The following is a 288,358-nucleotide window of genomic DNA, read 5'->3' on the forward strand; positions in this document are numbered from 1 at the left end:
TGTCTGCCGCAACTGCATTTGTGGAAAAGAATCGTCCAAGAGCTATCATGTATTGCAGTTAGTAGGAAACATGAAAACGGTTTTCGTCCAATAACTTCAGAATCACTTAAGGATGTACGAGCGTTTTTTTTCAGGATATCCACCATTTTGAAAAATGTTTCTTCGAATATTGCTTTCTAACAAAAGTTTTGCCAAAAATTAATGCTAAATAATTAAAATATGGCCTATAATGTACCATTTAACCAAATATATCATGCTTTTTGCGAAAAAAAAATTTTCACCCTTATTTTTGGCTGGCATTTGCCTAAAATTGACGTAAGATTTACAATGGGGTAGGGGTAGGTAATTTCAAATATCTATTAAAGTAGATCAGGTTTGGTTTTGATATTTTTTCTGACGGGTACATATAATGTTAAGCTAAAAATAAAATAAAAGTTTTCAAGATAGCACTTTATATTATCTAGAAAATTTAAATTAAAACTAAAAGAACAAAAATATCAAAATTCACCACTTTTTAACAGTTTTTTCTTAATAAATCTCTTAGATGCACGGTGACCCCAACTTTTTTTCTTTCCATTTTGAAGCATTTTTGTGTGTCACTAATGCTGCAAAATATTTTGAAAATCTTAACGTCAGAATTTTTTTTGTAGATCTAAATACGTTTTTTCCATTGAAAATAAAGTGGGTGGGGTAATTATGTCAACATGTAAAACTTAAAGAGATTTGTTAGTGACAGTTATGCTTATATAATACTAACATCACCATATATTCATATTAACCTGTAAGACCTGAAATCCCTATAAAATTAAGTAGGATATTATATGTTTTATAAAGTACCAACATTTTTTCAATTTTACAAAATTTCAGAAATGCGTAAACAGTGGGTGAAGAAAATACCCTATAAAATTAAAACGAGTTCGGTGACCTATGTTTTTTCTGCTCTTGTTTGTCTTAGAAACTAATGTTCTTCAAGCTCACAGAGTATGAACAATTTCTTAACGTTAGAAAAAATTCGCTCGTACATCCTTAATGCATCGCCACAGTGGCGGTGATTTTACTCAAAATCTTACATGCAAATTTTCATAGAAATAAAAGATGACTCAGTGGAAATAATAATGTCAATAATTTTGTCATAACTGTGTCCACAATATCTATGTGAACATATACAAGTAAAAGGATGTGCATTTCACTACCTGTATTATGCCTTTATTCCACATTTTTTCTCTGGCCAAAATGACAAAATTTTAGTGCAGTCAAACCCAATATATATTCAATACATGTAAAAAATAATTACAGCCAGTTGTAAAGCATGACCGCGACGAACAAAGTCAAAGGGAATTATTTTGAAATTTTACCTGGTTACTGAACCATACACAAAAATCTAAACACCATCAGTTTATCCAATTTGTTTAATCTGTTCACACATATAAAAATGTGATATTTAATATAGGTCCACTGTTCAATGAAAAACTATGTTATCTCCCTGTAAAATTCAATGTCATCCCACTAAGCTTCAACATTCTGGGCCTAGTGGTTCTCAAAGTTATGAATTGGAAACGGTTTTCCATGTTCAGGCCCCTGTGACCTTGTTCTTTAATTGAATGACCCCAAAATCAGTAAGTGCATGTCCAGTCATACTTTAAAGTTTGAAGGTTCTAGGTCAAGTGGTTCTCAAGTTATTGACCCGAAATGAATTTCCATTTTCTGTCCACTGCGACCTTGACCTTTAATAGAGTGACCCCAAAATTAATAGAAGTCATTTACTCTGCAAGTTCAATCATCCTATGAATTTTCAACAGTCTGGGTTAAGTGATTCTCAAGTTATTGATCGGAAATGGTTTTCCATGTTCAGGTCCCTATAGCCTTAACAGAGTGACCCAAAAATCAATAGGGGTCATCTACTCTGCATGACCAACCATCCTATGAAGTTTCAACATTCTGGGTCAAGTGGTTTTCAAGTTGTTGACCGGAAACTGTTTTTAATAAAGTGACCCCAAAATCAATAGGGGTCATCTACTATGCATGTCCAGTCACCTTAGGAAGTTTCAACATTCTAGGTAAAGTTGTTCTCAAGTTATTGATCGGAAATGGTTTTCAATGTTCAGGCCCCTGTGACCATGACCTTTTACAAAGTGACCCCACAGTCGATAGGGGTCATCTACTATGCATGTCCAATCATGCGTTTCAACATTCTGGGTCAAGTGGTTCTCGAGTTATAGAACTCCATGTTCTAACCCCTGTGACCTTGATATTTGATGGAGTGATCCTAAAATCAATAGGGGTCGTCTACTCCAGCTGCCCAGCCACCCTATGAAGTTTGAAGATTCTAGGTCAAATGCTTCTCCAGTTATTGATCGGATATAAAGTGTGACGGACGGAAAGATGGACGGACAGGGCATAAAAACGTGTGTCTAATGCAATAACCAGGAACAATATCGACAAGAAATCCGTAAGAGTTTTAGTATACATACTGTACTTCAAAAAGAACTAAATTTTGTCTTTTGTAATGTGTTATAATGGAATTTGACTGCGGGTAAAATTTCAATATTTTGGGGTAAACTTTCGGTCTAAAAAAGACTCAAAACATTTTACAAGCGTCGTATGTGCTATAAATCATCATGCTTCTATGTTGATGATAACTTGACCAACTACTCGGCCTGAAAATATGAACTGATATTAAGTTGTGACTATGGCGATGCCTAAACATAAAAACTTCAAACTTGGTACCATAGCTGGACGTAAGAAGTAGATGACCTTTATAGGTTTAAGGATCAGTAGATCAAATGTCAAGGTCACAGGGGTCTGAACTTTGAAAACGGTTTCTGTCAAATAATTTGAGAACCACATAACCCAGACCCTTCAAATTTGATCTCACAATGGGGCGTCTATAGTAGATGACCCCAATTGTTTACAGTGGGGTGGGGGGGGGGGGGGGGGCAGGAACTTGAAAACTGTTATGGTGTCTTTAATTCAAAACTGAAAGGAAGTTGAAAAAATCAAAATGGCTGAAATTATTCAAAATGGCCGCCATTCATAAAATATATGAAGAAAAGTACGGATCAAACACACTCAATACATTTTTAGCCAGTTAATCTATTTTTTAAATCATTTTTATGCAAATATTGATTTAAGACACTTTTATGAATAGATTTCAGCCATTTATTTTTTCTTTTTACTATAGAATTACAGAAAATGAGTTACTTCCCTCCGTTGCAGTCTCGCTAATTATACCACAGACACCTTGATCTGTTAAAATTCTTTGCAGGGTGTTAAAAATCAAAGATCAATAAGAATAATAGTCTGGAGCCAAATGACAAAACAACTCGTAATAAAGATAGATAGTATTCAAACATATTCTGATGCATACTGCAGAGAATACAACGTAATATTCTGATTAAAGCAATTCATGTATGTTGTCATTTAGTTTGTTTTCTCCACATAAATTGAAATAAACACCTTTCCTTATATATTGCAAGATGAATATGGACTACTTTCCTACCGTGTAGTAATATTTCCATAGAACTTATCATGTATACTTATAATTAGTTTACAGGCGCGTAGCTGGGACATTTGACATAGTACGCAGAGGTAATGTGGGGGTCGGGGTATCCTCCCCTTGATAATTTTTTTAATGTGAGAACGGCAAATAGTGCAAATTTTAGCGTATATTTGAAGCATAAATATTGCAAGAATAATGTATTCTTTCTCATTTCTTTTATATAAAATATATTGTTTTACTAGATATTCGTGTAATATTGCACTTGTAAACTGTGGTTCATGTAGGCCTACATGTGTGCAAATATTTATTCAAAACATGTGGTTCGTTGTAAAACACTTTCAAAATATTATTATGACTGGATATATCATTCAAGGGATATGTCTATAAGTATATATATATACGATAGCTGTTAAAAGGAATTTTGTCATAACTCAAGCTTTGCCATCGTGATTCCGCGCTTCACGTATCGCCTGTCCATGATGGAGAAGCGTGACACGCGAAATGACGGCAACGAAGCGAGATATCATGATGGCAAAGTGCGAAATTAAGCAATGTTCATGATTTCACGCTCTGCTTTCTCTATGAATATGAGAAGCGCGAGGCCACGACGGCGAGATGGGAGATCGCAAAATTTGAGCAATTTCGTGCTTCGCCATTCGCGTATCACCTGCGCATGTTAGTGAAGCGTGAAGAGCGAAATAACGGTGGCGAAGCGTGAGATCACGATGGCGAAGTGCGAAATTAAGAAAATTTCGAGATTTTGCGCTTGTGATCTCGTGCTTTGCCGTCATGATTTCGTGTTTCGCCGTCGTGATGTTTCGCTTATTACCTGTGCATGATGGAGAAGCACAAAACGCATTATGATCTCGTTTGTGATCTCGTACCTCGCCATTGTGATTTCACGCTAGCAAAATTAATGTATACAGTTAACTTCAAATATAACGAACACAGTTATAATGAATTTTTGGTAAATTTTTGGTTATAAGGAACAATTTTAAATGTCCCTTCAATGTAAAACAAAGTGGTTATAGCAAACATGATTATAGAAACTATTGGGTGTAAGGAACATATTTCCACGTCCCAGTGTTGAAATATGCATTGAAATATCATATATTAGGCTATAGCCTAATAGTCCTTTTAAGAAGTTTTATACAAGGGTTGAACATTAGCATTGGGCAGACATTGTACTAACATACTGATTTATAAAACAAATACTAAAAACATAGCGTGATGGTTGATATATCTCAACGACATCTAAAACCAAGTACATTGTATTACACTGAAATCTTGATCTGATAAATTTTAAGAATCTTGTTTATGATCTTCTGAAATATAATACATATAATTAAGTTACCTATTATGCCATTGAAAATTATGTAATTACCAATAATAAAGAAAGAAGATATTTATCTCACTGTAAACTGGATGTCACGAACTATCTGAATTAGTCTCTAACCTCGGATGACTTGTACCGGTGTCATACCCGGGCAATAATTGGGTATAATTATTTGATTTCTATTTGATTTGATTTTCTTCAATAATGTGACCATGGAATAATTGGTAATTGTATACACTTAAGTACATTTATAAGATATATCAGATATTCTATGGCGTCTGAAAATAACTTGATAACCATTATGCGTGAAAATTACGTCTGCAGTAGATCCTATTCAAAATTTCTTTTAGGCTTGAAAGCCACCTATTTCTTTTCAATTTTTGATATTGTGTTATAGTTCTGTTATAGAAGTTTGCCTTTTTAAACCTTTAGCATAGACGGCGTACGATTGTAATATTTCACATGTTCAGGATTATTACAATATAAGTAATTAAATAGTAGGATAGAGCGCTCTAGATAACGAAATAAATTGCAAAACTGTATCTAAATTGTTAAACAGAATATGAAGTAAGCAGTGATTGCGTATGTAGCAACTTCCGTTGCATGATCTTGACTTCTTATTGCAACGAAAGAGATTAGCCAATTTAATTGTGTATGTTTGCTACGTGCCTGGTTTATAATTTCAAAGTGATCCCAAACCTTATCAAGGAATGAGTCATTTAACTTCTGCAAAATATTTAACAAAACGTGGATAGGATAATTTGAATATAATTCAAACATTCAAAGAATGCAGCCACCCATACAATATTCCAAACATTACTGGATCTACTTTTGATTAAAATAGTGTGCAATGTACAAAGAATAGATATAAGAAACCTTAAAGTGTCCAACTTCAAAAAAAAAAAAATACCACCAAAAACTTCAGATCATAAGAAGTTCATATTGGTGACTATACTTAAACAACCATTAATAGAGTTCTGGTCTGTGAAATTCAGTGGTTGCTCTGGATGACGCACATCAAGGTTGAATTAAGACTTTGGTACTACTAATGAAACCGTGTCTTTTGATCGTGTGTCCCTGTTCTACTCATAAACTTCTATCATGTTGTAATAATAAGACTTAGGAAGATTGTATAGAAACTAGGTTTGAGTACGTATTTTGTACGGTAGTATTTCGCTGCAAGCCAAATGTGGCTCCTTCTACACTAATCTGACTATGATCGGATGTTCTAGTTAGAGTGAGAGCTGCTGTGTTCTGTACATGTTGTAGTTTGTGCAATATGGTGTTATGAATACCATTAAATAATGCATTGCAAAAGTTTATTAATGCGAGGATAGGAAAGCAAATCGTAAAGGTGTTGATTGCGTCAAGTCAGGTACCGTCTGATCAGACCTATTAGGTGCAATTGTAGATATAGAGTAGAACATGTCAAAGTCTAACGCTGTCCGAGATTCATTTATTTCTCACATATATGGTAGCAGAGTCACTGGGTTTCCTCAACATGTTAACACTGCCCTAGAATTATGTTGTGATATCAATATTAATATTTCTGTTTTATCAGCACTGAGTTTGGACATGTTACAATATGGGGCAATACCTAACTGTAGCTGTATAGGCTTAAAATAAAAAAAACAAGTGAGAGGCGTTGTAGTAACAAAACGTCATTACAAAGCATTTCCTTTTACACCAACGGTAAATATATGCTACTTTTGGGATTTAGTTTGTGACCCGTAGGCACACTGTATGTTAACAACATACTAGTGTCGATAACTCCCCATCAATGCATACAATTTGACCGTGATTGCTAAGATAAATGACACCGACCTTCAAAATGGTGCTCAGTTCAGTGCAAGACAGTCAGATTGTGAATGATCATGGTTCTGGTAGCTTGTAACATGTATGTAGTTTGGTAAAGTGGCTGAATAATGTCGTTCTGGTACTTTGTTTGGTCAACCTGGTCTTTCATTAGTGAATATTCAGTTGAATGATTTTTTTTCTATATCTAGACAGCAGTCCGTCCATCAATCAATTTGTTATTTTCTAGATGGTGCTCTTACTGGATATCAGCTACTGTCTCCAAAATCTAATCTAAGATAAGTGGGAGGCAGGATACAAGCATGTTGTTTTTGTGGCTGTTGGTTCTAGCCTAAGTTTCTTTAACATAGTAGCTTTGGTATATAACGTAATGTACATATAAAGTTGGCTACTATTCGTAAGAGTTCCTCCAGGAATTTCTTAAATTGTCAACAGTTTGTTTTAACATGGCTTTCTATAACATTGTGAGTCTTAACCAATCTGATATTAAAGATTTGTCCCAGACACACAGTGTGTAAGTGTATAGCGGTCCGTATGTTTTCAGATTTATTAATACAAAAGTCGCTGAAATTCTATTCTGCAGATACCTCAAAGGGAATAGCAAGATCACTACCGTTTGTTTGTTTTGGGTTGAAAGCCGGTTTAAGAAGTATTTCAGTTATATAATGGCGGGTAGTTAACGTAACCAGTGTTCCTGGATTCCGTACCAATACAAACCTGTTCTTACAAGTAACTGTTCCCAACATTAGTCAGAGGTGGAGGACACAATCCTTTTTTATTTCTAAAATATCAAATAGTCACGGGGTCCGCGATCCGTAGATCTGCGTTCTCCTTATTGTTTATTTATTTTGTTGGGTTTAACGTCAAGCCGATACAATTATAGGTCATATGGCGACTTTCCATCTTTGATGGTGGAGGAAGACCCCAGGTGCCCCTCCTTGCATTATTTCATCACGAGCGGGCACCTGGGTAGAACCACCGACCTTCCGTAAGCCAGTTGGATGACTTCCTCACATGAAGAATTTAACGCCCCGAGTGGGGCTCGAACCCATATCGATGAGGGGCAAGTGATTCGAAGTCAACGACCTTAACCACTCGGCCAAGGAGGCCCTGCTCTCCCTATTGAGCTAAGACTACTGTCTCCCTACAGTATGTTGACGTCTTGGAAAACACCTATGCAGAGTAGTAATCAAATCGATCCTGATATTACTCATAACTTTATATTTGTTTATTCATTGTGACTATGAGTGTACGTCGCTTACGTTCAAGTTTGCTTTTTAGAAGTTTGGCCTTGTGAAAGTCGTTTCTAACTAGGTGCAACTTGGTCGAAATACGAGTATTTTAAGCAGACAAATGAATGTTATTTATCAGTGAACATTAGCCATTTAAATACGTATACACTTTAGTCATATGACACGTTGATAATTTGATAACAAAGACTATGATAATTAACTGCATACATAATGGAAACACACTTGTAATTATAATAGTTTGCGGTCAACCCCTATGTGGGATTGCCTAATGGAAACAGTGGATTTGGCTTGACACTGGCGATGAAGATGAGTATGGTTTGATGTTTAATGTCTTTACATTTCACACATGCTCTTAAAAAATGCAAATATTACATTTTCTTCAGAAGCAGTATAGCTATTGCCAATTGGTAATTATGGCAACGGCTGATAAACTTATAAACTTGGATAATAAACATATACTCTTAATAAATTTGCAGCGCAAGGTACATAGATAAATATTAATTTTGTAGGAATCAAATATGTATATATCTCGTAAAATAAAGTGTCCAACTAGCTTTACAAACTACATAAAACAGTATGTTAGGTCTGTTGCTGAAATAGGCTGTGTAAAATCGTCTTATGTCTTTATAATCTTTCCCATATGATATATATGATATGATATGTTTTTATTTATTTCTATTTAAAATTCATATTCATGATCAATATGTTCTGAATTTACAGTATAATGATGGTTCGGTTTATGAAGTAAATCACTACATTATATTAATATTTTGGCGGTCATTTTACTTTTGACGGCCATTTTGATAAAACAGTAACATCCAATATATGTCAACAAATACAGTATGAAGCCCTAAATATCATACTGTATAAATATTTTGCTTTTTTTGCTGGTTGTTTTAGAAATATTTGGCATTGAAGCAGATTATTGGAAGAAATATTGGATTTTGGCGGCCATTTTTAAAATGGCCGAAAAGTCTACCATCTTGGATATTACAGCAACTTCCTTTCGTTTTCGTAAAAGATAATACCCAGTAACATTTTTACAAAGTTTGATTATTTATTTATTTATTTGGGTTTTACGGCGCACCAACACAGTACAGGTTATATGGCGCCAAACAGGACTACAAATTTTGGTTTCACATCTCATTTACATCGAAATAAAAACATGAGGTATGGAATCAAAATTTGCATGCCTGCTGGAATTACAGAGTTACAGCAAAACCAAGTGTTAAGACCCTATAAGTCCACACAGATGGCACGATTTTACGAAATAAGTCACCATATGGCTGCACTATAAACTTATGATAATAAAGTAGATGACCAATATTGTTTAGGGGATCAGTAAGTCAAAGGTCAAAGTCACAGGGGTCGGAATACTGGAAACGGTTTCCCTCCAATAACTTGAGAATCATTTGTTCCAAAACCTTTAAACGTGGTAGCTTGATTTGGCTTATGAAGTAAATGACACATATTGTGGTTGAGGTCAATAGGTCAAGATCACAGAGGCAGAAACCTTAAAAACGGTTTCTGCTCAACAACTGGAGAACCACTTGACCCAACCCCTTCAAACTTGATAGCGTGATTGGGCTTACGTAGAACATGTCCACTTTATTTTTGTGGCGTTAGTCAAAGGCTACAGTCTCAGGTGCCTGAACTTTCAAAAAGATTCCCGCTCAATAACTTGAGAACCACTCGACCTTAAAGCATAACTGAGCTTATTATAAGACCTCGATTACTTTTTAGGTCAATATTTCAAAGGTCTGGGTCAAAGTGACATGAACATTAAAAAGTTTCCGCTCAATAACTGGAGAACCACTCGACCTTAAAGCATGATTGAGCTTATTATAGGACCTCGCTTTTGGGGTCAATATGTCAAAGATTGGGGTCAAAGTGACATGAACATTAAAAAGTTTCCCCTCGATAACTTGAGAACCACTCGACTCAGAACTTTCAAACTTGTTACCATGATTGATTAAGTAGACGCCTTTTGTTTTTGGGGTCAATAGGTCAAGGTCACAGGGACCTGAAAATTGAAAACTATTTCTACATGCTAACTTGAAAATAACTTGACCAAGAACCTTCAAACTTGATAGCATGATTTGGCTGAATAAAGTCGAAGACCCCTATTGTTTTTGGGGGGTCAGGAAGTCAAAGTTCAAGTTCACAGGGGCCTGACAAAAATCTTAAGAGAAGTCCATACAAGGATGCTACAACATAAAAATAAAAGCACATTCAATCTGATCAAAAGTTATGTTGGGCATGGAATCCCCTGCTGAAGTAAACAGTAGTTTTGATGTTATGTTCCGGCGAGTGCTACGAGTCCATTAACATGAACCGAGATGAATAGCGCCACAACAAACTAGCAAATATAAACTACAGTTAAAGAAATCTAGAATCCATGTCTGATAAATAGTAGACATATATTTTTTTCAATGTTTTGTACACTAACATAAGTTTGACAACAACAACATTAAAGAAACTTCAGCAAATTTTACTTGTCATTTCGTTTTCGAACAAGTTCTATTTCACTGGTGAATTTATTTTCGTCTTAATTTCTTTTAATCATAATGACTTCTTTTACGGCTATTGTATTGCAAAATGTTTATATAAAAATAAATGGGGTTATCCCTATTGAATGTCCGGAAAAAAACTGTGAATGAAAGTATATTTAGTGCTGTAAATCTAATTCTAACACGGAAAAACCGTTAAAACAAGGAAATCTGACGTCACATCGACGCATTCTTTGGCGTCACAAGGCGCCGAGATCCAGTGCTACTATATTTGATCTACTATTTTATATAGAAGACGTTCCAGAATCGGAATGATAAGATGGAAGGGTGTTACACTTAATTCAAACACTGTATAGATTATTAGACAAAAGAAAAACATTCGTCTACGTATTACAAAATTATTCCGCAGGACGTGTAACTTCCTGTATTTTAACTCTGTTAAAACAATTTTGCGAGTTGTCGTCATGTCGACCTACTATATATGGTGCATAGAGGCGTCATGAAATCCATTTACTTGTTTACACTAACTACATATTAGAATCGAAATAATAGTCAGCAGTACCATGTTTTAACACATCTCAATATAGATCGGTTATACGCCGCTCGGGCTACACCCACGTGAAATTATTCCAAAAGCGTATATCCTCGTCCTACATAATTATTCGATATGTTAAAACATGGTAATCTGCATGATTATTTCTTTAATGACAACTACCCCACATGAACCCGAGGTGGAGAGCGAATTATCACGGTGCTAGGGGGCGTGGGCAGTGTTGCATTTTCCATTACTGCTCATGAACAGACTCAGTCAAACCAAGTCTGCAATTTTCACTGTTTGTCTTGTTCTCGTTGCTTCCGAGGGATCTACTTTCAAGATTTTATTGTCTTGAACTTGGATTCAGTGCTCTTATAATTCAAGGTCCTATCGGATAATGGAGTTCATTCAATATCTGTGTACAAGATATCCGCTTAGGCCGTTGCTATAGGTAGCCTTACTCATTTGGCTAATCGTGAACTTAGTCAGAGCAGCCCGAGTTCAGCCAGAGTAGCCAGAGTTTCTAGGATTTTAACATGTTCTGGCTACTTTGGTCAGCCAGAGTAGGCATAGTAGCCAGAGTAACCAGGATTTCATTTGCTGTGATTACTCTGGCTGGCCAGATTACCGGTAGCCAGAGTTTCTAGGATTTTAACATGTTCTCGCTACTCTGGCTACTCTGGCTACTCTGGCTGAACTCTGGCTACTCTGGCTGAACTCTGGCTAGAGTAACCAGAGCAAATGAAATCCTGGCCCCGTGTTCACAAAACATTTTTCGATCTCAGCTGAGTTTGAGTTTGAAATCTTAATACCAATTTTACGAAATCTTCAAGGTTAAATTCCAACTGAAACTGACCATAAATACTGAATAGCCACTTGAAAATAGTTATTAACTTGAAATTCAGTTTTAAACATGCTATTTAGATAGAAATGACATATTACGTTTCATAATCAAACTCAGCTAAGACTGAAAATATTTTGTGAACACGGGGCCTGGTTACTCTGGCTGACCAGAGTATCCAGAACATGTTAAAATCCTAGAAACTCTGGCTACTCTGGCCAGCCAGACTAACCAGAGCAAATGAAATCCTGGTTACCCTGGCTACTCTGGCTGACCAGAGTAGCCAGAACATGTTAAAATCCTAGAAACTCTGGCTACTCTGCCTGAACTCTGGTCAGCCAGAGTAACCAGTGTTCTGGCTACTCTGACTACTCTGGCCAGCCAGAGTAACCAGAGTTCTGGCTACTCTGGCTGAACTTTGGCTAAGTTCACGCACATAATCATGATGACTTATTTTATGATCTGTTATTTCATAGTTGTCATTCCTCTTACGGAGACAGCGACAGTAAAAAGTTATCACGCTATCCTGAAACGTCTTATTTGGACTAGTTGCTAGGGGTGCGAGTTGTGTTGCACTTTCCACTACCTCTCACGAACAGAGTAAGTTAAGTCCGCTTGCAATCTTTGCTTCCAAAGGATATTCTTACAGATGTTATTGTCATCATTCATCACGCAGAGGTGTGTTTCCATGATGTTTTATGTTCTACTTGTCAAGATTACCGCACTCATATCCAGGACAAGATTTGTTGACGGAATATCGTCGAAGTGCTACGACTGCAGAAATCATAAAATTAAAAAGAGATGGTATTTCTTCTACACTTCTACGTCTGTGTCCCAGGTTATTCCCACTCTGACTGTCCGGAGCACAACTTGAAAACTAAGCAAGGGATCCACTTCGAACTTTTTAATGTTGATAGATGGCAACGAGGAATAGTGTGCAATAACAGTAACTCTGATGTCAGTATTTTTTTTTAATTATTCTCCCTTTTCATTGTTCCTTGTACTTTGCTAACTATGCAAGAGACTTACTTTAAACTTGGCATATAGGGCAAGGTAGGGTTTAGTGAGCTAAAAGAATAAACTAGCAACAATATTTAAGGTTTTTTTCCACTTTTTCAATTTTCCTTGTTCGCACGTTTTCTAGGTATTCATTAAATTTAATGAAAGTGCAGCACCAAAGCTAATAACTCATTTTTGTCGTACCGACACAATTATAGGTCATATGGCGACTTTCCAGCTTTGCGTTTGTTATTTCATCACGAGCGGGCACAAGGGTAGAACCACCGAACTTCCGTAAGCCAGCTGGATAGCTTCCTCACATGAAGAATTCAATAACCAGAGTGAAGCTTGAACCCACATCGATGAGGGGCAAGTGATTTGAAGTCAGCGACTTTAACCACTCGGCCCACAACTCTAGCTCAAATACGTTTTAAAATATATTATTAAAACTTAATTTTGAATTTTACTTTTCCACATGAAATAACGCCTAAAGACAGCGTATTCGACTATTTCAAGCTATTCCACCGAAAACTAGCTTACATATAGAAGCTTTAGCAAACTTTTCTAGTTTAAAAAAGGGGCATAGTTTTGCAAACATATAAGCAAGAGGATCAAACTTCGCATGTGAGCTCAACTCAATGATGCAAAAGATGTATGAAGAAGCTGAAAACATTTGGTCCAGCAGTTCCTGACCAACAAGCTTACATTCAAAACTTCACAAAATCTCTACGGTAACAAGAGGGTCATGATGCCCCTATATCGCTCACCTGTTAAACTTGGCCTTGGAATCGTCAAGATAAAAAATTCTGACCAAGTTTGATAAAGATAGGTCAAAATGTGGCCTTTAGTGTTAACAAGCTTTTCCTTTGAATAGTTTCCGACCCCACATGACCCAGTTTCGAACTTGGCATGAGAATCAACAAGATAATCGATCTTACCAAGTTTCATGAAGAAAGTCATTAATATGACCCAGAGTATTAACAAGTTTAACTTTGATTTGACCCAGCTTTTGGCCTAATATGACCCAGTTTCGAAGATGGCCTAGGAACCATCAAGATAAATAATCTGACCAAGTTTCATGAAGATAGGGTCAATAATGTGGCATCTAGGGTGTTAACAAGCTTTTCCTTTGATTTTATCTGGAGACCTAGTTTTTGACCCCACACGACCCATTTTCGAACCTGGCCTAGGAATCATCAAGATAAACATTTTGAGCAAGTTTCATGAAGATAGTGTCATAAATGTGGCCTCAAGTGTTAACAAGCTTTTCCTTTGATTTGACCGGGTGACCTAGCTTTTGACCTAATATGACCCAGTTTCAAAGATGGCCTAGGAACCATCAAGATAAATAATCTGACCAAGTTTCATGAAGATAGGGTCATGAATGTGGCATCTAGGGTGTTAAAAAGCTTTTCCTTTGATTTTATCTGGAGAACTAGTTTTTGACCCCACACGACCCATTTTCGAACCTGGCCTAGAGATCATCAAGATAAACATTCTGTGCAAGTTTGTATCAAATCAAAGCATAAATGAAACCTCTATATGGCTGAATGGGCCAAAATAGAAATTTTTTGCCCCATTCAGGGGCAGTAACTTTAGAACCCATGATGGAATCTAACCGGTTTTCGAAAGGAATCGAGATCTTATTGTGACTTAAGTTGTGTGTAAGTGTGGTTAAAATCGAATGTAAAATGTCACTTAAAAATTTTTGGCTCAGGGGTCAATCAGGGGCCATAACACCGGAACCTATTACTGGATCTGACGCTTCTTCATAGAATCAAAGATATATTCTTGCTAAATATATTTTGCAAGTTTGTATTAAATCAAACCATAAATGAAGTCTATATTTCTGCAAAAGCCAAAATAGCAGATTTTGGCCCTTTCAAGGCCTAGATTCACTACTATATAAGTGTCCCCCCATCCACCCCCCAAACCTAATATACAACTCCCATCTTATCTGCTGCTTATCAATGACTATGTAACCGTAACTGATTAGAGGGCAATTAGCACAGCAGGGACCCCAACTAGACCATGAAGATGTTGTCAGAATAATTTGTATATTAAATATATTGATAACGTAACACATAAGCACAGATAGTGCTTGACTCCCTTTTCATGTTGCCATTGCTATAATTTTTGTTGAATTGTTGTTATTAATAGAATTTGGGTCATTTATGGTTGATATGGGTTCATTATATGGATAGCTGGGTCCCAGCTTCGCACATTATGTCATATACAAAAGTTAAAGGGAACCAGATATTTGATAGAGCAAGTACTCGTTGTAAAACGTTATGTTTAAATTTGGATCAATCAGAAACAAGTTCTAAAAATAGCACGTCTGCTGGGGTATAAATAGGTAGATGGATGACAGAGAGCTCATTCGGTATCCAGCGGTAGAAGAAGATACATTGAGGATTTAACTAATAATTTACCCCAGTACCTTGATAAGGAGACTATTGCAGTTACCCTGTCAGGGCGGATAAATTATTAAAAAGAAGACTTTGGAAGAAGAGTTGCAGAATTTCAACCAGGTTTCGAGCTATAGGGCCAGCGCATAGAAGTTTTACCTTAAGGGTAGTTGAATGCTATATACGATAGCGTATATAGGCTGAGCATCGGGAAGCTGAGACAGAGACCCAGAGTTTGGTTATCTACTGAGATAGTAAGAGTTCCAGCTTATAGACGGTTCAGCATTACTGGCGAAGTACAGCCAAGGCATCGGGGATATACCTATATGGTAGTTGAATGCTACATATGATAGCACATAGGCGCTGAGCATCCAGGAGTCAGGGCAATCTTATAAGAGTTTGAGAGGACAGAGGCCGAGCATCTATGCGATAGGACTCGTATGTTGTTGATTCAAAGACATTGTCTGATGGGAACTTCAACAAAAAGACCAGTCAAGTATAGAGTCTCCAGCCTATAGGAGTTTGAGCTAATCATTTTTAATTGAAGATTGATAGTTTGAAACATTTATTGATTTGCCTGATCCCTGAAATTGTCTAGCTCATAATTAAAATCATTTACGATTCATTGGTACACAAATCATTTAGGCAAGGTAGCCAGAGGAAAATTCTATATCTGAGATATTTGGTCTCACCAGCTTTACGTTTTAACAAAGGACATTCTACATCGTTTGTCAGCTAGTCTAAGACATAGTCACCTTAGCGATTGGACCCAAACCATTGTCCTCAAATCAATAATTGTGGGTCATTTACCAGTCATAAGTAAACTCCGTATCAAATGTGATCTTAGACCAAAGCATTCTCTAGTTATTTGGCAAAACAAGTTCTACTCTTCTGGGTCAATGTGACCTTGACCTTTGACCTCAAAATCAATAAAGGTCATCTGCTGGTCATGATCAACCTCCCTATTAAGTTTCTTGATCCTAGGCCAAAGTGTTCTTAAGTTATTGTCCGGAAACGGCTTAATTGTTCCGGGTCACTGTGACCTTGACCTTTGACCTACTGACCTCAAAATCGATATTGGTCATCTGCTGGTCATGATAAACCTCCCTATCGACTTTCATGATGCTATGCCCAAGTGTTCTCAAGTTGTCTTCCAGAAACGGTTTAACTGTTTCAGGTCACTGTGACTGACCTTTGACCTAATGACCTCAAAATCAATAGGGGTCGTCTGCTAGTCATCATCAACCTGGTTACCACCCTATAAAGTTTCGTGATCCTAGGCCAAAGCATTCTCAAGTTATCATCCGGAAACGGTTTAACTGTTCCAGGTCACCGACCTCTGACCTATGGCCTCAAAATCGATAAGGGTCAACTGCTGGTCATGGTCAACCTCCCTATGAAGTTTTATGATCCTAGGCCCGAGTTCTCAAGTTATCGTCCAGAAATGATTTAACTCTTCCGAGCCACTGTGACCTTGACATTTAACCTACTGACCTCAAAATCAATAGGGGTCATCTGCTAGTCTTGACCAACCTTCCTATCAACTTTCATGATTCTAGGCCCAAGGGTTCTCAAGTTATCGTCAGGAAATTGTTTGTTTCAGGTCACTGTGATCTTGACCTTAGACCTACAGACCTCAAAATCAATAGGGGTCATCTGCTGGTCATGATCAACCTCCCTCTCAAGTTTGGTGATCCTATGCCCAAGTGTTCTCAAGTTATCCTCCAGAAACTGTTTAACTGTTTCAAGTCACTGTGACTGACCTTTGACCTACTGACCTCAAAATCAATAGGGGTCATCTGCTAGTCATCATCAACCACTCTATCAAGTTTCGTGATCCTAGGCCCAAGCATTCTCAAGTTATCGTCCGAAAACGGTTAAACTGTTCCAGGTCACTGGGACCTTGACCTTTGACCTCAAATACAATAGGGGTCATCTGCTGGTTATGACCAACCTCCATAGCAACTTTCATCACCCTTGGCCCAAGCATTCTAGAGTTATCATCCGGAAACTGTTTTACTATTCCGAGTCACTGTGACCTTGACCTTAGACCTACTGATCTCAAAATTAATAGGGGTCATCTGCTGGTTATGACCAATCTCCATATCAACTTTCATGATCCTAGGCCTAAGCATTCTCGAGTTATCATCCGGAAACTGAATAGTCTACAGATCGACCGACCTACCATCTGCAAAACAATATACCCCACCTTCTTCGTAGTGGGGTCATACAAATTACAGGTCATATGGAGACTTTCCAACTTTTGGTGGAGGAGAAAAGCCCAAGGTGCCACTACTGGCATTATTTCAGGCATAGGACGGCACATGGGTAGAACCACAGACCTTCAAGCCGGATGCAGATCTACCTCACAGGGAAGAATTCACTACTACAAGCGATAGCCTAGGAGGACCCGTGATGACATCAAGGTGAAGTGTTGTATGAACTGTATCAGTTTTTTCCCCCAGCACATCTGCTGTAGCCGCTGACTCCACTCTTCAATAAAATCTATACGAATCCTTGCAAACATCTGGATCTGCCTGGAGTAAAAACTTGGTTAAATGACGAGAGAATGTAGTCCAGCTCACTCAGAGCAGTTTGCAATCACCATCTCTGAAGAATAGCTGTTGGTAAAGCATGGTACACTGCCAGCATCAGGAATTTAAGTTGAAATGTTAATACTTCCTGTCTGGCATACCCTGAGAGTCATACCCTTAACCCACATGCCAAGGCTAGACGTTCTTCATTTCCACTGCCACCTGGTCCATTTGCCTTGGTTGTTAAGCTCAACTGCCTTCTTCCTCCTTTTGGCAGATATCCTTGGGACAACTTCTCATTCTGATATACAGTTAAAGTAATAAGAACTGTACAAGAATCATTTTCATAGGACTCAAATGTCCCTACTTTGTCATGTCTTGTCCTACCAGACATAACTGTTAATGACCAGATAATTTATGATTTTCTGAAAAACAAATTATGTACAGAACAAGAGGGTCATTGCCCCTAAAGCGCTCACCTGTGTACAAGGTTTCAAGTGTGTTTGTATAACATAATGGTACAAGTATAGTTAGAGTTAGCTTTCTTCTACGTTACGCCTATATTATATACATGTCACATGTATTTTTTTTAACTAGGGCAATAATTTGAACAATAACAGTAAACAGTACAACTGCCAAATATCAAGGCTCTAGCTATTATTGATTCAGAGAAGACTTTCAATGTTTCTTATTGTAAGCCTATAGTAAGTACATATCACACACAGGGGTGTGGCCATTTTTGACCAGAGGGCAATAATTTGGTCATTTATGGTAGAGAGTCATACCCTTAAACCACATGCCAAGTATCAAAGCTCTAGATAAAAAGATTTTTAAAGTGTGATTGCTGAAAAACTATTTCTAACCAAAAAGACCCATTGTTCAATGAACCGGAACAATTGGAACAACTTTGAAAGAGAGCTACCCAGAGATCATGTAAAGTTTCACCAAAATCCATTCAGTGGTTTTAGAAGAGGTTGTTTAAAGAATGTTGATGAAATGTCACCACTGGCGGCCATGTTTTTTTGACAAATCAGAAAAATTTAAACAGTACTGGTAGGTCACACAAGGACAATTTGTGTGAAATCATTTTAAAATCGAGCCAACAGTTTTTTTTATAAAAGAAGATTTTCCGAGTTTCTACTATATACATATAGGGAAAAACGACCACGTCCCCCAACGTCCATTGGCTGCCAGGCTTTTTGACCAACTGGTATAATTTGAACAATCTTGGTAGAGGGCGACAGAAGGACCATTTGTATAAATTATTTCAAAATCAGACCATTGGTTTAGGAGATATTGTTTTAAGATTTTTCTATTTTTAGCTCTGGTAGCCCCTATGTGCAACCAAGCAGAACCGTTTGAATAACTTTGATAGAGGACCACCCAGACCAAATTTAATCAAAATCCATTCAGTGGTTTTGGAGGGGATGTTGTTTAAACACAACTTTTGACAACGGACGACTTGAAGAATAGACAAGTGTGATCTCAATACCTAACCATGAGCACTTTGTGCTCAGGTGGGGTGTAATCCTGTTAGGAACAGGTCACTTTGTTACAATGTTCTGCAAAATTATATGAAAAGTTTATTAGGTTCAAACCTGGCCTTTGAACTAGAGGTGACACCTGGTAAATGTCTGTGTGATTATCTCAATATTTATTGATACACAACTACAACTTTTTTAACTGGATAAGTGACAAGTGCGATCTTGACCACTGAGCCTAGGTCTTGCTACAATCTAAAAAGATATACTTAGTCTTGTTAAACATATCTCTGTATGTACATTATCTAGATATAAACAATATTTGAAAATTATTCAAAACTTTGGTCATCAAAAATATAGAAAATCTCTAAATTCAATAAGAAACAAGAGGGCCATGATGGCCCTATATCGCTCACCTGTTATCATTGCACTTGAGGACAAGAAGGTCCTCAGAAAAAATATCAAAGTCCAAAGGACAGGAACAAAAAAGGGAAGAAATTTAACCAGAAAGAAAAAAAATTCTTTCAAGGTACAGGTATGTCAAAATACACCTAAAAATTGGCGGTACCATCCATGTTGTACCACAGAAAAGTGGTCTCGGTTTTTCCCTACAGTCAATAATAAAAAAGTTACTCAAAATAAGCTATTTATAGTAACATAAAAGGGAAGTAATTAAAAAAAATAAATATTGTAAGTGAACAAAGGAAGGATCTGCCAAATAAATCTGTTGACATAAATGAAATTTCAGATTAGTATCTTCATTAGTTATGGAGATATACCCATTTTAATTTGAAATAGAGGAGGTAATTTGACATAAAATCAGTCCATAGTTATCTACACTGATTGTCTCAGTCCAACTAATAACAATAATGAAATTTCATATAAGTCCTATAAGTACTGATATAAATCAATTTTGATTACAATCAAGGGAGGTAATCAGATATAAAATAACTCTGGAACCTACGATTTGATCTGATTTGTCATGGAATCCAAGATTTATTGTTGTTGAAGATATTTTGGAAGTTTGTATCAAATAAAACCATAAATGAAGTCTCTATATGGCTGCAAAAGCCAAAATAGCCAATTTTGGATCTTTAAGGGGCCGTAACTCTGGAACCCATGACGGAATCTGGCCAGTTGAAGAAAAGAAGCAAGATCTCGTGGTGATACAAGATGTGTGCAAGTTTGGTTAAAATCAAATCATAAATGAAGCTGCAATTGTGCAGACAAGGTCAAAATAGCTAATGTTGGCCCTTTCAGGGGCCATAACTCTGGAACCCATTATGGGATCTGGCCGGATCAAAAAATGAACCGAGATCTTATGGTGACACAAGTTTTGTGCAAGTTTGATTAAATTCAAATCATAAATGAAGCTGCTATTGTGCAGACAAGGTCAAAATAGCTAATTTTGGCCCTTTCAGGGGCCATCACTCTGGAACCCATAATGAAATCTCGCCAGTTCAAGAAAGGAACCAAGATCTAATGGTGATACAGGTTGTATGCAAGTTTGGTTAAAATCAAATCATAAATGAAGCTGCTATTGTGCAAACAAGGTCAAAATAGCTAATTCTGGCCCTTTCAGAGGCCATAACTCTGGAACCCATAAAGGAATCTGGCCAGTTCAAGAAAGGAACCAAAATCTCGTGGTGATACAAGTTGTGTGCCAGTTTGGTAAAAATCAAATCATAAATGAAGCTGCTATTGTGCAGACAAGGTCAAAATAGCTAATTTTGGCCCTTTCAGGGGCCATAACTCTGGAACCCATAACGGGATCTGGCCGTTATCTTATGGTGATACAAGTTGTGTGCAACTTTGGTTAAAATAAAATCATAAATAAAACCACTATCGTGCAGACAAGGAATTGTTGACGCACGGACAGACAGACGGACTGACGACGGACGAAGGGTGATCACAAAAGCTCACCATGTCACTATGTGACAGGTGAGCTAAAAACAGAAATAAACAGAACTAGACAACAGTCTGCATTCACATGAGAGGTCAGTCATTATCCAGCAGTGCATGATACAATAACTTCTATTTCTAGAAAACAAAGTTCCATTTATGCAAAGCAGTGAACAACGAAATCTGGTGAAGAATTTGCATTTTATTCATTGATTTCTGGATGAACATGTATGCATTATTGTTGAGCATTAACATTATAAATATTAATTTGAATGATTTACCCCTGTCACATAGTAACAATAACCAATATCAAATCACTGGGTGAACAAGATATGAATACCATAAATATTAAAATCATTCAGTTAGAAGTTTATGGGACCAATTTCCGCTACTAAAAATGTTGATTGAAATATGTCCTTTTGACCTGTTAATAAAACTAGCTTATTTCATATAAAGTTTCCCTTGTAACCAGGTTTCCTGGATCAACCTCTTATTTAGTATACATCACATAATATAGTCATATATAAACATGCTACCAAATCACAAACAAAACAAAAATTTCTAAAATAAGCAGTAAGTCATTAATTGATTATTCAGTTTCAAGCCTTTGTAATAGCTATATAACAAAGCTATACCATGTTTAATTCTTTATTCCATCCTAATGTTTTATGAAGTTACATTACTGCGCGAACTCATTAATTCATAAACATATGTAGTGAAACAAATGCTATTCCAAACATGCGGACTTACTGAGAAATGCAATGTTTTCATCTTCAAATATTAACCAAAATCAATATCATCACCTCACACTTTTGTAATTCATCACATTTCAAGTACAAATATCCTAGAATATCCGCCAGCAACTGTTCACGGGTAGAGATGCCTGGCAAGATCTCATATCATTCAAAGTCAGATATAATCTCTTATCACAAGGTTTGACATCAGCAGTAAGTGACATCAATGTTGACCAATTATCCCTACTATCACAGGAAGAACCCGCTTCCATCTGATACTTGAATGATTCAAGAATCATCACAAATATAGACACAGACTGTACAATGTTAGTCTACAGTTCGGCATCATTATTTCACTAGTCCTGCTTTCTTTGCTTCTGTTTCATACACAAGTAATCGCCACATCTTCACTACAAATACCTCTGCCTCCTCATCCAAAACCTGAAACATAAAACTTCATACTTTATCTAAAGCATGTCATAACAACATAACATTATATATCAAATGACATACCATTTATTTATATATTGGGTAACATCATTTTTTGCCTCCTCCCCTTTTTTACTGGAAAGCACTTTTAAGGAATACTTAGTTAATTCAGGGCTGGACAAATCCTCTCATAAATAAAAGCAGAACTTAACTCGAACAAGTTGAATTTGATGTAGTACACATCTGAGGACAAGTGCCATTTTTTACCAAAAATATAAATAAATCCAATTTAAACAAAGCTGAGCGTAAGTCCAACAGCTAAAAGATCTAAAATGAAAGACATGTATTGTTCACAACTCTAAAACCCGTCCTGCTCCATTATGGTACCACATCATGATTAACTAGTGATGCTTTTGAGAAAAGCGCACGTCTCGCACAACCGCTCCTATGAAAAATGTCTAGTTTCTCTAGACAGATTAGATGAATGGACCCAATTAGACGGCTTGGACGAATGGACTTAATCAGCAATTCAAGGGCCATAATTCAAAAGTGCCTAGGCGGATTTAGATAGTTATCGAACTTGGCCGAGGTCTTATGGTCAAACACATTTTGTTCAAGTCTGGTGAAGATCGGATGAGAAATGTTCGACTTAAAGAGTGCGGACAAGCTTTGTGACAGACAGACAGACACACTGGAGTAAATCAATGTCTCCCACACCACTGTGTGGTGGGAGACATAATTAAACAAGATAGATGCTCATTAATCCAAAACAAAGACTTTGTTAATTGAAAGCACTGTACAGTTATGAAAGCAGGTGTCCTGAAAATAATTATTGATATAGTCAGCCCTTTACTTCAAGTTCCACAATGAACAGAGAGACTTTTTCCAAAAATGTCATTCAAAATCTAATTTGCAGTTAATTCACATAATTATATTAAAGTGCCATGCAAAAAACATCAATAAATACAAGAGTAGAACAGTTCTTTTCAGTGTTACAATAGTTATGCTATTCATGAGAAGTAATTCCATGAATACATCTAGTCTACTATTACACTTACCATAGCTACATCATTGAGTATATTTTGTGGTGGACTTTGAGCCATCACCTTCTGACATATAAAGTCTGTCAACGTCGGTTCTTCTTCCCCAATGTATTCTATGATTTTTTTGTTAACCCAAGGCTTGATCCTCTTGTCCATTAGACTCTGTAATTATATATTCAATTGTACTTACAAATACCACCCTTTCCATCTGGTCTTATTCTCAGGTACCATAGTGTATTATTGTTAAATTTTATACACATACAGATTGTAATGTACACAATATTTTATAATGGCCATTTCTAACAAAAAAAATCTAATCTACGATGTATGTTATATTCGCAACAAGAGATCACAGAGTGATCTTGGCGCACACCAATGTGCCATTTTTGAGTGTTCCAAATTTCAAGACTTACTGACTAGCTCAAGGTCAAATTTCATTTCCGTACACAACACAAATCTATGCAAGTGGTCCAAATTTGAAGGCTGTAGCTTGAGAAATGTAAAAGTAGGTCACTAGGTCAAAATCCAGGTCAAATTTTACTTCGGAATACAAAACTATGCATGTGGTCCAAATTTGAAGCCTGTACCTTCAAAAATGTGAAAGTAGGTCACTAGGTCAATGTAAAGGTCAAAGTTTGTTTCAGTACACAAAACTATGCATGTGGTCCAAATTTGAAGGCTGTAGCTTGAGAAATGTAAAAGTAGGTCACTAGGTCAAAATCAAGGTCAAATTTTATTTCGGAATACAAAACTATGCATGTGGTCTAAATTTGAAGCCTGTACCTTAAAAATGTGAAAGTAGGTCACTAGGTCAATGTAAAGGTCAAAGGTCATTTCAGTACACAAAACTATGCAAGTGGTCCAAATTTGAAGGCTGTAGCTTGAGAAATGTAAAAGTAGGTCACTAGGTCAAAATCAAGGTCAAATTTTATTTCAGAATACAAAACTATGCATGTGGTCCAAATTTGAAGCCTGTACCTTCAAAAATGTGAAAGTAGGTCACTAGGTCAATGTCAAGGTCAAAGTTTTTTTCGGTACACAAAACTATGCATGTAGTCCAAATTTGAAGGCTGTAGCTTGAGAAATGTGGAAGTAGGCCACTAGGTCAAAATCAATGTCAAATTTCATTTTGAAACACGAAACTATGCATATGGTCCAAATTTGATGCCTGTACCTTCAAAAATGTGAAAGTAGGTCACTAGGTCAAAATAAAGGTCAAAGTTTTTTCCAGTGCACAAAATTATGCATCTGGTCCAAATTTGAAGGCTGTAGCTATAGAAATGTGAAAGTAGGTCATTAGGTCAAAATCAAGGTCAACTCATGTCAAGGTTCATCTTGCCACTCAAAAATATACATGTGGTCCAAGTTTGAATGTTGTAGTTACTGACAAGAACATTTTAAAAGCTTTTCCCTATATAAGTCTATATGAACCATGTGACCCCCGGGGCGGGCCATATTTAACCCTAGGAGGATAATTTGAACAAACTTGGTAGAGAACCACTAGATGATGCTACATTACAAGTATCAAAGCCCTAGGCTTTGTGATTTGGACAAGAAGATTTTCAAAGTTTTTCCCTATATAAGTCTATGTAAATCATATGACCCCCAGGGTGGGGCCATATTTGACCCTAGGGGTATAATTTGAACAATCTTAGTTGAAGACCACTAGATGATGTCGCATACAAAATATCAAAGCCCTAGGCACTGTGGTTTTGGACAAGAGGTTATTCAAAGTTTTTCCCAATATAAGTCTATATAAACCATGTGACCCCCAGGGCGGGGCCATATTTGACCCCAGAGAAATAATTTGAATCATCTTGGTAGAGGACCACTAGATGATGCTTCATACCAAATATCAAAGCCCTAGGCTCTGTGGTTTTGGACAAGAGGGTTTTCAAAGTTTTTCCCTATATAAATCTATATAAATTATAGAAATAAACAAAGGGCCATAACTCACTCATAAATTGTTGAACCAGTCTGATTTTCAGGGGGACACAACTAGGGTACCAATACATCATTCTGACAAAGTTTGGTCAAAATCCCACCCAGAAGTTTCTGAGGAGATGCGATAACGAGAAATTGTTAACGGACGGACGGACAGAATGACGGACGGACGGACCACGGACGCAGAGTGATTTTAATAGCCCACCATCTGATGATGGTGGGCTAATAAAATGCAAACATATTTCCAAAACATAAACTTATAAAGTGACCTATATAATGGTAATTTTTAGCATAATTTCAATGACGATGCTTCTGACTAATATTTTTTCACCTGGAAGGAAAATAGTTAACTAAACTGATCAGATAATAGTATATATTAGTAAATATTTACTAAGTTACAAGTTTGGCAAAACCGTAGATTGGCATAAATGTAATACTGGAATGTAAAATGTGTTAAGGGGGAATGGTACTTTGTCAAAATTTAAGATTTGCTAATAGTCGTATATACCAAAATAAACTTGAAGATATTTCAAATTTGTATAATCATCTTTTAGTGCGATAAACATGCGTATGACGTTACCATGACGTCGCAAACATGACCCGTTTTAGCGCTTTTTACATCCATTAATGGTAGCACTAAAATGGTATAAAACTCGATACTACAAACGTATTTTTGGCGTCAATGCATTAGATTATATATCAAACGACAGAATAAAGCAATTTCTTAGTGATCATTAACATGAAAAGGTATTTTCTATCCAAATTTTCGAAGGAGGTGCGAAAACAGACATTTGGTTGTTTAAGAAAATTCAGGAAAAAAATCGCTTCTGATCCATTTTGCAAAAAAATGGCCCGTGGAATTTTTGCCAAATTTTTGTATGTAAAAATTCATTATGTTGTTAATGGCTGTGCCAAAATAGAAAAAAGTTCACCGAAGCGTTTTTTAGTACAACCGTTTGATTAGAGCATTGTGACGCAATAAACAACATCGCTTAAGACATGACGTAAGCACGTGAATATTTACATTATTAGCCTTATTTTTACACCAGTGGCTGCAAAGATGGTGCTTTCCATACATATGTGGAACTATGCTTTCTAACGCCTGTATTAATTCAGCTTCTCCTTTTTCTTTGTTTTGATTGACAGCGTATGTGAAATTTTTAATGAATGATGATTTCACATTTTCGGTTAATGATGGACAGGCTCGACTAATCTTTTCAAGTTTATTTCCTACGATCCGTTTTGTATGTGCTGGATCTGAAAATTTTACAATGTCAGAATTAACTTTCTCCCTTGTTTATTTCGTTGCTGCAGAGTCATCGTCCTCTATAATATGTCTGTACATCAGTCCAGAATTGCTTGTCTCTTTATGCAATTGAGCACGAATATCGGGCTCCATAGCTTTTACAGAATTGCTCCAATTTTTTGGCATCTGTGAAGTTGACCATATTTAATTGTTTTCGTGTAAACTTTGATAAGTTTTCACACAGTTATTGTTACTTTCAAACATTACATATGTTGCAACAATATTTGCTATTCATTTATAAACTTGAACCCATATAATAAAACAGTTATTGACTGTTAAGCCATCGGATATGATGTGATATTCAACGGAAGAGGACAATATTGACCTCTTCCAGTGAATACCACAGCATATCCAATGGCTCAAAAGTCAATAATAATATAATTTTCAAAACGAAATTAACATAAATAATTGACAGAAAACTCAATAAAAATATTGCTCTTTTTCACTCTAAATTTTAGAAAATTATTATACTTCTATAGCAGTCATAGATAATTATCACTCACACGGGTGTGTTAAATTTGCATATATATTAGTTTTGTATGTGTATTTATTTTATGTAATAAGTTGCTTTGAAACAAACATAATATTTTGATGGCAAGTTTATATCTATAGGTAGATTTATTGATAATATTTCTTTAGTACTAATATTTACGAGATTATCTCATTTTTGTTTTCATGCAAAAATATAGCCAAGGGAGACAAACAGATACTGATTAATTAAGTACGGCTGTTATATACATTCTTATTACAGAAACACAACCTAAAGTATAGATTTGTACCAGCATCGTGTTGACTTGTCAGGAAATTATCAGTAGCGCGGTACGGTGACCTCGGAAAAGGGCGCATAACATGCGAGATTGTCGGCTTATATGGAAATTCCAAATGAATTCATATTATTGTTTGTTTTGATTGATAGAATCCTGTTTTACGGCCCTTTCAGTATTTCAGTTATGTCAGGCAGGTAGACAAGCTTACTGCCGCTCATTGGCTGTTTTTTGATTAAAAATAAAAGCATTCTTAATTTATTAAGACTTATTATACAGCCATTCTATTCAAACTTATTCTTTCTAAAATACATGTAAAATAAAAGCTCAGTACATAATCCAGGATCGGGAACGGATTTAGCATCTTTTTGAGTGATCGTTCTCTAGTGTATACTGCTAGTTTCTATTTGGACCAACATTGCAAACTTTAATATATTTTTCATTGAATTTTAGGAAAGACAATATTGTGAACCAAGCCGCGAAACAAACGGCATCTGGACGAACATTCATCATTCTATATTATTATGTCGTCATGTAAATGGAAGGGGCACCTGTCCGTGATGGCATGTTTAAAATTCATAATTTAGCCGTTTCTATTCAGGCTTTTTTCCCACTCCTGTGCAACAAATAACAGAAATATTTAAATGAAATAAGCCGCACCTTGTGAAAACCAATATACGGTGGCTTTGCAGTCTGGTCAGGATCCATGCTGTTCGCTAACGGCTCCTTAAATTTCAATAGGCTTTAAAAGCGAACAACATATATCCTGACAAGTCTGCGCATGCTGGTCTTGATCAAAGCTAGTTGCAAAGCCACTATGTTGGTTTTTTCATGGCGCGGCTCAAATAACATATGTTAAAACAGGTAGAACGGTAACCATTTATGTAAATGTTTTGACGTGTAATCTTTGCAAACAGTACACGGCGGAATCTTAAAATTCATACGTAAAATTCGAATTTTAAAATTCCATTGTACTGCTTGCAAAAGATAAATAGGGTATATATATAAACTGTCAACTTTTAGGACTGCCTACGTGGTCTGATTCACTGAGATATCTCACTGATGGAGGATTGTAAGTTCGGGCCCCGCTACCGAACATGGCTCTTTATGTGAGAACACTTGGTAGTTTGTGTCGGAGGTTAGGGATTTAGTACTGGTCGTTCCCAGGAACAATGTTTAAGGAAACTACCCGCCATACTGTTGAAACGAGCGTAAAAACTTGATTCAGAAAATTAATCAACTTTTTTGACAGCCTTATTACTGTAGTACTTACTTAAATTCTATAAATCTGCCTTTAATTGTATCATTAATACAATTTAAACGAAATTCACATTCAAATAGAACTTTTCGGAAATGTTTGTATTTTAATTATTCCATGCTTACCTAATGCAGCTGCAACCTTTATTAAATAGGGGTTCCGTAAAATGCCATAGCATTTTTGATATTTAAAATATAGTACACTATAAAGACCATACTTAGTTTCGGAAAATAGGTTTTTTCCAGTAAAGTCTTTGTTTTGAATTTAACGCCATTTTTTTCAACAGTTTTTTCAGTCATATAACGGCGGGTTGTTAACCTAACCAGTTTTCCTGGATTCTGTACCAGTACAAACCTGTTCTCCGCAAGTAACTGCCAACTTCCCCACATGAATCAGAGGTGGAGGACTAATGATATCAGACACAGTGTCGTTCATCAAATAGTCACGGAGAAACATACGCCCCGTCGAGGATCGAACTAGCGACCCGAGATCCGTAGACCAACGTTTTTACCTATTGAGCTAAGCGGGCGGGCTTCAGTAAAGTCTTTTTCCGCATATTTTGCAACCATTGTCAAACATTACCAAAATATGCATAATCGACGATTCTTCTATTTTGCTTTTCTCCGTTTTATTATCACTCCCGACACTCCCTTTCTTCAAAAACTTAACATTTTCAGCCTTCTGAACTGTCCGTATTTATCGCGACTTATTTTAGAGAGCAGCTGAGTTTGAAAAAGGTGCATGAAGTGGCTATTGAAATGAACATCAAGAACTTCTAGTAATTTAAAAGATATGCACTTTTCAATGAAAATATTTTGGAATACTGCATGTTATGAAATGTGTAATATTTTTACGATTAGATTGAAATATTTAATTCATGTCTCATAACTGCTTGTTTATAGGTTTCCAGGTAGAATTATGACAAGCCATTTAAAATAAACACATGTAACGTTACATAACGATTACATGTCTTTTAACGACGCTGCAGTTGTCAAGTTCAAACGGTTTTACTACGAAAACGCTTCGGTGAACTTTTTTCTATTTTGGCATAGATATTAACAACATAATGAATTTTCACATACAAAAATTTGGCAAAAATTCCACGGGCAAATTTTTGGCAAAATGGATCAGAAGCGATTTTTTCTGAATTTTTTAAATAAACAAACTTGAAATACTTATTCCTCATCATCATTCACATCATCTGACACAAGGGCCATAACTCTGGCACCAATGTTTCATGAATTATCCCCCCTTTTCACTTAGATTTTCAGGTTAAAGTTTTGATGCACTTTCACTCTACCTCTGTTATTACTGAATGGATTTGATTCAGACTTAAAATAGTTGTTCAACATCATCACCCATATCGTATGACACAAGGTGCATAACTCTGGCACCATTATTTCATGAATTATTCCCCCATTTTACTTATAATTTCAGGTTAAAGTTTTGGTGCACTTTCACTCTGTCTCTGTTATTACTGAATGGATTTGATTCAAACTTAAAATAGTTGTTCAACATCATCATCCACATCATTTGACACAAGGGCCATAACTCTGGCACCAATATTTTATGAATTATCCCCCCTTTTCACTTAAAATTTCAGGTTAAAGTTTTGGTGCACTTTCACTCTATCTCTGTTATTACTGAATGGATCTGATTCAAACTTAAACAATTGTTCAACATCATCACCCACATCATATGACACAAGGTGCATAACTCTGGGACCAATTTTTCATGAATTATTTCCCCTTTTTACTTAGAATTTTAGGTTAAAGTTTTGATGCACTTTCACTCTGTCTCTGTTATTACTGAATGGATTTGATTCAAACTTAAAATAGTTGTTCAACATCATCACCCACACCATATGACGCAAGGTGCATAACTCTGGCACCAATTTTTCATTAATTATTCCCCCTTTTTACTTAGAATTTTAGGTTAAAGTTTTAATGCACTTTCACTCTGTCTTTGGTATTACTGAATGGATTTGATTCAAACTTAAAATAGTTGTTCAACATCATCACCCACACTATATGACACAAGCTGCATAACTTTGGCACCAATATTTAATGAATTATGCCCCTTTTTGCTTAGGATATACTTATATAGTGTTTTGATACATTTTATCTTTACCTCTCTTATTACTTTAAGTTGATATTTTTGACATAGACTCAGGTTATTGTGCAATATCTTCATCCACAATTGGAGTCATTAAACACTCCAGTGACAGCTCTAGTTTCATCAGATGTGCCCAGTTTCACTATCCAGCATCGAAATAGTCGAGCGCGCTGTCTCCTGTGACAGCTCTTGTTTAAGTCCCCTTTCAATTGGGAACATCAATAGTTATCCCCCTTAACATAGTGAGAATTATTTATTTTGAGCTTATATCGGCCATAGTTTGGAGTGTTATTTGACTAGGCTCGTTAAACCTTTTTAGAAATATTAATAATCATGATAAGTTGGTCACCTGCGGTATGAGCATTGAATTTCGTGCAGTAGGCCTTGGTTTATGACCCTAGATTTGATGAAAATTAGCATTCAAGAAAACTGATTGCTGTTTAGGGGACACACGTGTCAATTTGGCACAAAGCTAGTTACTGATAAATTTATCTTTGTTTTTTCTTGACATGCATGTTACTCAGAAAAGTGAGGGTGATTTAGATCTTGAATGTGAGTGGCATGTGCACAGTGCCTGTGATATGACTGGTATGTAGACGGTAAACATGTGCAAAACATATTTTCAGTAGAACCATGTTTAGAATGCTTGACAAAATAGTTTCTCTACCATATAACTTTCTACTGGATCTACCGTGTCTAGTTTAAATAGAAATACTGGTAGTGCCTGTCATGAAATATAATCTTCCCCATTCTCCATAAAAATAAGATGCTTTAAAGGTGGATAATCAGATTTTGGCCATGTAACGGATTTGTTCGAAACTTCAGCATCTGATCATTTACACTCATTTATGTTCACTTAACACTTAATACAAATTAGATTTTCACAGGAGGTATTTTTAAAATTTCATTTTCCTATCCTGGTTGCCCAACCAAGATAGAGTTATTTTATCATAAGTATAAATTTGATAAACATACTTTGCCTAAGGAAATGTATAAATATTAGACATATTGTAATATATTTGTAAAATATTTGCATTAAAAATTATGTATTTAGATGGAATTAATTAGAAACGCAAGTTTGAAAAATTATTATTACCTCCCTTTGCCTATCTTGGTTGCGCAACCAAGATAGATTGGAAATAAATGAATTCAGAAGCTACACACAGCTTTAAAACTTGCATTTTGGTTTAGATTGTTCAATAGTTGATATGTCTATCAAATGCAAATGTAAAACTAGACATTGTATCGAAATAAAAAGAAATACCCAGCTTTTTATATACTTTCATATTAAAGGGGAGTAATTACAAAATTTTATAAAAATAATAAAATATACATTTCAAATAGGAATCTAACTCTATGTAATCGGTCTTTTTGTTCCTTAAATAATTCTCTACCAGAATATACAAAAAGTAAAAAATGTTGATTAAATGTGATTGACCATCTTTAAATTCAGATGTTTTTTTTTTATGGGATGTATTTTCATTTCAGATGGCGTATGGTTATACATGGGGGAATAGACGGTTTCTCTAGAATGCCAGTGTTTTTAAAAGTCAGCAACAACAACAAAGCGCAGACAGTCCTTGATGCTTTCCTTGAGGCTGTACAAACTTACGGTTTACCACATAGAGTACGATCAGATAAAGGTGGTGAAAATGTCTTGGTTGCTGAGCACATGCTTAGAAAGAGGGGTATTGAGAGCAAACCGTTCATTGCCGGACGTAGTGTACACAACCAAAGGTGAATATTTTGCATGGAAATCCTATGAAATGAACAAGTACACTAGTTTCCTCTTTATTTTCTGGCCTAGCTGCCAAAAGAAAATCCACAGTTATAGAACGAAAATGTTTCATATCATAATTAATAGTTTTAAGGTAGTTCTGCACGTTTGGTAAACAGGAAGTGATTGCGTGATGGCGTTTATCAGGAAAACATAGAATAAAGCCTGGATTCTGTATATAGAAATGTAAATCATTTTATGAATGGCAACCTGTGAGAAAATTTATTATACATGTAAATGCACTGTTGCTATCTTTCTCAAGTTAAAATATGATAATAAAACATCTGACATGTTAAATAATTCAAAAGTTTGTCTTTAAATTAGTGTGAAATCTTCAGTTCACTTTAATCATTGTCAGAAAACTCAAAAATAAGCACACGGACCTATACATTTTATTTCAGCACATTATAGGCAAGTGTTTATTTACAACTGCGAGAAGTTAAATCAAAATCTGCATTGTCGAAAAATTTATATCTGCGAAAATATTATGAAAATTATCGTTTTTCCATAGACTCTTGTTATGAAAAATTGCGCGAGGTCTTTTTCAAATCAGTCTAGCAAAAAAATCAAGCACATGACCCTATCATTCTTATTTGCTGAATTTCTCAAAAATCTCAAGTATGATTCTGAAGTTTTGAAAAATCGGAGTCTTATCAAATTCTACATTGTAGAATTATATCAGAACTTGCAGTTAAGTCCTTAAGAGGTTTAAAATTCAAAAATCAAATAGAATGATTTGAAATTAAAAAATCTGTTAAGACCTTTTCTCCATGCACATTTTAAAAAGTAACGTGTAGTTTGTCAACAGTTGTGATTTTATCAAAAGTTAATTTTAAATTTTTAAATCTAAAAAGGTTGTTAAATATATACATTAGGAAACACTTTACATTAAATGCAAAGTCAGACAGTCCAAAGAAGGGTTTTAGGCAGCATAAACAGTGATCATGTGCAAGATCAAGGAAGTACATGTAGGTCAACAAAGGCCCGAGGGTCATGATCTGAACAATCTTGATGGAGGTCTGTTACACAGTGCTACGTGCTAAATATCTAAACTGGTCAGGAGTTCCAGAGACAAGTTTTAAAATTTGTTGCTATATAACTCATGTGATCTCCCCATGCAGGGTCATCTTTAATACAGGAGTCAAGATTGGAATAACCTCGTTACAGATCCACTGGACCATGTTAACATGCCAGATATCTAAGGTCTGGTCCTTGTGGCATCAGAAAAGAAGATTTTTAAATTTTGTTGCTATATATCTGTATGTTAAGTCTTTTGACACACAGGCAGATGCAAATGTTCCTCCTAGTTTAACAGAAAACTACATGATTTTCTGTCAGTCCAAATCAATTTTTGTCAGTTAGGAGTAACAGTTTTCACAGAGACTGAGATCCTCTGTGGTATAAACAGCAAATTATGTAGAAAAAGATAAGTATTACAGCAAATATTGACTGAATTACATCAAAACTATGTATTTATTCATTTTAGAATTGAAAGATTATGGAGAGAATTATGGAATGGTGTCAATGTCACATTCTACAACCTGTTTCACTTTATGGAAGACCAGGGTGTTTTGCTTATAGATATGGAATTACACCTACAGATTTTGCATTTTGTTTACCTCCCCCTGATTCAAAGTCATCTAGACAGATTTTTAGCAGCGATGCAGAGGCGTCCTCTTAGAACTGAAAGTAACAGGAGTCCTATGCAACTTTGGTTGAGTTATCAACTCCAAGATCTTGAACCAGACATTGATGTAAGTTAACAGAATATCCGAGTTAAAATAAGAGTGATATGATTACAGTTCTGGACTGATTGGGGCTTACGAAGTTCAGTAAATCTATATGGCTCTTCCTGAGGCAGAGTTGTTTGGCAGCCATATGCACCTTTGGTATAGGGGAAATAAGTGTGGGAAGTCAGAAAATTCTATAATCATCTCACTCCTGAAATATGTCTTCATACATAGATTCTACTTAGCATCAAGTCCCATAACTCTGACCTGCATTTTGGACATATTATGCCCCCTTTTGGACTTAGAAAATCCTGGTTAAAGTTTTGCATGCAAGTACATACAGCTATTACTAAAAGGCAAATAGATTTGAAACTGATTTTTTTCTTTTTCTAGATCAATTACCAACCTCACCAGGTCATGTCCCATAACTCTGACATGTATTTTGGGCAAATTATGCCCCTTTTGGACTTAGAAAATCCTGGGTAAGTTTTACATGCAAGTTACTATCTCCGAAACTAATGCATATATTGTATTGAAACTTCACATGTGTCTTCGGGGTTATAAAACTAGTTGATAGCATCAAGTTCCATAACTCTGACCTGCATTTTGGCCAAATTATGCCCCCTTTGGTCTTAGAAAATCCTGGTTAAAGATTTGCGTGCAAGTACATACAGCTGTTACTAAAAGGCATATTTATTTGAAACTTATTTTTTATTTTTCTAGATCAATTACCAACTTCACTGGGTCAAGTCCTATAACTCTGACATGTATTTTGGGCAAATTATGCCCCTTTTAGACTTCGAAAATTCTGGTTAAAGTTTTGCGTGTAAGTTACTATCTGCAGAACAAATGCAGATATTAAATTGAAACTTCACATGTGACTTAAGAGTTATAAAACTAGTTGATAGTATCAAGTCCCATTACTCTGACATGCATTTTGGTCAAATAATGTCCCCTTTTGAACATAAAACTTCTGGTTAAAGTTTTGCATGCAAGTTACTATCTCCAAAACTAATGCAGATACTGAGGGTAACATTTTCCTGCTTCTGGGACAATAATTCGAATAGTCGAGCATTGGCTGTCTTATGGACATGTCTCATGTTATGACCATATAACCTGAAAATTGGACATTAACTTGTGGAAAGAGTTTTTATAAAGACTTTGTTTTACGCGAGAAAGGAGTGTAAAATTATTCGCATTTATTTTTTACCGATTCATGAAGGCTGCCAAAATTTTCATCAAGCTAAATGAATCCATTATACGGTAGTACTGCATGTATGTAGTACTATATTGCACTTAGGATTTTCAGAGTAATACATAACTACATGTATACATGTACATTATAAATACTAGGGAGTACTCCTAGTACTAATCAGTCCTATCTTGCCCAGTTAGCTCAATTAGTAGAGCTTCAGTCTTTGGAAACATGAGGCCTAAGTTTGCTCCTGGTTCCGGCATGTCAGGAAAGATGCATTTCCCAGTGATTAGTTTGGCATTTTTTTCTGTGTCTATTTACCGCCAATCTCTGTTCAAACGAGGAAAATTGTTAGTTCCTTGAATGAAGTTTTGTACAAAGTACTGATGAAATGCTGAGGATAAGTAATGAAAATGACTTAGCTTGCCCAGTAATAGTACAAGTTTGTAGACAATGTCTGAAATACTGTTACTGTTGATGTTACTCGATTTTGTGTAATTCCATGTTTATAGATAACGTTTGTTGCATGTTTCTCATACATATAGGCTGACAGCTATGGAGTAGATGCAGAGGAGTTGGGATTGGCAGAAGTAAATTCAGTGCCTGTTCCAGAGACGCAAATCATTCCACAACGACTTCTCCCTGGTTTACATGCGATCCGTAACCAAGATTCAGTGTGTTTTAGAATGGACATTTTTAATGATTGTGTGAAGTATGTTGAACAAAACATGTAAACATTTAATTTATAACGAGGAAATTGCTGGAAACAATGGATACTCCCTTAAGCGATTGAACTGTAGTGAATGTGATGATACACTCAAAGTCTTAGTACTGTTACTTAAAAATCAGGAAAACTCAATGAAAAGTCTAGCAGGAAAAACGCATTATATACATGTCTGCTCTTGAAATTAAATTTTTTGTATTCATTAAATTTCCAAGAATTTTGGTAAACAGATGATAATACAGAGCCCTTGTGTGCTATGATATTGACGGTCGTAAGATTTTTGTGCATAAATAGTCATAAAGGGCAGTAATTATTGAGCTGGAACATGCTGAGCCCATCTCTTCTTGGTAGTGAAACTTTCCATGAGATTTGGGTTGAATTCAAAGCCTTGGTATCTGAGAAATAGCATGGACAAAAATTTGGCATGAAATATCGTAAAGGGTCATAACTATGAGAAATCATTGAACTGGAAAAAGCTGATAATATGCCCATCTGAAGCTTCCCATGAAGTTAAGTTCAATTCTAACTAGTGGTTTCTGAACAAGAGCTGTCACTTCTGAGTGCTCGACTCTGAATTAGAGCTTTGCCAGTAAAAAAAAAAAATCCGAGTTAAAAAGGGACATAACTCTGTCAAAATTCACACCAGAGTTATGGGAGTTGTGTCTCCTGGTGTAGACTTTGATAGTAAATAACTATTTTGAGTTTCAAGTCAAAAGCTTTAATAGTAACAGAGATATTTGACTTTAACCAAAAATTCTAAGTTAAAAAGGGCATAATTCTGTCAAAATTCAAAACAGAGTTATGGGGATTGTTTCTTCTGGTGTAGACTTTGATAGTAAATAAGTGTTTTAAGTTTCAAGTCAATAGCTTTGATAGTAACAGAGATATTTGACTTTATCAGGAACTTTAACCAAAAATTCTAAGTTAAAAAGGGGCATAATTCTGTCAAAATTCATATCAGAGTTATGGCGATTGTTTCTCCTGGTGTAGACTTTGATAGTAAATAATATTTTAAGTTTGAAGTCAATTGCTTTGATAGTAACAGAGATATTTGACTTTATCAAAAACTTTAACCAACGGCAACAGCGACGCCGGGGCGAGTGCAATAGCTCTACTTTTTAGCTCACCTGAGCCAAAGGCTCATGGTGAGCTTTTGTGACCGCTCAATGTCCGGCATCCGGCGTGCGTCTTCTTGTCCAAAACCGCATGGCGTAGAGCCATACTAATTGGCATGTGACGTCATCTAATGGTCCTCTATGAAGATTGTTCAAATTTTTTAAGATACAGCCTTGAAATTTAGATGACCTGTACAGTTTTGCACACTGATCTTAAAACTGACTTTCAGTGACCATGAATGTGACCTACTGACCTACTTTCTAATATTTAGCATCAGCTTGCCATTTGAAACATGTAGCTCATGTTACTCAGGTGAGCGATTCAGGGTCATCATGACCCTCTTGTTCTTCGAAAAGTCGAGCTAAAAATAGTCCAAACAAGAATTTGCTATGAGACCTCTGTTAAAGTCAAAGCCGTATACAAATTTTGTAGAGAATTTAATAAAGGGCCGTAACATAAATTAAAGAGTATCTCTGGGGGTATATTGGAATCGCGTGCAGTTGTGTATTTGTCTGTAAAGAAAGGTTAATCCACACTATTTCTCACCATTTTTGAGATTGAGTGTCATGCGTTAGAACTACGTCCCTAGGTCTAAGGTAAAGATAACAGAGGCCAAAGGTCTGATACAAGAATGACATTGTCTGGAGCATGTCGTCTCCATGCAGAGGGATTTTGATGCAACTTGGTACATTTGTTCAACACCATGAGGCAAATTTAATTTGAGATTAACTTCCCTTTGTTATTTCTATAAAGAAGTTGTATTGTACCATTTATATTACTGGTCGTGGTGAAAAATTGAGACCATTTTTCCGTATTGCAACATGCATGTTACAATTTTAGGTATATTTTGACTTATTTCTACTTTGTAGAGTTTTGTGTGACTTTAAATATGGAGTTTTTTTCTTGTATTGGTCCAAAAAAATTCCATATGCCAAAACAGGTGCTTGTGTAAAACAGTTTGACGCTGCAAAAAAAGTATAAATGTTACTTTATTAGACATAAGGCAGACTCGACATTCTGCCCTTGTGCATGGAGTATTTCTATTTGTGACAAACTTTATTAAATTTTATCTAAATCGAGTCAAAATGTGACCTAAAGTGTATCAAAGTTTTATCTAAGATTTGACCTAGCTATTGATCATACATGACCCAAATTCCAACCAGACAAATATCCTGATCAAGCATCCTCAAGATTGGGTCAAAAATATGACCTTATAAGTTTCCTTCAAACACATGAATTTTTTTTATCCTAACAACCCATATACACACTCAACCTAGATTTTATCTAGGCATGCAAAGACACTAATTTCATCAAGATTTGGTTATTACTGTGACCTCTCATTTACACAATTGTTGAAGATGGACTCGGATTTCAATGAAATCTCTCCCCATTTGAGAAGAGATAACCAGAAAATGTATAACTTTTTTAGTTTGATCTTGACCCAGTTAAAACTGACGGGATCAGCTGCTGTGAGCAATTATCTGTTTACTATTTTTGTAACTTACATCTTGAATAAGACACTTTTATCACAGAATTTACACGAAACTTGGCGATATAATCACCTTGTGTCTTACATGGTTTTATGTCACTGGTCAGCAAACTCCTGTGCAAAGTCCGGTTGATATTTGGGCCTTTTTCACTGAACTTTGTTTTTGGGTAAGCAGTTTTTATTTGATGTATTTTGGGAGGGTATGGGGTGTACATTAAAAATCCAACAACTGGTGGGGAAAAACATTTATTCAAGATGGCTGCCATGTTAATGAGAAGTGCTAGTTACTCTAAATATAATGACCTTTTATGCAGTTATAAACAGCAAAAAAACATTTATTCAAGATGGCTGCCATGTTAATGAGAAGTGCTAGTTACTCTAAATATAGACCTTTTACGCAGTTATAAACAGCAAAAAATTAAATGATTTTCAACATTATATTTTTTATCTTTCATCATATTGATTTTTATTCTTTATGCTATATAGATATACAAATGTACTACCAAATACAGATTAACTGATACTGGTTCTGATAATAAACTGATAGAAAATGAGGTTACCTGTATCTTTTTTATTTCTGCAAATTTTATCTATCTTTGGGGCATCAAAATAAAGCCTAGCTCTTACTGAATAATTGACATAATTAAATTCATATTTAGTAAGCAAACTCACAAAAATGAGGCCTTAAAAGGGATATGTACCTGAGCTGTCACCGTTCTGACTACTATTCCGATGCTATTCAAACTCGACCTAGATTTCATCAAACAATCATTCTGATTAAATTTCATGAAAATCTCTTGAAACATACTGCCTCTATTGCATACACAAGGGGTTTCTCCGATTTGACCTAGTGACCTAGTCTTTTACCCCAGATGACCCATATTCAAACTGCTTAGACTTCACCAAGGCAATCATCCCGACCAAATTTCATGAAAATCAATTGGAAAATACAGCCTCTGTCACATACACAAGGTTTTTCATTGATTTGACCTTGTGACCTAGTTTTTGACCCCGTATTACCCATTTTTGAACTTGACCTAGATCTCATCAAGGTAATTATTCTTACAAAATTTCATGAAAATCAGTTGAAAAATACAGCCTCTATCGCATACACAAGGTTTTTCTCCGATTTGACCTAGTGACCTAGTCTTTTACCCCCAGATGACCCATATTCAAACTGCCTAGACTTCATCAAGGCAAACATCCCGACCAAATTTCATGAAAATCAATTGAAAAATACAGCCTCTGTCACATACACAAGGTTTTTCTGATTTAATCTAGTGACCTAGTTTTTAACCCCAAATGACCAATTTTCAAACTTGGCCTAGATTTCATCAAGGTAATCATTCTGACAAAATTTCATGAAGATCAGCTGAAACAAGGAGCTGCGTTCAATAAACGCTTGATGCCCCCGGTGAAATCCTTGTCGGTACAAAGCAATCTAAGTCCGAAACCAGGTCGAGTTCAGGTGATGTCTGAAGATGAGGAATGTTTACAGGTTACATCTGCATTAGTATCAAGTCATTCTTGTTAGGGGTATTGATGCTAGATGAAATGGTACCACTTGGTTAACCTCGTATGGATGGACGAACGGACAGGACAATCACTATATGCCTCCAGCATCAGTAGATGCTGGGGGCATAAAAGTACAGCCTCTATCGCATACACAAGCTAAATGTTGACAGACGACAGACACACGTCGTACATAGAGCGATCACAAAAACTCACCTGAGGTGAGCTAAAAACAAGGAAGTAGGTCAAGGTTACAGTCCGGTGACCCTTATCACTTTGGGTCATCAGGTAAATATAATAGAACTGTGTAGGAAATATGACCTGATAATTTCTGAAGTATTTTTTCATATATAACTCATATATCACATGCTGATTAACATTCCTGTTAAGTTTTGTTACTCTGCGTCAAATACTTTTGAAGCTAGGCGCGACACAACACTAAAGTTACCAATTTTTACAAAGTCAGGGGCCATAACTCCTACATGACTGAATGAATCTGGACGCGAAACCATAGGTGCACAACTACACATGCTGACCAACATTCCTGTAAAGTTTTGTGACTCTACGTCAAATACTTTTGGAGCTAGGCACGACACAACATTCTCGGAAGGACGGACTGACGGACGGACAAGGGCAAATCTATATGCCCTCTCCCCAAAAAAGTGGGGGCATAAAAATTGATTGTACCACAGAGAAGTGGTCTTGATTTTTCCATACAGCCAGTAATAAAAAAGTAACAATATTATCTATTTACAGTAAAACAAAGGGCTGTAATTCTAAAAACAACAGGGCCAAGATAGCCCTAGTTCGCTCACAAGAGAAACACACCATAACAGTACCAATAGTAAACAATATTGAAACACACCAAACAGTAAACATTAACATGTTTGACCTAGTTATTTCATGGGAAAAATATTCTGGTCCATTTTCATTAGGATTGGACCAAAAATGTGGTCTCTTCAGTTTAAACGTTTTCTTTCTATGATTTGATGTTCACGACATAAAATATCCATCGAATTAAGCTGAGCCAAAGCCATAAGAACACACAATAATATTCATCATAGTTTCCTCGAATAAACTGTAATTCTGTAGATCTCTTGTTCGAGAAAATGTTATCGATGGTGCGCACGTGTTCACCTTTGGTAAATGACAGGAGATATGGTCGAATTCGATTAAACCGCAGTCTATGTTCAAAGGGATTCTCGTACACCCCAGAAGCGCCTGCAAGGCGTGACCAATACTGAGAGTGACCTCTTGCTCGGTTGCATCTTCTACATGTAAATCTACCCATGGTGTAGTTACTTTGCCCTCTGAAAGATGTTGATAAAAAGTCAATGAAGTACTGTTATACAAAACAAGTGAATGAAGTATTTCCATACAATACAAAGTCCCCTACTGGAAGGCACCTAATTTTCTCTACTGCAGTATAACATGAATGATATCTGTCAATGATGTATAAACAATAGTGTACTATATATACAATATGTTATAACAACACCGATTATAAAAAAGTTATCATATAAGTTATTCATAGTAACAACAAAGTGAAATTAATCCTTAAAAAATATATATATATTACTCGTGTTGTTTATACAAATGAAGAAACACAATGTAAAAACAACAACAACACAACAAGAAAAACATTTTAAGCGAATTTCAGGGTTTGAACTCGCGTTAAACCGCCAGTTTCCATTTTGGTCATTATTTTCGGAAATTGTTTTATATAAACTTAAAATACAAGAGGACCATCATGGTCCTGAATCGCTCACCTGTCCCCACATGACCCAGTTTTAAACCGAGTATGACGTCGTTTTTTTCTGTTATTTGACATTGTGACCTAGTTTTTGAGCTCATGTGACCCAGTGTTGAATCTGACCTAGATATCATCAAGACAAAAATTCTAACCAATTTTCATGAAGATCCATTGAAAAATATGGCCTCTAGAGAGGTCACAAGAAGCTATTTATAGTAACATAAAAGGGAAGTAATTAAAAAAAATATTGTAAGTGAACAAAAGAAGGATCTGCCAAGTTGTGTGCAAGTCTGGTTAAAATCAAATCATAAATGAAGCTGCTATTGTGCAGACAAGGTCAAAATAGCTAATTTTGGCCCTTTCAGGGGCCGTAACTCTTGAACCCATTACGGGATCTAGTTGGTTCAAAAAAGGAACCTAAATCTTATGGCGACACAAATTTTGTGCAAGTTTGGTTAAATTCAAATCATAAATGAAGCTGCTATTGTGCAGACAAGGTCAAAATAGTTATTTCTGGCCCTTTCAGGGGCCATAACTCTGGAACCCATGATGGAATCTGGCCAGTTCAAGAAAGGAACCAAGATCTTATGGTGATACAAGTTGTGTGCAAGTTTGGTTAAATTCAAATCATAAATGAAGCTGCTATTGTGCAAACAAGGTCAAAATAACCAATTCTGACCCTTTCAGGGGCCATAACTCTGGAACCTATGAAGGAATCTGGCCAGTTCAAGAAAGGAACCAAGATTTTATGGTGATACAAGTTGTGTGCAAGTTTGGTAAAAATCAAATCATAAATAAAGCTGCTATTGTGCAGACAAGGTCAAAAAAGCTAACTTTGGCCCTTCAGGGACCATAACTCTGGAACCCATAACGGGATCTGACCAGTTCGAGAAAGGAACCAAGATGTTATGGTGATACAAGTCGTATGCAAGTTTGGTTAAAATAAAATCATAAATGAAACCACTATTGTGCAGACAAGAAATTGTTGATGCACAAAAATAGCAAATTCTGGCACTTTAAGGGGCAATAACTCTAGAACCCATGATGGGATCTGGCCAATTTTCGAAAGGAACTGAGATATCACGCCAATACAAGTTTTGTACAAGTTTGATCAAAATTGCCTGCAAAATGTGATCTCTATCTTGTTCACCAGAAATTGTGAACGGACGGACGAAGGGCGATCACAAAAGCTCACCCTGTCACTATGTGACAGGTGAGCTAAAAACTGCTTTAAAGGTCAAGGTCATTGTGACTTTCAATTTTGATCTAATAGGCCTATACCAATAGGTGTCTTCTACTAAAATGGACCAATCATCCTAAGAAAATTGAAGTCCCAGGGTCAAATAATATTCAAATTACCATGCGAAAACAAAATTGAACTGTTTTCATAGTCAGTCATGGTGACCTTGATCTCTGACCTATTCTGCCTAAAACATTAAGTGGCATCTATCCTATTGGGCTAATTATCCTGTTAAGGATGTTATTGAAACATCATAACAAAATAACTGCCTATTCAATATGGATATCTGTTTTGAAATAAGCATACAACTACTTACTTTCAATTTTCTTGAGAAATTTATTCCAATTGTAAATGATCACTTCTTCTATGGATTTTTCTTCAGCAACAGACGAGAAGCTAGGCTTAAAGAACAACACAACATCATCTGCCTTAGGGTCTAAATCTTCACAAAAGTAGTTCATAGCTTCCTCAGTATGTTGTTGTAGGAGTTTCAGAACATCGTGTAGTTTGAGACCTACAAATTCATAACAAGAGCTGTCATTAAGACATCATACTCAACCAATGAAAGCAATCACTCGTAATAATGACTTTACAGACATACCAGCATGCCTATAACCTTTTTTCATTTCTGAAAATGTGTGAAACTTCCATGAGAATCTTTAAATAAGGTAAAGATGGCCATAACTTTCACCATTGTCAATGTAAAATAAATAAGTCAAATGAACCATTTCTGCAACAGCTTCTTTTTCAACATTTACAGTTCATCTAATGATGTTTTGCCTATCAAAACTAAGAAGAGAATACTTTTACCTTCCACGAACTGATTAATAGGTGCCATAAATCGATAGAGTAGAAAGTGTCCTTTCAGAGCAGAAACAGCTTGACTCTTGTTGGTAAAAGTCAGGACCTGGCTGTACCCAGTTTCCTGCAGAAATGACATAGTCTCGTTAAACACATCACCAATACTTTCTAGAGTTGCATCTTCAATCTGAAATTAAACAGGAGTCATGAATAACCTTAATTGCTCACCTACGTAATTGGGCCTACATCTTTTATAGTGTAAACAGGCATTTCCGAGAATCATAATTTGCACAATCTAGGTAGCGGTTCACTGGACAGAATCTAAGGGGATAATTTGAACAAATTTGTTAAAGGACCATTAGATGATGCCACATACTAAATATCAAAGCCCTAGCTCCTGTGGTTTTTGACAAGGAATTTTTTTTATGTTTTTCATGTATGGAATTCATTTCTTTGACTATATTTCAATGAGATTCATTGACATACTTCTTAAGTTTCATCAAAATTGGACTGGTGGTTTAAGCTGAGAGGTGTTAACAGATGACTGACACCGGATGGAAGACGCCTGACAATCACAGACCAAAAAAGCTAACCCTTGAGCACCTCATGCTCAGGTGAGCTGAAAACACCATATAAATATAATTCTAAGCAAATGGGGGTGTAATTCATAAAATATTGATGCAAGAGTTATGCATCTTGTGTCATATGATGAGGGTGATGATAAGGAACAACTACTTCAACTTTGAATCAAATGCATTTTGTAATAACCGAAAATGCATCAAAACTAACCTTTAAATCTAAGTAAAAGGAGACATAATTCATGAAAAATTTATGCCCAAGTTATGCATCTTGTGTCATATGATGTGGGTGATGATGTTGAGCAACTATTTTAATAGGAATGAAATCCATTTATTATTAACAGAATTAGAGTGAAAGTGCATCAAAACTTTAACCTGAAGACCCTGTATCACTCACCTGAAGAAAGAATGTCAGTAGGTCACATTCATGGTCAATGAAGTCATTTTTAAGATAGGTGTGCCAAACTGTACATGTCGACCAAATTTTAAAAAAACAAAGAAGTAGGTCAGTAGGTCACATTCCATATGACCAAGATTCGAACTTGACCTAAAGATTATCAAGGTTACCATTTTGACCAAGTTTCATGAAGAAACAGGTTATCAATACGGCCTCTAGTGTTACAAGCTTTTCCTTTGATTTGACCTCCTGGTGCCCTAGTTTTTGACCCAATCTGACCCAGATATGAACTTGACATAAAGATCATCAAGATAAATATTCTAACCATGTTTTATTATGGTATGGTCATACATGTGGCCTCTAGAGTGTTAACTAGCTTTTCCTTTGATTTGAGCTGGTGACCCAGTAGGACAGCTCTCCTTATACTTCATATAGTCCAGCTAAAATGGAGGTCAAGCTGGAAACAAGAGATGACCTGAAACTAACCAACTTACACATATGAATAGAATGCTTTTCTTGCATAACACATCAGTTATCCTGTTTTTGCATGAGAGACATTTCATCCATGCAAAGAAAAGTATGCATCTTGCAATTTGCACTATGTACATATGAGTATTCAGAAAGTGACTTTCAATTAACATTGACATTGCTAGGCCAAAAAATGTTTTGCATTATTTACACACATCCCACTACTTGTATTCTTTTTTACTATGTACTTATGACAGTGTTGAAGTTATTGCAGGATCCATTTTTGATGCAAGTACACATAATGGGCAAATCTCTAGTCCCATCCCACGAGACCTGTAGGGGACTAACAAGGGCCATACATTTTTTTTTATTTTAGGTCCCTTGCGGGCAACCCCCTTTTTTTTTTATACACGATACTTAAAGATACTGTTCATATATATATACATAAACTTGACAATAATATGGTTAACATAGTCTTATTTTCAATTTAGGTTTAAATATCATGTATTTAATAATATGAAATGTAAAGAAAATTAATGATATTTTTGTTGCTATCCCACTTAATAGAAGAGTTTAGAAATAAAATAACATGAAAAGGACTATGTCAAAAGGATAAAAAAGGTGGGGGTGGTGGTGGTGGTGGGGGGGGGGGGTGAAGTAATGATTGTATCATCTTTTACACTGTTGTAGATGTTTAAAAGATTGAACAATTGAGAGACAAAAAAGTAATGAGATGTCAAAGGAATCTGCCATTTCCGTTTGAAGAGGTCTAGTTTTTCCTTTCTAAAAGCTGTTTCTTTTTCCAATAAGATTCTGTTTTCTAAGATCTTATAAAAACTTTCTATTTTTGGGATTGTTTTACAATTTTTCATTTGCAGAAAATAAAACTTGCAAAGAATAATTATAAAATTTATAGCGGCATTTGTTAAACCTTGTTCTTGTATACCAAAACAATTTTTCCGAAGATTGAAATTTATATCGATGCTTTTTGTTTTTAAGTAATCGCTAAGTTAACTCCACATATTTTGTGCAACTGAGAATTCCCCCCAAAAAATGTGTTCTAATGTTTCATCATGCATATTGCAAAAATCACATAGTCTTGATGATGTTAGCTGACATTTATATAGGTATGTATTGGTTGGAATTAATCTCATTAGGAATTTGTATTGGAAGTTTCTCAATGTAGTATCGATTGTTGACACAAAAGGGGTTGAAAATATTTTCTTCAATTTTTGTTTACTTTCTTTTTCAGTAAGTCTTTCCCATTTTCTTAGTGGGGGAATTATTTCTTCTTTCGTATTTTTTATTTGTATATTATATAAGATTTTATTTGGATATTTCATTTTCTTGGCTTTCCATTAAAGTTTCATCTCTATTTTGTGTTATTATTTCTTCTCTTAACTTTAATGTCTTAAAAGCAGATATGGCATGAATAATTTTATGTAGTTCAAGAAACTATGTGTAGAAAAATTGTACATTTGCAGTGCCTTTTCAAAAGAAACAAAAACTGTTTGACCTAAAGTCATATAATTGTTCGACATATCTGTTCACTTTATCATATCATTCTTTAAAAAAATACTGTTTCATTACTACTTCTTATATTTGAATTGTTCCATATAATATGACTGTTTATCATGGGAATGCTGTTTTCATAGTTCATACTAGTATTCTGGATATTGAACCAAGATAAAAGAATGTCTTTTAGGAACAGATTTATTTAAATTCTATACTGAGTGATCTATTTGAGCAATTGGATACCCTTGAAAACTTGAAGACGACAGCTCTCATTCTTTGAGTAAGTCAAGATAAAATACCTGCTTTATCACAGCTCTTACATCTTCTCGCTGAATTTCATCTTTCTCCAGAGTTCTGAAATCTGGCTCTCTCCCTTCTAAGATATATGCAGCAATATATCTGTTTAGGCACCTTGGGCCTGGATGGCCGTTGAGAACCGCCACTGCAACAGCCTTCCCAATAAGACAATACTGTTTTTTTTTCCAACAGATTTGGCTTCAAACTAAATGTGTTCCCTTCAAATACATCTGTCTCCTTAAACAGTAGTGTGAAATATTCTCTAAGCAGTCCTCCTGCGTCAACCCCTTCTTCACCAATGAAATGAACTCTGATAGTTTTCTGCCAGTCCTGAGCATCAGCCTCTTCAAGTTGTTCAACAGCTGTTGAAATAAACAGTCGTCTCACAACATTAATATTCCATGGACTTTCTGTTCTGTCATCTATTTCCCGTCTTTTTTTATCAAATTCCTCCAACAGTGTTCTATACAGGAATGTAAAAGTAAACATTACTGTTAGTAATTGTGATGATTCAATTTTACCTAGACACACAAACTAATCTTTAGACAGCAGTTACTCTTGATGGAAAGAAATAGTTTGTGCCAAACTGAAGCATTCTATTTTTGTATATATCATACTTACTCATTCCACTTTCAGTCTTTCTTAAACAAGAGTGTTTTAAAAACAGGAAAGGGGCATATAATTAACATATAATTCTGGGCAGGTTTGCAACAGTCTTTATCTAAATCGAATTGCATACAATACAACGACCCTTCTTTTTTCACACAAAGCTAAAGCGACCAAATTTATTAACTTAATTTTACATTAACAGCTCATCAAATAAAGACTACTAGAATGACTACTGCTGTAAATTATTTTGCAGTCAGACCACAGACGTAGTGACATTTTTTTCAAAACAGCTAAGAAAGAACTGTAATCGTGTCCCTAACACATGTATGCCCTCCCAGTCTATATCTTTGTCTGAAGAAAAACACTATTTCAGAAAGCTGAACATTTTTGTTTATAACTACAATGCAATACAGTAAAAGTTTTAGTTAATTTTGTGAGAGACACATCAAGGGTGTTCATCTGTCAATGTTTGAGGTAAATCCTTCCAACAGTGTGTGATGAGTTGGACTCTCAAGATTTGTTCAGTACAGTACAGTATAGATCTATTAGGCGTAAAGTAATATAGGGTTGTAACTCCGGTAACAAGAGGACCAAGACGGCCCTGTATCACTTATGGCCCATTAAAATTTCCACAAACTGCCCATTACAAGATCCAAGGAAGTATTTCAAATCCCATAGTTTATAGCAATGTGACGGTCTGGACAGGAGGGGGTAGAGTGTTAATTAACTGTTATATAAAATGTACAACAATGACAATGAATTAATCATTTGACTGTACCTGTTAGTGTTGCTGAGCACTAAACTCTGACCAGCCTCTGCATAACAAGGATCCCCACAACTGGCAGCATGTACAGTGAGTATTTGAAGAGGAAATGTCTTCTGACATACAGGACAGACTTCCTCCTTGCTTGCTGACTCATGCCTGTTTGTAATATGCAAGTGCTTAGATGATACACAAATGTAGGATCAGTATGAAAATGCACAGTAAATGCACTACCAATGTGATAATTCATTCTCTTCATTAGAACATTTCTATCAATCTTAGCGAGTTCTGAAGCTTTGGAGAAAGAATAAAATAAAATATAAATAACTACATAAATCTTCTACATATATGTAGTTCGTAATACGTCATTTAAAGAACGAGAGTCATCTTACACCCCGGGGTGTAAGATGGATTTTTCCAGCACCGGTAAAAATACCGGAAATCCCCGTCTGGTATGCAAGAAACAGCATATATGTCGTGAAGTACCCTGGCAAAAGCCGTATCACTAATAATGAAACTACAATTAAGGATCACAACTTAATGATGTCATTAAAATTACTCCGAAGCAAGCTTATATCTCCTTGATATATCTCTTCTAAGAAAGGAAATCTGCACAACATTTGTTCAAGTCCAGTAAGCTGATGCTGAGACAGCTTCAGCTATGACTAAAAGTAATTAATACCTCCACTTACATTCTGTTCTTGAAGATAAAAGTTAAAATAACAAAAACACAATCAACGAAAATGTATAATATGGACTGAAATTCTAAGTTAAAGTGGGAGATAATTCATTAAACATTGGTACCAGAGTTATGGACCTTGTGTCATATGATGTGGGAGATGATGTGGAACAACTACTTTCAGTTTGAATCACATCCATTTCGTAATAATTAAGATAGAGTGAAAGTGCATCGAAACTTTAACCCGGATTCTAAGTAAAAAGGCGGATAATTTATGAAATATTGGTGTTAGAGTTATGGCCCTTGTGCCATATGATGTGGGTGATGCTGAGGAATAACTATTTTAAGTTTGAAGCAAATCCATCTATTAATTACAGACATAAGGAGAAACTAGAAATGTGTCCATGGGACACAGATGCCCCCACTACATGACAAAGGACAGGGGCCATAACTCCTACAATACTGAATGAATCCGGACGCAAAACCCCAGGTGCACAACTGCACATGCTGACCAACATTCCTGTAAACTTTGGTGACTCTAGGTCAAATACTTTTGGAGCTATGTGCGACACAACATTAAAATGACCAATTTTTTACTAAGTCAGGGGCTATAACTTCTACTTGACTGAATGAATCTGGACGTGAAACTCCAGGTGCAAAACTACACATGCTGACCAACATTCCTGTAAAGTTTTGTGACTCTACATCAAATACTTTCAGAGCTAGGCCCGACACAACACTAAAATGACTAATTTTAACAAAGTCAGGGGCCATAACTCCTACATGACTGAATGAATCCAGACGCGAAACCATAGGTGCACAACTACACATGCTGACCAGCATTCCTGTAAAGTTTTGTGACTCTAGGTCAAATACTTTTGGAGCTAGGCGCGACACAACATTATGAGCTTTTGTGATCACCCTTCTTCAGTCCGTCCGTCCGTCAACAATTTCTTGTCTGCACGATAGTGGTTTCATTTATGATTTTATTTTAACCAAACTTGCACACAACTTGTATCACCATAAGATCTCGGTTCCTTTCTTGAACTGGCCAGATCCCAATATGGGTTCCAGAGTTATGGCCCCTGAAAGGGCCAAAATTAGCTATTTTGACCTTGTCTGCAAAATAGCAGCTTTATTTTTGATTAGATTTTTACCAAACTGGCACACAACTTGTATCACCTTAAAATCTTGGTTCCTTTCTTGAACTGGCCAGATTCCAATATGGGTTCCAGACTTATGGCCCCTGAAAGGGCCAGAATTAGCTATTTTGACCTTGTCTGCACAATAGCAGCTTCTTTATGATTTGAATTTAATCAAACTTGCACAAAACTTGTGTCGTCATAAGATCTCAGTTCCTTTATTGAACCGGCCAGATCCCATAATGGGTTTCAGAGTTATGGCCCCTGAAAGGGCCAAAATTAGGTATTTTGACCTTGTCTGCACAATAGCAGCTTCATTTATGATTTGATTTTAACCAAACTTGCACACAACTTGTATCACCACAAGATCTTGGTTCCTTTCTTGAACTGGCCAGATTCCCTCATGGGTTCCAGAGTTATGGCCCCCTAAAGGTCCAAAATTGGTTATTTTGGCTTTTGCAGCCATATAGAGACTTCATTTATGGTTTGATTTGATACAAACTTCCAAAATATCTTCAACAACAATAAATCTTGGATTCCATGACAAATCAGATCCAATTGTAGGTTCCAGAGTTATTTTATATCTGATTACCTCCCCTGATTGTAATCAAAATGAATTTATATCAGTAAGTACTTATAGGACTTATTTGAAATTTCATTATTGTCATTAGATGGACTGACCCAATCAGGGTAGATAACTATGGACTAATTTTATGTCAAAATACCTCCCTTTATTTCAAATTAAAATGGGTATATCTCCATAACTAATGAAGATACAGATCTGAAATTTCATTAATATCAACAGATTTATTTGGCAGATCCTTCTTTTGTTCACTTACAATAATTTTCTTTTTAATTACTTCCCTTTTACATTACTATAAATAGCTTATTTTTAGTAACTTTTTTATTACTGGCTGTAGGGAAAAACCAAGACCACTTTTCTGTGGTACAACATGGATGGTACCTCCAATTTTTAGGTGTATTTTGACATATCTGTACCTTTTAAAAAAAAAAATTTCTTTTTGGTTAAATTTCTTCCCTTTGTTGTTCCTGTCCTTTGGACTTAGATATTTTTTCTGAGGACCTTGTCCTCAAGTGCAATGATAACAGGTGAGCGATTTAGGGCCATCATGGCCCTCTTGTATAGTATATATTTCTACCTGGCCGCTTTGACTGTTAACAATAACTTTATTACATACATGTATAATATAGGAAGTCAAACGTTTTATATTCTATGATATACAACGTTTGCAGCGCACAATTGTGAGAGAACATTATGACATAAATTAACCACCTGATTTCCTGTTCATTACAACTTAGATGAAATTCAGAATAATTTTTTATCATTCATGTTTTACTGAGCATGTTAGAATGAAGATAAACAATGCTTTATTTTGGTTTATTGTCTGATTTACCATGGTCGTTGTTACGATTCTTGGAAATTTGATCACTCTGGCTTATGACTTTGTGGTTCATTGTTTTCTTGTACATCTTAACTCTGAATTGTTTTCTTTTAATCATCTCCAAATCGGTTATACGCCATGTAGAATAATTAACTCGGGCTCCACCAACGTGAAATTATTCCACATGCATATAACCTGTTCATCGCGTTTAAAAATATTCGCACATGTTGAGCTTTTGTGATCGCCCTGTGTCTGTCGTCCGTCCATCGTCAACAATTTGACTGTTAACACTCTAGAGGTCACAATTTTGACCCAATCTAAATGAAACTTGGTCAAAATGTTACCCTCAATAAAATCTTGGACGAGTTCGATACTGGGTCATCTGGGGTCAAAAACTAGGTCACCAGGTCAAATCAAAGGAAAAGCTTGTTAACACTCTAGAGGTCACAATTTCGGCCCAATCTTAATAAATCTTAGTTATAATATTACTCTCAATAAAATCTTGGACGAGTTCGATATTGGGTCATCTGGGTTCAAAAACTAGGTCACCAGGTCAAATCATAGGAAAACCTTGTTAACACTCTAGAGGTCACAATTTTGGCCCAATCTTAATGAAACTTGGTCAGAATATTACTCTCAATAAAATCTTGGATGAGTTCGATATATTGGGTCATCTGGGGTAAAAAACTAGGTCACCAGGTCAAATTAAAGGAAAAGCTTGTTAACACTCTAGAGGTCACAATTTTGGCCCAATCTTAATGAAACTTGGTCAGAATATTACCCTCAATAAAATCTTGGACGAGTTAGATATTGGGTCATCTGGGGTCAAAAACTAGATCACCAGGTCAAATCAAAGGAAAAGCTTGTTAACACTCTAAGGTCACAATTTTGGCCCAATCTTAATGAAACTTGGTCAGAATGTTACTCTCAATAAAATCTTGGACGAGTATGATATAGGGTCATCTGGGGTCAAAAACTAGGTCACCAGGTCAGATCAAAGGAAAAGCTTGTTAACATTCTAGAGGTCATAATTTCGGCCCAATCTTAATGAAACTTGATCAGAATATTACTCTAAATAAAATCTTGGATGAGTTCAATATTGGGTAATGTGGGGTCAAAAACTAGGGCACCTGGTCAAATCAAAGGAAAAGCTTTTTAACACTGTAGAGGCCACATTTATGACTGTATCTTCATGAATTTTGTTCAGAATGTTAATCTTGTTGGTCTCAAGGTCCAGGTTGAATCTGGGTCATGTAGGATCAAAAACTAGGTCACCAGGTCAAATCAAAGGAAAAGCTAGTTAACACTGTAGAGGCCACATTTATGACCATATCTTAATGAAACTTGGTCAGAATGTTGAACTTGATGATCTATAGGTCAAGTTCAAATCTGGATCAGGTGGGGTCGAAAACTAGGTTACAAGATCAAATCAAAGGAAAAGCTTGTTAACACTCTAGAGGCCACATTTATGACTGTATCTTATGAAACTTGGTCAGAATGTTAATTTTGATGATCTTGAGGTCAAGTTCGAATCTGGGTCATGTGGGGTCAAAAACTAGGGGACCGGGTCAAATCAAAGGGAAAGCTATTTAACACTTTAGATATCACATTTATGACCATATCTTTATGAAACTTTGTCAGAATGTTAATCTTGATGATCTTTAGGTGAGCGATACAGGGCCTTCATGGCCCTCTTGTTTTGTAACGTTACTCCATGTTTTATAGGGAAACAAACCTGGTTGTACAAGAAGATATGATTGGTCTGTGAGATACGTTGATATCCTTAGATATGAGAAATATGAATATATTATGAAAAGAAAAGTTTATATTGTTAGACAGGCTTACCAATAGTCGAACTGCATAAGTACTATGTATGACACAAATGTTATTTTCGAAAACATGAGTCTATACAAGCAAACCTTAAAAGTTAAAACATTGAAGTTGTCGTTTTCTTTGTTGTGAAATAAAGTTTGAAGTGAAATATGTTTGCTTTAATGATTTATATGTTTATTAGATGCCTAGTCCCTACAGGTGTTTAGGGTTTGTAAAAGTGGATCCTGCCGTGACTTTGTGTAGATGATATTAGGGGACTTTATTGTTGGCCGGTTGTCTTAAGGTCGTGGATTATTATATATGATATGTTTATTGTGGCCCTGCCCCGCCCCAAAAAACTTTGGTTGAGGGCTTAGGGGGACAAGAGTTGCCCATGTCCGTCTGTCTGAATTTGTGTTGTGCATATCGCAAAAAATTGTGCACTGCCAAACGTGGCCACATTGAGGATTCTCTGATTGGCAGGTCCATTTTTTTACTAAAATTGCTTCATGGAGCCAGTAGATGGATTTCCAACCCCGATCATTTTGATGTTTAAGACATCCCAATATATGGAGCTTCATCTGATGAGTAATAACAAACGGAATCAATTTATATCTGTCCACACGGGTCTGACTGTATGACAAACAAATAAAATCCTGAAGGTAGATGGATTGTGAAATCTACGTTGCTTGTTTGATAAGTAACAATACAATCGAACATTGTTCAATTGTTGGTGTTTCAATTGTTAAGATAATATCGAATATAGACTGACGTGCATCCTGGCTTACCCTGAAAAAGAATAAAATTGAATATTCATTATAAATATATGATAATTGGACCCCATTGTATATAAGTGATTTTTTATACTTTAATGGGTCATCCAAGATCATATCTCTTTTCTGTCATAATATTATAAAGTATATTTTACTTGATCTTTCATGTATTAATTAGCATATCTATTTTAGATTTTTATAAAATTCTAATTAAAGCATTTTAAATATATTGATTATTGTATACATGTATTTTTAATCCCCCGCCACAAGTGGTGGGGGTTATAGGAATGGTCTCCGTCCGTCCTTCCATCCGTCTGTCCGTAACACTTTCGTGTCCGCTCCATATCTCCTAAACCCCATGACGGATTTTCATGAAACTTTGGTCAAATGATCACCTCGTCAAGACGATGTGCAGAACCCGTGAGTCAGCCTTGTCAGCCCAAGGTCAAGGTCACCACTCAAGGTCAAAGGTTTGAGCCTTCCATTTTGTGTCGGTGCTCTATCTCCTAAACATTTTGAAGGAATTTTATAAAACTTTGGGCAAATGATCACCTCATCAAGATGATGTGCAGAAGTCATGAGTCAGCCATGCCAGCTCAAGGTCAAGGTCACAGCTTGGGGTGAAAGGTTTGAGTCTTCCATTTCGTGTCCGCTCTATATCTCCTGAACCCCTTGAAGGAATTTTATAAAACTTTGGTCAAATGATCACCTCATCATGACGATGTGCGAAACCCATGAGTCAACCATGCCGGCTCAAGGTCAAGGTCACAACTTAGGGTGAAAGGTTTGAGCCTTCCATTTTGTGTCCACTCTATATCTCCTGAAACCCTTGAAGGATTTTCATCAAACTTTGGTCAAATAATCACCTCATCAAGGTGATGTGCAGAACTTATGAGTCAGCCATGCCGGCTCAAGGTCAAGGTCACAACTGAAGGTCAAATGTTTGAGCATTCCATTTTGTGTCTGTTCTGTATCTCCTAATTCCCTTGAAGGATTCTTATGAAACTTAGGTCGAATGATCACCTCATCAAGGTGATGTGCAGAACTCATGATTCAGCTATGCCGGCTCAAGGTCAAGGTCACAACTCGAGGTCAAAGGTTTTAGCCTTCCATTTCATGTCTGCTCTATATCTCCTAAACCCCTTGAAGGATTTTCATCAAACTTTGGTCAAATGTTCACCTCATCAAGTACTCATGAGTCAGCCATGTCAACTCAAGGTCAAAGGTTTGAGCTCTGTATCTCCTAAACCCCTTGAAGGGTTTTCATAAATCTTGGGTCAAATGATTCACCTAATCAAGACCTTGTGCAGAATTCATGAGTCAGCCATGTCAGTTCAAGGTCAAGGTCACAACTAAATGTCAAAGGTTTTCCCTTTCACTATTCATAGCAGTGGCGGGGGATTTAGCTGTATTTCAGACTGCCTTGTTACTGTATATATTAAATATAATGTTTTATGACCTTGTGCCTGAATATGTCTGTTAACACTTAGCTTGTGTATGCAATAGAGGCTGCATTTTACACCGAATCTTCATGAAATTTGATCAGAATGTTTGTCTTGAATAAATTTAGGTCAGATTTAAATATTGGTCATCTTTGGTCAGCAACTAGGTCACTAAGTCAAATCAAAGAAAAAAACTTATGTATACAATAAGGACTTCATTTTTATGCCCTCGAAGGGAGGCATATAGTTTTTGAACCATCTGTCGGTCTGTCCGCAATTTTCGTGACCGGTCCATATCTTTGTCATCCATGGATGGATTTTCAAATAACTTGGCATGAATTTGTACCACAGTAAGACGACGTGTCGCGCGCAAGACCCAGGTCCGTAGCTCAAAGGTCAAGGTCACACTTAGACGTTAAAGGTCATTTTTCATGATAGTGCATTGATGGGCGTGTCCGGTCCATATCTTTGTCATCCATGGATGGATTTTCAAGTAACTACGCATAAATGTGTGGCACAGTAAGACGACGTGTCGCGCGCAAGACCCAGGTCTGTAGCTCAAAGGTCAAGGTCACACTTAGACGTTAAAGGTCATATTTCATGATAGTGCATTGATGGGCGTGTCCGGTCCATATCTTTGTCATTCATGCATGGATTTTAAAATTATTGGGCATGAATGTGTACCACAGTAAGACGACGTGTCGCGTGCAAGACCCAGGATTTGTAGGTCAAAGGTCAAGGTCACACTTAGACGTTAAAGGTCATATTTCATGATAGTGCATTGATGTGCCGTCCGGTCCATATCTTTGTCATTCATGCATGGATTTTAAAATTATTGGGCGTGAATGTGTACCACAGTAGGACGACGTGTCGCGCGCAAGACCCAGGTCCGTAGCTCAAAAGTCAAGGTCACACTTAGACGTTAAAGGTCATATTTCATGATAGTGCAATGATGGGCATGTCCGGTCCATATCTTTGTCATTCATGCATGGATTTTAAAATAACTACGCATGAATTTGTGGTACAGTAAGACGACGTGTCGCGCGCAAGACCCAGATCCGTAGGTTAAAGGTCCTAAACTCTAACATCGGCCATAACTATTCATTCAAAGTGCCATCGGGGCATGTGTCATCCTATGGAGACAGCTCTTGTTCACTGGATGTTATGAAATTTGATCAGAATGTTTTTCTTGATGAAATCTAGGTCATGTTCGAATATAGTCATCTGGGGTCAAAAACAAGGCCATCCTGTTAAATCAAAGAAAAGCTGTGTTTGTGCAATAGGGGCTGTCATTGGACACTCATGAAATCAAATCAAAGAAAAACTTCTTGTGTGCAATAAGGGGCTGTTTATTTCACTGGATACTAGTATTCGTGAAATTTAATCTGGATAATTGCATAGATGAAGTTTGATTATGGGTCAACTGGGTTCAAAAATTAGTTCATTAGATCAAATCAAATAAAAGCCTTGTGTATGCAATTTGGTGTCATGTTATAGTAGATATCCATGAAATTTGATCAGTTTGATTGTCTTGATGAAATCTAGGTCAAATGGATTCAAAAATCACCTTAAAGGAAAGTCACAACTTCGAACACAGTTGGATGATTGGTCATATGAAGTAAATGAGTCCTAATACTTTTCAGGTGCATATGTTAAGGTCACTTGGATATAAACATTGAAAACAGTTTCCGTAGCATTTGTTGAGAAGCCTACACCCTTCAAACTTGGTTGGGTGATTGGCCAGTTGGAGTAGATAACACCTATTGCTTGTGTGAGCATCTTTTTCCGATGGCGAGTGATCAGACCTGAGCACAGTCCAGAATAAATAGATAACTTATTGCTGGCAAAGGATTGACCAACAATATTGGAGAAGCGGTTTAATAATAATACTGACTTGCAAGGTGGTAAGTTTTGTTAAAAAAAATTGTCCAGAGTTTTCCAGTAGGTCTGACACAAGTTTCATTCAAATCAGAACTCCCTGCAAGCTCAGTACTCGTAATATAAAGAGTTGCGAGCATAAGCCCCACCATACACAGAGTATGTATATATGTGTACATATCTCACCTAAAGGACCAATTTTGAAATGTAAACAAAAAATTCAGGTCGCGAAAATACGTGACAAAACCATGTGATCCAATAAAAAGTTTTAAAGGGAGAATTTAGAGGGAACATTACAACACTCTGTGTAAGATGACTCTTTTTACTTAATTACCTGAGATGACAATACGAGGTGGAGTGTGATAGTAAAGGTGCAATTTTCCTTACGATTTGAAAGGTGTTCAAAACCCCCACGCAATTTCGACCTTGAACGCCTCTTATGACTGATACCTGTATTTACATTTATGCAGGTAAGAGTAAAATATATTTGCTAAACGTATACTAAATGGTGTGTAGTAAATTCGTTCCTATTAGTTTTGTTACCCTAATAATCTGAATAGTGTTTCATTTAAGAATGAATTTTGTTGCACGTCTTGCATCGTTTATAATACTGTAAAACCTGTTTGGTATACAAGAATGTCATAAAATGCAATATGGCATGTAGACTTAACATTTAAAAAGTGTACCAAGTTTTGATAATGCCATTTTGAATAAAATCAAGCTGTTGAATATTTTACAGGCTAGCTTTTATATTTCGTAACTAATATTGATTGAACGTTTTCATTTTCTAATGAACATAACTATAAGTTACTTTAGCCAGAATCATGAATTTCTTTTAGTGACCAGTACATGTAATTTGTATAATTAAGTGGATGGGTGCAGTGAATATATTTGCAATTTCGAAATTGAGTGATTTCAAAATATATATGTTTTATAGACAAAGAATCCAGTTTGTCCGGAAATTATAATATTTCTATTCAATTTTCCTAAACTGACATGCGTGCCTGTTTGAATATTTAAATTACAACGGCACTTGCTTACTCATTTGGAAATGACGCCTATGGTGAAAATAGGAACGAAAGTTTTACACACCCTTTAATAACTGGCATAAGAAAATGAAAATAAGACACTGAATTTGTATAATGGTACTAACGCACGAAACGGTTGAAAATAATGGTAAGATAAAGAACTTACGTAGGATTAGATCACCTGTAGCTTGATAGCGAACATATTTTACGGGTGTTATCAAAATTCTTGCAGGTAAGTATACGAGTAACATTATCCAACAACATTTGATTGCAGTGAAGTATTTCAATGTCAAAAGGTCGCTATTTATTAAAACAATTCCCTACTGAGTAACGATCAATGTTTCTCAGCATAGAAATAATGCTTTGTTACCTGAGAATACAACTATGAACCATATGACATAATTTAGTACGCAGTTTACATCTTAACAATATTTGTGTATCTACAAATTTACAAACATTCATTAAATAGATTATTTATTCAGTGTTATCTCTTCTAATTCTTAGTATATCTGAGCAGGATTTAGCAGTATATTTAACAATGCTTTCATTTGATAACAGGAAGCATAACTTTGCAGTATCATTATATGTTTAAAAAGTGGACAAACACCAACATCTTTGTCAAACCAATTCTGGCGAATATCATTTTACACCGAACAGCGAAGCAATTGATACGTGTCTTTTGTCTTCTATTCCTGATTTACAAATAGGACAGATTCTTGTATTTATATCTAATCTTTCATACCTTCCGGTCTCTAAACGAACTGGAACAACCCCATTTGAACTTTGCTTATGCTGACCTGTGACAATAAGGCATTGCCATAGCTGCATACTGTTCGTACTCATAGTCAAATTTAAACTTGATATATACGTAGCTTGTTTTTACTTTTACCGTCTTTGACTTTTCAACTATGCACCGACTGTATCCACAACTGTCCATGGTAGAACTCGTCACTTTTGGAACAAGTATATTCTTATTTGATGGTACACTAAAATCACAAAATTCTACACATCCAAATTTTAAATAAAAGTTTTTTACTCTATAATGCCAATTTCTACAGTTTCTATTGCCCATATTATATTCATTCTTTTGCCGCTCTGAAACTGAGCCTTGACTGGGTTATAACTGATATTCTTGCCTAGACTAGCTCCTAGACTATAATATTTTACATTTTTATGATTAAATGTAGTAAACTGAGCCAGTCTATATCCTATGTCCAATATCATTCCTCTGTGAAAATCTCTAAAATAGACTGGCCTTTGTCTCTATGAAATTGAATTCGTCAAAAAGAAAGGGAAAAATGTAGAAATATATTCCTTAATGACACCGACGGCGACAGCTTCAACGACGGCGAAATCGGAAACTTTCTTCAAAATGATGGCGAAACTGAGTACAACTGTTCATTTCAATTTAGGCATGTAGGTCCATTATCGTAATATTATCATATATATTATTATACCGGATTTATAACTAAGAAGTCTCCATACATATTTTGACAGGCCTCGGTCTGTACGTGATAGAAATAGTATCCATGAAACTTGTATTGAAGACGTTTCTGTTTGGTGAGCTCTGACAGGTGTCCATGCTTTTAAAAAAATCAGTAATACAACGCATTTTCGTAGTTCAACTCAAAAATGTGTTTCGTCCTTACTACCACAACTCGGCCAAATTTCTGTACTCCGTAACAAACCTCAGCCGAACTTTGATAACGAGTACCATTTTGAAGTGCGTTAGTACCACATTGTGGCGTAACACAGCAACCATACCGATCGTCACGGTTATTTTACTATCAATAAATCAGGAGCTTATTTAATTATCTGGATAACAAGCAATTTTGCCACTTACCAGATAATAACTGGATATGTGAAATTTTTAGAGAAAACTGTCTACATTAATAAGTGAATATGTGGTTGGCAGAAATATACCACCATAATTTTTATTTCCAACAATCTATTTTTATTTTAACCAATCAGACGACTCGTTTCAACAAGCGTTTGGCTAAAGGGACTGAAATCAAATTTTGGCTGAAATAATTTTTCTTTAGAATAATATTTTCCTCATATTATGAACATAAAAGCATGATAATTTGTTTCTAAGCTATTAAAAAAAATCATGGCCGAGTCGAGAATCGAACCTGGGCCGCAGCGGCAATTCATGCGTTCTTGACCAATACAGCACTGAGGAACACGTTCTTATCGGTGGTTAAAAAGCAATTAAGGTACTTCCGCCATCTTGAATTTAGAGTGACCTTCATTTGCGGTGTGAAAATATAGTGAACAAAAGCTTTCAAATGCAGCTGTTCCATAGCACAAAAACAGCTCAGTTTGCAAGACCTGAACTCAAAGTAGCTGTATAAGAAGTGATACTGAAATTTGGAAATAAACAAAGCAGATATTTCACCTGTAGTTTTCAAAATTTTTAGTTAGATTTATAAATCCTTTCCAAATACTTTATTAAAATTTCATGAATGGCAAAAGTTAGTTCAAAGTTTCAATTAATGCATAGGAGAATTGTCTTACTGAATAGAACTAAACTTATTACAAAATCTGTTTTCAAATCTGACCACTTCATGTATTAAAACGAAAATACATTTGTACATCTTGCTATTTTCAGCATACATAAAAGTAGTGCAATGTGCGGACAATGATTTTTCCATGTATGGTGTATCAAACTGCCTAAAATTGTAAGACAAGTCTCAGACTTAACTTGAACAAGATCTGGCAACGATCCAAAATTCGTTTCAAAGATTGTGCAAGTATAAGAAAGGTTTAATTCATTATACTGGAATTTATGTACTTACGCGCTGCTTATCTCACGTAAAATTTGGTGGAAATGAAATTTTCGGCACTTTCTGCGGTAACTACCGAAAAAAACTTAACGTAACTTCTCACACATACGTGATTGTATATTTATAAATTAAAAAACAATCGAAATATTTGCTTTATCACGATATATGCAAATATTTTAGACAATCTTGAAACATTGGGCCACAATATTTCCGCATACTGGTCCGGGACAAGTTAGATGTGTATTCCTTATTAGATGTTTCATGCGTCGTAAACTAACCAATTTTGATCTATCGATTTTTTATACAATATGAGAATTTATGCAGGACAGTGAGTATAAATCGCAGAAAAAAAATGTACAGCCAAATATGTTCGGAGGTAATACAATTTGTATACAATTGTAGATAACTACGAAACATACAAAATGCAATCGGTTGAACTTTTCGCGCGAAAACCTGATGATTAAAATCAGAAATACCACAAAAGTATCTTTTTTGTATCTTGGTTCTTCGTTAAAGAATGATATTTTTTTCACACTTTCATAGATTTAAACTGATAAAAAATATGTATTGCAATTCCAGCATAGAAATGGACAGAGGGGGGAGGGGGCCTCCGTGTCCGGGTGGTTAAGCTCGCTGACTTCAAATCACTTGCCCCTCATCGATGTGGGTTCGAGCCTCACTCGGGGCGTTGAATTCTTCATGTGAGGAAGCCATCCAGCTAGCTTACGGAAGGTCGGTGATTTTACCAAAGTGCCCGCTCGTGATGAAATAATGCACGGAGGAGCACCTGGGACCTTCCTCCACCACTAAAGCTGGAAAGTCGCCATATGACCTATCATGTGTCGGTGCGACGTTAAATCCAAAAAAAAAAAAAAAAAAAAAAAATGGACAGTATACACCTGAAAATAATAGACTTGCTATTTGTCGAGTGCACACTTGTTTTCTATCGTCGTTAATATAAAGTAGACTTCGAAATATTCGTACACATGCATAATCTCATAAACACTTCTGTAATGTATGTAATGTATGTTGCTCAACTGAGACACCATACTTTAAAGTAAATTCAGTTTATTCACCAAGAGGTTCAAAATGCACGGGAGTCTCGTGATAGTACATGCCTTTTTAATTTCCCATGGTTGAAGTGTAAACAAATAGTTAAAATTGCTTCGTTTTATTTCTCACGGAAAAGATCGGACGGTTTTTGCTATTGGAATAATTATAGAACATATATGCATTTAAAGTTGAAAGTTTTCTACTGGACGTAAAACTAAAACAAGTAAGCACTTTTACTTTTTCAGCATTGTCCCACAGGAACTTTGACATTGTTTACAAAGAGAAATCAGTTTTGTGTCATCTTGAAATGCGTTGTTCGGCTGAAACGTATAGTTCCCGGAAAAGTTCTAAAATGGTTTATTTTTGGGATTTTAGTTTTGTTTATCAATTCAACACAATGTGCAATATTTCCAGTTTTTGAAAATGATTGATATTGAACATTATTAAATGATTGATATGGAACTTTATTTTAGAAAAAGTTCCGATCTTTCATTAATATTTTGCCAGCGGATGCTTACAAAGTTTAAGTGCAACGGCTTTCTTGTCCAAGAGAGGCGTGTAAAGCAAAAAACTATCATTACACATTGCGTTTATTCTTTAAATGTAAAGGATCGGTAACAGATTAACGAGATCGGACAGTGCAAAACTATACTAAATGGATATATCTAACATACATATTTCAGTAAGGAAATCTGAGGTAAAAGAACAATCATATATTTAATTCCCTGAACTGTTGAAATAATCATGGCGGCGAAATATTTTAGAAAAACTGTGCACGTGTTTTGCGCATTAGAATGTTTAACGACATTTTCTTGAAAAAGTAACGCTCGTGTGCACTATTTTGGCATTTCTTTGTTTTTAAAATAAATATATAAAATAATAGCATACGATACCAAAATTTTGCACCAAAAATGTTGACTCATTTTCTTCCAAAGCACTGTGGAGATAGGGCTCAGCGTAGCTTTCATGCTCGCAAGATTACCTACAGATGTATCTTTTCAACTTTTATCATATATTTTTTGTGTCCTTGCATTTCGAAAGCTGTGTCGAGGATTCTGATTTTTCACATGAATTGCTCATTTCATTTTGCGGAAGTACCTTAAGCCAGTTTAACTCCGGTACCCCTTGAAAAAATGCTTCTCAATTTCAATTTTGAATGGAAAAAAAATAAGAAAAACAATTAATACTCGTGTGTTTCCATAAGCATACTTATTAGAATTATAAACCCATACGTGAAAATCACATATCGAAAACTGGAATCCGAGGTTAAATACATTTATTTAAAATTTCTACTTTCACTTTCAAAATGATTGGTGAACGCGAGTCTCAAAAAGCCAGTTTCCTCAGACCCAATGTGCGTAGCATTAATAAGAGACGATTTTAATCAGATTGGGATATAAACACATAAATATTATTACGGTAACTTTTATTGTAATAAACATCGATTCATATCTAATTTCACCAAGTAAGATTACCAATCTGTATCAGTGCAATATGATTATCTTAGTATCTAAAATATTATAAGTGTTTTAAGAATATTATTATGTCTCCCCCAGGAGACATATTGTTTTTGCCCTGTCCGTCCGTCCGTGCGTCCTTCCGTCCGTCCGTCCGTACGTCACACTTCATTTCCGAGCAATAACTGGAGAACCATTTGATCTAGAACCTTCAAACTTCATAGGGTTGTAGGGCTGCTGGAGTAGACGACCCCTATTGTTTTTGGGGTCACTCCATCAAAGGTCAAGGTCACAGGGGCCTGAACATTGAAAACCATTTCCGATCAATAACTAGAGAACCACTTGACTCAGAATGTTGAAACTTCATAGGATGATTGGTCATGAAGAGTAGATGATCCCTATTGATTTTGGGGTCACTCCGTCAAAGGTCAAGGTCACAGGGGCCTGAACATTGAAAACCATTTCCGATCAATAACTAGAGAACCACTTGACCCAGAATTGATTGGTCATGAAGAGTAGATGACCCTTATTGATTTTGGGGTCACTCCGTCAAAGGTCAAGGTCACAGGGGCCTGAACATTGAAAATAATTTTCGATCAATAACTAGAGAACCACCTGACCCAGAATGTTGAAACTTGATAGGATGATTGGTCATGAAGAGTAGATGACCCTTATTGATTATGGGATCACTCCGTCAAAGGTCAAGGTCACAGGGGCCTGAACATTGAAAACCATTTCTGATCAATAACTAGAGAACCACTTGACCCAGAATGTTGAAACTTCATAGGATGATTGTACATGCAAATTAGATGACCCCTATCGATTTTGGGGTCACTCCATTAAAGGTCAAGGTCACAGGGGCCTGAACATTGAAAACCATTTCCGGTCAGTAACTTGAGAACCACTTGACCCAGAATGATGAAACTTCGTAGGATGATTGGTCATGCAGAGTAGATGAACCCTAACGATTTTAGGGTCACTCTGTTAAAGGTCAAGACCACAGGGGCCTGAACATGGAAAACCATTTTCAATCAATAACTTGAGAACCTCTCGACCCAGAATGTTGAAACTTCATAGGATGATTGTTCATGCAGAGTAAATGACCCTTATTGTTTTTGGGGTCACTCCGTTAAAGGTCAAGGTCACAGGGCCTGAACATTGATAACCAGTTCCGATCAATAACTTGAGAACCACTTGACCCAGAGTATTGAAACTTCATAGGATGATTGAACATGCAGAGTAGATGACCCCTTTTAATTTTGGGGTCAGTCTATTAAAGGTCAAGGTCACAGTGGCCTGTTCATGTAAAATCATTTTTTGGAAATAACTTGAGAACCACTTGACATGCAATGTTGAAACTTAATAGGATGATTGGACATGCAGAGTAGATGACTCCTATTTATTTTGAGGTCACTTGATCAAAGGTCAAGGTCACAGGAGCCTGAACAGTGACATGAGAACCACTAGGCCACGAGTGTTGAAATTTAGTGGGATGACTGGACATGCCAAGTAGATGATCCCTATTGCAGCCAACCATCAGTGTCTCTTTCACTTTCGCTCCTGACCCCTATTGACTTCTTGCCTATAGGACTTTGCATTGGGGGAGACATGCGCTTTTTTACAAAAACATTTTCTAGTTTAGTTTTGTTTTTCCTAATTCAAAATTTACTTTACATTTTACACGTCTCACTGGCATTTATTTCAATATGTAATTATTGTAATTTGCAACAACAGCTCCATTACAATCATTGTCAACATAATATTAGACATTCTTAACTAAATAAAAAATATCAACAACGGTAGTTACTTTCAACATACATGAAACTGAAACTGAACTATTTATGCAATTTTTCAGAAGCGATTTAGTTACATGTGGTTTTAAATTAATAAAATATATGTTGATGTTTTTATGGATTTACCGATATTTTTTCACGAGCATTTTAGTTACATACGGAGTTTCTTTACCAGTTTCCCCCGATCTTCAGCCGATCACCACAGGGAGCCGTGATATGTCTCGCCCAGGATCCGAGCTCCTGAATATGAATATATAGCTTCCCGGCGAGCATAATATAAAGTAAATACATTTCATTGTACTTGTCTTTAAAAGTAGATATGGCATTATTTCTTTTAATTATTTTATTACGATTTCTTTACATAAACCTGAAAAGAAGAGCTTAAACGCTGTCATGTTACAATAAATGATAATCGAGAGAGTTTTAGCCAAATTTATAGGGAATCGATCCTACCGATTTTCGTCGCTTTGAAGTCGGGATCGATCCCTCTACAGTAGCATGCGATATACCGAATGTGATATATACTATCGAATTAAAAAATCTGTGCTTCCGGCACGTGCACAGAGCGTCTGACTTCGGACTTTGGAAGAATACGCTTTTTCCTTGTGACATAACTTGCGTCTTGCACATCAGTACAAATATGGGCCGTGTTGTTTTTTATTCCAAAATCTACCTTTAAATTGATAGGGAATCGATCCTGCGCGAAACGACGAAAATCGGGATCGATCCCTCTACGGTAACATTCGATATACGGATGACATATTTATTATCGAAAATGTGTCCTTCAATTTCTCATTAAACAATCGAGCATTTTCATCATTTTTTTTTTTCAATGGTTGAAAGTGCGGATAGAAATCTGTAACTCTCGGGTAACTGTTTTGCGGTAATGCGGCCCGCTTGAAGATGCGAATGAAAATATATGGCTCTCGGGTAACTGTTTAGGCGGTATCAAGGCTCCGAGAGTCATAAATTTCAATCCACACCAACTAATGGTAGATTCTTCTTCCTGCATACCGTATTCTTCAATTAAATATAACAAATGATTTCCTTTTAAGTACTATTTCATCATAGTAGCGTATGAATTTACGCATTCATTCATAAATTACAGTATGTGAGTCATCTTAAACCCCGAGGGTAAGTTCACATCGGAGCTCTAGGGAAGGGTAGGCTGTTGTGTAAATGATACTTACCCCACCAGTAAAGTAACTGACCAATCAAAAATTGGGCCGTGGAAGTATGTAAGACTTTTTTCCCTGCACACTGAGCGCTGTGATAAAAGCAAGGAACCAGTAAACCCTACCTCGCCATGGAGTTTGCGGAGTTCAGGTCTTCAGCAGGGAAGATACGATGGTGTACTTACTTATACCGTTCAAGTGGGTTATCGAGTACAGTGTCAGTCTCTACTCTACCCTAGAGCTTCGATGTGAACTTACCCCGAAGTGTATGACGAGTTTTTCCAGCACCGGCAAACCTGTCTGGTATGCAAGAAGGTTTTTTCCAACACCGACAAAAACACGGGAAAATCCTGTCCAGCATGCAAGAAAAGGCAAATTGCGTTGCGCATATCATGTGTGACTTCTCTAATTTTAAAAATAAAAGTTCACGTACTGAGGTGTTACAATGTAACTATAATGTGAGCCTAAAAATCTACTTTTTACTCTTAACTCGGCTTTCCCTCTACTATGGAAACACGTGTGCAACTAAAAATGTGAACGTTACTTTTCTATATTTCAAAAAGAGCCATGAAAGGGAAATGAATCACAAAAAAAAATAAAACAAACAAACAATACATTGTACGATAAAGATGAATGTAGAAACTGTATTCCGTCGTTCATTTTAAAAAAACAACAACAACATAAGTTTGAAAATATCCTATTATCCTAATAGTATACAATATCTAAACACACCATAGTTTAATTAAAAGTTCTTTTGTTTTCATATCGACATCGTTTCAAATATTATAGGTAAAACTATATTTTTATTTGTTTGTCTGTACTTGAGTGCGCGTTGTATGCGTTGTTTGATTTCATTTTTTCAACACCGGCAATGATTATAATATCTTTATAAACTAATTACAACACACACATTTATATATATTTAGTATTATTTACATACTTCATTGGATGTCTAGTGTATTTTTATCACATCGGTACCGTACGGGGAATGTCTCGAACAGTCGCACACTTATTTATACAGTTCAAATTATTTGAATATTGATTCAGTCTCCTTCGAGATATGAAGTATAATCATATTATATTAAAAATGAAATAAAATGTTGTTTGGTTTTTAAAGTCAGATCGACATAATTGTATGTCATGTGGCGACTCTCTAGAACCGTTGACCTTCCGTTTGCCAGCCGGATGCTTCCTCACATATAATAATTCAACACCCTAACGAACCAGCGACGGTGAAGGTCAAGTGATTCCAAGTCAGTGACCTTTATCACTCTGCCAATGAGACCCCTAAACACAATTCAATGGGGTCTAACTGTAAACATTCTCTAGATTCAGATTAATGTAAACATTACTCAAGCTGAAGGCACCTTAACAATAAAATCTTGCAAAGTATTACTTTATTTCAGGATCACAATTATTTTTTATATCTGTAAAATATTCATCACGATTTTATGAAAGATATAGGTTACAAGTTTGTTAAACTGTCGAGACATTTCAAAGGCAGTGCACGACACTTGGAAGTTCCTTACACAGAGCGTGAAAAGGACTTTTTCAGTAAAATATTTTATGCCTCCAGTTTGATTCAATAGAACTTTGTTCGACTTTTTATTAGGAAATATTTTAGTTTTTAAATGGTTTGCTAGGCTGAACAAGTACTATCAACATAATATTTAGTAATTTGTTCAATGTATTTCGATTTACTGAATAAAAAACATTTCAATTGAATATTTCTTCTCGCAAAACGTGCGTTGTAGTCATTTTATCACGTTTCTTCGGTCAGTCGTACAACACCCAAACCAACGATAGGTATTTATTATTTCGGCGGGAACTTTTGATACGTTAACGTCTTTAAAGTGACGTCAACTCGAAAATGACGTCATAATATGCCAGTAAGATTGTTATGTTTTCATTTCCATAGAGACAATAGTATGTATATCTGCTTGGAAAATAATAACACTGACATCAAATAAACGGGGTAAATGTTCAGTTTAGATCGGCCCAAATCGGCCCTTGGCACTCAACGTAGTAAACAACATCGGCCCAAAATCGGCCCTTGGCACAGAAGTGGTTAAGTGGCTTTTAAGATGCCAGTAAAATGATAATTTTACTTGGTAGTAGTTTGGATATGATGGCTGTTAACCCTTCTTGCGCTGGTGGTGGCCACATTGGATAACCTTGACCGTTATAAGCATCTACAAAATCTTGCAGAGAATCAGAAGCCTGTGCCAGTCTTTATTAAGGCACTGCTGAGGTCTATGTTTATTTTATGTTGGTTTGGTCTGCAACATTTTCAGGAATACTCGAAGACTACAGGGAGTCGGTGTCTTACGAGTTGAATCTTTAATAGTCACCAGTTACAGATACCAAAGCATTTGCCTTGATCTGCGGTACCCTCAGGAACAACGGCAGACTCAGGATTTGGTGCAAAATGACTTCTTTCTTCCATAAAAATCTAATAAATGGCCTGGTTTGCGACACTCAAAAGCACGCAAAGAAATTCAAGATGTTAAAAGTTTTCTTCCATCAACATATATTAAAGGTGCAAAAGCATTTGCCGTGGTCTACAACACTTGCAGACTTTCAGAACGTGGTGCCAAACGAGTTTTGTCTTCCATAAACATTCATTAAAGTTGTCAAAGCTTTTGCCCTGGTCTAAAACACTTTCAGGTATACTCGCAGATTTTCAGGCTGTTGTGCTAAATTTATTCTTTCCTCTATAATCAGGTACGAATCCATTTGCACTGATATGCGACACTTTCGTGAACATTCGCAATCTTTCAGGAGGCGCAACTTTGTCCTAACCAGTTTTTCCTCTCATAGACATCATTAACAAATTTCAATCCTTTCTGTCAAAAACCGGTGCCAGTGGAAATAAAGTCGTTCATGACATCATGTTTCCATCTTATGTCATTCAAACTGGTCTGTGGCATTTGCGGGAGGGCTTGCTGAGTTTTAGGATCCGGTGCCAACGAAAGTAAAGTCGTATATAACGCTTTGGACTTATAGGTGGCTAAATTCGCCCATTTGCCTCTTCAATATTCTTCCAAGAAATGGAAAATCGTCCATTCTTGAAAAGTTTAATCTCACGTGCAACTCCATTAACTATGACATTTGACAATTGTGTGAAACAAGAGAAAATATTCATTTCAATGATAATGACGCTTTTGTTTCCGAATATGGTCGATTAAGGAAAATACAAACAAGGCAACCCAGCTGTCATGTGATTTAATCGTCACACTAGATTTATGTAAATGGCTATCGACTCGAATCTTATATCATATTCAAAGAAATGGAATGTATTGTTTTCCAGATCTCCTGGATCTGGTGGTTTACCGTCGGAATGGTAAAAAAAAATTGATTTGTAATTAAATTCGGATTCTTGAATGTTATTTATGAATTTAAGCAACTCGCTGCATAAATTGTCTTAGAACTAGAGACCAGTCATACTTTTAACTGTTGATAAAAAATACCACAAAATATTTCTCTACAACTACTATACACTCAGATCAAAGGGATATGTAGAAGGAAATGAATTGGACAAATCGCTTTATTCAATACTTGGTCGATTATGCCGATATACAAAACTAGAAATTATTAAAGAATGGCTAACTGTATCTTTAGACCAGACTAAAGCATTCGACAGAATGGTGTGAATGATTTTGTGTAGAGACATGTTCTAATTCAAAAGTAAATTCGGATCTGTATAAAATTTAGAGACTATGTAAATGTGTTGCTTAAATATCTCAAACAATTAATGAAAGTTCCATCGAAGACAGTAAGAAAATAATTAAGGTCAACCCAATAAATTTCTGTTGAGAACTTTGCAGGGTATGACCGGTAGAAATGTCATTTAGGCCAAAACTCTGTGGATAAAACTTCCCACCGCTTCGAAATTTGCATAAGAAGTAAATATCAACAATTACCTAAAATGTCTACAAAATTATAAGTATTTCTAAGTATTTGACTTTTCAACCCTAAAATTATATCAGATGAAATAAACACAATAATGAGTTAAAAGGTGCAAAATAAAGACAAATGAATAGATATAAATCTTAAAACAAAACTACACATTTTGAAATATAGTACAAACATTACGATAGCCGTGCAATATTCCCTTGAAATCAACATATGTACAGAGAAACAAATGTTTGTTTCTGTATTTTCTTAGACTGACATGGATGGTCATTTTGTCCTACTTTCGTGTTTATCGCTTTTCCGTAATCGGTCGGAAATTCTTCGGGATCACATGATTTTAAAATCAATTCAAACGAATATCCGTTTAAAGACGCGCGACAAAATAACTGTATTTCCACGATGGTAGTTATAAACGATTCGCATGAAAAATATGAGATGTACAAATTTTTAGTTGCAAAATGACAGTGACATATATTAGGCCAAGACTGTTGATGACAATGTGTTTAATGTCTAAAATTTTATTGAATTAATGTAGATGTAGCCGTATATACATAAATCAGTATATTTAGGTAAGTTTCAATCACATTTTGTTTCTACAGTGTAAGATAGTTATTCATTTGTATTCTTAAAACTATGCTGAAAAGAGATTAACTGAAAAAGTTTGCAGACGAAGTTGTGAAAATACTTTTATTCGGGAAGGGCCTAAATTGTCCTCCCGAAAACTTGTTGTATAGCTGTATATTACCTGTATCATAAGAATCATTGATTTTTCATGAAATTTTTGTAAGTTACAAAAATGTTGAACTCCCTATGCAAAGTTTGTAAAAATTACGTTATCGTTTGGGCATATAATATATGTAGTCACGTTACGGAGGATTCTTCCGAAAAAGTCCGAAGATGCGCGACGGGTTCGTAAGCAGTCGGAAAACATACTTTCGGTTTGAAATTGGCAATTTTTTTAGTTTATTTGTTGGTTATTCTTGAAAATATTCATGACTACTTGGTCAGATCCGATGCAGTGGGTCATATTTTCAGTAAATAGGATGTCTCAGCTACAAACTCTTGTTTTCATATAATACTCGTTCGGGTGTTATTAGTGACCTTTAAAAATATTTTTCAAGGGAAATTGTTGCACTAGCAAGTTGTCGTTTAGGGAGTAAGACTACGTCGACGCATAAAAAAAATGTATTAACTTATTTCAAACCTTGTGCGGTTACTTTCATATTGATTAGGCATCTATACATAAACCTTCGTTTTGATATTGATTTTCTTTTTTTATTATCAGTACTGTGTTATAAAATTGGACTGCTTTCAGTAGGTTACAATGTATTTGTATGGAATCCTACTATTTGCTAAATATTGGACTACACGAGTAAATTGAATATGTACGCCTATATTAAACGTTTTTCTCCTGCTGTCCAATATCAAATAAACTATCCAATATTAAACAATTTTTGGACTCCACGTAGACAATACAGTACTGCGTCCCATTGAAGGCATTCCAATATTAAAATTACAGTTCTGCAAGTACAAAGGAATGTCGTCATTACAGTGTTTTAATTGCTAATATGACTGCATGTAAAACTTTAAAGAGGCACTGTGGCAACGTTAAATGTCGCAACGCCGCTAAATGTCGCAACCACCGTTAAATGTCGCAAGGTTGACTTTAAATGTCGCAACCACCGCTAAATGTCGCAAAATCGTCTGCCGCTAAATGTCGCACCTTTAACGTTAAATGTCGCAAAAATTTGCCCACCGTTATATGTCTAAACACCAACGCTAAATGTCGCACTTCCATTTGACACTATGACTATCAATTCCGTGTGTATATTTACTTTTTTGAGGGAAGAAAAATTAACAGGTTTATGTAATACAAATAATTATCTTAATGATAAGTGTTGTTACGTATAGCAACAAGCGGGCCTTGTTGGCCCTAGATCGCTCACCTGAGTTCCACACCTTGCTTGAACAGTCACGCAAGAAAAATATTTATTATTTTGTAATAGGGCCAGTGTTTTAGGACAGAAATATTCTGAGGTTTCTTCTAACTAAATACGATTTGGTAATGATGTTGTATGTTTGTGGGGGTTGGGCATGGGTGGGGAACGGGGTGAATAACGACACAGAAATCTAAGACACAAACACGCAGCACCAAGACAATTAATAGAAAATATAAATATTTACATTTCTGAAGGGGGTGGAGAGAGAGAGTGGGGGGGGGGGGGGGGGGGGGGGGGGGGGGGTGTGGGTAGGCGGAAAAGTAGGATAATTAGGGGAATAAGACTAAACCAAACAATTTTAAGAGACTAAAAGGAAAATAATATAAAAATAATTTCCGCTTTACCTAAAAAAATGTACAGAGGGCCACACAGGATCTTTTTCCGCCATTGAAGCTTGATAGTCACCTTATGATTTTAAATGTAAACCTTCAAACAGAGAAATAGAACCCATGGCTGATTAATAGAAAATCTTCGTTTTCTACAGCTGGTACAAAACACAGTCTTCGTGTCGCGTAGTTAAAGATCCTGTTGTGTAACAGGCCCGGATCGCGGCCCGAGCCGATCCAACACTCCAACCCCACCCTTGTTTGCTTAGTAGTGACTTATACTCATCTAAGTTGCACCAGACTATTTTGGAAATAATATTTTCTTAAAATGTAGACCCAAAACGCCACAGAGGCGAACATTTTATACTTATATTTCAAAATTCCCCAGGGGGAAGAACCCTTGACCATTTAAAATGAGGGAGTACCCCTCCAGTACCTTAAAATTAAGACAAAAAAATGCACCAGAGGCAACCATTTTATACCTGTTTTTCAAACTTTCCCTCGAAAATGGCAGGGATAACCCCTCCCATACACCGAAATTTTGAACAAAAAATGCAAAAAAATTCCAGCATTCCATACCTGTATTTAAAAATTGTGAAGGGGAAAAGACCCTAACCACCTAAAATAAGGGGAGTGCCCCTCTAGTACGTACCTCAAAAAAGTAGACAAAAATGCACCACAGGCCAGCATTTCATACCTGTACATAAAAAACGTTCCCACAAATACGGATATAACCCGCCCGCTTAGCTCAGTAGGTAGAGCGTCAGTCTACGGATCGTTGGGTTGCGAGTTCGATCCTCGGGCGGGACGTATGTTCTCCGTGACTATTTGATAAACGACATTGTGTCTGCAATCATAAGTCCTCCACCTCTGATAATTCATGTGGGGAAGTTGGCAGTTACTTGCGGAGAACAAGTTTGTACTGGTACAGAATCCAGGAACACTGGTTAGGTTAACTGCCCGCCGTTACATGACTGAAATACTGTTGAAAAACGGCGTTAAACCCAACACAAACAAACAAAAAAAACAAATACGGATAGAGGAACCCCGTATCTACCGTACGTCGCCGGTGACGCTTTTGTTTTTTAAACAGGTGCCCCCCTTCCCCCCTCCTCCTCCATCAACAATTTCTGGCCCCCGAGCTGTAACGAAATTCAGGCCGACTCAAGACATGCGATACAATGCGCGACAATACGGAGCGCGAGCTTAATATCTTATGAGCTAAACAGGACTCCATAGAATTACCTAGTTCAGACCTGAAATAAATTTAATACTGTGGCTAGTACTACGTTAGTGCTCAAACCTTTAGATATAGAATATATAACGTATGTATGGTGCGGGACCACTGAAAAGCAAACGTGCAGATTAGAGTGAAAGGTCATTTCAGCCCGTCCCAAATCAACACATTGCATACTGATTCATGCAAGCATACATTACCCAATCTTATCTCTAAGTTGTAAAAACTGTTTAACACTTATTTTGCTGTGCGACATATAGCGTTGGAGTTGCGACATATAACGGTGGGCAAATTTTTGCGACATTTAACGTTAAAGGTGCGACATTCAGCGGCAGACGATTTTGCGACATTTAGCGGTGGTTGCGACATTTAACGTCAACCTTGCGACATATAACGGTGGTTGCGACATTTAGCGGCGTTACGACATTTAACGTTGCCACAGGCACCACAAAATAACTGAATTCTTTTGTGTTTCCATGATGGTAATGAGAAATGGCAAGAATCAAATTGTTACAAATTGACAGTGACATATATTAGGCCAAGACAATGTGTGTAATGTCTTTACATTTTATTGAATTACTGTAGCAATATGTACAGATCAGTGTATTAAGTTATATTTCAATCACATTTTGTTTCCACAGTGTAAGATAGTTATTCACCTATATTTTTGAAACTATGTTGGAAAGAGATTGAATGAATAAGTTTGCAGATGAAGTTGTCAAAAACACATTTATTCAGGAAAGGCCTAAATTCCCCACCCGAAAACTTGTAGTATGGCTGTATATTACCTGTATTTTAAGAATGATTTTCATGAGGTTTTCGTGGGTAAAAAGGTAGGTCAGTAGGTCGTGGTGGGTCTTTAACATATTTTTCCAGGTTGAAGACAGAGGCGTAGGAAAGGGGGTTGGGCGGGGGGGGGATGATTTGACCGATTATGGTATTTATCTTAGCAATATTTTGACAGCGAGTCAATTTTAGTTGTGACCTGTCACCAAACATACAGTTTTATACTTGTTTTAGACGGCCTATTAGCATGCTCCGTGCTAAGTATGCAGCTTGGCACAGTAGTGCTTAGCCCATCTTAAACTTTTATAAATGTGATCAAAGCCTTAGCTTACTTAAGTTAACCCTTCTATCATAATACGTAACTCGCTGGAGTTTAATCTTTATTAGATTTCAATAGTGTTTATACGTTAGTAAACATTAGTTTTGTGACAGGTTTAAAGGGCAACTGAGCATGTGCGTGAAATTAGCCAGAACAGCCAGAGTAGCCAGAGTTCAGCCAGAGTAGCCAGAGTTCAGTCAGAGTTTAGCCAGAGTAGCCAGAGAAGTCAGAACTCTGGTTACTCTGGCTAGCCAGAGTAACCAGAGTTCCGAGCCAGAGTAGCCAGAGTTCAGCCAGAGAAGTCATAACTCTAGTTACTCTGGCTGGCCAGAGTAGCCAGAGTTCAGCCAGAGAAGTCATAACCCTGGTTACTCTGGCTGACCAGAGTAGCCACGGTTCAGCCAGAGAAGTCATAGCTCTGGTTACTCTGGCTGGCCAGAGTAGTCAGAGTTCAGCCAGAGTAGCCAGAGTTCAGCAGGAGTAGTCAGAACTCTGGTTAGTTACTCTGGTTGGCCAGAGTAGCCAGAGTTCAGCAAGAGTAGCCAGAGTTCATCCAGTATCCAGAACTCTGATTACTCCGGCTGGCCAGAGTAGCCAGAATTCAACCAGGGTAGGCAGAGTTTCTAGATTTTTAACATGTTCTGGCTACTCTGGTCAGCCAACGTAGCCACAGTAGCCCGAGTCATCATGATATCATTTGCTCTGGTTACTCTTGCTGTTTCTAACAGTGTAGCCAGAATTCAGCCAGAGTAGCAAGAGTTTCTAGGATTTTAACATGTTCTGGCTACTCTGGTAAGCCAGGGTAGCCAGAGTAGCCAGAGTAACCAGGTACCATCTTCGCAAAATATTTTCAGTCTTAGCTAAGTTTAATTATGAAACTTAATATGTCATTTCTATCTTAATAGCATACATTTTTTTGTATTTATTTTCAGGTACATGTGTTTTTTACTTTCAATTTGGTGCCATTTTTTTTCAACAGAAGGAATATGAGACAATACACTGGGGATAAAATATGCCATGAATAAGATCCAGAATGGGTCAATGCAAAACAAAAGACCATGACAGCCAGGTCGCACTGCACTAAATCACAGTCCAGGGTGGTATGGCATACAGCCGTATAGGTTCTGAAGATCCAGAATGGATCGGTGTCGCTTCGTCGTATCTACCCTTTGTGGGAGGCAAGTTTCTTTGTAAAATTACAACTTATATAAAAAGAAAACATACCTAAGCATTATTTACAATGTATATAAACAAACAGCCTTTGCATATACCCGTTTATTTATTTATTTATTTTTTTTTTTTGAAAGTGTCATTTTCTGATTCGTGTTACTCTTAACTTGGTTCGAAAATCATGCCGTCTTACTGTCTCTTTGTTGTTGTTGTTGTTGTTATTTTATTTGATATTTTTAGGCTTGTTTTAAAGATTTTCAATCTACCAGAAATATATAGACCTGTCCGCTTTAATCTTTATGAATTTCAGTCTTCATATACCACACACACAACACGCAACAGGTCTAACTTTTTATTTACATTATAATTATATACAACAGTTAGTGCAACCTAATCATGTATAATATGATTTTTTAAAAGGGTCATACATTTTAAAAATGGCTCTAGTTTACATGTTTGTCTGTATTTTCTCTGGCTGTTCCGGCCAGCCAGAGTAACCAGGTCCTAATTTCACTAAAAAACTTAAGTAATTACTTAGTTAAGTATGTTATTTAAAAACCGCGCTATTGCTTAAGTTATTGTTATTTAATGTTATTTTTTCTATAGCAATGTATCTACAGATATATTATACTATGATTAGTAGTATTTGCCTGCAAAACTTATTTCGGTCATGCAAATATGATATTTCTATTTAAGCACGATATAATGAAGATAAGTATTTGCTTAAGTATATTTCTTATTTCTATACTTCGTTTTTTGTAAAATTGAGAATTATTGTGTTTTGATCTATGAAATAGACATATACGGTTCTGTAATGGATGAAAAAGTCAACATTGAAGACGCAAAAAGGACAAAAATAAGCAGTTGAAATAAAGGTCTTAGCTAAGCAATTACTTAAGTTTTTTCGTGAAACTGGGGCCAGAACCCGTGCGCATTTCAGTTATTCCTGGTTACTCTGGCCAGCCAGAGTAGCCAGACTATGTAAAAATTATGAAACACGCTGTCCTGGTCAGCCACAGTAATCAGAGTTCTGATTATTCTGGCTACTCTGGCAACAGGTTTTAATGTATTTTCTTTGGCTATTTCTGATTAGCAGGGTAGCTAGTACCAATGGCCATCTCGGGAATTCTGGCTGTTCTGGCTAGCCAGAGTAGCCAGAGCAAATGAAACCATGGTCACTCTGACTACTCTGGCTGACCAGAGTAGCTAGAACATATTAAAATCCTAAAACGTCTGACTACTCTGGCTGCTGTCTGAAAAATAAGACAATTTTTTGAAGTCCGTTTTATGAATCACTTGATACATATAAAACACTAAAAAATCAAACCTGAGAGAACCAAAAGAGGGTCATTTCGCAATAAGTATTACAGTATTTTCTCTGGCTATTCGGGCTAGCCTGGGTAGCTTGAACCAATGGACATCTCGGAAAGTCTGGCTGTTCTGGCTAGCCAAAGTAGCCAGAGCAACTGACATCCTGGTTACTCGGCTACTCTGGCTGAACTCTGGCTACTCTGGCTACTCTAAATAGCCACTTGAAAATAGTTATCAACTTGAAATTCAGTTTTAAACATGCTATTTAGATAGTAATGACATATGAGTCGCGCCATGAGAAAACCAACATAGTGGGTTTAAGACCAGATCTGGATCCAGACCAGCCTGCGCGTCAGAATCCATGCTGTTCGCTAACAGATTCTCCAAGTCCAATACGCTTTAAAAGCGAATAACATTGATCCTGACCAGACTGCGTGGATGCACAGACTGTTCTGGATCCATGCTGGTCGCAAAGCCACTATGTTTGTTTTCTCATGGCACGGCTCAATTATTAAGTTTCTTAATCAAATTCAGCTAAGACTGAAAAACTTTTGTGAACATGGGACCTGGTTACTCTGGCTACTCTGGCTGACCAGAGTTGCAAAAACATGTTAAAATCCTACAAACTCTGGCTACTCTGGCCAGCCAAAGTAACCAGAGCAAATGAAATCCTGGTGACTCGGGCCGCTCCGGATACTCTGGCTGACCAGAGTAGTCAGAACATGTTAAAATCCTAGAAACTCTTGCTATTATGGCTGAACTTTGGCCGAATTCTGTCTACTCTGGTTGAACTCTGGCTACTCTGGCCAGCCAGCCAGAGTAACAAGAGTTCTGGCTACTCTGGCTACTCTAAATAGCCACTTGAAAATATTAATTAACTTGAAATTCAGTTTAAGCATGCTATTTAGATAGAAATAACATATTAAGTCTCATAATCAAATTCAGCTAAGACAGAAAATGTTTTGTGAACCAGGTTACTCTGGCTACTCTTTAAATCCTATAAACTCCGGCTACTCTGGTCAGCCAGACTAACCAAAGCAAATAAAATCCAGGCGACTCGGGCTATTCTTGATACTATGGCTGACCAGAGTAGCCAGAACATTTTAACATCCTAGAAACTCTGGCTTTTTTTGCTGAACTCTGGCTTCTCTGGCCAGCCAGAGTAACAAGAGTTATGACTTCTCTGGCTGAACTCTGGCTATTCTGGCCAGCCAGAGTAACCAGAGTTATGATTTCTCTGGCTGAACTCTGGCTGCTCTGGCTAGCCAGAGTAACCAGAGTTCTGACTTCTCTGGCTACTCTGGCTAAACTCTGGCTGAACTCTGGCTACTATGGCTAAACTCTGGCTGAACTCTGGCTACTCTGGCTGCTCTGGCTTATTTCACGCACATCGGCTGAGCAGATTCTATGTGCACTGATTTGCTGTACACGTGTTTGAATTGTTTCTCGGCCGGTCCAAAGTCCAAGAAAAAGGTGAGGGTTTTTATACTATACTGTATTCATTTGATCTGCGTCTGTTATAGATCGGTTGATCTTCAAAATGTGCGCCCCCAGTTTGAAATGCTTCCTACGGGCCTGGAAGAGGTCCATGATTAATCTTAACTTCTTCCATTATTTATATCTAACTTCGTTACTACCCTAGGATTGATTACTAGGAAATTTGTGTGAAGATCAATCTAATGCAAATAGCTGTAACTGAGATACACATTGATATCTATTTGCAAGGAAAACATTTACCAAATTTTCATAGTATATTTATTACATGCTAAATCACTCTTATCGTTTAAATTTTGGGTTGAAAAATAAGTTTAAGAAAATGTAAAGTTCTTAAAGCTACTTTCCATAGAATCGCAAGCAATCTTATCATTTGTCTATATTTTCTTTATGGTTTCAGACTATGCAAATAGCAATTATTTTATCTAAATTCCATTTTGTTTATTTTCCTCGGGGTACCGAAACCTATTTTTAGAAGCGCACACTTACCTGGCAAACAGTAACAAAATGGCTGCCCTAGCGCACAGTAAGGCTTTTGGGTAAAGAAATTCGGTACCTTACGGCGAATATTCTAAATACGGCCTTATATCAATCTGACTAAAGTACATCTCCTATTACGCTACGCATAGGATCTGACAACGAGCTATTCATGGCCTCGTTCTGACAACCCTTCCGCTAGCCAATCAAAAGCTACCTTACAATATCCTGCAAGCTTTAAAAGCCGTGGGTTTTGATATCAACAATTTTTATGTTGAAAGATGTCAGATAGCCGGTTAGCTCAGTCGGTAGGGCACTTGCTTTGTAAATGAGAGGTCCCGGGTTCGAGCCCTGGATTACCTGCAAATTTTTCTTACTCTTTGACATTCGAACAAGTTGTCTGGTTGGTTCAAACAAAAATAGATTTGCGAAAATAAAAATAGCAATATTGGAAATCCAAAATATACAGAAGACGAATGTGAATGGGTCGTTCTCAGATCTTCGTTTAGAAGATCAAGTACTTTAGTCAGATTGGGCCTTATATGCAATGTAAAGGCTCGTTGGGGGTATATTCAACAAACTGTCGGGGAATGTGACACAATTTATTATACATGAATTTAAACGTGATGTTAATTTCTTTTAAAAGCATGTAGGGCAACGCGCATACATTGAGAATGAATAGGGTGTATTAATAAATTTTGTATGTAGCTGTCAAGGGAGAAACGTCGTTAGTGAACATAATGAAGAGCAAATAATTACTATGCCAGGGAACATGACACCACTTACTGTACACCATTTTAAAGGTATTTATATTGTCTTTCAAATGCTTGAACATGCAATGTTCTATCTTGGGGAAAGTACTTTTAATGGCATTCTCATAGAAGACATAAGGTAGAAGATTGAATGAACTACCTAAATCATACCAGAGATACAAACCTGGGCCATAATAAATTTGAAAGACAGTAAATATCTTTAAATATCTATAAAATGATGTATGATGAATTGTATTATATATTCCCTGAAAAGGAACCTGTGCCGTACATTTTTAAGCTCCGTCGACCAATAAACGTTAGTGTTTGCAAACGGTGTTACTGCTGTTTCTGTTACTGTTGGCCAAAAAATGGTTATCAAGAGTCGTCGACGACACTTAGTAGTTTACCATTGAAATCTTTGAAAGTACGCCGAATTTAACAATTATCAATGTTTCACCATTGAAACCAGAATTATTAGACCACGTACAAGTAGAATTAGATCTATATTTTTCTAAAACGAAATTTAATTAGAGTGTGGAAAGCAGCTTTAAAAAGGTTTTATTTACTGATTTAACTTCTTAGCTGTTATTTTCTCTTTCCTCTTAATACACGAATATCTATATTTACTTTCTGAAAAAGCATTTTAACGAAAAATGTGAGGACTATAACAAGCAAATTTTGGATATTGTAACATATACATGTCACAGTCGCTACTTTACATTTTGTGTGTTGTTTCAGTTTTTTACCAATATTTGCCCCGGACCTCTTTAGTGATTATTACAAAGGTTATTTATATACCGTACTACACTGAACGAGGCTTATCAAAATCTTTATAATTTGCATGTGGTTTTAAACTTTGAAATGATAAATAAAACAAAATAAACAACTTCAGTGTACACAAAGAGCAAATTAGACTCATGTTATTAAAGAAATATTTATTCCTATGAAATTGTACCGCTATAGTGCGGTCAATTTGATTTTGTAATATTAAAATATATGATCTAGTTTTTTTGAGATACTTTTAATTAGGACTTTGATATACTGAATGAACATGATCAGCATGTTAATGCTATATCTTATACAATTTTTGTTGACTTGGATCTTTCATGATACCGGTATGTCTTCTGACTTTGTTTTTGGTTTCTTTTACAAATTGAATGACTGACATTTACTGAACATTTGTTGTACTGCTACTTTGAAAGTTAAAATGAGCACTGATTTTTTTCTACATGTAAATAATTTGTGCATTGTTTGTTACATATACTGCTGTAGTACTTCATCAATAAATATATGCTAATCATTCCTTTTCAAGCATCTGAAATAAATCCATACCTTTAGACATAAACATTAATGTACCATCAACGTCCGTTGGAAATATTAGTTAAAGTAAACATAAAACAATCAGTTTTAAAAAACTTATTTCTATTAAGTACTTCGCATATTTCTATAACATTTGAAAATATTGCATTACCAGTGTAATGTTAGGGAATTTTGAAAAGAATTGTTGTTCATCAGTTGTTATCAACTTTAACATATTGGATCAGATTATGACTATTTGATATCAAAAGAATAAAATAATTGTAATGTATGGATGGATGAGGCGTTTTTAAAGTCCTCGACTATAATCATATAACAACGATAAAATAGTAAGACAACAATAGTTTCAAAGTATCTGCGAATATTTTTACTTTTTGTAATTGCAACATGTGCAAATATTGTGTTTTGCTCAAACCCGACCTAAAGGATGTGGATGGTAGCTTTCATTTCTATTTTTGTCCATGTACAGACTCTAAAACCGAGCCTGTAAAACCTAAAACCGAGCCTGTAGCATTTTTATTTATACCATCATAATATTTACGCTTTTATACACACTGTTGCAGTGTTGTAATAATATACGAAACCTAATATATATGAGTCTCAAACCAGTAATTTTGATCGATACATTGCGCTCTAGGGCGTGTTGACTGTATAGAACATTTTGATATACCGGTAGTCCTCGTGACCTTTATCTGATTTCATGGCAGCCAATCAATATTGCATTTAGAATGTTTATCGCTGTGCATTTTTGCATATTGATTATAGGCCTATATAAACTAGTTTATATGTTTAAGAGCAGATTTACTAAAAGGATCATTTATTATGGCTACTGCATCGAGTATAGTTCCAACGGAAGGGAAAGCCAGCTGTTTACGGCTCCTGGCTCTTACCTTCGACGGTGGGACGATGGTTCTGAGGCACGTGTTTGATCAAAACATTGCTCCAAGTGATTTACAAAATACGCTAAACGATCCAAACATACGACAGAAATTAAACGATCTCATTAAAAGGGGAATAATTACAACGAAACAACGAGATGTCCTCTTTCCACAGACAGGTCAGGCCAGTTCAGAGGAGTTTGATGTGACATTGTTAACGTGCTTGCTAAGGTACATATCCGGCCTTGATGAGCAGTCACAGTGGTGGGGGAATCGCATACCTCCCTCGTTTGAAACGTCAACAGAAGCCGATATCAACAGACTTAAACGATTAAGAAATGAGGTAAGGTACATTTATAATGATTTATTGTATTGATCTGCTAAAGCATGTTTAGGAAAAAATCTTTGTTGTAAAATTCTATGTTTATTAAATGTAATACTGATGACTAATATTCCGCTTGTGTATAAAATGTATTGTCTGTCAAGGCTGCACGTGCATGTATAGTACCTGAATCTCGGACTAAGTGAGTTTGAACTACGCGTGTTTCATGGATCCAATATGAATATTGACATTTTCTCAATAAAAAGGGTTACTGACAATTTTAAAGGGGTCTTGAAGCAAATTGCCAAAACATCAAAATAACGTTGTAAGTTTTGTCAGTATTATGAAATTATATGCTACCAAAAGGACAGAGGTCCTTTGAAAAATCACAAATGCCCCTTAAAAAAACTCAAAGGGGTGGTGTCATAACAATGGCAATATCTAGCATTACGGATCCATTTTACAAAGTTTATGTTTTATTATAAAGGATTTAACATTAATGATAATCAAAAATATTCCTGAATGTAACATTAGTTAATTTACTAATGTAGACTACATTGAACTTAACGCAATACATGTCTTTGGCAGTTGTTGATTTGTAATCCCCAGTGGTACAATTTGTTTATTTATTTATTTATTTTGTTGGGTTAGACGTCGTACCGATATAATTATATTATATGGGGACTTCCCAGCTTTGGTGGTGGAGGAAGACGTTAGTTACCTCTCCGTGCATTATTTCATTACGAGCGGGAATCCAGGTAGAACCACCGACCTCCCTGCCCAGACTTTAATACAGAAAGGCCATCAATATTCCTCACCTCACAGAATATTACATATGTTGATTAATGCATTTTTTCAGTTATGCCATTTGACCTCGCTCTGTCTTAAGAAAGAAGATTTCGAGAACAAATGGACGGAAACGGAACAGGTAACCATATAAAATATTTTGTCTCATGAAAAAAAAAATTAATTACAATATCTAGCTACCTGGTGCTCTATTGGTTTATATCGATCGGGACGTTATTGTGCGCAATTCAAATGTATTGATTTCCACATAAAACTTAATCACTGATAACTTACAGATAGAATTAAATTAATAGTATTTGCACCCAAATATACCCTTTTAGCGTTTTATATTCTTTACTTCAAAACATTAATTTGGTGCCAAATAAAATCGGTAATGTTATCTACCATATTTTATCAAGTTGAGCCTTTTTGCACGTAAAATACTGACAGACTGGAGTTTAAATTTAAACTAAACATTCAAATCTTTGAAAGATTGTTTTCGTTGTGGTATAGATATAGATATTATGCTACTGAGAGCCTTTTCCTGGCTTGATCCTTTATTGTAGGTTATTTAACATTGAAATTAGTAAATGAAAACTAACCATTTTAAGTTATTAAAAAGTTGTGTGGACATGTCACTTTATCTGGAATTTGAAGAGTAATAAAGGCTTCCGTGACCGATTTGTTAAGAGCACTGACTTCGAGTTACCTGCCTCTTCCCCCATCCCATCACTATTTCAAGATAAAATCCTCACTTTGATCGCATTGCTTTCATGTGAGGACGGTTTAATCTAGGTGCTCGCCTATGTCTTTGATCTTCTTCCACCAACAAATGCTGAAACATTGACAATTATCTACGACTGTGTTGGTATGCCAACACAAACGTAAAAAGTAAAACTTATCCTTTTTTAGAAACAACCAACTAAGGCGTCATATAAACAAGTTAAAACGGCAACTAATTAATCAATATTTTGTCATATTGTGCCCACGCAATGCGGTACTGTTTTAGTTGATCGGTTTTCTAATATTTAAACCGTCTATTTTGATTAGTTATTGTGCTTTCGGAAAAGTTAGACAGTGAAATCTACCGCATCTATAACATCATGAGAAAGAGTTCAATATGAGGTGTTGTTTACAATAACAAGCGTTTAACGTGTTGTTACCTTTGCGACCATGTACATAGTCCATTCAATATATGTGTAATAGCCGGTGCTAGGGGGCGTGAAAGGTGTTGCACATATCATTACCTCTCATGGACAGACTCAGTCAAACCGAGTCTGCTGCTATTCTTCTTGCTTGCATTCTTTGCTTCCGAAGGATCTTTTTACAGCTTTTATTGATTTGGATTGTTTTGTATAAGAGTTACTTTAGGCAAACGTCTCTGTTAAATAGCAATTAACCTATTGAAAGGTAGGTTTCAATGAAAATTAACAAGCTAGTTTAAACTACTTTCAGGTATTGCTCCGTTTGGGTACTGGAATACCGCATCTGTCTGAAAACATTCAAAGGCTAAAGGAAGACAATATAGATCCAGAAAGAGAAAAGCTTTATGAGGATAAAATGAAGGAAGTTAAAGAAATGAATTCAATGCTTCATGAGGACATGACTGAAATGCAGACTTCAATTAAAGATATTAATGAGGAACTAACCGAGGTGAAAGAGACAGTAAATAAACGCTCCGATGAAATAACTGATATAATGAGACGACAGGACGTTCGAAATTCACTTAGCACATTTGAATCAACATTGAAACAAGCGGTACAAGACTTGCAGCAACAAAAGAATCAGCATTTAGATATACGTCATATTCTGAATACCATAGGTAGGTTCTCTACGTAAGTGAGAGAATACAAAAGTCTTCATATATAAATAGATACAAAAGTTTAATTGAAACCCCTAAAGGGCCTTCATTGTGAGACATGTTATAGTTTTATCGCAAAGTGCCAACACTTACTGTGGCAGTGTACCTTGGAATAGATAGAAAGAATAGAGTCTTATAATTATTTCAGATATAGAAAAAAGTAACATCTTATCATCTGCTTTTATCTTAGACAGACATGTATAGTTGTTTTATATAAAATGCATGCTGTTTTATTTTAGGAACAGACGTAGGTGAGAATACAAAAATGTCGTCTGAATTGGAAAGCCTAGTTTGTAAGTACACGTAAAAATAACAGTATATACATATGACCTGATGCCATTGCTTCATATTATCAATTTTAACAATTTTTCTAAAATATCTGTAAATAATTGATGTCCATTCTGTTCTTACAGATTGAATGATTATAACAGTGAAGTATGTCCGTTCTGAATCACTCTAGCTGACATCACTATTACATTACAAAAAATAACTCCTTAAAATTCATATTGTTTGATTTGTTTAATCTTATACAAGTGGTCACGATAATTTTGTATGATTTCAGCAATGTCTAAACTCCATTTAGAAGATTTTAGCCAAGATAATGAATATATTGTTACAACAATCCACGAAACTGCAAGACAAATGTTGGACGCATCTGGTTGTCTCGTTCTAAGCGGGTTTCCAGGCGAAGGTAAAACCTACATGGCCTCAAAATTGATATCTGAAACAGTTCAGCCAGATCGATGTCTGAAATTACGGGACTGGTCGGACTGGAAACACGTAGATTTAAGTAAGAATTTGTTTGATACGATATTCATTGATGACATGTTTGGTGCTGGCATCTTAGACGATAAATTACTGAAGGGATGGTCGCTGGTAATACCCGACATAGAAAAAGCACTGCAGAAGAAAAAGGTTAAGGTTATCATCACAAGTCGGCATTACATCCTGGAGGAAGCAAAAGAAACACTATCCCACTTCAGCTTATTCAAAAAAGAAAATATGGTAGTACTATCATCCTGTTATCTAACGGAAGCAGAAAAAACAAAAATGCTTGAGGCTCATCTCAGAAATACAAGCAAACACTTCGACATTAGACTGATAAAAAAGTGCATTATTTCCTATAATGTTACATTTGAGCAATTGCAGATTAGATATCGAGAAAACGTTGAAAATATGAGTTCGCTTCAGGAGTTAGATAAGAAAATACCATTCTTCGAACTCGAGAGAATTCCAGTTATGATAGGGTTTCCGGAGACTGCTAGTCTATTTTCTAGGAATGACCAGTTGTTTCAACAAAACTCAGATTTCTTTAGGAAGCCAGTCACTTTTTTTAAGTCATGCATGGAAGATCTATTCCGAAAACGCAAACATTTCCTTGCTTTAATTCTGATATGGGCTAGACCTGAACATGCATTAAAGAAAACAGATTTGGAACCTCCAGATATATCTGATGAAATTGAAAGAACAGCAGAGTACTTTGACTTTAAACTAAAAGGAAAAACAAAAGCGATTTTACGAAAGTCATTGAAATACCATGAAGGCGGATTTCTTCGATTCAATCCAAAAACTGGTGTTTATACATTTTGTCACAACATTGTGAGAGATATGGTAGGAGTTGTCGCTAGCCAAGAATATCCACATGCAGCACTCGAATTTGCAAGTGAAGAATTTGTTATGCAATATGTTACAACAGATCAAATGCAAAATGACGGTTTACACGTCTTTATTGAGGAGTTCAGATTCACACAACTGAGACAAACTATGTGCAAATTATTAGCAAAAGAGGCAGTTGCTTTGTTCGACTTCAGCAGCTTTTCCTTTGTAAAGGATCCAGACGATGGAGACGAGTCAAGACTTTTCAGAAACAAAAAGATGAATGCTTCTGTCGTAAAACATGATTGTTTCAAAAATGACACATTCGTGGAAACGTTTGTTTCAAGTCAGGAAGGTAAAGATATCTTGTCGAGAACTGTGGTTACTTTTGATGGACAATTTGGCCAATATGGGATTCATTTTGGAGATAAACAGATCCACATAACTCTTCCGTCATATGCGTTATGTTACAAAAACTCCACGATACTCAAAAAGTTCCTGACACATTTATTCGAATCAGCAGTACCTGACAAAAAAGAATTTCTGAACATCACGATGTTGATTGCCGTACATCAAGGAATGAGCGATGTTGTTCAATTGTTACTGAAATATGGAATCGCAGTAAATGAAGACGCAATATATATAGCTGCTGTCAATCAACATATTGACTTGTTGTCGTTTCTATTAGAAAATCGTGCTGAAAATTACGAAAAACATTCAAATATCATTAATAGAAACAGTCCATTAATGGCTGTTGCGAAAAGGGGGTTCATTCCGTCAGTAAAGTGCTTAGTTGATCATGGCGTTGAAGTCAATTACAGAAACATTAAAGATGTTTCAGCACTTGAAAAAGCTATAATCTACAACCAAACAGAAGTCTGTGAGCTCTTGATAAATAATGGAGCTAATATAAATATAAGGTCTACGAAATTCAAACGAACACCTCTGCATATAGCTGCAGATATCGGTGTCAGAGCAATCACCGAATTATTACTTCAACACGGAGCACAATGCCATGTAAAGGACTACCGTGGACATTATCCAATTCACTGTGCGGCTATACGTAGTAAAAACGAAACTGTAGATATTTTGCTGAAAACAGAAGACAAGTATCAGTCATCTCTTTGGCTTAAATCGTTCGGCACAAGATCTACAATCAAAGGCATGGACCTGTTTCATATTGCAGTATGGAAGAACAATACAGGTTTGATAGACATACTTCTGAACCACCATAGGAATCCTAACGTAACGGACTTTTATGGCAGAACACCATTATATCGGGCTGCATTCGATGGTAAAATAGAAATTGTTGATAAACTTATTGATGTATCGAATGTTCTCAAAGCAGAGAAAAATGGCTATACACCGTTGCATGCTGCAATACATCGTGGACATACAGACATAGCAAAACTTTTGTGCTCATTCGCAGACATCAACGTCCAAGACAAATATGGAAAAACACCTTTACATACTGCCTGTGAACAAGTTGATTTAACCATGTTTAGAACTCTCCTGGAGGACTTTAATGCGGATGTTCGTATGCTTACGAACAAGGGACTCACAGTTTTTGACATTTTGAAGAAGATTGATACGTCTATTGGTTTATCAATATGGCCAATGTTTTTCAGAAAAAATGCAAATTCTGATCATAAAGAAGACGACGAATGCGTGGAGCAGCTAGGAATAGATGCTTTCAAAAACATTATTTTGCAAAAAGACCCAGAGTTTGTGTCATATTGTTTTCAAACTACTGAACAGGACAACAATATACCCTGCGAAACCAGTTCAACTTCAAACAGTTCACCTTCTACGGAGATGCCATTATCGTCTTAATTTCTTGATTCGTTATTGTCTGGCCTACTTTTATCGGAAGCAAGACTATGCGATCGAAATTCCGGCAATGTCTCAAAAACTATTTATATATGGCATTGAAACCTTGTATGATGGTTCAAAAGCTCATTAAACTGTAGACTCACAAAGTCAGTTGATATCAAGTTATGTGTAATAAAGTTTATTCTTTCTTCATACTGACACTAATATTTTCCAAGAAAAACATTTTCTCTCTAGGCTCAATTCAACAGTCTCAACAGTTAGAGTCAGAGGTTAGAGATGTATTTTTTTCAGAAAGTGCTATCACAGAGGATTGATTTAATGGCAAAGTGCTTTACATTTAATGACTCTAACGATTGATGCTAGTCTAATTAACCTACACCCACGGCGAGTCCTGGGCTTTCTGGTGACATTGCACTTGAAAAAATAGCATTTTTTGTATTTTTGACGCCTTTGAAAATTCATAAAAACGACAATTTCTCTAAAAAAGCACGTTATATATATTGATTTTAAACCTTGTAAACTCATTTTACACTCCTGGTGTGAGTTCTGTGCCCCCTAGTGATATTGAACTTCTAGAAATTAGCATTTCTTTTAAAGGTTTTATAACGCCTTTGAAAATTCACAAAAACATACCATCTCAAAAACCATTACATATATTGCTTGAGACCTTAGTAGGATGGCTCAAAAACTCATGGTCAGTCTTGGGCCCCATAGTGACCTTGACCTTGATAAAATTAACATTATTTCAGACTTTTTCGTCGCCATTAAAAATTCGCAAAAATCACAATTTCTCAAACACGTTACATATTTTGCTTTGAAACCTTGTAGAATGGCTCAAGAATAATTTTACATCCCTATAGTGAGTTTCCCTAGTGACATAGACCTTGGAGGAATCAGCCTTTGGAAATTAACAAAAATAACAATGTTTCAAAACATTGTTACAGATACAGCTTTGACACTTTGGAAGATGTTTTTAAAACTCATTTTGTAACTGTTTCATGAGTCAAAGCTCATGTCGGCGAAACACATTCAGGCGGTGGCTTTGTTATAACTGTATTTAGTCATAGTGTAATAACAGGGGCTTCCGTAACCAAGGTCGGTGTAACACCCCGTTTGGATGTTTTGTGCAGTTTGCAAGATCCATTACTCTATGATGAATAACTTTTCCTTTTCTGAAGCATAACTTGAAACGTACTGAAAACATTTCAATGAACAATGAATTATATGTAGATAGCAGTCTCCAATGAGAGCGAGTGCCGTGCATTTGAGCCTTACCTCTATTTTGAAAAGTTTTCAAAGTTTCGCGCCCTTCATAGTTCGTTTTATCTTATTCCAATATATCAATGAAACAAATTAAAGACAAATACCATTGAGAGGGCGTGTAGTACACTAGAACTATAACTCTGTGTTAAATAGTTTTCACATAAACTCCTTTTTTGAACTTACTGTAAGTGTATATGAAATCGCGGAGACAAATTTTCGCGGAACGGTCCAATTTGGGCATCGTAGAAATATTCACGCAATTTTTGAATTCGTGGACACACAGGCCTAAAATCACAAATTCGCGCACGGCAAAATATCCACTCAAGTGAGGCTACTACAAGGGATTTAACTCGCATAAAACACAGACGAATCGGGAAAATGTCACGGATCAGTCATGGGTACATAACGGTACATAATGAGTATTAACTTGTAATATTGAATATGAGCAAAACTACGTCATTAATCTGTTTGTGATTTGTTGTCATTTGCCTAAATTTACTCTTAGTATACTTTTCCCAAAGCTTTTCAATCATTTTCAATCATTGTTAAAATGTTCTGAAAGTGGTTGCTTGTTGATAGCTCCGATAAAACGCCGGACCACCTGCTTAGTCCGCAAAAAGCAAAAAAAAAAAACAACAAAAAAACAAAAACAACAACAACAAAGAGGATAGCGAGATTATAATATTTGGGAATAGTGGTGATTACATGTACTGTATCGTTTTTAATACACGTACTGTGACATGTGTATGTATATTATGCTTGTTTTGAATGCCGTATTTGACACTCTTTATTGTGCGTGTTTGCAAGTGTTTTGTTTGCAAATGTTTGTTTAAACAGAACAAGAAACAACAATTTCTTTTTCAATAAATTAATAAATTAAAATAACTTTCAAGTTGTTTATAGTTATTAAATACATAAAAGTACATGAAGGTACAAATGTATAATGACAGGTTCATGCATACTTTACAGACTAAATTGAGATGGTTCATATTTGCGCGAAAATATGACTTTTCAGTAGAAATTTGTGTAGAATTAATTGCGGTAATCATGAATTCGCGGACTGCCGAACACCGCGAATATCGCGAAAATTTGAAGCCCGCGAATATTTCTACACTTACAGTAGTTTTTCCTTGTTAAGAGCTTAACTTTAAAAGTAATGAAGACATTTCAATGGAACTTGAATTACAGGTACATGTATATACTAGTGAGAGGGAATAAAATGCATAAGTACCATGACTATATGCTTAAGTGTTTTCTATTTATTTCCCAATTGCTATTGCGTTTTCCCATGTCTAGAGAACAGCTCCCAAACACAGGTGCCCGTTCAGTCTTGGTGCCCATATGGGTGCCACCCCCTCAAAAAAAATAAAAATAAATAAATAAATTAAAAACACTGTTTAAAGCCTAAAACGAAAAAATATTTTTTTGAAAAAAAATTTTTTCCCTATATATACTCTGATATGGAAAAGGTGCATGTGTTGCCGTAACGCTATGGAGGTTTACTAGGACACGCTGTGGAACAACCAAAATGTCCAGTTCAGTACCAATGCAAGCTACCCTGCTGCAATTTACACATCATGCATTTATAAAATAGTAAACAATCCTATTCTACCTAGTAAACAGCCTTAAATAAGTTACATTTAAATTCAAACAAGCCAAATTGTCTAGACACCTGCAAAATAACAGTGACGATCGGCCATTTTGTTTCAAAACGAAAGTAGAAAACCTTTTCCGTTGTTTGCGTCTTAGAATTTAAAAGTAGGTTATTTAAGGCTGTTAACAAGGTAGAATAGGATTGTTTACTATGTTATAAATGCATGATGTGTAAATTGCAGCAGGGTAGCTTGCATTGGTACTGAACTGGACATTTTGGTTGTTCCACAGCGTGTCCTAGTAAACCTCCATAGCGTTACGGCAACACATGCACCTTTTCCATATAAGATTATATATAGGGGAAAAAAAATTCAGAAATTTTTTTTTTTTCGTTTTAGGCTTAAAACAGTGTTTTAATTTTTTTTTGAGGGGGCGGCACCCATATGGGCACCAAGACTGGACGGGCACCTGTGCTCCCAAATACAGATAAATACCAATGAGAGGGAGTACAGCGAAAAGTTACCGTAATCTGATATTTCTTAATAATTGCATATGTGACTAAATATAGTAACGAATTTGCATTGAATTTAAATTTATATGAGCAGCGTGATGCCGATATTTGAGTTTATGTGAGCTGGTGTGTGAAAAATCCATAACAAGTACACTTCCGGTTAATCAAAACATCAAGATTTTATACTTCCACTGGCAGAACACTGGCACCAGACCAGAGAGAAAACGCCTCTGAACATATTATACCATACCCCTAGTTATTCTATAAAAAGTTAAAAACCATGGTCATGAACGGGAAAATACACTTACCAATTTCAACTGCGCATTTCTCAATTAAAACGTGCAGTTCGATTAATGTGTACTATGGATATTGAACAAGTGAAAATCTATCTTCCAGTGTATACCGGTCACACTTCTTCAGCATTTCTTATCTTAGAGAAACAATGCGTAGTTTATAGTTTCATCAACGTTACAGAAAAACTTTGATGAACTTCCTTGATGAAGTTCCGGTCGAGATTACAAAACGTTTCTGATTGGTTGATGTGAAAAGTAGGTTAGTCGTCATTTAACTACACGTGTTTCCTCATATGTGTATATGCAGCATAAACGTGCAATGGGAATAAAATCAACAAAACAGATGTATACCAATGTATAACTTCAAATTCAAAATCATTTTTAAGATGAATTTCATTCATCATTTTGAGTTTTATTGTATAACTGTGAATATTTTGCATTCTGTTTTTGTTTGTTTACATTCCGCCTAACATGTGCACATCGCTGTGACCTCTAGACCGGATGTTCATTAAGGAAGTTCACGCAAGTTTTTTCTGTAACATTGACTAAAGTATAGAATGTGTAGAGTGTCTCTGCAGTATGAAATAGTGAGACAGTGTGACTGGTGCAAGATGGAAGATAAATTACCACTTGTTCAATATGCTTGGTACCCATTCATCGAACTGCGCGTTTCATGTGAGAAATGTGCGCTTGAAATGGTTTAGAGCATTTTCCCGTTCTTGACCATGGTTCTTATATGATACCTAGGGGTAGGGTATAACATGTACAGAGGCATTTGCTTTCTGGTCTGGTGCCAATGTGGCAGAATGTCAAGTGTATACAAACTAACAACTATTTTACAAAAGAATACAGAGTATGAATATATAATGTCGCTAGCTTCTTCTTCTATCGTAGTTGAATAAGGCTGGCACAAGAAACTACGGCACTAAGATGCATGAATTTAAAACAAATGTTTGAAAGGAAATGACGTCAGGGTCATTAGAAAACGTTGACGTTCTTGCGCATTATATAAACAATCCAAAGACGATGTGCAACACGAAATTATTTAATGTCGTTTTTTTACTTTAACAGTATAGTGGAACATATGCAATAAAAAGGTTAAAGAACAGGGCGCGTGTACCTTAAGGCGATATTGGCATACTAGACCGGTATTTACCCTCGGGCTAAAGCCCTCGGGCCAATACCTCACCTTGTATGCCAATATCGCCATAAGGCACACTAGCCCGGTATTATAACATCTAATATCTCTCTTTTGATACTTAGTTTTCTTGTTTGTTCCTCGGATCATTACTCTAGAAAAACTAAAGACATTTTACTAAAGCTTGTAATCTGCATAGCAAAGAACTAAAGGGAATGAGGTGCAAAATGATGTTAATTCTGTTTCAAATAACCGCACTATCCTTATTTTCCCATAATAATTACTTTGCAAATAATGAAGAGAATTAAAGACATTTGGCACGAGAGGAAGCGTTTATTGCAAAAAAAGTCCATTTAGTCCTCTAGTAAGTAATTAATTCTCATCTGATTCATTTTTGTTAAGCTTGTTTTCATTATGCTCCGCATAGTTGTCGAAACGTTTGATCTCTGTACGTACATGAGTGTATGTAATCTTGCAACCAGCCGTCGGATTTAGTCCGGAAAATACCTTTGACATGTTGATTTGTCAGTATTGGTTCTGCCTCGGGGAGAGAGAGAGATTGGCAAACCCAATGTCTTAAAGATCAAAGTTACACTAAGAGATCGAAGGTCATTTTTGAACTTTTTCGGGGCTTAAAATTGATATACATAGAGCATTTTTTATTTTGCAATATCGTTTTGCCTTAATGATTCACTATGGAATTCAAACCCCAGTCACTATTTCAAAAGTCAAGGACTTGGAGGTCATTTCAGATCTTGTATGGCTGCCATTTTGACATGCATGAAGCTTGAATGGTACCGAGTGTGATGCGCAAAGCCAATGCTTTGTTTCAAAGACCAAAGCACAGTATTGCAAAAATTGTCATTTGGGAGCTTACTTCAATATGCTTTGAGCAGTCTTTTTCATTTGCTTTATGGAGATGGAGTGTCGTGCGCAAACCTCAAGTCCCTAAATTAAAGGAAAGGTCAAGGTCACAGTAAGATTTAAGTTCTTTTTAAGGCTTGTCCTTTTGGTAACTTTGTCATGTAGGCATAAACATTTTTATTTGTCAGAAATGTCCGCTGAATTTGGTAGTGTCATGGGCAAACCCCAGGCCCTCAAAGGGCAACGTCACACTTAAGGTCAGAGTAATTGCAAGAGATTGTTTATGTCATAATTTGGTCATACTCGGAGCAATCTTTTATTTCATCAGGCGAAAATTAAAGGGGATGCTAGCCAAAAGAATAATAGCAGGATCTGTTTGATTGAATCGTATATTGCCTAAGTTTATATAACAGTTCTCGAGTTTCAGGTGTAGTTTTCATAGTTTGTTATGCCCCCTTGGATTGAAAGAAGGAGTGGTATATTGTTTTGCAGATGTTGATTTAGAGGTCATTAGGTCAATTTATTTATTTTGTTGGTAATTATAGGTCATATAGCTACTTTCCAGCGTTATGGTGGAGGGAAACCCCAGGTGCCCCTCCGTGCATTATTTCATCACGAGCAGGCACCTAGGCAGCCAGCTGGATGGCTTCCTCACATGAACAATTCAACGCCCTGAGTGAGGCTCGAACCCATCGATGAGGGGCAAGTGATTTGAAGGCAGCGACCTTAACTAATCGGCCACATAGTTCCCTCATAAGGTCAACGTTTAAGGTCACATTGCCTAGGAACAGTTAAATGGTTTCTGGAAGATAACTTAGGCCAAGGGTCTTTAAAGATGATAGAGAGGTTTGTCATGATTAGCAGATGAAGCCTATAGATTTTGAGGTCAGTAGGTCAAAGTTCAAGGTTACAGTGACACGGAACATTTAAACCGTTTCCAGACAATTACTTGACAACGTTTGGGCCTAGGATCATTATACTTGATTGGAAGGTTGGTAATGACCAGTAGATGTCCCCTGTAGATTATAAGGTCAGTAGGCCAAAGGTGAAGGTCACATTGACCCTGAACATTTAAACACGTTCAGGACGATACCTTGAAAACGCTTGGGCTTAGGATCATGAAACTTTTAAAATAGAGAGGTTGATCATGACCAGCAGCTGACTGTGTTGATTATTAGGTCAGTAGGTTAAAGGTCAAGGTCTGGTTGAACCAGAACTGCAGAACTTTGTATACAGTGAGCATACAATTTCTGGTTATTGTGCAGTTACTGAATGCATCAAGGGGACATTTCGTGTCCGACAAGCTCTTGATATGTAGAAGTTAATACTGGTTAATTTTGGCTTTTCTTAGGTCTGAAAGTGTTGCTGATGAAAATGTTTTAGTGCAATCACACTTATTTTGATAGATGTGCTTCTAGCAAATAGATTTTGTGTTCATTGTTTGTTATGCATAATACTAAAAATCGTCTTCAGTATCAGTAATTTGGGCATAATTAATGAGTCATGTGATATTATCACTTGGCATGTGAAATGAATTCCTGTAAATTCCACAACATAGAAAACATAATGCTGATTTTCATTTAGACTTTAATACCGATTATCTCCATTTTCGTCAATAAGACATCGAAATTGAAATTTCTCTTGTCTGTTTATAAATAATCTTACAACTAGTGATGGGCAAATCGGTTAGACTTACCAACCGATTAATCGGCATAATCGGACAAGCCAACCGATTCGATGTTTGACGTCGCAGGAGTGAAATAAAGCCATAACATAAAAATGATTACACACTAGTGTAATAAAGCTTTGACGTCGAAGTCATTTATAGTATAGGAGACGTTGGCCAAACTGACTTGTTTATATACTAAAAGAATTTTTTTTTGATGTTTCGACAGGAAAAGTGACTTTCCACATTGAATTTGTTATTTTATTCAACTCATTTAATAAATTCAACATGAAAAGACGTTCATGAAATATTCTCTATATTAGTTTTTAGTTAACGACTTGACGAATGAGTTCAATTCCACAAAATCAAAAATTGAAAATAACTTTGCTAATATGCTTGTGTATGTTTTACGGCATGCTATGCATACTGCCATACTAATGTCAAGAATTTCGGTTAATGGTTTTCCCGGCATAAATTTGTAAAAGCCATATATCTGTCAAAATCTGGATGGTCACAGATGACCTCAATTGTTTTTCGAGACTTTGGAGAAAGCCATTTTTAGCTCGACTATACGAAGTATGAGGAGAGCTATCCTACTCGACCCAGTGTCGGCGTCCTTCCGCGTCCCCACCTTGGTTAAAGTTTTTTTAACACTTTCTCTTTTTTCATCATATCTCTGTAATTACTTGATGGATTTGATTCAAACTTGTAATTATAGTTATTCCTCATCATCACCCAAGTCATCTGACATAAGAACCATAACTCTTGCACCAATATTTCTTTATTAATCTCCCGTTTCACTTAGATTTTCAGGTTAAAGTTTTGATGTACTTTCACTCTATCTCTTTTATAACTGAATGGATAACTCTGGCATAACTCTGGCACAAAGTTTTTATGATTTATTCCCCCTTTTTGCTTAAAATTTCGGGTTAAAGTTTTGATGCACTTTCACTCCATCTCTGTTATTACTGAATGAATTTGATTTAAACTTAAGATAATTGTTCAAAATCATCACCCACATCAAATGACACAAGATGCATAACTCTGGCACAAATTTTAATGAATTATTCTCCCTTTCTACTTAGATTTTCAGGTTAAAGTTTTGATGTGCTTTCACTATATTTCTGTTATTACTGAATGAATTTGATTCATACTTTAAAAAATTGTTCATCATCACCCGAGTCATCTGACATAAGGGCCATAACTCTTGCACCAATATTTCTTTATTAATCCCCCTTTTCACTTAGATTTTCAGGTTAAAGTTTTGATGCACTTTCACTCTGTCTCTTTAATAACTGAATGGATTTGATTCAAACTTAAAATAGTTGTTCAACATTATCACCCACATCATATGACACAAGGTTCATAACTCTGGTACAAATTTTTCATAAATTATTCCTCCTTTTTACTTAGAATTTCAGGTTAAAGTTTGGATGCACTTTACTCTATCTCTGTTATTACTTGAAGGATTTGATTCATTCTTTTGATTCATTCTTGAGGTAGCCCGCCCGCTTAGCTCAGTAGGTAAGAGCGTTGGTCTACGGATCGCGGGGTCGCGAGTTCGATCCTCGGGCGGGGCGTATGTTCTCCGTGACTATTTGATAAACGACATTGTGTCTGAAATCATTAGTCCTCCACCTCTGATAATTCATGTGGGGAAGTTGGCAGTTACTTGCGGAGAACAGGTTTGTACTGGTACAGAATCCAGGAACACTGGTTAGGTTAACTGCCCGCCGTTATATGACTGAAATACTGTTGAAAAACGGCGTTAAACCCAAAACAAACAAACAAAATCATTCTTGAGGTAGTTGTTCAACATCATCACTCACATCATATGACACAAGGTGCATAACTCTGGCACCAATGTTTCATGAGTTATGCCCCATTTTACTTTGAATTTAAGGTTAATTTTGATGCATTTTCACTATATCTCAGTTATTACAAAAATCATTTGATTCAAACTTGAAGTAGTTGTTCCACATCATCACCCTCATCATATGACACAAGGTGCATAACTCCTGCATCAATTTTTTATGAATTATGCCCCCTTTTGCTTAGAATTATAGTTATGAAGTGTTTTGATACACTTAGTTTGCGTGCTGGGGGGTTCGTTTTGAGGAGGCTGCGCTTTTGGTGCGTGGCATTCCCTGTTTGATATTTTTCTTTGTTTTTATATTTACCTCTCTTATAACTTGATTTTTTCTATACAGACTCAAGTTATTGTGCGATATCTTCATCCACCATTGGAGTTAAATTTTCCAGTGACAGCTCCAGTTTTCTCAGATATGCCCAGTTCCACTATCCAGCATCGAAATAGTTGAGCGCGCTGTCTCCTGTGACAGCTCTTGTTACGTAGAGTAGGTTCCCTTGGCGTAATTGCCCCAAGAACCGTAAACATCAGAAAGAAAAAAGTAAGAAACAACTAAATTATCTGTTTAGGGTGCCAAGTTATTAATCGGTCATGGAAAAGTGAAATCGGCGATCGCACTTATAAATGCAATGCCGGCGATAATTCGATTGTCGCCGATTATCGGCCCATCACTACTTACAACATTATTCCTGTAAGATAGCTAACCACCATTCAGAAATGGCTTTCTTCATCTTGTTCTGAAATTTAAGCTTTAAAGATCACACATACTCATCAATGATATTCTGCGTCGGCAATGAAAAGCACAGTGTTTGACAATTTCTAAAAGTTCAAGATTTGTTTGTCCATATCATTATTGACTTTTATTAAATGATTTGAACCAAATCATACAACACTTAATGCTTCTTCTTGTTTACTATTATCTGTGTTTGCGGTATATCATGTTGCCCTTTCTTGTACTAGAAGTAATAAGTGGGTAAGTAAGAAGGCGATTCAAAAGCCTGACAGTTTTTCAGCTTGTCTGTCAGCTGTTCAAATGCATTTTGGTGTTCATTTTCCATTACAATATCTAAACTTTAGTAAGAGTTCTGCGAAAAGTTTTCTTTTCAGGTCCTTATACATAATACAATGTATAAATCATGAATTGTGAATAACACACTCATATCATCAAAGTAAGAGACCATGTATCTAATTTAACTAAGAATACCAGTGAAATGTGAGAAATGGTGTTTCTACAATGATTTAATGAATTTCAATATTTCTTGAAAAATTTGCGCCTCTTTAATTATGTGAAAAGTAATGTGCACATCTGTTGTATTAAGGATTTTACTAAGGATATTTCATAACCGATCAGTGGTTGATTTAATGATTTATGTATATCTTATCGAGACACCGCTAAAATGGTATGTATATTCGGACGCTTTTCTTACCACAGACAAATGTCAATTCAGACAAAAAGCCATTTATGACACAGTCTTTTTCTCTAAAAATAGTTTCAGTTGGTAGACAAAAGAAAATCGGTAACGAAAGCTTAAAAGGCTTCTTGATCAATAAATTGGCTCATTAGTACAGAAAGTGTTGGTAGCTTTTTTTTTAAACGGAGTTGGTTGATATATTGTATATCACAGTGATGTAGGTAGTGTTTAATGTAACTAAAATATTCATTGAAAATTAATTAAAAAACATTAATAAATGAAAGCATAAACGATCGTCTGAAAATGCAAAGTGGCGTTTGTTAAATTGTAACAGCAGGAACAAAGTGACCCAAACTATATGTAAATTATCCAACCCATGTTGACAATAAGCAATAGTGAACTGTTTCCAAATATTACTTATACTATACATATATTCCATTAATTCGTGGCAAAGTATGGAATTTAATAAACGGCTTTTACGCCATAATTGGCGTTTTTTTTGGAGGGGCGGGGTGGAGGGGATGGTTGAAACATTACAATTACGCTGATTTGCCAATTTCTCAACTAACAGTTTATCAATTTTAACATTGAATTATAACTTCATTATAGAAATTTGACTCTGTAAACCGTTAACATAGACTGCGTATGAATGTAATAGTTCACATGGTCAGGAGTATTACAAAATAAGCAATCAAATTGTAATTATTGGTGAATTTCAATGCACGTTAAATCAACTAATTATATACATAAGTTTGCTATTACTTCAGTTTACTGTATTTTAGACAAAATAAGAAGTAAGCAATGAAGCAATAGAGACTTCTTATTACAACCAAATAAACTAGCCAGTCTAATTTTTTGTGCTTGTCAGATTTTCAATACGCAGCAGCGTATCTGCGTAAAAGCAGCTATGCGCCTTTATTCATTTTACAACTGTTAGAATCCTAGTTAAATTACCGGGAAGAATTATATGAAACAAGAATAATATGAAACAAGAAAGCCATGATGACCCTTTATCGCTGACCAGACCTAGTTCTTACCCCGGGTAACCTGCTGTCCAGTCTGACAGACATTTCATTAAACCAAATATTCACAACATGCTTCATTTAAATCTGGTTGAATATTAATCAAGGTTTCCAACTATCTGAACTAGTGGCTTAGTTATTGACCAGTTTTGAACTTCGCCTAGATTTTATAAAGGCCGTGACACTGACAAAATTTCTTCAGACTAATGAAATACTCGTTTATAACCTTCGTGAATCGGCGCAAAAATGGTAACAGACCAGGTCATATCCCAGAAAAAAATCATGTGGGATAGCGACCTTTTAAAAAGGCTATTGGAATAACATTTTAGTAACTTTATTTCGAACAGATATACTAAACTTTGCATTTGCTGTCAAGATGCTAATGAAACAATACAACATTACGGCACAATTGTTCAACGTTTGACCATTGACACCTTTTGTTTTTAAATGTCTGTTATATAAAATGTATTCCTTTGAGTTTTATATGATGGGAGATAGGAATGTAAGTGTGGTTTGTTAATGTTGACATCTATCCGTTATGGATCCTTATTACATTTACGCTTTGTCACGGAACGTGCATATGCAAAAATCAGTATTAACTAGAATTGTGTCAACTGGACACGGATGTCCCAAAATACTGTGCCATGCTCTTAAAAGCAAAGATCTAGTACAAACCATCATTACATGAATGATGTTTTACTAAACGTTTGAAATATATCGTATTTAGCAATTTTGCATCCATTCCTGTAAAAAGTGTATGAGGAGTTGTCCACAACAAAGTTCGTCACTATGGCATATTTTGTGAAATTAAGAAAGGGCCATAATTTTCGAACAAAATAGCCGAAGGAAAAAGTCCACTATTTATGGCTATCTTCAAACGAATGTTCTTCATTTTTGAAACTGTCAAGCATATCCTTTCAATAATGTTTGAGGAAATAGACACACACTATTTTTCTCTACATTCTATATAGCAAAACTATCAAAGGGCCAAAACTGAGGTAAAAATAGCAATAGCAATTATTCCTTCCTTTATGGCTTTATGGTTATCTGAACATCAAGTTTGATCATTTATGAAAGTCTGAACAGGGTGGGGGAATTAAACACACACGATTTTCATCTATATTATATATGGCGAAACTACCAAATAGCTGCAGTAAAAATAGTCACAGAAAAAAATCTTTCTATATGGTCATCTACACATCAAGTTTGTTTATCTCTGGAAGTTTGAAGTAAATCAGGCTAATAGTATGGGAGGAGTTGGCTACACAACATTTTCTATATAGCAAAAACAATCAAAGGGCAATATATAACTGCGATAAACGTAGTCGCAGAAACAATCCTTCTTTTATGGTCATTTGCACATAAATCTTGTTCATCTGTGAAAGTTTTAAGCAAATCAAGCTGATAGTGTGGGAAGGGTTAAGCACTACAAATTTCGGGACGTACGGATGTACGGACAGAAGCAACGCTATATGACACCTTCCCCACAAAAATGTGGGGCATAACAACGTGCAGTGAGTGCGAAAATCTCTCAACACAAATGTACTCTCCTGTGAAAACACATCAGAAAACAATGTTTAATACTAGAATGTTTAATGAGCGCTATTGGAATAAAACATATCTTCTGCTTCCTGTATTTCATTTGGACAAAAGAACATACAACAATACACGGAGCAGAATTTATTTGACATCATAGTTTAAACCTCCAAAATGCATTTTAACTGTATCTTAAAACAGATAAACAGCTGCCGAAATAATTAGTTGTTAGACAGTCCTTATTTTCAATGTTGTTTATGAGAGTCATAAGGGAGGTAATAAGAACAATGACTCACATAAAACTTTCTATAATGGTTAGTTTAAACAGTATTTATTTCAATCAATCAAGTACACATAACATAAACATCATTGTAACAAATACAGTTAGGGTTTAATAGGAAAAAAGTTACAAGGTAACTTATATGAATCCATTTCCTAATACATACAAATAAATTTTTGTTATGACAGGTTGCAACAAGATTAGTACTGTTAAATGATTAACGTCGTAGGAAAATGAACTTAGAAGAAACTTGAAGTACTAACTGGTAAAAACTAAGTAATTTTTCAACCTAATGTAGACGGATGAAAAAAATACGAAAACAGAAGAAAGTAATGTAAACTATATATATTCAGCTACTAGGGGACCCCCACTCATCAACCGTTGTGACTCGGATCAAAACGACCTGTCGCTGCTATGAATTGCTGAGCTTTGATTATGACATGCTTATTTTGTTCAAAAGACAGATGCTCGTTGCCGAACAGAAGCTTGTCAATCGTAGCGGGACAAGGGAGGTTAGTCAAAAGATTTTGACTTTGCTGGGTGTAGTTGGGACAGGATAAATAGAAATGACTAACAGTTTCGACTAAGCCACAACTACACAATGGAGAGTCAATTAGTGAACGCCGATGGAGATCAAAGTTTAATGAACTACAACCCAGTCTTAGGCGAGTATGAAGCATCTGGAGCTTGCGCTGACCAATTTTAAACAGAGCGTTGGGTTTCAGATTGCTTCTATCATTTAAAGCATTTTTATGCCCCCACCACTTTGGGGGGGGGGGGGGGGGGGCATATAGGTTTGCTCTTGTCCGTCCGTCCTTCCGTCCGTCCGAAAATGTTGTGTCGCGCGTAGCTCTGAAAGTATTTGACGTAGAGTCACAAAACTTTACAGGAATGTTGGTCAGCATGTGTAGTTGTGCACCTGGGGTTTCGCGTCCGGATTCATTCAGTCATGTAGAAGTTGTGTCCCCTGACTTTGTAAAAATTGGTCATTTTAATGTTGTGTCGCGCGTAGCTCTGAAAGTATATGACGTAGAGTCACAAAACTTTACAGGAATGTTGGTCAGCATGTATAGTTGTGCACCTGGGGTTTCGCGTCCGGATTCATTCAGTCATGTAGAAGTTATGGCCCCTGACTTTATAAAAATTGGTCATTTTAATGTTGTGTCGCGCCTAGCTCCAAAAGTATATGACCTAGAGTCACAAAACTTTACAGGCATGTTGGTCAGCATGTGTAGTTGTGCACCTGGGGTTTCGCGTCCGGATTCATCCAGTCATGTAGGAGTTATGGCCCCTGACTTAGTAAAAAATGGTCATCTTAATGTTGTGTCGCGCATAGCTCCAAAAGTATTTGACCTACAGTCACCAAAGTTTACAGGAATGTTGGTCAGCATGTGCAGTTGTGCACCTGGGGTTTTGCGTCCGGATTCATCCAGTATTGTAGGAGTTCTGGCCCCTGACCTGGGAAAAATTGTCATTTTAATGTCATGTAGTGGGGGGCATCTGTGTCCCATGGACACATTTCTAGTTGAAAGAATGGATGGTCGTTTGGTCTGTAATAGAAGCTGGTAAACTGTTCCATTTCCGTATAGCAGAGGGTAAGAAAGATGTTCTATAGAACTCTGTTCTACATTGTATCAACGGTAACCTTTGAGAGTGTCTAAGTTCAAACCTATAATCAACTCTGGGAGGAATCAAATTGCATAAGTAACTCGGCACTAGTTCATTTTTCATTTTAAATAAAAGGGAAAGTTTATGTTTTCTACGTCTCTTAACTAAGGGTTCAATACTGGATTCATTGTAAAGTTTATCTAAGTTACAATATTTAGTTGCTCCCGTTATTATTCTTAATGCTTCAATTTGAACGGACTCTAATTCTGATTTTAAGTAGTCGGAACAATTGTCCCAGACGACATCGCCGTATTCAAGTAGACGACGAATAAACGAGACATATAGTCGTTCAAGATTCTGTCTAGTTAAAAGGTATTTAAAGGAACGTAGAAGTGCAAGCCGTTGCCAGGCTTTATTGACTGTGTTTGTGATATGTGCATTCCACTTAATGTCTTCCGACAATGTTAGACCTAGATGTTTGTGTGTACTTACAGGATTTAACAGGACATTATCAAAATATAGGTCAGGATGTACAGGTTTTGTCGTTTTTCTAGAGGTGAGAGTCTCAGTTTTGGAAGGATTAAAAGTGACCAGCCAAGTCCTAGACCATTTCCGAACTGTCTCGAGATCTTGGTTTAAGGTTGCTGCCGACGTAGCAGGATCATCGACAATAATGTACATACTAGTGTCGTCAGCGAACAACCTCACATTTGATCGTAAATTGAGAATAATGTCGTTTATGTAGACAAGAAATAGAGCAGGTGCGAGGATTGAGCCTTGAGGGACACCAGCATTGATGGATAACCAATCAGACGAGGTATTGGCAAATACCACTCTTTGCTTTCGAAGAGTGAGATACTATCTGAACCACTGAAGTAGGTTACCACAGACACCAATTGTGAACAATTTAAAAAGAAGACCTTTATGCCATACTCGGTCAAAGGCTTTGAAGATGTCGCAAAATACTACTTTTACTTCTTTACCGTCATCCATAGCCTTGCAAATGTCATTGTAGATATACACAAGCTGATTAATTGTGGAATCTCGTATAAATCCCGACTGATAACTACTGAGTATGTTATTTTGTGTAAGAAAATTGAAAAAATGTTTGTGTATACATCGTTCCATAAGCTTCCCAACACAGCTAAGAAGAGATATTGGTCGGTAGTTTTGAGGGTCTGATGGATTTGACTTTTTGTAAATTGGAGAAACATTTGCTGTCTTCCAGACTGAGGGAAAGTACGACTTGGTAATTAGTTTATTAAAAAATATAGCAAGCGGTGCAGCTAGGACGGAGAAGCCTTCTTTTAGAAGTCTCGGACTGACCATGTCCGGACCACAGGATTTAGATGGATTAATAGTCGATATTGCATCTGTAACATCTTGTTGTGAGATATGAATAGATGAAAGAATATGGGATGGTTGTTCTGGGCTAGTAGGTAGTGAGTGGTTGCTGTCGTTAATGTTTGATTGTTCGCAGAAATACGAATTAAGAATACTGACCTTGTCTGTGTCTTCAGACGCTATCCTACCATTGTAAGACAATACAGGTAAAACAGTTGACTTGGATTTATTGGTAATTTTCTTTGAAAGTTTGAACCATGTTTTAGTATCAAAATTTTCTTGATTAAATTTCTCAATGATTTTATTTTTAAAGTCGCTTTTGGCTTTTCTTAGTTCTCGAATGGTTTCATTTCGTTTTTGCTTGAACTTATTCCAGGCTAATTCGCTTTTAACCAACTTTGCCTTTCTGAATAGTCTGTTTCTCTGTCTGATTAGTTTTCGAATTCCGGAATGAAACCATGGTATATCTGCAGGACGAATAGTGACAATTTTAGAAGGGATTGTTTTAGAGGTAACAGCAAGTATAGTATTGCTCAAGTCTTCGGCTACGGAATCTAAGTCATCGATATTTAAAAGGGTATCCCAGTCGACTTGGTCAAGTTCTTCTCGATAATTATCAAAGTCGGCCTGGTCGTATTTCCATATTTTTCTTTTAAAAGCGGTAATTTTTGGTTTCTGAAATTTAAAAACTACAACGGTTGGACAATGGAATCTTGTGAGATCAGGTATAAAGGGATCTGCGGTGAAACTTGATATGACATGCTGCGGATTGTTTACAAATACAAGATCGATAAGAGATTGGGAGTTTTCAGTAAAATGTGTTGGCTCAGAAATTAGTTGCACAGAACTGTATGAACTCATAAGTCTTGATATTTTGTTTGACTGGTCGTTTAGTACATTAATATTAAAGTCACCTGTGATAGCGACATTATTAGAATGAAAATGAGCTCTATCTATGCTCTCTTCTAGGAGAGTCCAATATTCGTTGTTAGAATCGGGAGGTCGATAGAAGCCCCCCAACCAAGAGATTTTTGTTACGTAATGTAAGTTCTATCCATAAAGCTTCTAGACCAGGAATTTCCAAGTCCAGCCGTCGAGTAGCACAGAGACCAGATCTTACTTAAATCGCGACGCCTCCTCCAAGTCTACCGACGCATCATTTCTAAAAGGTGGATCAAAATTCTGAATGAGGATATCTTCGTTTGAAGTTGTATGAGAAAGCCATGTCTCAGTAAACACCAATATTTCATAAGGCTGAGATTCTGTCTGGAGAAGGTCTGTTTTAGGAATGATACTTTGAACATTAAGGTGCATGATACTAAGACCAGAATTTATTACATTTTAAAAGGAGGTAGACATCTCTGGGGAGGAAGTTGTATCTAAGCCAGAAAGACCTGGATTCGGATGGATGTCGCTAGCAATCAGTAAGAGAACGTAAAGAAAATACAGCAAAATACTTCACAGAGTAAATGTGACAAAATGAACAAAGAACATGCAGTTACCGATAGAGTGAGCTAATTGTGTTTCCTGTAAGAATTAGTTCGAACTGAATAAGCCCTTGTGTTATCAAACGATAGTGTACTCGTAATAAAGAAGCACTGGAAGCCTGATGGATCTGCTAGGCTGACATAAAGTAGAAAAAATAATGAAACGATAGTAGCGACAGTTGATATATTTCCAAAAATGCAAAGCACGACTTCGTTTTACTGAGGATCTAATCTTGGCAATAGAGGTCGTGCATATACAGATTTGAGTGCGTCCGTGTCAGATAGCTGTAAGGAAGGGGAACCCCGAGTAGCAAATCTATACTGGTAGACATCAAAATGATAAACATCGACATTAAGTTTAAATTCTGTGAGATGGAACTTTATGGATATGTAGCGCTCTGAGGGATGTGCATGATTGTTCAAAAAAAAAGTTCCATATTAATACTGCGTTAGGTTTTAGGATAATAATTGGCAAATAATTATCGTTAATTATCGTTCATTATGATCAATGTAACATCATATGGATGGTAGTAAATAGAACATTACATTCAATGAAAGTGAAAGTGGCAGAAAGAATGCGGACTGACGGACAGTTACCATCAAACCAATTACATGCCAAAGACTTAACATCATACATATTGATAGACAGATAGACAATCAGTAGCAGTCAATGCTTCGCCAAAAAAAGAGAAAAAATGAAAACAAAATCTATATATAAAATGTACATATACCAGCCTAAGAGAGGTATTTACGTGATAAACAAATATAACAGGTGGACAGTTGGACGGACGCACAGACAACATCAGATATCTTAATGTAACAACGTCCTATCGCTGTCAAACAACATGCGCACTATATATACATTGAAGTTACTTGTCATCAAAGTAGTGCGTAACATTTATATATTTACATATACATACATAAATATACATACACACATGTACATACACCCACATGCACACACACACACACACACACACACACACACACATATATATATATATATATGTGTAACGAATTTACATCAATTGGGGACTAATAAAATTTCTAAAGGTAAGCAATTAGCGGTACTTACTATAGGGTACGATGTCGTCACCATAGCGATGTACAATATCGGCACGCTAATATACAAATTGACACGTCTGACAGCGACGGAAGCCATTTTCGCGCGTATTTACTAGGAAAGCGAATTTTGGTAAATTAGGTAAACGAACATATGATTTTATTTTTTTTCCGAATATTCGAATAGTGAAACAGTATTTTTTTTCGAATATTCGAATATTCGTTGCCATCCCTAATATATATAATATTCGAATAGTGAAACAGTATTCGAATATTCGTGTCATGAACGAATATTCGAATATTCAAATATTCGTTGCCATCCCTAATATATATATATATATATATATATATATATATACACCTACATATATATACACATAGACATATACATACATATACACACATATACGCACATATACATACACATACATATACATAAATGTACACATATACGAACGTAAAGTGTCGAGCGGACGGATGCCAACAGATATGTTAATGCTTCAAATTCATATTCGTACAACATCTGCATCAAGCTGTCGTATACATCAAGGTTATATATCAACAAAGTAATGTTAAATAATTTCATCTATTGTAAATCTACCGTTTCATCTCATAGATAAAAGAATAGATTTCATAGAAGGTATGCAGACAACCGGACGGACGGACTGCCACATCGAATATAAACAATTTATTTTGCGTCATAATAAAAAAATAATAATGGTTTAATATTCAAACCAATTACAAAAGTAGAAATATCACGACACGTTAATATTATATGTTCAAAAGTGTGACACATATCACGAGACGTTAATATTATATGTTCAAAAGTGTGACACATATATAAGTATCTCATTGTCGAGAAATACTACAAAAACTTCTCGTAATGGTAGAGTTTATGTAACTAAAGGAGGATAAGTGTACATGTATCCTCTGATGCAAACGGTCCAAGTGATAAGTCAGGATCTAACCTAACGCCCCGATAAAAAAGTTGTTATATTACTCGCAGTAAAGATACTGACTGTTTTTAGAAAACCCATATATAGTTGATGTATACATATAACATAAAATAATGGCAACTTCCATTGTTTTAATACATTGCTGGTCAATTATATTATATTTTCAATGTGTCTTAGCAATATACATTACAATAGTAGCATAAGTCACATAAGTAAACATAAATTGTCTTGTTACTTGTTCAGTATACGCTCATTGTTGGCGTACATTAGCGTAACTGACGTTATCGTCGTTTTTAGCCGTTTAGACGTTAAAGGGATTACTTGGGGTGGTTGGACTTCAGTTTTCATAAATCATGTCGTTTCGATATTTAAGGAAATATTTGATATAGATGTACTATATAATATTTATTCAATCGAATTATTTACCAGACAGTGAATTATATTGCGGTGTTCAGATACAACTGTAATACATATACATTATTTAGTTTTCAAACGTAACGTCGACGTTACATTAATTTCACGGCTGTGACATCTCGGCTAGATTTTGCAATTTTCATGTGTTAAATTCAATTCATATTCAACGTAAAACTTATGCATATCAATTTGCAGATAATTGTATGTACTTTCAGACTGCAGTCGCTGTTTTGTAAACAAATACATATTTCTTTAAAAATTTCGGCACGTAACAACTTCGTAATTTTATTTTTTGCATTTTTTGACAAGTGTGACATCGTGGCTAGATTAAAATATACATATATTAAACGTCATTATCAAAGTCAATATACGACAAAAACTTACTAATTCAAAAGTAGAATTTATGTACTTTTTGTCAAAATAAATATGATAGAAAGCATACAATAGTTAAAGAAAATACAGAAATTTTAACAAATCCTGTGGAGGGAAGACATTAAATCTTACGTTTTAAGTTGGGTCTGTCTTTTGCTTCCTGTTTGTTACAGGAAGTATTGAACAGCAAATGACTGCAATGATGTCAAATATAGTTAACGTCACGTCACCGAGTCTTCTTATTTGACGGAATTTTTTTTATGAATTTACCAAGCCGTTAAATAATGCGCATTGGTGAATTCTGTTACATCTTACATGACGTTTTTGTGTTGTTTTCTATGATTCTATGTTGAATTAATTTTTTACTAATTGTTAAACGTAAATGCGATCATATTTACTAACAGGGAGATTGTTTTGCCTTTCTTTTGATATAAGAAGATAAACAACCGTATTTCTAAAATGAATTTCATGAAACATTGAAGTGAATGGAACTGAAAAATTTCCGATGTTCGCCAACAACGTACGCAACGTATTTAAAATATTTAAATAAAAATATAATACTCACAGTGAAACAACGTTGTATTGAATTAAATTTTGAACTTGGCATTATTCTTACAACAGTGAATTTTGTGGAATATAAACAGCATGATTTAAGACCTCATTAAAGAGGTTAGACCAAGAACTGACCTAGAAACAATACATAAGAAACACCATGTACATTCTCATGTATACTTAATATGTTCTACCCTTACCTATTATCTTCTATTTACATATATCAGAAATAAACAATAAAATTCAAAAAGTTATAGCAATGTTGTTTTGAAGGGTTTATAGAGGGAGATAATGTTTCCAGTTTGGCAATGCACCAGCCGAGCACGTGTGATAACAAGGTATTAAATAATATGTATATATAATTTCTACCAAAGGCGGTTGTACAAAATACTGAATAAATTTGATATTTGAAAGTTTTGAACTCTTGCAATAAAGTTAAACTGTAACCATGTCTACATATATCAAAACAGTATCTGTAGCAGTCATGTAGTTGAAAAGGCATCACGATAATCCACCCTATAATGATATTTATGTCAATGGTATGGAGTAAAGAGCATATTCCGCGAGCTAAGGATATGTCAAAAGTATACAATGAAATTCAAAAACGTTACAACATGTTGTTTTGAGGGTTTTTTTAAAGGGGAAAATGTTTCCAGTTTGGCAATGCATCAGTCGAGCACGTGTGATTACCAGGTATTAAATAGATCCAGAATGTATATAAAATTACTACAAAAAAGCAGTAGTACAAAATAGCGTAAAGGCATCACGATAATCCACCCTAGACTGATATTTATGTCGATGGTATAGAGGAAAATGCATATTCCGCGAGCCAAGGACTGTATTTCATATCTGATTTATTTGAATTGGAATCGTTATGTCAGAAAGTCACTTTATGAAGACAAAAAGTCTTGTAATTATATTTTGTCAAAATGATTCATGCAAAATCAGTCGTATTCTTTTAAGTTCACTGTGTCTTAAACTTACAAAACTCGACAAAAAGGTGTCTACCTCAATTTTTTTGAGGACCATTGAAATACTTACTTGATCTCGAGTCTTCTGAATTTTGTACAAACTTACATCATTGTTTGATATTTTATCAAGACGTGCAAGAGATTTTTGCACTTTGTTTAAAAAGAGAACAAGACTGTAAAATACCGGTTATTTACATCTTTAGTCACAAGCTATTCTGAGAAAGATGATTAAGAGATTCCAAGGATTTGAAATGCATATTTGAACGTTGTATGCAACACAGCGCCCTGATTATTTACATATGAATATTAGGCCACACCAAATTGATAAGTTGTTCATCGGATTTTTTTCTGAAAAATTTGAGGCGGCGAGCGAAAAAATAATTTAAATATTTTTTTGGTTTTTGAGAAAATCAGGAGCGAGCGAAGAGCGAAGAAATATATTTGTCTTCATTTGGCTCTCGACTGACTAATAAAAAACCTTAAAATAGAATGTATAGCCCTTTTAAATTAAAAAGTAAGTCCCCAGGGATTGAGAAAATCTAACCCGCAGACGCACAACAAAGCGAACTCGTTAAAAAAGGTAATAACATTGTACACTGTAATCAAATATCGAAACGAATATTTACTGCTATGAAAATGTAGCATTCTTAGCTGACTTTACAAAGTTTTACATACATCAAATATCTATGTGAGTGTTGCTAGATCTATTAAAGCTTCTGATTTGAAACTTAGAACATTTATTTACTGTCAAAGTCTACACCAGGAGAAACAATACTCTTAAGTCTGAATCTAGACAGAGTTATGCCCCTTTTTAACATAGAATATTTTTAATTAAGTTTTATATAATGACCAATAGCTCTGTACTTTAATAGCTTCTGACTATTATGCCCCTTTTACTGGCAAAGCTCTGATTTAGAAAAGTCGAGCATGATGTCTTATGTACAGCTCTTTTTTCTAACTTTAAACTTTCATAACATAATAAATTTGTTGAAACAAGGTCTCAATTAAAGTCTGAAATGGAGATTAACGTGCATTAACATTAGTCTACTAAATGATTGTAAAATTTGAAAATCAAAACTGTCCTGAAAACAACTCGTAATGTAAATTCCTTACCCCACCAACTTTCGTATGCAAATGCTGATCATTTGGACAGGAAAAAAACAGAAAACAGATAAGTGACATGCATCAATAAGTATTTACCCTTACCAAAATAATGTAGATTGATGTTATCAAACAAATAAGTATGTTTTTTTTTAATCAAGTTTTCAATGAAATAAATCGATTTTTGTAGTACGTAATTTGGTAAACATTTGAAAAAATGGCGTAACTGCATAAAGGGGAAATAACTTTAATGCAACTAAATATAAGTATTATGATTTATCATAGACGATGTGTGCGTAGTATGTATTTATTTTGATTAAAATCCATTTGAGAACAATCTGGGACTGGAAGTATAAGCATTTATACACTTTTACGTCCGTAAAAAGTAGCGCACCAAAAATTTTGGATTGATTTTTTTCAATGGGGCGAGCGCAAGCCAAAAACAAAAAAAATATTTTTTTTGTGTTTCTGAAAATATACGAGCGGCAAATCCGATAAACAACTTTTTAATTTGGTGAGGCCTTAACGTAATTCATGAACTACTTGAAAGGCAGATATATCTACAGATATATGTAATGATTGTGCTCTCGATTTTGTGCTCTTATACAAAAATACAAAGCGCGTGTTGATATTGATTAATCAACAGCAATTGTTTGTAAAAAACATATCTTCTTAATACATTAAGTGATTTTGGAAGTAAAACGTTCATTTGCAAGACTAGCCGATAATTCCGAGTACGTCTGTACCTAGAATATAAGCTGATCAATCACTTGCTATGCGTACAATCAATATAAAAATGTTATTTCTATTATTTCTAAAGTATTATCTTTATACAATACTTAGAAATGTGGTACATCATTTTCCTTTTTTCATATATTCCATTCTAGAAACATTCAGAACTATGTACAATCTTACCAATAAATTCAATGTTTCCTTTTCTATTGCAAGTATTTTCCCATGTCCATTGCATAATTATATTCTTCGTTTTTTCTTTCAATACGAATTTTGGTTTTATTCTGAGAACTTGTCTCGTTCCTGGCCATTCAATTTTAAGAAAACCTATGATCGGTATTCTAATATCTCTTCCTCCTTCCATGACTATGCAGAATATATCAAAGAAATTTCTCGAAATTATAACGATAACAACTGGCGTTGTATTTACAACTTCATATAGTTCTGCAAAAAAAAATGTTCTGAATCGGTGTTGTTCGGGTTTCTTCCAGCACACAATGCTCATAGTAATAATCAGTAAGACGTCAGTAGACGCTTGCTGTTTACGGTTGACAAAAGCGTTTCGCTTACTGCTTTGAACGTTGAATATAAATGTAAATGAGCGTCTGATAATAAGAATTTAGTGCTAAATACATTTTCTACGAAGAAAAAAAAGATAAAATACAATATTTTCAATGCGAAACGATTTTCGTCACGCTTCCATAACTGAAATTTATTATATATACTTATATTTGAGTTGATTATGTCATACTTCCACATTGGTGCAGTGGTTAGCGAGTTCGCGTTGTAAACCAGAGGTCGGGAGTTCGATTCTCACCAAATGCATTTTTTTTTAATTTTTTTTTTTTTTTATTTCATTTTTTTTTTGTATTTATTCATTTATTATGAGTTTTGAAAGCATTGTAAAAAATAAAGTCATTCATGTGAAATTTAACAAGTGTTTTGTTAGTGGTGTCAGGTTCCAATGTACTGTCTGTAGATAAAACTTTAAAAAAGGTTCCTACTACCATTCATACTCTATACCAGTAGTGCTAAAAGATTAACCATAAAATGTCATAGACTGTTAACTTAGCAGTTCAGTAAATAAAACAGGAGTTTTCGAGAATTTCGGCAAACAGTGATTTTCTCTGGGTAAAATTCTCATCACTGACTTTTAAAGATGGCTAGTCTTTTGGATTTTAAACAAGTTTTTACATGTAGATGATTTTCATTTTCCCATACCAGACGTCTATTATAGCAGTATATTTGAGTTAAAGTTGGACACATTCTTCCTTCTAAAAAGAACCGTAACTTTCTTTAGTTCGTATATAGCATATTTGGAGAGTTTTCGCATGTCAAGATTTAATTTTAATGCATTCTAAGACATTCATTCAGAAATCATTAATTATCATCAATTCTTAAAATTTTAATAGATCTTAATGGACATAAACTTCCTAAAACGGATCCAGATAATTCCAGCAGCACTCCTTTAATTTTCAAGGGGCACTGGTGATTTTTCAAGGGAGCTCTGCCTTCTAGGTAGCACCTAAGTTCATATTAAACTTATCACGTGAAACAGACTCTAAATAATTGCAAGTGGAACCCATCATGCTGCTAGTGGAAAAAAAATGCTAGTGGGGGAAAAAAAAGTTAAATTCGATCCCTGAGTAACACCACTTCTTAAAATTATTAAGGGGAACTGGTGATTTTTCAAGGGAGTTCTGCCTTTTAGGTAGCACATAATTTCATAAAACCCCACTTACCTAAATAACTGAAATACTGCATTTGTACATGGCTTAGGAAAATAACTAAATAATTGTGACATATGGCGGGTAAATTGAAAAGGGAAGTAACTCTTTGAAGTAGGGAATAAACTCCGTACGTTTTTTTTCCGTTTTAGGTCAGGCACTGCTATTGAATTTTACACAGGTCCTGTCACATACCTAAAATTGAGAGATAACATTGGAAATGTTTTTTTCAATAAGATAACATGTCAGACACCAAAAACTAGTAACTTCTGTATTCTGTAATGTTAAACAATCTTTTTTTACGGCAGTTCAACTCGTGACGTAATTGATATAATCACTTTCATTTCATTTCAGCCTAATATAAATTAAAGTTAATGTTGTGGTACCTAACATGTATAACTGTCCCTGCATTGGATGCATATAGTCTCATTTGAACAATCTCTCCTTACATACATATTAAACGAAACTGACGCAGCAGTTAGGGTGCAGATTTTTTAATCCACAGAAACAAAACAATATGTGTGAAAGGTATTTTTAAAAGTATTTAATAGAAGTAAATAAACACTGATTAATGTCAAGAGAGAGATTAGACACTATTAACGCGATCATTACAGAATTTTAGACCTAACAGCTATATAAGTGTACCGTTAAAGAGTCGGCGAAATATGTAGCAAAAATGTAAATAACGGAAAGCATAATCTTGCTAACACAATTAGGATTGCTTTGAGAAATGATTCACTCTCAGATGGATGGTTGTTATTAGCATCTCTATCAATTATTTTTTTAGTTTATTTTCATAAAATATTTACGACGAAAAGCCTAATATATATTTTCAAACACTGTTTTGAACAAATTAAGGAAGCATGTCAAATTAATCTGGCAAGTAAACGTGGCCTAGCCCAGTATACCTTATTGAAGGAGTTAAAATCCGAAATATAAGCATTCAAAAATGAAAGTGAGGTAATTCACTCTCAGAACGTACCAAATTTCTAAATTCTGATCATTCTTTGGGTCAATTTGGTCGTTTCTTTTTCAAGCTGACTGTAATACAGCGCTGAAAATAAGTTTTCAGATACTTACGATATACAGGGAAGCAAATCAGGTATAATTATATGAACTTATCTAGAAGTTATTCTTCTTCTTATTATTATTATTATTATACCAGATTTATATAGCGCCCTTTTATTATTCTAAAATGGCACTTGTTTTTGCTGCTATATCCAACAAAACACGCAATAAATATCTACCAGTATCTGAGCGAACACCGTTTGGAATACTAAAATGTGTTTGTTGTAAAGAAGTTCTTGCCTTGGAGAAGTAAATTTACAAGGAATTCTATATAATCGGAAGGAAAATTTTGATCTTTCTAGAGAAGTGTTTGCTCCTGGGAGAATATGTTAAGATACATTATACTTTACAGATAAAAAGAACCTCTACATTGTAACATCACTTCAAACAAAACCACACAATTTACTGAGGGAATGATTCGTAGAGCCGTGTTTTTCCTGTTGAGAATTTTTTTATATCACTTTTTTCAGTTAATTAAACTATTGTTAGGTCAGGTATATTATTATTTTTCAATAGGCTATCGCTATAAAAACGACCTTGTCACATATAAAAAATGAAAAGGATCAACAAAATGCAAGTCTTTCAATACGATAATATGCCAGACACCAGGACACTGGCTCAGGCAAGTCGTAAATAAAACTGGAGTAGATTTTCTTATGTATTAATACGCAGGTAATTTGTCGAAATTTAATACAGGAAAACATATGATGAATAGAGGATATTACCCAAGCGTCTTTTCTTGTTGAATTTATTAAACTTCCACTGCGAAAAGTGTTAATATACGGGAGTGTATGGGATTCCGTATATTACCCATATACGGGAAAAATAGATGCGTTAATAGATATAATTCTCGGTATCTGTGAACTGCAAGAGTCCATTTTATAACTTTTAATGCGTGCAAATATTATTTCGTATTATTTCAGGTTGACACAAGTTTTTTTTAATAAACTCCAAGTGGAACCACAAACCCGGGGACGACGATTTATTTTCACGATAGAGAATACGCTTATGCGAGTTTCTACTAGTTTGGTCTACATAATTCAACAGATGCTGGCAGACAGCACGGAGGAGCCATGTTCTTAGTGACATTTTTACCTCAACAGATGAAAGCTTACACTTATGAAGATTAGGAAACTGAAACTGAATATTTCCATGGGTTGCAACATGCGTCTTTCAAAGCGCTCAATCTGAATACATCATCGGAAATTAGAAGGGGTGTGCTGCTCTTCTTAGCAGGCGACAAATCGAAAAGCCTATATAGGCCTGATAAAGCGGTAATCAACATATAGGTTATAACACACTAAATAGTTGTTGTTCTTTATTCTATATAAAATTGACCTATTTCCAATGACCGCAGCACACATCAGGACCCATTTTAAATTTCTGTAACTTACATTTTCTTGAAGAATATTGTCAGTGCTAACTAAAAATCAAAAGAAAAGTTGGGGTCATGTTTGATGCAAGAAAAATAATTTCAGTCAAACACACAAACTGCAAAATCAGCTAAAAAAATGAGACCCCAAATTATACTGGTGGTGTATGATCTAAGTTTCCATGAAAATTTTTGTCATGTTGTTATTTTATTATGAAAATGCTACCTACATGTCAAGCATAGATCTGTCATGTGATTTTAGCAAAAAAAAATGCAAAGAAAATAAGGAAAATAGCTCTACAGAGCAAAACAACTGAGGACTATTTGTGTCCGCCATTATGCGACTACCAATTTTTTCGCGCCATTTTTCTATTTAGTGTCTGTATGCCTATATAGGAATAACGAAAACATGTTCAAACAGTAATAAATTAAAAGAAGTTATACTAATCTGATTTGTTGCGTTAACGGCACAGAATTATATGTGCGAATTGTTAGTTTTTCAATTAGAAACGAACATCAAGAAATGCATGCTGTTATTGATTACTTAACATTTTCTGCTCATTTCATTTGGACAAGAAATGAAAATAATTTATAATCGTATGAAAAACTGTTTAAAAAAATAATACATGTAAGTGGAATACAATGTTAATTTAGTCTGACTTGTCTTCATTTATGACAATTTTGTTTTCTCCTCATACCCTGTCATTGTCTTACTTTTTTCTAACATCCCGAATTCTGCTATAGGTATGTTTAACCTTCATTCTATGACATCTTTCAGTGTGTGTCCCATATACAAAATCAGTTCAAATAAAAGAAAAATACGGGATCCGTATACTACACATAGGGCATTTACGGAAAAAGTCTAGTAAACGTATATTCTAAAAATGCTGGTCTGTATATTCCCAGTACACGAAAAACAAGTTCAGTCTGTATGTGACAAAAATACGGGATCTGTATACTAGGTATATCATTCATATACGGGGAAAAAACCATCGCCCCTATATAAAAAAATGCAGGTCCGTATATCCCCGTATATCACATGCAAATACAGTCCGTATATGACACAAGTACGGGATCCGTATATTACGTATAACATGCATATACAGTTCCGTATATTCCCTGTATATGACAAAAGTACTTGATCAGTATACGAAGTATATCAAGCGTATACAGAAAAAATCCGAAGCCCGTATATTAGAAAATACAGGTCCATATATCCCCCCGTATATTCGATGCAAACGCAGTCCGTATATGACAAAATACGGGATCCGTATACAACGTATATCCCGAATATACCAGCTCGTATACTTGCTCCGTATATTATAAAATACGGTAAGTTTACGACAGAAATGTCTCAGACTCTTAGAATACATGAAAATAAAATTTATGTAAAAGCAGGACACGAATAAACACCATTTCTATGGAAAATTTTTGAAAACTCGTATATTTCATATATACGGAAAATATACATATATGTATATTCGGCGTATACGGGACCCCGTTAGCCTGGGAAGCCGTTGATAATTTATGACACCCCCACAGATGATAAGCCCACAACAGAACGTACAATACCAAAATGCCTCTACGTTAAATTTTCAACAAATTGTTCTGAACAGGCTCGAGTCTATGGATACACGCTTGAAGAAATTAAACAATATTGAATCGCAAATTTCATCACTGTCTCAAAAAATGTCAAATATTGATACGAGAGTTACATTTTTAGAGACCAAAGTGAACGATTGTCACTCAAAAATGAATGAAATGGAGGCCAGTAGGGCATATGACTCGCAGTTATGCGCTGAAATTAAATTGAAGCAATCAACCATTGATAAAACCTTGCACAAAGAACAGACCCGACAAAATCAAATTTCACAGGATTGTGAAAATCTTAAAAGAGAAAACTCCCGTTTGACCGAGGAAATGATAGATCTACAAGCCCGATCCATGAGGGATAATCTTTTGTTCTATGGCTTCCCTGAGTTGAGTACGGCTGACGAGCGAAAGGAAGAAAATTGTACTTCCAAGTTACACGAATTTTTCACGGAATCTCTTGGTACTACTTCGGCTCAGGAGAATGTGAAAATTGACAGAGCCCACCGTCTAGGCAAATACACGTCCGGGAAAAATAGACCTATAGTGGCTAAATTTAATTACAGTCCGGATAAATACCTAATCAAACAGAAAGTGCTTGATAAGAAAAATTCTAACTCAGACTGCACAATTAATGTAGGTGAACAATATCCTAGAGCAATACAGGAACGACGTAAACTATTGACCCCTGACCTTATTAAGGCAAGATCTGCTGGAAAGCGTGCAAGCCTACGCGGCGATAAACTTATCATTGAAAATCGTGCATACACGGTTAGCTCGCTACCGATCAAAGAACACGAAGGATTGTCGTCTGCATCAAGTGAACCCCAGGCGTCATAGGATGATGAAAAGGAACAGTTGAGTTTTCTTTTATGGAATATACAGGGTATTGGTTCAAAATTGAATGATAATGACTTCTACAATTTTGTGAAGGATTACGATATTTTACTATTTACTGAAGTGTGGAATTCTAAAATTTCCAATATAAATATACATGGATATGACCATTTTAATTGTCCTCGCCCGAAAGTTAACCGTAAAGCGAAAAGACATAGCGGTGGCGTAGTTATATATTATAAACAGAAATACGCAAATATGATTGAACTTGTTAATCTGGATTACAGAGGTATTGTTTGGTTCAAACTGAAAAGGGATTATTTCGGTTTTGAAAATGATGCCTATTACTGTACTTGTTACATTCCGCCCGAGGACTCGAAAGTTTATAGAAATATCAATTCAAATTTATTTGAGTTTGACTTTTTTGAGCATTTAAACGATAACATTCGATTTTATAGTGATTTAGGGGACGTGTATTTAACTGGCGATTTAAATGCCAGGACGGGTCAAAGACCCGACTTTATTGCTTCGATAAACCTTGACCGCTATGTAGATGTACCGCTAGAGGAACCGTTAGGCGACATTCCTCAACGTCTCAACGATGACAAACATGTAAACAATTTTGGTACAAAATTATTATCATTGTGCAAAGAAAATAGGATTAGCATAGCTAATGGCCGTCTAGAGGAAGGACGTTGTACTTTCAATTCTGTGTATAAAAGTAAATCTATAGCCAGTACGGTTGATTACCTGATTACAAAAAATGATAATTTTTCATCTGTATATAACATGTGTGTACTGGAACCGACGGAATTTTCCGACCATTCGCCAGTTATTTTTTCCATGTTTCTTAATGCAAATATTCCTAAAGTGGATTATCCAAAGGTTGATAAGATAACATGGGATTCTTCTAATACTGTGTTATTTAATCAATTGTTAGAATCAAAAAAACACATTTTTGATAATATTACCGGATCACTAACTTCCGGGGAATATGACATCAATGAATGTATTAATTCATTAACCAATATAATACATGAGATCTCTTTTAAGTGTTTTGGTAAAACTCACTCGACTAAACCTGTGCGCCGAGTCAAGAAGGCCCATTGGTTTAACAATGACTGCCGCCTTGCTAAAGATGATTTTTTGAAATCTAAACGTGATTATGCCATGAACATGACCGAACGTACTAAAGTAGTGTTCTTAAATAGTCGAAACAAATTCTCTAAAATTAAACGCAAAGCCAAAAGTGCATATTACGCAAGAGAAAAAATCAGACTCTCGTCCTTGAGTAAATCCTCACCCAAACAGTTTTGGAGATATATAAAAAAATTCAAATCTAAAGGTAAATCACATAATAGTGATTTAAATACTGATGCATTTGTGCAGCATTTTGCAAAAATGGCTGAAAACACAAGCGCTCAACTAAATGCAAGTGACCTTAACTATCCTCGTACAGATACACTACATATTGATCAGTGTTGAAAAACGTAGATTCGGGTGAGGGGGTTTATACTCCATTGATAAAATACACTTCAAATCCAGTTTTCAATGTTAGTTTATTATGAGATTTTGTCTTAAGATGGAAATAAAGTCGTCAAAATTATAATTCTCTCATTCCTCTGGTCTAAAGTCACTTAATATTATAACTGTAAAGTATTTCATTTCTTGTTTCTATGATCTGTCATTTTCAAAGTCCGAGCCAAAAGTAAAGAAATCCCCTCCCTAGTTCTGACCTAGGTTTATATACAAAAGCAGGTACCCTCCCATATTTGGAGTGTATCATAGTGATGAAAGACAAAGATTACCCCTAATATTTATGAGGATAACCGTTGACTGATGGTACCATCCCAAATATGGAACCACCTCTAACTCTAACAAACCAGACATGTTTACGATGGTACATGATGACAACATACCCAGATAAAATGATACAAAATGATACACACTCCAGTCCCAAGCAATTTATGAGGGTAACTGGTGAATGACATCTCTAGTAGCAGAGGCCAAAGTTTCTCATCAGTAGAATCAATTAATAAATCAGCTTTAATAAGACTAGCTGCTAAATTTACAACACTCCCCCACCCTTAGCTTCTTAATTGTCCCCAATTAAGTTTTAACATTAAAATATAAGTGACTACTGAGCCAGACTCTTACTCTCAAATACTATGTGAAGATACATAAGAATATGAATACCTAAACTATTATATCATTGAAATTGCTCCTCAATATAAATGATTAAGTGTCATGTATAGTAGCAAACATGCTTTAATAAAACTCATGATTATAGTTCGGAAGAACTATGTGACTAAATACTTCTCAAAGTAGTATACATGTAAAATGACTATTATACTAATGTATGTATGAAACATTAAAAGTGTAAAAAAAAATCGCCAACTGTCCTAGTAAAACACATGTAAAATAAAATCCAGTGTTGAATTCAGTTCATCTAATAAGGTGAATATATATTTGTAAGTACATTCACACAATGTTTATTTCACTCACACTAAGTCCTGGTGCCTTTATTTATTTTAACATTAACACAGTATGATGATAGAAATAGGCACAATTTTGATTAATTTCATTGATATGGTAGTCGTCTTTACCATTTACTAATGTAAGTCCTGGTGCCTTTAATTTATTTAAATTAATTAGAAAAAAAAGGGAATAGGCACAATGTTTGATTTTATATGGCTATGGTAGTCGTCTCTACCAAAGTTTTAAGTCATGTGTGCCAAGAGCATCTAATTATACAACAAATGATTTTAATAAATGGCACAAATTTTCATATCTGAAAATGAAACCCACAAATAAATCCATCTGAATACACCAAGGCTGAATGGGATTATTATTACCAATGCAGCCACTAATTAAATCCATACAAAGAATAATTAATCCATTTGAATACACTTGTGCTGAATGGGATTATTATTACCAATGCAGCCGCTAATTAAATCCATACAGAGAATAATAAATCCATTTGAATACACTTATAATCCAGGATGAATATTAGTTACCACATAAAATCCAGAAGGAATATGAACTTAATCCAAAACAATTAACACTGTTAATACTTATAACTATTGTGTACCATGTTGGTATGGTCTGTATTGGGTCCTGTTCCTTGAACTTCTCCTCACTTGTTGACTGGTACTGTCCAGGCAGGATTTGGAAGTTTGCTGGTACCCTTTCATTTTTGCTTTATGATTATTTTCCTCAGACTTAACCATGTTTGATTGCCAATGGGTCGTTTTATTTCCATGAAACGGTTTCAATCTGTCATGATGCACTATAATGTACCGATTTCTGAATTCTGTCTCATTAAGTGGCCCCATTATGTCAGTTTGTATACGATCCATAGGACGGCCAACTGTGTACTCCGTTAATGGTACTCTCGGTATGTTTTTCGGCCTTTTTCGGAATGCACACTTCTCACAACTTTTGATATGCAACTGGACGTATTCCTTCATTTTATACCAGTGATATTTGAGATGTAATTTTGAATATGTCTTTGAAATTCCTAAATGTGCTCCAGTAATTGAATCATGACAAGATACCAAAAGTTCCTTATATAGTACTCTAGACATTATCAACAAAAGCCGATGGTTCTTCGCACTGACAATGTACTTTTTAAATAACACTCCATCAATCAGAGTTAACAGGTCATAATTTAGCCAATAATTCCGCACACTTGGTGAATTCCCAGCCACCTTATCTCTCAGGGGTCGTCTGTTTTCTTCAAGCCACTGTATCACAATTCCTAAATCTGGGTCTGCTCTCTGTAATTTGGCCATTTTGACAGGTGAACAATTAACTGTGTTAAACTGTTTGAGACAACCTAAGTTAGATGTTTGCGCTGCATCCTCGGATAATGCAACATGTTCATCCAGTATAGCATTTACGTCCTTGTTCAACACCTCCTCGTTATTGTCACCATAGTTGAAGCTATTTCCACTTTGTACACCATTTAAATCCAGACTATTATGGAATCGAAGTCGTTGAACGCGATTTCGGAAGTACTTCCCAGTCTGTTTTAATCCATGGAAAAGTGTATTGAAACAACCTATCAACTTCATGATTTGCAGCTGCATGAGCACAAAAATACTGCTCCAAAATCCACTATTTTGAGCCTTCACTCGTAATATGACTGGCCTATTCTGATTCTCCATATTCAAGTTTTTATCGAATAATGGAACAACGTCATTGAATTGTGTAAAATCTGACCAGGAATCGTGCTTCTTCAAACAAGTCTGACACCCCTTACATGTTCATGACTGTCATCATCTTCAATTGTGACAGAATCTTTTTCTTGTTGCTTTTTAGGTCCCATATGATTGTCACTTAATTGTCACCACAAATATATTAAATAGAAATATATGTCCAAATTTCTGATAAGCACGTGTGTAAGTCCGTTTCCGTCGCTGCCACCAGTGTTGAAAAACGTAGATTCGGGTGAGGGGGTTTATACTCCATTGATAAAATACACTTCAAATCCAGTTTTCAATGTTAGTTTATTATGAGATTTTGTCTTAAAATGGAAATAAAGTCGTCAAAATTATAATTCTCTCATTCCTCTGGTCTAAAGTCACTTAATATTATAACTGTAAAGTATTTCATTTCTTGTTTCTATGATCTGTCATTTTCAAAGTCCGAGCCAAAAGTAAAGAAATCCCCTCCCTAGTTCTGACCTAGGTTTATATACAAAAGCAGGTACCCTCCCATATTTGGAGTGTATCATAGTGATGAAAGACAAAGATTACCCCTAATATTTATGAGGATAACCGTTGACTGATGGTACCATCCCAAATATGGAACCACCTCTAACTCTAACAAACCAGACATGTTTACGATGGTACATGATGACAACATACCCAGATAAAATGATACAAAATGATACACACTCCAGTCCCAAGCAATTTATGAGGGTAAATGACTGGTGAATGACATCTCTAGTAGCAGAGGCCAAAGTTTCTCATCAGTAGAATCAATTAATAAATCAGCTTTAATAAGACTAGCTGCTAAATTTACAACACTCAGTTAGATTCTCCATTTACTATTGATGAAATATGTAAAACTATTTTAAAGCTTAAGAGAAATAAGAGCCCGGATCTTAACAATATTGTTGCAGATTTTTTCATTGACGCAAAAACTTTTATTGCACCATATTTATGTACAATTTATAACAATATATATGATACAGGGATTTACCCTGAAGACTGGTGTAAAGGATTCATTGTCCCCATATATAAAAGGGGGACATGAATGACCCCTCAAATTACAGAGGTATTACTATTATAAATGTATTAGCCAAAATATTTTCACTGCTGTTACGAAATAGAATTAACAAATGGTATGAAAATGATAATGTTTATAATGACGTCCAATTCGGTTTTCGTGATGGTCGATCTACATCTGATGCCGTATTCATCCTTCACTCTATTATTCAAAAAGTCTTATCTGCTAATTCTAAACTTTGGTGCTTGTTTATTGACTATGAGAAAGCTTTTGATACCGTTATTCATGACGCATTATGGGCAAAATTGGTAGAATCTGGCATTAGTTGTAAAATGATTGCCATGATTAAAACCATCTACAGTAATGTTAAAGCATGTGTCAGATTTTGTCCGAATATGGATATGTCCGAGTTTTTTGATGTAACCATCGGTGTTAAACAAGGCGAGCCATTATCTCCCTTGTTATTTTCTCTGTTCATAAATGATATAACAAGAACTGTTGATTTTAATAATATGACTGATAATGACTTGAATATGTTATCTATGTACTTAATATTATTCGCAGATGACATTGTACTTTTTACTACTGATCCTGTTAGCTTACAATCCCAAGTTGACAGTTTATATCATTATTCTGTAAAATGGGGTTTGAAGATAAATGTTTCTAAAACGAAATTATGTGTTTTTGAAAAAAGAAAACAACTTTTTCACAGAGCAATTTTTATTAACGGTACTAAAATAGAGCAGGTAGACAACTTTACTTATCTCGGTATTAAATTTACTTATACAGGGAATATGAATGTTGCTGTTAAAGCTCTATCTGATCAAGCTTTAAGGGCTTATCACAATCTATTATCTTTATTTGATAGGGTTAAACTTGATATTAAAACAAAACTGCATTTATTTGATTCCACTGTAGTTCCAATTCTATTATATGGAGCAGAAATATGGGGTGTATACAACATTAAAGAAATTGATAAGCTACACATGAGATTTTGTAAATACATTTTAGGAGTAAGAAAACAGACACCAAACTATGCGGTATATGGAGAACTTGGTAGGTTTCCTTTGTCAGTTTTATGTAAAGAAAGAGCACTTAAATTTTGGTTAAAAATCTGTAAGAATACAGGCTCTCCTATACACTCCCTATATGTTGATAATTATGATAGCCCCAATCCCAAGTCTTGGAGTAGATGTATAAAATCAATTATTGATAATATAGGATTTTCTTATGTCTTAACAGACATCAACCCCAGGGTGAACTACATATCTTTATTTAAAAGACAATTAAGGGACCAGTTTATTCAAAACTGGTATGCTTCTATTTCTGATATGCCAAAACTTGACTATTATAGAAAATTTAAATCGACATTTTGTTATGAAAAATACCTAGACCTTATAACAAATGATAAATTACGTAAAGAACTTACTTGTTTTAGACTTTGTTCTCATTCTCTTGAAATTGAATTTGGGAGATATAATGGTACTCATAGAGAAAATCGTTTATGTAAACTTTGTAATCAAAGATCTGTAGAATCAGAATATCATTTTCTTTTGTGTTGTAACAGATACACTGATATACGCAATAGATATCTAGGGCCAATTTCCTGGCCGTCATTAAACAAATTTTCAACAATTATGTCAACAAATAATAAGAATATGTTGTTTAGAACTGCAAAATATTTGAGAGATGCAATGAAGTTCCGTATCGATACCCTTGTTTCTACAACTGTTTCTTAATTTTGTTATTTGTATAAATATTGTGTGTTCACTATAATGTCTGTATATACGACATATACATGTATTTGCCATTTTTCACATTGTATTATATTGTTAATGGCCAAAGGCAAGAATATTGCCGATTTGCTATGAATAAAACTTGAAACTTGAAAACTTGATAATATTTGTGCTTTGTCAAAAAAAATCATACCTAATACTTATGCATTAAAGATGCTTAATTTGCGCTAATTAGTGTTAATTGGCATTCATCGAGTTTCTGATATTATCAACGCCTGGGGAAATCTGAAGGAGTTTCCATGTCACTACTGAGTATCGATTTTCTATAATTAGCCTAATTAACATGTGATCATATTTGCGCTTGTTTGAAACGAAAACGAGGCAATGATGCCGATAATTCGGCAATTTTCGTAGATTACTAGGTCTGCATTAATATAACATCTTGACAGCTATGACGCAAATTTAAGTTTAAACTTACATGTTTTCAGGTTGTTACAACTTGCTGGAAAAGCTATGGGAGGTACAAACTGGAATTTGTTTATGGCCCGGAAATGTTCGGAAACCTTCGGAAGTACACGATTCCGATCTGTCTTTTCCGTGAGAACTCCGTTTCTATTTTTAGCCATGGATTATTGCTTTCAGAAGTTATCGTTCTTTATTAAACACCCGCATATTTCGGGTGTAATATAGGTGGCGCTGCGATCGGAAAACAGGTTTCCCCAGGCTGTCAATTTGCAGGTAAATAAAAGGTTAGAAATTGTCAGGCTGGATTCCCAGGCTAGGGACCCCGTATATGCATGACAAATATACGAACTTCCCGTATACTAGATGTTCCGAATACGGGATCGTATACTAGGCCGTATATTTGTAATATGTATCCCGTATACTCCCGTATTTTCGAAATATGCGTACGGGACCGTATACTCCCGTATATTGACCCTTTTTTTCGCAGTGGAAATAGTTGAATTTCTATGATATTTGTTAATAAGCAAAGTTGATTTCTTAAATACGAAGAGAGGAAATTTGTTTGTTTCATTGTAAGGTCGCCTGATCTTTCACTAAATGAATATCGGATGCCTTCCTTTCCTTCATCTTCTGCATGAAGAAAGTAATTCTTTTAATAGTCTCATAATTTTGAAAATTCAAGATCTCCGTCTACAGTAATATAAAGAAAAGTACTTCCTACTTCTTAAATAACCATACAGTCGGTCTTGATTTACAAATAAAAACTGCAAAATATTTAGTGTGAGTGAACAACTTCCCGGTTGAGGTGGTTAATTAAATGCGTTATTCTATATCTTTCGGTTGAACTGAAACGGTTGTACTTAAGTTCACAAGATAATTAATGTTTTTCAGTGTATTATTGGAGCATAAGAGAAACATATCTTGCATTATCGCTGTGCGTAATTATTTATTTATTTTGTTGGGTTTAACGTCACACCGACACCATTATAGGTCATATGGCGACTTTCCAGCTTTGATGGGAGAGGAAGACCCCAGGTGTCCCTCCGTGCATTATTTCATCACGAGCGGGCACCTGGGTAGAACCACCGACCTTCCGTAAGCCAGCTGGATGGCTTCCTCACATGAAGAATTCAACGCACCGAGTGAGGCTCGAACCCCCATCGATGAGGGGCAAGTGATTTGAAGTCAGCTACCTTAACCACTCGGCCGTAGAGGCCCCCTTATCACTATACACAAATGTCAATTATTATTCATACCAAAACTGGTAGCAAACTTTAAAATGGGTAATATCTACTCAAAACATGAAATAAAAGATTTCATTTGTTATGACTGTAAGGTCATAAACACTTTCACAATTACGGCGTTCAATTTCTACCTTAGTTTTAATTGTGGCAGAGACGTTCGCAAACGCATTGTTCTGACTTTCTTTTTGTACTTCTAAAGGCAATTTTAGAAAACGTATTTTTTTTAGATTTTTCGTTAAAATAAGTTCCTAAGTATTTATTTCATTTTGTTGGGTTTAACGTCGCACCGACACAATTATAGGTCAAATGGCGACTTTCCAGCTTTGATTGTGGAGGAAGACCCGACCTGGATAAAACTAACGATCTTCCGTAAGCCAGCTGGATGCCTTCCTCACATGATTAAATTAACGCTCCGAGTGAGGCTCGAACCCACATCGATGAGGGGCAAGCTTCCTTAACCACTCGCCCATGGAGCCCCCCCCCCCACCCCCACCCCAAGTTCCTTTATAGGAATGATTTTGTTTAGCTTTTGTTTGGTTTAATATCGCACCGACACAGCTATAGGTATAGGGCGACTTCCAGCTTTGATGTTGCCAGCAGTTGGGAGATGACCCAAGAAGCCCTTCCATGCATTTTTTTTTTTCATGAGCGGACACCTGTGTACGACCACCAACCTTTCGTGAGCCAGCTTGATAACTTCCTTACATGAAGAATTCAACGCCCCAAGTGAGAATCGAATCCGCGTCGATGAGGGGCAATGGATTTGAAGTCAGCGACATTAACCCTTCGGGCACGCATGTTTTTTATCTAGAAATGACTACCAGTTGCGATCTGCATATTCGATATTGCAAACGTTTTTGTTTCACACTCTATTTCCGGGATTTTAATCAGTTTCTATTTGGGCATGACAATAAAATACAATCTGCATATTTGTAATCGTGAATGTGTACGTCTCACACTCTTGAGTTTGCCGGTATATCATGGATATGATACATTTCAGGACGCACCACCGACAAATTACGGCCAATCTATTCATCCTTCAAGAATCCCACCGGTATTTGGTGGCTTCCGGTGGGATTCCCAGTAGAAAAAAATGGATTTTTTCCGGCGTGATCCCACTTGAATTCTTACCAGGATTCCCTTTTTGTGGGATGTTATGGAACTACCAACAGGAATACATGGGAATCCCGGTGTGATATACTGGGATTTCGGTGGAATATACCGTGATTCCGAAAACTTCTTCCTGTGAGATCCCTGTCTGATTAAACTGAAAGCGCGCGATTTATCTCATTAGGATCCCAGTTAAGGTGTCATCCCGGTATTGAAGTACTTCCGGGTCGTTGTATCCTAGGAAGTAGTTCTTTGAAATTTTGAGGTTCCCAATCTAAAGCCATCCCTACTTTGACATGTTAAATTCTAAATGTATTTACTGATACTGTGTACATTTTGTGTCATTTCTGATGTCTTTAACAGTTGTTTTGTCTGTGTTTTTTCAGGGCTACATTTCTGTGCGGATGGATTAAAAAACTAGTCCAGACTGGTAGCCATGACAGATGTGTATTGGAAATATGAACATGGACTTAAATCTTTGATGTGTAGCAAAAAGTTCATTGTTGATGATAGACTGCCTATACGCAGATACGCAGCTGCGTAATGAAACTCTGGCAAGCATGCGCAATTAAATTGGTAATCTGAAGCATTGTATCTATTTGGTTACAGTCAGACGCGTAGCTGCTTTTACGCAGATCTATACGCAGCTGCGTGGTGAAAATCTGGCAAGCATACACAATTAAACTGGCTAATTTATTTGGTTGCAAAAAGAAGTCTATATCATGCAACGGAGATTGCTTCATACGTAATCCATGATCAACAATTAGGTAAAATTTGCCGTCTTACCGGTAAAATTATCCCCCTTGAAAACACCTGGCTGGGCGATTATCGATTTTAATCTGGTTGATATTTTCCAATAGAAACAAAGAAGGAAAAAAAGTTTGAACAAGTATTGTTTTCATTAGAATGAACACACAATATTTATTATCCTATTGAAGTGTTCGTCATTCTTTTCTTTTTACAAAGATATAAAAATATTTATTCAAAATGAAGAATTAAAGCTTCCCTTGGCGATTAAAAAACATCACTATCGGTCTCAGTTTACTGTTTACAGTTACTGAATAAAATAAGCAAAAACCTGTGATACATATCTTATTCTTTCCCCTGTATAGTCACTTTATTCATAACTTGAGAATATTTATATTATCCTATTGAAGTATTCTACAGACAATAATTTTTTTGATATATGTTTTTGTTTAGAAATTATTTTAATGTCTTCTTGCTTCCCTAGACGTTTAAAGTTGGTGATTTTTGTAAAAAAAAATTCCTTTGCTCGTGTCCGTGGTATTTCCTAACGCGCGCGGAAACGTACGAACTCGTCCGAAGTTAAGCTGCCGATGATACAGAAAGAGCTGAATGTTACAACAGAGAATTGTTATTAATTGGTAATTCTTACTGCATGCATCAATATAAAAGAAAAAAGAAAGAACGGTAGAGAGAGAGAAGAAAGGAAAGTCATAACAATTTCATGAGTTAAATTTACACAATTAGAAAAGAAGCTAGAGTATGTAAATTATCTATAATAGCATTGCTCTCTTCATATTTTGTTTGAAGTACAGTAAACTGAAGTAATAGCAAACTGGTTTATATAATTAGTTGATTTAACGTGCATTGAAATTCACCAATAAATGTCTTTTTAGTTTTATAACGATTTAGGTACAGTCATTATCCTACTATTTGATTGCTTATTCTGTAATAACCCTGACCATGTGAAATATTACATTCATACGCCGTCTATGCTAACGGTTTAAAGAGTCAAATTTCTATAATAAAATTATAATACAATGTCAAAAATTGATAAACTGTTGGTTGAGAAATCGGCAAAGAAACATTTTCAAGACTAAAAGCTTTTGAATAGGACAATTTGTATAACACTGCAGACGTAATTTGTCACGCATAATAATTATTACGTTATTTTCAGATATCATAGATATATCTTATAATTGTACTTAAATGTATGAAATTATCAATTATTCCATGGTCCCAATGTTGTAGAAAATAAAATATAATAGAAATAATTACACCTAGTTAAATCCTACGCGTATTGCCAAGGTTTGACACCGGTACAAGTCATACGATATTACAGTATCTGACAACCAATTCACAGTGAGATTAATATGTTCTTTCTTTATAATTGGTGATTACAGTTTTTTTCAATGGCCTTATAGGTAACTAAATTATATATATTATATTTCAGAAGACCTTAAACAACATTCTAAACAATTATCCAATCAAGTGTTCAGTGTAATACTTGGTTTTAGATGTCGCTGAGATATATCAACAATCACGCTATGTTTATAACATTTTTTTATGATTCAATATTGTTGGTATAATGTCTTCCAAATGCTAATGTTAAAGCCTGAAATTTTCATTTTTTCGCACATCGCCATTGTGATCTCACGCTTCTCCATCATGAGCAGGCGCGCGTATCATGATGGCAAGGCGCGAAATCATGACGACAAAGCGCGAGATCACGATGATGAAGCGTGAAATCGAGAATTTTCACATGCGCGAGATCACGATGGCGAAACCGCGAAATAATTTAAAGGTATAAGAAACATTTTGCAGAATATTGTTTTAGATAAAGAAAAATTTGTCAGTCATTCGATTCTAAAATACCGACATGTATGGTGTTCTGTGACATATCAAAGGCGTTTGATCGAGTATGGCACGAGGGTCTGATTTTCAAACTTAAACAAAATGGTATTAATGATAATCTATTGCTATGGGTTAAAAACTATCTTAAAGAACGTAATCAAAAAGTGTTTGCTGGATCATCTTTTTCTGATACGAAATATGTTACAGCTGGTGTTCCCCAGGGCTCAGTGCTTGGACATCTCTTCTTCTTTTTAATCTATGTTAACGATATCACCGAAAATTTATTGAGTGTTACACGTTTATTTGCTGATGATAGCTCGTTAGCTGTTTCATCATCAGACATACACTTTATGCAAAATACTTTTAATTCTGATCTTCAGAAAATTAGTGACTGGTCCCAGCAATGGCTCGTTGAATTCAATCCAAACAAAACTGAAGTAGTATTTTTTACCTTAGGATCAGAACGCAAACCTTCGTTGATATTTAACAATGTTCAACTCGATTTGTCGAAAGTCATAAACATTTAGGACTGACATTTAAATAGATGGAAAATAGCATGATCATATTACTAACATCATCTCATCAGCATCGAAAGTTCTTGGATCTATGCGAGCTTTAAAGTTTAAAATAAATCGTAATTCACTAAACCAGATATATATTTCGTACTTGAGACCCATATTAGAGTATGCTTCTGTTGTATGGGATGGGTGTACTGAATATGAGAAGCAGTCTCTAGAAAAATTGCAGTATGAGGCTGCGAGAGTTGTCACGGGACTAACCCGATCTGTCACCATTGAAAAATTTATAACAGAAATAGGCTGGGTTTCATTAAAAGACAGACGTATTATTCAAAAACTAACTACTGTATACAAAGCAAGACAAGGAAAGCTTCCAGATTATCTTGCTGATTTATTTCCTGGAACTGTATCCGAATCAAACTCATACCGACTTCGTAATAGCAATGACTACGTGACATTAGCCCGCCGCACCCAGATATATAATTCATCTTTTATTCAATCTGCTACTTCTCTATGGAATAATCTTGAAATAGATATTAAAAACTCAGACTCATTGAATATTTTCAAAACCAGATTGAAAGCGAAATACAAATCAGATATAGTTCCTAAATATTTTTGTATTGGTGACCGAAAATTTTCTGTATATCACGCACGCTTACGCAACGGCTGTAGTAACCTGAATGCTGATCTTTTTAACAATCATTTACGCAACAATTCTTCATGTGAATGTGGTCATCAAAACGAAGACGCCAATCATTTTTTCTTTAACTGTAGAAATTATCATACTCAGAGAACCGTCTTGTTTCACGAGACACGTAAATTTCATCCGCTAAACCTACAAACAATTCTGTTTGGGAATGATCGATATACGGAAGATGAAATCACGTTCATCTTTCTACAAGTTCAAAAATATGTAAAATAGACAGGCAGATTCTAATGACACTTTCTTATATATGAAAATATCTTAACTAATAGACGACACTTTAAAATGCTGGACAAGCCCCAACTCTCTCTCTCTCTCTCTCTCTCTCTCTCCCTCTCTCTCTCTCTCTCCATCAATTAATTAACAAATTATTTCAATATTATTAACACAACTTCGCATATTTATTTTGTTTTCTCCGCCGAGTTATATTAAGTTATTTCTATTGGGAAGGGCCGTTTACTGATGTTGTGAGAACTTGTGGCCCGACCCATTTGCTTATTTTCTTGGCTGTACATGTACATTTTTAATGTTTGTTGTTATAAATGTAAATATTAATAAGCAATAAAATATGATTAAACTAGATAAAGAAAAAAGATAAGGAAAATACCTATAACGAAGTTGACGTAATGAAGACGTCGCTATACCGGAATGCTTTCCCTACGCAAGGTATCAGCTTTTGGTACATTTGTATCAGTATCATGAAACGTAGCATGTCTTTATTGACTAGTCTGGTATTCAGTTTGGAGTTACGACAAATTCCTTGTAGCAACTATCATATATATACTTACAGACATATCTCTTGATGCGCAGGTTGGTCTGGATCCATGCTGGTCGCAAACACACTATGTTGATTTACTCATGGCGCGGCTCAATATAGCATAAAATGTCTGTTATCTGATACATTTGACTTACATTTTTGAAAACTAATTTCATGCACATAATTGTGTAAAACGAAGGAGGAAGTGTTGAATAACCATTCAAATTTTATGATGGTGTCGTTCTTTCTTTACATTTGAAGAAAAAGGTTAATCTTGGATTTATAACTTTTCGGTTGGGTAATTTCAAAAACTAGATGCAGAATTTTGTTTCTGACGAATAACAGGTCATGGATTTAGATCTATGTAAGTACATATGCTTATTTGATAATCACTTTAGCCTTTTAGTGTATAACCTATTTTATAAGCCAATGATACGGCTGCATTTTTCAAATTTTCGAATCTCTATTTCATGTAGACAACTGAGGTTGAACACTTAATAAAGAGCGCTCTCCTCAGAATTTAGTCTTCTCTTCAGATACATTGTGCATGCCCATGATGTATTATCCTGAACATGAATATGCAAAATAGACAAACAGTCATGTGTTCGCAAATTTATTAATAACATATCTAAAATGTGTAAATAAAAGACTATATATATACTAAAATGTAGGGAATTAGTCTCTTCATGTAAAATAAAATAAAAACGTTTGTGTTTTAAACCTTATATCATGTTGATATTTAACCATGAGTAACTGAGTAACTCAGCATGTCAAATTTGATGAAGTTTAAAAAAAATGCAGACGACAATATCAACAGACGACAATTTTCATAGCAGGAGAAAAACATCATCTGTTTACAAAATTATTAATAACACACCTAAATTGTGTATAAAAAAAGAATATACTAAAATACAGGGGAGACGTAAATAATAAAATGAAAGTAAAATCTACGGTACATCCTACGTTGTTAACGTAACAAAAATCTGAAAAAGTCATTTCTTAAGGTCCGTAACCATAAAACAGTGAACAAAATATTGGGAAAATGTTATTACAGGCCAGTTTAATAAATGATCAAATGTCTATAGCAGTTATGCGTCCATCCTTCCAGATGATAATCTTTTTCAGACATTTTCGAACGTACATGGTACGCATTCCTGGTTTTCGTCCTCAATTTCAGTGTGTTTCATGGATGCTGGAACATTGCATGTACTTTCTATGAAATGTTCTGTGGAGGGTTGATTTCTTTCTACCCTGACTTTGGTAGGAGGGAGGATTTTTTTTCGACCATGGTTTTGGCGGGAGGGTCAAGAATATTACTTATGTCATTAAGCATATCGAAATTTTCTCGCTTGTAAGTTTAAAATGCTGCACTCCGATGCTTGCTGCGGCTTGTAACTTCCTTATCACTGAGGCGCTCATTGTACAAAGAAGTACATAATGTGACACGTGCTGAATGGTTGGTTATCTTGCGTCCAACAGTGGGTATGTTAGCTTCAGAGAAAAAGTTCTTCATTCTCTGTTCAAAAGTTTTGAGGTAAAGTACCAGTACTGTAACGGATACTATTGTTTTTATCAAGCCCTTTGAATGATTTACGATATAGAGGTCCTTTTCATGGCACATGTTCCAGATATTTTTCGTACATCTTAACAATAATTCTGTCGTTTGCCTCCCGTTCATAGGGAATTATTGGCTCGAGGTTTAGTTTCTAATGTAACAGACCACCCTGTGAGTTTTATCTCACACGTGGTGTAAATTTCACATATTTGCGTTGATTAAAATGAACAGAACCAATCTCAATTTGTTCAGCTTGGCAGTCAACATGCTCCTGATATCCCCTAAATCCCCAAATGCTTTGTCACTGTAGAAGAGAACAGCGTTGCTGAATCCTTCTACAGAAACCATGTTTAACACATTGCTGGACTACAGTTGCTCTTCGTCGTCTACAGTAACAGGTCAGCTCTGCAGGGGTTCACACCTACACCAGCCTGTGTGAGTTCCTTCATACGCGAATCTAAAGTTTTACGGAACTGTGCGGAGTCAGTATTGTCCGATTTAAGAAAATTTAATCCAATCGTTTTACACTCAGTACGAAGGTAGTGCTGCAAACAAGTTACATTCTGAATAAGTGTGTTAGGTGGTTAGGGCCCTCCATCCTTTCTTCGAGTTCCAAAGATAAAGCTCTATAACTAATATTCAAGCACTTTCATGTCCTTCATTTCACCAACATTTTCGGGGATAGGATAACCGTGTTCTAAGCTTTTTCATTTCCCCGCTGTCGAATTTAATTGTACGCACAGGCGTATCGGCGTATGCCCAGGTACGCCCCTACTAACCATGAGTAACCGAGTAACTCAGCATCTGGTAAAACTTGAACATATTATAAAAAATAAATAAAAAGCTGATAAGAAATTGAGTACACGTCAATATTCATAACATGTCGAGAGTTAACGTCTGACCTTTTGGACAGATGTCTCTTAGGCCTACATTGACATTTTGGATTGGCAGACAGACGGACAAACAAACAACGATTGCACACAGTCAGCACAAAAAAACAAGCAGTCGGTAGATCAGTGATGTAAACAAGTGAAATGTTTCTATCCTGTTTTGCACATTGTCATTTTTTCTCTTTTAACGCCAATTTGTCAATTACATAATTTGTAAAGAAACTAAGTCTTTCTAAATTAGGATCTATTTATTATGGACTTCTTTCGACTACACCACGAAAGTACATTTTCGACCGAATTACTGATCTTATTCCTAATGTCTTGAATAGTTTCCGATGTACGGGTATATATAGTCAAGAACCAAGATTAACAAACGGATAAACTATCTATATTGATAGGATAAGTTCATTGTAAATGATTTTGTATCATTATCTCTAATCATGGACAGATAACTCGAATGAAAATAATATGAGTGCAAATATGAATATAATAGGGTTATTATAACAGTAGATTAATCTGGGACTCGAGTGGATTTTGCCAGTCGTGCCTGTTTGCATGATTAAGTTTCATGATTGTTAGCATTAATATGCCACATTGGTCAAATGTTTATTTATGCCCAATAATTGTTTGCATAATAACATACAATTATCATAACAGGTTCCTGGTTTATCAAAGGCTGGATGTGATTATACTACTTTTTATAAAAGACCGTCAACTGTTGAAATAAATGTGATATTTTGTCGATAATAAATGCTCTTTGCTAGATAAATGTTCAGTTTAAATGTACTTTCTGATACAGTTACACTCTTTTTCATAATATTCTGTATTTCAGATGTTTAGAAGAAAGCAATAAGGATGAAGAAATCAAAATTTGTTGCTTACTATTATTGCTTGATACAGTTGGTTGTAACATATGAACTTCCGGCTGATTGTAATTTCTTAAATACCGTTCTCACCTGTCAGCGATCAATACCAAGTGAAATTCCAGCTAGAACACAAACTGTTTACATCAAGGATTACGATAACGGCAATATAGGACAAGGAAGATTTTCACATTCCAGCTGGAGATCAGTTAAACGGTTTGATATTAATGCCAACATTGAAATATCTCTCTACATCAAAGATTTTGTATTTCTGGGGTTAGAAAACATGACAACACTTGGAATCCATGCCAGGAAGGGAAATATTGTAGATGACAAAGCTTTTGTTGGAGTTGATCTTGTAGAAAAATTGGACCTTTCTAATATGATAGCTCTAGAATCGGAAACGCTTATAAAACCGTTATTATATGATGATGTGTTGCCAAATCTTCGTGTACTAATCTTAGAGAATGTGAATACGGAAGAAAACAATTTTAATTTCAACCTTTCACGAAGTTTCGTGCACATAATACAGTCGAAAAATATAACAGAAATTAGTTTAAGAGGTACTAACCTTCTTATAGAAAATAATGCAAATGCCATTTCAACTGAGGTGCATATTCTAGATGTTTCGAACGTAAGTTTTTCATTTACAAAAGGGTTTAAATGGGACATTATGTTTCCACATTTGAAAACATTGAATATTTCTAGTCCCATTACCAGATATTTTTCAAACATGCGTTATGCCAACACAGTTAATAGTGTAAGCTGTGACTATGAAAGCCTACCGTTAATAACACTGGAGAAACTTTACGCAAACTTCTATTACCGTGATAAAGAGGTTTATGTCAACAATGTTACTATTGACATGTCTGCACCGTGCTTTCAAGTGATGAAGTTTGAAGTTATACACCTTCGAGGAAACAAGTTACCTTTCCTGAATGCAACAGTTCATCTTCCTGCAAACTTCTCCTTATATGAACTTGATTTATCCTTGAATAGCATGACATTTTTATCTGCAACTGTTTTGAAAGACATGGTCAACCTCAACAATTTGTATCTTGGTGGAAATTTATTGTACAGCATGACAAGTCATCCTGATTTTAAAATCCTTTTCAAGCCCTTGCATAGGCTTAAAAGATTATCTCTTGCCTACAATCAGATAACATATATTCCTGTACAGACATTTCTTCATAATTTAAATCTAGAATGGCTTGATTTGCAAGGAAACTATTTGATGTCTACATCATTTTTGCATTTACAAATGTCAAATTTGAACTTTCTCAATATATCTTACAATAGAATCGCATACCTCACTGGTGATGATTTAATGAAACTAAAGATAATAGCAACCGGAAACGGAAGTAAACTGCCAGAAGTTATGATGAATGACAATCCCTTTGAATGCTCATGTGAAACTGTTGACTTTATAGAAATGATTCGTACAACAATTTTGAATAACACCCGGCAATATATATGCAATTTCGAAAAAGAAACGACACCAATCAATGACAAGAGCGTAGCAAAAGCGAAATTTCTATGTATCAGAGCAATTGTTTATACCATTTCTTCAGTTATATCTGTGTTGGTAGTTCTGTCATTATTCATAATGTTCTTTTTAACTTTGCGTTACTTTCGTAAAAAGCGACAAGTAACCAAATTACAAACTTTCCTTCGAAAGTTCAACAAAAATCAGCTACGCGAAAATTTCCTCTGCTTAATGTCGTATAGTGACAGCGATGCGAATGTTTCAAATCAATTATTTATACGTTTAGAGGCCTTATTAAAGGATATTGCCAAGTACGAAGGTGAAGCTATATGTGTTGATTTTAAACATTTTCGAGCAGGTAAATCTATTGTTGAAGAAATTATGAGATGTATGTCTGAATCACTTGTTGCAGTATTTGTAGTGTCTGAGGCCTTTTGTCGAAGTGACTGGTGTTGTTTAGAAGTCAAAGAAGCATACGAACAACAAAAACCAATTATTCTTATCTTCGTTGAAGAGGTATCAGAAGAAAGTATGACGATTTATATCAGAAACATATTTCACCGTTATAGTCGGGGTAAGCTTGTTGCGACAGAAAACGGTGAAATAGACTTCAAGCCTGGTGGCCTTAAAGGACTTTGCAATTCAATTATCTTGTTAGGCAGTGAAGTCGAGCAGCCAACGGATGAGACTCAAGTATAAAGTAAAAAAAGGAATAAAAGCTGTGGAACAGAAACAAACAGACATTATTGAAAACTTTGATATTCTGAAGATGCACGAACGAAGGGACAGTAAAGAACCATAATTATAGAATTTATAAATCGCGACATTTAAAGCTTGCTCCTTAAGACGTTTTTCAAAATATCAGTATTTTTCTCTACAAGTTGTATTTATATATAGAGAGATAAACATGTGTTTGGGGTTTATTGTATATGCATTTGTAAGGTATGCTAGGTCCACACACGTACAAAAGATCACTTACCCAAGTGAGGTAGTCTTTATGAACTTGGTCAGACATGCAAATCATCCAAATTTACGACCCTACTGTGAAGTGACTTTATCTCTTGCTGGAACGTTAATGTCACGTCGGTATAGAGAACAATACAAAAGATACCTTATTTTGTGTGATGACATCATTGTCTATGTGTTGAATGTTTGCCCAAAGAAGTCAGACATAAGACAGACCATGTGGGATTTTGTCATAAGTGATATGGGATAACATTCCTTTATAGATTGGATAAACAAACCTAGAAATATTCAGGTTGATATTCTTCTCAATGTTACTTTCATAAAATCTCGGTCTTTTTCTTCTAAGACTGCTATATCGTATTTTCAACAACGGAACACTGAGTGGTTACTACAATGCTGTTCCATGCAAGCTGACTATGTATATATGGTGGATATTTAAGCGGGACATGTTGATATATGTATATAATCGTCATCAACTTGGTTCTTTATTTCAATTTATATATCATTATTTGTTCTAAGCATATAAATGTTGCAGTCTTGAAAAGGTGAATTCACCTATGAGAATATCAAAGATAGAAAGAACTTTCATCATGTTTACTTCTCTGTAAATAACCGATTTTGTGTTTTGTTTTATGTACTTATTACACCGAGTTAACGTTTACGATGATGTTAACTTCATGATGTCTATGATACATTGAACTGTTTGTTTATACTATATCAATATGTAATTTATTTGCTCAATAAGCGTTAGAATGATAAAACTTTATCTATTATTATAACGTACTGACAAGGAAAACACACTTATTTGAATAAATCTGTCTTAACACTGATCAACGAGTTCAGCAATTATATCGTACATCGAAGACACAATAGAACATAAATACGCAATCACCCCATGTGATTTTCCGATTTTCTTCTTGTATTTGATTTTCGACAAGGCTTTACAATATTGAAATAACAGTCGTAATGTAACTGTGTAAGTAAGACAATTATTTATTTAACTACGAAGTTAAATCCTGTGGCCAAGACACTGGCAACAGTTTGATGAAATAGTTCACCTTTGAAAACTTCGTGCTCATGTGGGCTGATAAAAATAAAATCCTGGTACACGTTTGTACAAATATTGTTTGGTAGTTGGAAGGTCTGAGAAATTAACTTTCTTTCCTTTTATCATCTTCTGCATGGAGAAAGTTATTCTTTTAATAATCTCATAATTCTGTGGTAAACCTGCATGGGTTTTGGCACAGAAATATTTTGCTTTTTGTAAATATCTGAATAAATAGTTTACATTACCATGTTCTTTTATCATATATTAAAGAATACATTAAGACGGAGCTTTGCTGAAAATTTGAACCTTATTGAGTAAATATTGTTCAAGTTATTCCCAAAAATATACATAAAAAACTCCCGACTTCGAGAAAGTTTATCAGCAGAAACCATTAAATGCTCCTAAATACATATTTTATATTTTGCCATGGTATTTCCACTTTCAATATATTGTAAATATATGTCTTAATATTTATGTAAAGTTTGAGGACATGACATTATGTAGCTTTAAAGCAATCTTGAAAAATCTACTTTGTTTACATTTTGCTAGTCCATTTCTTATGTGACTAGAGCTGGCCAATGAAAATTATTTATTAAAAATATTTAGAGATATTGTTCAGGTCTGAAACTTAACTGTCATGTCAGGGATATTAATTTTTAGTTATGTGAAATTTTGTAGATTTTTTAGCAGCCCTGTTCTGTTGTAATCCTTTAAAAATGGCCCTTAGATGTGAAGACTGATTTTGGCAGCCATATTGGATATCTTAGGAGAATTTGTGTGTCAATTCTTTGACACTTGATTTAAGTACTTTTAAATCATTATTTGTAATTTGAAATATACTGATAAGGTGCAGTTTTTCTTCTAGTTTGTGTTTATGTAATTGGTTTTTGATGACATTTATTCTGTTTCTTGCATTTGGTGAGAAAAGTTTTACATATTTGGGAAAATGTCATTGACCAATCAGATTGCAGCATTTTTGGTGCTTCTCTATAAATATGGGCTTATCAGTTATTTCTTGGCTCTTCTAGTTTACACTTTTGGATTAAACACTTCACTTTGTTAGGAAAATATTGGAAATTTGGAGCCAATTTTTGGAACTTTGGACTTATTTTTATTGGGGAATAATTTAGAAATTTAGAGTTTAATTCATTTGCTTAAGAAAATTACTGGAATTATTACATGCATTTTATTTGGACTTTTCTGATAATTTTGACATATTCTTAAAGGAACTAAATTGCATAATTGGTGTATATAGTAATTGTAGAAGCTTATTTGTAGACATAATTTAGATATTTGTAGTTGTAAATGTGTGGTTATGAGAGTACTTTTGATTTAATAGATTTATAAAACTGGACTTACTCTTGTGTCTTCATTTAATTCTACATAATGTGTTGACTTTTTCCAAATTATAATCTAAGTGGTGTTATAACAATTGAACTTATTATTACAGCACTTGGCATTATAATAACTTTGAAATAGCCCAGAAAGTGGCTTCAAAAGGAATCTGGCTTTTCCTTAAATTAATTAAGCCAGTGGTGTCGGTCATCCTGAAGAATTAACCAAACAACCCGAGCAATCAGAACATTGCCAACAACCACATTTTAGGTCCTCGTTGAACAATTTAACCCCGGGACTGGGGTTTACTACAAAATTGGCGTCAGAAGCGGGGATTTCATACAGGAATATTATTTGGAAATAATTTATACTGCAGGAATCATTTTTAAGAATCGGACCTCAGCAGTTCAACAGGACCACTGGATTATACTCTTATCTTTGAAACATAGGTGATAGTAGGGAAGACCTGTATTATACAATAGGCTTTCTTCTATCGCTTATTGCATCACAACTCCTCCTTTCTTGTGGTGATAGTGTGAAAGGCCTGTGAATGTCACTAGGCTTTCCTCTATTGCTATACAAAGCTTCAGTTGGGTGATTGGGCCTGTGAATATTAAATCAGGTCATTCACTTTTTCTGACTTTCCAAATCCTATCATAGTGTTAAGTGCAGGGGAGCACGGCATCGGTGCGCCTGCCACAATTTTTCAAACTTAGTGTTAAGTGCAGGGGAGCACGGCATCGGTGCGCCTGCAACATTTTTTTAAACCTTAGAGTTAAGAGCAGGGGAGCACGGCATCGGTGCGCCTGCTACATTTTTTAAACCTTAGAGTTAAGGGCAGGGGAGCACGGCATCGGTGCGCCTGCTACAATTTTTCCTAACTTTAGTTGTAAATGCAGTTGAGCCTTTAGTCTTTGCTCCTGCAACATTTTTTCCTAACCTTAGTGTTAAGAGCAGGGGAGCACGGCATCGGTGCGCCTGCTACATTTTTTAATCTTAGGGTTAAGGGCAGGGGAGCACGGCATCGGTGCGCCTGCCACATACTTTAAACCTTAGAGTTAAGAGCAGGGGAGCACGGCATCGGTGCGCCTGCTACATTTTCAAACTTTGTTAGATGCAGGGGAGCACGGCATCGGTGCGCCTGCAACGTTTTTTAAACCTTAGAGTTAAGGGCAGGGGAGCACGGAATCGGTGCGCCTATATTTCTTTCATAACTTTTGTTGTAGATGCAGTTGAGCTCTTAGTCTTTGCTCCTGCAACATTTTTTCCTAACTTTAGTGTTAAGAGCAGGGGAGCACGTTATCAGTGCACCTGCGATCATTACTAACCTAGTGTTAAGTGCAGGGGAGCACGGCATCGGTGCGCCTGCTACATTTTCTTTAAACCTTAGAGTTAAGTGCAGGGGAGTACAGCATCGGTGCGCCTGCTACATTTTTCCATGTATTTTACTAAGTTAAATGTTATAATTAATCCCATAGATGCTCTTTCTTCAGCTTTCTAAAGTGGATTATCATAATTGTGGGATACTTACATCGAAAGAGGATTTAAAACCCAAATTTTGTGACAAAGGCTAAAAATCTGTATCTAATGTACAGAAAAGCTATATATCATTTAATGGAGTAGACAAAGTGATTCATGAAAGTATGTAATAAAGTGATTTAAAGTTGATTCTAGAATGGATTTTAACAGTTATTCTGGGATGTTATGATGAAACTGATACCAGTGTAGGAAATTGTGACTTAAGATAGGAATCACACTCCAGAATATTTCCACAATTCTGAGACAAGTAATAAAAAGTTAAGGCTTTGGAGTAGAATCTGTAGACATGGTGATTCTAAAATGGATTTAATAAGTGATGTTAGGATGGATTCTAGAATGAATACTGACTTTAATTCTAGAATGCATGTAGGAATTAATTCCAAAATGAGAAATTGTGACCAAGATTGGAATCACACTCCAAGCTACCTGGACCAGTATGAAGGAGACTTTTATGAACCCAGATACAGACTACCTACCTACAATGGGAAGCAAGGTTATTTTGGAGCTTTCTTATGGCAGCTACAACGGTTTTCTAAATACTATGCATGGACAGATGAACAATATAGATTACAGTTAATCTTGGCCTTAAAAGGTGATGCTGTGAAATTTGCCTCTACCTTATCCCTAGATACACGTGAAAACACACAGACACTCATTAAGGCTCTAACAACTCGTTTTGGGCAGAGTGCGGTGGCAGAAATCCATAGGATTAATTTGTACAGTATTCAAAAACACCCTTCTGAGACACTTCAACAATACAGTGCAAGGGTAAATCAGCTTATGGCAAGGGCATATCCAGGGATGATTGGATTTCAAATATACAAACAACTTGCTGTGGAACACTTTCTAAGAGGACTTCCAGACCAAAGACTGGCTTACGATGTCCTTACAAAGAAACCTAGAGACATTTATCAAGCTGTAGAGATGATTACATGGTTTGAGACCTGTAAGAAAAATACAACTCGTTTCATGGGGAAAAGTACTCATGTTGGGCGCCAGGGAGAGGACTTTATGACAGAGTACAATCAATGCGAAAGTGTGTTATCAACATTTTGCACAGACTTAACAACTTCCCTTTCCAGAATCGAGGAAAGTGAAAAGAACAAAACTTCAAGCTCGAGCATACCAACAATGAAGTATAGGTCACCATCTAATAAGGCTCGTGACAAGCGGAGGAGACAACTTTTGACCAACTCATCAAAAAGACTTTGTGACAATAAATGTTAATTTACCATGTTTCCATCTATATTTGACTATTTCATTATAGCCATATATGATGAATTTTGCTGAAGACAGTGACTTCTTTTGTAAATATCTGTAAATATAAACTTGATGCTATAGGACCAGAATTGCAGAACTGTGCTGTCTATTCAAATGTGTGCTATTTAGACAGCTAAGACAATGTAACATTTTATATGATGTTTCCTTGTAGAAAAAATATCAATAGATTTGATGGCTGGAATCCGTAAACTTCCAAGAAGAGTAATAGATGACTTTGAGAATTATTGATCGTGAAGTGGTGGACATCAGAAGTTTAATTTTGTGTTGAAAATGGAACTGAACTTTTCAGATCAATCAGACTAATTAACTTGTAAGACTCTTTATAAAGTTCATCTATGGTTTTATTGGACTTTGAACTTTATTGAGTAATTTGTGCTATTTCTATTTGTGATGGATTGGGTGTGTCAATTTTTAAAGACTGTCTAGCCGACTGTTATTAACTTTCTTGTTAATGAGTTTGTAGGTTTTGCTGGGATTTGTTGAGAAGACCGCCTGCCTGCTGATTCTGGATTTAGCATGGTACCGTTCAAAGGAATTGAGCTAGGATTTACCATTGCACCGTTCACTGGTGGACTGGATTACTTCTGATTTGTATGAAAGGCTATTTTGAGTATTTCTATCTTACATTCATAGTGTATCCAACAGTATATACTGTGTAAAATATAAATACTTTTGATGCAATATGGTTAGAGTTGTTTTTCTTAAAGATATTACTGTTTGGTATTTTTGATATCACTTAAATTAATGCATTCAAAAGTTATGCATTTCTGTGTATGTCAAGTTTGTGACTGTTCATTCAATATTTAAATTGCCAGGTCGAACACTTACCTGTCTCTATATTGTTTGAAGTTTGTCAGTAGATTGGTAATACTTTGCAAGTCTGCAGGTGCTCATAATGTTACATATGGTGAAAGTACATTTATACCTGATTATGTTCATTTGTTCATTATTTTGGTTTGAGATTTAATTATTATTATTGTGAAAAGAAAAATAAATACAAATTATTCAGTACAAGTGCATTTTAAGGAGTCATGGCAATGGTGCCATTTGTTTTGTGAAATATTGGTGTAAGGAGTAAGAATTATTTCAGCTGATATAGAGTTGAACCAGCTGATAGCATATTGCTAATATTTGCGTGATGTTGATATATATATTGCTAGTTTCATGCAATTTATTATATTAAATTTTTGCCAAAACCTCAATATTTTATATAATATGTTGTATGTGACATTCCGAGGCCGGAATGGAATGCATTTTGGTCAAATGCATTCTTTCCAAAGGGAGGAGCTGTGTGGTAAACCTGCATGGGTTTTGGCACAGAAATATTTTGCTTTTTGTAAATATCTGAATAAATAGTTTACATTACCATGTTCTTTTATCATATATTAAAGAATACATTAAGACGGAGCTTTGCTGAAAATTTGAACCTTATTGAGTAAATATTGTTCAAGTTATTCCCAAAAATATACCTAAAAAACTCCCGACTTCGAGAAAGTTTATCAGCAGAAACCATTAAATGCTCCTAAATACATATTTTATATTTTGCCATGGTATTTCCACTTTCAATATATTGTAAATATATGTCTTAATATTTATGTAAAGTTTGAGGACATGACATTATGTAGCTTTAAAGCAATCTTGAAAAATCTACTTTGTTTACATTTTGCTAGTCCATTTCTTATGTGACTAGAGCTGGCCAATGAAAATTATTTATTAAAAATATTTAGAGATATTGTTCAGGTCTGAAACTTAACTGTCATGTCAGGGATATTAATTTTTAGTTATGTGAAATTTTGTAGATTTTTTAGCAGCCCTGTTCTGTTGTAATCCTTTAAAAATGGCCCTTAGATGTGAAGACTGATTTTGGCAGCCATATTGGATATCTTAGGGAGAATTTGTGTGTCAATTCTTTGACACTTGATTTAAGTACTTTTAAATCATTATTTGTAATTTGAAATATACTGATAAGGTGCAGTTTTTCTTCTAGTTTGTGTTTATGTAATTGGTTTTTGATGACATTTATTCTGTTTCTTGCATTTGGTGAGAAAAGTTTTACATATTTGGGAAAATGTCATTGACCAATCAGATTGCAGCATTTTTGGTGCTTCTCTATAAATATGGGCTTATCAGTTATTTCTTGGCTCTTCTAGTTTACACTTTTGGATTAAACACTTCACTTTGTTAGGAAAATATTGGAAATTTGGAGCCAATTTTTGGAACTTTGGACTTATTTTTATTGGGGAATAATTTAGAAATTTAGAGTTTAATTCATTTGCTTAAGAAAATTACTGGAATTATTACATGCATTTTATTTGGACTTTTCTGATAATTTTGACATATTCTTAAAGGAACTAAATTGCATAATTGGTGTATATAGTAATTGTAGAAGCTTATTTGTAGACATAATTTAGATATTTGTAGTTGTAAATGTGTGGTTATGAGAGTACTTTTGATTTAATAGATTTATAAAACTGGACTTACTCTTGTGTCTTCATTTAATTCTACATAATGTGTTGACTTTTTCCAAATTATAATCTAAGTGGTGTTATAACAATTGAACTTATTATTACAGCACTTGGCATTATAATAACTTTGAAATAGCCCAGAAAGTGGCTTCAAAAGGAATCTGGCTTTTCCTTAAATTAATTAAGCCAGTGGTGTCGGTCATCCTGAAGAATTAACCAAACAACCCGAGCAATCAGAACATTGCCAACAACCACATTTTAGGTCCTCGTTGAACATTTTAACCCCGGGACTGGGGTTTACTACAATTCGATGAACGTCTTCTGCACTGTCCTATATAAAGATGTCAATGTCAAAATGTTTTATAGATGGCTCAACACGTGTTATTTACGTAGAACTACATTACAGGAAAGCAAGCTGTCATTCTTTTCCTGCTTCTTGTTGAAAACAGCTTAACGGTTTCAATGGAACTATGTTTGTCGTCCTCGCCTTTTGTAATCTTGAGCAATGAAATGAAACCAATCGCTAAGGTGACTGTATCTTAGACTAGCTGAGAAAATATGTTGAACGTCTTTTGTAAAAACATAGAGCTGATGAAACCAATATTTTCATATGTAAATTTTTCCTCTGGTTATCTTACCGTAATGATTTGTGTACCAACTATTTGTAAATGATTTGAATGGTTAGCTCAGTGTTTTCAGGGATCAAGTGAATTCCACAATGTTTTTAAATAACCAAAAACATCAAATGACATTTGGCTCAAACATCTATAGGCTGAAGGTATTATACTAGACTGGCCTTTTCGTTGAAGTTTTCGTCAGCTTACGTCTTTGAATCAACAACATACGAATACTATTGCATATATATAGTCTATGTCTTCTTAATTTAGGCCTCAACGTAATATGTTTGCAGTGTTCCCTTGATGTCTAGCCCCTACATGTATGCTATCATATATGATAGGATTCTTACCACCATGTTCAGTCCAGTTCCAGTATTACCTTTATTCATCATCAACCCTTACAATAAGATTCTGTTATTCTGTTGTGTAACTTGCCCCTCACCGACGTGGATTTAAAACTTCACAATTGGTGTAGAATTCTTTATATAAGGAGCAAATCCAACTGGTTTACGAACGGTCATTGTTTCTACCTAGGTGTCAGCCCATGCCTGAACCGATGTCCGGAGGGGCACATTGGCTCTCCTCATCATTAAAAGTTACAGATGACACCATATGACATTCTCTGACATATGGCATTTCCATGTCATTCTTTTTGGAAGATCGGCATACAACAGCTATTAATTTAGCCAACGTTGTAACAAAATGGTTAGCTTTGTTTAAATTTTATTAATTTAGTGTTTTTATCATTGTTTTGTAAAATAACAAAGCCTGCAAGGCATATTCCATATTTCACTGCGTATTATGCTGAACTCAACAAACATTTTAAATCGTCCCGATGTAGGGCCCATATGGATTTCTATATTGGCCCGATCCCAGCACGCAAAAATATATTGGACCAATGTGGGACCTATATGGTATCTCATATGGGCCCATATAGAGTATTCAAATGGGTTATGACTATTTACAAAATATCATGATATGTTTGCAAGCATTTTTTTTAATATTTCAAAGAAAATAAATAACGAATCTACAAGATTAGAAATACTCTACTCATCTGACAGAAAGATTTCTATGAAACATGAAAACAGGTATTAAAATGCTATGGAAGTTTTAGACGTCGGACTTATTTGATAAATTTGCCCAGATATAGTCCATATGGGCCTGATATAGGCTTGTCCATAAGTTTGGTGAAAACCCTTTACTGCATTTAAAAGAAAAATACCCCCCCCCCCCACACACACAAAAGCAAAACATTTAAACATTTAGCCCTTTTAATAATTAAATCTCTTACCTGTTTAAAATCTTTGAAAAACTCTTGCAAAAATAATAAGTTTATCAACACCGCAAGTTCTATATTGTCATGCGGTTGTTATCAAGTTCCAGATTACGCTGAATTAAAACAATCTTGCGAGATCTATTATTTTTAAAGTTTTTTTTTTTGCTAAATTCAGTGTATGCAGTAATAAATTAAGATGGCAATTTTTTTAACTTAAACAGTGGAAAAAAAAAGAATAGACACATACTCAGCCTGAATAGTCACGAAAAAACACGACAGTTTATCCTAGTGACAACACTTAAAAGCGTGGGAATTATTTATTTAATATTTATTTTACAAAAACATCTTGTTGCAATAGCGTATCAAATGTCGTGCCAATAAATCATCACATTTTAACAACAGCTAAATGTATGTTTGAATTACACAGAAGTCCTTATTTTGATGCAATCTTCTTTTTGAATAATCACTTAATGATGTGTATCTGCATCTTTTGCTGAGGAAAGAAAATCACAATAAGACGTCGAAGTTCACGTATACATTTTATTTTCAAAACTCTTAATTTCATTTCTGTAGATCTTTATATGATTCTTGAACTGTATCTTTAATACACTTCAGTGTACAAATAGTAATAGTCACAAACGCAGCTTACTAGTTTTGCTGACATCTTGACATCTTGCACAAAAAACAAGAGCTATGTCCATGTAGCACAACTGATGTCCGTTTGACATTAACTCAACAAAACAACCATAAACTTGGCTCCATGTAATTTATCTAAACAGCACTTTCCACTTGCAAATATATCGGTTCGATATTGTCATTTTGCTGGAGATATTAAAAACTGCATTTCTGGAAAGAAAAGTACTTCTGAAATTATCTAACCCTTCTTAGAACAAACTTTATCTATGGCCAGCAATCCATGTCGAGTTTAGTAAGCTTATTCTCAGCTTACCACTCAGCTTGTCAATAGGTCACAAAGTTCCTAGTAGATAGTGAGAACGTGAAATAAAAGCAAATAGCATGTTAAGTGTACGAATATGGTAGGATTAAGAGAAATTAATAATGTTAAATACAACTTGCTGACACTATTCCGACGGCATCACAAATCACAGGACAAATAATAGCTTCATTTGGTCAAAGCTATGCCAGTCCTTAATGTAGAAATTTTGCCAAAGTTTTGCATGTAAGCAAGTTTCCCAGAAACTACGTTCAAACTTCACGCAATACATTGGCATCGCAAGTTGATCTCACAGGTTAAGTTATATTCCAGCACTCATTTTGTCAAACTATGCCCATTTTTAACTTACAAATGTTGGTAAAAGTGTTACATGCAAGCAGAATTCGCAAAAACTAAATTAACGAATGCTTTTTGATCCATGGCAATTCGCATTTAAGGTTACTCACATTGCCGCAGTTCAGAATTCGGTCCGCTGAATAATCACGTCACTTTTAATATTACTGCGCAGAATTTCTCATTTATTAAGTTCATGTAGAAATGTAATTATTTGTAATGGAAGGCTGTTTCAAGTGCCATTTTCCATAATAAACAGTGATTGGATTATTTCCCTTCCACTCCATTACATAGTTTATGCGTTTGTGACGGCTGTCATAATCATTTGCAGGAACATTTACACTAACGAAAATACTATTTAAAATATCACAGATATAATGTACTCCATGTTAAAATCAAACATCACAGGAAGGATAAATACATGGTCAAGGTAAACCTTTTTTTGATAATTTGATATTGAATAGTGATCTATATTGCATTTAAAACAGCTAGTGTTAACATCATCTTTTTTTAAATAAACATATTATACACAGCATGGCATTTATTAATAAAACAAAGTAATTTTTACATACACTGTATACCAAAAAAGAATGATAATAATTTTCTCTCCAATCGATCAAATGATTCCTCCTTATGAGGGTTGTTTCGAAAGTTGTGATATTATAACTGATAGGAGCCATGATAAAAAAAGTCTTTAAAATGATGTCATATGCAGGAGTATATCTCAATGCTGAATAAAAACGTCACGCAGCCATGACTATCATGTTCCATTTAGAAGACTTTTAAAATGTATAATAAAAGACATAATTTGAGGATTATCAGTACATATTGTACATGTGAAATGTTAGATTAACATGTCAGACAGAATATCAAGTATCAAGTCACCGTGATCACTAAATAAAATGATGATCGAATGCCCGACATTTAAATTATTTCGCAAACTCTAAGTTTCGTATCGTTCAAAATTAAATCTTAAACAACATTTCCATTGGCTTGAATAATCAAATGAATAATTTCTGTTGTAAGTTTGTGGTCAGGCAGTATTTTCACGGCTGTAAATTGTCTCTCTGTACTTGGACTCAGTGCTGTTATATTTTCTGGTCGTTTGGGATCATGGACGACATTCAAATATACTGAGGTAATAGAATACCACTTAAGCCGGTGCTAGGGATCAGAGGGGTGTTGCACATGTTATTATCTCTCATGAACAGACTCCAACAGTCCAACCGACCCATCTAATATTTTGCATGGTTATATTCTACGCTTATTAATACTGGCAAAACTGGAACCAACAGCAGTCTTAGGCAAGTCCGTAAAACCCGAGCCAGCAACTTCTAAAAACAAGTTCTGTTTTCGTAAGAAGATTTGTTATTTGAATAATGTTTAGCTGTAATTTCCTACTGATGGTGAGTTGACCAATGACATAAACAGAGGTAGTCAGCGTAAAGAATCAATAGACTCTCTCTTCTAAATAGTCTATGCATTTTGTTCTGTAAGGCTATAGCACAAGGTAATATTCACTCAAATATTCCAAGATACACCAAGGTCACACCATAAGGTGGCTGACATGCAAATACGTTTTACGTACATAAGTCTGAAATGGATTGTCAGAAACCGAATTTTTTTTGGATTTAACGTCGCACCGACACATGATTGGTCATATGGCGACTTTCAAGCTTTTAATGGTGGAGGAAGACCCCAGGTGCATTATTGCATCACGAGCGGGCACCTGGGTAGAACCACCGACCAGCCAGCTGGATGGCTTCCTCACATGAAGAATTCAACGCCCCGACTGAGGCTCGAACCCGATGAGGGGCAAGTGATTTGAAGTCAGCGACATTAACCACTCGGCCACGGAGACCACCCCCACCCCCCTCACCCCAAATTAATAACTTTGAACTTCTTACTAGATTAAAAGAAAGCGAGACACATTAGATAATATTTCTGTTGTACCTTTCATAATGTTGCCGGAGCTATTGAATTATTTATTTTTTGCATGAAGAGAGCAAAACATGAATAACCGTAATTCTTCAGTGTCTATATTGTGTCAAAATACAAACATTTACTAGTCATTACAATGAAATATATTGAATACATTGAACTTTGAGTACGCAAAAAAGACATACTACCTTTGTTATTGTAACGTAAATACCTTAAACCACAAGGACAGACTTTTATAATTTCCAACAGGGTTCTGTTATAATTTACCAAACCTACAATATTGGATTGATGAGCTGGTAAGTGATGTGACCAAACATCACAAATGAAGTTGGTCAGCTTAATTTACAAATACATTAAAGATGATACACAATGACTTATGTGGTTCCTGGTCACTTACATTTTAAGTCATAGCTGTTAAAACGATTGTTGTAGATACTGATTCTTTGTTGACAACATTTTGTCACTTTGCAATTGGGAGGTAAAACTTAACTGTTACTGTTTATTTTCTTCTATTTATATCTATTTGACGTTAATCTAGGATCTAGGAATTCTTACCTTTTTGTATCAGAGGAGGAGGTGAAAAAGTTTGTTCAACAGTCAGCTAATAAGTCATGTCAATTAGACCATCTTCCTTCATGACTCTTGAAATCGTGTATAAACGAACCTCTCCCAATATTGACGAAAATTGTTCACATCTCTCTACAAAGTACATGATTTATAACATCACGATAAAGATAGAATAAGACCAGTGTTAAAAAGGCCAAGTCTAAACCAAAACACATTTAAGAATTACAGACCTGTTTCCAATCTGCCATACCTCTCAAAACTCCTCGAATAAATGATAAACAGAAGAATTGAGGAAGATTTGACAAACAATCAATTACATGAAATAAACCAGTCAGCATACAGAAAATTTCATTCAACTGAAGAAATCGTATTGTTAAAAGTTTAGAACGACATTCTCGAATCCCTAGACAAAGGTGACGTCACTGTACTTGTGATGTTGGACCTGTCGGTTGCATTCGACACCATTGACCATAACACCCTTTCTCATAGACTCGAATTTAACTCTGGATTCGCCGATAAGCCTCTTCAAAAGGTGGCATCATATCTAACAGACCAAACAGTATGCATCGATGGCAAACTCCTTATGAAATTCAGTGTTCCTCAAGGATCTGTTCTAGGCCCAAACCTCTACACGATGTACACAAAGCCAGTCGGGTCCATCTGTAGAAACCACGGTCTAAACCACCATTTTTATGCAGATGACTCCCAACTCTCTCTATCGTTTAAACCAGTTGACCAAGCATCAAAGGCAGCCACAATCACGCGAGTTGAACAATGTCTAAAAGGAATCATCTCATGGATGAATTCAAACATGTTAAAATTGAATGCTGACAAAACAAACTGAAGTAATTCTTTTTTCGAGTCAAAAACACTCCAAACATGTTGTAAATCTAGAACTGAATGTTGGCGATTCGTGCATAAGACCATCAAAAACTGTTCGAAACCTTGGTGCTACGCTTGATTCGAACATGCACATGGACCATCATGTTAATTCAGTGACTCGAACATGCTATGGCCAAATACTTCACATTCGACCATATTTGACAACTGATGCCACCAAAACCCTTATAAACTCGATTGTGACCTCACGATTAGATTACTGCAATGCTCTTTTGTATGGCGTGTCAAAATCAACAACGAGCAAACTGCTAAATGTTCAAAACACAGTTGCACGTCTTATTATGAAAACAACCCGTTTTGAACATATAACACTAAAGATCTACATTGGCTTCAAATACGAGATAGAATCAAATACAAAATTCTCATTTAAACATTCAAGGCCTTGCAGGGACAGCCGCCGTTGTATATGAGAGACTTACTGAAGATTTACGTGCCAGCTAGAAATTTGAGATCAGCAAGTGCAGCAACAACCCTTGTGCCACAAAAAAGTCGACAGGTTTCCTACTAGAAGTTTCAGAGTTGCCGCCGCAAAACTATGGAATTCTCTCCCTGACAATCTCAGAAAAGATTCATCACTTAATTTATTCAAAAGAGCTCTCAAAACATACCTTTTCAAAATTTTCTACAACACATAGATACCAACTGTGATTGTTTCTACCCATAATAAATATGCTGTTGCTATTTTTGTGATACAGAACTACGGCAAGTCATTCGTTGCTGACGAAGATCTCTTCACTGTACAATTCATCATACAATTAACTAAATTGGCAATTCATCTTTTATTTCATCATGTCACATTTTAAGGGTTATGACATTCTATGAGTATGTTTTGCAAGACTTGAGTTTCACTTGAAGTGTGTGGTATTTTTTTTCTAATACAGTATATGATGGTACCATTAAGCGAGGGGTTTGAACCTCTATATGCAGTTCGTCTGGGCGTACCAGATGCTTTAAGCACTGGTATTGGCAATAGGGGTAAAATGACCTCAAAGGGAGGGGTGCGGTCATGACTGTTTGTTACAATAAGGCTGTAATTATTATCACTGTCATTATTAATATTGTTATAATAACTATTATTATTATGTACAACGCCATTGAATATATCATTTATAAAAATATGCGTTTAAACAAATTATTCAGTTTCAGTTTCAGTTTTATGATTGCATACGTCATGTTTTGTGATTTTCCTACATATCTGCGATATGTCACATGTTTAACTGTAATGCGCCCTTGAACGTATATTTCATATGAAAATGGCGCTCAACAAATCTGGTATAATAATAATAATAATAATAATAATAAACTGATGAGGACTATGTATCATATCATTTCAGCCGTTAATATGATATGAAATACTGATACATACCTATAAATACTTAGTATAACAAACGTGGTACTATCAAAATTTAATACACTGCAAACAGATAAAAAAAATTATTTACGTGGATTTAAGCTCGTTCAGCATGACATTTATTCTGTGTTAGTGGTACTGTTTAGTTTTTCAGCTAGAACATTTAGACTTAGGTCGTTCCAATAGTCCTGTTTTCAAAGTTTTTGGGTATGTTTAATCACTCGTTGACTATTGTGCTTGCTTTCTATTTTCTTTTCTTTTGGAAGTATTGTGCTTGCTTTCTATTTTCTTTTCTTTTGGAAGTTTCTGTGATGTCTGACCACACTTGTACCTCTATAAATATGTACAACATGGACATACATAGCTGTTTTTATTGTTGTTGTAAAGGTTGGAAACATATTATTATTAATATATCTTGAACATGCTTCTGATAAGATATAGCAGTATCTTTACATACAGAGCAACGTGTAAACGGTTAAAAGCTATTTATCGAATCGAAAAAGGATCTTATTCAGAAAATATCGTTTCAAATATTTCTGACATGATATGATGAATTGCTGGAACAGCTAACTCATGCATATTGTTAAGATTTTTTCATATGATGGGACTTATTATGATGAAAGCGACTTTCTGTTTCCAGAAGCACGCGACAGAAATAAATGAAAACCTTGAATGTAGAACAATGCAAAACAATGCATAAAGCATAAGTATTCTAACTTAAATATTACCAGTTAATCTGTAAGAGAAATCATTTTAATAAACATATGTATGTATTAGCATTAATACCGTCTCCTGAATAATAGACATTTACGGATTAAGTCTACGTGGACTGTGGACACCTAAGGCGATAGATTTGTCAAGGGGACCGTCTCAACATAGTTTAATTATATTATGCGCGATATGAAAAAGAGTTTATAACGGCAAAAGGGTTTGAGTTATTATATCATCACTATGCGGTAGGTGATATAAATTTGGATGTGCCTGTTTTTAGCTCGACTTTTCAAAGAAAAAGTAGAGCTATTGCACTCGCTCCGGCGTCGGCGTCGGCGTCGGCGTCTCCGTTGGGTTAAATTTTTTGATAAAGTCAAATATCTCTGTTACTGTCAAAGCTATTGACTTAAAACTTAAAATACTTATTTACTATCAAAGTCTACACAAGGAAAAACATTCTGCGTTACCCTGATTTGAATTTTGATAGAATTATGCCCCTTTTTAACTTAGAATTTTTGGTTAAAGTTTTTGATAAAGTCAAATATCTCTGTTACTATCAAAGCTATTGACTTGAAACTTAAAATAGTTATTTACTATCGAAATCTACACCAAGAAAAGCATTCCCCATAACTCTGGTTTGGATTTTGACAGAATTATGCCCCTTTTTAATTAAATGTACTAAATTGAACAAATATATATGTCATTACAGAATAACTGTAGAACATTCAATCGCAGAATTGAAGTGTTACAAGAGCGTAAGCTCTGTATGGAGGCACTCACGACAACGACTTTCAAGAACCGTACATGTCTGTGCATCCCTTGTGTGTAGAAGAAAACATATTGGATTGACTGTATAAACTGAAATCTGTCAACAAGAAGTGAATTTCATTTCATTCATGTTTATGCCATAATACAGTATAAATGGGAAGATTTTTTTTTATTTTGATTATTTTCCTATCTTCCGTTCATTTATCTAGTAAAAAAGCTGTCCATCTCTTCGTCCATCCACTACTGACAAATTAAAACAATAAAGTTATACGAATACAAAGTCTTTAACGCTAACACAGAAATAACAAGTGCTCCGCCAAGCGGGGCAATATACGCCCGAAGGATTATATCAGGGGAGTGGAGCAACATTTAAAGAACTTAATTACTGTTGAAGCCCAACCGAAAAGGACAACAAAGGGAAGAAATTCCCCGCAAAACTCTAAGTCCACTAAAATCATTACCAGGTACAGATATGTCAAAATACACCTTAACTTCGCAGGTACCATCCATGTTGTACCACAGAAAAGTGGTATCGGTTTTTTCCCTACGGCCAGTAATAAAAATGTTACAAAATAACCTATTTATAGTAACATAAAAGGGAAGTAATTCAATAAAAAAATATTGTAAGTGAACAAAAAATGGATATGCCAAATAAAACCAAGAGCACCGCAATGCAAAGCAACATAAACACAAAACAAAGTCATGTGACCTTTGACCCCTTAGTGTTACCTTGACCTTAAAGCAAGCCACCTGATACAAGGCGCTCTGCACGTCCTCTTGATGTGGATAACATTTGTTTCAAGATTGTTTAAAATCCTTCAAGGAGCGGAGTCGACACGAAATTGTTAACGGACAGACAGGCAAATAGACAGACAGCCAGCCAGATGAACACCTGTGGTATCCCAAAATACGTCCCTTCGGGCGTATAATAACAATAAAGGAATAGAGACGCAAGATATTACGTTTTCTACAGTTTTCACAATGTTTTACCTGCTGACCTACATTTTGATCCCAACTGACCCAGTTTAGATTTTTTTTCATGTTGGACGACAACGACGATGGAATACGGATACATTGCGATCAGACTAGCTCATCTTTTCAACTTTGTCGCAGATGCGCAACTTATAATATTGAAGAACATTTCAGGAAAGTGTTATGACGCTAGATCAAATACTTTTTGCGATATGTATAACAAAACATTTCTCTGGCGAACAGACGGACGGACAGACAAATCCAAATATTATCCTGTGCAGTGACATATTAAGCCAGACCTTACCATCATTATATGAATGTTTTCCTACCAAACATAAATTAAAATTATCATGTTGAGACGGTCCCCTTGAAAAATCGATCGTCTTAGGTGTTCACAGTCCACGTAGACTTAATCCGTAAATGTCTATTAAGATGTAAAGTAATGCATTTGTCTATATCAGATATTTTGAACATTGTGGGGTTCCATCCAGTTTTCAAAACTTCTTCGTTTATTCTTTGCTATTTCATCTGATTTGATTTAAAGATGAGAGCGAGCATGCTTCTTGTATTCTTACATATTGTATATCAGTCACAGATTTATATGTTTATTAGCATTGATAAAATGTATAACTAATTTGAATGTTATATTTTGAAACAAATGTTGGATATTTGATGCATTTCTAGTACGCTGTTAAAACGTTTCGCTATGTTAACTCTTATCATGCTGGACACGACTGATTTTGCCTTTACGACCAGTGCAATCTGATCAAGGTATGCATCGTTCGCCATTCAGTCAGTATTTGTTTGGTAAACATCCCTTTTAACGGTTAATGGTATTGTCCAAATTGAAAGGCGGACAAGTTAATTATAGAAATTATATATATATATCATTGAACAAGTGCTGGATATCCTTTTATCCTTACTAACCTGTTGAAGTTGTCATTATTTTCTTAAGTTTTAAGAGTATTCTATAGAAGTGCTAAATATGGAAAACAGTCATGTTGAATAAGCTGTTAATAATAAGACGCAGTATTTTAGAGACTTCATGGCATTGTTTTAATTATCTTGATAATTGTTTTATATGCGATAACAGAAGATGTTAAATATGTGTGAGTTTTTACATTTCATCATTTATATTTTTAAGGTTTATCAATGCCATTGAATATGTCATTGTATAGAAATAGACGTTTAATCAAATTCATCAGTTTCAGTCTCAGTTCAGTTTCAGTTTAATATTCATTGATAAACACAGCTATTTTGCAATTATTGACATTCAGAGCTTTTCTAGTGTCGTATTGTAAACGTATTGATTGGAAATGGTAAAGCCATTATGAGTCACACTTATACGATAAATGGAGGAACTAACGGATTATATGTCAACAAGGTTAGTGTTTTTTTTTCAACAATTTAGATTTTAATTCTAAGGGAGAAATAAAACATATATTAAGGATACTTTTACAAAAATGATATAGGTAGGTGGGCATTTCTTTTCTTTTTTCTTTTATTTTTTTCTGACTTTTTGTAGGAAATAGACTTCAATAATAATAATATTTAACACTTATATTCATTTTCAAAACATGTTAGAGTAATTTGTCTCCTCAATTCTACTCATATAAGAAAAAAATGTGACACTTCAATTAATGTACATATATGTGAATCGAAAGTATAAAAATGGTTTCAAATAAAAATGTCAAACAAAGTAAAATAGTTATCAAGTATACACAATCATGAAGTATTTATTCCTGTATTAAAGCTGGGTTTTATTTTTAGACCACTGCCAGCAAATTCTATCCTCAGAGTGATCTTTTAACCTTAGAAAAATTAACGTTTGACATGTTTGTTAGATTTTTTATCTGATTTTGGCGTAAATCATTATATAAATTATGCAGTTGTCAGTAGTACCATGTATATACATACTAGGGGGAAAGAACCAACTAGTCAGTGCCTTCCCTCTTCACTATCATTATTCAAACATGCAGATACATGCATACTGGTAGGGAAAGAACCAACTGGACAGTCCCACCCCCTCAATTTGTATTATTCAGACATCATGCAGATACATGCACACTAGTGGGGTAAGAACCTATTGATTAGTTTCTTTCCCTTGAAAATCACTATGTATTATTCAAACATGCAGACATATGCACACTATGGAGAAGAACCAACTGGTCAGTTTCGTCCTCATACGGCGTGTATTATTCAACATACAGATACATGCACACTAGAGGGGAAAGAACCAACACGTCACTTTCCTACCCCTTCAGCATATATTATTGTTCAGGTGTGTAGGTATATACATATTTGAAAAGGTGAAAGAAACAACCAGTCAGGTTTCTTTCCACTTCACCCTGTAACTATTTTTCTGGTATGTAGATATATTCATACTAGGAGGGAAAGAACCAACTAGTCAGTTTACTCTCTCTTGTTTATGTACAAAAGCTAAGGTGGAAACAATTAGCCAGGGAGTGGTGACAACTGGTTTGTTTGTTTTTCCTTTGTTTGAGTATAAATCTTTGGGTAAATACTAACTAGTTGTGAAAAAAAATCCTTTTTTTCCCTTATGTTCGCGGAAAGTAAAAAAACAGGGGATAAAACTAACCAGGGGGAAAGGGGGGGGGGTTTTTTGTGCTTTTGGGGGGAAGGGAGAAAACAACTGGTAAATTTCTTTAAACCCTTTTTTTTTGAAAAAAAAACTGGGGAAAAAAAAAAAACCCCGGGGGTTTGGGTGGGAATTAACCTTTTGTTTTTTCCCCCGGGGGAAAAATTAAACCTTTTTGGGGGTTTAAGAAAAAAACCCGGTTGTTTTTTAAAAAGAGACAAACGGGAAGGGGGGAAGTCTGCCCTTTTACACGGATCCTCTTTCATCTTTTTAGTCGGCGATCTTATAAAATTTTTAGTTTGCCTTTGTTTGATAAATCTTCTAATTATTTTACTTTCGAGACTTTCCCTGTCTTTTTTCTAATTTTAACTTCAAATTTTGACTTCTTGAATTTTTTTAAACGGGAAAAAGACATTGGGGTCAGGGCATTTTTTTCGGGAGGGATAGTAAAACAAAAACACGAGTATTTTTTTTTTTTTCCTTTTATTTTTGTTAGCAAATGCAGTTTTGCAAAATTCGCCAAAAGCAAATTTTTCAACTAGGGGCCCATGGGGGAGCTGTAATGGTTGTCTTTTTTTCCAAAAATTGTTTAAACATCTTTTCTCAGAATAAGGTTGCCATTTTTGAGTTTTAAAAGGAAAATTGAAAGTCTGAAAAGGTTAATCTCATCAATGTACAGGCGTTTCCTTGGGGGGTCAGTTGAAAAAAATTTTAATGTATGGACCCATCAAATTTTACATCCCAAAGTAACGTTTTTTCCCTTTTTCTTCAAAAAAAATGCCAGGACAAGTTTTTTTTGAAAATTGTTTATGGTATGTTAAGATTGTTTTTCTAAAGTCATCGACACTGTTGATTTAATATCTTAAGCAGACTGTGCAGGAATTCTTAATTTGCGAAACTTACTAACATGCTTTGAAAGGTTTAGCAGAAGCCTCACATGGTATACCCGGGGCCCTGATTTTCCCCATTGCTAACGTTTCCCTAAGCACTTTTTTAAAATTTTGTGTTTCGTTTTTTACCGACTTAGCGCCCCCTTAATTTATGGGGAGGGTAATAACTTCGCCTGCCCCCCAAAGGGAAACTAATTAAGAAAAAAAGAAAAAGAGAAACAAAAAATTTTCTTTTCATTTAAAAAAACCAAACCCCACAGAGAAGGGACTTCTAAAAAACCTCCAAATTATTTTACATCTAATATTGTATTCTTTATATTGCTACATGGAAACTATATATCTTTAGTAATATCATCTTCATTTCTTTATTTGTAGCATAGTACATGTACTGCCCCGCTGAGGGGCCCGAATACGCTGCATAAAAAAAAGGTGCCCTTCCCAAAGCGAGGGCGGGAAAGCAAAGACATTAGCAAACTCAAAACTCTCTGAAAAAAAATTTCCCAAACTGGAAAAAATCGGGCCTATTTTTTCATGTACACAAGAAATGGAATTAAAGGGTTCGTAATTAAATTAACACTTCTTTTCAACGGCATCGTCCCAGCGCTTTTTTGAAATTTTTAAAGTATAAAAACAGATTTAAATTTGTTCCCCCATGCACCCCCGACTTTAAATTGTCTGTGCCCTTAAAAAAAATTTGAAAGACGAAAAAATTTGCATTTCCCATTTTCAAGACAATCCCCCAGTGAGGGTTTTTTGTGAAAAAATTAAAAGAGAAAATAATAAAAGCACAAGATACCCGGGGGACCCTCAGGGGATGAATACTGACGCTAAGCTATGGTGCAATGATCCTTGGCAAATTGCTATATGCCGAGGGAAGGGTATAGCAAACAGATGGCAGCAGAGCAAACCGACTTCAATGGCGTTGTGCCATCATATTAAATCACAAAATTTTTTCACTGAAGCTTTCGGAAACCCCAAAACTGATAGAGAAAACGTTTTTCGTAAAGAGTTTCGATCTTTCTTAAAAATTCACTATATTGTATGGTTATCCTTTTTTTTTCCCAAAGCCCATATTATATATCGAAAAATTTTTAAAAACCCCTTTTTAACTTTAAAAAAGCCTCCCAGTATATAATAACGTTTTTTTACTATTTTCCCCAGCTTTAGAACTGTAGTATAGGGATGATTTGGCATTTTTTTTCATCGAAATTTTTCTAAATAAAAATTTTTCAAGGCCTTTTTTTCCCCCCCCAACCCATTCGGGATATAAACTATTTTAATATGACATTTGAAGCCGGGGCAAATGTCATTGTTTAATTCATAACAATATGGGTTTTTTGTTTGCTGCTGCATTCTTTGTTTCCTATCCCGGGGAGGGGTTTGAGCATTGGCAAAAATTCGATATCGAGCGAAAAAGACTATAAAAAAACCCAATCCTGAAAAAACAAACAAAAAAATGCTATATTTTTTTCCCTATTCCACGTAGAATAATGTTTTGTTGCCTTTAACCATCTGCCACAGTCCCGACATTTGGTTATAAAAATTTTTGCATAGTTGGTGTAAATTTACCAAATATTTTTTCTATGACATTGTGTTCCCTCTGACAGTAAAGTTTGCTAATGTCTCTTTTTTGGCTCGAGAGGGTTTAAAAAACTGGTGAGGAATTCAGATCATTTAAAAGTGATGACGAGGAATTTCAAAACCTCTGATGTTTTTAAGAAAGTTTTTCAAAAAAAAAGCAGATAGCACAGTCCCAAAAGCCCCTAAACGAAGCAAATTTTTAAGGGAGGTAAACCCGTAATAAGTTTTTTTAAAAGTACCCAAAAATCAATTTTTCTATTTGAAATTTTTTTTTCTGAGTTTTAAAGCTGTTTTCCCGGTTATTTTTGGCAAAATTTGGCAACCAAAAAAGTCGGCCAAACCGGGCTTGATATTATAATGAAGTGTCCCTTATAGGCGATACCTTTTTTAAAGCATAAAAAAATTTTTGGGTGGGAAAAGGAAATTAAACTCTTATTAAATGTAAATAAAAACACGTGGTATATTGTTTTTTTTTTCTCTATGGGTGTATATGATTTTACATTCAACAGTGATCTGGTTTGCAGTTTCATGTAGAAAAAAACAAGGGTATATCAGTCGCTGAAATGAGTCCTGGTGTCAGAGCCATTGGTGCTAAAGCAAGCGGTGTTTCACTGTATATAAGATAAATTACGTTAGGTAGATTTATAAAATCGATATGAACAGAGAATTCCTATATTTTTTAAGCTTAGTACAGCCAAATGGCCCATCTTCATTCAAAAGACGTTATTTTTGCAGTTATAAAAAATGTTTGGACATCAGAAAAAGGGGTTTCCCAAAGGGGACAGCGGAAGAGAAAAAAAAAAGTAAAAATTTTAAAAGTTTGCTTTTTAAAGTCATATTTTTTTTGGTTTTTCAAGGCTATAACTTTAACTTATACTAAAATTCAAAATTTTTTTTTAAAACAAAGCCAAGTGTTTTAATAAAAATTTTAAATGTGCGATGTACAGATTTGTTTTCATGTACTTTCAGTCCTGGTCAGGATGATGAAACTTTACTTGTTTTTAGGGAAGGAATGCTAAATAAACTCTATTTTACGTAATTGCCTTTTCGTCTGTAAAACTGGGAATGTCACAGCGTGGGTTTAGTTTATAAAAGGGAAAATTGTTTTCATGGGGTTTAAAAAAGCATTTTAAAGGACAATAAAATTTAAAATCTTGGAGCCTACATATGTTCTTTGAAACAAGAAAATGCGTTGGGGGCCATAGACAATAAAGTTTTATAAGAAGGTCTTTTGGAAGATAGAAGGAAAACCAAAAAAAAAATGCCCGCAGACTCGTTGCCCTGGGTATTCTTATGAAAATGTGATGACATCTCTAAAGCCCCCGAGCCCTTTCCTTAAGCAAAAATTCTTTAACAGCAAAATTTAAAATTTCTAAATTCGATCCAAAAAGGGACCAAAAAATATAAAATAAGAAAAAGGTTTCACAAACATATATAATACCCAATTTATTCTTTTTTTTTTTAACATTTAAGAACGAATAAAACCTGGTTAAAATGATAGAGGGATAAGTAAAACGCGAAAAAAAAAAATCTTTCTTTAAAAATAAAAACCCAAAAATCATTCCCCCCCCTATACAAAAACCAGAAAAGAAAAGTGAATAGAGAAAAAGAATACATTGAGTATCAAAATTAAACGTTTAACCTTTTAAAAAAAATATTAGAGTTTGTGTGTGTGGGGGGGGGGGGGGGGGGGGGGGGGGGGGGGGGGGGGGGGGGGGGGAGGTGCGTGTGTGTGACTTTTACCAGTAAAAATACAGTTATCTTCAGCATAAATGAGATGAATGGGTTTAAATATTTTTAAAATTATAATACTTTACATTTTACATTTTCGTGAAAAAAAAGGCTAGTAAGCTTCCTCCCCATTTGTGTTTTTCAAGGGGTAACGTGTTATTTACGAGCAATTTTTAAACATTAGGATTTCTCTGCCCCGCTGGTGTGAAAAATCTTCGTTATTAAAATTTCCCAAAATTTGATTTCGCATATATTTTATTTTCCAAAATTGACGGATCAAATGTCACCCCCCGGGTAAGAAATATTGCCATTTAAAATTTTTAAAAAAGGGCTGTTGTTCTCCTTTACGATGTAATGACATCACTTTTCTTTCACAGATTTATGTAGGAGACTGATTCAGTCATATCAGTTAGACTGTTCGACGCTGCCGATCTCGGCTCTTTTTGAAGAAGAGGATGCTCCACTCCTGAATTTTTACGTACACCCTATGATGCAGCAGACGGATTACCATAACATTCGCAAGCATCATACGACAGTGAAGTCCTATCATGATATTTTTCACAAAGATGGCCTACCGTGTAAGAATATCTACATCACCGGAAATGCAGGAACTGGCAAAACAGCCTTTTGTCAAAGATTGGTTCTCTGTTGGTGCCATGGACAAACTGGGGGAATTGCAGACAAAAAATTCTCCCCAAGAAGATGTGGATCCCAATGAAAAAAAAATTTTGTTTTCCCTTTCTTTTTTTTCACTTAGGGATACAGAACGTGCCAGGGGAAGCATGATTCACCAGCATTACTGTCAAACAGATAAAGTTACTTACCCCGATCAGTTTCTAGAAGAAAAAAAATGTTTTAGTTATTCCTGGGTGGTTTTAAAACGAATGCCTAAAATCCAAAATCAACAAACTTTTTGCCCCCGTCAATAAGAAAGTCCCTCACAGAAAAGCTCGTGATTGCTGCGTTTATTTAACCACATCTAGGCCATGGAAGTTAGAAGCGCAGAGATGAAAAAAAAAAGAAAAAGATCAACAGATTGAATTGAAAGGACTAGACCCAAAAGAGATAAATAAACGGAAAATCCTTTGTTGTGGGAAATCTTATGCAAAATATTTAAAAGACAAAAACCCAAAAAGAATTTCAACATTAGTCAGCAAAAAAGCAGATTAAACTTTTTTCCCCCCCCCCCAATACCTATCTTTAAAATACATTTAAAAAGTCTTTTTTTTTAAGGGAAAATTTGACATTAGTTAAAATTATTCGAGATGCGCGAAATATGCTGAAAACTGTAGAAATGTTTTTTAAAGGGCCCAATAGAAAGAGAAGAAAGTAACAGCAAAAGAAAACCGATTGGGGAAAAAAAATTTAAAACTAAAAACTTTCCCAAAATTTAATGAGCTGGGTGCCCCCTAAAACTATTTCAAAACGGCAGTGTTCAGAGTTTAAAAACCCTTCTTTTAAACTCGGAAATTGGCGTTTGACAGCCCCTTTACCACACCTAAAGGGAAAATTCAGCACTTTTTTTTTAAAATAAAAAAGGGAAAAAAAGCAAAGGAAGGGCCCGATATAAAAGGGGGAAAGTTTTTTTACTTTTTGTGGGAATTTTTATCCAAGAACAAAGTCTTTGGGGGCCGCACCAGGATCTTTTGGGAATTAAGTTAAATTTTTTTCCCACAAGGTTTTCGGGAAAACTTTGCTGCATTGTTATCTCGAAGAAAAATGCTTTTAAAAGCAAAATTTAAAAAATATTTTTTCAAAATGCAATTCACAACTGGGAATTTCTTAGATATGAACAAAAGTTTGAATTTTTTTTGGTATGAATGTTAAATTTTAAGGAAATCTTTTCCCAAAAATTTGGGTAAGATGGTTTCCGTCGATAGAAATGTCAAACGATACAGACAAACAGCGCACTATAAATTTGGAATGGTAGTTGTTCTAAAACCGTATAATAGTGAAATGCTTGAAACATGACGGAATGGTGAACCCTTTTCTTAGAGAAAAGCAAACGCTTTTTTTGCACTGCTTGGGGGAAAAAACGTTGTTCCGGGTGAAAACCCCTGCGAATTCCAAACGGTCGGATATCTTCTCGGAGAGAAATATTTTTTCAGAGTAAAAAACACTTCTAAGTACCAACAGGTGTCATCTAAAATCTGTCAGCACAGATGTGTTTACCACTGATTTTTCATCGCTAAATATGTTGGAAAAGCTCGTCGTCAATGAAAATACATATTCCGAAACCTACAGAGTCGACATTGAGCAATACTAGACATGCATATCTTCATCAAGCTCTTCATTAGTTAGCTTGTCTTGTCTCTACCATTTTGTAGTAGCAGCTTAGTTGTCTCCCTTAACCCTAAAACCCCAAACCTCCTAACATTTTGATTTTAACTATGGAGCATAAAAAATTTGGGGAAAGTTTTTAGTTTTTTTTCTCAAAAACAGGGGCTTTAACCCCACTTTTTTTTTATAAAATTTCAAGTCCCTTTTAATAGAAGATAAATGCAGGGGCAGCACACTTTAACTTGTCACCCCATTCTGAGCTACATTTTTTGAACTACAAAAATTTTTAAAACATGCTTCTATGGACAAAGCTAAATTTAAAAAAAACTTGCGTTATTGCGGGTTTAAAGGGAAAAATACTGATGGGCGAATTGTAAAGCCCTGTAATCGAAATATCAAAAATGCCCCAAAAACCCCAAGGAATTCGTTTTATTAGGAATGAAAACAAAAAAGCTTTTTTTTAAACCAGCATTATAGATACACTGCCAACGCTTCTGTGTTTAGAAAAAGTCTCATTCATTAATGTCGATTTCGGAGACCGTACTCTGCAAATGAATATGGCAAATAAACAGCACATCAAGATGGTTAACTTTTTCTATTCCACATTGACTTCAGAGTCATTTTGTAGGTTTGTTGACAGTTTGCCCACTAAAGGGGTAATTGTATATATGCAAGCATGCAATGCGACCAGTGCACACGACGAATGTACGACAGAAGAAACTATGGAAGAAGTTGCAGATGTTAAAGAAAAAGAAAATTTTGAAGTGACTCTCTCTGACAAATACAGCCTAGCTTTTAACTCCAAGTGCTAGAGTTCAGGTGAATAGGGTGCTCAGTTCTGTGACTGTAATCACCAATGATAATTTCATGCAGTGCGTTTAAGATATAGACTCATAAAATGTATAAAGCCACGTTTAGATCAGTAAGTAGCTTTAAAGCAAAAGAAATTTTAAAAATAAATTTTCCCAAAAATAAAGCTTATTTCAATTTCAAGTTACCCCAACCTTTTGTAGTATTCTGAAATGAGCAAATTTAATTACGGCTTTATATGGCTTTTTGAAAAATAGCTAAAATAAAAATAAACCCTTTCGTGAGATAACAAGGGAAAGGGAATGTCTTTTCTAAACTTTTATTTATTTATGTTTTTGTTACGTATTCTAAATTTTTAAAGGGGCACAACTCCCGCATCCTTATGATTATTTCTTCATACTAGTTTATGTTACTTTTAAAATATAAATCGCATGGGCCCCTATGATTCAAGATTATTCTATTGTAACTTACTTCAATTAAAAAGTATTTAAAAACCCTACTTTGGGGTTCATCTTTTTAAACCCAAAAAAGTATTAAAATTGGGGCAGAGTCCCGTAAAGGATTACTAACATGCCCCACTGGGATTAAATTTTAGATATTTCCCGTGGAATATTTAAAATTAAATTTTTGGCATTTTTTCGGCTTTTTCATTTTGTGCGACGTTTTGCTGAGGGTTAACTTCATTAAACCCTTGAACAAGAAAGGATTCAAACAAAACTAAAAACCGCCAAACTCCCAAAAAGAAATGGGAAATCAAAGGGGTTGCCTAGTGCCTTCCGAGCATTTAAAACTCATGCAGTGGTTTATGTTTTGGGGACCGTTAAAAAGAAAAGTGAAGCCGAAAAATGCAGCTATAAAATCTTTGGGCTGGGACCATGGCAGGGAATTGTATTCCAAAATGGAACTATCTGATAAAAAAAGAACTCTCTCGACACATACTTTAAAAAAAATTTGAGCAATTCTGCCAACCCAAATCAATAGGATTTTTTGCACGGGTTTTCGGTTTTAGAACGAGAACCCCGCGGAGGGGGAAATGTTTTGAACAATACATTACGACCTGATAGTTTAACTTAGGGACTGTGGTTATCCCGTCGAAATGAACGAAGACCTTTTCGTGACCCCGATAGTTTTTTGGGATACTATACAGAAAAAAAGTGAGGAAAATGATAAACGAAAGGGGTCAGACTTAACACTACCCGAAAACGCTGGACATTTCAAAAAACTGTAGAGTGATTTAAATTCAAAGTCAACAATGACAAAACAGGACTTTTATGCTGTCAATTTGGGAAAAAAAAAGCAGCAACCCAAATCCTTTCGGAGGAAAAAGGAAAGGGGGGCAAGTTCGAATCCCCCCGTGCGGAATTTCCAAAGGGGGAAACAAAGTCACCAAATGAGGGAAAAAAGTTGGGGAAAGTTGGGAAAAAAGTCCCTGGGCCCAAAAGGGAAAGTGTGCCCAGCCCAAAAGGGCAAAAATTTGTTTATCAAGTAGGGGAAAACCCAATCATTTTGCTAAAGTGTGCAGATTTAAAAAAGGAAAAATCAGTGAACTGCAAGTAAATGGTTTTTATTCCAGATCTGGGAAAAAAACTTTTTTTGTTGATACCATTTCCCTTGACCAAAACCCCAAAAACAAGCTTCATTACAAAATTAAAAAAGGGCCCAAATACAAAGGTTTTGGGAAATTTTTAAACTTGATACAGGGTCCCCGGTCAATATCTTTCCCAAAGGCAATTTGGGGAAATTTTCTTTGGGGAAAAAATGATCCCTTTGGAAAACCAACAGACAGAAAGCTTACTGCTTTTGTGGTTCATACCTAAAATTGATGGTCAAGCAAACTTAAAGTTTAGACCTAAAGAAACTGCCCTAGTCGTCTTGAAGAATTTTACGTTTTTGAACACTATTTCCCCTCCCATTCTAGGTTTTAAAAAAATGCAATTTCCCTGAAACTGATCATGAATTTAAAGTTTACAAAATTTGTTTTGGCCTTTAAAGGGGGAAATTTTTCTTCTAGGTACACTGATTTTTTCCCAAAGGATTGGGGCAAATTTCCCGGGGAATGTGATATCATTTAAAGCGGAAAACCCTTTTCCCGCGATACACCCCCAAAGGGGAGTACCCGTCGGTACATGATAAGCTCGAGGGTGAATTATAAAAGATGCTAAAAAAAGGGGCATTCAAAAAAGAAACAAAGCCCACAGAATTTTGTTACTGTAGAGAAAAGGGGGCGGTAAAAATTTAGAATTTGCCTAGACCCCAAAGGGCCTTTAAAAATGCCAAAATTTAAAAGACCCCACTTCCATCTAAAAATCTAGATGAAAAATTTCCCGATCGGCGGGCCTTGTTTCCTCTAAAATAGATGCGAAGAGGGATATTGGTCAATTAAAAAGCCGAAAATCGTCTTATCTGACCACTTTCATTTTCCATTTGGGAGATTTTGGTTCCTTAGGCCCGTTTGGTTTTATTTTTGTAGGGCCCGGACCTGTTTTTAAACAAAAATTTGGGCGAATGTTGGGAAGGGCTTCAAGGTTCAAGACAATTGTAGATGACATTGTAGTTTTGGAAGGCCCGGGCTGAAATGACCGGGAAATTTTTAAGGGTTATGACCAAGGGCGTGAAAAAACCTATCGACCCCAAATCCAAGAAAAAAGGGGATTGGAAAAACCCCAGGGTATAAATTTTGGACATTTGTTTCTTCTGATGGTCTTAAGAAAGGGTTCTTCCAAGATCCCAAAGGGAATCAAAGGGGAAAGCCACCTCCACTTGAAGTTTTGAACTTTAAAATGTATTAGGTTTTGGGGAAACCCTTTTTCAGAAAAAATTTTTTCCAAATCTTGCCGAGGGTAATAGGCCCTTTTAGAAACTTTAATTTCCCCAAAAAGGGGGAATTCTCCTGGGATAACCCCCAAAATTTAAGCATTTCAGAAAAAAAAAAAAGGTTTCACACAAAAAACCCCCGGGCCGGGTTTTTGGGCTATTTTTTTATCCTAATAAGGAAATAAAAAACCCCCAATAGAGCCCCAAAAAATTGGGCCCAGGGCTGAATTCTGCAAGAAGGAAGTCTCTTAACCCAAAATGAGAGAAACTAAGCCCAAATAGAGAAGGAACTCTTTAGTATAGTTTTTGCTCAAAGATCCATAATTTCTTGTATGGGAGGCCTGTGAAAAAGTCCAGTCCGACCCCAAGCCCCTGGGGGGCTATATTTTAAAAAACCCTTTCATATTTAAACCCCCACGTTTTTCAGGCGTAAAGCTTTTTTGCAATCAGAAATACGACCTAAAGGTTAAAAAAATCAGTGGGCGTGACATTCTTACCCGGGCATGATACAGTTTTTTGTTTCCCGACTTGGTTTTTATGTACATGCCCGGGTTTTGTCCAATTTCCCGTCAGTTTACCGAAAATGGAAAACAGATCAGGGGATGTTACCCGAGACAGACCCACAGCACCCACCCTAAAACAAACAAAATTTTGGGGGGTTGGGGCCCGACCAAAGAACAGACTGCCAAAATCTATCACAGAATTTTGGGAAAAAAGGGACGATGGGCTGTTGAAAAAAGACATTATTCCCAAAAGGGTCGAAAATTTTATATACCAAAAGGATTGAGAAGGGAAATTTTCTGACAGGAAAATTCACAAAGCACTTTTAGGCCCTTGAGAAATGTACCCCAAAGAGCTAAAGGGGAAAAATGTTTTTGGGCCCAAAAAAATTTAATGACATAACCAAAGTTTTTGGAATGCCCCAGTATGTCTTTAACATTGGTCAGAAAATGTGAAAGAAAACCCATGAAAATTTAAAAACCATTGCCTTATAGGCCATGGGAAAACAGTTTCAACCCACATTTCTTACTTTGGGAAGGTAAAGATTTTATTGTTCCAGTTTTTTTCTACAGCAGGGACTTTTTGCTTTTTTCCCCGTTAACCCAAACCAAGGGGCTCAAAAATATTATCCCCGAAAAAGAAAAGCAACTTCAAATGACATGGGAAAACCCCAAACCCTGATAAGTGACATTTTAAGGGTATTAACCCTGTCAAAGCTTTTCGAATTTTTCTAGAGAATTTGGGTTTTTAACCACAGAAAGTCAAGCCAACGTAAGCCAAAGAACGGCCTTGCAGAAAAAGTGTTTCATTTGCAAAAAACTGCTAAATCGCATTTCCAATACCGTCCATGAAACAGGGTCAGTCAAAAACCCAGCCCGGGAAAAATTTTCGTTTTTTTGGGCCCTGTTTTAGCGACTTGTGAAATTTTTACTTTTCTCTATTTTTCTAAGTCCAAAAAGGTGGACGGATCCCCCACATAGCAAATTTTGAGTACAAAGGGAAAACCCCTTTTGCTTTTGGTAAGACACCTGCACAGTTTCTTAAGTCAAAACAGCTTGGTGAATTTTACCCGTAATGGAAATTTTAAAAAATTGGGAAACCCCGAATACCAGACAAATGAGTGTCCCCAAACAAAATGCCGAAATAAAAAAAAAGGTCAAAAATTTTTTCTATGTTTGATTTGCAAGGGCCCATGAAATCCCCTTGAAAAAAGGGGAAGGTATTGGGGTAAGGGCAAGGTTAAAAAATAGAAACCAGCTGTTTGTTTCTAGACAGGGTTAAAGATAGATCTTTCTTTGGAGGACAGAGGAAAGGTGGAAAGACAGAAGGAAAGACGCCATTTTTTAAAAATCGCATGAGAAAACCATTTGATGAAATTTATTTTTCCTTCCTTTCCCGTACCCCACCCTCCACCCCTGAATTTTTTAAACTCCCCAACCTTCCCGGGCCTAAACTTTCTCCAGATCCAATTCAGCAGGAAAATGTTACAAACAAGCAAAATTTGATGGGAATTTGGGAAACCCCCCCCGAAAAGGGCAGGGGTTTGGGGGGGGGGAAAAGGCAAAAAAATAATCCCCGGAAAAAATTTAAAAATGTTTACCCAAAAACAAAAAATTTTCCCTTAGTCAAAATCAAAATTTAAAAAAAAATGAATGGTTTGGTTTGGGTAGGGGGGGGGGGGTGGGGGGAGGGTAAAACAGTTTTAAAAGTTATGATAAATATTTATAGAAAAAGAAAAAAGAAAAAAAAAATTAGGGGGGGGGGGGGGTTGAGGGGGGGGGGGACCAAGGTAAGGTGGGGACCAGGGGAAAGGGACACAACTTTACACGTTTAAAATAAAAGTTCTTTGGAAAAAAAATGAAGAAAATTTAATGAAATTCTTCCCAAATTGGGTTTGGTTTTTTTATGTACAGATCCCGTGGATTTTTTAACAATTTAAAAGGGGAATAACTATATGGAAATTGACCAATCGAAAAAAAAAACCTTTTTAAGGGGATCGTTTGCATTTTCTTGGTTCAAAGTCTACTTCCAGTTTGATGAAATTTACCCGCTAGTTTCTGAGAAATGGCTTTCGACGGGCAAATTTTTTATTTAAAAACAAGGGAAAATTTTACCTATCAAAAAAAAAAATTGACGGGGGATCAGCGCAGAAACTTTTCTTGGTTTTGTTTCAAATTTGTTGAAAATTTTAAAATGTTAGTTCCGGCAATGGCTGCAGAAACGGACCCTTTTTTTTTAAATTTAAGGGGAATAACTCTGAGGGAAATTGACCCAAACAAAAAAAAACTTGCAGGCATCACGCGTATTGGGTTTGGGTTTATGTTTTTTTCAAGTTTCATTTAAATTTACCCAAAAGTTATGAGAAAAAAACTGCGGCGGCGGGCGGGGGGGAAATGACGGGCGGACAACCCCATTTCCAAAAACCCCCCCCCCCCATTTCATCGGCGGGGGTTTAAATTTTTTTAAATTTTAAACCCCGAATTTTCCCGCCCTTTATCAAACCTAGCTGTAAGAAATGTGGACCACCGGGTAGATTTAAATTTTGGAACATAAAAAGTTTTAACAGTGCTTTGAGATTTTTCTCCCTTTTAGTTGATAGTGTAATTAGCTTAGGAAAAACCTAGACCAAAAAACTTACAAATTTTTTAAAATAACAATTTATGTGAAAATTACTTAGCTTAAAAAATTTCCCGTGACTTTTTTATAACCCGAAACTGGGGGTATTTTTTGTTATCTTAATTTTTATTACATTTATCTAGAAAAGGAATGAAAACCCCAAAAAAACCCGTTAAAATGAATTTTCCCCCTACTTTTAAATATAAATTTCTGGGAAACAAAAAAAGCCATTTATAAATGATAACAAGGGAAAGTAAATTTTTTTTTTTTCAAAAGAAGGGGATGTTACAATTTCCCAATGTTTAAAGGGGAAAAAACTCCCCAAATCCTTATGAATTTTTTTCCTTTTATAAATAATTTTCTGTTACTTTTTAAAATATTAAAGCATGCCCTATGATTCAAGATTTCTTACTTCAAAAAAACATGTTTTAAAAACGTACTTGTTTTAAACTCTTTTTTCTAACAAAAATATAGCCCGGGTTTTAAAACAAAATTACTACGCATGTTTCCCCCATATACCAAAACTTCCCCCGTATTTAATTTCAAACCCCCCAGGGGGCCCAAAGTTTTTTCCAAATTCCAAAATTTTAATCCTAATTAGAAAAACGGGCATTATTTCGCGCGTAATAAAAAGAAAACCAAATTTATGCAGTAAAATGACACTGCCCGGGAAAGTGAAAAAAACTTTTATCATTTTTATTAAAGGGCTGATAAATTTTTTATTATGATTTTTTTCCCCCCCATGCAAAAGAGGAGGGAATTTTTTATAGACCGTCCCCCTAAACCCAACAAGCTAGAAGCATATTCTTTTCAAAATTATTAAATTTTTTTTGTGGGCCGTTTTGCAAATGGTGGCTCAAAAGCGTGTTTGCGTGCCCGTACTTTCCCGGAGAAAACTATCCGTACCTTTATCTTTTTTGATACATTTTTTTTTTTTTCTATAACAATTTGCGAGAGTTTCTGACAAAAAAAGGCTTATGAATAAGCACAAACAGTTAACCTGATTTTTCAGATTTGTTGGGGCCCCAAATAGAAGACAATTTTTTTTTAAAAAAAACAATAGCTTTTCTGTTGATAAAAGCCACATGGAGTTTTACAAAAGTTTAAATAAAAAAAGTAAATTTGGGTTTTTAAATTTTGTTACCCAAAAGAGTTTCATTAAGCCATTCACTAAAATTTTTTATAATCTTTTTATCATTTTAAAGTTTTGCGAAAAAAACATTTTTAAAATTTTTAAAAAATATCTTAAAAAATTTAAAATGTTTTCCCCCTACCAAACTAACAGAAATTTTTTAAAAAAAAGGGGTTTAAAATAAATTTAAGAAAATGTTATTTAAACTAAATGATTAAAAAAAAACCCGCCGTTCACGGGCGTAAAAATTTTTTCAAAAGGGGGCACTTGGCCCCTTTTTTGGGGGCCCCTAAGCTAAAAAAAAAGAAATACCTTTAAACGGCTTCTTTCATAAGCACTTGATGTATCTTCATCAAATTTGGTCTTTACATTGTTATATGGGCCTCCCCCAAAATTTTTTTCGAATTGGGAAACACATGGCCCCCTTTTTGAACCCCTAGAGCTAAAAATACAAAACCTTTTTAAAAGACTTCTTCTCATGAACCCTTTAAAGGGGTCTTCATCAAAAAAGGGCTGTAAACATTACTAAAGGTTTTTCACAAATTTTGGTTTTAAATGGGGGATTTGGGCCCTTTTTGTTTGGGCCCCTAGAGCTAAAAATAGAAATACGTTAAACGACTTCTTATCATGAACCCCCTTGATTTATATTCGTAAAAATTTGGTTTTGCCGCATCATTATTAAATTCTCCCCCAAAACTTGTTCAAATGGGACATTCGGCATCTCTCAGGGGCCCTTAAAAGCTAAAAAAAAGAAAATACCTTTAAACAAAATTTTTTTTTCATGAACCGTTCGATGAATTTTCATCAAAAAAATTGGTCTGTAGCACCATTATAAGGTCCTATCTCAAGTTTGTTCAAATTGGGGCACTTGATCCCTTTTATTTATTTTTTGTTTGTTTTTGTTTTGGGTTTAATGCCGTTTTTCAACAGTATTTAAGTCATGTAACGGCGGGCAGTTAACCTAACCAGTGTTCCTGAATTCTGTACCAGTACAAACCTGTTCTCCGCAAGTAACTGCCAACTTCTCTACATGAATCAGAAGTGGAGGACGAATGATTTCAGACACAATGTCTTTTATCAAATTGTCACGGAGAACATATGCCCCGCCCGAGGATCGAACTCACGACCCCGCGATCCGTAGACCGAAGCTCTACTTATTGAGCTAAGCGGGCGGGTTTTGGCCCCTTTTAGGTGAGGAAAAGTTAGGTGTTAGGGCTAAAGCTAGAAATACCTTGAACCGACTTCTTTTCATTAACCGCTCGATGGATCTTCATCAAATGTGGTCTGAACCATTATTATATGGTCCTCTCCAAATTGTGTTCAGATAGGGGCACATGGTCCCTTTAAGGGGCAATCGAAAGCGACGGTTTACAGTAATGACGCCTAGTGTGAGGTTAGCGCTATAAATTGTGGTGAATTAAAAGGCAAAATCCATACGTAACGAGAGACAGATAAGATACCATTCCAATATCGGTGCTACCTAATAGACTTATAAGGAAAACGTACATGCATACCACGGAGAAATGATAACTGTATTACATTGTTTAAATCATTTGACTGGAGAAAAGGCTGTTTCTACAAACAGTCACGAGACCCGGCGTGTTGCGGATTTTTTTTTGATTTTACTTATTTTAATTTTCCATGATTAAACAAAAACCAAAAAAAATGCCTGTGTCGATCATATTTGGGGCTTTCATTAGCAAAAAGAAAAAATGAACAAGAATAAAAACATCGTTTGGGATGGATTTACAACATTCGAAATATTCTATATGGAATCACCGGGTGTTGTATTCAACAGTTAATAGTAAAAATGACCGTGCAGTACCTGTCAGCTACATTTTCATATTAAAATGTATATACATATATTTCAAATATTTTGCTTACTTTTGTCGCAAGATATATCGTTTTCATGTTTCAAGAAAATAGAACGGAATGATTCTGTGGTTGGTAAATAAGAGTTATCGCCAACTGGTGAATTCCATATAAGTATTGGTATCTAAAGACACGATACGTAAATACACCAATGCTCGCGTAAAATATAAAAAAAGAAAGCCTAAAGAAACACAAACGCATATACTCTAATAAGGACCCGACGAAACAAGACCAAACAAAGTATCATAGCAGCTAACTCTCAATGGGCTTTAAGAACTGCCTCAGGAAGTTTTCCACCTGTTCCATCAGACACACAAAAAAAAGCATTGCGTCCAACTGCAAAAGTGCTAAATACCAACTACGCAGTGTATGTCAAATTACATATGTCATAAAAACTAGTAAGGATTAAAGGGGCATACTATATCTAACAGTTTATATTCTCGAAACATAGGTAATGTGTTCAATTAATGTAAAGTGATAAGTAGATAAGATTAAACAAGAAATATCTTTAAAAATGATGGTCGGCGAATTGTAATAAGGAAAGAAGTTTATGAATTTTTCATCTAACATTCATCTTTCATCTAACATTTTTCAAATTGCAAAACTAAACACCGCACTTTAACAATTTAAATGGTTCTCTTTTAATTTTTCGCAAAGGTTTCGTAGGGTTGCAATTTTGTTTCGTTTATCCTTAGACGAATAATTACAGCAGTAGTTTGATGAAGATTCATGAAGCGGTTCATGAGAAGAGGTCATTAAACGTGTTTATTTTTTAGCTAAATTGGTCCCTATCCCCATTTGTAACAAAATAGCAGGAGACCTTACGATATTGTTACACATCGAGTTTGATAAAAATCCATTACATTTTAGTGGTTAATGCCGCGAAGAAAGGCATATCTACTTTTAGCTATAGTGGTCCCTAATAGGGCCCAAGTTCCTATATAAATATATTTGGAAGAGGACCTTATAATGATGCTCCAGACCAAGTATGACAAAGATCCACCAAGCTGTTCATGAGACGCTGTATAAAGGCATTTCTAGTTTTAGCTCTAGCAGCCCCTAAAAGGGGTCAAATGTCCCAGCTGAACAAAGTTGGCTGCGGGCCTAATAAAGATGCTACAAATCAAGTTTGATTAGAATACATGAGAAAAAATCAATTAAAGGATTTTTTTATTTATTATTTTTATTTATTTCTAAAATAGGCCAACTGATCCCGCTTTAACAAATAGCATATTCGCTATTCATGAATCTTTGGACAATGACGTCACACCTATAAAAAAAGTGAAGGTCAAGCAAAACATACAATTGTAATTATTTCAATATTTCTGTTTCATAAGCAAAGTTTGACCGTAGTCATATCACATAGATAAACTGTATGCAGCGTACCTTCATTTCAGTGTAATGAGATTCAGTCATTATATAGCATATATATAATAAAAGAGATTTCAACTGAGTTCAATATTTGCATACCATACTAAAGAAAAATATTCATATATAATAAATCAGTTAAATAATTTATAACAAATATATCAAAGCAAACAAGTACTCATTTTAATATGCAATCTGAATAAGTCACAAAAGCAAGAAACCTTTTCATATACAGACGACAATTATAACAAGGAAAATCTTTTGAAAAGCACTTCTATACATAAAAGACTCTTATTACACCCTTATTCATGTGATACGCAGACCGTATTCAGCTCTTTCTTTAATTTGATATATGTTGGTATTTGAACAGGTTATTATCATATTGATTAAAATTACTTATCATTTTGAGATATATCAATATTCTTGCTAAATATACTGAGCCAAAGTTAGCTTTAAAACTGTGAACAGCGTCGTTTAGGGTAAACGCTGTGTCTACATTTCACTCAGCGTAGCACAATCAACAGAGTGAAAGAAATTGACACTCTCGTCCAATCAGGCAGAGTGTTGCATAAATCTTCCATTTTGATAAATTATCTATAATTCGTTATCAAGTAGTTTGATTTGCAAACTGAAGTCACGTGGCATAGGTAACGAGAACGAATTTAGACGGCGTCGCCGAAAAAAAACATAATTACTACAATTAATCAATATATATGCCTTCTGTAATAAATCGTTATCCACCCATTAATTGTACAACAACAACTTCTACATAGATTATTGAATGGTTTACGTTAATGCAACATATTTTAAAGCGTTGATTATATCGACGTTGAATGGAATGCATAGTTTAAACGTTTAAGATAAGTTATAATACTTCTGAATACTCTATTATTTATATTTCGGAAGCTTTTTTTAGTTTGACATCAGTTAGGGTATGCCCATTTAAGTGTGGTAAAATAAGTCATTTTTCGCCATATGTTATTCTTAAAAATTCTATTTGTTTAACATTGCACGTTCATTGAATGCATCTGTTTCGAGAATATAATCTGTAACATATAGGATATGCCCCTTTAAATAAACAAAACAAGGACAAACTTGAATAGCCGATTTCTAAATATACTTTCAAGCACAGAATCAGGCTATTTCTCCTATTTTCCAGTTTGAAACATGCTTACATTGTTACCATCAAACGCGGTGTTTCTTTATAAAATAAGCTAGATGTTACTCAATACGTCTAATGATGATTTTGTTCTTGCTTATCGTTTTTTGTAGCACCGACGCAGACATTGGTGTTAAAATTTATTATTAACAGTCACAAAGAGAACACACAAAAAATCCTCAAAGGGGACATTAGTCAAAGCCGGTTTTAACAATGTTTGTTGTGTGTTGCGTATTTCATTGCATCTCATGAATAGACACAGTAAAAGCCTGCTAGTATTTTGTTTGTTTGTATTCTATGTTTCTAATTCCAAAGGATCTTCTTAAAGATCTTATATTTTGATATGAACGGTCGTCTCATTTCTATAAAAGGTGAGCACATTTTGTTTGGCGCATATAAGCCAGAAAACCCAGAAATGCGAAAAAGAAAACGCGATAAAACACCTAATAAGCAAAGAAAATCTTTGGTGCAAGGGAAGAGGTTTTCTTGATTTTGAAGCACGTCCTGAATACTCAATGGTATCCCTTTGTATTTAATCAGTTAAATAATAGATGCATTTCTACCTTATTTTGTAATATGGAAGCAATATGTGCCTCAAACTTACAGTATTAATTAACAACTTGTTGAACCCCTCTAGAATAAATAGGCATTTAAGTCTCACAACCCCTATTAAAATCAAAGAACGTTCGACACATTTTCCATATTTCCAACACATGTCACATACATTGTTTCTGTATTCAAATATAATTTAAGTACGTTTTCGAATTAATCAACCCTACGGTAGCAAAATAATGCAAAACAATGTCTGCCATCCATGAAGTTTTAGGAGAAAAACAGCTTAAAGGCACTCACTATCGTATATCCTTTATTTGATCATTGAGTATTTGATGCTCGACAAATATGATATAATACTAAAACAGAATCATTGATAAGTCATTATTGCTTCAATTCTAGTGCCTCTAAATAAATCGCTTTCCTCGTCCAAAGTTTAATTGAAATTATTATAGCCGGTTTTACAAAGCACATTTATTCCGACATAATTAATATAATACATAATAAAATACTACCACAACAAACATAATCTATCGAGACATAACCGAAAATTGAATCAAAAATATCTCAAAGTCGCAGAAAAGATTACATCCGGCATATATAGCAAAGAAGTAAAAGCAAGAAAATATTATGATTTTTTTTTCTGATCTAAGACATAGACAAAGATAGTTTGTGAATACAAAGTTTAGTAAATTTCTTCACTTAAACAGATTAGAATTATCAAAAAATGAATTTACAAACGTTATAAGTCTTCCTTATATACACGTGCATCAGCTTTATTGACATAGGGACTACAATGGAGGAAGTTACCTTACACTGGAACGTTTATGTTATTTAATGCAACCTTAACGTTAAGGTAGTTCTGACGTTTGAGTCATTTTTGTAGAATTTGATTAAACCCTGATTTTTCAAAACTTCATGATATATTCGGAAAATTCAGCAAATAAAAAAGATATAGAGTCGTGTGCTTGATTTTTTCCTAGACTGATTTGAAAAATTTTGACCTTACACAATTTTTCATAATGGGGGTCTATGGGAAAATCTTTCATATCATTTTCGGGAATAGAAATTTTTCTACAATGTAGATTTTAATAAAGCAAAACTTCTCACAGTTGTAAATAAACATATGTTCTATAATATGGTTAAATAAAATGTATAGGTATATGTACTTGTTTTTGAGATATTTGACCATGATTAAAGTAAATCGCACGTTTCAAATTAATTTTAAGACATTATTTTGACTTATTTAACGTGTTAGATGTTTTAATATCACAGTTAAACTTTAGAAAGATAGTATTAGTGCCATTGTAAAAAAATACGTACAGGTTTCCATTAATTCATAAAATGATTTTCATTTCCGTACGCCGAATCCAGGCTTTATTCTACGTTTTCCGGATAAAGGACGTTACAACATCACATTCGGTTTATCAAACGTGCAGAACTACCTTAATGTAATCATTTCATAAAGTTACGAAAAATTACCTTTGTACTAAGCATAAATCATTAAAGGCAGACATGGCAATAGAACAGCTGCATCGAAGTACCCTTTATTCAAGTTCTACTGAAATCTGATTTACTATAACGTTACACGATTCTAAAATATAGTAAATATAGTATAGTAACTGTTTGTACCTAAAGCTTCACAGCTAGATTGCATTTTTGAAATTTAATAAATACTGATTTCTAATTAAGATTCTACAAATGGCGTGCTGTTGATATAGAAGCTGATCCAGATTGCTGGAACCTGTACCCTTTTATATGAGAGGCAATGCTAGGAGGGATGCTTTAATGCTGATGACTAATCTAATTCTGTGACACAAAGTACACGCTGTCTGTGTTATGAGGCTCACTTAATAAACCTGAATTAACTACAGCTGTTCTGCTATTCGAACTTTTAAATGGTAAAGGCAGATGCAAAGTATTGATTCATCTCCGGAAAACCAAATTATGTCTCGGACAAATAGCGTTCCATGCGAGTTCAATGCAGTTAAATTGATTGATGAGGGCGCAACAGAATAATCGTAAACTTTGCTATTTTCGAATGACATTTACTTAAGAATCAATCAGTTAAGAAATTAAAAATTCAAGGAAACTGGATCATATATGATGAGTTCAGATTCATAAAATGAATGGTATCTGGATACCAGGAAGTTCAAACATTAAATTTCCAGCTACTAGACAAGCGATTTGATTTTACATTATCTGATGTAATTCGATGTTGCTAGTACATGTATACACATAAACAACAGTACAACGCGATTGCAAACGTTCATTTATCATTTAATCGTGGTCTGTATGTTTACATTTCGCTCGCATGCTTTGAACATTTTAACAAATTTTCAGCCATCCATTACTATATCAGCACAGAAAGGTGTCCTCAGAAATACGACGAGTCCATTTAAACCGTCTAATTTGATACAATGTTCTAAATTTTTACAGGCACTCAACCTGAATTCTTACAATTCTACCATTTAGAATATTCGATCTAGCATTCCCTAGTGTATTTGACAGTTGACTTTATCTAACTAAATTGACAAATCTTCAGCACGTTGACATGATTCACATTGCACTGACATCTTTACCGCTGTTTTCTGCACAGATATCATGGGCTTGAAAAATACTGTGAATACAGTTATTGAGCATCGGATAAAAAGCTGGATTTGAATCCCATTTGCTGGACTTCAGTGACAAGAAGCATTTATACTTATAAACAAAATATTATAAATCGAAATTATGTATTTATTTTATTAAACTTAATACTGTATATAACAATTGTGGCATAAGTGACAGTGCTATGCATTAAAACTTTCAAAAGGACGGTTTCTCATTCGGCCTTTATGGTATAAAGATCATGGATGTTGAATAGGCTCTTTGCATACAAAAGTTTTTTTCGTTACTTTCGCCTCATAGCTCGGGTTGTAGGCTCCTTATTGCTAAGGCTCTATAAAAGAACAAGTGAATGAAGTACTACCATGCAATACAACGACCCTACTTGAATGCACCTAATTTTCTCTATTGCAGTATAACATGATGATCTGATATCTGTTAATAATGTATAAACACTTTAAAAATCAAACACAACACTTGGATTAAAATTTGCAAATACAAAAAAACTACAGATGTTGATTATTTCATAACATTTATAAATATAAACAAGAGGGCCAAGATGGCCCTAGGTCGCTCATCTGAGAAACACACCACAACACACAATAACAGTGTAAACATGTTTGACCTAGTGATTTCATGGAAAAAAATATTCTGGCCAATTATCATAAAAATTGGAGCAAATATCTTGAGTATAAATAAGTATTTTCTTTGATTTGACCTAGTGACCTAGTTTTTGACCCCAGATGACCATATTCGAACTTGACCTAGATTTCATCAAGGCAATCATTCTGACCAAATTTCATGAAGATCAATTGAAAAATACAGCCTCTATCGCATACACAAGGTTTTTCTTTGATTTGACCCAGTGACCTAGTTTTTCTCCCAAGCCTACCAATATTCGAACTTGACCTAAAATTTATCAAGGCAACCATTCTGACAAAATTTCATGAAGATCAGTTGAAAACATTTAGCCTCTATCGCATACACAAGGTTTTACTTTGATTTGACCTAGTGACATACTTTTTGACCCAGATAACCCATATTCAAACTTGACCTAGATTTCATCAAGGCAATCATTCTGACCAAATTTCATGAAGATCAATTGAAAAATACAGCCTCATTGCAAACAGAAGGGTTTTCTTTGATTTGACCCAGTTACCTACTTTTGATCCTAGATAACCCATATTCAAACTTAACGTAGATTTTATCAAGGCAATCATTCTGACCAAATCTTGAAGATCAATTGAAAAATACAGCCTCTATCGCATACACAATGTTTTTCTTTGATTTGACCTAGTGACCTACTTTTTGACCAAAGATGACCCATGTTCAAATTTAACATAGCTTTTATCAAGGCAATCATTCTGACCAAATTTCATGAAGATCAATTGAAAAATACAGTCTCTATCGCATACACAATGTTTTTCTTTGATTAAACCTAGTGACCTTCTTTTTGATCCTAGATGACCCATATTCAAATTTCACCTAGATTCATCAAGGCAATCATTCTGACTTAACTTTTAGGAAGATCAACTGGAAAATATAGCCTCTATTGCATACACAATGTTTTTCTTTGAATTGACCTAATGACCTAATTTTTGATCCCAGATGACCCATTTTCAAACTCGGCCTAGATTTCATTAAGGTTATCATTTTGACTTAATTTCAGGAAGATCAATTGAAAAATACAGCCTCTATCGCATATACAAACTTTTCATTTGATTTGACCTAGTGACCTACTTTTTGACCCCAGATAACCCATATTCAAACTTAACCTAGATTTTATCAAGGCAATCATTTTGACAAAAATTCATGAAGATTAATTGAAAAATACAGCCTCAATCGCATACACAAGGTTTTTCTTTGATTTGACCTAGTGACCTACTTTTTGACCCAGATAACCCATATTCAAACTTGACCTAGATTTCATCAAGGCAATCATTCTGACCAACTTTCATGAAGATCAATTGAAAAATACAGCCTCATTGCAAACAGAAGTGTTTTCTTTGATTTGACCCAGTTACCTACTTTTGATCCTAGATAACCCATATTCAAACTTAACGTAGATTTTATCAAGGCAATCATTCTGACCAAATTTAATGAAGATCAATTGAAAAATACAGCCTCTATCGCATACACAAGGTTTTTCTTTGATTTGACCTAGTGACCTAGTTTTTCTCCCAAGCCTACCAATATTCGAACTTGACCTAAATTTTATCAAGGCAACCATTCTGACAAAATTTAATGAAAATCAGTTGAAACAATTTAGCCTCAATCGCATACACAAGGTTTTTCTTTGATTTGACCTAGGGACCTACGTTTTGACCCAGATAACCCATATTCAAACTTGACCTAGATTTCATCAAGGCAATACATCTGACAAAATTTCATGAAGATCAATTGAAAAATACAGCCTCATTGCAAACAGAAGTGTTTTCTTTGATTTGACCCAGTTACCTACTTTTGATCCTAGATAACCCATATTCAAACTTAACGTAGATTTTATCAAGGCAATCATTCTGACCAAATTTCATGAAGGTCAATTGAAAAATACAGCCCGTATCGCATACACAATGTTTTTCTTTGATTTGACCTAGTGACCTACTTTTTATTCAAAGATGACCCATGTTCAAACTTAACGTAGCTTTTATCAAGGCAATCATTCTGACCAAATTTCATGAAGATCAATTGAAAAATACAGCCTCTATTGCATATACAATGTTTTTATTTGATTAACCTAGTGACCTTCTTTTTGATCCTAGATGACCCATATTCAAATTCACCTAGATTCATCAAGGCAATCATTCTGACTTAATTTCAGGAAGATCAACTGAAAATACAGCCTCTATTGCATACACAATGTTTTTCTTTGATTTGACCTAAGTGACCTAATTTTTGATCCCAGATGACCCATTTTCAAACTCGGCCTAGATTTCATTAAGGTTATCATTTTGACTTAATTTCAGGAAGATCATTGAAAAATACAGCCTCTATCGCATATACAAACTTTTCCTTTGATTTGACCTAGTGGCCTACTTTTTGATCTGTGAGTAAGGGTTGAGGAAAAATAAGTGCAATTTCCATGCAGATCGTGCACGCCGAATCGTGTTAGCAAATCAATATTCAAAAGTATTAAATATCTGAATCCTTACACAACTTAAAAAATAAGTTTCAAGTCATAGACTAGGTAAGGCAGTTAACACTTTATGTAGATAATATACACTTGGTGACTTTCCCTAACAAACAAAACGATATATACATGGAATCATGAAAATACATGAAAACACTTCGATTTCCGACTCCCATTGCGTAAAAACATTTGTAACAAATTTTGCAGTCTACTAAATAACTGATCTTTAATAAGGCTCTTGCAGTAAATTGTAACAAAATATTTTTTAGAATCAAAGGATTTAACTAGAACTGTCACAGGAGTGACTTATCCCCCCACAATACGGTCTTGTCGCAGAAGAATGGCAACCATAAGAAATTTTAAAAATATTTAGAATAATCTAAAACGTAAAAAAAAACTTAATACTTAAAAAAATGTTTTTACTCGTCTTTGGAGTACTTCATCCTTGGCTTCCGCGGCACATATAAGTAATAGACATTTGCGAATTAAGACGAAGTGGACTGTGGACACCTAGGACGATCGATATTTTAAGGGGGACATCTCAACATTTAAATTATATTATGTGCAGACGATAATTCATTTCCATAATAACAAGAAGGTCTGTCTTATCATCCCCTGCCGAAGTCGAAGGAATATTGTTTTGGTTATCCATCCAAATGTTTGTCCGTCCGTGCGTCTGTGCGTCCGTACGTCCGTCCGCAATTGAAAATGCTTATGATTCAAAAAGCGTTTAGATATAAAAAAAAATTATGAAAAGGCATACGACCTTTGTTCATTTGTAGAATTATTCCCCTTGACACAGTAAAAACAGAGTTTCCCCCTTGATTTGTTTAAAAACATGCTTATAATTCAAAAAGGTTTTCTTGAACTTTGCTTACACGTAATATTATCCTCATTGACCCAGTCAAAGCAGATATTTTTCCCTCCATTTGTTTGTAATAAAAAATGAAAATGCTTATGATTCAAAACGTATTTCAGCTAGAACCACCAAACCTCACATAATTATTAATTAGCACATGACCATTGCTAACACGTAGTAATATCTCTTTTTACCTAGTAAAAACGGACTTTTTCCTAGGGCGGTGATGCATGCGTACCTTTCGTCAGAATCTCTTAAGTAACTGCAGAGTTATTGCCCATTAATTGATTTAAAAAATTCATTGATTAAAAAAATACATGTTATTCATAAAATATCTTGATGAAACTTATAGATCACTACAGAGCAGAGTTTTCCCCTTGACTTGTACAAATAATAGGAAACAACAAATCGTTGCACGGTCCTTTTGTACCTAACTTGTGTATATCTGGAAATAAAATATCTTTCAAAATATACTCTCCTCATTCACAAAAAAAATATAAAAAATAACGAGGGATATAAATTTACTGAATTTGCTTGTTATGCCATCATTCTGCGGTGGGGTTTGTCTGTCCGTCCGTCTGTCTGTCAGAGAACATGTTTATACATAAAACCAAAGTTTGTGGTCAAACATCATTACGCTGTATTGAAATGTTCTTCAACATTACAAGTCCTGAATCTGAGACAAAGTAGTCAGGTTTAGTTAGTGTGATCGCTCAGTGCATCGTCCGTCCGTCGTCGTCCGACGTAAACAGCTTTGCTTTGAACACTCCAGAGATAAATAACAATTATGGCCCAATTGTATTGCAACTTGGTCAGAATCTTTGTCTTAACAAAATGACGGACGACATAGATAATAGGTTTGAAGAGTGTTAAGTATATTTTCTATTACATATCATATCCTAGAAAAACACTATTTCTGCATTTATATTAAAGAGAAATGATCTGTCTTAGTTTCATGTAGAAATATGGCATCTAGAGTGTAAAGACTGTTTTTCTATGATTTCATTTTACCGTCCTACCCTTTAACGTTAGATGACCAAGTTTCAATCTTGACCTAGAATTGATGCAGGCAAATATTATGACTGTGTTTCATATAAATCAGGTAAACAATTTAGTCTTTATGGCGTTTACAAGGCTTTCCTGTTATTTTGCTTAATGACCCAGTTTTTCAACCTGTTTCAAAGTTAACCTACATTTGATAAAGGCAAATATTCTGACATAGTTTCATAAGATCCAACATAAAATATTGCCTCTGGAGTGTTAAGAATATTTATTTGTCTATGATACAGCTCTTGATCCCGTTTTAAATCTTCCAAAATATATCTAGATATTTTAAAGTCAAATACTCTAACCGGGTTTTATAAAGATCAAAAGTAAATCATGACCTCTAGTGTGTTAACGATGTTTTCCCACGACTTCACCTAATGATAACTTTGGACCCTAGATAATCTAGTTTCAAACTTTTCAAACTTGATGTAAATTTTATAAAGATATTTTGACCAGGTCTTATATAGATCCAGTATTAAAAAGGAGTCTTGAGTGTTAACAAGGTTTTTTTATGATTTGACCAAGTCACATAATGACCCGGTATCAAACTCTGTCGAAATTTTCTCAACACAACATTCTGACTAATTTCATTAAGATTGGACTTAAATTGCAACCTCTAAGTTAACAGTAACATTGTGAACGACAGACGACGTCGGACGACACTGTCCTACCACAATGGCTCACTTTGAGCACTTTATGCTCAGATATATTGCGCAAATCCTAATGTTGAATAACATTCCAACACAATTTCATGACGGTATTTCAATACTTTTTGTGATATGTGTATTACAAATTTTCTCTGACGGACAGACGAAGCCAAATCTACATCCCCTACCACATAGTAGTAACATAATAAGCCAGGCATATCACCGTTCACGCATTTTTCCTACCGCACGCAATATAATGATGTTGAGATGGCCCCCGTGAAAAATCGATCGTCTTAGGTGTTCACACTCCACTTCGTCTTAATTCGCAAATGTCTAATACTAGTATATGTGCCCAGGATGAGGGATGAGGTAAATATAAAAATCTCTTATATTAGAGATACACTAAAAATGAATACAAAAAAGTGTCTTACCAACACATGTTACCACAAAAAAAATGTATTTACGTTTTACATAGGTCTAATAATAAAAAAGTTAGAAAAATACCTAAAATATTGAAAATCCCCTAAAAAAAGTTGGTAAAAATACCCGGATGTAAAAAGAACGCTGCACGCGCTATTATGCCTTAAATTTGGAAAAACACAAATCTAAAAATAAATTTTCTAAAATTAGACTAATTCTTGGAATTTAAGGGGAAGTAACTCAGTACAAAAGTTAAAAAAGGTTACTTCCCTTTGGCTCTAAACCAATCGGAATGATATAGTGAAAATGCATCAAAATTAACCTTAAATTCTAAGTAAAAGGGGGCATAATTCATGAAAAATTGGTGTCAGAGTTATGCACCTTGTGTCACATGATGTGGGTGATAAGGTGGAACATCTAATTTAATTTTGAATCAAATCCATTTTGTAATACCGGTAACTGAGATATAGTGAAAATGCATCAAAATTAACCTTAAATTCTAAGTAAAAGGGGCCATAATTCATGAAAAATTGGTGTCAGAGTTATGCACCTTGTGTCACATGATGTGGGTGATAAGGTGGAACAACTATTTTAAGTTTGAATCAAATTCATTTAGTAATAACTGAGATATAGATTTCGGAACGCGACGCGACGGGACGTGACGTGACAAAACTGACTCCTATATAGCCCCCCCCCCCCCCCCCACCCCCAACATGTTTGGTGGGGGTATAATTAGAAACTAAATCAGATAACTGTTGAATCTACCATAAGAAAGACACATGATGAAGTCCCTCGAAGATTCTTCAAATTTTGCACCATTACGCATCTACTTTCAAGATATTTGATTACTATGAAAAGTTGTCGCACATTTTTAGATTCCATAAAATCGTTACTTATTATTCCATTTCCTATGAAATGTTTATTCACCAGATTCATTTTGAAAGTGTTTGTATCTTAACAAAGTCTGTCAATATTACGCCTATATATACTAGGCTTTTATCATCAATACGCCGGACTATAGATAAAAATCATATTTCTCGTCACGTTTGAGAGAAAATGGTTTTTATGCAATACACCATATCACTCTGCAAGTATTTTAGCTCTGGCATAAATTTCATACATGCATTACACCTCTACTAGCCTTACTGGTCAGCATTACGCTTAGATAGCTGTACAGGGCATCAATACCTAGCTTTGGATGCTACCTAGATAATGTATTTTACCAAATATAAAACTGTAATAATTATCATAATTCATGAGAGACAATGTTTTATAAGCAACAAAACATGTCATTGCGCAAGTAGTTTAGCTCTAGTATTAACTATTAAATTCATTTATACATTATGCCCCATTTTGCTACATAACGCGTCATTCTGCCACATTAGTCTACATAACTGTATTTTTTCTCACTGACACGTAATGTTTGCAAGGTGCTCGCTGAACGGAATCCCGTTTTTTTTTTATTAACTAGGTAACCCTTATCAGAAATCGTAGACGATTGCTTTTTTATATATATATATATATTAGAAAAAAACAACGATTTTCAACAGAATTCGATGAAGAATACATTGTTATAACATCAAATATGCGTCATAAGGGTGAATATAGGAAAAGCTGGATATTTTAAGATCTCACACCACGATGTGTGGGTTAGTCACTTTAAGCTAAAAATCATAACATATTTCAGCATCTCAACAGAAATGCCGGTTCTAAAAAGTATGTAAAGTTCCCTTTGTGCGACCAAGATCAATAATAACTCGTTTCTAAAGCAATAAGATATTTTTAATTTATTCAATGGTTTCAATTGTTAAAATATTCTAGAAGCTATCATGGAGGAATGAACGACAGGAAATGGTATTGAAATGAAATGAAATGCATATACTAGCAAATATTTTCACTTTGAAGTGATTAAATTAAAACAATTAGTAAAAACGCAAAAATTTTGACAAAGCATACATCTCTAATACTAGTTGGTATCGCGAATGTGTGTCAGAGTGCAGAAATGCTGAATGTTTGATATGATGAAATCAATTTACCTTGCAAAAACTGTTGTTCTTACTCGAGAGGTTCTCGCTCAGTTTGTTTTGAAAGTCTTTGTTATTCAAAATCACACTGATGATACCATTAAAGTCAGTTTCAGCTGCTGTTGCTGGAGAGCTATATCCTTCCGATGGCATGAAACACTTGGCAATTTGCCATGGTTCTCTGTTCCATAGCTTTGCATCTGTGTTCTTCCAGGACGGGTCTCCAAATCTGTGCGCCCGGGTTATTCTATCTCTAAACTGTTCATATTGACACGGTTTATCAAGTTCAGAACATTTACCCTGTCTACATCTGTCATCAAATGGAAGATACACAAGCTTTTCCAACGAACTCGTTCCACAGGTTGTATCTAAGTCTAAAGGCATTGTCTTTTGCGGCAATATACCGATATCAGCGAATGCCTTCTGCTGGAATATGTCCATCTCATCTTCAACAGTTTTCTGCAGTCCATCTTTTGTGAACTTTAACGCTAATCCCGTTTTTATCCAGTTATGAAATTTCACTTCATTAAGTTTTGATTTATAGTCTGTCATGTTTGATTGCTTCTAAAGTATATAACTGAAATACACAAAACGTTCGCATTCTCTTAAATACCTGTTGTCAACTCTCTCATTGACATGCGCATTGAATACATTTTACCATTCGAGGGTCATTCAATAAATAGTACAACCATTCCCATGAAGTCAATAGTATTATTTTTTAATAAACATATAGTGTATGACATCGAGGTCCATATTTTATATGAAATTTAGGTCTTACGGTCCTATTATATACACGGTCATGAATTCGAAAGTTGTGAATTAATAAATTCTGCGTGTTTCATTATTATAGAGTAACAGCTTCTACTTGGTTTTTGGGCTGAGCGCCGTTTTTTTTCTTCAACAGTATTTCAGTTATGTAACGGCGGGCAATTTCAGTTCTAAACTGTTCTCCACAAGCAATTGTCAACTCCTCCACATAAATCAGAGGTGGAGGACGAATGAAATCATCACGAAAAATGTACGTTTCACCTGGGGATCGAACTCATCAGATGCACGTAACTGACAAATTGATAAATAACAAAACAAAATATGACAGTTAAGTGACTCGCTAACTCGCTAGGAGTTAGATGTTGTAACCCGAAATATAATCCTGTAGAAGTGGCATTTGCGGTAATCCTGTGGTAAATATTAAATGACAGTCTTGTAATGTGTTATAAATTCCATGTTCTTTACTATTTGAATCTACTCGTTCATATTTGGGAAACTTTGAAATTTCGTGGAATTTGATATATACCAGAACCGGTATGAAAGTATTTTAAACGAATGCAGTTCAAGAGTGGCTCTTTCGAAATGTGTAGCAGCAGCAGCAGCAACAACAACAACAGCAACACATGTGAAGTCACTTTAACTTATACGAGTAAATCTTTTTCGGAGATTTATGTCATCGTGCGAGATGTGTACACAAAATAAAGTTTCCTGTGATAATCTTGCAATAAAATTCGTTATGATTGCTCGAGATTTTAACATTCCATCCTACTTTCTAGAGATTTACCTTATGCCCTCTTTACACAAGGGAATCTGTTTATATAGTGAAATTGTTGAGTGAACACCGTTTGTTAATCCTAATGCCTGTCCATGTTATATCAGTGCAATGGAAAAGTAACCTATCTATATTAAATGCTATGCATGATAAGACAGTCATGCATCTAAAAGTCCTGAAATTGATTTCTTTGATTTTCTCATATTTCTAGAGATTTTCCCATACTTTGACGCATATATATGGGTAGTAGAGATTGTTCTCTTTCCAGCTTCCAGCAGTAGCCTTTTAAACATATTTTTCTTTGTGAAGTTCTGTGGGTTTTGACTTTTTCAAAAAGAATCGTCTGTTTGTTAACAAATTTCACCAAAGAAAATGTCATATTTTCTCCCAGAGCATTAACTTATTTGATCTTTACATAGTTTTCTATTCAGATTGCTAATCATTGTGGCAATTATGCATGCTTTTTCTCTGCCTAGAAGTAAAAAGTGCATAGTTTGCATGAGGTACTAGGTAAATAGCCACCTAAGCCTACCATAAAGTCTTAGCGGAGTTGTCTCCATTATTCCAAATGTTTTACCCGGGATCATTTTTCTTCAGCTCAAATAACTTTTTTCAGAAAATGATATTTTAGTATTTTTTTCAGTCTACTTACTTTGATGCAGTTAACTACACACATATCTAAATTAGATAGTTCCTAATTGAAGTTTGTATTTTTAGTTCCACTGCCTATACTTTCTTAATTCTTTAAACATAATTCAAAGATAACAAGAAGCAGACCTTCCGAAAATGTTCAATTCAGTTAAAAAAAGTTCAATAATAATACCGGAGATTGTTTTGAAAAACATTTGTCTCCCACCGCTTAACACGAAGATTTTGTAAAATGCCACACATTAAGGGTCATGTCTGCTGTGAATATCACTGAACTATAACATTCAAACGGTATACACAGCATATTAAGCATGAAACTGATCATTTCTGTGACGTTTGGTGGAGTTTCAACCAGTGATATAGGAGAAGTAGCACAGGCATCATAGAATTTGATAAATCAAGCGACATAATTCCACTGAAAATCATTAAACCGGAACATGTCGATGATGTGCACAACTACGCTTCACACTGTTTTGTGAACTTCAGACCAGTGGTATACGTCAAGTAGTGTAAACACTGTAAAATACGACAACTCAATGATCATAACTACGCTGAAAATAATTGAACCGGAACATGCCGACAATATGCACAATAAGGCTTGGCACTGATCACTTCTGTAAGGTTTGTGTGGAAATCCACTAAACAATTTAAGAGAACGAGTCAAAACATCATAAAATTTGACGAATCAAGGGCCATAACTCCGTTGAAAAATTACCGAACCGAAACATGCCGATGATATGCAGAACTAAGCCTGGCAATGAACACTTTTGTGAAGTTTATGACGGTTTATAGAAATTTTGTAGGTAACGTATGAAAATGGCTGTTACGGAGACGAATTCCACTCACCAGACTGCAGACAAGTTTCAAATGCCTTCTTACATTAAAGATTTCTCGAAATTAATTGGTCTACAATATTTCATTTCTAATAGCAAACAACTTATTCACTCATACTCAGAACTTATACACTAAAACATGTACTTTAAAAGTATTAAAGACATTTCCTGAATAATTGAGAAAAGTTAGCTTTTTTAGTCTTACAGCAATTTGATTATTTTATCCTGGTAAATGTTGTATCTGGATATGTCACAGATAGTGGTGCTCCAATTTGTGTAAATAGGGCTGTTATTTATTATCTTCATAAAAAAGATAAAATATTATGCAGATTCTAAATATAGAGTACAAGTAAGGCGATCTGAAACCTGAAGAAGCATGTCTTTCCGAAAATTCCCCTACATGAATGTGAAGAGGGGATTCTCCATATTTTACAATTTTTCTACTACTTCAGGATGCAATATAACTTTGAGCAATAAACAAAACACTTACATTTCAAGGTTATACTTGGATTTTTATTTAATTTATGGTATTTTACTTGGAAGCGATGATAGGAGATATAGCCAAAATATTTACCGTGATTACACTAGATTAAGGTGACATGTAACGTTTTATGAAATTGTATTCGCTAAAAATCTTCAAAGATGTGTGTTTTAAGTTATACTTGGAAGTATATAGACTTATAGCTAGGACTAACCCTTATACCCAAAAGCTTTTTCTGCATTTTATACACTTTTTCCCGCTTGAGGGAACAGTGACAAAGATTTTTGTAAAAAAAAAATTCGTTTCAATTTTACTATCTTATTCGTATCATTTACGGAGAATAAACCTTTGTTACTGCACAATGTAATGGTAAAAATGTTATCACCATCCTGTGACAAACTTCCCTCAAGCAGTGAATACCGCTATATAAAATGTAGTAAAATATTGTCCTTAGCTTTAGGCCTTTTTCAAGTATTTTTGTGAGACATCATATTCCCAATAGTGACCTCTATCTTTCTGTAGTCATAAACGTCACCTTAAATATTATATCGTAAAAGAAGATAAAGCCGTCCCGCTGATTCATGTACCTGACTGGGCTTGTATTAGTACAAGGAGTCGCACATGAGATATTTTCGTATATAATTATGATGATGTAACGTGGTCTAACAAAATCTATTACAAGAAGATCCTTTGGAACCAAGCACAATAAAAGCAGACGCTGCATAATAAAATTATCACCGCGTCTGCTAAGCATTATTTGACTGGTTCAATACACATGAAAAGTTGTACACATACAAATACCGTTTTTTATGAACATGTCTGTGCTGATAACTTATGTCACATTTGGTTCTTGTGTTCTTGGTGTTACGTATATTCTAGACTAAGAAAATGTCGGATATTATGGGAAAATGGCTACATAAAGGGAAGTGCGGTATTAAAAGACCGCCTTTAAAAATTTTGCCAGATCAAACGAAGTTAAATGATGATGAAAAGGCAACTGCAATTATCAAAAATTTGTAAAGTATAACAGCTATACATGTATAACAATACAATATTTTTCACACCTTTATTTCTCATGTGCTTAATTTCTATATTTGTAGGATCGAAGCAATTACGATAAACACTAGATCACCCTGTTATTGGCCGTCTCTTGGTGAAATGTGTATGTTCGGGGTAAGAAAACATCGCGGTGTTTAGATTTCGCGCGGTCAATGTTGACCGCGGATATAGCGAAAATTGAACCTCCGCGAACATAACCCGCTATACAGTATAGAGTTAAAATGAACTTACATGTATTATATTTTCTGACTTGAAGCCCGTGAATAGGGAAGTTAACTTGGTTCCCCGTAATCTTAACCTTTAAGGTAACGAAACTGGCCCCTAAATCAATAAACACATCTTCCTCCAGATCTGTTGGTACACTGTGTAAAGTTTGAAAGCCGTATATATTATATTTTCTGACTTAAAGTCTATGAACGAGAAGTTTACGGAGTGAGGGATGGACAAGACCATAAATAATACGTCTGGTTTTGTTTAAAATGGATGATAAACGTGTAGGCATATTAATTTCAGATAAGTAATGAGTGATCAGTACCCATACAACGATGTTGATGATTTCTTGTCATCAAATATGACGGTCGGTAACTTTGGAAGTGTTCGAGTACGGTTCCTGTTACTACATGTTGAGGGCCTACGTTTCAACAACGAATGCAAAACATGTCTGTTTTGAAAGTAACCCGACATAAAATTCTTAAGAAGTCCAACACTTATTTTGATTTTGTCAGCTTAAAGTGTTTATAGATTTACAGCAGGAACAAATGTGGCACTTAAACACTCGTGAAAAGTTATGTAGTTTCAAGTGTTTCGAGAATCGGCTTTAATTGCATGTGTGTTCTTGCTGTTTTACGATAATACTCTTGATAAAATATTGTGTACAAAACGGAAAGAAAGCAAAAAAAAAACGCAGGTTTGTAAAAATCACATTCGGCTTCAATTTGCTCATTCATCGTTTTATAAATCTACATATCGCCAAATGAAACTTTTCAAATGGTCGTCAAGGACGGGGATATCCGACAGTACATGCATACTGCTTTATGACAATTGTATTATCCCTTATTATATTTGTAATACAGGACTGTTAACTGATTACATATAATGTAACACTGTGCTTTATATGACAAAATGTAACGTGAAAATTTTGAAACGGCAACATTCTACAGATATATAGACGGACAGAAAGATAGACATAGTGATTACTTTTATATAAGAACAACCTAACAATTTCATGAGGTTAGGTTATTGTTTATGGTTTATGGAGATGTAATGAAATGTGCAGTTCCCCTTATGTGTCCTAGCACCGGCTTAAGCGGAATTCTTTTACAGTGAAAAGGAATGTTCTCAATGATCGAAAAGTACCAAAAATATAACAACACTACGTCCATGTACGGGGAGACTTTTTACTCAAGTTTTACTCTTGTTCACCTGATATATTTTATTCAAAACAAACTTAACATTATATTGCCTATACCTAATACAGCACATATTAAGGAAACAAAATACAAACGTTCATGTGTATCTTTACAGGTATTTCATGTACGTGGCACTATGTACAATATAAACAAAGACAAAATGTTCTATAAATTAGTAGATACAAGATGTAGTCATAGTAGAATCATTATAGCTGGTCCAACGTTATATTAAAATAAGATGTCAATAGCTTAACATTGATATTGCCTTTATATCCAATACTGATTTTCAAAGACGCATCGGTTTCTAAAATTCCAAATTCAAGAAGCATGTTAACATTTCTCCATTGTGTCCTACATTGAAAGAAGTAAACAGTTCAACTTAAAATGCTTCCCACTATTCAGTATCTACCTTGATTGTAATCATTTCAGAATTGCTGTTATATTATCAAATACTTTCTAGTTATAAATGTTTCTGACAGCTTCCTTCAATTTTACTCCTACATTTCTTTACATACATTTTTCCAAAATAGGTGAATAAATGCTTAAATCAATAAAGTTCGACACGCTCCAGTAATTTTGCAACAAACACCAAACAAATATATGTATGGCGTCGGCATTTAAAAGACAATTAAATATCTGTACAAAATATTTTTAGAATTTAACAAAACAATAAAAAAGGTATGACAAGTACACAAAATCTCCTCTGGTAAAGTTTCATAAAAATCCTCCTATATTTTGTTGAATACTTCATGCAGCGATGGGTTCTACATCAGAAATGCAATATTATGATATAAATACGCAAGAATCATACAAAACAAAAACTCTTCTACGAAGTGCACAATCGTTCGGCTTATAACCTACATTAAGAATCGGAATGATAAAATGGAAGGGTGCTACACATAATTCAAACACTGTATAGATTATTAGACGCAAAAAATATTAGTCGTCTACGCATTCCAAAGTTATTCTGCGGTACGTGTACCTTCCTGTATAACTCTGTTATAACACATTTATGTGTTCTCGACATGTTGACCTACTACATTTGGCACCATACAGACGTCACGAAATATAGCACCACTATTTTATCTACTTGTTTACACTAACTACATATTAGAATCAAAATAATAGTTAGTACTCAGAACCATGTTTTTACATATCTCAACATACGCCATGTGTATAATTCACTCGGGTTACGCCCACGTGAAATTATTCCACAAGCGTGTTACCTCATCCTACATATTCGATATGTTAAAACATGGTTCTGCATTTCTTAAATGACAACTACCCCACAAGAATCCGAGGTGGAGAACGAATTAGCATGGTCGTCTTGTCTTGAACTTTGATTCAGTGTTGTTTTATTTTCTGGTCCTATTGGAACATGGAGTTCATTCAATATCTGTGTACTAGAATTCCGCTTAGGCCGTTGCTAGGGGGCATGAGTTGAGTTGCACTTTCCACTACCTCTCATGAACAGACTCAGTTTTACAGAGTTCGCTATTATTTTGATTGGTTGCATTCATTTCTTCCTTGAAAGAATCTTCTTACAGATGTTACTGTCGTCATCCATCACAGAGGATGTGCCTTCATGATGTTTTATGTTCTACTTATCAAGACTACCGCACTAATTTCCAGGACCAGCATTGCTGACAGAATATCATCTAAGTGCTACGTCTGCAGAAATCATAAAATTAAAAAGGGATTGTATTTCTTCTACACTTCTATGTCTGTGTCCGGTTGTTCCCACTTTGACTGTCCGGAGCATAACTTAACTAATCAAGGGATCCACTTCGAACTTTTTCATGTTGACAGATGGCAACTTGGAATAGTGTGCAATAACAGTAACTCTGGCGTCAGTATTTTTTATGATCCTCCCTTTTCATTTTTCTTGTACTTTGCTTGTCCGAAGCATTACGCAAGATAAGAACTGTGCAATGGACTTACTCTAAACTTGGCATATAGGGCAAGACAGAGTTTAGTGAGCTAAAAGAATACAAGTAGCATCAGTTTTTTGTTTGTTTTGTTTTCCACTTTCCTTTTCCGCACGTTTTCTAGGTATTCATTACATTTAATGAAGATTAGAAAAAGTGCAGCACCAAAGCACCATAACCCTAGCTCAAATACATTTAAAATATATTACTAAAACAATTTTGAATTTTACTTTTCATGAAATAGCGTCTGAAGACAGCGTATTAGACTATATAAAGCCATTCCTTCCACCGAATACTAGCATACTTTTCAGCTTTAGCAAACTTTTCTAGTTTAAAAAAGGGGCATAATTTTGCAAAAATATAAGCAAGAGTATCAAACTTCGCATGTGGGGTCAACTCATTGATGCAAAAGATGTATGGAGAACCTGAAAATTGGTCGAGCAGTTCCTGAGCAACAAGATTACATTCAAAACTTCACAAAATCTCTATGGTAAAAATGGGTATTTTTTAGACAAAATAAAGCTATAGCTATTTAACTTTCTCTGCGAGATACCTCACGATGTGGATTTATTTATTTGGGTTTTACTGTGCACCAACACAGTATGGTTATATGGCGCCAAACAGACTACAAATTTTGGTTCCACATCTCATTAACATGTTGAAAACGTGGCTGAAATAGTATTTTGAGATACCTACTTACATGCAAAACTAACCAATTTATTTCATATCACATCAACACAATTTAGGGCATTAGTAATTAATTGAGGTAGATCCCCTGTGCCGTTCCATGTGGAGTGTTGTATGAACTGTACCAGGGATTTTTTCCAGCACATCTGCTGTAATCCCTCACCCCACTCTTCAATAAAATCTATACAAAGAAGGTATATCATTAGTATATGCAAACATCGCGGGCTGTCTCGAGTAAGGACTTGGTTAAACAAGAGAATGTAGTCCAGCTTACTCAGAGCAGTTTGCAATCCCCATCTTTGAAGAATAGCTGTTGGCAAGGCATGGTACAATGCAAGTATCAGGAATTTAAGCTAAAGTGTTAATACTTCCACATGTCTGGCTAGATGATCTTCATTTCCACTGCCACCTGGTCCATTCGCCTTGGTGGTTAAGCTCAATTGCCTTCTCATACATGCCGTCTTCCTCCTGGTGGCGGATATCCTTGCGACAACTTCTCATTCCAATATACAGTTGAAGTAATAAGAAATGTACAAGAATCATTTTCATAGGACTCAAATGTCCCTACTTTGTCATTTAAAGACAGTGTTTGCCGTGTCTAATCCTACCATACGTAACTACTGATGACCAGATATGATTTTCTGGGGGAAAAAAAAACAAAAAAAACTAGATGCTTTTGTAGAAAAGCGCATGTCTCCCCCAATGCATTGTCGTATAAGCAAGAAGTTAACTGAGGACAGGAGCAAAGTCAAAGAGACACTGATGGTTGGCTACAATAGGGATCATCTACTTGGCATGTCCAGTCATCCCACTAAGTTTCAACATTCTAGGCCTAATGGTTCTCAATGGATTGGAAACCATTCTCTATGTTTCAGCCCCTGTGACCTTGACCTTTGATTGAGTGACCCCAAAATCAGTAGGGGTCATCTACTCTGCATGTCCAATCATCCTATTAAGTTTCAACATTCTGGGTGAAGTGTTTCTCAAGTTACTGATTGGAAAGCGTTTTTGATGTTCAGCCCACTGTGACCTTGACCTTTCATGGAGTGACCCCAAAAACAATAGGGGTCATCTACTCTGTAAGTCCTATCACCCTAGGCCTATGAAGTTTGAAGGTTCTAGGTCAGTGTTCTCAAGTTATTGACCAGAAATGGATTTCCATGTTCTGTCCACTGAGACCTTGACCTTTAATAGAGTGATCCCAAAATCAATATGGGTCATCTACTCTGTATGTCCAATCATCCTATAAAGTTTCAACACCCTGGGTCAGGTGGTTCTCCAGTTACTGACTGGAAGTGTTTTTCCATGTTCGTGCCCCTGTGACCTTGACCTTTAATAGTGACCCAAAAATCAATAGGGGTCATCTACTCTGCATGTCCAATCATCCTCTGAAGTTTCAACATTCTGGGTCAAGCGGCTATCAATGGTTTTCCATGTTCAAGCCCCTGTGACCAAGACCTTTAACAGAGCAACCCCAAAATCAAACGGGGTCATTTACTCTTAATGGTCATTCATCCTATGAAGTTTCAACATTCTTGGTCAGGTGATTCTCAAGTTACTAACCGGAAATGCATGACCAATCATCCTATCAAGTTTCAACATTCTATGTCCAGTGGTTCTCGAGTTATTGATCGGAAATGGTTTTCCATGTTCAGGCCGACTTGTGATGCACACTGGTTGCTTTCAAATGCCCAGACCAATCTTAGGATATACTTAGTCTTGTTAAACTTATCTCTGTATGTATGTACATTATCTAGATATAAACAATATTTGAAAATTATTCAAAACTTGGGTCATCAAAAATACAGAAAATCTCTCAAATTCAATATGAAAATATAGAAATAAACAGAATTAGACAATAGTCTGCATTCACATGAGAGGTCAGTCATTATCCAGCAGTGCAATACAATTTCCATTTCAAGAAAACAAGAGCTCGTAGACCAAGAAATGCCCCCCTTGATGCATTCAGTAATTGCACAAGGAACAGAAATTTTGGTAAATGTACACAAAAGTTCTACTATTCTGGGTCAGTGTGACCTTGACCTTTGACCTACTGACCTCAAAATCAATAGGGGTCATCAGCAGGTCATGACCAACCTCCCTATCAAGTTTCATAATCCTAGGCACAAGCATTCTTGAGTTATCATCCGGAAACCGTTTAACTGTTCTGGGTCACTGTGACCTTGATCTTTGACTGACTGACCTCAAAATCAATATGGGTCATCTGCTGGTCACGACCAACCTCCCTGTCTAGTTTCATGATCCTAGGCTCAAGCATTCTTAAGTTATCATCCGGAAACCAATTGGTCTACATGCCGACCGACTGACCTACCGACATCTGCAAAACAAAATACCCCTCCTTCTTCGAAGGGGGGCATAACAAAGTTCCATCTATTCAAAGCAGTGAACAATGAAAACTGGTGAAGAATTCACATTTTATTCATTGATTTCTGGATGAACATGTATGCATTATTGTTGAGCATTAACATTATTAATATTAATTTGAATGATTTACCCCTGTCACATAATAATAACCAATATCAAATCACTGGGTGAACTAGATGTTAATACCATAAATATTAAAATCGTTCAGACAGAAGTTTATGGGACCAACTTCTGCTACTAAAAATGTTGATTCTAATATATCCATCTGTCCTGTCAATAAAACTAGCTTATTTCATATAGTTTCCCTTGTAACCAGGTTTCCTGGATCAACCTCTTATTTAGTATACTTCACATAATATAGTCATATATAAACATGCTACCAAATCACAAACAAAACAAAAATTTCTAGAATTAGCAGTAAGTCATTAATTGATTATTCAGTTTCAGGCCTTTGTAATAGCTATATAACAAAGCTATACCATGTTTAATGCCTGATTTTATCCTAATGTTTTACGAAGTTACATTACTGCACAAACTCATTAATTCATAAACTTATGTAGTGAAACAAATACTATTCCAAACATGCAGACTTACTGAGAAATGCAATGTTTTCATCTTCAAATATTAACCAAAATCAATATCATCACCTCACACTTTTGTAATTCATCACATTTCAAGCACAAATATCCTAGAATATCCGCCAGCAACTGTTCACGGGTAGAGATGCCTGGCAAGATCTCATATCATTCAAAGTCAGATATAATCTCTTATCACAAGGTTTGACATCAGCAGTAAGTGACATCAATGTTGACCAATTATCCCTATTATCACAGGAAGAACCCGCTTCCATCTGAGACTTGAATGATTCAAGAATCATCACAAATATAGACACAGACTGTACAATGTTAGTCTACAGTTCGGCATCATTATTTCACTAGTCCTGCTTTCTTTGCTTCTGTTTCATACACAAGTAATCGCCACATCTTCACTACAAATACCTCTGCCTCCTCATCCAAAACCTGAAACATAAAATTTCATACTTTATCTAAAGCATGTCATAACATAACATTATATATCAAATGACTTGCAAAATCACAATACCATTTATTTATATATTGTGTAACATCATTTTTTGCCTCCTCCCTTTTTTTCTGGAAAGCACTTTTAAGGAATACTTAGTTAATTCAGGGCTGGACAAATCCTCTCATAAATAAAAGCAGAACTTAACTCCGAACAAGTTGAATTTGATGTAGTACACATCCTGCAGGACAAGTGCCATTTTTTACCAAAAATATAATAAATCCATTTAAACAAAGCTGAGCGTAAGTCCAATAGCTAAAAGATCTAAAATGAAAGACATGTATTGTTCACAACTCTAAAACCCGTCCTGCTCCATTACGGTACCACATCATGATTAACTAGAGTTGCTTTTGAGAAAAGCGCATGTCTCCCACAACTGCTCCTATGAAAAATGTCTAGTTTCTCTAGACGGATTAGATGAATGGACTTAATCAGTAATTCAAGGGCCATAATTCAGAAGTGCCTGGGCGGATTTAGCTAGTTATCGACTTTGGCAGAGGTCTTATGGTCAAACACATTTTATTCAAGTTTAGTGAAGATCGGATGAGAAATGTTCGACTTAAGAGTGCGGACAAGCTTTGTGACAGACAGACAGACAGACTGGAGTAAATCATTGTCTCCCACACCACTGTATGGTGGGAGACATAATTAAACAAGACAGATGCTCATTAATCCAAAACAAGATTCCAGTGAGCACCATTTTTGACAGACTTTAAAATAGACACCGTCTATAAAAATTGCTTTTCCTTAGTGATTAGCAGGATGAGTAAAATAACTGGAAATTCTAGGTAGCTTGCCCTGTATGATGAATTGCTTTTAAAGACTTTGTTAATTGAAAGCACTGTACAGTTATGAAAGCAGGTGTCCTGAAAATAATTATTGATATAGTCAGCTCTTTACTTCAAGTTCCACAATGAGCAGAGAGGCTTTTTGCAAAAATGTCATTCAAAATCTAATTTGCAGTTAATTCACATAATTATATTTAAGTGCCATGCAAAAAATATCTATAAATACAGGAGTATAACAGTTTTTTTCAGTGTTACAATAGTTATGCTATTCATGAGAAGTAATTCCATGAATACATCTAGTCTACTATTACCCTTACCATAGCTACATCATTGAGTATATTTTGTGGTGGACTTTGAGCCATCACCTTCTGACATATAAAGTCTGTCAACGTCGGTTCTTCTTCCCCAATGTATTCTATGATTTTCTTGTTAACCCACGGCTTGATCCTCTTATCCATTAGACTCTGTAATTATATATTCAATTGTACTTACAAATACCACCCTTTCCATCTGGTCTTAATTCTTTCGCAGGTACCTTAGTGTATTATTGTTAAATTTTATACACATACAGATTCTAACGTACACAATATTTTATAATGGCCGTTTCTAATAAGAATAGTCTAATCTACAATGTATGTTATATTTGCAATAAAATGCAAACATATTTCCAAAACATAAACTTATAAAGTGACCTATATAATGGTAATTTTTAGCATAATTTCAATGACCATGCTTCTGACTAATAATTTTTCACCTGGAAGGAAAATAGGTAACTATACTGATCAGATAATAGTAGGTAAATATTTACTAAGTTACAAGTTTGGCAAGTACATTTGTACAGAAAACCGTAGATTGGCATAAATGTAACATTGGAATGTAAAGTGTGTTAAACCATTAAACTATCATAAAACTTTCTATGCATTGTAAGATGTTAGTAAACTTACATAAGCATTGTAAGACCCTATATAAATTTTAAAAAGTTTTACTGACCTGATCTACTATTCTCCAGTCCAGCTGGAATGCAAATAATTCATCTTTGGCGGTTGGAATATTTTCTATCAATGTCTTTATTTTAGCACGTTTCTCCTCAGCACTGGTAGCTTTCTTTCCTTCGAGTCCACTAGCACTATCATCCCCACTATCACCGTAGTCCAGTGGCACAAGCTTACGTTTCTTAGCACCGTCTAATGAATCATCATCATCTTGATTAAACACATCACCAACTGTAAGCTTTTTTCTTTTACCAGAGGTTTGTTCTGTTGGTGAGTTTGGACCTGGAAAATGCCAAAAATATTGGAAGTTATGAAATAAACATATCCCTCACAATTTTGAATGATGCTAACCATGCTTAAACGATGTCCAGTACATAGGTAATTTTTCCACTAATGTTGAACTTTGCAGACACACAATCTTAACAAAGTTCAAAATATTACTGTAGCTCTAGCTTTTCTTTAGCATAAGCAGACATTACATAACAGACTTCAATATCCTCTCATGTTCAGTGTATCAAAGATATGCTGTATCCACCTGATCTGTATAAATGTTACACTGTATTTAATCAAATTGTCTATTTTATAAAGTAAAATTCTTAGATAGCTTACCAGATGCATTAGCACTAAATTTCATAGCACCAAAACCTAGTCTGGAATCTTCACGAGCATTTGGACCATAAACAGGCTGCTGACTATCTTCGCTATAACCTATACTCATCCTAGAGGCCTCATCATCTGCAGAAGCTTCCCCAGCTGACCGTGACGACTCGTCTACAGGTTGTAGTGTTGGTTTCATGTTTGGTAGTGCTGTAAATTTCTCCTGGCTCTCCTCCTCCGACGGCTCTCTTGGAGGACTTGCTGGATGTTCATCCTCGCTTGAACTTTCCGATGGGGAATGTGGGGCAATGTTATCATTAATTTGTAACATTGGACGTAAATGCTCCTCCCTCTCCCTCTCAATCTAAAATATAGAAAAACTAGAGCTATCACTAAAGGTGATGAATGCAGGGCTCGACACTAACGCTGGTCCGCTGGTCCGAGACCAGTGCTTTTCAGGGAGGACCACTAGCTTCTCGAATCTGTGTGGTCCGGTGGACCACCGAAAATTACAAGCAAGTCATTTTTAAAATAAATTAATAAACATTGTTCACGATACTGCAGTTAAAAAATAGAATTTGGTTTTCCCCGTGAATATTTTCTTGAAATTTGGAATGCCCGGATGTAACGCTGGTACTAAAACCCGGGATCGGAACACGGTAACTTATCTATCTGCTTGAAGTATTCTTTTACGAACTATTGAGGTATCAGTACAGTATCCAGCGTTCGGTAGACCAGAGGTTCCGGATTTTGACCCACGAAAATCGAGAAAAACTCGTATCTGACTCGTACAAAAAATGTACCATGCGTCGGCGTGACCCGCGGAAATTTTCTTTGATTCGTCTCGAGTTCGAAAGTTCTGCCCCTGTGCCAATCAAAATCCCAGTGAATTCAAATATTGTTTGCCGCCATAAGCGGAAGTATGGCAGTAGGCGGAGCGTCGTATATTAATTAGCTACTGACATATGTCAATTACGCCACGCGCCGACTGACACGTTGTCATCTCGCGGTTTGTATTTAGTGTAGATAATGTTAATTGATCAAAAGTTAAAAGTTAATTGATAAACAATGCGAGATGCAGCCTATTATCGTGTCTGTACAACTTGTTAATTAGCGGTATACAGCTTCTGCTGTATTGTTGTCTTGCCGATTATTACTGAACAACAAATTGGATAACGAAATTCATTTATTTTATGTGCTTGACACGTTTATATAAGCCGATCGGCCGTTACGATCTATAGCATTTTATTTAATTCATTATCATTACCGAGGCAAGAAATAAAAATGCGTTTAATTAGCAGAAATTATAAGTATTCAATAGGCATAATGAAAAAAAAATTTATAACACGTATTTTATCAAGAATTTAATGTTACTTTCGTTTTCCATATTTGTCACCCGTTTTCACGGCCGTGATTTTCGGACATTTTTAACGAGATTTTCTAGGCAATCTTAATGAAAAGTCAATAAAAAGTCTGCATTTAAGAAAAAATGACAACTGTTGCCAAAAAAATCTCTTGTTTTGAAGCATTTTTCGAGAAGAGGCACCAAACCCCATCCACTTAAAATATGAATTGCTGAAAAAAATCATCTTTATTGACATCTTTATTTTAAATTTGACTTTCAAAATTATTTTTAATAATTAAATGGCAGATGTTTATCAAAATAATAATATAAAAATCACATGTTTTGCAGTGTTTGTAAAAAGTACTCCATGAAAGAAGAGGGGGTCTCATATGTTACTGGTTGCGTTAACTTAAAAAACAACAACATCCATCTAGGTAGGACCACCTGAAATTCTGTCGGACCATCAGTTTGCAAAAGCTGTTGGTCCTTTGGACCACCACTGGAAAAAAGTTAGTGTCTAGCCCTGGAATGTACCCCCAGCATGCACTGACACAGTACATTGCAATTTGACGCACACAAGATTGCATAATTATGTGGACTGTATGTATACAGTATAGTAACAAAAAACAAAGTCCCATAACTATGCAGAATATTTATCTAAAAGAATGTAACATGCACCACGCACAACTAGGGTTGGTACTGATCACTTGTGTGAAGTTTCATTAAATTGTGTGCAAGGGTTTGGTAGATTAGGCATGCACAAGATTGCATATGCAGACTGTATGTACATAGTATGTTAACAAGAAACAAAGTCCCATAACTCTGCAATTTTTGTCGCTGAAAGAACCTAACATGCCCCATGCACAACTACTGTTGTTACTGATCACTTGTGTGAAGTTTCATTAAATTGTGTCAAGGGAATGAGGAGAGATGGTGCGCACAAGATTGTGTCTATGTATATAGTATAGTAACAAAAAAACAAAGTCCCATAACTCTGCAATTGTTTTTTCTGAATAAAACCTAACATGCCCCATGCACAACTACTGTTGTTACTGATCACTTGTGTGAAGTTTCATTAAATTGTGTCAAGCGGATGATGAGAGATGGTGCCCACAAGATTGTGTCTACGTATATAGTATAGTAACAAAAAAACAAAGTCCCATAACTCTGCAAATTTTTTTTCTAAAAGAACCTAACATGCCTCATGCACAACTACTGTTGGTACTGATCACTTGTGTGAAGTTTCATTAAATTCTGTCAAGGGGATGAGGAGAGATGGTGCGCACAAAATTGTGTCTCTGTATATAGTATAGTAACAAAAAAACAAAGTCCCAAAACTCTGCAAATTTTTTTTCTAAAAGAACCTAACATGCCCCATGCACAACTACTGTTGGTACTGATCACTTGTGTGAAGTTTCATTAAATTCTGTCAAGGGGATAAGGAGAGATGGTGCGTACAAGATTGCGTCTACGGACAGACAGACAACCTGAAACAAGTATACCCCCCCTTACAACTTTGTTGTCGGGGGGTACAATAAAATATTTTCGCACTATTACTGGTTTATCAACTCCTGACGATAAAAATATTCAATTTAGTTAAAGTAAAATTTGGATCCCATGATTTTCACTTAAGAAGCAAATCCATTGATTTCAAACCAATCAACAAATTACACAAACTGCTGTTTGTCAGCTACCAGATCATTTTATTTAGGCAAAGAGAAAACACAATTTTGAAATTCATTTCTAATGTCATGTAATAAAATGCTTATTGAATAGCTTGCCAGTCAGTGGTCAAAACTATTAAGAACTCTGGCAACAGTTTTGACTACTGACCATCAAACAATTCAATAAGTGTATAAATATGCATACTGAAAGTAAAGTGTTAATAGTGCCATTTAAGATTACAGATCTTTTTAAAAAAATGTCCTCTATAGTAATATTGAAAACTAACCTTTGCCATTTCTCCTTCAAGATCAGGATGACCTTCCTCCAATAATTTTCTTCTGATCTCCTCCAACTCTTCTTTCTCCTTTGCTCTGTCTCTTGAATCAACTTCTTTTTCCTTCTGTCTTTCTCGTAATCTTCGCTCTAAAGCACTGCCTCTGAAGAAATCATTCTCAAAATGTATATCAACATAAGCCTTATTGTTCTCAGACTCCAATGTCATCTAAATCATTGCTATCAGCATTGCATAGTTAGTCTGGCAGACACGCTAAAATCTAGATGTCCAATCATGCAATTCGAGTACATAAGTAACTTGCCTTAACACTAACAAAGTTCTATATTAACTATTTTTCTAATGTTTATTCTTCTTTTAGCTAGTTTTTGTGTTTACTAAACTTTTTCAAATAATCACTATAATTACTATCAAATATTTTCAAAATTTTTGTAAGTTTTTCCAGTCAATGTTAAATGTACAATATCCACGATGTGTGTTATTTACAGCCTGTCAGACCTAGACAGAGCTGCATTTTAAAAGTGGGGAAAACACAAAGTGCAACATAGGCCATGAAGCTGACTCTTCAGCATTAGAAAATGTGGATATAGGCAATATGCTTGCTCTCTTTCTGGTTTCTAAATGCTAAAGATTTTGCTTCACAGCCTCTATCTGGTTAAGTGTTTATACTTAATCCTATACTTCCAGTTCACTTACTTGTAAAACTTTGGATCATCTCGTTCATCATCGTAATCTTCCAAGAATTCTCGTAACCTCCTTGCTTCCCGCAACTGAAAAACAGCAGCAGAACATATTCACAATGGCCTCCATTAAGTTAAGACTTCTAGAATAATACCTTACAATAACTAATGACTATAGTTTTGCCTCCAAAATACACAGTGTTTAACATGCTCATATGTGTTACTAACACTAATTTTAACAGCTTCTGTAGATGCAAAATTCTAACATTCTATAAATGCAATTTCAAGGATAAAGTTGATTCAGTTTTAAAAGACTATGATATGAGGCTGACACAAACCAAAAACTTTGAAATGTTAACAACTAAACAAGGATACAAATTTCAATCATTCAGATTTTGCATTTTTAAGCGCATCACTCATTCATACAAGAATCTGGTATACTAATTGTTACTTTATTATACAATACACGCCTACGTCTGTAATAAGTCCTTTCCAAGAACATTTTTACACAAGTTATGTTAGGGCTGTTCCAGCAAAAAAGGCCTGGGGGGGGGGGGGGGGGGGGGGGGGGGGTAGGAACGAGCTCCAATTTTTAGGGGACCACCTATAGAATTTTAATTGTTTTTGGGGGACCACAAACAGAATTTTTATTGCTTTGATACGCCCACCCACAGAATTTTAATTATTGGATCTGTGAGAATTTTGCAGTCAAGATGTTTTCATTTGTAATTTTAGCATGTCAATAACTATGTAAATAAATTCATTTTACGAATATAATGTCAAGAAAAGATATCAAACATAATTTCTTGACTTGTATGACAAAGTAATTGCATTGATGTGTTGTTGAATTCAACCTACGGTACTTATTTCACCATTAGGTGCATTTTACCATTATTTATATTCTAAAACAGTATTCTGACACCTAAAACATGGTGATGTTTCACAACTGGGGTTCTAAGGACGTCCCATGGTACAGAGCATCTGCCTACTGACGCAGAGATCGTGGGTTCGAGTCTTGTCAGGGTTGAGACTCTCTGTTTGTTTCAGGTTTTACGCCCGTTCTCAACAATTTTTCAGTCATATACAGACAGGTAGTTTCCTAACCATCGTTCCTGGGAAGTACCAGTACTAGACTCCCATCCTCTGACACAAACCAGGCCTCGACCTTAACTTTTTTCAGCAGTTGCCAGCAGGTCCACCAACTGCTAAAATCCACTAGACCTGCTCAGACTTTAGTGCACCTCCAATTCTATCACATAAATTGTGATGTTGTAGACATCATAACTTCATATGACTCAAAGAAACAGGACTTATTTCTTAAATAATTAACAAGAGCTGTCCGTAAGACAGCGCGCTCCACTATTCGGGGATTTGACAGTAAAATGAATATATGTCTGAATAAGAGACCTCTACTTTAAAAGGAAGATACACCAAGGGGCATAATTCCATCAAATACATCAATTTGAGTTATTAGGATTGTTACATCACATGCAGATGATGATGATAAAGATATATTTTGAGTTTCAAGTAATTATCTTATATAGTAACAAAGTTATGTCCAGAAAACGAAGTTAGTAAAACATTTAAGTATAAAAGGAGCATAATTCGGTCAAAAATACAAATCAGAGTTATGGGGATTGTTACCGCACATGCAGATGATGATGATAAAGGTAGATTTTAAGTTTCAAGTCTTTATCTTATATTGCATTAAAGTAGTATCCAGAAAGCAAAGATTGCAAAAAGGTTTATCATCAAAAGTAGTAATTGCATGGGAGGTACCTACCTCTTCAGCTTTTCTTTCGTCTTCTCTCTCCCTCTCCTTTTCATATTCTCTTGCCTTTTTCCTTTCTCTGGCTTCCCAGTTCTTTAATCTCTGTAAAAGTACAAAGACCAAAGTAAACCATTAATGTCTTCTTAGGAACATTCAATACAATTAAAACTCGATCTTAAATATTTCCTTTGATATGCAAATGGTAATTAATACATAATAATGGTACAGTTATTTCACAGGATGACATATCAAGAAGCTCTTTCCTATGTTACAAATCTCTCAGTTGTAACCCATATGCTTATGGTTAGAGTACTCTCCCTCTCCCTCTGGAATTAGCTTCAAAGCTACCCTATCATGAAATGGAAACCAACCTCTTGATAAGCTATTTCCTTCTCCCTGATTTTCTTCTCCATTTTTCTTCTTTCATATGCTTCCTCCTCTTCCTCTAGCTCTCTGTCTCGAGCTCTTCTATCCCTATAATATATATAGAAACATAATATATACATATGCTTAGATTTTATTTATATTTCTGGGTAAACATCATACTGACACAATTATAGGTCATATGGCAATATAAAGGAGTGTGACAAAGGTACTCATCACAGTCTGAATTCTCTTGTAATACTAGTCTGTTTACAAGATCTATACCTTTATAATGGTATTATAATTACGAGTGTTTTTCTCAAGTGCTTGCAAGTTTTCCTTCCTACTTAACACACATTCAAATTTCAGTCTGTCAGTCAATACATTTATTTTCATGAATTACCAGAAAACCTTAAACTTTGACTTGTAACTGAAAACAGTGGATATCCAGGTGTGCTTGGTGAAGTATCTGGAAGCTGTAGTCAGGGGGAAAATGTCTTGAGAACAGTTTCCTGTTCTTTTCAAAATCCTTACAACCAAATAAACATACAAACCTTTCCCTTTCTCTCTCCCTTTCTCTCGACCGTGACCTTCTGGATGACCTTCCACGAGAACTTGACCTTGACCGTGACCTACTCCTACTCTCTCTTCTCTTGGTAGCTTTCCTTCGCTCTTCATACATCTCCAATTCTTTAAGACGCTGCAACTCTCGCTCTTTTTCCTTCCTACGTCGTTCTTCTGCCATACGTCGTTCTTTCTCTCTTTCTCGTTCACGTTCTCTTTCTTTTTCAGCCTCAACATCCTCAATGTCCTGAAACAAATAGGTGCAAAAACTCAAATTATTCTATTGCTAGCACACTGTATGTGGAATTAAACCAAGTCCCTTCTGAAAAGGCTTCCTTCCAGTAAGCAAATATTTCATGTACTTCCGTGATAAGTTTAACAATGTACTTGTAAAATATATATAATTCAGGAATTAAAAAAAAAAGTTCTGTTGCTGCCCTTGCAAAAAAAAAAAAAAAAAAAAAAAAAAAATGGTCTCCAAAACATTGTTTTTGGAAAGAAGCCTTTAAAAACTCTTTGGAGTTTCAAGTAGGATTTTAACACAGTCAAACCTTATGTGCGCATAGTGTGTACATTTCTTCTAGTACAAAGATATCCAATCATGGGAGCAAATTACTATCTGATAAAAAATGTGCACTAAAAACAAAAACTGTTCATATAAATTTTCTTTTAAATGCTGACCAAACATATTTTATTGTATCTAAAGGTAACTTGTGCAAAAGTATATCAAAGTTTGACTGTATCATCAACATTGTAAGTAACAATTTGCCAATCATAGAAAAATAAGTATTTAAAATAGAGCAAGAAAATTCAAGGTTCTGTACCATTTCCACATTGCACATAATAATTCCTAAACTGTTTTAATAGTAATTTAATGATGTGAAAGGAAGAATGCATTAGGAAAATTATCATCTGATAATACGTCTTTCTTGCCTAGTAATGAAACATACAACTTCTGATAGACACTCAAGTATAAAAATATTCACAAAATTAATTTTAAACACTAGAAATTTAATTTTGATCGTTTCATTGTCATTGAAAAATTGCTGAGTGTCTGACATACTACATAGACTTGGAATAAAAAATGGGTACATTAGTAATCCAAAAGACAGTACTTTTCTAGAACAATTAAATTTTTATGCTGTTCAAAAAAGTCTTGTGTCAAGTCAAAAAACTGTGCACAGTTGGAACCCCAAACATTTCATAAATCAATTAAAGCATTATATATCTAGAGTGTGTTAAAAGAAACTTACAGAAACAGACATAAAGGTGCATCAAACCAAAAATTGCCCCATGTTCAAAAACAGCTCCATGATGTTTTATTACAAGCAACATGATCTGTTGCTTTTTCAATATATAACAAGAAATGGCAGAGAACCTTTACAAAACACATATAATAACTGATAGATCACCATCCAGTACATGAACATGCATAGTCTGACTTACCACAGCTAGGGTACACTATATAACGATATTACCCTCATTTATTGGACTGTTATACTGAGGATGCCAATACTATATCCCTCTCTCACTCATAAAGCTGCTGAAAATAAGCCAAATATACCCAAACCCTTTTATCAGAGGCCAGAAACATGCTCTAAATGGAGATACAAAATATGGAAGGTAAAAGATATAGACATCAAATCTACACATTTTCCTAATTGTTGATGTCTTTTTTCTTTTTAGGAAAGAATAAACAATTTGCAAAATGGTTATACTCAGAAATTAAACTTTTTTTTTTTTTTAAATGGCTACTTTTTGTAAATCTTGTAGAGATGGTACCTAAGGATATGTTTTCAACAACAACAGATTGAGTGTAACACACTGAATGACATAATGCTAATCACACAATAACAAGATTGTAACATAGCATCATGAGGAAAATGTGGGAATGTTTGACAGATGACCCAAGTTTTGCTGCTTTGACAGAGATGCTTAAGAATCGACACAAAATGGTCATATTTCGCCGAGGACTTTGGTGCAACCATCTAGTGATATTCCTTATATACTTTGAGCCTTTGAATAGTCTTAGATCTTTTTATATTATAGCAATGCTGAGGGAAGTAAAATTAATATAGTGCACGTTTTCTTCTTCTTATGAATAACCTTTTCTTTCCTACAACCATACCATATGCAATAATACGGTTACCTGTCTTTAATCTGTTTAAAATTAAAGATGATTTTTTAAACTTTTTAGTTTGTATTAAAATCTATAGATCTTGAAGCAGTTGGGAACACATCCAGATCAATAAGATTAAGTGCTTTTAAAATTGAGGGTACTACGCTATCAACTTTACAGCAAAAGCAAGATACAATTTTTAGGTACCATCTCTGGAGCCTGCAATGCGTTACACAATTTCCAATATACAGGAAGTAAACAGTAACTTTCAGTGTTATCCATACTAACTTATTCTGAACACTTTACAACTTCCCTAACATGAAACAATTGGTGAAGAATGAACAGTCCTAGATGCAATTTGCTTAAAAATCTGTTAATTGTAGTTACAGCATTTAAAATATAGATATTTCAAAACTGTCCCTTTCACAAATTGTGGAAAATGACTGTCTACAAAAAATTATGTGTAAAGATATTTCAAAATCGTCTCTTTTACAAATTATGTATAAAGATATTTCAAAACAGTCTCACAAGTTATGTGTAAAGATATGAAAAGATCAAATATTCCAACCAAAAACTATCAATGGTCTGTTCTTATCAGAATTTAATCTAGAAACAACTATATATGAGAACAGTAACATACATGTGGCATCGAGCAACTCCTCTTTTAAAACAGTACTTCTTTCATCAGCAAAAATATCTACTGCACACGACGCCTTCTAACAGCATAACACACAATATAACTAAACCACTCTATGTATATATGGAAATATGTATGTAGGGGCACTAACCTTGCCTGCAATCCATTTGAATATCGGCATTGTCTATCTTAGTATGGTAGAGGCACTTACTTTTATCAAAATCAGCAAATCTGTGCAGTCAGCAGCTTCTTTCTGACTTAACTTTTATTTTTATATTCATGTTATGTTTCATTATGTGACGAAAAAAATTAAACATTGACTGCTTGCCACACAAACTGCAGCAGTATTATTTCTTATTTTCTCTTTATTTCAAAATTTCAAAACAAGAAATAACACCTTTAGCTAAAAACTGTTTCACTTGTTTAGCTCTTTAATGGAATTTTCCTTAACTGCTTGTATTAAATTTCACGTATTTGTTTTGCTATTTTTGCCTGTTTTTTTTCTATAATTGCATTTTATTCATGAAAACTCGACACTCTTCCCTATGCAAAATATTTTGTTCAACTGTACCTGCATAACGAGCTTGTCTTCCTGAACCTGTGTCTAAACTATTTAACATAATCTTAGTGAACACTTACCAGAATCGATTTGCATTTTAATTTAACAGCTTTTCACGAAGATCATACTCTTGCCTGATTTTGGCTTCGACAGAATCTAGTTTTTATCGAATTAATACAATAGCCTGTTAATTTCAAGATCACAATTTTTACACTTTGTAATGTTTTTTTTTTCCAATTTTTTATTTATACAAAATAATCTGGTATATAACAAGTTGTAATATCATATAAAATAAACATTTCAATTCTAAAGCTCTTGAGGTTTTAGATGGTTGTACAAGATTTGTATAATAAATAATATGCAGTAAAAGGTATCTGCTAGTAGCAAAACGTTTCTACTACTGAAACATTGTAGAATTTTCTACAATTCCTTGTAAACAAAATTATGTCATATAAAAAATCTTAGGGTTTACTGGAAATGAAATTTTATCAGCAATGAGTGTTAAGCAACAACTGTGGGGTAGAAAGATGCCATTGCAATAAAGTTAAAGTCATCTTATAAGTGAACTGATTATAGTAAATTGTTATGTTAATTATCTACTTTAAGAAAAGTGTTTTAAAGTTGACAGCTAATGGCTGTTATACTTTCTTCAGTGACTTTTTTTCTTTTGAGGTGAATTATTGCGACTGCCCCATGTCATGAACAATAGGTCACAATCTTGGCCACATCTCAAAGGAATCTGATCAGCATGTTTCCCTTAATAAAGTCTTGCTGTCGTAATATGGTCATCTACGGTCAAAATCAATGTCACAAGGGCAAATAACTGAAAATCATTTTAACACACAAGATGCCTCATTTTCTAAAAAATTTATGTAAGAGCTTGTCAGAATGTTTGTCTCTATGAATGCTGGTCACGTTCGAAAATGGGTTACCTGAGATAGAAAATAGACCAAAACGCCAAATGTTAGAAAATCCTTGGTCACACTTTCTGATCTTCATGAAAGTTTGTCAAAATATTTATCTTAATGAAATCTATGTCAAGATCAAAACTGGATAACCTGAGGTGAAAAGTTTGATCACCATGTTAATTCAATGACCTTGTTAACATTCCTGACAAGATTTAGGATAAATTCAAATCTGAATCAACTGAGGTAAAAAAACTGGGCTACAATTCAATTCATTGAGAAATCTTGTTTACATACTAGAGGCTACCTAATACACTTGACCATCATGAAATTATATCAGCTTGTTTGTCTTTATAAATGAATTTTCAGTCAGAAACAAGGTCACTAGGTCAAATCACTGAAAACCTTGGGTTAATATTCTACTCGATTAATAAAAACATGGTCAGAATGTTTGCTGTAATGAAATCCAGCTCAAACTGGATACTAGCTTACATCGGATAAGACCTAGGTCAGGTAAGCAATACAGTGCCTTCATGACCCTCATCCATTACAAAGTCTGCTTCTTAAATTATGTAATCTGAAGAATTCCTTCAGACCAAAAGATCATAGATTCTTCAGGATTTCTCAAAGAACTTATTCTTTATTAGAAATTTGCTAACAAAATTATCATTTAAACAGCAGCTCATTTTCTCTTAATCAGGATGTGTTACTGTAACTAAAATTATAAATTTAAGCTTAGTTGCTTAGTTATTCCAAAAACTTGTTATGGGATACCCTAAAAGATGACCAGGCCCACACCATTAAAGTAAAAACATTAATATTTTGAGGATATGTAAAATGACCTCAAAATTCTGCTCCTTTATCAAAGATGCACCAAAGAAAGCCGTTTTTTAGATCAGTACTTAAAAGAAAGCCATTTGTACACTGGTTTATTAGCTTCAAAATATATGATTGCAAAATTATTGCAGATTTCAAGCAGAATTCAAAAATCATAAATATATAATCTAATTACCTTGTGTAGATTTCTGAAAGACTGGATTTCACGATTTATCAGGTCTTTAGTGTCTGCCTCCATATTTAGATCATCTAAACCCTAAAATCAAATACAAGAACTGTTTACAGTATTTCAACATTATTGAAGCTTAAAAAAATTGTCCAAGTTTATAAATATTGTTGAAACTGTACTTGAATCAGATTCTTGGAAAATTTACATTTCTATGTATTAAATGAAAGCAACTTTTTACCTAATGTACTTAAATATAGTGAGCAGTCAGAAACATTATTATCACGAGATGAATTTAGAAAAGCAAAATCTGTACAAGCCAAGAAATGTTGGCCTTGGCTGAAAGTTTTAGATTTTTTACGCATGCTCACCGTATCTCTAAGTTGTGAAGCGTCTTTCTGTTTAATTGGAGGCATGGGTACTTTAGGGATTTCACTGACTGGTTCTGAAATGGCAAGTTGTAATTCTATAACACATGCCTGAACAAATTTACAATTTTCATACTTAAAACTAGAAAATGCTTTTGTAAAAAAGCGCATGTCTCCCCCAATGCAAAGTCCTATACAAGAAGTCAATAGGGGTCAGGAGCGAAAGTCGAAGAGACACTGATGGTTGGCTGCAATAGGGATCATCTACTTGGCATGTCCAGTCATCCCGCTAAATTTCAACACTCTTGGCCTAGTGGTTCTCAAGTCACTGTTCAGGCTCCTGTGACCTTGACCTTTGATCAAGTGACCTCAAAATAAATAGAGGTCATCTACTCTGCATGTCCAATCATCCTATTAAGTTTCAACATTGTAGGTCAAGTGATTCTCAAGTTATTTCTAAAAAATGATTTTACAAGAACAGGCCACTGTGTCCTTGACCTTTAATAGACTGACCCCAAAATCAAAAGGGGTCATCTCCTCTGCATGTTCAATCATCCTATGAAGTTTCAACATTCTGGGTCAAGTGGTTCTCAAGTTATTGATCAGAACTGGTTATCAATGTTCAGGCCTCTGTGACCTTGAGCTTTAACGGAGTGACCCCAAAAACAATAGGGGTCATTTACTCTGCATGAACAATCATCCTATGAAGTTTCAACATTCTGGGTCGAGAGGTTCTCAAGTTATTGATTGGAAATGGTTTTCCATGTTCAGGCCCCTGTGGCCTTGACCTTTAACAGAGTGACCCTAAAATCGTTAGGGGTCATCTACTCTGCATGACCAATCATCCTATGAAGTTTCAACATTCTGGGTCAAGTGGTTCTCAAGTTACTGACCGGAAATGGTTTTCAATGTTCCTGCCCCTGTGACCTTGACCTTTCACAGAGTGACCCCAAAATCGTTAGGGGTCATCTACTCTGCATGACCAATCATCCTATTAAGATTCAACATTCTGGGACAAGTGGTTCTCAAGTTACTGACCGGAAATGGTTTTCAATGTTCAGGCCCCTGTGACCTTGACCTTTAATGGAGTGACCCCAAAATCGATAGGGGTCATCTACTTTGCATGCACAATCATCCTATGAAGTTTCAACATTCTGGGTCAAGTGGTTCTCTAGTTATTGATCATAAATGGTTTTCCATGTTCAGGCCCCTGTGACCTTGACCTTTGATGGAGTGACCCCAAAATCAATAGGGGTCATCTACTCTGCATGAACAATCATCCTATGAAGTTTCAACATTCTGGGTCAAGTGGTTCTCTAGTTATTGATCGGAAATGGTTTTCAATGTTCAGGCCCCTGTGACCTTGACCTTTGACGGAGTGACCCCAAACTCAATAGGGGTCATCTACTCTTCATGACCAATCATCCTATGAAGTTTCAACATTCTGGGTCAAGTGGTTCTCTAGTTATTGATCGGAAATGGTTTTCAATGTTCAGGCCCCTGTGATCTTGACCTTTGACGGAGTGACCCCAAAATCAATAGGGGTCATCTACTCTTCATGGCCAATCATCCTATGAAGTTTCAACATTCTGGGTCAAGTGGTTCTCTAGTTATTGATCAGAAATGGTTTTCAATGTTCAGGCCCCTGTGACCTTGACCTTTGACGGAGTGACCCCAAAAACAATAGGGGTTGTCTACTCCAGCAGCCCTACAACCCTATGAAGTTTGAAGGTTCTAGGTCAAATGGTTCTCCAGTTATTGCTCGGAAATGAAGTGTGATGTACGGACGGACGGACAGGGCAAAAACAATATGTCTCCTGGGGGAGACATAATGATGTGCAGCTTTCTTCTGCCACTTAGAACAGCCAATGTTGTAATCATTCCAACACCTTATTCAAAATTTCCACTGAACTGACCACTAGTTCAATTTAAATGCTGTATTCATTCTTGCTTCTATTCCTTTAATGTACTGTATCTTATGTGAACTAGATGTGTGTCCATAGGACACAGGTGCCCACCCCCTCCTGCCACTGTAACATGGTTTAATGACTCAGGTTAAACAATTTTTAAGATGTTTGCAACACAAACTTTTAAGAACCTTATGTGTATTTTTCACTTAGTTGGCCATAACTCTGGCTGAGTAAAATCCTAAAGAGAACACTTCATAGGCTATAAAACAATCCTCTAATGTTTTATGATTCTAGGTAAAGTACATTTTAACATACATGTTTCACAAACTTCTTTTTTTTTTTTTGAGTAAGTCTGGACAAGAAGTCTGGTCTTGTGCAGTGAAATAATGACTGTAGGTAAAATATTTTCGGAGCTACGCTCAACAAAACATTAAAATGACCAATTTTTAACTAAGTCAGGGGCCATAACTCCTACACGGCTGAATGAATCCGGATGCGAAACCCCAGGTGCACAACTGCACATGCTGACCAACATTCCTGTAAACTTTGGTGACTTTAGGTCAAATACTTTTGGAGCTACGCGCGACACAACATTAAAATGACCAATTTTTAACTAAGTCAGGGACCATAACTCCTACACGACTGAATGAATCCGGACGCGAAACCCAAGGTGCACAACTGCACATGCTGACCAACATTCCTGTAAACTTTGGTGACTCTAGGTCAAATACTTTTAGAGCTACGCGCGACACAACATTAAAATGACCAATTCTTTACTAAGTCAGGGGCCATAACTCCTACACATATGAATGAATCAGGACGCGAAACCCCAGGTGCACAACTACACATGCTGACCAACATTCCTGTAAAGTTTTGTGACTCTACGTCAAATACTTCTGGAGCTACTTTTGGAGCTAGGCGCGACACCACTAAAATGACCAATTTTTACAAAGTCAGGAGCCATAACTCCTACACAACTGAATGATCTGGACGCGAAACCCCAGGTGCACAACTTCACATGCTGACAAACATTCCTGTAAAGTTTTGTGACTCTACGTCAAATACTTTTGGAGCTAGGCATGACACAACATTCTTGGAAGGACGGACGGACAAGAGCAAATCTATATGCCCCCACCGCTCATGTGGGGGGGGGCACAAAAAGGAAGTGTTATCACTTTTCCCTAAAAGCTTTTCCACTCGTCTTAACCCTTTCCCACATGGATACGTTTATCACCGTATCTATCGATTACCGAACAGAAACGTATTGACCCGAGTCTATCGGTTCCCCGATAGAAACGTATTATACCGATTAACGGCCATTTGAACAGAATCGTTTTATCCCGTGTCTCATAATCAATCGCTTTATTTTCGTTCTTTTCCTAAAGAAACAAATTCCGGATGTTTACTAACACAAAATATGGGATTTCGTCATCATTATTTACGTACAAGATCATGTGGTTACTATCTAAATTTATCGAGTACTTTGCAAAGAAAGACACCGGGGTTTTTTCCTACATGTGCACGACGCTACGTCATGGAAAATTACTGAGAAAACTGCTTGCAACTGGCCGGTTCGCGGGCTTTCCTCGTTCTAAAAATAACAACCATTTAACATCAAAGTATTTTTAAATGTGTTAGGTCATGAAGGTCACGCGTGATACATGCGGATTTCCCCTAAACAACAATTTGTGTATACGATGGCTTGGAATTTATGGCCTTACATAACGGGAAGTGTTAATCAAAACAGAAGGACCGCGGCTTTCAAATATTTTATGACACCCCAAGAGTTAATTGCTGCGGAAGTCACCCGTGATGTACCGACGTTTGATCATCAAAATATTACGTAATATTATCTTAAAATTTTTAATTTTTAGCACAAGAATACTGTAGTCGGTTACGAGTCTCGATCTCGGCGATCTTTTTGCACTTTCAGAAATTTTATGATCCGTTATTTTTGTAGTGTTATTCAGTTTGATGGTTGTTTTTTTTATATAAATACTTACCGATTCCGATTCGGAAGATAAGTCTATTAACTATAAATCAAACTTTCAAACATCAAAATGAAATTGTATATGAATTTCAATGTGAAAGTAATCCAAAACAGAATTTTATGCCTAAAATATATATTCCCGTACTTTTAACACTTTATATCTTCGAAACTCAAAGAGAAACTACAATAAATTTTGTATCATCGGAAAGAGAATTTAAATTGCTACAAACTTTATATTGACAAAAATAATGTCAAACTTACAGAAAATATTAAAATAATGACATTTTTAACATAAGTGTGTGTAATCACAAAATAATGCCAACACCTCTGTTCAGATAAGACAGTCACCTTTATCAGCCATATACCGATTATTGATTATTGATTATCACTTATCAGTGTTATGTAAAAGAGGTTGCTTTGGCTTCTGTTCTGTGTGGTAAAGGGTTAACAGTTTTCATTTTTAATCAAATTTAACCAATAATGCCTAGAGAATGGTAATAATTGAATTTTTTATACCATGAACTGTTTTGGCAGTAGCTGGTTCCTTTGCTAGTTCAAATGCGTATTCTCTCATTATTGCATCAAGACCAGCCTTAGCAACTCTGTCCTCTCTCAGAGTAAACTCGTCTAGCGTATCTTTGTCATCTTTCATCTCTCCTTCCTCAGTTTTGTCATCTTTGTCCCCATTTTTCTCTTTATCTTCCTTTGATTCTTCACTTTTCTTTTTGCTTTTCCAGTCATCTAACAGAGTTTTTGTTTTTGCATCAACCTTAACCTACAATGAGAACAGTACGGTAATACGTTTTAACCACACATAGCCAATAAAGTACAGTACAATGCTACAGCCGGCTACAAAGGTATTCAAGAGCAAACCTATCAAAATTATTTCAGCTTTGGAGGCAGTCCTATTTTTGTAACATTTCCAATTTTACTCTAATAAATTCAAATCATAATATGCCTCAAACTTATCAAAGTTTTAATACTGTTCTAAATGAGTTGAAAGTACACTACATCCTGCACAGCAAGACCCCTCACTATCTCCCTGTGTATTTTATGAACATAATGAAAATCTACTTACAACTAATTTTTTATCTGCTATTTCCCATTCATTTAACAACCTCATACATCTTAGTGTGGCTTCTGGATCTTCATATTCACAAAATCCAAATGCTGAAATTTACATATACACGTGTATCTATAACTTAAGACTATAACAAATATATCAGATATATAAATTTCAAACTGCTATCATAACAACAGATTGAAACAATGTCTTATTCTTGCACATATTTATTCAAAGGTAACAGCTGAGAATAAAATAACAATTACAAAGTACCATTTAAAGCATTCACTTTGTTCGATATATCGATTTCTGTGTAAAATGTACACATAAAACATCTGTTTCAAATATCTCTGCTGGAATTCAATACCCTAGTAAGAAAGCTGCTGTGAAATTTTCTTAAACTGTTTCTTACCTTGTAATTTTCCTGATGCACCTTGAACCCTCTTCCAACTAATAACATTTCCACAGCGCTAAAATAAAAAGGATAAATATATTTCATGTGGCATTATTTACACCTCAACATTTCTATCGCAGACATCTACTGAAGTCAATGAATATCGATGCTGAACAAGAGCCTGTATGAAGAATCTAATGTCTTAAACGGAATCACGAAATCATGCTTCTTCCTCTAATATTATAATACTGGTAAAGCTGTCACTTTTAAATTAGCTCCTTTAAACCCTGAGCTTGACTGGAAATGTCTTGTACAAGTAATGAGTGACACAAACCTGTAACATAGTTCTGACCATAGAATCTGGTGCTCTTTCACTGATATTTCCAACAAACACTGTTGTTACTGGAGGTTTCTCTTCTTTTTTATCCTGGAATTTAGTTGTATTTCCTTTTATTACTAAGCATTTAGTTACCAAATATCATTTAATAAGAGGCCCTAGGCTGCTCACCTGAGTAACATACAATAACAGTGTAAACAAGTTTTACCTAGTGATTTCATAGAGACATTCTGGCCAATTTTCATCAAGATTGGACCAAAAATGTGGCCTTGAGTGTACGACAAGCATTTTCTTTGATTTGACCTAGTGACCTAGTTTTTTAACCTGTATGACCCAGATTCGAACTTGTCCAAGATTTTATGAAAACAAACATTCTGTCAGTTTTGTGAAGATTGGAGCAAAAAGGTGGCCTCTGAAGTGTATACAAGTTTTTCCTTTGATTTGACCTAGTGACCTAGTTTTTGACCCGATGTGACCCAGATTTGAAATATCCAAGACTTTATGATAAACATTCTAACCAAGTGTTATGAATACAGAATCAACAAGAGATGTCACTAATGGTGACAAATGCCCCCGCAGCGCCTTGACCTTTGACCTGGTGACCCCAAAGTCAATAGGGGTCGTGTACTCAGTAAGTACTATCAGCATGTGAAGTTTGAAGGTCCCGGGTGCAGTGGTTCGTGAGTAAAGTGCCTTCATGCAAAAAGTTAACGTTGTGACGAACGAACGAACTAACGGACGGACAGTTGAAATAAATGAAATCTCTATATGGCTAAAGGACTAATATAGAAATTTTTTCCCCTTTTCGGGGCAGTAACTCTAGAACCCATGACGGAATCTAGCCGGTTTTCATAAGGACCCAGATATTATTGTGACTCAAGTTGAAAGTATATTTAAAATCAAATGTAAAATGTCACTTCTATCGCGTCTACAATGTAAAATTAACAAATTTTGACTTTCAGGGGTCAATCAGGGGCCATGACTCCGGAACCTATGTTTGGATCTGCCGGATTCATCATGGAATCCACAATCTATTGTTGTTAAAGATATTTTGCAAGTTTGTATCAAATCAAACCATAAATGAAGTCTCTATATGGTTGCAAAAGCCAAAATAGCAATTTTTGGCCCTTTAAGGGGCCATAACTCTAGAACCTATTATGGGATCTGGCCAGTTTTCAAAAGGAACAAGATATTATGCCAATACAAGTTGTGTAAAAGTTTAATTAAAATCAATTGCAAAATGTGGTCTCTACCGTGTTCACAAGCCAAATCAAGAGGACCATGTTGGTCCTGAATCGCTCACCTGTCCACACGCAACCCAGTTCATTATGGCTAGTTTCACTGAAAGCCACCAAGTAGTTTCAGAGTAGATGCCATAACAAAAATTGTTAACAGCCAGAAGGACAGACCATGGACAAAAGGCGATTTGACTAGTCCACCACATAACAGTTCTTTTCTTCAATCTTATATGCAGTGATCTCCCTTACCTATAGGTAGAGACTTCTGAAGTTGAAGGGAAGCAATTCCTGCCTGCAGTTTGACTTTTTGAAAAAAGACTGCCCCAGTCAAAATAAGAAAAGTCATATTTGGAAGTTATTACTTAGTACTGGTAACAGGAAGAGTTTGGTATATTGGGTTAAAAGCTATAATTTCCTCCACCCTTTTTACACACACCTATTTCAGCTGGATTTTTACTTTAAAAATGTGCATAATTCCAATTTAAAGGGATTGGCCTCCAGATCGTTCAACAACAAAAAATAACGCTTCACTCCAGGTAAACCCGACACGGTCATCTTTTTTTCTTGATTTGGAATTTTTAAAATATTTTAGAAACAAAAACTCATATTCTAATGTTCATAATATGACCAAACTTAAATTTGAAAGAGATTATTTTTAGCCAAATCTGGAGGTCAGTGCCTTTAAAACATGAATGCAATTTGCTTCAAAGAGTTATCATTAACAGAGGTATGACTGTACTTACATCTTTATCTATTTCTTGAGGTACGAGTTGTTTCTTTGGTCTTGTCACCACTGTTGCTGTGGCGTTTGTTACAACTGGTCGAATCATCTACAGATAAAGAAAATCTTTACAAGTGAAAATAGCATTGTGTTATCAACAGTATGATTTACAAACAACTTAATCATGAGAAAAAGAATCTTTTATAGGCTGTGATAAATTTGAAAATGAACACCAACTTCATTTTTTTTTCTTTCTGAGCTCACTATATACATGTATGTATATGTTTATCAGGTATATCATATATTTAAATATAGCATTACTTCAGGACTTTGCAGAACCACAATCTTCCACTAGCTAGCTTGACGGCTTCCACACAAGAAGGCCCAAGCAGGGTTAAACCAAAGAACACAAATTTTTATCCATCTGCTGTCTGTTTCATATACTGGTAAAACGAGATCTCATTCAGTTGCCACGTGATGTTGGCGAGATTTGCTCTTTATGCCTTGTAAATTGCCAATCTATTAATTTTCATAGCTCTTTGGTTAAACCAACTAATTAGATGGGCATGTCAATCTGAGTCAGTGACTTCAACCATTCAGCCACGAAGGCTCCTTTCAATATGTACTTGAGGAGTATTTAAGGGCTCATCTACACTATTCAAGAAAACTTGCACAAGATATAAATCACAGCAACTTGTATAGTGTAGACAGTACATTGTGTCCCTCATTAGTGTCTTTTTGAGTGTCAGTTTCCAGATAATTTTCGGCTACAAGATCTTGTAGCGTTTAGAACTCATCCTATTTTTCTTGGATGGTAGTGCTGTCAAATGCTCTGATAAAGGGTTTTTGATGAGGAGCACCTGCCCAGTATGGCATTTGGTTTACATTTTTTCATTAAATGTATATTGAGATCTAATAAAACCATCATTGAACGTTTGGCTTTGATAATTTTACGATAAACATGGCTGTGTTGACAACAGAAAACAAGAGCACCGCCTTGCGGGTGCTGACGCTCATCTGATTTTTTTTAGTGTAATAGAAATATTGTCCTACCCATGATTTTCTAAGTCTAAAAAGGGCCATCATTCTTGCAAAAAGCAGGATAGAGTTATGTTTCTTGATGTACAGTGTCCACTTATGATGGTGAAAAACTGTTGCAAGTTTTAAAGCAATAGCTTTGATAGTTTATGAGAAAAGTTGACTTAAACATAAAACTCAACCAAGAAAATGATTTTCTAAGTCCAAAAGGGGCAATAATTATTGCAAAAAGCAGGATGGAGTTATGTTGCTTGCTGTACAGGGTCAGCTTATGATGGTGAACAAGTGTTGCAAGTTTCAAAGCAATAGCTTTGATAGTTTAAGAGAAAAAGTTGACCTAAACATAAAACTTAACCAAGAAATCTGATATTTTCTAAGTCCAAAAGGGGCCATAAATCTTGCAAAAAGCAGGACGGAGTTATGTTTCTTGCTGTACAGGGTCAACTTATGATGGTGAACAAGTGTTGCAAGTTTTAAAGCAATAGCTTTGATAGTTTAGGATTAAAGCTGACCTAAACATAAAACTTAACCAAGAAAACTGATTTTCTAAGTCCAAAAGGGGCAATAAATCTTGCAAAAAGCAAGATGGAGTTATGTTTCTTGATGTACAGGGTCAGCTTATGATGGTGAACAAGTATTCCAAGTTTCAAAGCAATAGGTTTGATAGTTTAGGAGAAAAGTTGACCTAAACATAAAACTTAACCAAGAAATCTGATATTTTCTAAGTCCAAAAGGGGCCATAAATCTTGCAAAAAGCAAGATGGAGTTATGTTTCTTGCTATACAGGGTCAGCTTATGATGGTGAACAAGTATTCCAAGTTTCAAAGCAATAGCTTTGATAGTTTAGGAGAAAAGCTGACCTAAACATAAAACTTAACCAGGCAACGCTGACGCAGACGCCGACGCCGACAACCGCTCAAGTGATGACAATAACTCATCATTTTTTTTCAAAAAATCAGATGAGCTAAAAATGATGTTTTAATTGAACGACATGCTTAAAAGCCAAGTTTATATAATTCAATAATAAAATCATATCTAGTACTCCAGGGGAAGAGTAACATCAGCAAGTTCGGTGTTCTCAAAAAGTATTTTTACATTATCAATGATAATTCACACAAGGTTACATATTAACAAAATATGACTGTTTTATCATATTTCCTGAAATAATATCTTTTAAGTAGCTTTGTTCTTCAACTGGATATGTACGTATCACTTCAACTAGACTTTTTCTCAATGTTTTCACCAATGATTCATTTTTTAAATGTACAAATATTTGATCTTTATAAACACTTTGTACGACATAATTTCGGCCATCTTTTTTATTTACCTGTCACGATTTCCCTCCATTTAAAATTAATGTGTCTTCCAAGTTCAAGAAATATTGCAAAGCACTAATTGCTTGTACAAGATATAAATTATCTAGTGATTTATGGGCCCTACAAGATGTTCTTGAATAGTGTAGACGAGCCTTAAGACATTTAAAGACATGCAAACACTTACTGTTGTTGGCGGCATCATACCCATACCCATTGGCATCATACCTGCAAGGAACAAATAAAACTGTCTAAAGCAATATAAAAATATTAGAACCATTCATAGAACCTTCTTGAACAGAATGTGTGCTACTTTCAATCATTAATAATCGCCCTTATATCTGTGACAGGTAGAACTGGAATTGGGACAGAAGAGAAACTGAACAGTGATTGTAAAGTTTCATATACGTACACATTTATATATAATCAGGGCTTCAACATGGTATTACAGCCTAACTGATCTTATATGGATTGTTTTTACCTGTTACAAAAAGCCACTGATAGAATTAGTATCTCAAGACAAATGTTCAGTCCACCTGGAAGATAATCAAGTATTTACCCATTGGTGTGAATGTGTAGCCTGTAGACATCATGCCTGTCATTGGTGGCATTCCAACTGGTGGTCTTGGTGGGAAAGACATGATTTTCAATGTTCTGCTTTAATTTCTTCTTATCAGTTACCTGAAAGCAAAAAATGTTTGGCAATGATACCATTGTAAAAAGCAAGAATTTATTCAAACTTAGAAGTAGTAGGTGGGGATTAAAAATTATTAAACAGGGTGGTAGTGCTGAAGTCAAGATTTGAAATAGGCAGGATGGCAGCTGGTAAAACGGCACATCGGACTCCAAAGTGGCGAGGGTGCAGGGATCATCCTAGGTCAAAATTTTAGGGAGAAGTGACTTCTCCCTCCACAGAATTTAGGGAGAAGTTGAGGAATTTAAGGAGAAGAATCGGCATAGCATTCAGTTTCCTGCCCATATATATCCGCTTTCTCTGGGTCTAGCTGTAACTTATAAACAGTAATTATTTAAGGAAATTGATTCTTGCATTATCATTTTCATGAATTTCTAAATAAAGTATACACTTAGCTATGAAAAAGTCGCCTTTAAATTTCTATCTTATCTTATCCGAAATTTACATGTCCGAAACCCGTAAATTTAACAGAAAATTTTCATTCATGTTTCGATTCTCGTGCTTTTATAATGCCTGATTTTTGCATCAACTTGTTCAGATTTATACATTTAATTAATTTATTTATTGATTTTTTCGAAAATAATACCAAACTCGTAGATAATGGCGATCTTTTTACAATATTTTGTACGGCAGTTCTGACGTCGGTGAAATCATTTTTTATCCACAGTACCCGAGCAATTCATTTACAGAAATTGACCGTAATCATGGTAATTGAAATAATTTTTGAAGTAATCTTTAATAAAATGAAAGAATATACAATTGTTGCATAAGATCATACTCTCGTTAAGTTTATCGGCTTTTTACACGCCGATTGAAAATTTTCAAAATGGCGGCAGCTTACAATATTATTGACTGACACTGTGGGATATTAACACTACTACTGGCTGAAGTCTGACAGGCGAGTAGGCGGGGTTGACTGAATTTATCGGTAATTTAATCTAGAATATGCATCAAGTTTTACAACAGATAATAACTCGCTAAAAAAACTCGACGATTCGGATTTCGCCCGGAGGTGATAATTAGGCGAAGTGGCCGACTTTAAGGTAGTTCTGCACGTTTGAAAAACCTGAAGTGATGGCGTAACGTCACTTATCTGGAAAATGTAGAATAATGCCTGGATTCGGCGTACGGAAACGAAAATCAGTTTATGAATTAAGGGCAACCTGTGAATAAAATAAATGTATTAAAATGGCACTGTTACTATCTTTCTTAATTTAAAATATGATATTAAAACATCTTACACATTAAATAATTCAAAATAATGTATTAAAATTAGCTTGAAATAGGCGGTTCACTTTAATCGTAGCCAAATATCTCAAAAAATAAGCACACGGACCTATATATTTTATTTCACCATATTATAGGCCATATGTTTATTTATGACTGTGAGAAGTTTCATTAAAATCTACATTGTAGAAATATTACTATTTGCGAAAATGTTCTGATTTATTTATTTATTTTGTTGGGTTTAACGTCGCACCGACACAATTTTAGGTCATATGGCGACTTTCCAGCTTTTTAATGGTGGAGGAAGACCCCAGGTGCCCCTCCGTGCACTATGCCATCACGAGCGGGCACCTGGGTAGAACCACCGACCTTCCGTTAGCCAGCTGGATGGCTTCCTCACGTGAAGAATTCTACGCCCCAAATGAGGTTTCGAACCCACATCGATGAGGGGCAAATGGTTTGAAGTCAACGACTCTAACCACTCGGCCATGAAGGCCCCCGAAAATGTTCTGAAAATTGCACCTTAAAGCAACAATATCGCTCAAATCGCCTTGTAGGATGATCCCTGGGGTGTGGGAGGGTTCACCCATGGGAGGGCGGGGATCACTCCCACTATTTTTTTTGAAAATTTAGATACTGGACGGCCTCTGGTGCGTTTCCTGACTGAAAATAATGTGCTTCATTTTTATTAAAGATTACAATATTCACCCTAAGTACTCATACCACTAAAGAAAGTAATGTATTTATTAACTAAAGTCTTTCCACCCTAAAAAGCTATTCAGAAAGTTATCATTTTTATAAATTAAGAAGGAGCTGCGTTCAATAAATGCTTGATGCCCCCGGTGGCATCCTTGTCGATAGATTTTGCAACCCAAGTCCAAAACGAGGTCACTTGAGGTCAAACTGAGGTCAGGTGATGTTTGAAGATGAAGAATGGTCACAGTTTACATCTGTATTACTATTAGTATCAATTTATTCTTGTAAGGGGTATTGATGCTAGACGAAACGGTCCCATTTGGTTAACCAAGGGATGGCCCATACAGGGCCCACACTGGGCTGAAAAAAGTTGGAGCCACCTTTTTTTTCTGGAACGGTGGGGAGGGTGCTGGAGAGGTTTCCCTTCCCGTGTCGCGTTGGAATTTTTTTCACTTCCCATAAGCAAATGATGATATTCTAGCTATATAGGGGGACTTTTGAATGAAAGTGGGTATACCTCTAAAGCAAGTTTTGTATTTTAAAATGTTGTTGGATGTTTGAATCAATCCATCTGAAATATTTTTCCATTACAGCTTCTTTTTGTTGTGGGCCTACTATAGGATGTAAATGCATGGCTCTGGGGTTGTGTTCTGTGCTTCCGAGAAATCTACCCTTACAGTATTATCGTCTGTGTTGGTAACTTTGATAAAACCAATACAGGATTACATTTAAAATCCATTCCTAACTTTTAAAGACATTAAAAAAACATGGCAAACACCTTTACTAATTACTTACTAAGATCTGACGGTGGCGACAACGTTAAAAAAAATCATCAAACCGTTCATTATTTTGCCGATTTGTTTATTAATTATTTGATCCATGGAAATTAAAGGCATCAAACATTTAATCTGCTGTAATGAAAACAAAACAAAACGATTATTCTTACCCGATAATTGGTTGCTAACTGATTGCAAATTGCATCTTCTCGCGTGTCAAGATGTTTATTACACATTACACATTTTGTTAAATGTAAAGTGAACGCAGACTGGGTAGTACTATCTCAAAATAAGTTAATTCTATAAGGTAAAATTATCGGAACCAGTCAACTGTTTTTTAACATAATTTCTTGGAGATTACGATTTAGAACGTCTGAAACAAAATGGTGGTCCAAATTACGATGATTTTTTCATTTTCGCCACTCGCGATTTTTCTTCGCCACTTTCATCGCAAATTCGCCAAATGGCTTGAGTGGCGAAAGGCAGCGTGGGCCCTGCCATATAAAGCAACCTAAGTCCAAAATGAGGTAAAGGTCAAACTGAGGTCAGGTGATGTCTGAAGATGAAGAATGGTCACAGGTTACAGCTGCATTAGTATCAAGTCATTCTAGTAAGGGGTATTGATGCTAGACGAAACGGTCCCATTTGGTTAACCAAGAGATGGCCCTATAAAGCAACCTAAGTCCAAAATGAGGTCAAGGTCAAACTGAGTTCAGGTGATGTGTAAAGATGAGGAATGGTCACAGGTTACATAGATCTGCATTAGTATCAAGTCAGTCTAGTAAGGCATAAAAAAAAAAATTGTTTGTTTCCGGTATCCCGACCTACCCTAAATTTTTGGCCCGACCCTAAATGTTTTTATGGCTTTGGAGAACATTTTTTTTCAACTGTTTGACAAAAAGTTGCAAAACTGCACTTTTTATGCTTTAAACATGGACAGTGATGTTATAAATCAACTTACTGATGCACTAGATGCATAACCCCCCTATTTGTATTCATTATTTGACACAAAAATAATTTCCGAAAAGTCTAAAAAAAAATATCCAAAAAAAAAAGTTTTTCCGACCTACCTACCCTAATTTTTTTGAGCATGTTACCGGAAACAAAGAATTTTTTTTTTAGGCCTAAGGGGTATTGATGCCATACGAAACAGTCCCATTTGGTTAATCTTGTACGGACGGACGGGCGAACAAACGAACGGACAATCACTATATGCCTCTCGCATCAGTAGATGCCAATGGGCATAAAAAAGATAAATTTCTGAAAATCACATTTAAAATACAGGGAAAATTCATGCATGTAATTTTGCTATAGAATGCCGAGAGGAAAGAAAGAAATTCAGAGCCTCCTCTGCCATTCGCCAATGTAGCCAAATGCTACAAATTCAAAGAGGAATTGTATTAATTAAAATGTGACCAAATTTCATCAATTCACCTTCAATTTGGCAGTTTCTCTCAGAAAGTGGCTACGAGGCCTGTGGAGGCCCTGGAAATTGACTGGTAGTGCTCAGGGGTATATAGTATTACATAAATTCTCTACAAATATGACTGTGCAGTCTGACTGACTGGTAGTGCTCAGGGGTATATTCATAAATTCTCTACAAATGTTACTTAGCAGTCTGAGAAATTAGTAGTTGCCCGATTGCCTTGGACAACCATTTCTTGACGGAAAAGTAAGAATTTCCAGAAAATTTGTGTCAAAATGCTGGACAAATAATTTTGTGGGCTGAGCACGAAACTGTTGTAACTGTATATGAATAAAGAACAAGATACAATAGTTCTGCGCTCAGCCCTCAATATGGATAAAATTATCAATGTAATTATTTGTGTAAGAAAACACTGGCGCACTGTCTCAATTTATCGTGCAATTGTCAATTCAATCAATGCAGAACGAAGCGTACCACTGCACTAGCGTACCATTTCAGGTTGAAGCGTACCACATATGAAATATATAGTGAAATCATTAATAGTGCGACGCTATTTAGATAGGCGTTAATAACACATTTTTCAACCATTAATAGACCAGATTGAGTAAATTTGAGTAAATTTTGAGCTTTTGAATTACTTTAGATGTTTGAGTGTATTAGACAGAACTCGTGAAAAACTGTCATTTTTACTTTTTTTATTATTTCTTAGGAAGTGGCTATTCCTACGGTCCTGTAAGAATAGCCTCACAGGCTATTCCTACGGCTCTCCCGTAAGAATAGTGAAATAGCCCATAAGTCAGAGCTCCAGATAAGCTGCGTATTTGCGTATTTACGCAATTAAAATTGCAGAAAACCCAATTGAATTCATACAGTGTGCGTACTGAAACGCAATTAAAATTCCTAATACCCAATTCGTAAAAAATAGCTTGCGTACCGCATTTTCCTTATAACTAGAACGGGTACGAGACTTTAACGCTAGATTTGACTGACTGGTTATACGTTACTGCAGAACAGGTTGCAATTATCGGAAAAATAACAGGACCATTCAGTCGGCTGATCGGTGTTATTTGGACGCTTTGTAAACAATTTTACGCCGATAAAATGTAAAGAGGTTGCAGGAAAAAACATTGTTGCAGCACAAACAATATTTTGCTGTTCAACAATGACAGTTATCTGTTTGTGACGATGTAGTGTCGCCAATACTGGATGACACCTTTTGGGAGAATGCATATTGCGGTGACCACATCGTTCGGGATATTGTGGATGAACTGATCTCAGACTGCATTAAAAGTGAAAAAGAAAACAACAGTATGAAACATTCATTACAATTTTAAATACATTTTTGCATTAAACATTGAAGGGCGCCATTAAAATACTTAGTCAGTCCTGTTTAATGATATATACCATGTATACTGTAAGCAAAAAAATACTCAATTGTTAGTGCGAGATTGGTAAAATACCCAATTGGTTTTAGCAAATACCCAATTACTTCTGAAAAGGCTGGGTAATGATATTATTTTTACCCAATTCAAATTTCCAATACCCATTTCAGACAAAAGTGATGGGTAAATACCCAATTGCACCCAAAGCTTATCTGGAGCTCTGCATAAGTAGCTATTCCTACGGCTCTAAAGACAGTTTAATATGTCCATTTTGAATTGCATTGTACTTAATTAATTCAAATGGTATATTTTCGAAGAAATTGTTTACTTTTCACTATCACATCGAGAGAACAGGAAGTGATTTCGAATAATCAGGTCTAGGAAAGTGGTACATTTACAGATTATCTGTAAATTTACAAATAATCTATAAATTTACAGATTTTTCGATAAAAATCAAAGTCAACAGAAATCACTGAAAGTTACAATTGACCTTTATTTATCAGTACCATAAGTAAATCAATTAATTTCAAGCTGCAATTTTGAGTCCAAGTATGATTTTAGAAATTTTCAAACACTTGATCTGTAAATTTATAGATCGAAAAATCTGTAAAATTATAGATTAACTGTAAATTTACAGATAATCTGTAAATACGCCACTTTCCAAGACCTGATAATGGAAAAGGCTGTTTGAGAATATACCAGTTGAATTAATTCAGTACAATGCAATACAAGATGGACTTACAAAACTGTATTTAGAGCCGTAGGAATAGCCACCTGCGGGCTATTTCACTATTCTTACAGGAGAGCCGTAGGAATAGCCTGTGAGGCTATTCTTACGGGACCATAGGAATAGCCACTTCCTATTTCTTAAGGTATCGTAGAGTAATCGTTTTTCGCGCGCATCAATAATCGCGCAATGACTTGTTCCGGTATCCCATTTGTGTATGCATAAACGTATGACGTCATAAGAGGTGTTTCTGCAAAAAGTAAACACGGAAGCGCCATCCCGTAACAAAAAATGCGGAAAGTCAAGTCTTTTCCGATAGGTTATCGTAACATTTGCATGATTGGATAGATTCACCTCTATTTTTACTAATTCCAAAACAGCTTCTCGAATATCTGTCCAGAAAATAAAATATTGACCACGAAAAATTTTGACAGGTGTTTCTGCTTGAGCCGACATCCAAGGACGCCCGAATCATGTGACTGTTATTTGCATATTAATGAATGCTAACTGTTGTACAGCGCAGATATGGAATGTGGCCCTTATATCACAGATAGCAAGTCAAATACTATTTTACATAGCGGGGCCAGAGCATGTTTGACGATTGCAGACACTAGACACATTTGAAATATTGTTGTAATAGTCAGGCTGCGTGGGAAGGGCACTTTGAACTGTCCATACCATATGGTGTATATTGTACCATCATATAGGAGTAGTTATGGCAAAAACAAAGACAAAACGTGTAAATTTTGTTTCTTGTTTAAACATTTATCTATCATTAATTCTGTTGACAGTTTGAATCTTAATTGTGTGCATTTATAAACTTATCTTTTAAGATGACATTTCAACTAAAATTCGTTTAAGATTTATTTACTGCAAAATTTCGGCACATATCATGACATTTCCGCGGGAATTGGACCACATATTACACAGGCCTTTTTTTCATCAATTTGGGAATGCCACCGATACCGGTGGAATTGGGAAAATGCTCTCGGAAATTGTCTTAATTGGGACAATTTGCAAATTACCAAAATCTACATAAATGTGTTTTTGTGTGAAATATTTATGAATTGCATTTTAGTAATTGTTCAACAGTATTATAATTTACCTAAATATATATACAAATTAGCAAAACTATCTTAAAACAGCAAAAACCCTAAAAGGTATAATCATTTGGGAATTTTAAATTCAACTTTGGGGAAAAAACATACTTTTTTTGCATTGGGATTACCTGCTTTTACCGGAGGTAGATTTATAGGGGAAAAAAGCCCTGTTACACTTGCCATGCAGTGCGCGAATAATGATGACGTAATTCTGACCTCCGTCATATTGGACAGACAGCATTATGACAAGCTAGAGGGGGTTTCCCAAGTTTTGTAAGGTACGTAAACATTGCTACGGACTAAAATATGATTAGCAAAAATGATTAAAATGTAGTATATTTCAGGCCTCCTATTCTTCATTAGAAAATCGATAGCAAATCGTTAGGTGCGCGAAAAACGATTATGCTGTGTTCTCGTAATTCCGTGGCTCTTAATTGCCAAAATTGCACATGCGCATTTGATGTTAGGTATTCACATCTTGTTTTTTAACCAAAAGTAGCTGCAACCTTTCAAAATAACCATGCTAAGTCAAAAAATCAACAAGATATGACAGAAGATGAAAAATCTCACCTCATGTATGTTGACCTACATTGGTCTGGATCAGCTGGCAGCTTCTCGTTGAATCCATGGCTCTATTGGCTAATTAATGGTCGCTATGGTTAAGGGTACCTTGACAAATTACACTGCTTAGAATTTAGTTAGGAGACTGCTTAATGTGTTGCTACAATTTTGTCATAATCGGTTTGCATGTTTGTATTTTAATAAAAGTTTTTGTATGCCATCATCTTTTTTCTTAGCACTGAAAAGTTTTTCAACATTTCCATATTTTTAAGTAAACAAGCTATACTAACCTGTTTATTGCGCATTTTAGATGCTCACAAATCTTTGTTTACTTTTCTGAGAAACTTGCATGAACTTTGGACATGCGCGTCAGTGGCACAAGTGTAATTTTGAGAGCCACGGAATGAACGAGAAACCACGGAATATCGAGAATTAGGTAACTCTAAAAGTGTGGCAGAATTGTTCTTTATTACAACAATTGCTAATTTTCTTCACAAATAATATTCCTTAAATATTGTGTTTCTAAAAAAATATCTTCTTTACAGTAATTATGTATATCATGACCATTCAGATGTAAATTTTGTCTAATAATAATTGAGTAACGAAGCCGTTTCCCTAGTTCAATAACATTAAACTTGCACAGGGCGCCTTTTAATATTTGGAAGTTCAACATGTCCCTGTGTCAAGTTTAATCGAATGTCAGCTATTTGCATAACACAGATTACGACTTTATTTTATTGAAATGTAATGTAGGAAAACTCTCAAACACATGAAACATTGGTTAACCGTAACTAAAACTGCACCACCAATCACTTCTCCAGCGCATTATACAGAATCTTTTATTGTAATTTATTGAAATATCATGAACAATACAACACCGAATAAATATATAGAATCAATTATACATGCTTAGACGAAAACAAATACGTTTCGCCTACGGCACTTGTAAAAAAATCTGCGGCCATTATTTTACACATGGGTACCGCCGAACGCATGTGGTCTAGCCTTTTAAACTGCTTTGATATGACTTTACAACTAATTTAGTAACTTTTAATAAAATGACAACCAATAAATGCTGATTACACCCATCGATTATAAACATATGCATACTACATAGACAATACGTTAGTAACGGGCCGCATTCTTTTTCAAATCCGACCGTGAGAATATTTTTTCGTCTAAAATTATTCTTTATAATAAAGAACATTTGACAGTTTCGTGTTGTGTTGTGAAAGTGAATGGATGTAAATTTCATTTTCAAAGTGCGGACTGATCTTCAATATCTTCAGTAAGACAGTATGTTCAATGGATGTGTAAATTATGTTTCTTTGTCCGTTGTTGGTATTTAGCTATCGCTTTCAAGTCACTTCTACCGTGAACTTGTAAAACCTTCCGCAATAAATTTTGCGGAAAGCTCTACCGGGAAATTCATACTTTCGATAAAACGTCGGACTATATGAAATTTCAAAATCGTAAAATATTGAAGTCCGACGTTTATTTATAGGGGATTTATCACCGGCGCGAAGCGCCGGGGATGAAAATCCCCGAGACGGTAACGTCCGTATATAGATATTCGTCTTTGCTGTTTGCATATACTGAGGCAATTTTTTCGATGTTTTCCGGTTCCGGTTTATGTAAAATCCGCTGACTGGTTGTCTTTATGAACATCCGAGCACCCCGAATCAGTCATAGAAACTCGTAAACCGCGCTAACATGATTATTTTACTTCTTTTTCGTAATGAAAACTGTACATGCAACTGAAAAACACTTTTAAAACAGTAAGGAAGTGTAAAGACCGTCAAGTTTCTGCGTGGAGTGCAAACAAACAAAACAAAATTCTAAAAGCTAGTGCGAGAACGCTGAATGACGTCCGTAAATTTTGCAAAGTATGATATTCGCTGTAAGAGGTATGATGACACTAAATGTAAACTACAGTTTAGAGCAAAGTTTCACTTTCTTGAGCGTTGAATATTTCTTTCTAAGCGGATATATAAAAGATAAATCCCCAATGCTAGGCGGTGCCTTAATTCATATTAGAACTACCGTTTCCCCACCCACCAGAAATCAAAGTCTACCACTTCGGCTACGTTTCGTTTCCACGAGTATGCCACGCCTAAATCGCCATGACCATAATTACGGATTAACAATATTTCTTACGTATTCATAGACTCCTTTCTCTATCAAAGGTTGTTTGTGTCGGCTAACGCGTTTGTTTTCCAGTAGTATAATGTAAAAAATGGCGTGCCGTTTTCCAAAACGAGGCTGCGGAACTAAATTTGAACACAAAGTTTAAAATTAAGCGGAAAGGGGCATGCCTAAGGTGCGAAACGGACTACTTAATGCTGGTCTCTGTGAACCATTCAATTTTGATGAATATTGCTTAAATCTTATTTGATATTTACATTAGCAACCAAATTCAAGATGTAAATTACCCACAATATCTAGAAAAAAGAAAAAAATAGAACTGAGTGCCAGACTTTTCCCAGTAGTTGTTAGAGACTTAAATTGATCTACATCTACATCTACGGGGATACTCCCAACAATCAATTTCTGTTCATAACTGGGAGGTCGGGGCAGTTGTTAAAAACATGTTGCTATGTTACATGATACATGATATGCATGTGTTAAGAGAGTAAGAGCGGTAATATGTACAGCTTTGTTAAAAATAAAAACAGGATGATGACATTAGTACATATGCGAGTCTAGGTCAGATGTGAAGCACTGAAGGTTCACACTGTCCTTGATGTTATAAGGCAAGGCGTTCCAGTATCTGATCGTGCGGGGGGAAAGGAGTTCATATGATATTGTGTTCTTGAAGATGGAATGATAAAGTTTAAATTTCTAGAGGCTGTCAGGTGGTTATGATCTACAGAGACGAGGTTGTGTGATATTTTATACAACATAATTAAAGATGCATGTATTCTTCTCTGTTCTAATGTCTGCCATTTTAAGAATTTCAAGCATTGATTTTACGCTGCTTTGGTATGAGTAATCATTCATAACATATCTGGCTGCAGCTCTTTGTACCTTTCTATCTCATATCTAAGTTTTTCTGCATGGATGCCATATGGTGTTACAGTATTCTAATTTGGGCGGACGTATGTTTTATAGGCAGTTTCTTTGATATTACGGTATTACATTGTACATTTCTTTTTATGAATCTGAGAGTGTTATTAGCTTTTGAAGATGTAGTTTCAATATCTTTTTTCCAACTAAAGACATCACTAATAGTAATCCCAAGATATTTAGCATTTTCTGCGGTTTTTAGTTCTTGATGATGTAGTTTATATGGAAAAATGATATTTTTTCTTTTTTTGGAGATTCTTATGATTTCGCATTTATCAGGATTGAATTCCATAGACCATTTACGTTCCAATTCTTCTAATTTTGTCAAATAATCTTGAAGTTTGTTAGAGTCTACTAATGAGTCGATGGTGAGGTATATGATGGTATCATCAGCAAATAAGCGTATTCTACTTTTAACAGAGTCGGGAAGGTCATTGATGAAACAGAGGAAGAGACAAGGACCCAACACTGAACCTTGGGGAGCCCCTGATAGAACTGGTAGAGAATCAGAGTGTGAGCCTTCAACTACTACAGATTGAGCGCGATTATTAAGAAAAGACTGAATCCAAGATAGAGATGTTTTGTTGACACCAAGTTTCATGAGTTTATAGAGAAGAAGTTGATGATCGACCTTGTCGAAAGCTTTCGAGAAATCCATTACAATGAGATCTGTTTGTTTTCCAGATTGGAGATTGTCAAAAATTTCTTGTGTAAAGGACAACAGTTGAGTCTCACAGCTATGTTTGGAACGGAAGCCATGTTGGAAAGGTGTGAGAAGATTGTTGCTGTCGAGACGGCGCATGATGTTAGAGACCATGATATGCTCCATTAGTTTGGAGGGCTATGCATGTCAAGGAGATTGGCCGATAATTGCTAGCTTTATATTTAGGACCCTTTTTATATACAGGTGCAACGATAGCAGTTTTCCAGTCCTCTGGAAACTATACCAGTTCTCAGTGATTCTGGAAGACTTTAAGTGAGAAAAGGAGCTGTTTCGAGAGAAAGTTCTTTAAGTAATCTTGGTGACAGGCCTGATCCGGACCAACGCCTTGTAAGGATTCAGATCCTTGAGCATTTTCAAAACACCTTCTACTGTTATATCTATATCGGTCATTTTATTTACTTGCTGAATTTTGTCACTTTCAAAAAGATTTAATTCACAAAGTTGTTTAAGAATGACTGGTTTAGGTTTTGAGAAAACAGATTGAAATTGTTTGTTTAGATTTGTTGCTTTATCATATGGTTTGGTATAAGTTTTACCTTCAGATTTTAAGGGTGCTACACCATGATTGTCTGGCTTTTTTATGTTTCACAAAAGAATAGAACTTTTTGTTTTTACCAGTCTCTGAGTCATTAGAAAAGATTACCGATTCTAAATATTCCCAGTATGATTTGCGTATTTCTCTTTGAATGGTGGCTTTAAGAATAGTAAGTCGCTATCTATTGAAAGTAGCTCTTTAATAGAGCTTATGCATTTGATGAAATTAGGCAAGACAACCAGGAGCTAGAGGGACAAAAAACTCAAAGCCTCAAAGATCTTCTTCTTGTAATTCGCGACTACACTGTCAGACCAGTAGCCTCGATGAAATTTGTGGTTTGCCGCAGATCCTCAATGCCTCCATACAGTTTCTGGTGGATTGAGGTATCTATCGGCCAAGTCGCAGCTCGCTCCTGGTCATGCCTTTTACATCTCTGAAGTATATGCTCCGCAGTCTGATCTTCTTCACCACATGGACAAGTTGGCGATGATGTCAGTCTGTATTTCTTGTACATGTGAGCATTGGGCTTGTTGTGCCCTGAGCGGAGCCTGACCATCATCACTTGTTCAGACCAATCAAGGAGATAAAAAGCATCTTCCTCCATCCTTGGTCTCGTTAGTACCTTGATGATGGTGACTTTCTCCTTGTAACTCACAGGTTCTGTTGATTGTTCTGACTGAGCTCCTAGCTTAGCCAGTTTGTCTGCCTCTTCATTGCCTGCAAGTCCACAATGGGATGGAATCCACTGAAGTGCTTCTTTGCAGGTTATACTCCTGGCTAGCTGCGGAGCTTTATTGTTGATCAGAGCTTCCATGACAGAGAGTGCATCTGTGAGAAAGACGACTAAGGAGCTTTCTTCTGCCGAGTCTTCAACCATTGAGACGGCCTTCATGTGTGCTTCAGTCTCTGCCTTGTAATTGCTGCAGTGTTTTCCTGTGGCTGCATGTAGTGTTTCTCTCTTGCCAGATGGGTATTGAATGCAAACTCCTGCTCCTCCATCTTTGACGGCGCATGTGGCCGATCCGTCTGTATAGACATGAGTCCATGATTCCGCGGTCAAGACGAGGAACAGCAAGTCTCACAGTCACTGAGGACAGATCATTCACTAGTGGGTTTATGATGTCTTCACTACCTAGGGGAGTCGTTGGTATGCTCAGCTCAGTTTTGAACTCTCGGTTGAGTTTCTTTGCCTCATGTACGAAGCTGCTACGTTTGAGCCGATTCTTTGTGTAGCCATCTAGCTTGGCTTTCATGGGATGGTCTTGAAAATACCTGAACTTCTCTGCTTGAAGCAGAACCTTTGCATGTCTTCGGTCTTGTAACGGCTGTGTGCCTGTTAGCTTCTCCATGAAGGAGATTGGTGTAGACTTTGTAGCACCTGTCATGATCCGCAATGCTTGTTCTGAAACCTTGTCTAAAGCCTGTTGGTTAGTTTTGGCAGTAGTGGACCAGGCAGTTGAGCTATACTCTAAATGGGTCTCACTGTTCCCTGATATACTGTCTTGAGTATCTGCTCATTTGCTCCCCACGTTGTTCCAGCAAGTTTGCGCATCATGGCAAGCTTCCTACGGGCCTTTCCTTCTGCTTGACTGATGTGAGGCTTCCAGGTTAGCCGTTTGTCAAAGGTCACTCCGAGGTATTTTGCCTCGTCTGCTTCAATCAGCGAAGTATCTCCCATCATGATTTTACCCGCCCTCTGCTTTGACGACAGGGAGAATAGTGTGGTGGACGATTTTTCTGTATTGATCGATACACACCAATCGTCAGCCCAAGCTGAAAGCTTGTTGATGGCTTCTTGCATCCTGTATGTGGCTGTAGTGGCATGTTCTTCCTTACACCATAACACCAGATCGTCAGCGTAGAGAGCAGCCTTAACTCCTTTTGGTAGTTCAGACACCAGGTCATTGATGAAAAGCAAGAAGAGTGTAGGGGATAAGTCGCCGCCTTGTGGGACACCATGACGCAACAGGAACTTCCTACTGCTGGCATGTTCTAAACTGACTCTTGCTCTCCTGTTGTGGAGGTATGACTTAATCCACCTCAGCATGTTACCTCCTACTCCGGTCCTCATCAGCTTGACGAGGAGTCCATCAGTCCAGACTTTGTCAAACGCCCTCTGCAGATCAATCCATGCTGTAAACACAACTTTCTACTCTTGGAAGGCGTCCTCTATCTCTTGCGATAGAGAAGTGGTCTGGTCCTCAGTGGAGCGGAATTGTCTGAAGCCAGCTTGTTGCGTTGCGAATAGGTTGTTAGTCTCCATGTACCACTTCAGGCGTGCATTCACAATCCTCTCCATGGTCTTTCCAATACAGCTGGTTAGGCTGATTTGGCGGTAGCTTGCAGCCTTCTTTGGATCCTTCCCTTTCTTGTGGATGGGGGATCATGACTGCCTCTTTCCAGGAGTTTGCAAATTGCTTCAGTGCCTAGGTGGGTCAGCATTTCATTTGTGACTCCATCTGGTCCAGGAGACTTCTTTGTCTTCAACTGCCTAAGAGCTGTCTGTAGCTCATGCAGTTTAAGACTCTGCGTCATGCATTCTGGTGTCACTTGGCTTGGCTGCCTTTCTCTTTTTTCTCTTCGGGCTTCCCTTTGCCGTTCCCTGTTGATAGGGATGTTGGAAACATCTTTGTAGTTAGAGGCAAAAGTGTTTGCCGTTTGTTTACCCGTCAACAGTTCACCATTCTCTTCCAAAGTTACTGTGCCTCTTCCTGTTTCTTCATCGTTCAGCTGTTTCGTCAATCTCCACAGCTTTTGGCCATATCGCTCTAGATTGAGCGAGGCTGTTTTGTTTCTCCAGCTCTTCCTCTGTGCTTCCCGTTTGTGCCTGAGGAAATTGGCCTTGGCTTGCTGTAGAGTGAGGTTACTTTCTTGTGAGGGATTGTTTTCTGCTTCCTCCCTGGCTTCTGATACCTTTGCCTATAGATTCTCCAACTCATCACTCCAGTAGGGCTTATAGTCCTTTCTTGCTCCCCTTGGAATGGCGCTGTAAGCAGCCTTAATTATACTGGCGTTGAAGTCTTTGACAACCCGGTTGATGTCTCTACCTTCCACTCTGATATCTTTACAGAGCTCATCACTCAGACTTTGGTAAAAGGTCCACCTGGCCTTCTTGTAGATCCATCTGGGGATGTTAGGCGAAGTAGAGGCTATACGGTCCATAGTAAGTTGGACTGGGCGATGGTCGCTACCTCCTAGTTGTTCATTGACTTCTCGCTTGACATGTCCATGTATGTCATCAGTACATAAAGCAAGATCAGGGGTTGATGCTGTTCGCCAGCTTCTGGAGTAAAAAGTTGGGGATCATCGGCTTGTTGGTGAGTTTAGCTTATTATCATCTTGCAGTCTCCACTTCCTCTCCACGTTTATCCAGGTGGTCATATCCCCAGCTTGTGAGTGACTGTTAAGTCTCCTACAGAGATGAACCTAGTTCATCAGTTTGTAACTTTGTCAAGGGACAGAGCTTTGTCACTTGGAGAGTATATGTTCACAAGTTTCAAACTGAACTCGTTCTTTCTGAGGCTCAGAACTTGGAACTCTGAGTCATCCATATGCGTGTTGGTCTGGACAGCGCTGATATCCTCTGACTTTGAAGGATTTCTCTGGCTGTAGGTGAGTTTCCTGAATGCAACAGACATTGATGTCTTTCTCATGGAGGATATGCTCAAGTTCAGCCTTCTTGTTGAAGACACCCTCCGCATTCCAATGCATCAGCCTGAAAGGTTGATGCGGATTGGTTCTTCTCCTTAATATGTTCCTCCTTCTTCTCTTTGCATGTTGTGGATTGAAGGAGGGACCCCCAGTAGCTGTGGGTGGACTCTGTCGAGGCTCAGAGCCCGGCACTGAATCCCCCTGGAGGGACCTCAGAGATTCAGCACCGCGTTGTTGAATACCGGATGGCTGTGTAGACATAGCGATATTGCATGGTGCTGTGGTTCGTTAAGAGAGTGCCAATGACCCAGCACCTCTGTCTTCAACTCTCTGGGTTTCTTTCGGGGTTACCTCACCCTTAGTTCCGAGTTAAAACCCTATCCTGGGAACACAGGAGCTATTTGTCCCATAGCTGGGGGGTCTGTTCATAGGTATCAGGGCGTGTCCATACACCGGTGGGTCTGGCATGCCACATGTCTGGGGGCAGACCTCCTCCGAGTCCCCTGCAGTTCTGCCTGAGGCCGCAAGGTGCTCAGTTACCGTGTGGCGCCAACTCGGAGGCACTGCAAAAGGGCTTGTCTGCAGAGAGGCTATGTACTGGCAGGGAAGACTTACGCACTCGGCTCCTTTTTCACCAGGAGGCTAGCCAGCGGTGGAGGCTGAAAGCGGAAGGTGACAAGCACACAACACACAGCACACCACACTTGACGCATAGCAGACCAATTGCCAGACAAGCCTCAAAGATAAAATAAACTCTTTGAAATCTAACGTTGTCGAACTTGAGGCAGAACTTAAATATGGAAAAGCCAAACGTGATGAGATGGAACAATACAGTAGACGAATGTGCTTGGCTATTTCAAGCATAACAGGAGATTCTCAGGCACGTGTCCAGGTGGGGATCCAGGACCCCCCCCCCCCCCCCTCCAGCTTGCTGGCTAGTTACGATTTTTATTACTATGGGCCCCTCAATTGACAAATTTATACACCAGCGCAATTGGCTTGATTTGACAGTAATACACAGGCTAAAGAGCCATAAAACCGTGTACGGTAATGGAAATTAGCCCCAGGCATGTTACAGGTAAAAGTTTATCTGTACATGCTTCATTGATCGCTTGCTTTTTAAACGCGGTACTTGATTGGGTAGTGGGTAGTTTTTCATTATATTTGCTTAGAACACAAGAAATGCAGAAAAAGTTCAAAAAATATTTTTGTGTTTTTATTTATTTTATTATTGATACTTATTTGTGAACTTAGTAAATCATTTTTCTACAAATCATGTCATTTTGTGTATCAATTTTGAGCAGTTTTTGATAACTTTCTTTTTAGTGAAATTACACATATTATTTTTTTCTAATTAGAAAAAAGTTTTTTTTTATATTATGATTTAAAGAAAAGGGTAGAATGAATGAAATTTTATTCATTTGATTATAATGTAGTATAATTATTGCTGACAATGATATAGTTTGTTTTATTATGATAAATAAAGTTGATTTCCAAACCACTAGCTCCTTTATAACTGGTAGCTGGTTATACATTGGATTGGTAGATATCAGAGCCAATACACTGAGACCTGGGTATCATACAGAAAATGAAGTCCATACACTGTGACTGTACAATCATACATACATTGAAAAGGCTTGATGAAATGATTAAAAAATAGACTTTTCCTTAAATATATAATACATTCATGCATCCTTAAAGGTGTTTCAGGTAGCAGGAAAATGCATCTTTTCATGTACCATATTAAAAAATTTTCGACATCCGGAGTGGATACCCCTCCCGAACCCACCCCCAGCTTGACCCCCCCCCCCCCCCCCCAGCAAAATAAACCTGGACATCGGCTGGGGAGATACATAGTATACTGGCTCACCGAAAATGTTGAACATAAAATTCTTGACCACAGCGATCTGCATAAGAAAGGACTTGAAAAGGTTCAGATAATAATATTTATGCTGTGGAAAAGGCAAATTCAGTCCGATTTAGAAGTGTGCCGTAAATCACCAATTCGAAGGCGAGGTAAAGGGTTTACACAGCTGGAAAGGACCTAGGTGCCGGTATTTTTGTACAGGATAACTTCAGACGTAACGCATTGGTCGAGAGGGCTAAGACGCTTCCCTACGGAGGTGAGGGCCCCTGGTTCGAATCCTGGCTACTCCCATTGCAGTGTGTCCTTGGGCAAGGCACTTTATCACGATTGCCTCAGTCGACCCAGCTGTAAATGGGTACCAGCAAATTGCTGGGGGTGAGGTATAATTGGTTTTAAATGTTCTTAATATAGGGTCGCAGAAAAGCTCTATAGAGCTTATGTTAATTGTTTCACCACGCGACGGTAAATAAAACTTACCTTACCTTACCTTAAGCAAATAGCGTATGAGGCTAGGCAGCTGAAAATCTTTGAAAACTTGGATCGTTAACAGTGTTAGGCCTCTTGAACAGCACCCTGTAAAAAATCGAAAATCATAATGTTGATTAAACCATCTACGTCAAATTGAATAGCAATAACTATACAAATGACATAAACCTCTGGACATAAACTTGCGTAAAATGTATACAATTTATTTTTGTCTGTATTTTAACCGAGAAATATATGTTAAAATTAACGAGAATATAAATTATATTATTATTTACAGAATTAAATATTCAACACTAGTTTAGATAAAAGTATTCAACATAAGTTCAAGTCCCATGGGTACTACATGCATACAGGCTATTAAAAGAAATTCTCTATAAGATTCCACAACTTTATCAAAAATATTCAAAAACTTCTACTTACAGTTTATAGCTAGTAGACCGGGTTTTTGTTAAATCTAGATATACCACATTTATACCTCATATGTCTATGCAGCTAGAAACCTCGCCTAGAAAGTAAAATTAACCACATTTTCTGGGGTTTCTTACATAACTCGGTTTAACGAGAGTTCATGGCTTTGGAATATTCAATAGGTTTATTGTAAACATTTTATGATTGTACAAAATTAAATATTTGGTATAGCAGTTTTTTCTTCAATAATTTTTTCTCACAAATTAGATAATAGATTTGAAATAGTTCAAGATATCGTTACGGCTGCAGATATGTACATGTATTAGGTTTAATTAGTCCAAACTATGATTACGAATTGGTGCAGAAAAGTATTTAATCAAATACCGCTTGTTACACCTACACAACGTGTTTACCTGTAGGGGCTTGTGATAAAATAGTGACCTGTAAAATATATAATTATTATATTATTACTTCTAATGGGCCAACGTTTGGCCAACGATGTTTTCTCTGTGTAAGTCTTTCCCTGAAAATCAATATTGGGCCAATGCAGAGATATCTCTGACTGAAATTTAAAGTTGGTTCTATGTTGGCCCAACAACTGTATTTACAATACTTAAATTATTAATCTGTTGGCCCAACAACGATTTTCCCTCGTTGGCCCAGTGACTTCATGTTTACAGGGTTGGTTGTACAAACTACGTCCTGTTGCCTTGTGAAGTTTAGTTAAGAACATGGATCAGATCAGAGCGATCCGCGAAGGAAAATCATTTCCTTTCGAATAGAGACCAAATGGCACATGTTTGTTTACAAACAATACTTCGTGCGACTTAGTGACCTTCGGCTACAACGATATTGATGAATGTTCATAAAAAGCATACAATATAATACAAGTGTATATAATAATTATTTGTAACTTTTTTGTTGATAATATGTAACAGACGATTATTCCAGCGTATTACAATTATGAAAGCAATTTAAATGTTCAAGGAAATATATAAATCCGCACTAAATCTTAGTTTTGATTGAATCACACTTTTTGGTCGAATTATTACGTTCACCGTTTAAAGATAATTACCAAACACTGCTCAACGGGTTTACATATCTGACCTGTGTCCATCCCGTGCGTACACAATTCAATTAAGTCACTTAAAATATGCACCTGAAGGTTTGCATCGTTGATTACTAACCGTAATAATAATATCTATCATGTGTTTACGAATCGGATAGAAATATCCGTCCCGAGGGCACCTGCGCATTGGGCGGTAATGAGGCTTGCCGAATTACCGCCCATGCGCAGGTGGCCGAGGGACGGATATTTCCATCCGATTTGTAAACACATGACTGATATTTTTTCTTGCATATCGTATACATGTTAGCATACCGTATTTTACAAATAACAGGTAGAACTACTTTCTTTTGTAGCACTCTTTCTTATAGTAGAGCGCGGGAAATTAACGTCCGTAAGCAGAAGTGACGTCATGATGTTTTGCGTTACGCACAATAACAAAGTTCCACTTTACAGCTCGTTTAAATGGGTCAACCGTGTTGTTGCACTTATAAAATAGACTGGCCCGGTTTATAGGTTGGTCAGGGCTACGGATATGTATTGTACTAATAAACTTTGATAATGTGGCAGTTGACCTAAATCCAATCAACACTGTTTATTTTCCAATACAGGTAAATCCAATATTTGCTTTACAATAGATCTATGATGGATTATCTTTGAACATCCCTGGACTTATTGGACTCAACTGCCACATTATCAAAGTTTATTAGTATTTCGCTATGGAAATATTTATATAAAATGCTTCTTCCCCTTCCGTGTGGATCCGTCCATGTTTACAAACACGTTTGTTTATTTTATGGACTGTAGTTTTATCGTTTGTTGTGTAACGTTATGTTCTTACGGTAAACTAATGTATTTTGAATCGAGAAATATACTATAAGGAACGGAGAGAAACTATCAAGGTACCTGCTTTTTTCGTATTTTTACATAAACAATATAATATCAGTGCATGAACCACTAGTTGTCATTAACAGCACGGGAGTCATCTGGCACGGGAGTCATCTTGCATGGGGGTGCCAGATGGGTTTTGCCGGCATGGGTAAAATCACCGGAAATGCCAGTCCGATGTGCAAGAATTATATAGGCAGTTTTATTGCTGTCCATTTTCAGTTTTTATCCGAATAGGTAAAGTAGTGAAATTGTGTTCTTATACATTGAAACTGTTTATGTATGTAGTTTACTTGTAATCTTGTTATTGTATATACTTTGTTACCTTCTATACATAAGAGTCTTGTGTGCCGTTTATTCAACTGTTATATAACATTGCAGTTGTTTATATACGAGGAATATTTGAAAAGTACTAATAAACTTTGATAATGTGGCAGTTGACCTAAATCCAATCAACACTGTTTATTTTCCAATACAGGTAAATCCAATATTTGCTTTACAATAGATCTATGATGAATTATCTTTGAACATCCCTGGACTTATTGGACTCAACTGCCACATTTTCAAAGTTTATTAGTAGTTGCGACAGTCCAGTGTTTTCACGATTTGCACGCGCACCCACAAGTGTGGCATATCAATGGAAAGAGTATTGGTTTTTTTGTCCAACTGACCGGAAATGGCACTAAAATCACGTGCAAAAGCACATTTAATTAACAGTTGAAATAAATGTTGTACATGTGTATATCATACAGGCTAAAATTGGTTGAATCTAGCTGCAAAAGTTTGTGCACGCTGGATATCGCATTTATTGACCCCTGAGCAAACGAGGGAGAGGGTAGAAAAAGCTTCCGCCCTGCTCGTCAAATACAAAAAGAAGGAATCTAGTCGTATCAAAAAAATTGTTACTGGAGATTGACACGTGGCTGTACTTTTTTGAGTCTGACAATAAAGAAAATAATAAAATGTGTGTAGGTGAAAAATAACGAGAGGCCCGTTATTGCTCGGCGGAGCAGAAAGGGCAGGCGGGTTATGTATTCCCTGTTCTTTGACTCCGATGGAATTGTGGCTCGAGTCCCAGAACGCAGTAGTGTTACTGGTACATTTTGCAAAGAAAATGTCCTCTCTGCTGTTCTCGACCACTACATAGCAAAGCGCCCAAGGACATGGTGCGTGGCATCAAGCTGCTTCATGATAACGTCCCGGCCCATCGTTCAACCGAAGTACAGGAATACCTCAAGGAGAATTATATTGAGGTTTTACCACACTCACCATATAGCCCTGATCTCTCCCCTTATGACTATCATGCTTAAGGGGGCGCCGCTTTGAAACGCGCAGCCCAGTTTGAAGTGCTTTATACCAGTGTATAAACAGTATACCTAAAGAGCGCTTCCAAAATGCCTTTTCTGAGCGGCTTTTGTGCCTGGAAAAGTGTGTACAGTCAGGTGGAGAGTACTTTGAAGGTCTCACATAGTCATTTCTTGAAAAATGACTGAGGTATAGATAGCCCACCACTGTTGCCAGTACTTTTCAAACGCTCTTCGTAATTGCTCTTTTTTCATCATATTGTCACTTTAGAAGAATGGTAATAATCTGTTTCGTTTGTTAGAATTATAGATAAGTCTGTCATTCTATATGTCTAACTGTCAGTCGTACTGTTCGTGTGTGTGTGTGTGCGTGTGCGTGTGCGTGTCTGTGTCTGTCTGTCTGTCTGTCTGTCTGTCTACATATCTGTCTGCTAGTTCGTCTGAGATTCCGTTTAACCGCTTCATAACTTTATTTTTTGTCCTTTGTCTGCCCGTCTGTCTGCTTGCATACAGTTCCAGTTCGTAAACATTTGTGTGATCGTCTATATGTGTTCACGTTCGTCGGCTATCTGTCAATCTGTCTGTCTGCACACGTTTTTTTTGTCGTCTGTCCATGTGTTCACGTTCGTCCGCTGTCTGTCCGTCTGTCTGAACACGTTTTTCTAACGTCTGTATACGACGTTCGTCTACACTCATTTTTCTTTGCCGGTCTGTGCCAGTTCGTTCGCATACGTTTATTGATTTTGTCGTTCTACCTGTTCATCTACAATATCTGTTGTCTACCTGTCTGCTTGATTGCATATTTCTGTATGTCTGTTATTTTGTCCGTCTGTCTCCTCGTCTGCCGCTCTGTCAGGCTATTTGCCTAATGCTTTTTTCTATTTATTTGTACCTGACTATTTTAATAAGTTTCTAAAAAGATCCTTTTAAACCTTTTTGAATTAGTAGTCATTTAGCCTTTTTTGCCCTCCTGAAGGAACGGGTTATCTGTTTTTTTTGAGATGTTAAGCAACAGTTTTTTTTTGTAGTTTTTTTTTACATTTTTTTTTGTGTACTTTCCGGGATCATTATACGCGCCGTTCCTCGCCCCTAGCTTGTGATATAATTAAATGCATTCACTTATCGATCGTATTTGTATATGTTTTATTGTATTTTACCGTTAACTGTTTGATTAGTTTTTACCGATGCCATCGGGCTGTTGCATGTGCGAAGAGAGAAATTATAAATAAAACGTATTTATTTAGATCTCGTCCAGTTACCGTAATATTATTTTGGGTATAAAGCTGTTTTGTTTCTTAATGAGTCTGTGCTGAAAAGATATCTCTGAATTGTACCACAGTATAGTTAACTACAAATACATATATTTATACAGTTTTACTAGTATGCAATGTCACATACTCTAATCATGGAGAACCTACATGTACATATCTCCAGTTTTGTTTTAGTTAAAGATGTCTATCAGGGGCCTTGCCCCTCATCGATGTGGGTTCGAGCCTCACTCGGGCGTTGAATTCTTCATGTGAGGAAGCCATCCAGCTGGCTTACGGAAGGTCGGTGGTTCTACCCAGGTGCCCGCTCGTGATGAAATAATACACGGAGGGGCACCTGGGGTCTTCCTCTACCATTAAAGCTGGAAAGTCGCCATATGACCTATCATGTGTCGGTGCGACGTTAAATAAAAAAAAGATGTCTATCACTCTTTTATTGTGCAGTTTCTCTTTATACTCTGTGGCGATATTGCCCGAGACAGAACATGATTGCCTTTCAATTACGTAGTATCAGGCATAAACTCGATTATATCAAATATGACTATCTCGTACTGGATTATACTGAGAGTAAGTTGCCTTCTGACATTGCTGATGAATTGTTAAAGTCAGGCGGACATGATTAAGTGTATAGAAAGACAATACTGTTAATTATGGTGGATTACATATTTACGCACAGGTCTGGATCCAGTGCCTGGCCGGTGGAGAGGTGGGGAGTGGGGGGGGGGGGGGGGGAGTAGATAGAGAAGTGACCTATACTCATCAAAGTGGCTTTTTACCAGCGCATGAACTTATCGCCCTTTAACTAGTTAGTTTTAGATTACTGGAAGATACAGTCATTGCCATGAAGTAAATGCGTTAATATATAGGGCGGTAGCGGTACAAAATTACCTAAAACTACCAAAGGAATTTTTAGTACTAACTTTATAAAGTTCAGTAACGTGAGCACAGTTTCTGTGCTTATTTCTGTCTTAACATACTAAGAACGGAGACTAGGTGGGACGTGCACGAGGAACGGGATAGCCAAACACTGGTAGGAAGCAAAATGGTACTCTCCTTTGTTTGTTTCTTTGCTAAATTAATTTGTTGTATTAGTTCACAATAGCTTTTTTTCGGAAATGGATAGTCATTTCTTTTGTATTTTTTTTTTCTGTCTGAATACATACTTTTTACTGCGCTATGTATCCATATTGCCTCTTTAGATTCATTCAAATATTTTGCCTTTTCATTTTTAGAATTTTTCTTTAATCAAGACGTATATTACCTGACGACAATAAGTCTTGTTCCTTATGCCTGACTATACAGAAGGGCCGTCCGCTAATGTTGGTATAACTTGTTGCCCAACCATTGTGCATTTGATTGCTTTTTTACGGAATCCTGTTCGTGCCACTTAAATTGTCGCTTCGCCAACACGCGACAACGCGATAATTATCGCGTTGTCGCCTTGTCCGAAAACATACTTACATGCGAGATTTAACAATCCTCGCGAGGTTAAGAGGGCGACAATTATCGTCTTAATTGTCGCTTGTCCTTTTTAAACCTCGCATTGTGAAATTGAAATCCAATAGACATAGTTACGAGAATTAGTAAAACCTCGCATTGTCGCATTGTCGCACTGTCGCTTGGGGGATTATATTTCGGGACAAATTGATCGATAAAATTTCTTTTTGGGGTATTATTTTCTATACACCGAAACAAATTTCTAATGACAGTCTCTGCTGGCTGAACACCACTAAATCCGACTGTACTATATTTCACAAAAAATAAAGTTTTCGACATTTTCTACATATCAGTTTTTCAGAGACTTATCGCATTATAAAAATCTGAACGTTTGTGACAAAAAAGACAACATCTGTTCGTCCGTATTACGTTATTAGGGAAAAAAGCTGTATTCTGTACTTCCATACGGAAAAGTTCGTGTTTTTCATTAACTTCAAATAATTGTAGAATGCCCAAAGCACAAGCTATTTTAATGAATATCTTTTATAAAATAAATCTAAACATGGTCTAAACAGATACAAATTTATAGTTTTTTTTACCGCCAAGTTTTCGTCGGGGGACCGTCTAAAAGTGTAACCATTTTTGGTGAAAATATGCAAAATTTTTCATATACTAAAAGAGGGATGGGCCTTGTCAGAGAAGCTATATCTTCATAACTTGGTGTCTGATTTTAATAAATGCAAAGAGCAAGCCGTACCTCGAGGAAACAGGTCAAGTCGGGTTCGAACCCGGTCGGCTAGGGGTCAAGTCATGGGTCAAAGTTCGGTAATATTCTCAAAATATGAAGTTTTCGCAGCAGTCAAGGCAGTCCTGAAAACAACATACAATCTTCACTAAGTCCAACAACACCTTTGGGAACAATTCTCTCCGCTCCCTCGGCCGGGCCAGCTTAGTCTTGGTCTGCACCCTACTGCATATAACAAGTTTGGTAATTTCTGTACCTGTCCTGAGCTCTGATGGCATCATATTGACTTGTAAGTAGCTTAGACATCTACCAATATTCATATATGGAAATAGGTGGGTACCCAGAATGTAGAGACTCAAAACTCACCCCAAACCCAACGGCTATCCGAGGTACTCGTCCCAGGGCATCAATCGATACCAGGACTTTATCGAAAACCTTCCGACGTGGTCAAAATAAGCAGTTTTCAAAGTTCGAACACTGCCTGGTGACCTTCTACAACCTGCCCTGACTCTTCGGGCTACCTAGGTACCTGAACGTGGTCTCAATCTTTAGCTAGGACCTATACTTACCGACATGTATAATATACGAAACTATGTCATGGTCACAGGGTTCAAACCGGGTCTAAAGCCGTACAGACAGATCAAATTTGACGTATTTCCTAAGTTTCAACACTACCCGGTGACCTTATAGGACCTGCCATAACCTTATGTGTATGTCAAATACTCAAACTTGATATTATTCGATAAAAAGGGACCTATACCTATCTTATGATATAACATAGTAGTATATACCGGGTCACAGGCATCCAACCGGGTTGAAAACCGTCCAATATTGATAAAAAATAATGCTTTTTTTGACCCCAAACATTCCTCCATAATTTTATTATTTTGCCCGACCTCAGATGTATCCAGTATACCCAAATTGATTTTGAACAGTGCTATGATCCATACGAGTCAGATCATATGTAGTAAGGGTAAATGTGATGACACAGAGACTCGAACCAGGGTCTAAACTTGTTCAGTTAGGTCTGAAAACGATGTTTCATTGTTTTTTGGGCTGTAGTTGGACTTCCATATTTCATCTCCTGTGCCCTCTAGGGGTTATCCTTGCACCTTCGACCTACCTTAAAAGTAGATATGTTATTTGGGTACAATATTAAGTACCATTTAATGTGAAAAGGGGGGCTGTTTCCTTCTCATCAGATGAAAATATCAATAAAAATAGGCCCGTTTTATGAATATTTCCTTTACCGGACATCCATTTTTTCATTTCCGTCACCCATGTGCGTCGTGAAGTTATCAGCCTAGCAGTCTAGCGGCCTAGTAGCCTATACATTATCTTGTCCACTTAAGTCACTGGCGCATCAGAGATGTATAAAAAAAAATCTTCTGGATTTAGATCAGGCTGCACGACTGTTATCTATGTTTCAAATAATAATTATTAAGAACAAGTATAGGTTAGCTTTGTGAAACCAATTGATAATGGGCCGACCATTAGAATTTCTTGGAGTGTTGGTTTTTTTTTTTTTTTTTTTTTTTTTTTTTTTTTTTTTTACTTTAAATATTTTCACTGTCAATATACTAGATATATCTCACACTTTTATTTCGATAATTCAAGGGAAAATCATGTAATTAAAAGAGTTTTAAGTTATGAATTTCTTTATTTCATTTTACTTTCTTGCCCTTTTGGGTTTATTCAATGAAAGTTTTTTACCTTATTTTTAAACATTTTGTATTTCTGCAGGAGAGGGTTGGAGGGTGGGGTGGGGGGGGGGGGGGGGGGGGGGGGGGGGGGGGCGGTGCGGTACAGGGCTGAATATTGTGAATTCTAGATGGTTTCAACACTGATAATATGGTTGTCGGTTACTCTGTTTTCTTGTTTGCAAGCTTATTTATAGTCTCACTGGATATCCCTCCAGAAGACTGTTCAAAATGTTGCTGGGAGAATAGTGCAAGACACTTCCATTCCAAAATTTATGTTAGGCAAATTGCGAGTTTTTAAATTTATATATATGCTCAAATAATTCTATTTTGGCTGCACAATGGGGAAATTCTAGACAAATCAAATTTTTGAGGAATACCTCTAAAAAAATTGGACATGTATAAAGTGTGGCCCCGTTAATTGTCGCACCACCTTTAATCGTTAAATTTTTTTAAAATGGCATACTGTTCTGGAACTACATGTTTTGCTTTTCAATGATGCTACACTATACATACGTTTTTGATTGAATATTTACAGGGTTGAGCCCGACGCGGGTAGCGCGACAGAACTTGAATTATTTAAGGGGTCCTTACTACGGAGTTCTGTCAGGAAATTGGGACATTCGCGTGTCTTGCAACCCCTCGTATGTAGATAAGATGGGTTCTGAACAAAAACAAACCTCTTAGTAAAAGTTGAAAAATATTTTGGGCATGTCTTTTTATATGGTGGTATGTTTAGGACCATTTTTAGATTAAGTTTCTCGAGCTCGTGCGCTCGAGAAAAGATGTCGTGCTCTCGAGATAAACTGTCGTGCGATCGAAATAAGATGTGCACTCGAGATACGATTTTGAGCGCCAGAGATAAGATGCCATATCGAGCGTTCGAGATATATTTTTCTGAAAACAAATAGTCATGATGGCCCTTTTAGATCGATCACCTGATTTCACCGCTCGACAGATATTACTACACACAAAATGTTTCTAGCAAGTCACGGCCACCACGGCCACACTTTTTACAAATCATAGTGTCACAGTTTCCCTGAAATATCGTTTTCGTTAAATTGTTTTGACAAGGCATTTAGAGAAAATAAGTCATAGCGACCATGTTTTTACCATATCAATGTGCCATAAACAGTCGATGTATACAATTTGAGCGATCGAATGATGTTCTCTCCTCACTGTAGAGAAACTACTTCCTAGCCGCTAAATGCGCCTTGCTAACTTCCGGCGAATGTTCTCAAATTCATCACTGTGTAGAAATATACGTTACCAAATTCAAATTACATGAACTTGAATTACACAGAATTGAATAATTACCGATGCCGCTTTGTGATGTTTTCGATATCATAACACTACATATAAGGCAAGCAATGATATCCATATCATTAGGAGAAATGTCACGAAAAAAAAGGGAGACAATTAACATTCATTTGCCCGTCCCTCCTAGTAAATTTAAATGGTTACACGGTAATGTCTGCAACAGAATTAGTGTTTCCCCAAATTGATAAATGCTGTATTAAATCATCCCTCTTACTGTATTTTACAAAATCAAATTGAACCTAGTCCTTTTAAATCCAACGTAATTGGAATTAAAAATTTAAGCCTTAGTACTCTCAAATTCTTCTATGAAAGAACAATCTAAATCCGGAAAGCCCTCCTCAGACATGTACAGTTCAGCTCGAGTCTGTCTGCAAACCGACTGGACACTGTGCCTTTTAAAGCCCTCTACAGACGGTAGGTTTTTGTTGTACAACACTAATTATCTGAAAGATGTACAATTTTGAAATTGTACATTTTTCACATACAGACAGTATTCCATTCTCATAAAAATCACGAGATTTACCTAGTAAACTAGTGCATCAGGTACTGAAAAAAATGTAATATTAATAATAAAATAATATTCGCCTTTTTATGTTCCATAAATTTGATTACTATGACACAAATGAGTCACGCCATGAAAAACCAAAAATTGGCTTTGCGACCAGCAGGATGCAGACCAGCCTGTGCATCCGTGCAGTCGGTCATGATCAATGATGTTTGCTTTAAAACTCTATTACAATTAGAGAAACCGTTGGGGAAACAACATGGACCAGACTCGGAAACGCACTAGGTTGGTTTTCTCATGGCGCGGCTCAAATCATTTAACTTTTCAGTTCATCCTTTTTCTATTTTGCATTAGAAGCCATTTTATATTAAGATTTGTGTTTATTTTTTGGGCAATTGTTTTCCCGGAATTTTTATTCCTTGCCTCTTATCAACAATTATTTACCAATTTGTTGCTTGTCAAAGGGGTGGTACGTAAGGCAAAACTTACGAAAATTTGAACATGTCCCCAATCTGTAAGTCAAGACTTAAGATTTACGAAATCAAGGAATAGCAATGTACACACGGTAATATTTTGGGTGTACATCTTGAATTTAATTGGTGTGTACAACAAAAACTTACCGTCTGTAGAGGGCTTAATAGCTCTTTATGTCCTATTTCACTGTTCCAGTGTAAACTTCAAACACATAAAACTGGAGACTCACGCACCAAAAGAGATAACTTATAAAAGCTGCCATAATACTTTTTGGGTTCATAATGTTAACATTTACGGTTTACTTTCGAAAACCACATGTGACAGATTTTTGAAAAGATTTTGTAATAAATATATGTTTTTAAGAAATATATCATGAAAACTAACACTGAATTATGAATAGCAGGTTTTACTTTTCCTATATTTACATAATTTTTAGTTTGTGACATTCATAGGTAACACAAAACGACCGCTGTACCATTTACATTACCTCCTTATATTCAAATGCAGTTTGTGCATATATGATCATATATTGTCAATGATATCTGGGACAATGACAACAGAACTAAAAGCATATTATGATGTTAGATAATTTATTTTCAGTTTAAAACAATCAAGTCCCTTTTAACTTTAACTCTCAGTTAGTTACAACTGGATCATGATTTGTTGGTAAGGCTGAAGATGATGGAGAAAAAAAAAACTAACACAGAAGTAAACAATGCTGTGACCTTAATTGAAAGTTACACATTTGTTTTCGGTTAGAACACATATTATAACACATCTTCTTATGCTATGTTTGAAATTTGGCAAATATCTTTAAAACTCCCAAAACTGCATATCTTTGTTTAAATTTAATTACGCAAATTTAGAACAACGTGCTTTCTCTAACATATTGCAATTTCAGCAATACGAAACAAAGTTAATATTTCATAATATAAATTATAGTCAATAAGTTAATAAGTCACTTTTGAAAATGAGAGATTAGATCGTGGAAGGAGTAAAACCTCAAATTTACTAATTACCCTGTATGTTGAAATTCAGAAATAGTTTTTTAAAACATTTTCAAATTATATAGTACTGCCAAACATTAAATTTGTAAGTGGATAGAAAAAATAGCTTTGTATCATATTATTTGACCATAATTGCTAAATTCAGACTAAAATGGAGTTCCTACATTTTCAGTATAAAGGAGTATATCTCAAAGTACCGGGGTAAGCTATTATATTTCAAGTTCATCTTTGAGGTTATCGTCTTGAAGTAAAACAATTATTACATGTAATACACATTTGTATCGTTTGAATAGATCATTTGATGTAAAAACTTGCTGAGAGGGCACAGCAAAATGAATTGTGTGCACATTGGGGTATGATGGTAATTTAAATAACCTTTGACCTACACAATATCTCTCATCATTTTACTCAATTTAATCAAAGAATGACAATTCAATTCCATATATTCCTCCTGCTCTAAAGGAGCAAAAATGCAGACATTAACTGTTATGCAAAAGTTGTCAGAAAACAACATCTTAGCAATGATTTATAATTCAAAATCGACATCGTACATTTAACTGTTATAGAAATTTTATCCTGGAAGTACTTCACTAGTCTCCTGTCCCTTTAATATCATTTAGCTTATTTCACATGAATAAAATTAGTCTTTTAAGTTGTTTTAATGAATAATATATTCATGTTTTCAGACTTAATAGTGTGCAGATTACAAGAAGTCCTACCTATGTAGATGTAGAAAGTTACGGTATGTCACAGTGCAATTCTGGTAAAAAATATTACGTTACCGTTACGTATGTACATTTCTAATTTGGGCCCTGCAACTTGATTAAAGTAAATACTTTACTGAAAAAGGAATGTCTCATATAAATATATATAAGAGAAAGCCAACCTATTAAAATTCCATACACGCATCTAGATGTAGCAAATACATAGTTGATGAAGTTTTTATGCGCTTTTCAAACAAAGTAAAGATCTTTGTACCTTCAATAGTTCAACTAAACTTTTTGTTAAACATGCATAACTTCTTTAAATGTTTCACGTTTTAATTACGAAAAGTTCTGTAACTGGCCTCTTGCTTAAATTATTCAAAAAGGAAAAGAAAAGGTAGAAATCAGTCGGTTATGTATGCTACATGGCTATTTTTTGCGAAAAGCATTGACATTTTCAATTTATTTTACACAGTAAAACGCATACTTGCAGGAACGTTAGAAAATGACACGAAGTTTTCACATTGTTATCATTTTACCTCAATATATGTTATCTTGAAATGAATTAAAGGATTATATTTGTAAAATATTTTTAGTTTTTGTATAAATGGAACACAGGTAAATGTAGTAAAGTAGTTTTAACTAAGAAACATTAATTTTACATTTTTGATCAATTAGGGGTTGAAACACTCTGTCTCAGATGAAAAAGTCTTTAGAATTAAGGTATTTCAAGTGAAACATTTTGAAACTATCGTGATGTAAATTCTACAGTACCTTATTATGAAAGGTCATTTATCATCAAATAAAGAGTTCTAAAGAAATATCACCATATTTTCCTTACATTTTTAGATCACTGAATTTTTTGAAATTAAAGTGTCATGTAAATGCTTGTTTAGATCATATTTACACATGATAAGACAGAGAACTGCAATAAAACCCTGTAAAATACCCTACTGCAAAGGGTTCGGTCTCTTTTCTCTGTTATTCTACTGGACTACTATAAGTTTTTCTCCGGCATAAATACAAAAGGGCCTACTTTTTGGGGTGTGTGGTCAGAGAGGGTGCAATGTGACAGTTTGTGTTTTGAGTGGCGGCGGTGACTGGTGTGTTTGTTTGTTTGTTGTGGGGGGAGAAGGACTAAAATTGTATATGTGAGGAGAAATGGTGTGGATTGTCACACTGCGCAAATCGTCTTATTATTACCTATCTATATCCGAAGTTTAAAAATCAATACCTTGAATAGTTTTTTAAGTTGTGATCTGGAAACAAAATACAAAGGACAGCTTTTCCATTTGAACTAAGTTTGTGATATTGAACTTTGACCTACCAATCATTTTTCATGGGCTATGACATCATCTCATCGCCTCCTATTCATATGCCCAGTTTGAAGTCATATTTTGAACGGTTTTGAAGTTATGCTCGGACTCGAAATATAACAGATCTGACCTCTTGGGCGGTAACTCGGGCAGCCCCGTTTACTGCCCGATGCGTAGGTGCCCTCGGACGGATAATTTTTATCCGATTAGTAAACACATGACAGATATTATAATTTTGGTGATTTCCACCGGTGCTGGAAAACTCCATCTCTCGGCAGTAAATGACGTATTTGAACTACATCTGTACAGAAGATTTGTGTAGTAATAATAATGTTTTACGTAAAATCAAATACCTTGATAGTTTTTTTTTGTTGTTCCTTATAACATATTTCTCCATTCAAAAAATGTCCTTTTACGGAAAAAACATAACGTTTTACTTCAGATGATAAAACTAAATCGGAACTATTACGTTGTTTTCGTGTTTGTAACGTCATGACGTACTTCTTGTTTATTGACGTAAAGTTCCAGCGCTTTGTTAATACGCTACTTAAGAAAAAAGGGCTATAAAATATCTGTTTGAATTTATTTTTACTACTATCTGTTGAGTGTACATGCAAGAAAAAGAATCAATCACTGGTGGTAGGTGCAGATGGAAATATCCGGCTCTTAGGTAACTTTATTAAGCGGTAACTCGGCAAGAGCCTCGTTATCGCAGAAAACACTTACCCTGAGCCGATATTCCCATCTGCACCTATACCATTGAAAGAATCTTATAATATGAAACAAACAGCAATCGAATATGTTAAAATAATAAAATAAAAAAAAAATGAAGTTAGCAATTAACTGTTAAAACGTGAAAGTTCATTGTTATCACTACCCTCCCGTTTAAATTTTTACTAAATTTTTACCGTTTTATAGTGCTGTTTTAAACAGACTCTGAGCGGTCACGTTTCGGGAGACCCGGGTTCTAAATTTTTGCGTAAAAGTTTGGAAACGGCACCCACTATCATATCTTATACCTCAGTTCATTCATATCATCCGGATTTGTTTCAAGCTAAAATTGAAAATGACAGAGATTTAGCATCTATATCCAGCTATAATATTCACGTTATTCGAATTTGAAAAAAAAAGGTACACATACTGATAAAAACGGTGGAAGTTTCTATCTGAGTGTTCATATTGATACGGGCAAATGGGTAGATGGCGCTTGACCTTACGGTTCAACAATTGCAAACAATGAGATTTTGACGTAACGTTACTAAACATTAAACACCCCTTTTAAGTCCGCTTTGGCATGTCAACCGTTGTTAAATTATATATGTATGTTGTTATTGTTATTGTATGTTTGTTATTGGTATTCAATGTCTTGTCATTCATATTCTAAAAGTCATTATTGTTATTCTATATTTCGTTATTCTATTGTATCTTTGAATTGTTATTCAATGTCGTGTCTTCATATTTGAAGTCTTACCATTGGGTTTTTCTATATGTCGTTATTCTTATTTTATGTTCGATATTCTTATGGTAAACGCCATATTTTTATTCTATATTTCGTTTCTTATTTATCTTTTGATATTGTTATTCAATGTCGTTTTCATTCATATTCTAAATATTACCATTTTTATTGTATATGTCGTTATTCTTATTGTATGTTCGATATTATTTTTAATAAAAGTCATCATTGTTGTTCAATATCTGACGTTTCTATTTACAAAACGTGTCATTCTTTTGTGTTATGTGATTGTATTTGTATAGCGTCGCCGTGCTATTTATATCGCGGGAAATCGCACATACAATAAGAATATCAAGCTTTTAAAAACAATAATGAATATACAACAACAATAACGTCTTTTACAATAAAAATTGTAAAAGTTGTTAGTAAATTTAATGTTATCAATGTTTGTGCCTTTCTAGTGCACTAAATGCTTTGCTTCTTTTTAGCTCATCTGATTTTTTGAAAAAAAATGATGAGTTATTGTCATCACTTGAGCGGTTGTCGGCGTCGGCGTCGGCGTCTGCGTCGGCGTTGCCTGGTTAAGTTTTATGTTTAGGTCAGCTTTTCTCCTAAACTATTGCTTTGAAACTTGGAATACTTGTTCACCATCATAAGCTGACCCTGTATAGCAATAAACATAACTCCGTCTTGCTTTTTGCAAGATTTATGGCCCCTTTTGTACTTAGAAAATATCAGATTTCTTGGTTAAGTTTTATGTTTAGGTCAACTTTTCTCCTAAACTATCAAAGCTATTGCTTTGAAACTTGGAATACTTGTTCACCATCATAAGCAGACCCTGTACATCAAGAAACATAACTCCATCTTGCTTTTTGCAAGATTTATTGCCCCTTTTGGACTTAGAAAATCAGTTTTCTTGGTTAAGTTTTATGTTTAGGTCAGCTTTTATCCTAAACTATCAAAGCTATTGCTTTAAAACTTGCAACACTTGTTCACCATCATAAGTTGACCCTGTATAGCAAGAAACATAACTCCGTCCTGCTTTTTGCAAGATTTATGGCCCCTTTTGGACTTAGAAAAATATCAGATTTCTTGGTTAAGTTTTATGTTTAGGTCAACTTTTTCTCTTAAACTATCAAAGCTATTGCTTTGAAACTTGCAACACTTGTTCACCATCATAAGCTGACCCTGTACAGCAAGCAACATAACTCCATCCTGCTTTTTACAATAATTATTGCCCCTTTTGGACTTAGAAAATCATTTTCTTGGTTGAGTATTATGTTTAAGTCAACTTTTCTCATAAACTATCAAAGCTATTGCTTTAAAACTTGCAACAGTTTTTCACCATCATAAGTGGACACTGTACATCAAGAAACATAACTCTATCCTGCTTTTTGCGAGAATGATGGCCCTTTTTAGACTTAGAAAATCATGGGTAGGACAATATTTCTATTACACAAAAAAAATCAGATGAGCGTCAGCACCCGCAAGGCGGTGCTCTTGTTTAAGTTTTAGTCCAGTTTTTCCTAAGTACAGTGTTTTCTTTAATTTTATTATCGACCCTTACCTTTTGACCAAATTTATGTATTTGATTTGATATCACCCTTTTCATAAATAACTAGACAGTTAGGGTAAAGAAGGTGTAATTCAGCGACGTCTGGCGGAACGCCAAACGTTACGCATCGCAACGTCGCGACATTACGTTCTATAAAGCTGTTGGAAAGAGCGATGCAGGAGGGCGATACACCGGACATTTTGTTTTTTATTATCGGCTGGATAATCTTGGTAGTTAAGCACTATATATGCTGTGTATGTGCAAGTCTTTTCTATATGACAATGGGTACATTTAAGAATTTTGAAAGGCATTTCAAAATTCATATATATTTTGAAGACAGCTGATGTGTATAAATTTTATTTATCATTCAGATATTTTATAACATTGCTGTATTACATACAACCATAGAAGTTATCAAGCGCATTGTCATAATAAACATGAAAAATTATGAAAACATTTGATGTTTGTGTTCTGTTTTGTATTGTAGGTAGTAATTATATACTGACAATTTAACTGTTATTGTTTCCGAAGTTCGGAACTCCCTACCGGTATTAACTTGCTCAACATTTGTTACTGACAACATCTCAACAAGTAACAAAAGCGAGTACTTCCAGTTGTCCGATGTTCAAAAACGAAAACTTTAGTCTGACTGGTTGAATCTTTCTATACATCTGTCTGAGTTTGTTTAGATGCAGTAGTTTCAAAAGATAAATTATAGCAAAAACAAGTATTTGGCGGTAGCTCAACCCCGAATATGTTACAACTTCACATGCAGAATACTATTTTTAAGATATATGCAACAAAAATCTTGAAGCACTTAATGAGATACATGCGACACAAACTTTTAAGTACATTTTCGACTACGTCAAGGGCCATAACACTGGTCTGATTGTGTGAGATCAAATTAAAACATTTTATTTACCTCTCTTTTGTCTACAATGATAAAATCCCATTACCCTGGAAGACATTTTTTGGGACTATCAAAAACATTTTCAACCTTTCCTCTTTTGTATACAATGATAAAATCCATTACCTGAGAAAGACATATTTTGACTATCAAAAACATTTTCAACCTTTTTGACACGTGACCAAGCGAAAGTGACTGTCAGGCCCATGTGACCGCGCTGATATTAACTCGAGAGCAGAATGTCATCCGAGGCGAAATTATAATATACTCAAATGGAAGTGCTGATAACAATCCTGGGAGGTTTGATGACTCTTGGTCAATACTTTCTGAGATATGCCCGACACTAATTCGGACTGACGGACAGACGGACGGGTGGGCTAGAGCAACACTTATTGCCCCACCCAAACACAACATGGATGGAGGGGGGGGGGGCACATAAAAAGAAATCATTTCATATTGTAACATTCTCTATGCAAAAGAAATCAGTTACTGCCAGTTGCACCTTAAATTATACTTAATAACACATCTTCTTAAAATATGTCCTAACATTTCATGCGAGAGAATACAATTACGGCTTTCTATTTATCGCGGAATAGCCTACAATCTTCTAAGTAAGTAACTTGAAAATTTCCACATATATTCACGTGATAAAGACAACTATGAAATGTAATGAATTGTAAATACAAGAATGAAAGTAAGTTTCAGAAAGTATTAGATTTTTTAAAGCGGTATGGCTAAATATCTATTTGCAAACAGCATTCGCCGTTTTAGCCGCGGTAATAAGACGTTTGCGTAACGTCAGAAAAAAGCGGGAAAATGCGCAACGCCAAACGCCGTCCATATCGCCATTTGAGACTTTATCATTGTTTTTTAGACTTCGTAGCTCGCAAATAAAGACGGTAATCAAGGACTTTATGCTTTTTTTTTTTTGCTGAAAAATGCCTTGTAAGTAATTGTATTTTTTTCAACTCTATGGACCAATAAATGCATGCTGCCAATTTATACAAAGAACGTCACTTCCGTAGAGTTCAGATTTGGAACAACACATGCTAAGATTTATGGCTACAACTTTATTAATCGAAAAGGGTCAGACTCAAACTTAGCAGTTAACAAACTCGTGTGCAATCAATGCCGCTATGGGCTAAACAATTTCTGGTAAAAGTGTATTTCATTGATTTGTCAAATGATTTTCTTATGATTTTTATGTCAGAAAAATGCAAGAGAAAAGGGGGATAGGGGAAAATTTATGACAATACTGCAAAAACGAAGTCGGTGACCCCCTATTTTTGTTTGCTCATTTTACAGTAAAATAAATTTGTAAGATATTATTAGTTTCGACGTCATTTGCGTAAAAAGTGTGCATTTGACCTTTTCAATAATAATTGTACATCGGGTGAAGGTCAACTTTTGCTGTTATTTACGTATGTTATCAACGATGCAACTTGTTTTTGAAAATCCCGCTCATTACACCTTAGTCTTTTTGGCAGTATCCAGATTGTACATCGGGTGAAGGTCAACTTTTGCTGTTATTTACGTATGTTATCAACGATGCAACTTGTTTTTGAAAATCCCGCTCATTACACCTTAGTCTTTTTGGCAGTATCCAGAATTGATTTTCAAAATCTTAGTACATGCTTTCAAGTATCCAAATTTTATTTCTTTTATATGTCGAGCAAAACAATATTATCTCCCGCTTTTAAATGGCACGGTATCTGTTTCTGCCTGCTCCAGTTTTGTGCGTGTACACAGGGATATTCTTGAGAGGCATTTTACGCGTTCATGTGTTTGCTGCAACGTCTTTTTACGACATTTCCGTATTTTGTTGTTTTGACGTTACGTCATTGTATTATTTAAGAAATAAAATGATTTTTTTCGGTGTTCATGCGGAATGAACGACAGAATAGGATCGGCAAATCCATGTTTAATTTGCCGATCTTATTCTGTCGTTCATTTCGTATGAACACCGAAAAAAATAGTTTTATTTCTTATATTTACACTATATTTCATTTCCATTTGTAGACAAGATAATATTATAAATTACACATATTTTGTGGCATTTAACATTAAAATCAGCTTCCCGGCCATTCTGTTCACCAGACGGAACAACCGCGACGTCACCTAAGGAACATTCTCCCTGACTATACGCGGACTACGATAACGAAAACGCGACAACACGATGAAGATAACGCGATACTACGATAACGGAAATGGTGAAAACGCGATATCACCATCGTAGTATCGTATTATCGCGTTATCATCATCGTGTTGTCGCGTTTTCGTTTATCGTAGTTTGGTGATTTCGCGTTTTCAACATCGTACTACCAAGTATCGCATTTTCAGATCAACACATTCAAAGGCGATGGCCCTAACGGAATTCTATATTTATTAAGTAAGCGATTCGCGTGGCTTATTGTATGATTTACTAAGGTTCAGAATTCAAATTGCTTGAGCGCTAGGCTTTAAAAGTTTTATTCATTTATACCGATTTGAACGTTAATACTGCATTAACCATCGGATATGGCGATTCATTCGATGACAGGTTGAGCAACGCTGTGCGATAAACAGCCGTGCAGTCTGATTTAAGTCTATGTTTGCTTATATATCTCTGACGTGCCAATGACTTCAATAAGTGTACAAAATAATGTATAGGCTGCTAGGCCGCCAACTTCACGCTGCTATGCCGCCGGGCTGCTAGACCGCCAACTTCACGCTGCTAAGCTGCTAACTTATTTCCTGTGACCTCATTTCGTGTTATGTTCTTATTTTGTAGCTACGACATTTATCTACATTATATTGTAATTATAATGATATGTCTGCAGCACTGGACTTAAAAAATATAAAACCCGACCAGAATTTGATTTTTCCCCATGATTTTTGTATATATTCATCAGGTCATGGTCACTTCGTTGAGGGTCCAAATTTATTCATCACTCATTTGTTTTAAAGTTTGTGCCTAGCACTCACTAATAATATTTTTTATTACACCAAACTTTTTTTTTCGCATTTTTTCAAAGGTTTATTTAAATACCCGCCCCAAAAACATTACCCCCCCCCCCCCCCACCTCCCCAGAATATTAGTTTAGGGTAAGATATTTTATTTTTGAAGGCAGTTCCGTCGATGAAATAGATTAAACTCGTTTTCTTGCAAGAAAAAAAGAACAACAACAAAAATCGGAGACAAAAAATATGTTTTTCGAAAACATTCAACAAGGTACACTTTAATATAAAAAAAATGTCTCCGATTTTTTCCCAGGAAATCAAGTTTAATGCATTGATTGAGACCATATTAAAGTACTTGGGTGAGCCATATGTGTCAGGGGAGGTAGTACATGGAAGTACGGTATTGTTATAATGGCACTAGGTTAGATTTTAACCGCTGTTCGAGACTCTTAATCCCGGGTATCTACCTATACCTTATATGAATATGTTGGTAGGTATCTAAGCTTTACATTTAAGCTATTTATTAGTCCATATAATGCTATCAGAGCTCAGGACCGGTATCAGTAAATGACCAAACTTGTTATATGCGGTAGGGTGCTGGCAAAGACTAAGCTGGTCCAACCGGGGAGCCGTGAGAATTGCTCCAATGGTGTCGTTGGACTCAGTGAAGATAGTGCCTGCCTTGACTGCTCTAAAAAGTTCATATTTTGATAATATTACCGAACTTTAACCTATGACCTTGACCCCTAGCCGACCGGATTTGAACCAAACTTGGCCTGTTTTCTCTAGGTACTGGCTTGCCCTTTGCATTAAGGTATCATTTATTTATTAAAATAGGACGTCAGGTTATGAAGATATGACTCCTCTGACAAGGCCAACCCCTATATTTAATATATGAAGAGTATGCATATTTTCACGAAAAATGGTACATGTTTAGACTGTCCCACGACGAAACCGTAGATTGTCAAAATATACAAATTACATGTCTGTTTAGACAATATTTACATTTAATTTATAGAAGTTATTTCATGAAAATATCTTGTGTTTGGACATTTTAGAATTATTTGAAGTTAACACTTACCCTGCTAAATTTCTATAATGAACTTGTCCATCCTTCAATTTGGACAGTATCATTAACTGTTAAAAAGGGTACTATCCAAAAAGATACTTACTGAATAGCGAACAGTGTAGATCATGACCAAACTGCACGGATATGCCGGCTGATCATGATCTACACTGATCGTAAAGGCAGAATCAATCTTGTCCAGCAGGTTAAAGGTTATTGAAAAACACGGACTTTTTCCATACGGAAAAGTACGGAAATACAGCTGATATCCTAAATTACGTACAGACGAAGGAACAGATAATATTGTCTTTTTGACACAGACTTTCAGATAGTGTCAATTTCTATACAAAAAGTTTTATTTGCAGTTATTTACCCCAAATAAATATTTCATAAGCACTTTTTCCTTATTGTACGGCTAATACTTTAAGCAAAAATTGCAAAGTTCAGCAAATTTTTCCGACGGCGTGTAGAAAATTGTTTTCATACTCGTTTTTAGTCAATATTTCGTCGGCATTCAATTGGACACTAACCGGATTCCGTAGTTTCCCTTTGTCAACGGTGTAGCAGAAAATTTCACCAACGGTGCTGTAGTAAGAAATAATCCCTATCACCGGGCGACAATGCGACAATGCGAGATTTTACTAATTCTCGCAACTATGTATATTGGATTTCAATTTCACGATGCGAGGTTTAAAAAAGACAAGCGACAATTAAGACGATAATTGTCGCCCTCTTAACCTCGCGAGGATTGTTAAATCTCGCATGTAAGTATGTTTTCGGACAAGGCGACAACGCGATAATTATCGTGTTGTCGCGTGTTGGCGAGGCGACAATTTAAGTGGCACGAACAGGATTCCGTACTTTTTAGTAAAATTGGCTAAATGAAAACGAAGGCACTACTATAACGTAGTTTACATTCATATAAGCTGTCAAGATGACGAGAGGAATGGAAAGGGGAGCTTTGAGCCATATTCTTAACTGAATCCTGCACAGGTATTGCATGAGTGAATGAGTGAGTGAGTGAGTGAGTTGGGTTTTACGGCGAATCGACACAAAAAGGTTATATTATCGCCGAGAAGAGTTTGTATTGAAAACGTAAACGATAAAGCATCTCTAAAACATTTTTGTATAAACGTATATACATATAAAGTGTTAAAGTATCAGTTATAAACATAATAAAATCGCAAAACATGTGAATGAAAATATATAATGTTCAGATTTTGTGATAAAGGCCTATCTGCTTTGAAAAGGATAGAATATTGCCGATTGAAACTTGTTTCAAACAACTCTTTCAAAGTAAGCGTCGCTTGACATGGTACACATTCAGGTTGATCTTCTTTGTTCAGAAGGTAAGAATGAGTCAAACGGGTATGACCTATTCGACAGCGAGTAAGTACAAATTCCTCCCTGCGAACAGATCTTGATCCGTGGTTTTATATCATGAAGTTTATTGAACGAAGCATTGTTCCATGAATATTGCCAATTAAATAAAATGTATTTATTGAATTTGGTTTGAAATCAGTATATGGTAATTTTAATTGATAATTAAAATGATTTCATCGCTATAGTATCAGCATCCCCGTTTCTATAATATTAACATGACTTGAAATCCAACAAAATATGATTGACTTTTGGAAAAATAGGGCATGTACCCTGAGAATCATACTAGTATACAAAAAATGTATTGAATATATGGATTTTCCATGTTTCGGGTACGAACGGACAGTAAAACCGAAAGTGAGTCGGAAAACATAATAAACTTCTCTTCATCATATTTTGATAAAGAATTCAGAGTTTTATCAATAGCTTTTGCCTCGGCTGGAAATATTGTTGAGTTATTTGGCAAACGTAATTTTGCAAGCCTACCGTCCGCGCTCTCTAAATGTGGCTGAAGGCAGCGCAGGCTCCTTTAAATCATCGTTCGAACCGTCTGTGTAAATTGGGAAATATTCCCTGTAAGTTGATTTGATTTCATTGTATTTTGATTAGAATACTTCAGGGTTCCTTTCAGACTTTTTAAATGCGGTTTTCATATAAAAAAAAAACTAGAATGTGTCTGAAGGACACAGGGTGTGCCCTCCCCCCCCCCCCCCCCCCCCCCCCCCCCCCCCCCCACACACTGGTACATTTGTCACAAATAACGAGAAATAATTCAAATGTTTGCAGTCTTAATGGGGTATAGCCTCAACGAATATTTTATGAAAAGGATTCATTATTCTAGGCCATACACTTTTTGAGCTATGAGCATTACAAACAAAAATCCACTATTTTGGCTATTTCAAGGGCCATCACTTTGTAATAAATGCTAAGATTCTTAGGAAGAATGCCACGTGTGCAAGGACACATCATGATAAAGGCTTAAGCAAGGTTTCATAAATTTACATCAAATAATTTTTGAGCTGGACACATAATTAGATGAAAATGTGCATTTTTTACTATTTCAGGGGCCATAACTTAGAAAAAATAGGGGGTGGAGCCAGCCAAAAAATAAGAGGTATGCAAGTTTATATCATGATAAAGACTTATGCAAGTTTTCAATAATTTATATTAAATACTTTTTAAACTAGGAGCATCGCAAGGTGAAAATGTGCATTTTTTTACTATTTCAGGGGCCATAACTCTGAAAATAGGGTGCGGACCAAAATGAAAAATAAGAGGTGCGCAAGTTCATATCATGTTTAAGACTCATGCAAGGTTTCATGAATCTATACTCAGTTCCAAAAGAAAGTGTGCACTTTTTAAGTTTAACTATTTCAAAAAATTCCCCGACGTTTTTGTTTCATTTTTTCATACACTAACTCTCAGGTATAACTCAAAATCTAAAATGCACACCAATTTGTTTACGAACTGATTTAAATTTTGGTACATTATAAGTTTTCATGAAAATAACCGAGAAAAAATAACAGAAAACTAAGTACACACTTTCTTTTGGAACTGAGTGTATATCAAACACTTTTTGAGCTAGGCTTGTCACAAGGTGAAAATATGCATTTTTGACTATTTCAGGGACCATAACTCTGAAAATAGGGGGTGGAGTCAGACGTAAAATAGGAGGTGCGCAAGTTCATATCATGATAAAGACTCATGCAAGGTTTCATCAATTTATATCAAATACTTCTTGAGCTAGGCGTGTCACAAGGTGAAAATGTGCATTTTTGACTATTTCAGGGGTCATAACTCTGAAAATAGGTGGCGGAGCCAGGCGAAAAATAAGAGGTGCACAATTTCATATCATGATAAAGGCTCATGCAAGGTTTAATCAATTTAGATCAAATACTTTTTGAGCTAGGTGCGTCACGAACTTCAGACGGACGGACGGACGCACGCACGCACGGATGCACGGACAAGACCAAATCTATATGCCCCAACCACTCATGGGGGCACAATAAATAAGGAGAAGTAAGGCTCCATGGTTGTGTATCCAGAATTAAATTTTTTTTTATATCATCGAATTCAAAGTCAGTTTCATTCATAGAAGATTTTATTCGAAATCCAAACGGTTTGATTAGTTTTTTTCTGATACGAGTCGAAGTACTTGGGTTTAAAAATGATTTTATGAGCAGGATTACATTTATTTGCAGCTTCTAGTATCCTCAAAGCATATAAAGAGATGTTACGTTTTGCTTCGGCATACAAGCTTTCATTAGGCGATGTTCTAAATGCACCAAGAGCAATACGAAGACCTTGATAATGGATGGTATCTAACATTTGTAAATAAGATTTTCTTGCTAAACCATAAACAACACAACCGTAATCTAGCTTGGATCTAATCAAAGCTCTATAGAATTGCAATAAAACCTTGCGATCGGCTCCCCAATCAGTATTTGAAATTACCTTTAAAAGATTCAATGACTTCAAACATTTGGCTTTAGATATTTTATATGTGGTATGAATGAAAGATGTTTGACAAAAATAATACCAAAATCTTTGCTTCTTCAACAACGGGTATTTTTATACCTACTAGAAAATGCTCAGAGTCACAGTGTTGTTTCCGTAATTGACAAAAGTAAACACACTGAGTTTTCGATTTGGAAAATTTAAAACCATTTTACGTGGCCTAAGTTTTAAATTTGTTCAAACACTGCTGTAATTGGCGTTCAATTGTACGCATAGTTTTCGAGCGATAAAATATCAAACTAGAGCTGCCACAGGAGTGACGAATTATACCCCTACAATACGGCCTTGTCACAGAAGTAAGCCAATGTCAAAGACGAACCTCAAAATCAATAGGGGTCATCTGCTGGTCATGATCAACCTCCCTATTAAGTTTCGTGATCGTAGGCCTAAGCGTTCTCAAGTTATCATCCGAAAACAGTTTAACTGTTCCGGGTCACTGTGACATTGACCTTTGACCTACTGACGTCAAAGTCAGTAGGTGTCATCCGTTACCAACCTCCCTATCCGCTTCCGTGATCCTACGCCTACCGGTTCTCAAGTTATCATCCAGAAATGTTCCGGGTCATTGTGATCTTGATCCTTGACTTACTGACCTCAAAGTCAAACTTGACCTGTATTTTAATAATATGATGTTACATTTGTGTACAAAAATTTATGATCCTCGGCCTAAGTATTCTTAAGTTATCATCCGGAAATTGTTTAACTGTTTCAGGTCATTGTGACCTTGACCTTTAACATACTGATCTCAAAGTCTAACTTGACCCGTATTTTATGATGTTACATCTGTGTAGCAAAATTATTTAAATCTGTCCAGCCTTTCATGAGTTATTGTCTTGAAACCATGAAAACCAACAGTTAGACCGACCGACCGAAGCTCACTCCTATATTCCGCCCAAAACTTCGTTTTGTGGGGGTATTAAATCACCGATGTATAATGAATCTATCCCTGGTAACAAACATTTTACTGTAGTATTAATATTAATGCTAGAAAGGGTAACTGACAAAATAGTAACTTGTGGAACGCCCTGTTCTTGCTCAAAAGTCAGAAAGGGTAGACCCAGTGGGTAGGTAAAATTAGAGATATAAACATTGGAAATAAAAAAATGGAAAACCACAGGTTTCCCAGCACGACAAAACGAAAATGTTGCAGGTTCGGTTGGATTGAGACTGGTCATGGATGGTAGTAGTGGAAATGCAAGCTACCGCCCGCGCTGTCTAGCCTCGGGTTTAGCCGAACTCAACATTTACACATGTTATATTTACTAGACATCAGCATATGTATTCATACGGCGGTGCACATGGAACCTTCAAAGATGCACAGATCGCAATTCCATGAAAAGCGGCGTATGGTCCGCAGATAAAATAATGGTTTTGCCCTAAACGAGAAAACAATGGGCAGAACTAAAGAAACTGGAATTTAGAGGGAATCTGTGGTTATAGAGCCTACATACCACAGAAACTGCCAAAAGACAAAATTAATCAAAGGCCTGAAGGGCCTGAGTCGGCTAATGATTGATGTACTGACAGTATAGTCTACCAGTTTCAGTTTGTTTTTAGTTTTTTTCTTAAAATTTCATAACACAGCTCGATATTTACCCAAAATATTATATCCGGATACGATTACACTTTTCTCCAGTTTCAACAATATATTTTACAAATTGTGATGATACGGAGACATTTAGCAGCAATTGGCAGTATCTGACATTGAAGTTTACGGTTAAATTACCTCTTATTTAAATCTTTTCATAAAAAAGTTGTTTCGTTTCGTGAAAGAAGCCAAACATAGACGATCTACTTTCGATTTCAAAAACTACAAGAAAATACAATTTAATGTTTCGCCAATTTGTTTATTTCTCGAAAAATAAGAATTAAAATCATTTTTAATATCAGTAGTAACTAAACAAACCAGTAAGAGCTTCTTCTTCCGATAATTTATCCGTTTACTGACTGCAAAATTCAACCCACGCAAAGTTTATAGAAATCATACGATGCGTGTATACGTTCAATGTGGGAGAATTAAGGCTGATCGGCTATGTTACCTAACGCATCCAGACGATTCAGATTTTGTTTTTAAAAAGCATTGTGTGCGTTTCTGTAATTTTATATACGTTTTTATACGCTTAGAAATTATTAGACATGCGTATTTGCATTATTTCTATACGTAATTTACGCTAATACGCATCTTATCTGGAGCCCTGTGGAACTATTTTTTGTCTTTCGCTGGACGTTACGCAAGCTTTGTAAGCCTGCGCAATTCTTAAAATGCATATTTATGCTTAATGAGTTACATTCGAGTATTGCACAATTACAAGTCATAAATATGACAGATTACATCGTATATTGGTCATAGCAAAGAGAATTGACACAACTTAGCTTCATTCATGCAGTGAACTGTTTGAAATTTTAGAAATCTAATGGAACTACATCCCTTCACGTGTTATTCGGTCCATTTAGAGAATCGCTGAACATCAAGGACTCGTCAAAAGGCTTTCAGCCTTTAGCCGACTCAAAAACCAGGCACCATATCCAAGGGTTGATTAAACAATACCCAAAGCTTTTAATGCGGGCGTATTGGAACCACCCAAACCGAAATGTTCACGCTGAAAAATTAAACACTACACTAACACAATATTAATATCGTGCTGAACGATCTGAAAGAATCGAAATTGAAGGTACGGGGAGACTTTTTACGGCCGCCAACACGGCACAAACAATTAAATAAGATAGTGGAAAACCACAGGTTCCCCACAGGTTGTCCAGCACGAAATAAACGAAAATGTTGCAGACAACCGTTTAAACCAAGGTCATCATGGTCTTTCATAATTCCAGTTACATGTTGTATCATAAGCCTTTTCTAAATAAAAAAGACAGACATAAGATGTTCTTTTTTTTTGTCAAATGCATCCTTTATAAAATTTTCAAGGAGGAGCTCTACAGATTCTTGTGGTAAGTGTTTTAACAGTTCATAATGTATTTGGTATGGACCAGCTGCAGTACCGTGATATTTCTCTAGAGAGTCAAGTTATTCTATAGTGGAAAAGGTTTATTACAATCTTTATCATTTTTGAACCAAAATTTAAAGGCTTCTTTCCTTCAGTTGATTCAATAGTTTGGAAACGTTGATAATAATTGTTTGATGAAGAGTTTTTTGAAAAGTCGTCAACAAGAGTTTTTGCAATATCTTTTCTTGCAGATGCAATTTATGGACTGATCTGATTTTTTGAGTTCTTTTTCTTGACCACTAATTTTGCTAATCATATCCCAAACTTTTTTTAACAGAAGAACTAGAATTTAGTTTAGACACGTATGATTGCCAAGACTTTGATTGTTTTATTATTCTGCGCGTTTTTGCTCTCAAAATTTTAACTGATTTTAGATTTTCTTTAGGTGGCCTTATATTGATTTTTTAAAGGCCGCTCTACGTTTTCGAACAGCGGTCTTACAATCATCATTATACACATAGGCACCATGCTTTATTTTTATGTTTACCATTTCTTGAAGCCCGCCCGCTTAGCTCAGTAGGGAGAGCGTTGGTCTACGGATCACGGGGTCGCGAGTTCGATCCCCGGGCGGGGCGTATGTTCTCCGTGACGATTTGATAAAAGATATTGTGTCTGAAATCATTCGTCCTCCACCTCTGATAATTCGTGTGGGGAAGTTGGCAGTTACTTGTGGAGAACAGGTTGGTACTGGTACAGAATCCAGGAACACTGGTTAGGTTAACTGCCCGCCGTTACATGACTGAAATACTGTTGAAAAACGGCGTTAACCCCAAAACAAACAAAACCATTTCTTGAAGTTTTCGGAATGAAATTGTCGGCAATATCGGATAAAATAACAGAAAACCGATCAACAGGATCAAAAAAAAATGTGAAATTCTCCAAAGTCAAATCAGATTTACTTAGCGTTTAAAATAGCTTTATTAAATTAAAAATGCGAAAGTTATCTGCAGACAGGTGAGAAATATTTGAGAAAATCATTGAAAAATTGTCACTGCCATGCAAGTCATATATTACTTTTCAGTCAAAATCAAGAAATATGTTCGGTTTACAAATTGTCAAATAGATGTAAGAAAAGTTAACTTTCGCAGGATGAAGATATGTTTTTGATTTATCATTAAAATAAGGGGCATTTCTTTCCATAAATGTTTCAATACTTTGACCTCTAGTGTTGATGTCAGAAAAGCCCCAAAATTCGTGATGACCATTAAAATCTCCCACAAGAAAGTATGGCTGTGGTAATTGTTTTATAAGATGTTTAAGATCTTGAAGATAAAGTTTTGATTTAGGACGTATATAAACCGAGCCGAAAGTAATTGGTCGTACAATGCAACATTTAATGCAACAGACTGTATTTGGAACAATTTGTCTGTGTGGACATGCATTATTAATGATAAATGATGTTATGAACTTGTATGGGATCATTAGATCCCTTTCCATACCCGTCAGTTTTCAAATCAGTTTTTTTTTTGTTTGGGTGTTTGACTTAGCATTCGACATAACTTTTGGCTTTGACAACGGTTTGCTGAAATACTCTTGGTAAATTTTGTACAGCTGGTGGCAGCGTTGGTTTAGCAGCTGCATTTTGAACTGGTGGTGTCTGCGGCTTTTCTATTAGTACGTTTATTGTGTTAGATTTTGTAATTGAAGAATAGGATAGTGTGAGTAATGGAGATATGAATTTAGCATTGGCAATTTGTCTAGCTTCTGGAAATCCAATGCCTTGTGTGACTTTGACACGGATAATTTCCTTTTCGATCTTCCATGTCTTGAAGTCTCGAGACTTGACTGAATGTAGCTCGCTGCAATTCACATAATTGCTCATGTTCACGAGAATGGCCGTTTTGGCCGCACTTGGGTAAATAACTCCTCTTTACAGTTCTTTTCGTTGTGACTAAACTTAAAACAATTGATTGTAGCATTGAAGAGGATTGGATATGTAAGTAGTAATTTTTGCACGCAGATAGCCAACATTTATAAAAGAAGAATCGGAATGCCAAATGCAAGAATGTTGTGTTTGTGTGGATTTTTTTGCCTAATCGTTTGATTTTGATGCGTCTAGCTGTGACATGTTGTTCAGTAAGGCCTTGCACATTTTTCGTCTCTGATACCCCAGTAAGATCAGGACAACGAATGATCCCTCTTGAGGAATTCAGAGTACGATGTGCAATATACTTGATGGTTGAAAAATGATGTTATGCTAAGTATATACTTTGCGTGTTCTGCTCCATCAACTTCAACGAAAAGATTCCCAGTACGTAATTTTTGACTGATTTTGGTACACCAGCTATAATCTATCTCGAGTTTTCTCAATTAAAAAGGAAAGATGCTTGTCATTTTAAAGTTTTCGACATTTGTTTAAATGAGAAGGAATCGCAGAAATGAAATCTTTGATGTGAAAGGCCGACGAAAAGAATTTTCTCACCTTCCGAGCCGTCAAATTCTGTTTCCGTATGCGGTTGTTTATTTGTGTTTTGGTTATTCATATTAAATGACTGAGATTCGTCACTCGCACCCATCACTCGCCGCGGAGTCCAACAAGGGAACATGTGAACATAGCGGTTATCCAGCTCAACGATGCTAGGGATACCGTAGTGATATACTCGGCCATATATTTTGTAATCTTGTTTATATCACCAGCTGTATTGCAAAAATGCAATAAAGGGGTTCAAGGGATTGCTACTTTACCCAACCGACTTGCTTTAAGCCACCGCCTTCTAGGAAATAGAAATTGAAACACATATAACTATAAAGTGGAAAATAATGTTGTGTTAACGTAGTGTGGTTTGCTGAACGCAGTAAAATACGGTAATAGGATGAATTTACACTGTATTTTATATATCGACAATTACTTGAAAAACAGATGTTAGTACCACGTAAAAATGAAAAGACAAAGATGCAATATAATACGAAACAAAAGATGTAAGTGTTAAAGTGAGATTTCCTAGGGTTTGGCATGACTAGCCGATTGATCGTATCGGGCCAACGACCCCCAAAAACGTCTACACCGAATTAGAAGCCTGTAGTATTATCATACATGTGAACCTTTACTGACCCCTTTATGTAATTCATGTCTGCGCATGCTCAACTTCTGGAAATACTTTAGCGCCACATGTTAAGGCTTTGCAGAATAAATTTATATCTTGTGCTGAACACTTGTCGTGTTTTTGATTATTTTGTTGTATGACTGCACTTGATTGATTTTACAGAAATATTCACAATAACAATAGAACAAAGCCAAAGATGTGTACTGGCACCCACACCCTGAAAAGGGGATGAAGAGATGAAAACAAACATGCATCATCTCCCCAGGGTACTATGGGGCACCTCAACATCCGGGACCCTCAACCCACGGCAAACGGAAGGCTCCGTTTTCGGGGGAGGCGTACCCCTCTGCATGGAGATACAGCCGGCATTTTCCATCTCCCCCCCCCCCCCCCCCCCCCCCCCCCGCACACACACACACACAACACCTACCCCCAACCGGCAAGGAGCAGCAAAGTTATTGCAAATCTGCCATGTCGCTTCAGAATTATTTGCTTTTATCCGCAGCTTTCAATTTTGTTTATGGAATTCTCTTCAAATTCTTAGTAGTATATTGACATTATAATTCATTTTAATCAGCGCGAACGTGATTGTGGCAGCTTATAAACTTGCAAAAATTAATGTATAATGAAACTATCGATTTTAATTCAGTATCTTCGTTGTAAATTACAGACATTACACTTAAATTATACAGTAACGTACCAAATTAAAGTTCACAAAACGATTTTCCCTCACTTGCATACATGTCACGTTCTTCCGTAAACGCTACTACATCTTTTTAAAATTTTACCAGCATTCAAAAAAAAAGAACAAACAAACAAAAACAACAACATATTTAGAAAATTGATACATTTTTCTATATTCCTTTTTAGTTACATCAAAGTTTTATCAAAATAGCATATATTTGTGTAATCGTAAAGACTGAACAAATTGTGAAATTTCTGACGTATCATAATGCTGACGTCAATGATAAACGTGAAGGAAAAAATGATGAAAATGTTATACGGATTTTGTAAGCTCACATCACTTCAATGCGAAGACGTATAGTTCTTAAATTGGTGTTGCTTAGAAGCACAAAGTTATTTTGTATAAACAGTATATAATTTTGAGTAAAACATATTGCACTGCCCTTTCATAAAAGTTTAAAATGCATGTAAGTTTATGGGAAACCGTTTTGTGAACTTTAATTTGTCACGTAACTACAGATTATAACATTTTCGTAAATAAATAAATAAATTAATTAATAAATAAATAAGTTAATAATTTTAAAAAAATAATTTCCGTCCCATTCTAATAAAACTTTGAAAATAACCAAAAGATTTTTTAAATTTTTATTTGCAAGAGTAAAAACATCATGATAGCATTTTCATGGTCGAAATGAAAATAACTTGAAACGTTAAATCGTTCAAAATACCAGTCCCAGAGAAATTTAGCATCAAGTTTCTTGTCTAATCGAATCCATATTTAGTCCTCTTACGTTGTATATTAATCAAGCGGGTAATTACCAACATGCATCAGCAGAAAATGATAGCATTTCATGGAGAAAATAACCCGATATTTCTGGAGTATAAGACTTACTTAGGTCGATACCATTCTCCCTTCTGTTACTGTTTGCTATGTATTGAGTTTTACCACAAGTGAACAAGTTTCATGTCTAGGTATATAGATTTTTTTTACCTTCACGTCATTAACTGTTTATGAAACAACATGTGATATATTATTTAGGTGATGTACGTTCACAGGTGATATGAATACATTGTAGATAACCGTTGGAATTGTTTTCGAGGTAGGGTTTAGAAATTGATTTTATATCCGAAACTTGACTTACTGCTTTGCAATGTGTTGCTAATATTTTTCAGTGTTTAAAATATAACTGAATTCACATTTTCCCTTTCCGAGTTAGTGAAACGCGGAATAAGTCTTTTTTTATATATCCTTGATGCTGATATTACTGAGAAAAAGTATATTTCAGTAGTTTTTCCATGTAAAAAGTAAAAATAGGATAGAAAACTTCAACTTGTTAGACGAGACAGTGTCAGTATAACAAAGTACGAACAAAAGAACAAACAATACTACATGCTAAGGATGTACTTAATAACTTACCTGAAATACCTGAAATATCAAAATATAACGTTCTTTATATGTCTGAATATGGCAGGGAGATTTGTACATATGTAATATCGGGAAAAGAATATTAAAATCTGTCTATTTATTAGAGTAACGTTATTTCTTCATCAGTTATTCATATATATAATTATAGTCATTACTTATTTAATCAGTGGATGAAGAGCTTGCATAATTTTCATGATTTTGCGAGGTCGGGTGTTGCTTATTACATGATTATTTACATCATATTAAATAAACAAATCTTTCTTTAAAAAAATATTATTGCTACCATGGATACTATAAGACACTTTAATAATAATGTCAGGTGCTTATAGGACGATTTATCGTATATTTTCGAGATATTACGTATTTTCGAATACTAATTCTATTACATTGTTTTGATAAATCATCCAAAACGGCTTATTACTATTCTTTATTTTTATTGAAAATCTACTACAGCTTCAGCTTGAAATCATGTCATTTACAATAAAAATTCCTTTATCACGCCTGAAGATAGACTAGTTGTCTGTGTATGTCTCAATATATTTTTAATAGTTCTTTCTGAGTTAACTAAATTAACATACACCTGCATTTTAATATTATTAGTTACACTGCATGTTGGTGACAGAATACGGGATATACGATGTCGAGGAAATCCATATCAGGCGAGAGCGAAGCTCGAGCCTGATCTGGATTTTCGAGACAGCGTATATCCTGTATCCTGTCACCAACAAGCTGTGTAACGATTTTATCTTGCCGACTACCCTTTACTTACATGCTATAATCTAATATTTTGTAAATTAGCAAAGCGCGAGCCGTTTGTTTTAATCAAAATTCATATCTGAAATGCACTACCAGGATATGGAATATATCCTGTCTTCACGTGACGTCTATTGACCAATAGAAATGCAAAAAAAACTTGTAGGAGACAAGATAAACAGTCAAAATGTAAGCTAGGCATATTATTTCGCTTTATCTACAAGATCTAGGTCATACCCTTTTAGGGTATAAGCCATTATTTTCATGTCTTTCATGAGGTGTTGCACATTTCATTACCTCTCATCAACAGACTCAATCAAACCGAGTCAGCTATTATTCTTCTTGGTTGTATTCTTTGCTTCCAAAAAATCTTTTAATAGATTCTATTTATTTCCAGTCGAACCTGTTCGCCCTTAATTTTCAACATTTAGGTAAATGATAAAACTGTTTCTGAGGCCACATTTGAAGCTGTTAGGTTGATGTAAAAACTTGCAAAAGCATAGTAGGCCTACTGTGAAATTGTATAAATGTAAACATAATTCGCCAAGCGCATTTCCCAGTGGTGGTCGAATGCAAATGTTTCCGACGCAACACCGGCTGCTCCATTTACACAAAAATAAAGAACATATCACATTTGTATATTCTTCAGTAAGAGCTGTCAAATTCAGCCATGTTTCACTCGCAAACTAGTTGATGGATTCATTTTATTTCGAACTTTAAATTAATGGAAAATATTTTTAATGTGTCATCGCATTTATCGTTACAGCTCTAACATTAGTCGCATTATCAACAAACACTTTTTTTTTTCAATTACAGATAAATGGAGACTATTTATTGGCTTTCTAGGAATTGCAAGACCTAAATGACTCCGAGCTAATGAAGTTAAAGTAGATTTAGTTGATACATGCGAGTTTTGCAGCTATCTGCCTCTTAAACCATATCGAGATATATTGGTGCATTTAACGAAGCTTTCATTCAGTGTATTTCAGATAATGTGTGATCCTCTCTTACAGTGTTATTGTTTGCATTTTACCAATGATGTAGAAAACAAATAGTTTTGTTTGTGTAGACACATTATGACAGACCGCTAGTAAATCTACAACAGAATACAAAGTTTTAACCATGTGTTGAAAAACGTAAGTTCGGGTGTGGGGGTTTATACTCCATCGATAAAATACACTTAAATTCCAGTTTACTACATCAGTTATTATGTGATGGATAAATAGTCTAAATGATGGAAATAGTTGTCAAATTGTAAATTCTCTCATTATCTGGTCTAAAGTCATTATAATTATAACTGTAAAGTATTCATTCTTTTCTATGACTGTCATTCAAAGTCCGAGCCAAAAGTAAGAATCCCCTCCAAGTTCTGACTAGGTTATATACAAAAGCAGGTACCTCCCATATTCTGGAGTGAAACATAGTAATGAAAGACAAAGATTTACCCCTATATTATGAGGATAACCGTTGAATGATGTACCATCCCAAATACGGAGCAACTCAAAACTCTAACAAATCAGAATGTTTACGATGTTACTGATGACAAATACCTGATAAATGATACAAATGAAACACACTCCAGTCCCAACCAATTTATGACGGTAACTGGTGAATGACATCTCTAGTAGCAGAGGTCAAAGTTTCACATCAGTAGAATCAATTAATAAATCAACTTTAATAAGACTAGCTGCTAAATTTACAACACATGTCTTTTCGATATCATGATTGGAGGCAAACTGTAGATACTTTTAAATTACCGTATACGAGGTGATTGATCATTGCACAATGTTGCTGGTTGAAAAACTCGCTGCCGATGCCATCTTTATTATATATTGCCGGGACTATTCCAGGAAAGAGCGCAATTGTAAACACTCATTGTATTAGACACAGTCATGAAGCAATTGTGGTGCAAGTCTATCATAATTTTTTGTTCAGCACAGCACCGTAAAAACGGCTATGAAACGTACAGTACCGTGTATTGGCATAAGTATAACTAACTAAACATGTAACATGTGTAAACTTTACCAATTCCTAACAATGAAATAATGCAGAGAATTAATCAAAGACAATTTACTCTTAACATGATTAAAATAACATACAAACAAACAAACAAATAAACAAACAAGCAACATCACCTTCCGCATTGATTTGGTTTCGAATTTCTTATGTTTAATTCTTTTTGGGATATCTTTACCTAGCATTCATTATCGCGAGTTGTTCGAATAAACGCTACCTTACCGGTTTACGCTTATATCTGCAAGTGATCTTTAGTTTCAGTGTTTCTCGATCTACATAATGGGCTTTTCTTCAGACTGTGATCGATTGTTACTTAATGGCCCTGTCAGTTGTTTCGCTATCAAAATGGCCCGTTATTGCATGTCTATGAAATTGCCTGAAACAAATGTCAAGAAAACATTCCGAGTTAATGAAGATGTCTTACATAGTTAAAGTAGCGTATTACTCTATGTTGTGACCGATATTAGTCTAGTTTTTGTAATTAAGCTGGTATCTCAGTAACCGCTTAAGTCGACATATGACATAAAATTGTGTCGGTGCGACGTTAAACCCAACAAATTTAAATTTAAATTTCAGTAACCGCTTGCGAAGATGGATTTAAACTTCACTGTGAAGCACAGATTCTTTATTTCTATATCGTTTTCTCACAAAGGTATTCCCCGTGTTTTCACTGAGCATATTTCTAATTAAGTTTTTGTATAGCTTTTTGTGACAATGGTTTTGAAAGTCAAGCTTTGCTGAACACCAACAGCTCTAGTTATTCAACAGTAAATTTCCAAGCTGATTTATGTCAGTTAGTGAGGTCTCGGGGAAAGGATAGCGTGGAGTACCCTTTTGAGCCGCCACATATTGTCTTGTCTCGTCTTAAGACTAGTTTTTGCTTATCTCCTGGCTATACAATTTTGATTTCAAATCAATTTGCACGAGTATCTTGTTTTAAGTTTCACGTTAAAATATGAACTGTGAGTAATAAGAACAGTTTTTTCTTAAAATAATTACAGAATGAATGGTCAAACGTGCATGTTGTAAATATCACAGTTGTATGGCTTTTCATTGAAATGTTATTGTTAAATAAAAAAAAACCCATCTATTTAGATGTATGTTCAGTATATATGCAGGCATATGTGAAACATTGAGGTATGCATGAATATTTTGATATATAGAAGAAATTATCAAGGTGAAGACTGTTAGCACGAACTTTTTTAAAATACAAAATGTCAACATATTTCTATATGTTTTACAGAAGGCAGTTAGCTACAATCAAAGCGAAATTTTCTAATTTTCTTTTTACTCTGTGATACTCTTGCTGAAATCGAAGCCAAGGTAAAAGCACAATTTCTATGAAACTGAGGTTTGGTTATGAACATACAGGATATATGGAGAGAGAAAAACAAAAAGGCCAAAGACGATTGAGGAAAAGTAACTTTCCAAGAACACAACCTCCCAAAAACATTTGAGTGGTGTGTTTATGGAGATGAAGATTAAAACCTTTAGCATGCTAGCGGCAAGTAACTGTCTTTGCCACCAGTGCAGACCAAGATCAGCCTGCACATCCGTGCAGTCTGATCATGGTCTGCACTGTTCGCTATTCAGTCAGTAAAATTTCAATGAATTCCCTTCAATTAATAAATGATACTGCCCAAACTGAATGATAGACAAGTCCAGATTAACACAAAATACACAGACAAAGTAGAACAAAAATGCACGAAGGACAAAACAAACAGTTTTGTTGTCTAAAATTCGATTCAGTAAAACTATGACATATATACAGCCTTAGTCTTTGTAATGTTAATACTCTCATAATTGAATTGTTTTCTCATACAAACAGTATATTGCACATGGAAGAGAATGAAGTAAACTTGATAGCAAGATGACGATCAGAGATTCGCAGCTCGTTTTCATTGATCAAGTCAATAATGTAGTTATATCTGTTCCAGGTGTTTTGCCAATGAAATGGTACATCTGTTACCACTGGGACGGACTACTTTACAGGAATGTATTACAGTGTAATATTGAACACCTTCAAGTATATACTGGAATAAATACTAGAAGTAATTGCATGTTAAAAAATCAGAAAGAAACAGTGAATGCCAGATAAGAGATTCCCTGTTATAACTGTTATAGCAACGTTGAGGAAACATAAGTAAACGTAACAGAAACAACAGGGGTATGAATTATTCAAAACTAAATTCATACCGACCGATCGACGATTAGTATGTAAGCTAAATGGTAGTGTCTAAGTTGTGAGATTTTTTGCAACTTATATTATATATTTTAATGAGATTCTATGGATCTACAGTTACGTTGAGTAATAGGATTCTTCCGATTTCTTCATTATTATAGACCTAACTACCAAAAGGATTTGCTTGAAACAAGACTGTGTCTCTTGAGCAAAATGGAAAAGAAAGAAATTATAAACATGCGGATTTATGAGAAACATGATATATATGAAATAAGGAATACAATGACAGAGCTTGTCTAACAGTATCTCGTGCAACGGTGTATTCCTTAATTGGAAAACGTTCTAGACTGCAGGAGCAAGTGCCTTATATGGAATAAGTAAATATATAATAAGTATATAATAAATTGTCTGGATATAAGTATATTTTATGGATCCATGATCGCGCTTTTACCACGATCTTATGAAATAAAAAAGGATATATTCATTAGTGCAAATAGAACGCATACAATATATTATTTGACGAAGTGTTTTATCCATTTTTGGATGTGTTCATTTGACGAAGTGTTTTATCCATTTTTGGATGTGTTCATTTGGCGCAATGTTCTAGCTGATGATTGTGATCTTGAAAAGAAATGTTAGGAAGGAAACATTCTTGTCCAAGATAATGAGAGATGTAGATTGGTCATTAAATGCATTTGCTTTATAGAACTAGAATATAAGTGATCACTTCAACAGAAAGGGACTATTTGGGATTTTACGTTTAGGAGGCGAGGTAATCATTTCAAATGCGGGTAATACATACAGGTGAAATGCTGTGTTAAAATGCCATTTCTTGATGGAATAACCGGAATAGTATTCGGAGCGATCGTCGGATCAATTTTTGTGATCACGTGCATTATTTCTGCAATAAAAGCAATCAGGTAAGCCCGTAATTTTTCAAACATGGATATAAAACTTTATTTAAATCTCAAAAAATCACGTGACGATCTAATATTATAATTTACATTTGAATAATGTTGTTTTCCTCTTTGAAGCACAGAGTTGTAACAAGTACCTACAAATATTTACATGGAGTGTCAAAGGCAAGTGTTAGGCAACAAGTTAGACAACCCCTTCATGTGTGCTATATATACCAAAACTAATACGTTAATCAACAACACAACACCATTTATATTTATACGAGGTTACTATTGCTTTTTGAATAATATAATTCAAGGAAACAAAATTGATTTCATTCACGACTCACAGTTCGTCCGCTTAACCGTAGCTTGTCATGAGATTGTAAGAATGCATATGAGCCGTGCCATGAGAAAACCAACATAGTGGGTTTGCGACCAGCATGGATCCAGACCTGCCTGCGCATCCGCGCAGTCTGGTCAGGATCCATGCTGTTCGCTAACAGTTTCTCTAATTCCATTAGGCTTTGAAAGCGAACAGCATGGATCCTGACCAGACTGCGCGGATGCGCAGGCTGGTCTGGATCCATGCTGGTCGCAAACCCACTATGTTGGTTTTGTCATGGCACGGCTCAATTATAATTAAAACAATTTTGATGGTTACATAAAAATTATTAAGATAGATGCAATATATCATTGGAGCCGTGCCATGAGAAAACCAACATAGTGGGTGTGCGACCAGCATGGAGTCTGGTCAGGATCCATGCTGTTCGCTTTTAAAGCCTACTGCAATTAGAGAAACAATTAGCGAACAGCATGGATCCTGACCAGACTGTGCGGATGCGCAGGCTGGTCTGGATCCATGCTGGTCGCAAACCCACTATGTTGATTTTCTCATGGCACGGCTCATTGATATTATCGAAATCTTTCTGTACACACGTATTTCATCAACTTGTGTATTTGAATATAAAAGAGTCTTATTCCACTTTTACATTTTCAAACCAATAACATTATTATGTAAGACACAGAAACATTTTTGTTGGATATGAATCATTTTAGATATTGGTGTGAATATTTTTTATATGATCAATTCGTCAGGTCTTTTCTCGTCTTAAAGTTGCCTAAGCAAACTTTTTTCATTATTACTGACGCAAATAGCTTTTCCGTACTTAAACGTATACTGCTTTGAAAACATTTGCTTTTTATGAGAAACGGACATTTATCGTACTATAAAATATCCCCTGCCTGCCACTTTCTTTCGTTTGTAAGAGCACAGCAATTACAAATCACATAACCTTTCTTTTTATTTGATTCTGTAAGATAACACGTTCATACCAGTAGACACTTTAACAGGGGAGTCTTTTAATGATAGTTGTATTTATTACGCGCTTTCTGGTGAAATATTGAGACATCTTGATAAAATATATATATGTTTTCGTTTTCTTTGCTTCGCGGAATGAATTTATTTCTCACCGCAATGAAACAAAATTGTTTGTATTTTCGTATCCTTTGAAAGTGACACAATGCTATCGTTTGAAAACATAAAAGTGCATATGAATAGTAAAATTAACCTTTTATTTGTCAATTTCTTTGTAAATTTAAGATTTACCTCTTTAAACACGGACAATTGCAATAAAGGGACACAATTTCATCCAGAAAGTAGACGCCAGGGGGGCTCCGTGGCCGATTGGTTAAGGTCTCTGACTTCAAATCACTTGCTCCTCACCGATGTGGGTTCGAGCCTCTCTCGGGGCGTTGAATTCTTCATGTGAAGAAGCCATCCAGCTTGCTTGCGGAAGGTCGGTGGTTCTACCCAGGTGCCCGCTCGTGATGACTCGC

At 35.6% G+C, this 288,358-nt stretch overlaps 6 protein-coding genes across 7 annotated transcripts in view; 4 read left to right on the forward strand and 2 right to left on the reverse strand.

Annotated features, from left to right (window-relative positions):
• Positions 1–21,300: 21,300 nt before the first annotated feature.
• Positions 21,301–238,520, reverse strand: LOC123527040 (RNA-binding protein 25-like). 2 transcript variants are annotated; one of them, XM_053520231.1, is made up of 19 exons: positions 238,385–238,520; positions 228,198–228,319; positions 227,826–227,866; positions 225,310–225,396; positions 223,326–223,418; positions 223,010–223,067; positions 222,613–222,704; positions 222,051–222,309; positions 217,638–217,711; positions 217,276–217,356; positions 212,034–212,290; positions 211,488–211,590; positions 211,129–211,218; positions 209,362–209,435; positions 208,660–208,810; positions 205,376–205,727; positions 204,765–205,048; positions 23,335–23,481; positions 21,301–22,288 (listed from the first exon to the last, which is right to left on the reverse strand). In XM_053520231.1, exons 2-19 carry the CDS (start codon positions 228,277–228,279, stop codon positions 22,196–22,198), a joined length of 2,418 nt encoding a protein of 805 aa, XP_053376206.1. In that variant the 5' UTR covers positions 228,280–228,319; positions 238,385–238,520; the 3' UTR covers positions 21,301–22,195. The 2 variants fall into 2 exon arrangements, with proteins under 2 accessions (XP_053376206.1, XP_045162235.2); XM_045306300.2 differs by lacking the exons at positions 21,301–22,288; positions 23,335–23,481 and adding exons at positions 201,945–202,925; positions 204,092–204,238 and having other exon boundaries at positions 238,385–238,519.
• Positions 29,865–36,320, forward strand: LOC123546669 (uncharacterized). Its single transcript, XM_053520240.1, has 3 exons — positions 29,865–32,443; positions 33,970–34,237; positions 35,954–36,320. The coding sequence occupies exons 1-3, from the start codon at positions 32,160–32,162 to the stop codon at positions 36,140–36,142; spliced, it is 741 nt and encodes a 246-aa protein (XP_053376215.1). The 5' UTR covers positions 29,865–32,159; the 3' UTR covers positions 36,143–36,320.
• Positions 38,971–48,925, reverse strand: LOC123546668 (uncharacterized). The gene is made up of 5 exons (XM_053520263.1): positions 48,686–48,925; positions 47,301–47,761; positions 44,053–44,230; positions 43,559–43,756; positions 38,971–41,559 (listed from the first exon to the last, which is right to left on the reverse strand). The coding sequence occupies exons 3-5, from the start codon at positions 44,180–44,182 to the stop codon at positions 41,267–41,269; spliced, it is 621 nt and encodes a 206-aa protein (XP_053376238.1). The 5' UTR covers positions 44,183–44,230; positions 47,301–47,761; positions 48,686–48,925; the 3' UTR covers positions 38,971–41,266.
• Positions 82,978–91,971, forward strand: LOC128547425 (uncharacterized). The gene is made up of 5 exons (XM_053520225.1): positions 82,978–83,416; positions 84,255–84,323; positions 85,637–86,003; positions 86,282–86,335; positions 86,605–91,971. Exons 1-5 carry the CDS (start codon positions 83,018–83,020, stop codon positions 89,469–89,471), a joined length of 3,756 nt encoding a protein of 1,251 aa, XP_053376200.1. The 5' UTR covers positions 82,978–83,017; the 3' UTR covers positions 89,472–91,971.
• LOC128547428 (toll-like receptor 1) lies at positions 134,657–142,640 on the forward strand. The gene is made up of 2 exons (XM_053520239.1): positions 134,657–134,842; positions 137,756–142,640. Exon 2 carries the CDS (start codon positions 137,779–137,781, stop codon positions 139,969–139,971), a length of 2,193 nt encoding a protein of 730 aa, XP_053376214.1. The 5' UTR covers positions 134,657–134,842; positions 137,756–137,778; the 3' UTR covers positions 139,972–142,640.
• A 41,673-nt stretch (positions 238,521–280,193) lies between the features above and the next one.
• The window catches only part of LOC123527029 (uncharacterized), a 10,852-nt gene continuing 2,687 nt past the window's right edge, over positions 280,194–288,358 (forward strand). The window contains exons 1-2 of the mRNA XM_045306289.2: positions 280,194–280,346; positions 285,379–286,543. Coding sequence (XP_045162224.2) covers positions 286,446–286,543 — 98 coding nt within the window. The 5' untranslated portion in view covers positions 280,194–280,346; positions 285,379–286,445. The remainder of the gene's footprint in view (positions 280,347–285,378; positions 286,544–288,358) is intronic.

This window comes from Mercenaria mercenaria, chromosome 1 (assembly GCF_021730395.1).
Source record: "Mercenaria mercenaria strain notata chromosome 1, MADL_Memer_1, whole genome shotgun sequence".
NCBI lineage: Eukaryota > Metazoa > Mollusca > Bivalvia > Venerida > Veneridae > Mercenaria > Mercenaria mercenaria.

What these genes read in the sequence shown, in the direction of transcription:
- LOC123546669 (XM_053520240.1), top strand. Translation starts at nt 32,160, where the DNA reads ATGTTTTTTTTTTATGGGATGTATTTTCATTTCAGATGGCGTATGGTT. An exon ending in CGTAGTGTACACAACCAAAG is followed by an intron (nt 32,444 to 33,969) that starts GTGAATATTTTG and finishes TATTCATTTTAG; the next exon opens with AATTGAAAGATTATGGAGAG. An exon ending in ATCTTGAACCAGACATTGAT is followed by an intron (nt 34,238 to 35,953) that starts GTAAGTTAACAG and finishes TCATACATATAG; the next exon opens with GCTGACAGCTATGGAGTAGA.
- LOC123546668 (XM_053520263.1), bottom strand. Translation starts at nt 44,182, where the DNA reads ATGTCATTTCTGCAGGAAACTGGGTACAGCCAGGTCCTGACTTTTACC. An exon ending in TATTAATCAGTTCGTGGAAG is followed by an intron (nt 43,757 to 44,052) that starts GTAAAAGTATTC and finishes ATGAATTTGTAG; the next exon opens with GTCTCAAACTACACGATGTT. An exon ending in ATTTCTCAAGAAAATTGAAA is followed by an intron (nt 41,560 to 43,558) that starts GTAAGTAGTTGT and finishes AACATCTTTCAG; the next exon opens with AGGGCAAAGTAACTACACCA.
- LOC128547425 (XM_053520225.1), top strand. Translation starts at nt 83,018, where the DNA reads ATGGCTACTGCATCGAGTATAGTTCCAACGGAAGGGAAAGCCAGCTGT. An exon ending in AATGGACGGAAACGGAACAG is followed by an intron (nt 84,324 to 85,636) that starts GTAACCATATAA and finishes AACTACTTTCAG; the next exon opens with GTATTGCTCCGTTTGGGTAC. An exon ending in TCATATTCTGAATACCATAG is followed by an intron (nt 86,004 to 86,281) that starts GTAGGTTCTCTA and finishes GTTTTATTTTAG; the next exon opens with GAACAGACGTAGGTGAGAAT.
- LOC128547428 (XM_053520239.1), top strand. Translation starts at nt 137,779, where the DNA reads ATGAAGAAATCAAAATTTGTTGCTTACTATTATTGCTTGATACAGTTG.
- LOC123527040 (XM_053520231.1), bottom strand. Translation starts at nt 228,279, where the DNA reads ATGTCTTTCCCACCAAGACCACCAGTTGGAATGCCACCAATGACAGGC. An exon ending in GTATGATGCCGCCAACAACA is followed by an intron (nt 225,397 to 227,825) that starts GTAAGTGTTTGC and finishes CTTTATCTGTAG; the next exon opens with ATGATTCGACCAGTTGTAAC. An exon ending in GATGATCCAAAGTTTTACAA is followed by an intron (nt 208,811 to 209,361) that starts GTAAGTGAACTG and finishes TGATTTCTTCAG; the next exon opens with AGGCAGTGCTTTAGAGCGAA.